This window comes from Patiria miniata, unplaced genomic scaffold (assembly GCF_015706575.1).
Source record: "Patiria miniata isolate m_02_andy unplaced genomic scaffold, ASM1570657v1 HiC_scaffold_30, whole genome shotgun sequence".
In the NCBI taxonomy this organism is placed as follows: domain Eukaryota; kingdom Metazoa; phylum Echinodermata; class Asteroidea; order Valvatida; family Asterinidae; genus Patiria; species Patiria miniata.
Window position 1 is genome coordinate 2270441 of NW_024037070.1, and position 275406 is coordinate 2545846.

The 275406-nt window shown below is 40.1% G+C and overlaps 4 protein-coding genes across 12 annotated transcripts; 2 read left to right on the forward strand and 2 right to left on the reverse strand.

Moving 5' to 3' along the window:
* The first annotated feature begins 9338 nt into the window (after positions 1 to 9338).
* LOC119739556 lies at positions 9339 to 115973 on the forward strand. Of its 6 annotated transcripts, XM_038214539.1 has the most exons (27): positions 9339 to 9430; positions 19222 to 19480; positions 23332 to 23478; positions 27146 to 27207; positions 32266 to 32501; positions 36052 to 36201; positions 47875 to 48024; positions 58072 to 58260; positions 64331 to 64451; positions 66053 to 66289; positions 66703 to 66883; positions 68317 to 68389; positions 70988 to 71034; positions 71407 to 71445; positions 72379 to 72538; positions 77286 to 77413; positions 84092 to 84239; positions 85864 to 86049; positions 86878 to 87057; positions 91827 to 91966; positions 92743 to 92940; positions 95871 to 95994; positions 98215 to 98331; positions 98621 to 98768; positions 106744 to 106895; positions 109202 to 109283; positions 115647 to 115973. In XM_038214539.1, exons 2-27 carry the CDS (start codon positions 19251 to 19253, stop codon positions 115730 to 115732), a joined length of 3711 nt encoding a protein of 1236 aa, XP_038070467.1. In that variant the 5' UTR covers positions 9339 to 9430; positions 19222 to 19250; the 3' UTR covers positions 115733 to 115973. The 6 variants fall into 6 exon arrangements, with proteins under 6 accessions (XP_038070467.1, XP_038070468.1, XP_038070469.1 ...); XM_038214540.1 differs by lacking the exon at positions 71407 to 71445; XM_038214541.1 differs by lacking the exon at positions 47875 to 48024.
* A 1001-nt stretch (positions 115974 to 116974) lies between these two features.
* On the reverse strand, positions 116975 to 160956 carry LOC119739558 (cyclin-dependent kinase 10-like). 4 transcript variants are annotated; one of them, XM_038214547.1, is made up of 12 exons: positions 160831 to 160956; positions 146850 to 147031; positions 146133 to 146205; positions 143119 to 143190; positions 142613 to 142715; positions 139266 to 139468; positions 138646 to 138775; positions 130020 to 130143; positions 127672 to 127811; positions 126747 to 126799; positions 123520 to 123607; positions 116975 to 119384 (listed from the first exon to the last, which is right to left on the reverse strand). In XM_038214547.1, exons 2-12 carry the CDS (start codon positions 146973 to 146975, stop codon positions 119303 to 119305), a joined length of 1194 nt encoding a protein of 397 aa, XP_038070475.1. In that variant the 5' UTR covers positions 146976 to 147031; positions 160831 to 160956; the 3' UTR covers positions 116975 to 119302. The 4 variants fall into 4 exon arrangements, with proteins under 4 accessions (XP_038070475.1, XP_038070476.1, XP_038070474.1 ...); XM_038214548.1 differs by having other exon boundaries at positions 127672 to 127721; positions 160819 to 160956; XM_038214546.1 differs by having other exon boundaries at positions 160819 to 160955.
* Positions 160957 to 160983: 27 nt separating this feature from the next.
* LOC119739557 (carbohydrate sulfotransferase 1-like) lies at positions 160984 to 178332 on the forward strand. Its single transcript, XM_038214545.1, has 2 exons — positions 160984 to 161161; positions 175271 to 178332. Exon 2 carries the CDS (start codon positions 175283 to 175285, stop codon positions 176717 to 176719), a length of 1437 nt encoding a protein of 478 aa, XP_038070473.1. The 5' UTR covers positions 160984 to 161161; positions 175271 to 175282; the 3' UTR covers positions 176720 to 178332.
* An 11171-nt stretch (positions 178333 to 189503) lies between these two features.
* On the reverse strand, positions 189504 to 241928 carry LOC119739560 (probable phospholipid-transporting ATPase IIB). Its single transcript, XM_038214550.1, has 23 exons — positions 241793 to 241928; positions 235263 to 235415; positions 234608 to 234758; positions 221370 to 221483; positions 219895 to 220062; positions 213057 to 213108; positions 211199 to 211293; positions 210158 to 210317; positions 209152 to 209318; positions 208729 to 208799; positions 208030 to 208195; positions 206920 to 207216; positions 205655 to 205816; positions 203181 to 203273; positions 202725 to 202808; positions 200972 to 201142; positions 200461 to 200649; positions 198010 to 198154; positions 197414 to 197478; positions 194679 to 194899; positions 194127 to 194235; positions 192127 to 192388; positions 189504 to 190305 (listed from the first exon to the last, which is right to left on the reverse strand). Exons 1-23 carry the CDS (start codon positions 241873 to 241875, stop codon positions 190169 to 190171), a joined length of 3315 nt encoding a protein of 1104 aa, XP_038070478.1. The 5' UTR covers positions 241876 to 241928; the 3' UTR covers positions 189504 to 190168.
* Between the last annotated feature and the right edge of the window lie 33478 nt (positions 241929 to 275406).

Here is a 275406-nt window from a genome sequence, read left to right on the forward strand (position 1 = left end):
CCCCCCTTCTTTCTTTTTACTACTGCTACATTGGTGTATGTACATGTATGTGTGCTGAATTTGTCCACTGATGTCTGACGTTTTCTGTGTGATAATGAACAAATGTAGATGTTTTTATTTATAAATAAATGTAATTTCTTAATGTTCTTATTGTATCACTGATGTGAATAACAATACAGGTATTTCAATATAAGCAACACAAAAGGAATGGGAGTTGCCGGACAAATCCCAAGTCCAAACCAACTACCCTGTTGGCGGCTACGCGGATACGGAGTGGGACCGGGAGTGCAGTGGAGCATGACGCATAGTACATAGCTCCATGGTACATACAAGTAGCGCTGAGAAGGTTTATTGAGGGCAATCAAACGTGACTCCGTAGCCGGCTACGAGGTGGATAGATTAAGAGGCGGGGTATTCTGCAATTGTGCCTCAAAGGAGGAGTCATTATTAACAAACTCTACATAAAGATGTTATGAAATTGAGTAAATTTAGGAAAAACGCGGTTGCGTCACGACAAAATACAGTTCCCACTTCCCAGTGAACCTCACCTCAGCACCTACACCAGCCAACCTCCCATTATGCAAGGATTTGTTTAAAAAGATTGAAGCTTTTTAATCAAATGTACCATTTTTCTTCAAATATGCTATGTTTTTCTGTCAAATATCCATTTTTGCAGAATTCTGCCAGAAATCTGCCAAAAAAAATCCATTCTGTTAAATTTTCTGTCAAACTCGTTTCTTAACAAAAAAATCTGTCAAAGTTAGCAGAACATCAGCTAAAACGGTCATCCAGGTGATGATGGTTAAGGGCGCCTCCAGCGTTGGATAGGCAGATTTCGCCCAACCTCGTCCCCAGAGTGTCGAGCAGTTCGCGCCCACCACTACCTGCTCTCTCATGGAAACGCGGTTGGAAATAAAGTAAGCACTGGGGACGAGGTTGGATTTCGCCCTTCGCTCGTACCCTAGTCTGGTTCCCCGACCTGACAATTTTCCCCGACGTCTACACGTCTAAATTGTAGGTCAGGCAGCCTCCGTGGCTAAAAATAAACATGACGACATTGACGGCCCTTTTTCAAAGCTCGACTTCGTTTCCGAATTCGCTTAATCACATAAAGCTTTTAATGTTCCGATAATTTTTTTAAAAATAAATCACTTGCTTCATATATCATACAGTTATGATATACAGTTTAATACTTCTGTAAAAAAACACTGACTAATTTTAACCTGGAATCTTCAAAGTTGGACACCCAAACAGCACTGTTAGCAGGCGGAGCCGAATTGAGACCACGCCGCGTTTTGGAAAATGCCGGTAACGGTCGTCAAATTCAAACTAGCGCATGACGCAGCAAAAAGTTCGCCCCTCGTATACGATCCGAGTGCAAAATCGTCGTTGAATTTCAAGTTTTCTAAATAAAAGCAATGGATATTAATTATCAACTAGTTTTTTAAAGTTTTTAATAAGCAATTAGCAGTTAATAAAACCTATATTATACTCGGAAATACTCGGACACTATCCAATTGTCGACGAAATGAATTCGGCAAACTTCGGACAGTTTCGGAAAAAGGAGGAATTCCTCCCGTTTTAGTCACGTGATGTAAATTGTAATACATTGTATTACCGGAGGCTACCCAACCTCGTTCCCAGGGTGTCGAGCAGTACGCGCCCACCAAACGCGGTTGGAAATAAAGTAAGCACTGGGGACGAGGTTTGAGGCTACCTGACCTAAGATTCATCAGGAATAGTCGGAATCTTTTGGTCTGGAACCAGACTACTCGTACCCGTACCAATCAGGACGCTGGCGGGATACATTGGCCAAGTTCGCGCAAGGACTATTATACAAATATTGAATGCTTCGAGTGGTGTAGTAAAACTAGCCTCCCGAGGTGATCATGGACCATTCTATTTTCCCGAGGCGAAGCCGAGGGAAAATAGAATGGTCCATGGATCACCGAGGGAGGCTAGTTTTACTTCACCACGAGATAAAGCATTCAATATTTGTTTTACAACACTTCACCCACAGATTCTGCTTGATTTTAATATTTTAAATTATTTAAATCTGAACACAGTTGAAATAAACTTCAATTTCAATACAAAATTGGTGGAAAATGTATTTCTCTCTTAAAAACTACCCCTTCACGAACTGTTTGAACCCAAGTCTGCGGCGCGCTCTCTTTGGAACAATACGCGCTACGCACAACGCGCAACGCGCGCACCAGCATGCATTTGCACACAAATACCGCGCCGTGGAAATAGTACTTTGGTTGCTAATGGTATAGTACTTTGGTTGCTATGCGCATAGTACTTTTGGCCGTGCACAGAAAGATAGCAAAATTAGAAAGTAACATGTGACTCACTCTCGGCCAATCCAGACACAGAATCTGTGGGTGAGGTGTTATAAAGTTGACCAATGGTTAACTAACGTTTGCACGAACTCTGTCTAGTCGACGATGGTTGACTACGCTAGTCGACTATTTGGAATTATAACACCTCACCCACAGATTCTGTGTCTGGATTGGCCGAGAGCGAGTCACATGTTACTTTCTAATTTTGCTATCTTTCTGTGCACGGCCAAAAGTACTATGCGCATAGCAACCAAAGTACTATACCATTAGCAACCAAAGTACTATTTCCACGGCGCGGTATTTGTGTGCAAATGGATGCTGGTGTGCGCGTTGCGCGTCGCACGCAGCGCGTTTTGTTCCAAAAGAGAGCGCGCCACAGAGTTGGGTTCAAACATTTCGCGAAGGGGTAGTTTGGAAGAGAGAAATACATTTTCCACCAATTTTGTATTGAAATTGAAGTTTATTTCAACTGTGTTCAGATTTAAATAATTTAAAATATTATAACCAAGCAGAATCTGTGGGTGAAGTGTTATAAAACAAATATTGAATGCTTTATCTCGTGGTAAAGTAAAACTAGCCTCCCTCGGTGATCCATGGAGCATTCTAAAAATAGAATGTCCATGGATCACCTCGGGAGGCTAGTTTTACTACACCACTCGAAGCATTCAATATGGGGTTGGTTGCTTCGCTGGTGACTAATAGCCGCGCGCATCTATATCGCTAGCAGAGAGCCAGGATCCACAAGTTTTGCGATGACATTTCGAATGCTTTATCTCGTGGTAAAGTAAAACTAGCCTCCCTCGGTGATCCATGGAGCATTCTAAAAATAGAATGTCCATGGATCACCTCGGGAGGCTAGTTTTACTACACCACTCGAAGCATTCAATATGGGGTTGGTTGCTTCGCTGGTGACTAATAGCCGCGCGCATCTATATCGCTAGCAGAGAGCCAGGATCCACAAGTTTTGCGATGACATTTTGAATGCTTTATCTCGTGGTAAAGTAAAACTAGCTTCCCTCGGTGATCCATGGAGCATTCTAAAAATAGAATGTCCATGGATCACCTCGGGAGGCTAGTTTTACTACACCACTCGAAGCATTCAATATGGGGTTGGTTGCTTCGCTGGTGACCAATAGCCGCGCGCATCTATATCGCTAGCAGAGAGCCAGGATCCAGAAGTTTTGCGATGACATTTTGACCAGCGTTTGATTGACTAGAGACGTTCGCACGTTGCTATTAGTGCGCAGGCGTAAGGTACGTCACAAATCAACCACTAGTCGACTAATATAATATAATGGTCCTTGCCCGAACTTGGCCTCCGAGTGAAGGAAGTGGCCTATGACCTGTGTATAAAGCATCTGGCTGCAGCTGTTCAAGACCGCAGTTAGACAATGTGCGCAAATGCTATCCGAAAACTCACCATAGAATTGCGCACATTCCATACCGGATGTGATTTCTGTTTCATTGCGGACCATGTGGACAAAATTTTGAGCGTCGCAATGCAATCCAACCGTTCGTGATTCGAAACGGAACCTGAGCGAGTGACGGGAATTGTAAATATACAACACAGTTAAGTTTTACAGAATTTCCTACATTATTACGCTTTTCAACGAGAAAAAAACATCTTTAAACTGGAATAAAAGAGTATGAATCAGTCTTAACAGCCGTTTTCAAACCTTGCAGAGTAATAACCTTGATATGACGCGCAGGTCACTGGTCACGCCAAATCCAACCAAACAGAGCGTGAATTCATCAGAGTATCCCAGCGTCCTGTTTGCAGGGCGGGGGGTACGAGCGAAGTACTAGTGTACGGGAACCAGGGGCGTAGCACGGTCATTTTTTTTGGGGGGGGGGGTAAATTTTTTTTGAAAAGGGCACTTGCACATCCGTTGTGAAATGTAGACAGGTTTTTTGTCTCCGGACACTTGGCCTCCGTAAAATCAAAAAGCGGGGCGGGGGGGGGGTACCATTTGTCGATTGGGGCGCTGTTCAAAACCGACAATTATGCACACAAAGGGCCAATATATGGTGCTTTTCAGGGCGAAACATGTGCGAAATTCTAAAAAAAAAGGCACCCTAAGGCCCCCCCAAAAAAGTCTCCGGTTTCTGGTATGGAGCTTGCCCCAAAAGTGGTGCGGCGACGCGGCTTTTTTTTTTTTTTTTACCTGTTTTTTTTTTTTTTTTTTGGCTTCAAATGTCGGCTGATGACTGCATATGGTGCCCGACTAAACTTAGTGCAAATATATGGGAGTCCAGAGAGGCCACATAAATCTTATTCTCGATCATAACCCCTTCTAAAAAACACGTTAGAATTGTGCAGCAGCAGAATTCCAGTCAAACCAGTGAGTTTGGCGGTTTTGAAACATCATCTTGTATTGAAAAAAAAACTTTTTCATTTTGCCGACGCGCATGGCTACGGCGACGCGCGCGCATACCAGAAACCGGAGACTTTTTTTTTTTGGCCTAAACGGCAGATGCCACAAAAAAGGGCACCAATTCTTTTTGGAAAAGGGCACTTGTTCCGAAAAAAGGGCACTTCGTAAAAAAGGCAGTCTTTACAAAATATTGAAGGGGGGGGGGTAAATACCCCCCCCCCCCACCTACCCCGCTGGCTACTGACCTTCACATTCCAGTAGGGGGGGGGGGTTCGAACTCAATATCGGTATGCCAATCGGGTTGGTACGTCGATATCAACAATGGCAAAACAAAATAGTCAAGATGACCGGCGTGTGTTGCAATTCCCGCGAAGTTCGAGGGACAAAAAGTTGGAGAGAAACAAGGGTGTACACACCGATATTTTCGGTCAGGAAGGATCCAGAATTAATGAAGATGAAGCTGTTGTGAATTTAGCTGAATGATGACGGGAGCCATGATGAAAAATCAGTAGCATATCCAGCTTGGATGTCAGGGGGGGGGGGGGGGGGGCAACCGCACATCCGTGCTGAAATGTAGACATGCTTTTGTTCTCCGAACACTTCTTGTCCTACGAAAAATCAAAAAGCGGGGGGGGGGGGGGGCTGGTACCAAGCTGAGCATTATTATGCATACTGCAAAAAGTGATGTCAGAACTCTGACTATTTATTGAAATAATTGGTGGGGAAAAAATTTTCACAAAAATCCGCCGGGGGGGGGGGGGCAAAGTGCCCCCTCTGGCCCCCCCCCCCTCCCCCCTCTGGATATGCCAGAAACATGCAAAATGAAGGATGAAGGCAGGAGCAAATTGAAAATACATGTTCCCGTACTCGCGACCTTTGACCTCCGTTCCAACTTGTAGTATTTAGGTTATGTTAGTAGAGATTATAATGGTTTGTCAGAATTTATATACGCCTATCGAATTATTGTTTCCTTCACCCCACCACCCCATCCGGCGAGGCTGCCCCACCCAAGACGAGGGGATTGTCGCTTTTGAAGTAACAAAATCCCGGGCAAAATTTAAGCGGTGTCAATTCCCAAACATAATGCCCCGACGGCCCGGATACGTGGGGCGCACTACTGATTGCCTTTGTGACCAAAATCCCAACCCTGGGGCATGAAAAAAAGTGACCAGTCACCAACGATATCGGACCTTTGGCAGCGCGGGGCACAGGCGTAGCCAGGAATTTGGAACAGGGGGGCCAAGTCCGACCGGCCTTTACAAACCCCAACCTGGGGCGGAACCAGGATTGTCCAAAAAGGGGATCCGGGAGGGGGCGTGAAGTGTAACAAGCAGCAAATGGTGAAGGCAAGTTGTGGCGCCTACGCTGAAGGCCAAAAGAGGGAAGTCTGGTTCCCAGACCAAAAGATTCTGACTATTCCTGATGAATCTTAGGTCCGGTCAACCTCGTCCCCATGGTGTCGAGCAGTACGCGCCCACCACTACCTGCTCTCTCTTGGAAACAACGTTGGAAATAAAGTAAGCACTGGGGACGAGGTTGAGGTCCGGTAGCCTCCGGTAATACATTGTATTACAATTTACGTCACGTGACTAAAACGGGAGGAATTCCTCCTTTTTCCGAAAATTTCCGAAGTTTGCCGAAGTCGTTTCGTCGACAATCGGATAGCGCCCGAGTATTTCCGAGTATATAATATAGGTTTAATTAACTGCTAATTGCTTATTAATTTTATTTTTAACGAGTTGATAATTAATATTCATTGCTTTCATTTAGAAAACTTGAAATTCAACGACGATTTTGTGCATCAAATATACTCGGATCGAATGAGCGAACTTTTTGCTGCGTCATGTACAATTTTGAATTTGACGACCGTTAGGCCAACAAAAAAAAAGTCTCCGGTTTCTGGTATGCGCGCGCGTCGCCGTAGCCATGCGCGTCGGCAAAATGAAAAAGTTTTTTTTTCAATACAAGATGATGTTTCAAAACCGCCAAACTCACTGGTTTGACTGGAATTCTGCTGCTGCACAATTCGTCACCGACACCACGAACTGACACCCGGTGGTCAGCGTTGCAGAAATACAAATCGGAGAAAAACGCTTTTAAAGGTTTGACACGAATTTACTCAGTAAAATATTCCATCTATCTTAGAGGTTTTAGTATCACTTAACGTGAAAATGCTTTCACTACTCACTTATAAATGTTATATTGTAAAGATCTGCTTAGTTCATTAGCAATTAAAAGATTAAGATGGGTGTCAGTTCGTGAAAACCAAAATTTACGTGTTTTCGGAGAGTGCGCGTATGCAATAGCGTTAGTGAGTGTCAGTTCGTGAAACCCAAAATTGACCAATTTTGGGAGAGTGCGCGCACACACTGCGCATGCGTGCGCGCACTCTCCCAAAACGCGTCAATTTTGGTTTTCACGAACTGACACTCACTAACGCTATTGCATGCGCGCACTCTCCGGAAACACGTACATTTTGGTTTTCACGAACTGACACCCTGTGCAGTGTCACTTCGTGGTGACCAAAAATACCAGAATTGACAAATTTCTTGAAAATTCATTAGTAAAATTGGCTTATTTTAGATGATTTCAGCAATTTTAACCTCGTCATGTTAAACTTCATGATACAAACTGCTAATATGTGCAAAAAAAATTTTTGAATTTTTATTTTTTTTTGTACACATGTGATGCAGAGGGTGTCAGTTCGTGGTGTCGGTGACGAATTCTAACGTGTTTTTAGAAGGGGTTATGATCGAGAATAAGATTTATGTGGCCTCTCTGGACTCCCATATATTTGCACTAAGTTTAGTCGGGCACCATATGCAGTCATCAGCCGACATTTGAAGCCCCCCCCCCCCAAAAAAAAAAAACAGGTAAAAAAAAAAAAAAAGCCGCGTCGCCGCACCACTTTTGGGGCAAGCTCCATACCAGAAACCGGAGACTTTTTTTTTTGGCCTTACCGAGATTTTCCAAAACTCGGTCTTCATTCGGCTCCGCCTGCTAACAGTGCTATTTGGGTGCCTAATTTTGAAGAATCCAGATCAACATCAGTCAATGTTTTCTTACAGAAACATCAAACTGTATTATCATAACTGTATGATATTACTAAAAATTTGATCAGAACATTAAAAGCTACAAGCGATAAAGCGAAATCGGAAACGAAGCTGAGCTTTGAAAAAGGGCCATCAATGTCGTCATGTTTACTTTTAGCCACGGAGGCTGCCTAATTGCAACCTCGTCCCCAGTGCTTACTTTATTTCCAACCGCGTTTCCATAGCAGGTAGTGATGGGCGCGTACTGTTCGACACCCTGAGGACGAGGTTGGCCTAATTGCTTAAGATTCATCAGGAATAGTCAGAATCTTGTGGTCTGGGAACCAGTCTCATCAGGAATAGTCAGAATATTTTGGTCTGGGAACCAGACTAAAAAAAGAGAGGGGGTGGGGGGGGGGGTTGATGAAAAGTAACGCGAGCGCGTGGCGCAAAGCCGTAATGGCGTGAGGGAGAGCTGAATAGTGTTCAATCAAAATTTCAGCAGCAAATCCCCTGATTGTCTTAAAGGATAGTATCATCGACCCTGATCACAGATTGGCCATTCATAAGTTTCGCTAGATCAGACTAAGCCCCATTGGCGCCATGCCAAATGGGGCCAATTATACTTTTAATCAAAATTTGGAGAACAAAGGCGAAACCAGTATCATTTGATAGCTTGGATTTTGTAGATTATGGAAATATAACTTGAGAATGATGTTAGATCAGACTAATTAACTTAAGAACGGCCCGAAAAGCGAGGAAGGTGGGCGTGGCCGTCACCCCACCTTTTCATTTTCGCTGATACCGCTGCAAAGCAACGGAAGAGGAGAAAATGAAACCAGTTTGTGTTGATGCCTTAAAACTCATGGAATATAAAAATATAACTTAAGAGTAGTTCTAGCTCAGATTAATTACCTTAAGAGCGGCGGGAAAAGCGCGGAGGGGGCGGGGCCTCACCCCCACCATGCACATTTTGGCTCCTATCGTCGCAAGGCATTTGGTAAATCCTGCCAATTTTCTTTGTGTTCTGATGTCTTGCGGTTATTTTGACACCAAGTTTATGAAAATAAGCCGTAACTTCGACACGAAATGTCCATTTCCCAGCACGGGTATGCCTGAATGTTTACTTTTCTCATTGAAAAGTACATGCACATGAAAGCGTGCATGACAGTGCCGACTAGCAGATCGAATTGAAACTGTGCAAATGTACTACAAAATTTAAATTGGGAAAATTTAACCATTTTTATTAATGGTTTGGCACTTGTGGAACATGAAACTATAACTTAAGAGTTCCTTTTGGTCAGACTAATTAACTTAAGAGCGGCGTGAACAACGCGGAGGGGGCGGGGCTGCAACCCCCCTCCGTGTACATTTTGGCTCCTATCGTCGCAATGCATTTATTAGATTCTGCCAAGTTTCTCTGACAGTTGTTCTGATGTCTTGCGGTTATTTTGACACCAAGTTTTTGAAAATAGGATATACATTCGTCACAAAATGTTCAAATACCAAAACAGGTCTTTGACAGGTTACTGGCTTTATGCTGGCGCTTTTTCAAGATCAACTGTATAGAGGGCGCACTTGATCTAAATGGATCGGTGCGTCCGCTCTATGTGTTGTCATCGACGCGTCGTGTGCGTGACGTGCTAGGACTACTGCAGATGATTCAAAAACATACATTTACGTAAGTTCTCTTCTTATTAAAAAAAATGCCCTTGGTTGTTCCATTTTGACGCCACTTTTTAATCATAGGAGTAGTTGCAGAATACCCCGCCACTCGAAAATACACCCCTAACTTCTCTGGCTACGACTCGAGGTTGGAATCACTGGAAAAGAAACAATTTCAAGAACGAAGCAACAAATGAATTAGCCCCATAATGATGATCAGATCATGATGGCATAAATGTGGCCAATTTACTGGACTACCTCCGTAAATAAAGCCAGGCCACACTAACTAAGTTCCACCATGTACAAAAACATGACGCACGCATAGTAGGATGGGTCGCCGTATTATCGCGGTACTTATCACGTTTCTCGTTTGGAATAGAGACTGCCCACTAACCTCGAATTGTCCTGTCTTTTGTGTAGTATAGCTCTTCCTTTTCAAATTGATATAAACAAATACGACGGTGGTATGGTTTGTTCCGTGTACGATGCCTGTGAAAATAAACATGCTCGGAGTGTGTGACCGGAGCTAAGTGGACTCCCTATTATCGCGGTATGCGGGAAGTGTTTTTTTTTTATAATGATCTCAACTTTTTTATTCATAGTTAATATTTGACCAAAACATCCCCTGAATAATATACAAATAATGAATGTTTGTGAGTGCAATGGTACGAATAATTTCATGAGGTGACCGAAAAAATGTTCCATTCCACGAGGCAAAGCCGAGTGGAATGGAACATTTCATTTGTCACCGAATGAAATTATTCTTTCCATTGCACGAACGTGAAAAATTCATTATTTGTTTTATACCGTATAACACCTGAATAAATCCTTGTCATCTGATTGGTTGACTTTTATTATTCTGGTTAAAAACTGTTTTAAAAGTTCGACAAGTTCATCATATTTATATTAATGCAAACTGTTCAACAGGTTGAGAACAATCATATCCAATTTATCTTAAAACAGCGCAACCACCAGCAGCAGTGACACAGTGCAATGGAAGTTCTATTCACAGTGCAATAGAACTTCCATTGCACTGTGCGCTGCGTGCCACGCGTGCGCCGTGCGTTGGTACGAATAATTCAATGACATGTGATCAACGATCCACCAATCAGATGACGGGGATTTATTCAGGTGTTGTATAAAGTCTGATATTTTCCCTGTAATGTTCAAGTTGATTAAAGACTATGTCTGCAGGATGATTTCTTAAGACCCTGCCCTTCCCCGGAAAGGAGAACAAAAATCACTGAGGCAAGTCTACTGATTGGCGATTGGGGTGCCATTCACTTTACACGGTGTGCCGTTTTATTTTTGTTAATGCGCTGTGCTTTATATTTTGGTTCCGTAAAAGTTTTTACGATTTCGCGGTGCAAATATCGTCCTTTGACTTCATTTTACATTTGCAGCTGAAGAATGGGAACCAGACAATGGAACTTTTATGGACAGAGCACTACTAAAGGTTTATGTTAAAATATAGACGGTACCTTTTAGCAGACACGGTGAGGGAAAATTTGCAAGTTTTGGAAAACGTTTATATTTATTAAAAATTGTTAAAAGTCCCGAAAGACACAACATTTTTTAATCGTCCTTTTTATACAACTCGGTAAAAAGTCCTTGATGACTGGTGAACTGGATACAAATCGCCACTTGAAGGAGTTTTGACAACACAAAAAGAGAAATTTCCCATGCCGCGATAATATGGATGCCGCGATAATAGGGAGTCCGACTATACATGATGTAGTGCTGAGAAGGTTTATTGAGGGCAATCAACCGTGACTCTGTAGCCGGCTACGAGGTGCATAGATCGAGTGGCGGGGTATTCTGCAATTGTGCATAATCATATTATTAGGCCTAGGTGGAAAGAATGGAAAGATTCCCAAATAGATTGACGACATCACATAATAAATTGACTACATCACATAATACTTTGACTACATCACATAATGGATTGACGACATCACATAATGGGTCTGGGTGAAAGTCAGACCCTGTCGGACCTAGTCGGACCCTCTATTTACAGACATGTAAAAAGTACAGAAAAGACTCGCGATGCTCATATGATGGAGCAATTAAAACAATATGCTCATACTGACCCTAATTTTGGATGTCAAGACCTTGTACTGTGGTTTAAGCCGCAGAATAATGGTGGTCACGTCACTTGCGAGGGTCCGTTTTCTTAAATTTATCACAGACATGTGCATGAGGGCGCTATTTCGTTCATAAAAAATGAGCTAATGATATGCAGGGCCATTAGCGGCGACCGTGTCAAGGCAAGAGGTAGACCGAAGTCGGATCCTATCTTTAAAATCATCATCTGTCATTTGAAAAAACTAGTCCTGTCTAGTCTGCAAGTTGTAAAATAAACCCTACAGATTACGAATTTGGGGTCCATTTTGAAATTACGGGATCTTAAAATCGAGAAATAAAGTTATTTTTAGGGTTAATTTAAGATGCATGTGTTCACTAAAAATGAAGGTTCGCGTATTTCGTCAAAAGTCCCAAGTCGGATCCTATCTTTAAAATCATCATCTTTTATCTTAAAAAGCTATACTCTGATCACCATGTGATTAAATGCGTCATTAATCACGCCAAACCCAACCAACAGGTGGTGCAATTGAAAACAAGAAACTACCGTTCCATCGACACTGATACTTTCACTGATGATCTTGCACGATCTCTCGAGTCGTTTCCATATGACAGTAGTCCCAATGACCAAGTTGTGTTTTACAACAATGCGGTCCTAAGTGTCCTGGACGCTCATTGTCCCATCAAAATAAGAACGCGAAGGTTCAAATCCCACCAACCATGGTACACGAAGGAAATCCACCTCGCCAGACGCAACCGTAGAAACCTTGAAAGAAGATGGCACAAAACTAAACATCCTGATGACCGACAAAAATACATGGATCAGGTCCATGAATTAACTAAGCTCATTCGTCGTGAAAAATCAACATACTTCAAGGCCCAGCTTTTATCCGCCAACACAAAAACTGCGTTTAAAACAATCAACTCATTGTTAAACAAAGGGGCCACTTCTCTTCCATCTGGCCGACCCTTGAAGTCACTGAGCAACCGGTTCTCCACTTTCTTCAAGGACAAAATTGTGAAAATAAGATCTAACATTGAGTGTCTGCTCACCCAAACCTCTGAAACTGATGATGAGGTCCATGATGATTCCCCGGCACACGTACCTGAACTCTCCGACTTCACCCTAGCTGATGATGATGAGGTCCTTGGACTTGTTAATAAATCACCTAACAAGTCATGTGGACTGGACCCTCTCCCCACATGGATGGTGAAAGAGAACACCAACACCCTCCTCTCTGCACTGGTTTCCATTGTGAATAGTACACTGTCCACAGGTTCTTTCCCATCAATCCTTCAGGAAGCCATTGCTACGCCAATTCTGAAGAAGCCTAGGCTGGATGTGAATAACCTCAAGAACTATAGACCCGTTTCTAATGTGGCTTTTCTATCTAAACTAATTGAAAAAGTTGCTCTTAGTCGTATTAATACTCATCTGTGTACAAATTTGATGGATCAGAAGTTTCAGTCCGCATACAGGTCTGGCCACAGCACGGAGACGGCACTGTTGAGAATCAAGAGCGACATACTGCGTGCCCTTGATGATCGACAGGCCGTCTTTGTGGTGTTGCTGGATCTGTCGGCGGCTTTCGATACTATCGATTATGCTACTCTCTTAGATAGATTATCCAATGTATTTGGGATTACAGATCATGTTCAACAGTGGTTCCATTCTTACCTTGTTGGTCGCACTAATAGAGTAAAGGTTGCTAGTGAGCTATCTGACCCACAACTACTGGAGTTTGGACTACCACAAGGCTCTGTTGTCGGACCTCAGCTGTTTTCCCTATTTACTCATCCTCTCGCTACCGTTATCCAGCGTTTTCAGCATGTCCGTTACCACTTCTATGCTGACGACACGCAACTGTACATCCAATTCAATCCCAACAATCCAAGTGAAATCAACCAAGCTCTGTCTACATTATCACAATGCATTATGGACATAAAGCACTGGATGATAAGGAACATGCTTCAACTAAACGAATCCAAAACTGAATTCTTTGTCTGTGCCAACACCAGAATTCTCAATTCGTTATCTGATCTTTCCCTCCAAGTAGGCGCTGATACCATCCAGGCTTCCTCAAAGATCAGAAATCTTGGAGTGGTATTCGACCCAACCATGCAGATGTCCAACCAAGTCAGTGCCATTTGTCAATCTGTAAACATGAATCTGCGCAACCTATCACGGATCAGAATGTACATTGACAAACCATCTTGTCATGCTGCCATTAGAGCCCTCGTAACATCTCGACTGGACTATGCAAACTCACTCCTGTTCGGTATAACATCTACTGACTGCAAACGCCTTCAACGGCTCCAAAATCGTGCTGCTAAACTGATTTATCAGGCTGGAAAATATGACAACGTCACTCCTATCCTCCACGATCTTCACTGGCTGACAATCCCCAACCGAATCAACTTCAAACTTCTGACCCTCGTTTACCAATGTCTTAACACTGACTCTGCACCTTCATACTTAACCGAACTCATTCAGCTTTACAAGCCGACCAGAAGCCTCCGATCATCTACTGACACCAGATTACTCCGTGTACCAAAAACTCGCACTTCCACTGGAGAGAAAAGCTTCCACGCTGCTGCCCCTAAACTCTGGAACAATTTACCCTATATCATCCGCCACTCTAGCTCACTAGCAACATTAAAAAAATCCCTGAAAACCCATCTGTTTAACTGATCTGTTTAATTGATTTGTTATTACTTACTCATGTATTTTGAATGTGGTTTATTTCTTGTTCTGTTTTCTGGTGTTTTTTGGGGGGATTTTCGTCAATTTTTGTGTAAAGCGCTGTGGTACTTTCTATGACAGTTAGAGCGCTATATAAATGTTCAGTATTATTATTATTATTATTATTAAAACTTGTCCTGTTTACAACTTATAAAATAAACCCTACAGATTACAGATTTGGTGTTTATTTTGACAATACGGGACCTGAACATCGAGAAATAATGTGTTTGGGCGGGATAATGCACGAGGCACATTGTGTTTGCTGAAGTGTACACGAATAATGCATGGCCGTACGAATTTCAATTTACATCACATAATAGATTGACGGCATCACATAATGGATCGACAACATCACATAATAGACTGACAACAACACATAATAGTTTGACGACACCACATAATGGATTGACTACATCGCATAATAGATTGACGACATCACATAATGGATTGACGACATCACATAAGAGATTGACGACATCACATAATGGACTGACTACATCACATAATGGATTGACTACATCACATAATGGATTGACGACACCACATAATAGACTGACTACATCACATAATAGATTGACTACATCACATAATGGATCGACAACATCACATAATAAACTGACAACATCACATAATGGATTGACGACACCACATAATAGATTGACAACATCACATAATAGATTGACTACATCACATAATAGATTGACGGCATCACTTAATGGATTGACGACATCACAATGGATTGACTACCAGTACATCACATAATGGATTGACTACATCACATAATAGATTGACTACATCACATAATGGATCGACAACATCACATAATAAACTGACAACGTCACATAAAGGATTGTCGACACCACATAATAGATTGACAACATCACTTAATGGATTGACAACACCGCATAATATGTTGACCACATCATCGCATAACGTTTATCCAGTCACATCATAAATTGGTACATTTGGCGTTCCATAGAAAACATTGTGAATAGCAGTTGCTAACGTGCAATGAATGACTTATGAATATTAAACAGGCCATACCGGAGCTCGACCAATCAGTGGGCGTATGGGTCACAAGATCACACCGCGTTTGGGTTCCTCGCTCTTTTTGCGAGATTTTTTTGCAGATGAAGGTTCACTCTTTCCTTTGATTACCTCAACATTTGGGAGACTTTCGTCGTTCTCGAAAAAAAACCTGAAAATTTCATGACCTAATTTTTAGTCGATTTGTCCGTGAAATAATATCTTCAAAATGCATTGAAATCCTTTTTTTGAGAAAAAAAATACCTTGATGGATGTATGAAGAAGGTCTTTAACTACCTAAAACATCTTTGTTTGTTTGAATCGGTTGTGGTTTGCCATGAAAATTGCGAATTTTCTGAAGCCCTTTTTACGGCCATCATTCGCTGGCCTGGCGTTGCTGTCAGTTGTGTGGACGAGAAAATAGAGCAGCTACGCGTGACACGGCAACTGACTGTCCATATCTGAAAAATTTGGGCATGGCATGAAGAACCAACATGCGAAGTTTCATGCTTTTATCACAATTTGCACAAAACTTAAACATATTGTGGCTATGCCACACCACTATTATTGCAAGACCGTCTTGCAATAAATGCAAATACCGTTTGGTATATTATTAAGACCTTTATTTGTTTGAGTCATTTTTTTTTTAATACTGTAATCAAAAATTAAATTAAGTACATGTATGAGAACTTGAGATGTCATTTTTGAGTGGTTTTGTAATAAGACGCTTTGATCTGATACATGTATATAATCCCTTACTCAAATTCTGTGTCACTGCTATTGAAGGGGGGGGGGGGGAGTCTGTTTAAAAAATGACCCATCAGGCCAAAAAAAAAAAGTCTCCGGTTTCTGGTATGCGCGCCCGTCGCCGTAGCCATGCGCGTCGGCAAAATGAAAAAGTTTTTTTTCCAATGAAAGATGATGTCTCAAAACCGCCAAACTCACTGGTTTGACTGGAATCATGCTGCTGCACAATTTTAACGTGTTTTTAGATTGGGTTATGGTCGAGAATAAGCTTTATGTGGCCTCTCTGGACTCCCATATATTTGCACTAACTTTAGTCGGGCACCATTTGCAGTCATCAGCCGACATTTGAAGCAAAAAAAATCAGGTAATCTTAAAATCTTAAAACTTCATTTGAATTTGGACAAACTGTAATGAAAAGGGTTTTGCATCCTGATGAATAATATTAATAATAACAAAAATCTAGAATATGCATGTAATATGAAACTTGAAAGAAGTATCATCTGGCAAGCACTCATTGCGTTTCATCCTGTTTGTGGCGGGGGGTACGAGCGAATCATTGCGTGCGAAAAGGTTTCTGACTGTCAGTAGAGGGCGCTGTTTCTTACTTTTTTTCTCATGCAGAATTTTCGGAGTTTTTATCCCAGATTTTCTCATTCCCAAACAAACTGTGGATCGGTGCACAAAATTTGTTTTTTATATGGTACATTTACATCATAATCTACATGTCTGGGAAGTTTTCAAAAATTTTGCAGACCAGATCGCCTATCTCAAAAACTAAAGCGTTTTTGGCCTCTCGTCCCACGGACTATGGGTAGTTCAATTCACTCTAGAATCCTTGCCTTGCATAAGCAATCACTCTGAATTGTCCTCCATCATCTTCTTGATATAGGGCTGCTCCCAACCGGGTTCCACTGGCATCTGTGTGTATTACAAATGGTTTCTTGTTGTCGACAAAAGTAAGTTTCTCGATAATGGTTTGGAAGGACTATCCGCTCCGTTCACAAGTACCCCCTCACCGGCAAAGAAAGTACAGTTGGGGGTGACCGACCGACGCTATCTTGCCTGACTGCAATTTTGCCACGATGCGCAGCCATACCACTGCGTGTACATAGTACAAATCCTCTGGTGTACGTGCTTCACAAACAAGGAACGGTGCGCGTCAACCAGCTAAATGTCCTGCCCATGGGATGTCGTTGCTAGGTAAAAGGGCGCCCTCTTTATTGGCGCACGGAGCCCATTGGCACTCTTCAGACCACAGTTCACCAAATGGCTTGTTGGGTTTTCGAAGTTTGGCTTGGTTGGTCTTCTTCTGGCTAAACCTCTTCTTAGTGAAGTCGCAACCAACAGTAAGCTCATTCAGTGACTTTGCAATGGAAGAAAATCCTTCAACGAACCTCCGATAGTAGCCTGCCCAGCCAAGGAATGATTTAAGCTCCTTCGATGTGGTTGGAACCGGCTAAGTCTTGGCTGCATCACCGGAGACAACGTGCCCAAGACACTTCACTGATGATTGGAAGAACTTGCACTTCTTTGGGCCAAGTTTCAAACAAAACCGACGGAGCCTCTCAAGAACTTTGATAAGTCTTTCTTCATGTTCTTCTGCAGTCTTGCCGAAAACGACAATGTCATCAAGATAAACAAAGACTTCTGTCCGATTGAAATAGCTGGAGCGTTTGTTACACCTTGGGGCATGCGGTTGAACTCATAGAAGCCGAGAGGGCACCAGAACGCCGTCTCGTGTTTGTCTTCATCGGCAACTTCAATCTGGTAGTAGCCTGACTTCAAATCCAAGCAGGAAAACCACTGTGCTCCATTTATGGCATGTAGTATGTCCTCAATCTTATAGATACAATACTGATCACATATTGTACGGCTGTTGAGTTTCCTGTAGTCGATACACATACGAATATTGCCATTCTTCTTGCGGACAAGAATGCTAGGATTATTTTTTTCCGGCCAACAAATGAAGTACAATGACAAAGCAAAAATGTATCAAAAACTCACAATAGCAAAACCGACATTTGTTTCCAGATACGAAAAGGTTTATAATATATTCAATATTGAAATAGAACTAATACAGTTTGAAGTACAGACCTATTATACACCAAATGATGAATAGATGAATAATAAAATAATGACAACTCATGTTTTTCCAGATAATTTTTGGAGGTCTGTTTTTGTCTACTCAATACTCACACTGAAGCACACTCAAAATGACTGTGGAGTGTAAACACATGTCAATGCAGGTACTTTGCATTAAGTAGCACACATTGTTTACCAGCATGGTCGGGTATGCTTCCACCACCATACAATCTTGATGGTATTGTGGGGTTTGGGACATGATCCAAATATCTCGAAATGAATGCAATGAAAAGAGAGTCGTATTTGTTGACGTGTTGGTATCCAAGGTCTCCTCTGTTTCAACCAAAATAGTAAACACTTCTGGTTTCATATATCATTCATGGACTGGACAAAGTTCAGCAACTATTTTAATCCAGGTTTTAAGAAAATTATTGTCGTGTCTAGAAATAAATTGCAAAGGAAATGGTTCTGAAAGAGATGTGCAGTAGGATATTGCTGTGTGTACGATATTGCAAAATCCAAATTACATACAAAATATTAAATCATCATGACTTTATTTAAATCAAGAACATCACCCAAAAGTAGCTTTAAATTTAGGCAATTCTAGTGAACATGTAATGCCTGTGACAGCTTTTAAGAGCTCAGTGATCCTCTCACAGAATCATGAATTTGACGTCATAGTTAATTGGCTCTGTCAAAGACGGTACCCTTTCTTTTTGTCAGAAACCTGGAATTACCCATTTATCATTAGCTACATATTGTCCATACATGTACCGTGGCCGAGCCCCAGTGGATTTTTAATTTATAGATTTGTATCTTTAAGTTAATTTCATGTGACTGTTGGCGATGATGATGATGATGATGTCAACACAGCTTCTCTTGGGTACATTCCTATGTACAGGATATTTGTGCAAACATTGGCTAAAGTCAAATTATTTCAAAGTCCAGAAGAGAAATATCGTATGTATGCAGTGTCTTTGGGGAAAAGTATAACAAATAATGCATGTCACCTGTTTAGATGTTACCTAGGACGTTGGCCTATTTAGCAAAGGACATTCTTTTCATACCCACCAAGTTTCAGGACTCTCTGACCTTAAATCTTTCACAAATTTTCATTTTTTTTTCAGAGATGCTTAGAAGCTGAATAAATAGAAGGATGAAAGTGCTTGAGATCCTTCGACAAGCAACTTCCTGTGCTGAAGAAGTTAATGCCCTGGATCAACTGAAGAAAACCTTAAGTCCAAAAGATGATGTATTTGGGGAAGATGACATTGAACACCAGTGGCTGTCTTTAGCTGCTCACAGTTTGGGGGATGATGATCCATTGAATCCCTTTCCTGCATGTACCCCTGATGGAGTGCTGTCCTGTCAGTCTGATCTAGAAAGGTTGGTTTAAAAAATGTATTTCTTTGTTCTTACATCTATCTCCAGAGATTGGAAATGTTGTAAATCTACTAATTCAAGGTGGAAGGTAAAAATATTTGATAACATTACAATTGTTACAGCATGATTACGGTACTTATAAAATGGGTGTACTTAAGTGAACACTTAAATCCTCACTCGTATTTACCACTGCGGAACAACAGATCGATATGCATGGATTTGACCATAAGGTTGCAAACCAGTAAATAAACTGCCATAGACCCAAGTGGTAAATGCTTCCACATCCAAATATCGGAAAAATACTCACAACTCTCCAAGGTATTTGAAACACAAATTAAAGCTTATTTCATCAGTTTTCAGTGAAGGGTGATTTCTATTTCAAGAATCGTCGTCGCAATTGTCTTCAAACATCACCAGCAATAAAATATTAGTTTAAGCGTTAAAAATATTCAACAGAATCCCTTTGAAGGCCCGTCCTTTAATAAAACTAGATTTTATAAATTACATAGTTTGCCTAACCAGGGTTGTAAATAAAGATATTGTGTACTACAGTTGGTGACAGTTGTTGAAACAAGTATTCTGTGTCATATTCTTTGTTGTTCCACACAGTCAAAACACACGATGAATTGCTTTGTTGGACGTGACAGGTTTTAGGGTCATTGTGTTTAAATGGTGATATTCTTTGAAACGGATTGAGCAATTTTAGTATTTTTTTTCTCTAAAAGTAGCATATGAAATTGGCTTTCCAGTCATTGTTATTTTGGTGCTACATGTTTTTTTAAATATGAAATATATTTTATGGGGTTTGGGTTCCGCTTTTTTTAACTCACCCTGTAAGCCCTGATGTGTTAAAGATGAAAGTTGGCGTGACGTCTTGATGACGTCATCATACATGTATGTCATTTGATGTCACATAATTTTTCTTAAGGCCTATATCTGCAGATACGTCCAATTGGGTTGTAACTTGTTGTATACCTAAACCGAGATGTCTTATAGATGAAAATTATGTCACGAAATCATGACGTCATCAGGTGACATGTGACGTCATAATTCAAAGCCCTATGAGAATTATATGCCTCCATTTATTATAAAAAGATTACAGATCCTTCCAGGTTTTAACTTACACTTGAAACTTTACATGTCACATACACGCAAACATAAGCAAGTCTAGTTTTGTTTGGTCTTATTAAGCTCTTGGATTCGAATGCCATCTTAATTTATGCCCTCCTATGCATGCCCATTTTTAAATGATCATGCACTTTTGTAATTTGGTTTTGATGTTGTCAGTGATTGGCAAAAAGAAGTAGACCTGAATCCAAACCAGATGGCCTATAAGATACAAATGACCTTTTCTCTTGTCTTTATTTGTAATATGAATATATTCTTGACTCAAATTGACTCAAATTGACTCAAACTACCGGGTAAATATTTGACTTCACTCGACTTGACTACACACTGTGACTCAACTTCACTTGACTCAACCTTCTTGACCTAATGACTCGACTCGACTCGACTCGAGTCACTTCTTTAAAATGACTCGACTTGACTCGAGTCCCAAAAATCAGTGACTTGTTACAACTGTGGTAAAGTACCACATACAACAAGTACTACAAAAATTGTATATATGCAGGCACCAAGTGCTAGAAAATACTATGAAAGATGTGCCCGCTTAGATGCTGAAGTATACTACAGTTTACTAGCAGTAGTATTTTGTAGCTTCAGGTGAGGTTAGGGTTAATTCACTCCCAGATTATGCAGTGACTCTACATGTAGTTTACTTGAACATGAAATCGTGCTTAACGATGTATTTCCCGTGAGTTTCATCCCGAAAAATATACACATGTAAGCCTATTTCTTTTCTAAATTGCTAGTTTTCCAGCAATACAAAAATGATTACTTTTGAATAAGACATCGATTGAAAAACTTGGGCCATGTTTAATTCCTGAATTATTACTTGACAATTTCGAGTTATTGGCTGCCAAACAATATTTCCGTTCTCGCAGTGTAGGCTGGTTCCTGCCCCGCAATCAGTATCGATAATGTACTGACCTGGAGCAAGTTTGCTAGCAAAGCAGATCTGTTTGTGCCCAAAACAAAGCAACCTTTTTTTACCCAGAGGGTCTCAGACTGCCAAGTAAAAGGGAAGAATGGAGTGCAATGTATTTTGGTTGGAATGCAACTTTAAATTGGCCAGTACATGTATGGGTCACTGTTCATGAGATGTGTCTGCATGTACAGTGACATTTGTCCTTGTGAAAAGCAGAGATGGAACATTTTTAAAGTATGCACAGTGTTGAAGTGTGCAGTATAATTATATTTTATGTAAACTTTTGTGGAAAGGAAACTTTCAAAATAAGCGTACAAAACAATTCACTGACATTGTCAAACTTGAAGGTTTTAAACATAGTGAATAGAGCATTTGTAATTGTACATGTACGTCCTTCAATTTCTAGGTATAACTGTAATTGGACAGAAAACTGTATTGGAATTATTGTAGTAAATCCCATGATGGGGGACAACTTGGTGTTGTCAGCTTGCGCTGAATCAACGGTGTGGGATGTGAATCCCGGGTCAGGGAGCAGTAGGCCTTGTCCAAAAAATATAACACGCCAACTCTTGGTTGTAACTTGCTGTCTCGGTTTTATTGTTTGTTGACTACGAAAAGAAAACCCCTGAAATGACATTTATAAACTTTATTGTTTCATTACACGCATATTAATTACAAGAAATTATTTAATTATAAGTCTTGATTTCACACACAATTGTAAAATAATAAAGAATAAATTATAAACCTTGTCAGAATAAATGTCCAAAGTCTCTCTGTTCAATTGTTTAATTAAGATAAGCATGAGATGCTCACCCAACACTAGGCTTGAGCCTTCAGTAAAACAGGACCCTGGCTGTACTACATGTATGTGATCATGGAGGAATGTCTCTGAGCTAGCGGTCTAAGGAAACAATCCAATCACAGGAATTACAATTAAACAAATACATGAAATACCATAAGTGCTTGAATAATCTTGCAGTTCAATTGATAAAACAATCAGTAAACTACATGCAAATGCTGCGCGAATGCCCCAAAACACAATGTTTGATGCTTAAAAACAGTAAAACATTTATAGGGCCATACGCACTGGCCACACAGACTAGGTGAAAATGACAACCCTTGTTTACAAGTTCATGTAAATTGTACGTACAGACGCGCGCACACAACGCGAGCCCACGTATAGAAATGTACATGTACACGCTACGCACTGATGACAGCTACAAATAGATCGCATGGACGGCTGACATGAGCGCAGAATTACAGCTGTTTTCTGAACTAACCCCTGGGCTTCACCCTTCCAAAACCACACCTATGATATCAGTTCAATATGATGCTATCCTTCAAACACAAGGAGTGTTGAAAACCATTAAATATAAGCAGAAATTCAATAAAATTGTCTCTCACCGTGAGCCCTTTTCCTCACGCCATTCTAGGGACGCCGAAAGAGGCCGTATTACTTAACAACTTATGTATCTATGGGCCGTTTCCATGCCAGTAAATCTGCATTATCCCTTGATTTCAACTAAGTCTTCTAACAAAATTGTTGTCTTAACCCAATTCACATAGGGTTATCACCAAAAGATGAATTATACATGAAATAAGGGTTACAAACATAGGATGATCCGGAACTAGTTCTTGTTTGGCGGAAGGCGACTACCGCACCCGAGGTGATGTGCGCGCTGTAAACAATTCGCCTTAAAGCAGCAGTTTAGATCTCAGTTTAAAGGTACTACATGTATATTCATAATCCATTTCCCCACATTATTATTATTATATTTTTTAACTTTGTGTTTTTTTTGGTCCCCAGATTTACATGCTATCTGTTTGAGAGACGATTCAGCTGGTCTGAAGCAAAGAAGGGTAATTTAGGCCCGCTGCTTGGTACAATTTCCACAGAAAGAGATGCTGTTCTTAAAAGTAAACTGAACAACTTACTGGATGAATTTTTGAGATGGTAAGGTTTTCCAATTGATACACATACATACATGTACTTCAAGCAGCACACTAACAGAACCCCAGAAATTGAAGTTCAAAAATGGCACTTACATTTTATTATGACAATTGTGATTTTGTTTTGCAAGTTGTAATCTGCATAGTACTCTTGGTAAAGTGAATTAACACTGTTGCCATAAGGGGTCAACATAAGAACAGGGTATTGAAGATGTTGTGTGAAGGCCCTAGTATTATCTCTGTCCTTGTAAGTTTAAAATCAGCAGAGTTATGCACACCATAATAATGGCCTATCTCCTTTAACACGTTCAAAATACGACACATGAAGTTTATTGTTTTACAATCGACTCTTGTTTATACGAGCACGATTTAGACGAGATTTCGGTTAAGACGAGCATATTTCGTCAGTCCCGACCGAAGTGTGCATATTATTACTATGGGGGAAAAATTGCTTAATACGAGCTTGGGTGATACGAGATGACGGTTAAAATGAGCAATTTTTGCGTCTATGTCTATTTTCACGTGCATTTGGGAAAACAACTTGTCAATCAACGAACCTATTCAGTTTTAATTGGCACCGTGATGATGCTTGCCAACTTCAGCGCTGCAATTTTTATACCACTAGCACACAATTGTTTGTGTTTTCACGTGCTGCATGAGGGGGCTAAAAGCAGACAATAGGCGTTTGCGGTTCCAGGGCTATATCAGCCTAGAGGGATTCTTTACGATGGCTCTCATGCCGCTCGCCCAAATGAACAAGGCAAACAATAGGCGTTTGCAATTCCTGCGCGATCACGGGTTTTCTTTATGGTGCCGCCCAAACGAAGAAGGCTGAAGAAGGGCGTTTGTCCCGTGCCATCAGAGGGGAATCTTCAAGTAAATGGTGTCTTTTGCGTCCGGTCCTGCCCGAACGCAAGAGCGGGCCGCACAATCGCGGTAGGCCAACCATGTTTACTGTGCTTGAAAAAAAAAATCCCTGGAAAAAAATAAAATCCTACCCCTCCCTCAAAAAAAAAAAGATGCACTTACCAAAAGTGGATGAATCAATTTTAGAAAAAAAAGTCCGAAAAATATTAAAATACATGTACCCTCTCAAAACTTCAGATAATTTTTGTTAAAAAATAAAATAAAAAAATAAGTTAAAAAAACAACAAATCCCTAAAAAGTATCAAAATACCCTCCCCCAAAACGTATCCCCAAAAGAATTTAAAATACGCTGTTATTAATTTTTTTGGAAAGTTCAAATATAAGAAAGTCGCCCCACTTGACTTGAGATATGTTAAATCCCCATTTTTTTTTTAAAATGAATTATTCTCCCACCCATACTCTAAATCCTAATTTATTGTTTAACAAAAGTCAACCGCATTTCTCGCTAAAATTAGTTAACGTAACCAGGGCATTAACAATTAAACTCAGACCAACGTACGCCCTCTACTGTCCAAATTGAAAATAGATCGCTGGTATCCCCATCTTTAAGTGCACACTCAATGCAACTCTTCTGTTGGTCACCAACTAAAAATGTTAATGTACTTTGGTGCGTGCCTTCGCCATCATGACAGGTAGGTGACATCGTGGGTGGTGACGGTACGTGTGTGGCGACGATACCGCGTGCCCCGTAGTTGGGTTGAAAGTCAGTTTATTGTTTTTTCTTTGTTCTTCTCAATTACTATACAAGTCTCGGTCCATTAACAGCGGTCACCCCCAAACCCGGTCATGATCACGCAGTGAAGACCGGCTCCTCACATTGTTATTCCTATTAATAAATACCTTTTTAACGAAATAAACAGTTAAAATGCTCCAATTTTGTGACTTTTTTCCGGCGATATTTCCAGACTTTTATTATGTTCATGTTCATAGGCCATATTTTAGCTTATGCGTGGTACCCTGTCTCTTCAATAAGCGTTGTTATATACACCACAGCCGGGCCCAGGCTGCGCTGGACAATTGCAACGTCTTCATTGCGTACGCGTACGACTTCTGCTGCCGTAGCCAAACAAATTACAACAATGTTTTCATATTTTTACCTTATGGAGGAAGCTGAAATTTCATTTAAACACATTCCTTGTGTCCAGAATTACAAAGATGCTTGGTTTAGGAAAGGTAAATATGTCGATGGGCGAAGTATTTACAGAAAATAAATCGTAGATCTACGCTTTCGTCGTAACATCCTCAGTATAGTGCACTGCCGCTGTACGATGTCGTTTCAACACTTCCTTACGCGCGCGCACCCATAGCAACTGTGTTTCGTATGCGCGCGTCAGTCTCATGCGAAGGTGGTTGAGCGCATGTGCAGTGCTGTATTGTTACAATCTGCCATATGACTGTTGTAAATTTGGCCAATCATTGCCTTCCATGGGGCTGGATCAATGCTGGTTCAGGGGCCATTTATTCGTTTGTTCTTTGAAGCCGGTCTTTATATCACCGTTAATGCCCGGCCACGTGATCGAGTCTCGACCAATCAGAAACCATCAACTCTCCAAGGTATTTATTAATGTTACATACTGATGTGACTTCATTTCTTATACATCATAATTTCATGGAGAACATGATTTAACTGTTTTAAGGCAAATTCATTACAATTTCAACAAGAGCATGTGGACTGTGCATTTAATAGCTACATAAACGATCCATGATGCATGTCGGCGAGTGCGCGAAAAATGCTCGTCGCTTATGACGAGGTGTCGGATAATACAAGGTATTGTCAGAAGTCCCAAGGACCTCGTATTAACGAGAGTCGACTGTACTTAAAAAAAGGAAATTGATTCAGAAGCTTTTGTACAGGGATGAGCAATGAATTTATTATTGCATTACTGAAATCTGCGATTTCTTTTGTGATGCAGTGGAAATTGTTCATTATTAACAACGCCTGAATAATCCCTCATCATCTGATTGGTAGGTTGTTGATCATATGTCATTGAATTATTCGTTCCAACACACGGCGTGGCCGCATGGCAAAAAAAGGGGCCGTATCATAAGTCCGACGCCTCATAGGTCCGACGCCTCATAAGTCCGAAATTTCGGACTTATGAGGCGTCGGACTTGTGAGGCGTAACATTTATTTATTCCGCCTCATAGGTCCGACGCCTCATAGGTCCGACGCCTCATAAGTCCGACGCCTCAAAAGTCCGACAACGGAAAAACGAGGCATTTAATTTGTCGGACTTACGAGGCATCGGAGCTATGAGGCGTCGGACCTATGAGGCGTCGGATTTATAAGGCGTCAGACCTATGAGGCATCGGACTTATGGGCCTTTATTTGGTTAGGGGATGCGATTTTGTCGGACTTATGAGGCGTCGGACCTATGAGGCGTCGGACTTATGAGCGGACCCCCCCAAAAATAGAAGTTCTACATGTAGTCCACAGTAAATGGAAGTTTCAGTGCACGGTCACACTTTTTGCAGCTCTGACCAATCAGGTGTTAAGGATTTAGGTGTTGTATAAAACAAATAATGATTGTTTCACATTCGTGTAATGGATAGAATAATTTAATTCAGTGACAGATGGAATGTTCCATTTTTGCCTCGTGGAATGGAGGAACATTCCATCTGTCACCTCATGAAATTATTCTTACCATTGTTCAACATGTACAGCTAAATACTGCTGTTGCTGGGGAGAAGAAGAGGAGTGTTTTTCAAGTTCATTTTCATTGGTTTTATTATGTTTACTCTAGGTACATGCACCAAGATATCTCTCAACCTCTGTTGGAGAGTCTGAAAGTTACAGTTACTCATGGTAATGTATTTGAAATTTTCTTCGCATTTATTCCACCTAAATTTATGCAATCCACATTTAAATGGTCATAAAAATATGTGTGAATGATTAGATTGCTCCTTCCGGCACACTGGGAGTCAATCTTTAAGACTTCACACAACAAGCATTACCATCTGGTTCTGAATCACAACCCATACTTAAAACAGTCCACTGACAGCTCTGCTGTGTGTGCTTTCTCCCACAAAGGCAGAACAATCACTCCCCATTAGTATCCATCCCACACTGATCTGTTAGCATGAAGTCTGATCCATCAAGTCTAATTAGCTTCCACCTCTTGGGCCACACACTGCGTTTACACTGGATCCCGCAAGGAGATCGAAGATCTTTCTGGAAACAGAAGAATAGCTCCCTTCAGCAGAAGACATGCTTCTACAACTTTTGTGTGATATCCACACTTTTATATGGTGCTATGACCTGGCCTTTTACAATTGGTCAAGAGAGAAGACTGGACTCTTTTGACCAGAGATGTCTGCGACGCATTCATGGCATCATGTGGGAGGACAGCATCACAAAAATAGAGGTCAGGGAAAGAACCAAACAACCAGCAGTCTCACAACATTGCTAGCGAAAAAGCAGCTAACATGGTGGGGACCTTTTAGGATGGAGTGGTTTCGCATTCCCAGAAGACTGTTAGGCTGGACCCCAACACAAAGAAGACGGCGACCAGGATGATAACTAACTACATGGGATCGGGAGGACACACCGGACAGAGACCTGGAAAGGGTGAACCTCTACAAAATCCAAGCAGCCCCTTTAACAATCAGTTGTCACAAGTGGAAAAAGCTCGTGAGGACGGTATACTCCACTGAGAGCAATGCCACGGAGTGAGTGAGTGGTTGGTACTCCGCCGGAATCAATCTGAGTTTCGTCCACATGCCTGAATTCGAAGGCTGTGTAGTGATGGGCCCGTCTTTTATTTGAGTCATGAAAGTGTTTTGGTCATTCCAAAATGATTTCTGCAACCTCAAGCAGTTTCTTTTTAAATTTTCGTGAACTTTTTTTTTTTTTTTTTAAATTTTGAACATTATCCTTGTTTAGAAAATACAATTTTCTCGCACATTTTTCAGTTGATGCAATGCTAAGGAACATGGTTTAGCACATCACTCTACATTGTGGTATGGCCAATATGCCTTGGCTGTACTGTAATAATTGTGTAAATTAATGAATGAATTACCGGTAGGTGTAAAAGAAAAACATTTTCCATGGACATGATCCGGGGGGAGGGGGGTATTGTTCCCTTCTCTCTGCCCCCCCCCCCACAAAACCATTATCCCAGTGCACATGGTGCATATATTTTTTGAACCAAATGTACCAAAATGTGCACTGTATTTTTTTGCTAAGTGGTGTTCTCGTGGCATATTGCTTAAGTTTATGGAAATTAAACATATTATACAAAAATGTGCACATACCTGCATCTTTGATTGTCAATCAAGCTCCCCACACCCCGCCTGCTGTTAACCTGCTTGTCCCCTCCCCCCCCCCATATTCACAAGAAATCATCATCGCTGCATTTTTTGTGCATGTCTGCATGCACATATTCGTGTTAAAATTGACAAAAATGACCTAGTACATGTAGTACATGTAATGAATGATTTTTTTAACTGAATGTCAGCAACAGATACATGTATATTTACCAGCGCCTTGAGTACCTGAATGTTGGTAGGTGCGTGCGTTATATGAGACTCTGGTATTTTTTATTATTATTATTTAAAAAGTGCAGACTTTTGCAAAGTTTTGGAGACACTTACATACACATGTAAATCTACTAGTCCTAAATTCTTTATACCCATACATGTATGTCTGTAAGTATGTTAAAGTTTTGAAAAAATGTATAACTTCTACTTGCTTTCATGGATTTTGACAAAACTTGGATGCAGTGACCCCTTGGGTGGGAAGACGCAATTCTTCATTGGATTACTGAGGTCAAAGGTCATGTAGGGGTCAGTGTGCAAACAGGCTCAACATGTAAACTTTTCCATGTCTTCATGGATTTTGATAACACTTGGATGGAGTGATTCTTAGGTGGGGGTCCATCAAAAAATCTTCTGAAATTAGAGGACAAAGGTCATCTAGGGTCATTTGAGTTCATTGACTCAGCACTTTTACTCCTCAGACAAGAGGCTGGAGGGGTATTGTCATCACCTACGGCGTCCGTGGCCGACCCCGGGCGCCCGGGCAGCTCAGTTTTTAGGGGAGCGTGATTGACCGCAAATAAAGGGGATACATTCAGTCCGTAGACCTTTTTTTTTTAGTGGGGCAAAGTTTTTGTTAAACCCTTTCCTGCTGTGGTAGTTAACATTGCCAGGACATCATTTTTGGGGAGTGAGAACTTGAATTTCCAACTTCATACTCTACAGAACAGGTATAGCCTAACAATAGCTTGGAGACATTCCTAAGGATTTCTTTTCAATGAGTAATTGATGAAGGAATTATTTATGCCTTTAGTACATCCAAGCACATCAAAAATGTGCAGAAAAATAATATGACTCGGCACTTGTTACCCCTCAGCTAAGAGGCTGGTGGGGTATGGACCATTATCATGTTGCAGCCATTTGGATTTTTTCCATTCAAATTAACGTAAGCAGACCGAGGCTGGAAGGAAAAATAGTCTGGTTCCTTTTTAACATTATCATTCAGTACTGTTATTGGATACAGGAAACATGACTGAAATGGTGGTACCGGTAGCATGATAAATGTCTATTGTTATTGCCTACGGCATCTGTCTGTCCGTGGCAGACGGCCGGGCAGGTCAGTTTCCAGATGATAACTTGAATTAGAAATGTTGTTTAAGATTTAGTTGTACAAATGTAATGCTTTAAAAATCACAATGATTATCTTGAGGATGGCCAAGAGAGCATTAATGATACATTTCACTGGCATTTGTTTAAAGAAAAATACGATCATGCCAATTTTTCCCACGTACGTTGTATGTTGGTGGAAGTTGGTTGAATCGTGGACATCCATGATGAATCATAGAGCACTAGTGCCCTTGTCTTTTGAACTTTTCCCCCGACTTTCTCAAGTAAGAAGTAAACATTGTCAAGTCTGTTATTCTAACCGTAATTTAGGGTTTTTAATTTTATGAAAACACATTTTTCTCTTCGTAAAATTTATAAGAGGCAGTGTCCGGAAATTGGGCATGAAGTTATTGTACATACAGTCGACTCTCGTTAGTACAAACTCTGTTAATACAAAATTCTGGTTATAACAAACATAAAGCCTTGGTCCCGACTGTGCATTTATGTGCACAATGAATGGGACTGATGTTCCTCTTAATACAAAATTCTGATATAACAAACAATTTGGCTAGGTCCGAATGTGTTTGTATTAACGAGACTCGACTGTACATGTATGTGTGTACATGTATGTGTAACTGCAGCGTGGCCAAGATTTCGAACACGTATTTTTGTTCAGTCTATTTTCCAATTTTTTTCCCGCCTATTTTTCAATTTTGTCCCCTATATATATGCCAGTTTACTCTCTGTATAATTTTGGGGGTGTCCGCAAAGCAATATGCCTCGGTTACCACAAATGCAGATAACCTTGGGACCAACTATGTTTTTTCTTGTTTTCCCATCCTATTAAGATGGTAAAAAGTGCAGTGCAGCCTTTTTTGTGAAAATCACAGTCTGCGTTCAGTGAATCCACCAAGGAATCCCCCCCATTTTGAGGCGAGTTTATGGCTTTGCTCTTTCAAAAACACCGTCAATTGAAAATTTAAAATCTAAATGATGTTTTCAAGACAGTCTTAATATAAGGTAAACTTACATCTTATGGGAAAAATGATATTTATCTTGGACGGTAGTGGTGCCTCTCGCTCAACAAATTGGAGGCCTTGGATTTTGTAGAATTTCATGCAACTGCCGATATTACATTGAATTTTGCCAAAGAAGATGTGAAAATGATTTATTTTCCAATTCCTTTCGGGTGAATCTTACTGCATATTATCAAATATTTAGTGTATAAGAGCAGTTTGTAAGAATGTTGTAGCCAATCTTTTTTATTAATTGCTGAGCTCATGAATTATGCATTTTACGATACAGCCCTATAAAACTAGCGCATGCACATAAACCTAATGTTGTGCACTGAGCCTGTGGAACAGCGGTGAATAGGAACAAATGCCTTATCCCAGAGATTCAGGCCCTACAAGCATTCTATTTGTGTTATGAACAACAGGTTCTACTTACAACAGATTGTATTCATAATTAATGATGATGTGGAATTGTCTTTAAATCTTAAAGTCAAACTTTTTTTATGTGAGCACAGAGCGCAAAGCCCTGAAGGCGTGTGGTCCGCGGGAAATTGTTGGATTCCAGATGCTCTGTAGTGCAATCTGAGTATTTCCTGGCCACTTTCCTCTGACTTTTTGAATGAAATGTGCTCGTGTTGAGGGAGATGGGGGAGGTTCATTACATCAAAATTGTAGTTTGACTTTCTTTCGAGTTTTGCCCTCATTAGCTTGATCCATGAGTTTGAGTCGTCACTATAAAGAATCAGCTTAATTTGTAACTGCCTGCGAGCGAGCACGTGCTTGTGTTTTGCACAGCTGTAGCTGTCAACCGCTGTATATGCAGCGACCTCACGCGGCAGCTCATGCCGACATGACAGAATGAACAATCTTTTACCATGGGTTGCAGAACTGGATTTTAGCTTTGCAGGGTTTTGAACAGCAGCATAATTATTTACATTGTCCATTTATTTCTTTTTCCTTCTTCCTTTCCATTTCCTTTTCCATTCTTCATTTTCTATTTTGCCGACAGCACCATGATTTTGCCGACAAGACTGACTAATGGGGGGGGGGGGGGGGTTTGACACTCTCGCAGATCAGCTGATTTCCTTGTTTTTCACACTAATGCCATTCAAAATGACAAAAACACCATATACATGTAAAGTCTTGTAAAAGCCTTGAATCCCCTCTCCTTACTTACCACACAGTTGCATGCTTGCTAACGGTCTGTATTATTTTAAAACAAGAATTTACATATATATTTAATTTTTGTTTTGTTTTTGACATGACAGCCTGTGATATGCCAGTTGTCCGCAACCAGACTATGATCCATATAATGGAGTGGCTACAGTTGCATGCAACTCACCCAAGCTTCCACAAACACTTTGTTGATGTTCAAACCTTAGTGTTGTTTGGAGTATGTGATGTATGGTCTGCTGTTCGGAACACCTGTGTGACACGCCTTGGACGTATTGCAAGTAATATAACACTACAAGAAATGGAAAGTCTGTTCTCTGAGCTTGCTAAGGTAGGTTCTCAGGGTTCAACCTTAACTCTTTTGTTCACTTGCCAGCTGGGCTACTTAAACAGACTCTTAACTAGCCCGCAGGCATTTTCATTAGCCCACATTTGTTTTTTTAGCTCAAATACAAAATGGCATATTTTGAGGCTAAATTCTGAGGCAATTTTGTCAGTGTTTTTAATAAACAGATCTAATAATTTAACCTTTTAAAACAGTTGAACACAAACCTGATGAGGTTTTCTTTCTGAATTTAATGGTTTATTTCTTCCTGTCCGTTCATCTTTGCAGTATCCCAACAATATTTTGACTCGCCAGCCGGGCTACTTAAGGAATAGTTAGACTAGCGTGCCACTGGTTTGACTAGCATTTGGCTAGCGGTTTGCCGCTAATTTCGATTCCTGGTTTCTTAACATCAGGTGTTTTATCAACATTTTAATTTTTTTTTTTCACTAAAGTTAAGAATTGAAATGTTTGAAGTATGAAAGAACCAAATCATGAACATGTTTTTGTCTTTCTATTCTAACTGGTACATTGTATGAGCTGGAAATTTGTTAGAAACATCAGCTGTATCGTATCAGTTAGTAGAGACAGTAGTTTGAAAGACATGTTGATGTCTACCATGACTCTGCAACTGTGACAGGGGATAAGGCCAAAAAAAATAATAGTATCTGCTTCCGGTTACCCAACTACATGTACCCTATTTTGACAGCCCCTACCCTAATTTTGTTGGGGGAAAAATGAGGTAAAAAAAATGAAAACCATCAGTTAGGCCTACTACTTTTTTTTAAAACTTATTTCTTATCGGGCAAACAAGATATAAACTTTAAAAACAAACAGACCCGAGGATTTCCCAAAAGCGAAACAAATCACTATTTTAAGGGATCTCCAGACAACAGGTAAAATACAAACATTAAAAAATATACTCACATATATACATAAGTAGACAAAAAAACATTGACATAGGACAATTTTAAAACGACATCCAGTCATTAAACGTTAAAAAAAATGTAAACAAAATATGTATATATTCATGTACATGTACGTATAACAAGTTTCAAGTTCTAAATTTCACAAGAGGAGGGTGCCCCACAATAAAAATAATTAGATACAGGTACATTTAAAAAACAGAGATAAAATTACATGGATAAAAAATCCAGAGCCCCATACTCCAGTTGATGAGAATGAGGTATCAAACAAAATCAATATCTTAAGTACTGGTTATGAGTCTATTAGCATTTCTGTTATTAAGAATTCCATCTCTGCCATATGTAAACCACTGGCACATGTTATCAATAGTTCTTTTGTAACATGTATTGTGCCTAGTCAATTAAAAATTGCCAAAGTATGATACCACTTTATAAAAGTGATGATTTCTGCATGTAATTGTTTCTCTGTATCTCTGTATTGACCTGTTGTTTAAAATATTTGAAAAAATGTGTGTATACTCATAGTGTTATTAACTAATTTTCTAACTGAATTTAAAATATTGACCTTGCCCCTCTTCGTGACGCCCATGATGGTGGGTCTATTAATTCAACATTTAGAAACTTAGGTTGTGGTGTGCCTCAGGGGTCAATTTTAGTTCTGTTACTGTTCTTGATTTACCCTCCTGCTGTTTTAAAGGTCACAGATGGTCAGAGTTTCCTTCCACTTCCCCTGGCATACTTTTAACCAACCAATGGGTCACTTGACCAATATTGACCCAAGTGACAGCATGGCTCAGAATGCATGTTTCCATAGGAGAGTTAATCGTCTGATTTGCTTTCATTTGTTCTGTTTGCATAAGATTCAAATTTACTTGTCTTCCATAGAAACGTTAATACCCTGATTGAAATGGTCAATTATGAGCTTAAGTTTCTTGGATATTAGTAATTAACTTCAGATTTGGAGAAATCATATTGACTATTTATGTAAAATTATTAGTAGAAACATTGGTGTCATTAATCAAAACTTTTGTTTCTCACATTTTTGACAAAATTTTATTTTGTGTGTGTAAAACTTTGGTGGTGTCATATCAAAACTGTGGAATACTTGTTGGGGGAAACTGCACACAAATAGTAATAGATGTGGCTCAGTTAACAGAAACATGTTCTTTATATAATCAATTTTACTGAAGTTAATGCAGAAACTGATCCCATATTTTCTAAACATTAGATCTTGAAAATCAAGGATATTTTTATCACAAACTTTGGTCCCTCCTGTATCAATCTAACTCCAATGTGTTGCCTTCTTCTATTATAAATTAAATTTTCATTCGGAATTTTGATGTACACACTCATGGCAAAAGAAGTACGAGTTAATGGGAGATAGAAATGAAGAGCTCGCCGGGTAAAATGAGGATGTACATCAAAATTCTGAATGAAAATTGAATTAATAGAAAAAGGCAACACATTGGAGTTAGATTGACAAAGGTGGGACCCAAGTTGGTGATAATAAATGTCCTTGATTTTGAAGCTGTGCATTAAATTTGTTAAAACTTATACAAATATTGAGTGGCTCAGAGTAAAATGGGAGGAATATTATCGCTAGGTAAAATCTGGATTTGTTTCGCCTCGTGAACTGGAAAAGTCCAGATTTTACAGAGCGATAATATTCCTCCCATTTCACAATTTAAAGCCACTCAATATTTGTTTGATATAACTGACATATATAAATCCTTGTCATTTGATATACGTTCTCTTTTTTTTATTTCAATACAAAATTGGTGGAAAATGTTTTTCTCTTCCAAACAACCCCTTCGTGAAAAATGTTTGAACCCAACTCTGTAGCGCTTGCTCTTTGGAACAATACGCGCTACGCGCAACGCTGAACGCGCACACCAGCATGTATTTGCACACAAATACCGCGTCATGGAACAGCCATCGATCCTAACTGTTCAAAAGTATTTCCCATTCCTCATGGGCGAATGGGACTTTTTGAGCCCCGGCATGAATGGGAGTAATAACGAATGTCAAGTGATGTGAGTTCCACCAATCAAATGACAAGGATCTGTATGTCGGTTATATAACATCAGATAATGAGGGACCAAAGCTATGGACCTCTCTTAGTGATTCATTAAGAAAATTTACAAATCTCTACAAACTATCTTATTGAATGGTTGATTTATGTAATTAGTTAAATATATTTTACAAAATTCCCATACTGGTCGATGTCTTGTCCCTTGTCTGTCCTTGTTCGTATTGTTTAATGTATTTGGTGTTTGGCATGCAACTTTTTCTCAATTTACTTTGAGCTTATTGTTATCACTTGGTGTTTAATAATTGCTACATGTTTGTATATTCCCTTTTTGTCAAAGCACACATATTTAGGGGTCCATGTTTACAAGCTGTGCTTCTTTTGAGCCCCAGTACTTTTTCACTTCTCTGTTAAACAGTATTATAATACTCTGAAATACATGTATTTGTTTGTGAACACTCTGGAAATAAGTGATCTGAACTGAACTGAAATTTGGGCCTTTTTTAATATGAATTTGTTTAACTTGAAAATCCCATTTACTATGCTACACTGCTGCAGGGTTATCTATTAATGCATGTATGCATTGTCATTTCTTCCCAAGATCTGCCTGAATCAAGGTAGCACATGGCAGTGTGTAGAGGGTGCTCTAATGGCCATCAGTATGCTACTCAAGTGTTTTCAATGGATTGGTGTATTGCCTGCCAGCACTTTGGAAGAGAAGAGCACTGGCAAAAGCCAGTACTATCTGAAGGTAAGTTGGCTTCAAACATTACAAGAAGGGTTAGTTTCGAAAGGTGCAAGTACATTTTCAACTTATTTTATATTAAAATAGAAATAGTTAAATTGGATTTAGGTTAAATTCATCAGTTGTCTCTTTAAAGAAGATTGACTGCTTTAACTTGCGGTGAAGTAAAACTAGGCTCTTGGTTAGTTACTATGCTTCAAGAAAAAAAGAATGTTTGGCTAGTTTAACCAAGCCACTTGAAGCAGTCATTATTAGCATACTACCCCCCCCCCACTTTTGGATCCCCGCTACTGAGGTGTATGTTTCTGCACCTCTCAGAAGCTATTTGCTACTGAAGTGTATGTTTCGATAACTAGCCAAAACAACCTTTGTTTTCATTAAGAATTTTTGGCTTTTTGTGCAACTTGTTGAAACAGCCTTTGTTTGGCCCTAGAGAGGTTGAGAGGAACCAGACAAAGATTTTTGGGTATGCTTCGGTCCTTCCACGCCGAGCGTTTAATGCACAATAGCCACCTGGCATACATGTAGTAACCATACAAGATTCATTGTTAAAGTTCCAATGTGAATTGGGGCCCCATTAAGATCGAATCAAGTTATTCTAAAGTTATTTCCAACAGATGTGCATTTGCATCAAACACGGTGTTATACTAATTAAGCATAAACACGGCAGTAAACAAGAGTTGTTTATACGTGTTTATACAACGGGCAAGAAATGCCAACAACGTCTAACAAGTTAACAGTAATTTGCAAGAACATGTACGTCAATAATCAGCTATGATTAATAAATGCCAATCAGAATTTTTTAAAACAGAGATTGGAATCAACAGCTACAATCATTAATTAGAATTATGTGGTGAATTAAAAGTCGAGTAAGTGGAGATAGCCGAAGTCCATATTCACCGCCCCCAAATATGATACCCCCCTTTTTCATGCAGGCCACGCCTCTCTCCTGTGCCAAACCCCATCCCCCCCTGCACGGGGGGACCACAGGGGAAGAAATTCGTCAAGACTGGGGGTTTGGGACAAACCACCAGACACAAATTATGCCAAACAAGTTCCGACATGAGGAACTTGCCCAATCCCCCCCCCTTTTCTCCCCTAAACTTCTCTCCAAAGTAAGCAAGTTCCCTACCCCCCCCATCTTTTGTTAGCCAACTTGCGGGATGGTGGTGACTACTGGTTAAGCGGTGGGGTGGTGGAGGAGTTCCTCGGGGTTGCTCTTGAAAAACGTCAAGTTGTGACAGAACAGTTCATTGCCTAGTTGGGACAGATGTAAGCCGTCCCGCCAGTAGATGCGATGGTTACTCGGGTTGATGGTACTCGAGTGAACGATTGCATGTGCATTGCCCAAGTGTTTGCAACACCGATGTGCGTACTTGTTGAGAGCGTTTACGGTCCTCTGCCCAACTCCTGGACGCTCTTCTCCGTAGTAGAAAAGGCGCCGAAGGATATCTGACCAGATAATGGTATGGGGGAGCAGATGCCGTAGGCCACGGAGACCCTCCACCACCCTCCCACGTATCTCTTTAAGTGGTACTGAGAATAAATCATTAGTGCCTAGGTGAATAATGATCATGTTAGGAACTGATGCACGGCGCAGTTGGGCTTGGACGGAAGGGACCCAAAAAAGGCCAAGGTATATGCTGCACGGAACAGATTGGTCTCGAAGTCTGATGATGTAATCGCTTGTAAAATGTGGCATATTTGCCCGAGCAAATCTGCTGTGATGGGGCGTCTGGGATCAGAGTGAGGGCCCTGCCGACGGCAACCTTCCCTAATCTTTTTTATCAGAAATGAATCGGTGGGGTCGGGCCAGCCATTGATTTTGTGTATGTAAGCAACCGCCGCGGTATACGTACCGATTGTGGAGGGGGCTAATCCTTCCAAGGATAGGTGTGCAATGAATGCAGCTACATGGCTACTAGGAGCGGGCCACATTGGGGGGAGCTTGGTTTGGAGCCGGAATTGGTTGAACTGCTCTGCACCCTTCCCGTATACCTCCCAGGTGCTGCTAGCAAAGGATGCCCCCAAGAGGCGTAGTGCTTCCAAGTTTAAAGCCTCCATAGGAACTCTGGGACTTCCAACCCCCGAGGGGTAGCTGAGGGGGCCAATTGTCGGAATCTGTGCATCTGCAAACGGGAGAGCGCGTCGGCAATATTATTGTGAATGCTGGGAATGTGACGTGCTCTGAAATTAATGTTGTCGCGGAGGCACTGTAAAACGAAAAATCTGACTAATTTTATGATTTCGCAGCATTTGGATGATTGCTTATTAATGATGGACACCACTGCCGTATTGTCAGACCATATTAGGATTCGTTTACCGGAAAGGGCCTTACCCCACAGGGTGAGAGCAACTACTACAGGAAAGAATTCTAGCCAGGCAATGGATGGCATGTTGTCGCGGATAAGGGGGGGGGGGGGCCATGTCCCATTGAACCACCTGCCTTGAAAGTATCCCCCAAAGCCCGTCCCCCCACTGCCATCGGTAAAAAGCTGGAGGTCTTCATCTAGTAACCAATATTGATCTGGGATCATTGTTTTGCCGTTAAAGTTGTGAAGAAAAACCTGCCACATTTGCAGGTCCTCCTTCGCACCTTGGGGGAGTCTGATTTTGTGTCATTGTTGTTTTACTCCTTTCGTGGCATCTATGAGTATGAGCCTCCTGAGGAAGGTACGCCCAGGAGGAACTGCACGACACACAAAGGATAGTGACCCGATGAGTGACTGAAGGGATGTGAGGGTTAGCTTGGATGTGAGGAGTGCGTCCTTAAGTTTCGCGTCAATGGAACCGAGTTTATCTGCCGGACTTGTTACTGTTTGCGAGACTGAATCTATCTGTAAGCCCAGGAATGTCAACTGTGTGGTAGGGTGGACCGTTTTTTCGTCCGCAAGAGGAACCCCAAATTCCCTACATGTTGTGAAAAAGGAATTCAGAATGGTGTGACAGGATGGGGGATCACCCATAGCCGGTCCCCCCACCATGAGGAAGTCATCCACATAGTGACATACATGACCTGACCCCGCCCGTTTGTCTACAACCCACTCTAGGAATGTTGAGAATTTCTCGAAATAGGCTGGGGCACATGCCACCCCCATTGGCAACGTCTTGTCAATGAAGACGTTGTCCTTGATTCTAATGCCCAGCAAACAGAAATCATCTGGGTGGATTGGTAAAAGACGAAACGCTGATTTGATGTCTGCTTTTGCCATAAGGGCCCCTTTTCCAGACCTTATCACTAACTGCATCGTCGAAGTTGGAGTACTGAACTGAACAAAGTTGTCTGTCAATCCCATCATTTACCGAGTCTGATTCAGGGTAGGAGAGATGGTGAATCAACCTGTAACTACCTGGTTCTGCTTTGGGAATTAGCCCAATGGGTGAGATTCGAAGGTTTTTAATGGGGGTCTCCTGGAATGGGCCTGCCATGCGCCCTAGTTTGACTTCTTTTTCCAGTTTACTTAAGGCTAGACTTGGGTTTTTCTTAACAGACGGCAGATTGTCAGCCTCCCTGGCTGTGCGGGGGCCACTGTAGCCCAACTTGAGCAGTGAAGCCGCCTTAGCATTTGGGTAGGTGTCAAGCCAAGGTAAAAGTTGCTCTAAAATAATGGGCGAGTGTGCAATGCAGCATATGCAGTTTGTGATTGAATTGCAGAGGGGGGAGGAGGGACAACCTTTACGGGCGGTTGGTAGTGTTTTTGTTTGCGGTAGGTTTGCAGGCACCGTGACTGACGGAGTTACATGTGAGGCCCTTATGGGGATATGCGCATTGGGCCCTGGAGCAGCCAGTGGCCCGATTGAATGGGTAGCAGTAATTTGCATTCCTACTGGGTTGGCGGGGGGGGGGGGGGGGGGGGATCGAAAGGAGCTAGCAAGGCGTTTTGGCCCAGATGATGGGGACCCCCCTTGACCCCTTGACCCCCCAAGCCCGAGTGTACGAACCCCGGGGCAGTTAACATACAGGGCCCACAGTTCCCCGTCAATGACAGACCAGGTTCTGATCGGGTGGATTTGCTGCCTCATTCTGAATTGCCGGTCGTATTCCATCCACAGTCGCGATTGGGAAAGCGGGCAGCCGCCATGCGGATGACGTGCATATATTTTAACAGCTCCTGGGAGCGCCCAGGGTGAGCTGACAAAAACACAGACGCAAAAATTAGGAACGCGTCGGTCCACGATAGGATGGATGTGATTTGGGTTTTCTTTTTTGTGTCTTTGAGGCACAATTGGCCGGATTTATCCAACGTGAAAGTCAGATTGGGCGTCAGGTTGGCAGGGCCACGGCGAGTAAGCAAGGTGTCTAGCTCTATAAATTCACTTTTTATGATCTTATCCCTTGTACCTATGGCAACCGCGCTCCCCAGCGGTTCGCAAAGGGATATCAGGGCCCCTTCCCCCCCTTCCAAGCTGGTGGGAATAATGCATGAGGGGACTTGGTCAAGGGAGCTGGAGGGAGTATGGGTAATGCTTTGAGGCAGGGCACCCCCGCCATGTGAGCAATGGAACGAGCACTCACCGGAAGTGGATGGGCGGGGCAGGTTTGAGCTGGATTGGGGGAGTTGGCCCGATGGCATAGGCCCAATGGTTGCTGGAATTTGGCCCGGGGGTCCTTGAAATCCTGTCGTGTTGGCTGGGAGTGTGGTGGCATGGGCGCTGGTGTAGACTGGTGGTGGGTAATGACACCTGGAAGTGGAACTTGTGAAAGATGTCGAGAGCCCGGAAAAGGTGGTTCCATGAGCACCAGAAGTGAGGGAGGCTGGCTGATGGGTGTGGGCTGGTGGAGGGACCAGAACTGCCGGTCGTGCGGTGGCGGCACCAGAGGCTGTACTGGTTGCCAAACATCGACTGCTGGGCGCTTGTGCAGTTCCGGACCCCGTTCCGCGACTGCTGTCATGGCTGTACTGGGGCTGGAAGTTGTTGGGCTGGAAAGCTTGCGAGATTGTTTCCAAGTTAGACGAAGTTCCTGGTACGCAAGTGGGTTGGCCTGATCGTCCCTTGGGTGCTGAGGAGTTCTGTCCCGTACCAGGTAGGGGGGAGACATTGGCGACATTGCCGAAAAGTGCTGCGTCGGCCGCGCCAGCGACCGTCAAGTTGATCGATCGTGTTGTGTCGTTAGTGGCCGGAATGGTGGCCGCTTGAGGGCGCTGTTCCGTTTCACCGATGGCCGGGCTGGAGCTGAAAGGGCCCGCGCTTGTGCGGGGCTGTTGCATGCCGTCTTGAGGATTCAGCAATGCCTGTAGAGCCCGAGATTGAGCTCGAGTTTGCCTAATTGGCGGGCGATCGTCGCATTTCCGGAGCCCTCCTGGTGCTTGTGTTTCCGGCCTCTCCCCCCCCCCCTAAATTGGTAAATAACTGAAATTTCTGGATGCCAAAAGTGGCGGATTTTTTTCCAACGTCGTTAACGCTCGGCGAGGAAGGCGAAGAGTGGAAAAGCCCGCGAAATTTCTGATAACCGAAATGCACCACGGCCCCCGATTGGCTGCCGTGGAGAATATTGCTTGACACTGGCCAATCAGAGTGTGGGGCAGATAGCTACGGCGGTTGCAACAGCCGCTCTCTCCCCCCTGGGTCAAAGGGGGTTGCCCATAGACAAGCTCCGGGAAACCATATTTCGTTAAGATTTGTTTTTCTTTTCCTTTTAGCTGTTTCAGTAACTGTTTTTCTTAAAATCCATCCGTCCGTCTGTCTATGATACCAAGCTGACCTGAAAGGAAATCCCCCTACATGTGGGGGGATTTCCTTTCAGGGACATCACCCCACATGTGAAACCTATAGAAAAACATCACCCCCAGATGTGAAATCTTTAGAAAAAGAGATAAAAGGAATACATATACAATGCCAATGCCATCACCCCACATGTCTCATCCGTCTGGCCGTCTGTCCGTCCATCCGTCTGGGTAGCTCAGTTTCCGAATGATAACTTGAGTTAGAAATGTTGTTTGGGATTGTAACTTCAGAAGGGGGTTGCCCTGGGGAGTAGGCAAGTTGGGATTGGTTTGGGGGTCAAAAGGTCAAAGTTCAAGGTCATCGTGGTGAGTTAAATGTTAATGGTTTCCGGATGATAACTTGGGTTAGAAATGAGATTTGGGTTTCTAATTTCAGAAGGGGTTGCCCTAGGGTACATACAGGCAAGTTGAGATTGGATTTGGGTACAAAATGTCAAAGGTCAAGGTCACAGTGGTGAGTTAAAGGTTAATGGTTTCCGGATTGGGATTGTAACTTGATGGGGGTTGGACTTGGGACCAGGCAAGTTCCAAGTTGTTTGGGGTTCAAAAGGTCAAGGTAACAGTGATGAGTTAAAGTAAAGATTAATGGTTTCCGGATGATAACTTGACTGTGGCTGAGGGGTTTCAACAGCAAGAGGTTGTGGGTTCGAGCCCTGCCGTGGCCATGCGTGTTGTGCCCTTGAGTAAGGTGCTTTACCCCAATTACTCCTCTCAACCCAGGTGTTAAATGGTTAAAGCTACAGTCCATCATTTGTAATTTGTGCATTTTGTTCGTTTGAAGCAACAAAAGAGTTCAAAATCTAATGAAGGATACTGAGCAACTAACCTGATGAAGTTTCAGCTAAGCTTCAGCTGTACATTTCGAGAAAAACAGCATTCTAAGATCTCAATTTCAAATCAAAAGTTACTGAATCATGTTTTGAATTGTTTTGAATTGCAGCTATACGCGACGTCGCGCACTGATCCGACGAAACAACCGCGCGCCCGTGTGCGTCGTTCCAATACTTGAGCGCGCTGCGCTGAATAACAAAACGAACTACTAATTTAAATTTTCCTACGGTGCTTCTTAAGAATCACCGTTGGAAATGCCTTCTTTCGTTGATTACTTCAAAATGACAGCTTCCCAGAAAGAATAATTTCACAGGGAGTTTAGTTCCCTTAATATCTTTCAACCAAGTTTGTTTTTCAACAATAATTACGCCGGTTACTTTTCGGATGGCTGCAAATGATGGACTCTAGCTTTAACCGGCATTACTCAATGCTGGGAAGGTAACAGACTCGCTATGGAGGAGGTGTGGGGATCCCCCCACAGCAGCATATGAGTCTGGCCCAATCGCTAATGAAATAGAGATGGGCACTCCGTTCCTGCGAACACAGGTTCGTCCCCTTTATTCTTTACTTTAGTAGCTGAAAGTTCCTGAAGAGTTTCCTTCTCCTGGGATGAAGGATTAATGTCCTTTAGGAAAGTCAATGTCCTCTACTTGGCATTGTAGAAGTTAACAACACAACCATGAAAATTAAAGTTTTGGCTTGTAGTGGATTTCACATCATTGGTGATGTTAAGAGAATTAGTTGCACTGGTAGCTGAAAGTTCCTGAAGAATTTCCTCCTCTTGGGATGAAGTCAAAGGTAGCTTAATGTTCTCCAGTGTTGTGGATCTGTTTTGTTGCTGATGGGTGGATGGTTTATTGTTATGATCATCCAGTTCTGAATAGAGCTGGTCCTGCTGGTTCAAAGTCAATTGGGTTGCCAATGGTGCACTCATCTGCTTCTTTTTGTCGTTGCTTGTTTTACTGTAGTGTTTGATGTCCACTGACAAACATGATATCACGACTATCAAAGCCTGCACTGTCTAAAACAGTTACGCAAGTTGCTCTCAGGCAGTGATTGGTGTAAACATTACTACATCCAGCTTTGGTTGAGATGATGTTCATTTTGGAACCTAGAGTGTTAGTTCCTACTGGGCCATTGCAGTACCACGGGCCATCATCTGGTGGTGCAGTTTCCTTGGGTCTTTGCCAGAACGTATCAGGGCAGTTTGGATTCAGCTTGGATAAGTACAGTTTCAATGATCTTACGGGGCATCTGTCATTGTCAGGAATTTCATACATGAAACCACTGGATGATTCATCATCATTTTTGCGATTGTTCTTGGTCGTTTGATCACGCCTGGTGACATACTGAATGTCATCTTCATCTTGGGAAATTATGAAATCACTTGGCCTCATATCCCGCAGATCTTCATGTCCTCGGTTACAGAAGTAAACCATAAAGTCAACGAATACCTTATTCTGCAGTCCCCTTGGAGTACTCATGTCCAACTCATTTGATGCTTGCATTTTCTCCATATCAGCAACAGAAATTGGGCTTTTGTGTCTCATGAATCCTTTGCCTTCACGTTTCAATTTCATGAGCATGGCTTTGAATACCTTATTGCTCCCAGCAAATTCTCGTTGCTTGTTAAGGTCCCAGTCATGAAGGGTTAGAATGTGTCTTTGCAGCCCGTAGCGTATTCCTTGCAATGACTTCTTTGTGTACAGTTTTCCATCGAGTTTCCGTAGGCTGGCGTAAAAAAGGCAAAGCAATTCATCAAGAACACGCATTGAAAGCGCTTCTACAGCTGATAATGTTGTACCAACGAATTCGGCGTAAGCTTCCAATCTATTTATTGCATATTTTATCTGCCTTTTGGTGAATGGGAGTAATAACGAATGTCACGTGATGTGAGTTTTACCAATCAAATGACAAGGATCTGTATGTCGGTTATATAAACATGAATATTGAAGTGACGTCATGATGACATCATGACTTGTCATGTGACGTCACGTTAAACAGTGCATTTTTCTAAAGCCCATATCCGCCCATACTGATATGATTTGGTTATAACTTGGTATGTACCTAAACCAGGATGTGTTATAGATGAAATAGAAGTAATATCATTACGACATTATTTATCATATAACGTGATTAAAGGCAAATTTTTCTAAGGCCTTAGGCCAAAAAAAAAAAGTCTCCGGTTTCTGGTATGGAGCTTGCCCAAAAAGTGGTGCGGCGACGCGGCTTTTTTTTTTTTTTTTACCTGATTTTTTTGCTTCAAATGTGTGCTGATGACTGCAAATGGTGCCCGACTAAACTTAGTGCAAATATATGGGAGTCCAGGCCACATAAAGCTTATTCTCGACCATAACCCAATCTAAAAACACGTAGGACGACGTTGCTAGGTAAAAGGGCGCTAACGCACGGAGCTCATAGATATTGACTGAACAATTTGGTTGTAACTTGGTGTGTTCCTACACTGGAATGTGTTACAGAGGAAAATTGAAGTGAAATCATGATGACACATGCCATGTCCTTCCTTCTGTCCCATAGCGTTACGCTATGATTCAAAGTTAAAGGTTAATGGTTTCCGAATTGAAGTGACGTCATGTAACGTTTCATTAAAGGTGCATTCTACAGAACTACAGATCTGATTGGGTTGAATCTTGGTATGTACCTAAACTGTGATGTGTTATAGATGAAAATTGAAATGATGTCATGATGACGTTATCACATGTCGTGTGACATCACATTAAAGTTGAATTTTCTAAGGCCTGTATCTCCAAAATATAGGTCTGATTTGGTTGTAGCTTGGTGTGTACCTAAACTGACAGTTGATGTCATTTTTCAATGTACATTATTTGTTTTCAACAGTCTTCTAATGTATATTGCATTTCTATATTTTTTATTGTCACATGATGGTATGATGTCAGTTTTGTCTGGTAATTTTTAATATATCAATGTCATAATTTTGCCTCACCTGATCTGCTTACTCAATAGTTGCTAATTAACTCTAGTTCCCACACATCTTTTAATCGATTTGTTTTGTTGCTTTTCAATGACAGTTGATGCCTTAGTTCATGCGTTATATGTTCTGAGCAGTTCTTTAGCGGTAATTTGTTTTTGTCGTGTATTCAGGTTTTTTTGGTGGTCAGTTTTATCTGGTACTTCTTAATATTTCAATGTTAATAATGTTTTTTTTAATGGGATAACTATCTGGTACTTCTTAATTTTTTAATGTTAATAATGTTTTTTTTTTCAATGGGATTACTGTTTGTTTTCCAAATACTGTATATCATGTTCAATTCAGCCCTTAGCTGCGAGTCATTTGATTCAATAAACCATTTACTGAATGAATGAATGAAATGAGATGTGTTATAGATGAGAATTGAGGTGACATCATGATGATATCATGACACGTTGTGACGTCACATTAAAGTAATGTGCATTTTTCTACAGAACTACTGATCCATTTGGTTGTAACTTGGTATGTACCTAAACTGGGATGTGTTATAGATGAGAACGGAAGTGATGTCATGATGATGTCATCGTGTATCATATGACGTTACATTAAAGGTGAATTTTACTAAGTCTAGTAAAAGGCCCCCCCCCAAAAAAGTCTCCAGTTTCTGGTATGGAGCTTGCCCAAAAAGTGGTGCGGCGACGCGGCTTTTTTTTTTTTTTTACCTGATTTTTTTGCTTCAAATGTCGGCTGATGACTGCAAATGGTGCCCGACTAAACTTAGTGCAAATATATGGGAGTCCAGAGAGGCCACATTTAAGCTTATTCTCGATCATAACCCCATCTAAAAACACGTTAAAATTGTGCAGCACCAGGATCAGAGATGCCACTTTTCCGGTTTTAACCGGAATTCCGGTTTTTAAAAAAAATCTCACAAAATTCCGGTTTTTCCGGCCGTCAAATTAACCAGAAAAAGAGAAGAAAAACTGTGGAAATGCGTTGATTTTTACCGCGATTTAGTACATTTAGGCGCACGCATGGCACAACGTTGTTCGTTGAAGTAGTCTTAAAACAGTCTTTGTGTATGTTGTTGCCGAGCCTGCATGCGATACAAGCGGCCAACGTACTTAATTGCACGCAGTATACAACGGCGCCTCGTGCGTGCTTCACCGCGTGCGGGCGTGTCGTGTGCTAAGCACGCAAGGCATTCAGTCTGGAAATCAAGTCTATCATTTCAGCTATCAGTGGTTTCCGATCGCAGTGATATATGTGAATACAAAAAATGCGGGTACCAACCATGTTTTCGTTGAGCGCATCGCGTACCGTATAGTGCAAGGATCATGTACACCGACAGCAGTGGGCAAGTTCGCGCAAGGACTATAGTTAACCATTGGTCGACTAACGCTTGCCCGAACTCTGTCTAGTCGACGATGGTTACCTACGCTAGTCGACTTTTTGGAACCAACCTACTGGGGTTGGTTGCTTCGCTGGTAACCATAGCCGCGCGCATTTATAACGTACAGCAGGGAGCCAGGATCCAGACGTTTTGCAATGACATTTTACCATCGTTCGACTAGAGACGTTTGCACGTTGCTATCAGTGCGCAGGCGTAAGGTACGTCACAAATCAACCACTAGTTGACTATTGTCCTTGCCCGAACTTGGCCAGTGTTGTGGAATCGCGCGTGTTTCGCGTCGAATATTACGTTGGAAATTCGGGTAGGCAGAATAAATACATGTATTAGGAATATGGAAAAGTCAAAGTGATTGAACGAACCGACGGCTGTAAAGGCCATACAAGCAAAATTAAAAAATAAACAGAACTTGGCTTGGCTACAAGATAAAGATGACAACGGGGACTTTGTGTCGGACACGGAGTGGCTTTTTCACACACAAAAAAGTCTGTTTTTTTCAAGCAGCCGTTCCGTTTTTTTTTCAAGCAGACCCAGTTCCGTTTTTTTCAAGCAGACCCTGTGGCATCTCTGCAGGATTCCAGTCAAACCAGTGAGTTTTGCGGTTTTGAGACATCATCTTTCATTGAAAAAAAAAAATCTTTTTCATTTTGCCGACGCACATGGCTACAGCGACGCGCGCGCATACCAGAAACCGGAGACTTTTTTGGGGGGCCATTATACTTGTTTACAGTTTATTTTGGTCTTTACCCTGTTTCCTTTAGATTGGTGAGCAAGAATTGAGTCAGTTACCAGAGTTTATATGCAGTTGCATTTCTTCTGTCGTGTATCCACTCCTGGCTCATCCACAAGTCAGTGTCAGAGATCATGCCACTAAAGCATTTTCTACCTATCTGTCACGTTGTGATTTTAAGGTATGTAAAAGTAAGATGAATGGACTTTTACCCCAAAGACTCATGAGGCTGAAAGGGTGTATTGTACTATTGAGTTTGTGCCAATTTGTCTTGAGAATTAACTAAGTGACAAACTACTTGGCTGTCTCCAGTAACACTTGTTTGATTGATGCATGTATAATGACAAGTTGTAACCAAGTAATTGGATGCAGCCAGGGTTATTGTAAACTTTGTTTTGATTACTTAACATTGATTAAATGGGGGAAAAATAGTATTAGGTTTTTGGATCAAATGTCATGTTTAGAATTAAATTATTTTAGTTCAGGATACTTTTGTGTTTTCTAAGTATTACTAGCTTTTTATTCTTGTCAAGTGCCTGCTCTACTAAACAACAAGTATATAATTAACGTTCAAGTTAAAGGTCAAGAGACTATAAAGGTCAAGAGAATGTTATCCGACTAGCCAGATAAAAATTTGGTTCACGCATTATATTCTTGGAAAAAATAGGTTCTACATAAGATGTGGAAACATAACATGAAAATCTACTTTAATTAAATAAAATTAATTGAAAAAAAAAAAACCCCACCAACATGACCAAAGAAATGTTGTATGGGAACACTTGTATTCAACTATGAAAGTTAATTTGAAATGCAAAAAGGATTTTGACAAATTGAGTAAGTATTTCCATTCACATTCTATACCTTTGCCCTGATGTTTCCACTGCAAATTCATAACAAGTTCATGTGGGAAAAAGGATCAACAAAGTACAGATTGCCTTGTAACTTTTTAGGGATGAGCAAGGCTTTCAATTTCGTTGGTAGAGGAGTACAGTACATGTATATGATCTATAGGGTACTGATCTTTATGAAAAAATGGTGTGTTTCTATTTCAGTAATGATATATCTCCATTTTCTACATGTATATTAAAGCTGTGTCCAAATGACTTGGCTAAGGCTTGAAAGTACGTACGAGTCTGTGATAGCGGCTGCAGCCACTTCCACTTCCCATAGACTCGTACATGTACATGTGTGTAATTTCAAGCCAAAGCCAAGTAGTTCTGACATGGCCTTAGTAAAGAATAATGCTCGAGGTACGCATCATTCTTACCTACATGTATTAAACCATTGCTATGACGTCAGAACTATGAATCTGTTACACTGGTCACAAAGTGTGGATTCGGAAATATGAATCTTTAGTAAAGTATGGATTCGGAATAACGAATCCACACTTTGAACATGTCGGACAATTGTTCTCCTTAATGAGCAAGGACCGTCTGCATGAAAATTTCCTTCCGAAAATTATCAATGCATCTTCACTGTCAGATTCTCTGCCGTCATTGCAAAATACAACTTTGAGTCAGAAAGAAATCGTCGTCTGAACTATCCATGTTGACATAAGGAACCTACACACAAAATGACTTGGTTGTATGGGTGTGGCCATACACATACGGTACTTAACACGCCACAATGCTTGATTACGTATAAGAGCCTCGAAAAACTCCCTTGTAAATTACCCTAAATAGATATGGCCATGACTCGACACGAGATATGCAAGTCTTTTCATCTCCACTCACTGGACTGTTAATGTTAATGACAATACTTTTTTTGACGCAATGGTTTAAGTCGAAGAATACACTCGCAAGTGTGGATTCTTAATTGACGAATTCACTCGGCGCTTTGCGCCTCATGAATTCTTAAATTAAGAATCCACACTTTCTCGTGTATTCTCCTTAACTGAATGGCATTTTACCAATCAATATTACACTCAACCGGTTACGTCCCCCTATTGTTTCCAGCGCTCCATTATTTTGCACTTTTATTGAAAGACTCAAGTTTTTTGTTGGTATAAATGGAATGGTACAGTTGCACTTTTCAGTTGTACTCTGAGATACTGGTAGCGTGTTAACGTACATATAGTTTGTTGTGTTACCATACAATGCAGTATTGGGCATGTTTGGTATCCATTTTGAACTGCAACAAGGCACCGTGTATTCGTTCTATGGGATAGCGTGCTTATGACATGGCATTCAGTGATAGCGATAGCAATTTGTTTCCATTACAGAAAACACCTCACCTCTGTTTACCTACATATTTTCATATCAGCGCACCCAAACTGCACCCTCTGCGCCCACTGCATGCCCACAAAGGACCCTGTAACATAATAGCTTGTCCTAGTTTTTTCAGCGACACATAGCATCAACACGTACAATTTAACTGTACTTGCTGTGCTTGTAAAAAGAATAGTGTAAGCTCAAGCTGTTCTGCTGGGAAATCACCCTCCAGTCAACCATCCAAGCGTGATGCTTCCTCTGCTACGACCGGGTCCAATCCTCTGGGTTCGGTGGCAGGATATACCCCAGGGGAGAGTACTCCTGCCACTCCCTGGAGAGGCGTGGCGAACCCCCGTATTTACTAGCTAATGAAAGACAACAGTGATGGCACAACTAAACAACACAAATCCTGTACGGCTGCCAGCTCCGGGAGTGAGCAGGAGCACAGCTGCGGGACCCGGTGCACATCTTAACTGGCATTATGACGCCGTTCCCTGGCCAGACAGTAGATGAAGACAGTCTCTCCCTTTTCCAGCAGGCTAATCTTACTATGTCAGAAGTGGGTAAGCTCCTTCAGTTTCCACCCCCTTCCCCAGTCCAATCTACTTGACCTTAATACTGCAGAGATTCTTGTACATGTACATCTAAACTTAGACAGCCCACATTTCCTAAATAATAATTGCGCTTAAATAGCACTTTCCATCGTATCAACAATTTCAAAGCGCTTTACAACTATTACCCCGTTCATCAGGCCATGGGACCACGCGGCAGCCAAAATCAGCGCTCAATCGGTCCTCGACCCTCACAGATACCCATATATACTCCTGGGTGAAGAGAGGCAATTGTAGTCAAGTGTCTTGCCCTAGGGTACAAACACCATGTTCCTGGCTGGGTTCGAACCCACCCACCTTCGGACATAGTCAAACACCGTAGCCACTGGACCATGGAGTTCTACATACCGTGGCATTCTTCCTATCGATAGAATGTGTGCAGACACTATGAATAAGGCCTTTACACAGGTGCAGGATAACAATCACTCTCAAAGACTGAGCAGGTTTACAAACACGTGCAACACCAATAAACCTGACAGTGATAGATTTTTTCAACCCTCTCCTTGTCCTATGAGGCCAAAGACTTACTGAGACGTGAGAACCCGCAACTTCATAAAAAAAATTTGATAGTAGAACAAAAGCACTTGACAAAAGAATTTTCTCCTTTAAAGCCCGAGTCCATCATTTGCAGCTATCCAAAAAAGTAACCGGCGTAATTATTGTTGAAAAACATACTGGTTGAAAGATAGTAAGGGGACTAAACTCCCTGGGAAATTATACTTTCTGGCAAGCTCTCATTTTGAAGAAATCAACGAAAGAAGGCATTTCCAACGGTGCTTCTTAAGAAGCACCGTAGGAAAATTTAAATTAGTTGTTCGTTTTGTTATTCGGCACAGCGCGCACAAGCATTGGAACGACGCACAGGCGCGTGTGGTTGCTATAATTCGTTGGATCAGTGCACAACATCGCGTAAAGCTGCAATTCAAAACAATTCGAAACATGATTTAGCAACTTTTGATTTTAAATTGAGATCCTAGAATGCTGTTTTTCTCGGAATATGAAGCTGAAGCTGAGCTGAAACTTCATCAAGTAAGTTGTTCAGTATCCTTCATTAGATTTTGAACACTTTTGTTGCTTCAAACAAACAAAATGCACTAATTACAAATGATGGACTATAGCTTTAACCACCTACATGTATGTCACAGGGCCAAGGTGGCCTCTCCCTCCATCCTGTTATCGGATGCCCTTGCCCGATGTTATGGAGACCCTTCCTTGTGTCAGCCAAATAAATTACCCGAAATGTTCCATGTTTTTAATGACTGTCTGAGGTTTTGCCTCAAGGAATTTGCTTTGGGGTTCGCTACAACTTCATTGCTACGATGCAGTGAAAGTGTGCCAAAATTAAATACTCATTAAAAAACTTGATGAAGTTAAAATTAGAAGTACGTAAGGGGTTTGCAGACCCTTAGATTTCAATGGAAGTATTTTCAAATCTTTATGACGTCATTAAAATACTTTTTATGATTGGACGAAGCAAATTATCATTGTAAGGCCAAGACAGATTTATATTAGTTTGATTATTGAAACGTTTAGGGGGTTTCTGGACCTAAGCAATTCAGTGGAAGCAATCTTTAATTTATATGACGTCATCAAAATACAGTGTTTAGATTGGTTGAGCCATTTTTCCTTTCATAACATAGGAATATTCATATTAAGTGATTTTTGACACCTAAATTAGGTTTACAGACACGTACAGATCTATGAAAGCATTTTTAAATCTGTATGACATCATAAAAAGAGTGTTTTCCGATTGGCTAAGGCAAATATTCATTGTAATAACAATGCAGATTCATACTACATTAATTATTGAATGGTATAATGGGTTCCGGACCTAAAGAATTGAAAAAGGTCATTTTTTTTAAAAACTTTCTTTTTACTGTTTGGTTGAATCAATTATCCAATCAAAAGAGCCGGGTAGATTAAATATTTAACTGATTGTTGAAACCTAAATTGGTTTGGGGAAACGTATTTGAAATGCTGCACTTTGATTGGCGGGTTGAAATTACACGTATATTGTAATTTTAATGTGGATGTTACCTATTATGCTGCACAATTGGCATTAGAGGAATATGAAGTCATGCAATTTGCTGTTGACTAGACATGTTTGCAACTACAATAATTATCAAAAATTAGGTAAGTCTTTCCATTTATTTATTATGACATAAGATCTCAATGAGATTTGTGATTTTGTCTTACTTACACCGTGGCATCGCTCCCTGCGGAGCTACCATCCTCACAAGCTTCTTCCATTTGTGAGGATTGGTTGTTAAAGGGGCTGCTTGGATTTTGTAGAGATTCACCCTTTCCAGGTCTCTGTCCGGTGTGTCCTCCCATGCAGTTAGATATTGTCTTGGTTGCCGTCTTCCATGTGTTGGGGTCCAGTCTAACAGTCTTCTTGGAATGCGAGACCGCTCCATCCTCATAAGATGTCCCCACCATGTTAGTTGCTTTTTTGCTAGCAATGTTGTGAGACTGCTGGTTGTTTGGTTCTTTCCCTGACTTCTATGTTTGTGATGCTGTCCTCCCACATGATGCCAAGAATGCATCGCAGACATCTTTGGTCAAGAGAGTCCAGTCTTCTCTCTTGACCGGTTGTAAGAGGCCAGGTCTCAGCTCCATGTAAAAGTGTGGATATCACACAAAAGTTGTAGAAGCATGTCTTCTGCTGAAGGGAGCTATTCTTCTGTTTCCAGATGTTGTCCGGGTCCTTGTATGCAGCTCCTTTGCCCATCCTTTCATTTCCTTTTCTACTGTGCCATCTCCTGAAATGTAGCTACCAAGGTACAGGAAGCTTGAGACAGTGCTAAACTGCTCTCCATCCAGTGATACTGATGTTATAGGGCTATTTGCAACAGGCATCACTTCGGTTTTAGGTTTGCTTATGTTTAATTCCACTTTTTTACTCTATGTGATTACTGTGTTTGTTGATGTTTGGAGACCCTCTTCATCATCATCTAAGAGGGCAACATCATCAGCAAAGTCTAGATCACTGAGCATTTGTGCAGGATAGCGGCTACTCCTTCTGGGTGTGAGAGTAAATCCTACATTTGGTTTATCTAGGGATTGTACCAAAACCCAGTCGATCAAGATACTAAACAGTAAGGGTGACCAGGCGCGGATCCAGGGGGGGGGGGGGGGCATGGGGGCACGTGCCCCCCGTCAAATGCCCCCGAAAAAAACGGGAGAGATGAGAGAAAAGGAGGGAAGGAGGAGGGAACCTCCTTACAAAAACTTCAAAACCGGCACCGATTTTAAATATCAGCCGGCTGCAAACATTGTGTACTCCACTTGAGAAACTTGGAAATAAACCGCGATCCCATCGTACGTACCCGGTACGTACGTATTACCATGCATATGCTGTTATTAAATGCGATTCATACAAACCTACATGTATGTACGATTTATTCTCCATGAACTTGCAGCTTATAAATGTGCTGTGCGCGACAAACACACGTTGTGCACTGCTCTTTGGACCACACCATTGGTCAAGGGTGTGGTTTAATAAGGGAATAAATGTGTGCTCCGGAGGTTTTTATCACTCTGTTTAAGACCACTTAGAGTCTGGGTGCTGATAATTACCCGAGCCGGAGGCGAGGGTAATTATCAGCACCCAGACTCTAAGTGGTCTTAAACAGAGTGATAAATACCGACAGAGCACATATTTATTCCCATTCATAATACCTTTTCGGTAAAAAAAAAATCATATAATTCGTTCAAAACATCTCGATTTTGTTCAACAAATTCACTTAATGTTTTTTGAAACATCCCTCTTGCAAAATAATGGAGTGTTCAGCTGGCGAGTAAGATGTAAACAACCCTTTTATGGAGATTGACGCGTGCGTATCATGCTCTGCGCGATGTCGCACAGAATGCACCTGGCGCGTTGCGTTTTGAATTTAGAACTATAAAATTCTGACCATGGGCGTCGCCAGGATTTTTTCTAGAGGGGGGCAAAAAAAAATTTTGCCAAAAAAATGCTTGTATTTCTCAACACATTCTCAATTTATCAGTTTTAGAGGGGGGCAGGGACATTTTGCCCCCCCCCAACTCATTAAATTTACACAACGTTGTCTTCGCGCCTCTTTTTCTTTCTTTTTTCTTCCTTTTTTTTTTTTTTTTTTTTTTTTTGCTTTTCCAGGGGGGGGGGCAAGTGCCCCCCTTGCCCCCCCCCTCGCGACGCCCATGATTCTGACTCCCTGGTAGTGTTGCGCATGCCTACGTGAGGATTGTGAACGTTCAACCAATGAAACGATAAGAGGCACTGGATTTTTAGGAGTCCACATTTTATTGTGACACTGGAAAAGTGTTTAAGACCAGCTAGCCATGTCTTTATCATCCGTTTAAGACCGGCAACGTGACGAGCTCTCGACCAATATGAATGCGTAAACTGTCTTAGGTATTTATCAATAACAATTTGCAAGCATTTCCACGTGCTTTTGATTTACAAATTATACTTTTTCACGGAGTCCAAAACATGTCCTTTTTTTAAAATGACTTCTTCAACGTCACGTCATCATATAATTTTCGTAAAGACTTTATTCGAGAAACGATGTAAAACCCTGAAAAAATTGAAACACCCCTGAAGGTCATGGATCCGTCCTTAAAATGTTTTTTTAACAAAGAAAGTTGAGATCCAAAAGTTGGTTTTTTGACGTTACTACGCTGGTTGCTGAAAGTACAAGTCTGATAAGTTTGGTACTTGAAAAGAGATCTGTGTTTGTTCTTAGGACAAAAACAATCAGCAGTTAATTGCCCACAGGCAAGTTTTAGCACTTGAGACATGCTCTTGCAAGCTAGACGGAACGCAGTGTGTTACTTTTTCAAGTGCAAGCGAGGTAAATTTGATCGTTGGAACGCGGGCCAGCGCGCATCCGTGCCGGGCTGGGAGGTATACACCAATTCTCGATGTCTATTTCTCAATGTCTTTATCAACAATTATTTCCTTTTTTTTTTTACATAACAAAATGACGAATACACCCAGGGGCGGCGGAACCGGGGGGGGGGCTGGGGGGGCATTTGCCGAAGATTTTCCGAAGTGCCCCTTTTGCTGGCATAAATGTGCCCCTCTAGCATAAAAGTGCCCATCAAGATAATAGAAAAATCTTAAATTATCTTACTATTTTTTAAAATTAACAATTTTCCACAATACGCCCTGTAAATGAGCACATAATGCATACTTATCATATAATAATTGGTTTTGAAGAGCGCCCCCTATGTTGGAAGGTGGTACCATCCCCATCCCCCCCCCCCCCCCCCCCCCCACACACTTTGATATTTCGGAGGCCAAGTGTCCGGTAAAAAAAACGTGTCACCCTTTCAGCAAAACTGCTGAGCAAGTGCCCCTTTTTGGTGATGCCCCCCCCCCCCCAGTTTCAAACCCGTTCTGCCGCCGCTGAATACACCTTCAAAATCGTACCATGTGGAAATTGCAATCATGGTGCCGAAAGACCCGATGTCTATTATCTGTAATGACCACACATCAATTTGTCTTGCTGCGCCACCGATCTGCCGATGGTTTATTTACAATACATGTGCCATGATGTGCGTGTAATAGGCCCTATTCATGAAATTGAAACCTGGACTGAATTGAAAGAACATTTATTTAAAATGTTTGGGCATTTTACATTATGCAAAAAAGAGAGAGAAACTTGGAGGACCGCGTGATTAATTTCTGTAGTCATGAGATAAAACTGAGCTGTGAAGTTACAATCTGCATGGAGGCCTAATTGCTCCTCTGTTTTAGTTTGATTAAATTATACTAATTTTAAACTTGAATTCAATTCACATGTTCAAGCAGTTTGTCCTTGTTGATAAACTGAAAATTTCAACTTGAAACAAAACATTAAAAAGCATCCTTGCAACAGTTTACAAACTAAGCTTTTACAATTCCTTTTTCAAAAATATAATGCACGAAAACATGAAGACGAAAATACATGGTATCAAGTGAAGAACAGAAGAAACTTGCAAAGCCTGTAAAAGCAAGAGTATATTTAAATTTTAATCAGTGAAAAAAAATCTTATAATCTTCAAAAAATTTACTCAAATAACTCTGAGGAAGAGGGGCCAGGAATTGCCTAAGATTGCACCACAGAGCATCTAGAATCCAACATTTCCCGAAGCCCTCAAGCGGGTCCCTGACCCCATGCCGAAAGACGTTTGCACTCCGCATTGGTCTTTGGGGCAGACGCCCTATACGCATCCTAGCAACAGTTTACAAACTAAGTCTATACAATTCCTTTTCAAAAATAAGCACGGAAATAACTATGCAGACGAAACTATTTGGTTATACAAGTGAAGAACAGAAAAAACTTAAAAGGCTTGTAAATGCAAGAGTATATTATTTTGCTCAAATAACTCGGGGGAAAAGGGGCCAGGAATCCCCTCCGAATACACCACAGAGCATCTAGAATTCAAAATTTTCGGAACCTAGCGGGCCCTGGACCCCACATCGTACGTAAGACAGGGTTGATCTGCCCTCGCATTAGTCCTCAGAGCAAATGCCATAATGCATCGTTGCAACAGTTTACAAAACTAAGTCAATACAATTCCTTTTTCAAAATAAAATGCAAGAAAATATGAAGACGTAAATACATTTATTTACAAGTATATACATCTACAGTACCATGTACAGCTCATTAAAAACACGAACATGGGGCATTTAAAATGCCTGTTACATGCAGTAAAGCAAATTCTAGCAAAAAAACTTGGCATCAATGTAAAGCTTAGGCCTGAGTGGAAACGTTGAAATTAAAATCGTGGCAGGAATCAGCGGGAATCCTAACTATTGCACTAATTCTATTTTTAAAAATGCACTTTTTGGTTTCTTTTGGTCAATTTACTGATCTTAATTTCAAAAATGTACTTTATTTAACATTTTGAATTTTATTTTGTACTTTGGTTACTATTAGGTAAGAACTGCATGCAGTAACAAGTCGACTGCCTTCTCCTTTATATAAATCAAAACACATTATTCAAAGTGGCCACTTTTATCATTTTAAGAGCAAATTTCGCGCTTTTTTATGTTCACAGGGGTATGTGACACTATAAAAACTTACAAAAATTTAAAATATAGGTGGAAAAATATTCTTTAGCGTCAAAATGTGACATCAGTACTCCATAAGGGATGAATGGTTGTCATACAGATACAGAACAGTATCTGGAGGTAAATACTTCTGAGCTGGATAAAGACAGCCAACTTGAATTGAGACACTCTTTGCGATACTTGAGACTACACATGCACTCTTCTCCAAACTGGTATTAGGGAAGAGGTTAAGACCAAACAGAGCGCAGTTCTGATACCTTAGGCAAGATCAATGTACCCATATTTATCTGGTAAGTGAGGAAGTTGAAATTTGACATGCCAAGCTTTGGCAATTCTCATCATTTTTCCTTTTGTTTGAAATACAGGTTGCAGTGGAATCACTAAAGGAAGCTGTTTCAAAGCTTGGACAGGATGAGAAGATGGAAAGATTGAAAGCCTTGTCATTTGGTGACTGCATTTCCTTACCGCATTATGCTGTTCTGCAACCAAACTACAACTTTATGGCAGCTTGTCAGGCTGAGGGCTTGCTGAGTGTATGTCTTTATCTAATCAAGGTAATTATCTTTGTGGCTCTTCTTAGCAGAAAATGTCTTTTGTGAGTCACTAATTGTGTGTTGTGCGTATACTCATGTAAGTGTGAAGAATTATTAATGTGTGTAGTTTGCTATTATTTAGGGAATATAAGTGTGAGGAGCCAGTCTTCACTGCGTGATAATGACCGGGTGGGGGATGATCGCTGGTAATGGACAGAGTCAAAGCCAAGGTCCATCAACAGAGGCCATCAGCAAACCCGGTCATTATCACGCAGTGAAGACTGGTTCCTCACACTGTTATTCCCATTAATAAATACCTTCATAGCGAAATAAACAGTTAAACGCTCCAATTTTGTGACTTTTCTTTCAGCGACATTTCCAGACTTTTTGTGTTCATGTTCAGTGGCCATATTTTAGCTGTATGTGTGGTACTCTGTCTCTTCAATATGCGTTGTTATACGTCTTCATTGCATTACGACCAGTGACTTCCAGGGTATGAACTTGTGCTTCCGTAGTGAAACAAATAACAAGTTTTTTTCTTCATATTTTCTGCCTACTGGAGGAAGCTGAAATTTCGTTTACATATTCCTTGTTAACATATTCCAGAATTACAAAGATGCCCTATTTAGAAAAAGGAAATTTGTCCGTGGGCGAAGTGTTTACAGAAAATAAATTGCAGATCAATCCACCTTTCGTGGTAAACATCCTCAGTTCTGCAATACTGAAAACTTCCTTACGCGCGCGCACCCACACATAGTAACTGTGTTACGTTACAAGCTACCGTAGGACTGTTGTAAATTTTGCCTATCATTTAAAACATTTGAAACATTTCTTTATTCGACAATCAGTTGTTCAACGTCGCAATACATTTTTTTTCTAGAAATGTATTCAAGAAACAATGTAAAACTCAAAACAGGGGCTAAATCACCCCTTACGAAATTAATGGATTCATCCATAAAAATGTCTGCATCGTGTTGACTGTTTTCGAAGAAAGTAGATCATGATCGAAAACTTGAATTTTTGACACTAATACTCGTTAGTAATCTCAACAATTTGATAAGTTTTGTTGTAAAAAAGGACCTGCTTATTCTTAGGACAAAACCAATCAGCAACTATATATTGCCACAAGCAAGATTTGTAGTGCTCCAGTCAGAGGACACATATTGTGTTGCATACTCTCTCAAGTGCTGCGGGAAAATGTTGTCATTCGCCGGTGCAGGCTACTGGGCCATGCGCTTATTTTTAAGCCCGTGGACCGGCTGGGCCATGGCAGCAATTCCTGGTGTTTAGTTCTCATCGTCAATTTTTTTTAAAGAGATTCGACCGTAAATGTTTGGATATAACTTTGTGGCCCTTTTCATAGCTTTCGTAGTTTAAATGGAACTGGTCCAGAGCTTTTTGACTTAAGAATTTGGAGGCCTAACAAAATTGCAACTGCTGCAGCCGGTGCGGCTTTTACGCAGGTGTGGCTAATACGCCGACTTCAAATCTTCATTTGCAGATTGTTGCGTGCTGTGGCTTATACTCCGCACGGCCTGTATTCTGAAAATTACGGGAGATGTCTTGCCAATTTTTTCTCACCTTAGTACATGTACTGATGGTACAAACTCGAACATGTGACACTTTTTTTACGATACTGTACAATGTTTGTTTCCTTACTCTAAAGTTTAATCATGCAGCTTTTCCTTTTTATGGCTCCATATCTATACTACAATCACGAAAATGATTCGGGGGCGCTGCCATTTTCCCGACCGGTCTCCCGTCCCCATCGCGCCCGTTGGCTGCGGGGTATGCGGAACGGGGCCCGGCTATTTCCACCCTATTCCCATGCCTATTTCCCATAATTCCCTTCCCCATTGAGCCGGCCGCGCCGGCCATCTTGCGTACGGGCCGGATAATTGACGTGCCACGTCGTATACGTTCGTTTATGAGCATGCAGCGTACGGGCCGGATAATTGACGTGCCACGTATACGTTCGTTATGAGCATGCAGCGCATGCAACAGCACAGCGTTGTTGACATGTATCTGTCTTCCTTGCTCCAGTTTTCTCTTTGAACGGTAAGTCTCATTTATGATATGTATTTTTGTTTGAGAAAAGTGGTATTCTTTCGAACGCCACTGGCATTGAGAAGCATTGTTGTTTGAGAAAAGTGTGAGTTTGTAAGTGTCCAATGATGGCGTAGTCTGGTGGTAGTACGGGGAGGGTTGTACGGGGGGAGGCCTCGGCCCGAGTGTGGCCGTGTGTTTACTTAGCTAGGCTTAATGTGGCCAATTTACTGCATGCTGCATGACCTCCGCAACTACAGGCCTCACTTGGAACATGTCACCCGAACATGTTTGTAGAACTTTGTCAACTTTTGATTTCACAATTGGGCTTTCAATAGTTTATTTTTGGATTTTGCTTTAGTTTGTTTTAGTCCTAAGCCTAGGCCTACTACTACTACTCAGTACTAGCTACACAAAAAAAAACTGCTGCATTTGTATATAGGCCATGAAATGTACATTCATTCCATACAAATGATGCAAACTAAATCTTTGTGGTAATCTTAGAACACGGCAAATCATACTAAAAACTTCCTTTAAAGAAATGGCTTTCATACTCATAGGCAAAACAAAATTAATTTACAGCAAATCAAAGACCAATAACCAACTTAATACGTGATCAAGTTCAAACCTCAGGCCAAAAACCAAAAAATACAGGCAAAGACTAAAACCTGAAACCAACACAGTTAGAATAGTGGATCTAAGAGAATACACTCTGGCAGAAAATCACATGACTCGACAATAGACATGAACCCAAGCAGGATAAAGAGGAAACTAATACATTGATGACTGTTCAGTGTCTCTGCTGTTCTGCTGAGATAAAATCATATGCGGGGGGGGGGGTTCACAAAAATACAACATATAAGACATGTTTCGTTGTTTGGCATGTTTGGTTAGTACTTCAGTAGTGCATTCCGCATAAATGGGGTATTGTAAGTTTTCTTCACCTTAGTCGTTATTCTTTTCTTTCTAACTCCTTTACACAGGACTCCCGATGACACCCACATCACATGACCAGCTCCAACCATGCTCCAAGCATGCTCCATGCTTCAACCAGTTCCTAAAGCAATAATCTCAACTTAAGACGAAGACACCTATTCTTTCAAGTTCAACTGCAAGATTCCTGCTTTTTCTCTTTACCCATTCAAAACACATTTTCCTTCTAGCCATAATTTTAGTTTTAGAAGTCATGAAATAGTGCAAAAAAAATCACTCTTTTCTGCTGTTTGATGTCCATCCTTTTTAAAAATTATATCCTTGGCTTAGTTGTACCCAAGAATAATGATGGAATGATTACCCGATAATTACTGGCCAAGCAGACTGTGTCGATCCTGGCAAGCTTATTTGATAACAAAACAATGTCTTTGATTACCAAATTACATAATCACTCTTAAAATTTCACAACAAAATATTCATGATCGCATACCCCTCCGTTTCTCATGAGTTTTCACCAACACTCATTAAAAAAATGTTCTGTAACTTACAATGCCACTGTCATTATTTATGATTACAGCTTTTAACACAAAAAACTGCAATTGCACAATAACCTTTGGCCGTCTTGCTTGAAAGTCTTTCATGGAATGTTTGTGCCTATGGTAAACAAGCCTGGACCGACGTCCCTTGCGAAAATTGCTCCTAAAACTGACTACAATTATATCCCCTGAGTTTTGTAGAAGTACTACCCTGTACAGTAATGAATGCAAATACATTGTTTTAAAAAAAATGTGTGTTTACCTGATTTCATTTTCACAGTTTTGTAATAAATACATTTTACATGTGGTGCTTGACATAATTATGAAGTGCTCCAATATGTCCTTTCTTTTAGTTTTACTCTCTTCTGCAAATAAACGTGTTACGATACTTTGCTGTACAACCCCATCACCATAATAAAAACACCAACTGCTATAATGACATTAACATCTACTTAATACATAAGAAACACCCCCTTCACCATAACAAATATAAATTGTTGCCCACTTCCCCGGAAATATAAGTGACCATTCACAGGTGTAACATAAATAGGCATGGCGTCGCGGGGGGGGGGGGGGGGGGGGGGGGGGGGGGGGGGGGGGGGGGGGGGGGGGGGGGGGGGGGGGGCACTCCCCCCCCCCCCCGGAAAAGCCAAAAAAAAAAGTCATAGTGGTGTAAATTTAATGGGTTGGAGGGGGAGCAAAATGTCTCTGGCCCCCTCTAAAACTGATAAATCGAGAATGTGTTGAGAAAAACAGGCATTTTGTGGGCACAAATATGTTTTGCCCCCCTCTAGAAAAAATTCTGGCGACGCCCACACAATACCCAACCCCCACCCCCACTGGCTGCCCCCTCCTCTCCTCTGTAGTGAGAACGATGGATACGACGTTGTATAGGCCAAGATCAAACCGCGTTTCATCTCAATTACCTAATTGGTACAGTTGGTGTATACGTCCTTAATGGTTTGGGGGGGGGGGGCACTCCCCCCCCCCCCCGGAAAAGCCAAAAAAAAAAGTCATAGTGGTGTAAATTTAATGGGTTGGAGGGGGAGCAAAATGTCTCTGGCCCCCTCTAAAACTGATAAATCGAGAATATGTTGAGAAAAACAGGCATTTTGTGGGCACAAATATGTTTTGCCCCCCTCTAGAAAAAATTCTGGCGACGCCCACACAATACCCAACCCCCACCCCACTGGCTGCCCCCTCCTCTCCTCTGTAGTGAGAACGATGGATACGACGTTGTATAGGCCAAGATCAAACCGCGTTTCATCTCAATTACCTAATTGGTACAGTTGGTGTATACGTCCTTAATGGTTTGGCACCTTGAAAATTCAATGTTCAAATTGACTGGACAATATTCCTGCACAACATTATTTATGAGCTATATATAACGAGACACCGCATGAGACAATCGGTCGGCAATGAATACTTAATTTCATTCAACTGTTGACAGCAAGACCTTCCTAATCGGCGCGCAATTTAAAACATTTAAACGGTATGAATCCCAGCACAAACATAAACCTCCACAATATCAGCGATTTCAATATCACCATCTCCCCTCTATAACAAAAACCATTTCTCCCCATCCCTGGAAATGTTTCTCCCCATCCCCGGAAATATTGGTGACATGGTCGACGGGTTTTACGGAAATTGGGCGTTCCAACTAGCACCCTTCACCCTAGCTAGCCTCTTCCCCTATATTGACAATATGTCCTGGACCCTCGCACAATCTCCGCAGGAAACGTTATGTACGCGCACGTTGAACGCAAATACAAATTAGGCGAGACTGATGGCGAGTCCAAATAGGCTCGCGCCTCGCGTGCAGTGAGCAGAGGGTATGATTCTTTATTTGACTTAACAGTTGTTTGGAATTATTAGAGTTTAAATTATCGAGATTTCATTGTATACAGTAATTATTACGAAACAGTCAACTCTACCCATCTAGCGGGTGCCGCGCGAAGCGCGGCATCCCGCTAGTTAATCAAGTCGTTAACAAACGGCTATGCAATGGACCCTTTGAAGGTTATTATGAAAGCGTCAATAGATTTGGTATTTCTGTCTATTTTTATCTCTGTTTTTTTTGGGTAAAAGTATGCCTGATAATAAAGGTAACAAAGTAAAGGACTTTAAAGTTTACAGAATTCTCTCAAGTTGCTTCTTTGAGGGTGTTAATTTGGGTGTTTTTTTTGGGGGGGGGGCATTCAAGGGGGTGGGGGAACAACAATCACATGTTCCGTTTGTAGAAATGGCCCCTGAACATGCATAGCAATATGATGTCAAATTCTTGAACACAACACCTTCTGAATTTAGTAATTTTGTCTACTTAAACAAATGTGTTTTTGACCTATAAGGTATTTATGAATGGGAATAATAGTGTGGTAGAGCAGTATTAAATGTCTGGTGAAAACCAGGAAGGTGACTGGTTGCCCATAATGCGCGACCATGCCCCTTCCTGGTTTTGAACCAGATGTTTAAAACTGCTCTCTTACTATATTATTCCCTTGTAAACAAATGTTACTACATTTCTTATTTAATAAAATGAATTGCCGCACTTTCATGAAATATGTGTTTTCATGCAGCATGTGCAGTCAGGAGTGCTTCTACTGAATTGGCCCAAATACTTCTCTACCTTCAGCCTGAATCTCATGCACCCAGCATCTACAGTTAGACAAGCTGCCAGTGTCATATTCAAGTATATTGGTGAGATGGTGTCTCTAACCGCTATAATAAAACTAACTCAACTTCTAAGGTAATAGTGCTTTAAAAGTGTTTACAACCAAGCAGGTCTTTGGATGACAAAAGAAATTTTCATCTCAAATCTCAAGTAAACTATCTTTTATATGCCAGATTCCAATTGAACAATCCCCTTTTTAAATTGTTTCAGCTATACACAATTTAGAATCGGAAATGTGCATATAAATTGTGACTCATAATAGTTTATATTGTTCGTTGATTTGATTTAGATTTATGCTATTTTACATTGTATGTGGCATGTGATTGCCTGGATTTTACTAAATACTTTGTTATTGGATTTTTTTGTTGCATAATTCTGAGACTCAATTATCACTTTACATGGACAACAAGACAGTTGAACTGTATTGAACTCTTTGCTTTTTAAAGAAATCTACAAGTTTGTCTAGGAAGATTTTGATATAACTCTTTATAGTATAATATGAATTAATACATCTTTGACTATTTTCCCCCTTCCATCTGAACTTATGCATACAAGATTTCAATAATTCAGAACTAGGCAAGAATGCAGTGGGGTTTCATTAAAATAGGAAGATCCTTAGAAGCTATGTCTCCCTGTGGTCTTCTCTTTGAACCTTGTTTATTTTTCCCTCCAACCCTTTACTATTAATATGGCCTTTCTTCTTGTAGCCTCTGTGACCCATTACAAAACTTATATGTGCAGCCTTGTATAGAAAACGTGTATTTATCATGGATCTGAGTTCTTCATTCCACCCTCCAGGTATTTTCCCCCTTAACCTGACATCTTTTCATCTTGGGGGATTTTGCTACAGGGTGAGTAAAAAAAAGCGGAACCCAAATCCCCAAAAATATATTTCATATTTAAAAAAGATATGTAGCACCAAAAATAATAATGACTAGAAGGCTATTTCATAAGCTACTTTTAGATGAAAAAGAAATTACTGAAATTGCTCAATCCATTCAAGACTATCACCATTTATACATAATGACCTTAAAACCTGTCTCGTCCAAAAAAAAGCAATTTATTGTGGTTTTGTCTGTTAGGAACAACAAAGAAAATGACACAGAATACTTGTTTCAACAACTGTCACCAACTGTAGTACACAATATCTTTATGATATCTCTATATGATTTATAAAATCTATTTTTTTTTTAAGACAGGCCTTCAAAAGGACTTTGTTGAATATTTTTAACGTATAAACTGAGAGTTTATCGTTGGTGATGTTTGAAGACAATTGCGACGATGATTCTTGAAATCGCATTTTTGGACGAGACAGGTTTTAGAGTCATTGTATTTAAATGGTGATTTTTTTTACGGATTGACCAATATCAGTATTTTTTTTTCATCTAAAAGTAGCTTATGAATTTGGCTTTCCAGTCAGTATTATTTTGGGTGCTACATATTTTTTAAATATGAAATATAATTGTTGGGGTTTGGGTTCCGCTTTTTGGGACTCACCCTGTATATGTGCAGGAAAGCTGTCTGCACTACAACTTAAAACGGTTGTGTATAAGTCTGTCATTGATATCTTTAAATTGTATCAACATGACCTAACATTATGTTTTTGTGTTTGTTCTTAAATAAATAGTTGCAAAAGAAAGCGACAACTCGGGGCTTCTCAAGCTCGTGCTGCAAGCTCTTTGTGCTAACTGGAGCATTGACATCACAGATTTGATGGAATGTAGCACCAAGCAATACCATAGTACAGTGAAGCATGAAGTTAAGAGTAATGGACAAATCTCAAGACAGGGAACTTTTAGAAGACAGTTTTCTGTAGAGCTAGAGAAGCAACAAAGTATTTTGACACTCCATAAGATACAAGGAGGTAATTTTGATTACTTTGTCTTAGATTGACTTCAGGCCTTTTGAGGATTCATTCATTTCAAATCCAATGTGAATGCAAACATGGTCACAACCCTGTGATGTCATGGCAGACGTTTCACATACTTCAACTCCATTAAATGCATGTGCCAATTTTATTTGTAGTTGCATTATATCTAAAACTGATAAAAAAATTACTTGATTATCAAATTGGAAGTTATGCATGGTATTAAAGGTTATATTTAAAACCATTTCAACAAACTGAAATTATTGAAGCTAAACATTTATATCTTAATTGCACAAATGTTTTTTTTTCATAACCGTGTGCTTGTGTCTCCTCTGTGTTGAGTTTGATTGCCATGTGTACATTTGGCTAGTTACATGTATGACAGAATAATGTGTTGCTTTTTGTTAAAGTTACTTTTCAGGACAAGCAGTTCTGTCAAGCTTGGGAATGGAGAGAAGGTCGCTTGTTTGCCTATGAGCTGATTGTGAAGTTCCTGATCATCAACCACATCCATTATCTGTTCCCTTCCTATGCTCTACTGTCACCTAAATTTGATGGGAGTGTGTCAGCAGACAATGCAGTCACACTTAGGTAACTTACATTTATATGTTTTATCTGGGAAAATTATCTGGAAAATATCTTCAATTTTAATACAGTTGTGAAGTATCTTTGTATGTGCCGTTTGTATGGTGTCTGAAAATTGCCTCTTTGTGTATGTAACAAAGATTTTTCTAGGAATTGGTGAAGCACAATGTTTTTTTCAGGGGTTAATCTGGGTTTCAAGACATCCTTAGCAGTGGGTGATTTAGCATTGGGGTTAGTGGACTGTGCAGTGATTCACTGAAACAGGTGTCCTTTTCACACATGCCAACAAGCTGCAAAGGATGTCTTGGGAATCTCGTATTACTGCTTGCGAAATTCTGAGCAGAATGATGTGTGCATTTGCATGCGTGCCTGATCTAGCATGAATAATCGGTCTGCTTTCTGTACGTACTGCAGTTTTGCATGCCACGTGTGTACTGCTTGCAAACTTGACGTTATTAGTCAGGATGAAAAATGGTGGATTTTGCATCAAAGAAATTGGGACTCTGAAAGGTAAAAAAAGTCATCAATCAGTGCTGTTCATCAATTTGCACGTTGCCACTGATCAGCACCTGATGCCACCTCATGCACCACATGTACATGTACATTACGTTACCTGACTAATGGTTTGCCAACTAGCTTTTTTGTTTCCATCAGTGTGCATGCGCTATTCCTGTTAAATTATGCATATTAGGTCATGGCCTATTCAGTGCAAGGTTCCTAAGACATTCTTTGCGAGAAGTTTGTCGACCGAGTCTGGTTTTTGGATGGGAACAGAATGTCCTATCGGGTCATTATGCGACATGCATGCTGCTGCGCGGTACATATACAAAGACTGTACCGTCTATCGTGAAATCTAACGCTTATTTACTGAGTGTGCATATTTCAGTTTGGGGCGTATTGACTTCGATAACAAATGCAGATATGCAAATAGCTGTACAAAAGCGGTACAAATTTCGAGTTCTCCATACATGTAGGTTTGTGCACAAACATGGATGCACCCAGCAGGTATGACTTTGTACATCATGTCAGGGGTTTAGTAATTTAATATAGCTCTAAGGATGTACCCCATTCAGAATATCATGCATCAAGATGATTCAGGGGTTTCCAGATGGATATAGTCTATGTGCATAAGGGCACTGTGTTACCCAACAAATATGAAGTGAAATGGTACCTCTGTTATATTCTTGATTTTAAAATTGGGGAAAGCATATTGGAACCAATGAGAAGCTCTGGTTCATGTGTTCTTTTATCATGCATTATTGCATACCTTTCACTCTGAACTGTTGTATGGTACATTGACACCAGGTATAATTCAGCCTCTACATGCATAAAAGACTGGTACTGGTATATTCTCTTGTTTTAAAGTCTCATGCATGGTGAGAGAGAAAGAATTGGATTGAAATCTGTTTTTTTTAAATTACTTTTTGCATTATTTGTAGTCGAAAGCCTGCATTACCAGAACGTTCTGTGTGCAGCAAGAGCTTTAGTCATGGCAGTGCCAGTCAGAACCAGGTAAGGGAGTCCTGACAAGTAGAAATATGTCATTTGTAGAAATATGTCATTTGTATCTGGATCTGATCCACTCATAGAACGGAATGGTACCATCATTGTATCTGGCTCTGATCCACTCATAGAACGGAATGGTACCATCATTGTATCTGGATCTGATCCACTCATAGAGCGAAATGGTACCATCATTGTATCTGGCTCTGATCCTATCATAGAACGGAATGGTACCATCATTGTATCTGGCTCAGATCCACTCATAGAACGGAATGGTACCATCATTGTATCTGGCTCAGATCCACTCATAGAACGGAATGGTACCATCATTGTATCTGGCTCTGATCCACTCATAGAGCGAAATGGTACCATCATTGTATCTGGCTCTGATCCACTCATAGAACGGAATGGTACCATCATTGTATCTGGCTCTGATCCACTCATAGAACGGAATGGTACCATCATTGTATCTGGCTCTGATCCACTCATAGAACGGAATGGTACCATCATTGTATCTGGCTCTGATCCTATCATAGAACGGAATGGTACCATCATTGTATCTGGCTCAGATCCACTCATAGAACGGAATGGTACCATCATTGTATCTGGCTCTGATCCACTCATAGAGCGAAATGGTACCATCATTGTATCTGGCTCTGATCCACTCATAGAACGGAATGGTACCATCATTGTATCTGGCTCTGATCCTATCAGAGAACGGAATGGTACCATCATTGTATCTGGCTCTGATCCACTCATAGAACGGAATGGTACCATCATTGTATCTGGCTCAGATCCACTCATAGAACGGAATGGTACCATCATTGTATCTGGCTCTGATCCACTCATAGAGCGAAATGGTACCATCATTGTATCTGGCTCTGATTCACTCATAGAACGGAATGGTACCATCATTGTATCTGGCTCCGATCCACTCATAGAACGGAATGGTACCATCATTGTATCTGGCTCAGATCCACTCATAGAACGGAATGGTACCATCATTGTATCTGGCTCTGATCCACTCATAGAACGGAATGGTACCATCATTGTATCTGGCTCCGATCCACTCATAGAACGGAATGGTACCATCATTGTATCTGGCTCCGATCCACTCATAGAACGGAATGGTACCATCATTGTATCTGGCTCAGATCCACTCATAGAACGGAATGGTACCATCATTGTATCTGGCTCAGATCCACTCATAGAACGGAATGGTACCATCATTGTATCTGGCTCAGATCCACTCATAGAACGGAATGGTACCATCATTGTATCTGGCTCCGATCCACTCATAGAACGGAATGGTACCATCATTGTATCTGGCTCAGATCCACTCATAGAACGGAATGGTACCATCATTGTATCTGGCTCAGATCCACTCATAGAACGGAATGGTACCATCATTGTATCTGGCTCTGATTCACTCATAGAACGGAATGGTACCATCATTGTATCTGGCTCCGATCCACTCATAGAACGGAATGGTACCATCATTGTATCTGGCTCAGATCCACTCATAGAACGGAATGGTACCATCATTGTATCTGGCTCTGATCCACTCATAGAGCGAAATGGTACCATCATTGTATCTGGCTCTGATCCACTCATAGAACGGAATGGTACCATCATTGTATCTGGCTCTGATCCTATCATAGAACGGAATGGTACCATCATTGTATCTGGCTCTGATCCACTCATAGAACGGAATGGTACCATCATTGTATCTGGCTCTGATCCTATCATAGAACGGAATGGTACCATCATTGTATCTGGCTCTGATCCTATCAGAGAACGGAATGGTACCATCATTGTATCTGGCTCTGATCCACTCATAGAACGGAATGGTACCATCATTGTATCTGGCTCAGATCCACTCATAGAACGGAATGGTACCATCATTGTATCTGGCTCTGATCCACTCATAGAGCGAAATGGTACCATCATTGTATCTGGCTCTGATTCACTCATAGAACGGAATGGTACCATCATTGTATCTGGCTCCGATCCACTCATAGAACGGAATGGTACCATCATTGTATCTGGATCTGATCCTATCATAGAACGAAATGGTACCATCATTGTATCTGGCTCTGATCCACTCATAGAACAGAATGGTACCATCATTGTATCTGGCTCTGATCCACTCATAGAACGAAATGGTACCATCATTGTATCTGGATCTGATCCACTCATAGAGCGGAATGGTACCATCATTGTATCTGGCTCTGATCCACTCATAGAACGGAATGGTACCATCATTGTATCTGGCTCTGATCCACTCATAGAACGAAATGGTACCATCATTCAGTTTATGGAGATGGAGAACCTTATCATCCAATTTTATTTTAAATGTTTGTAATTTTCAAAAATCTGCTTCACATTTTCAAATAGAGAAATAATTGGAAGGTTTGCACAGCCAGCTACAGTGGATGAATATATTTTTAAAATCATTATTTTATTCAAAATTAAGAGGTTAATAACAACGAAAATTCAGTAAATTTCCAAACTATTATATCTAATATGCAACAAGCAAGGGGTACTCATATTGAAAATTTCAAATTTAGCTTTACTGAATTGTATTTTTTTTTTTTTTTTTCATAGAGTCTCACAAGAAGTGTAAGTGAGAGAAGAAAACAAATGCTGCAAAGGTAAAAAGTAAATGATTAATGCCCATTAACTATGATTGGCTTTGGTCCAAGTTTGCAATTTAATTGAAGATTTATTGGAGCGCCATGTGGCAAATCTCTTGTATGAGTTTGTGAGGTTCTGAAAAGAACCAGGGAAACTCAATGTTTTGTATAGTATGCTCTGCCCGTCGTTCAGTTTCCTGATGATGGGCAGAGTACACTGTCCGAAATGCTAAGTTTTTCTCTTTTTTTTTCAGAACCTTACAAACTCATATCATAGATTTGTCACATGGTATCGTACATCTTTATCCTGTTGCTACCTTCACTATGCAAACCTTCAAATCTTATCTAATTGTGGTTATGTCACTTTTTCAAATGTTCTCTGGAAAGTAGGACTAGTATTTTGTGGAAAAAAGGTCCATCTCGTCCAAGGTAAGTATTCATCATTGCAACCATTGATGTGCTTTGTTTCATAGATCTGCATGAAAATTGATTTTGTATGCATTGGTAGGTAAGATCAAAAGAGGTGTAATATGGTTAAGGATGGTAAAGTGATCTTAAGTATTTGAAATACTTGAGACCATTTATCATACATGGTGCCTTTGAATGAATATTAGTGAGCAACGCAGTTCTTTAGTGCATTGTGTATGGCAGTGGGTGTTGCACTAAAAAAAGACCCCCAAATCACCCCAAAATATTGTGGTCTTGATAAAAATCTTCTTCAAGAAAAGATAACTGTGTGATGGTATAGCATTCATGAATATTTGCAAAAGCATTTTTTTCAGTGGTCCTACGTATGTCAGAATGAGGTATGGTAAAGTTCAAATGTGAGTGGAATTTGTAACCCTGTGTGTCTCCAATTCTGTAACTGATATCAACCAAGCCCAACCGTTTATGTTCACAGTGTGGCATCAGCTTGAACTTTACAAATTTTGTTTAGAAACAAAAGTTCAACCAATTAATTCCGTTGGACTCACATCTTTTGCAAGTATTGCTTCTTTCTCTTGGTCTCTTTAGTCGCATGTTTTTATTGTAAAGGGATGGAAAGTTTTGATTGTAATTTTTGTGAAATATGTTTTTAGTTTGACCCATGATGCTCCCACTAAAATAATTTTGTGTTACATCTTAACCTCAAAAGGCTGGAAATGAAGGTGCATCTACAGTTATACCCTTTAGTATTCCTCACTATTATCTCAGTGTCCTTCTGTTGGGCTGTTTCAATATTTTGTTTAAATACCTTTGCTGTTATTTTGTAACCTTGCAATCATACTTATGACATATGGAAATGATCAGTCACTGTATTACAAGCCTGAACCAGAAACTTCCTTCTTTGTTATTTACTGTCAATTATTTTGTGTGATACAGATCAAGTACATTAGCAGAGGGAACATTCTTCAAGAAGCAGTTCACTAAACACTACTCGTACTTCACCAACCAATCCAAACCAAAGCATAAAGAGAAAAGTTCTGTAAACTTTGCAACTTCATTGCTCTGCAAAGCTAGAGATGTGGATGCTATTTTGAAAGTAAGTTTAGATAGAAATAATGGATCGCATGATAAACACTAGCAAATGCTTGAAGTTTAAGCAAAAAGTAAAAGTATTTACCTTGGAGTAAAGGAAGAAAAAGAAAACGCTTGAATTCTTTTTTTTTTTCTGCTGTAGAGCATTTACTAGATAGCAAATGCTTCTTACTGCTGGATTGATTGCAAGGATGAATGGCTGTTGACAGTAGTGTTTTTTTTGGTGTGTACACTGCGTCCTGGAACAGCCCCATTGGCCTACAAAACGCATTTTGAACAAAATGATCTTAATCGGAAAGAACTTTTAAAAGTAGGAGATAAACATCCACACAACTATCCTTTCAAAACTGGGCGTTTTTGTGTTATTCCTGTATTGTGCATGCGAGAATGACTTTCGGGGTCCATTTTTGCGACCCCAAAAAGTCGAGCTGTTTGGGTGCTAGTTGTGATTTCATCCGTAAAGGGTTCACCTTTTGCGAACGTGTAAGAAACCACATTTGTGCACTGGTGATTGGTCACCGCACTCTGTTCGCAAGTGTGTGTATACTCACACACACAACGTTTATATCGTACATTGACTGAGAATGACAGGAAAAACATATTTGTACTCCGCCGTGTCCGATATAAACCGTTTTTTTCCCCCGTCTTTTCTCGGGAACTGTATGACATGAGGTTGGTTTCCTTTTCAACCAGATGTTTGAAATAGGATAAGTAAACAATTCTAGACATGAAATTTTCGGGGATTTTAGAACCTAGTGCCCGTTGAAGTACACACAGGGTTACACTTAGGGTAACAGGCCAAATCATCAAGGGGATGCATCTAGGCATACAGTACAGTGTTTTTTTTAATGATAATACAGGAGTCTTATATAGCGCATGTATCTACCAACAAATAGGTACTCAAGGCGCTGGAAATTATGTCTATCAATAGAAGACAGGTAAATGAAATTTAATGAGAAATATGAGACCCATTATGTAGCACCTTATAAGGGTTTACAAGGTGCTGTGGCGCATATTGCAGCCACTGCCAGAAACACTGCGGCAAACCCCTTCTCTTAGCGATAAGTGTTACTGGGTTCTTTAACGTGCATTACACAACACACAGGACCTACGGCTTTACGTCCCATCCGAAGGACGAAGCAATAATGGTAAAGTGCCTTGCTCGGGAGCACAAGCACCATGTTACCACGGTCAGGATTCGAATCCATGTACCATGGCACATGAGTCGAACACCGTAACCTTTGGACCACAGCACCCCACAATTTTGGTTTGATCTTCATATCCAGCAAAAATTTGTAAAGCTCCACACTGTCTTGTAGACGGTCAATTCATTCATATACAGCCTGTCTCAAAAAAAATGGTACAATCAAAAACAATTTTTTTTTCAATATTAAATCTCAACATAAGTTAGTCGTTTTGAGCATCACATAAAAGAAAAAAGACCAAGCTTTCCAATACTTTTGTTTCATCTCATTTGCTTTTGTCAATCCAGAGATAACTCCAGTTTACTGCGGAACACAAAAATCGAGTTTGTTTCTTTTGCCAAGTTGCAATCTTTTGTGAGCTTCAAGACAGCATAGCACAGTACTCGAAACAACTCTGCTCATGCATAAAAGTGGCACAAAATCGATTTTGGTGTATCGCACTAAATTGATTATATCTCTGAATTGACAAAAGCAAATAAGATCAAACAAACACTATTGGAAAGCCCAGTCTTTGTTTTTTAATATTATGCCAAGTAAGAATGACTTATTTTGAATTTTTTTTTTTTCTTCTGATTGTGCCATTTTTTTTGGAGACAGGCTGTGGATGCAATAAATGCTTAAAAATTGGTAGTAAAAGCAATTGCTTGTTTTTATACATATAACCCAATGACTGTAAGTTTCATTGCTTCCCTCTCAATCCACCTACCTATCACTTCAAAGATGTCCTGACCATGACCTGCTTGTGTTGTTTATGCCCAAATATATGATTTATTATATATAAAAATATTGTTATGTCTATTTATGTCGCGATGAAAGGAAAAGCAAATAAAGTAAGAGATAAAGCTAGCCAGAGCCTGAAGTAGTGTCTAGAAGTAGGTTTTCTGTAAAGGGGACACTCCACATTAATGCTTGAGGTCTGACTTGTCCTGCTTGTTACGTCTTATGCAATTGACCTATCGGGGTAGAATCGCGTCAACGCAGCTTGTGAAATATAGTCCAATTTATGATATACAAATGGACAAAACTTGGCGTACACAAATTCCAAACGGTGATAGGTCACTTTTATGATTTTAGGCTTTGCATGGTGGAGTATCGGTATCGTTTCGGTTTGCGGTAACACCATGTGGTAATAACTACTGCTTAGAAAATATTTAGTTCTGAAAAGAACTTGTCCTGCTTATTATCAACTTTCGCAATGTAGTTTTTGTTCTGATACGAGCAGTCCTGCTTTAAGTTCTAAAAGAACTTGTCTTTGGTCTCAATGTTTTGACTAGCCTGCTCTAGTCATCGTCAGGAAACTGAGAGATGCTGATCCTTAAGTAGGTTGTGTTAGGATTGGGAGTGACTGCGTTGGTAGATTCTGATTGGTTGTCTGTTGGGCATTGTGTTGGAGTGGGATGCCCTGCTCGCTCGAGCGTGTCAGTTGGCTGTGAGCCCTGGGCATTGTGTTTGACTGGGGTGCCCACTGAGACCCCGTTCCCACTTGATCCACCAATTGGGGGATCTGATCCACCTTTTGCCAAATTGCCGGATCAGATCCCCCAATTGGTGGATCAGATCCGGCAATTGTGTGTAGTGGGAACGCTAACCGTTATAAGGTGGATCAGGATCAGATCCACCTTTTCTGATCCACCTCTGGACCAGGATACAGATCCCCCAATTGGTGGATCAGATCCGGCAATTGCCGGATCACGATCAGATGGGAACGCAAAAGGTGGATCTGATCCGGCAATTTGACCTGTTAACATCCGCCCGGTGCACGAGTGGCGCGAAAATGTTGCGGTCTCATGAACGAAGAAACACGTTTTCAGGCGTGTAGCTCATGTGAACATTTCCAGCGTATACAACATGCACAATAAACAACCGCTGAACTACGCGGGGATACGGGCTAGCACCGCGCATGCAAAAGCGCACGTGGTATCCTAAAACTACACTATAGGCCTTATTTTTGTTGCGTGTTCGTCCATTACTAAACCTTTTTCATTCCTGAAATTTTACTTATTTTTCCATCCATAAATGACTCTGAGTCCGCACTCACCAAAAGACTTCACTTTGGCACAGAATCATGGAAAAGCTTACGAGTATGCGATGAGAATAGTGCCGATAACGCGGTACGTACGGAGGTGACAAATCTGAAGTATTGATTATAGAAAATTGGAAAATGATGTCGTAGTACATCATGTGACCGTTTCTAACCAATGAGAAGCTTCAGAACCAGGGAATCCCTTATCGATGCATTGGTTTCTGCCGTGATGTCACACAATGAGCGGCTCTGTTGGATTTCACCTGTTAATTTATGCACGCACGGATCCTCTACGGATCCGTGATTTATGTTGGTGAATTCGCGTAATTTTTGTCTGTGAATTCTGATAGTGCTGTTTGAAAACTTACCCATCCTGGCCTAGCATGCAACCATGCAACAATGGCACTCTCACAGAGCGCGCGTAATTCCGAACTCAGTGACCTTTCGGACCCAACATTTCCGTACGAAAAGGTGGATCAAGCATAAGTGGGAACGCGACTTGCGGTTTCGTTGCGGTAAGATAACGATCACACCAAAATGCCGGATCTTGATCCACCTTTTTCCAATTCAAGTGGGAACGCGGTGTGAGTGTCCTGCTTGCTCAGGTGTGTCAGTTGGCTGTGAGCCATGAGTGTTGCAACTTGGTATTAGCGAATGCCATATGTTGCTAATGAAATAGCCAATCTCTTATCAGAACAAAACTACATAGTGTAAGTTGATAATAAGCAGGCAAGTTCTTTTCAGAACTAAATATCTTCTAAGCAGTAGTTATTACCACATGGTGTTATCGCAAACCGAAACGATACCGATAGGTCACTTGTTGGTAAGACATCAGCCTCGACTCCAGGGGCGCGTGCTCGTTCCTTACACTAACCCCTGGCTGTGATGATGACGTAAATGATGCTGAATGGCTATTCACAGCGTACTGCGCGGGCATTTCGAAGATTGCACGCCGGGCGCGCCCATAATGCGCTCGCGCTCGCGTGCTTAGCTTTGCACGTAACGTCACATACGGAAAAAAAATTAGGATTCAAAAGTTGTGATGCCTGTACGATATGGATTATGTCAGCCGCGTTTTTCGCTAAAAAAAAAACCTGCGAGATCGTACCCACGGGGCACGAGGTTGGTGCTAGACTGCTTCTGCCTACTGAGCCTCACTACCAGCTTGTTTAGCTTGAGGTATAGACTGGTTAAACAATTTTTAAAACACACTTACCTGGTTACCAGAAAAAATAAATGAGGCTTTCCTGGATTTCTACCTGCCGTGTAATTTCCAAGGAAATTGTAAGAAATATTGGTCTCAAACTTTGTTCTGAAAATTGCAATTATACATGGAAATGCCATTTTGTTGATTTGTTGTTGCTGGTACCTCATAAGGCAACAATCTGGTTTTACAAATATACCATATACCTTTTACCTCGTACCTGGCCTTTTCCTCCCTGTTGTTTTGATTTTACTTTTTCTTTTCCCATAAGGTTTGTATATGAAAACTACTGAAGACTTCAATTTTTTTTTCCATGTAGATTACGCAGAGCCCTGACCAATCGCCAAAGATGTCAATACCTTTTCCTGTAGTATCACAAGGTCATGAGAGAACCAAACAGCCACCAGATGTTATGATGCTTCTGAATTCAGCTCTTGCAGTCTCAAAGTGAGTTGACAGAATTGTTACTTTCCTCATACATATTCATGAGCGAGAGCTAAAATCTGACTAATCAATTCAGCATTATGTGCCAGCTGATACTTTTATATGCTAGTGTGCACATATAGCTGCCACACACATGGCCAAAATGTATACCTAGACGACTTGTCAACAGATTACCCATGCAAAATTGCGTGCTCGCATTCTGTTGCATGGGTTGGTGTGTGCATGCACACCACCCCATAATGTGCGAGCTAAATGAATACATGGAGCCATTATACAGCAGTGTCTTGCCAATCCAGATACTGGCAACTGAATATGAATGGGGTACAGTCAAGCTTTTTTCAGGGTTTGCGATGGGACAGAATAGTTTCCACAGTTTGACCACATGAATATATTGCTCAATTGCCAGTAACCCAGATCAGTGGCACATCAACAGGTAAGGCGGGGAAGGGGGGGGGGGCAATTTTCAGTTTTTCCTTTGTATCGTTGCAAGACACTCATTTTCCCTTAAATTAAAATTATCTCAACGATAAATTTAAAGAAGATAAATAGTCGATGAAAATGAGCAGCGACGACGTGATTCCAACCAGGGATCTTTGTATAATCCATAGCTCATCTCACTATCCACTAGGCTACTGTGGTAGCTCAATGACAACTGTACTTTAAAATGCTTTAATGTAACTGGTTGACTAACAATAATGCTCTTGATATCATTGTTCTGTTCTCATACATAAACATACTGGCCTCATTAAATCGCTTCATTTTTCATCTTCCATGTATCTAGATTGTTCATCTGCTTCAAGATTGTTCACATAGTCCAATAAATCGCTTCATGAAGCGATTTATTGGACTATGTGAACAATCTTGAAGCAGATGAACAATCTAGATACATGGAAGATGAAAAATCCGGTCGGAAAAGACCCGTTATTGGTATCAAAAAAGCATTATTTGGTAGTGAAGTGGTCAATTCCAGTGAAAGTTCATAAATCATAATGTCCCAATTCAAGTCTGTGACAAAGGCATTTTTGTTATTGTTTACTTCCTCTTGCTCGTGAATGGAGTTGTGACTGGAATTGTGATTGACCTTGTTATCCAGAAAAAAGATTCTGCAAAACAAAACTGCCGAAAGGTGACTGTTTTCGACAAACACTAAAAATGTCAGGATATGAAAAATGTGCTTTTAACCAAGAAATCAAGTGTGCATAAATTGTCAAGTGTTCTACAATTGGCGGGCATTTTGAAGTAATAATACTGAATGATAGCAGGTCTAGCATACATTAGCTTCAATAAGCAGCATTTCCGTTTTATGTGTCAACACTTTTAAAGGCAACTTTGTCATAACTCATGTGCCTGTCCGTTTATCATCACGCTTTTACTGCTTTCCATTATATTAAAAAATAATCCAATTCCACACCTGTCAACAATGCACAATTCAGTTATTTAAAGGTATTTATTGAGAGAAAAATGCTTGGCTGTATTTAAATTTCGATAAGTCCTGGTCTTGCCACAGTTTGTAAGCGATAAGGTAAATTGAACATTCAAAAAAGTGAGAAACCAATCTTGAAAATTGCGCTTGAGTTAATTTTATTGTCATAATTATTCGTGTTTGTCTAAAAAAAAAATCTACATGAATATTAAACATTAATTGAGTTATTATGACAGTAAGTTCACATGAAAGCCAAAATGAAAATCCTTTACATGCTCAACAATTATTACATAGAACGGATATGTCAAATGCTTATTGTGGGTTGCCTCAGTGAAAACAAATTTGTTAAGATGGTGACTGGATGAAATTTTCACTGACAAGCAATGTCCTGTGGTAACAGATGCTCAAATAAAACCATCCTGTGGTAAACATGGCTGTATATCGCGATACCGCCATGCATCGGGCCTACAGGTACTCCCATGATCATCCAGAGATGGTACTGTGACAGGGGGAAACAAGGAAACAAGTTGCATCCTGATGCTACTTTTACAGACCGAGTTCTCGGGAGTCGCTGCTGGTAGCACTGAGCTGTTACCGTGTTTGCAGTCTCCTGTCTGTGACCAACAGCCACAGTCGGCTACAGGCGCTGGCATTTCTGTTGACTGAGAAGGAAACATGAAACTGTCTCCATCTCTGGCCAGCACAAGCAGAACAACCAAACAGAAGGTGCGGTCCAGCAAGGTTACTAAACAAAACTTAAACTCCTGTGCCGGAACCAAACCTTAGAAGGGTCGACAGGGTAAACGTGGCTCTGAAACGGGCTTCACGACACCCTCCGTCCCATCCCTGAATACGGGGCGGCCTGAGGGGAATAGCCTCCACGGATCAGTGGGCTTGAATCCCCCGTGTCCACAGGATGCTGGGGGGGGGAGGATTTTTGTATGAGTGATGCAGAGAGGGCCACCTGAAGGAACCCTGGACTGCCCAGATATCACATCCCACTCTGAGGGACTGCCCTTGTCATCAAATTTTATCCGTTTTGCGGGGGTCCCGGCGCCCCAAGCGTCATCCGAAATTTCAATGGATGTACTCTGGGCCGTTCTTCAAGAAAGGAGAGTAAGAAGAACTAGATTTATGTTTGTGGACAAACACAGGGCTGCTTCGGTAACTTTTTTTGTGACATGTATGTGACATAGTTTCAAGTATAAGGTCCATCCTGGAAGGATGTGTAGTTATGTAAATGGTGGCATATAAATATGTGATTACATTCACATAGGGCTTTGAATTATGACGTCCAATGTCACGTGATGACGTCATGATGACGTCCTATCAAAAAGGAAAATAATTTGTATTGTATTTTTATGTCATGTAAGGCTGATAGGACAACATGTGCGTTAGTGATTAGAACCAATACAGTTCTGTACATATTGGCCTTCAAAATATGCACTTTTAATATGATGTCACATGTCACGTGATGACGTCATCGTGACGTCACTTCAATTTTCATCTATAACCCATCCAGGTCTAGGTACGTACCAAGTTTCAACTTAATCGGACCTGTAGTTATGGAGATATAGGCCTACAAAATATGCTCTTTCAATGTGACGTCACATGTCACGTGATGACGTCATTGTGATGTCACTTCAATTTTCATCTATAACACATTCTGGTCTAGGTATGTACCAAGTTTCAACCCAATCGGACCTGTAGTTCTGTAGATATTGGCCTTCAAAATTTGCACTTTTAATATGACGTCACATGTCACGTTATTACGTCATCGTGAAGTCACTAAATTTTTATCTTTAACACATCCCGGTTTAGGATGTATACCAAGTTTCAACCCAATCGGACCTTTAGTTATGGAGATATAGGCCTTGAAAATATATATCTGTCAGATCTAGCAGAAATCTGCTAGAAAATGGTCACCGTAGAAAAATCACATATAATGCGACGTAACTTGGCACGTGATGACGTCATAATGACGTCAATGTTCAGCGCACATCTTCAGATACTGGTCTAAGTGTGTGTCAAGTAGGTAGTCAATCGGATTGATTTTATTGCCCAAAGTGCCTTCCACTGTAAAAACGTGTACAAATGCTATGGGGAATGGCTGAAAAAGAAGAAAAATAAAAATGAAGAAAAAAAAAAAAAGAAAAAAAAAAAACTTTAACGAAAACAAGGGCTGTTTCGGCTGGTTGCCGAAACAGCCAATAAGGCGGGTCGATGATCACACAGTTCTTCTTCAAGCCTTGGAGGACTCATCAGACTGATCCCACTGGGGCAAATGCTGCCGGGGTGAGGACTCGATCTCCATGAGCGGACTGTATGCAAGCCATACAATCGATTTTGGCTTCATTGACGGTCATATCTCCTAACCGCCAGCCGGGCACCAATGGTGGCCTGTCTGAAGTGGTGAGCCACGCTCCAATGCCCTCACAGTCATTGGGTTCGGTCGGGTGGCTCAGGGACAAAGGGACATACCGCACACAGTTAGCCATGCTCCGGAGTCCCCACCTGCATTGAGCTTACATCCGTCTATGTCTGTTGTCTCCGAGGGCATTGCCCTGGTACGGTCCAGTGGCCCTGCGCTGCCTGCCCCTTCAAGAGTGCCAGACAGCTCTCGTTTACCAATGTGATTTCGGCCCTCACATTCCGATGGTTCATTGCGAAACAGAACTCCGTTTGGTGCAAGGGGACATGATTCAGGTATTACAGCCATCTGCTGCTGATGAACCCCCCAGCCTGAACATAAATCATTCAAGCTCAGGATGGGTTCCACCACTAACAATGACAAGGTGTTCCTGATCCTCCCCTTAGATCAGTTGTGTGTTGATCGCATTCACAAGGTTATATCTCGCGACTAATGGCAACCATTCCCCAGACAGGAATATGATTATACTGGCCCTCTCCGACGCAGCCAAAGACAAGCTGGCGGCGGATGAAGGGGCCACAGCATCTAAACGGATGGGCAAGGATCTTTTTGTGGGGAAATTTGAGGATTGCATGCAAGTCCAGGTAAAGCTGTTGAAGGCTTCTGAGAAGATCAACCTCAAGAAGCACCAACCCCAAAGGCCAAAGTAGTGCAGAATAAAATCAAACCGTCCGTTTTTACTCCCCGCCGAAACCACTGAAATCTAAGCATTGTAATTTTCGTGGCCACACCAACAACATGTTTACTGGACAACAACGGCCCCAACTCGGCCGCGGTTCCCAGACACCTGCCCTCCGTTAACTCGTGCTTCCTGGGCTTTATTACGTCTGACAGGTGGGTGCTCGATTCAATCAGTCGTGGTTACACCCTCCTCGTTGGACACGCTCTTTCGGCCGACACCAGTTTTGTCCGACCCAACGAAGCATTGTTCTCTCGAGGGGGGATCAACTCCCTCCTCAGAAAATGAGCAGTAGGCACACTCTCCGCGGGGGAGATGCAATCGGGGTTCATGTTGACCTTCTTCTTGGTGCCCAAGAAGGAGCCGACGTATGGCGCCTCATCCTAAACTTAAAGCCCCTGAACAGGTTTATCTATCCGAAGCTCTTCTGTATCCTCGAGTCGATCCACACACCAGCGTGGGGTGCCAGTCTGGACCTGAAGGACGTGTACCTACACGTTCCTATCAGGCTGGAGCACTGGGAATTCCTTCGGTTCCAATTCAAGGGTTTTCAATACGAATTGCAGCTTTACCTTGCACTTTCTTCTTATAGAGCCGTGCTGAATATACCAAATATTGCAAACATTTTATTATCCACAGATTATCCGATCAGGATTTTTCCAATTTGTGAAAAATGTGAGCAGTCTAGAGAAGATGAAAAGAAATGCCTATGAGTTCATTGAACCCCAACAGCACTGAACAGTACAGTCCCACCCAAGTGATTTTTTCTCTCAATCACTAGGGACAACACTGAGTATACACTGTTCATAAAAATACGTTGGTCGAGGGCAAAACCAAGTAGTGAGTTAATCATAAATAATTAATATCTTACAGTGTGAAATTATATATTTCATTTCAAAATGCTTGCAAAAATACAGGGTGAGTCAAAAAAAGAAAAGAAAAAAAAGCAATTTATTGTGTGTTTTGACTGTTTGGAGCATCAAAGAAAATGACACAGAATACTTGTTTCAACAACTGTCAACAACTGTAGTACACAATATCTTTATTATCAACCCTGGTTAGGCAAACAATATGATTTATATAATCCATTTTGGTTTTTTTAAAGACGGGGCCTTCAAAAGGACTTTGTTGAATATTTGTAATTTTGAAATCGCATTTTTGGATGAGACAGGTTTTGGGTCATTGTGTTTAAATGGTGATATATATTTTGAACAGAGTGAGCAATTTCAGTAATTTTTTTCATCTAAAAGTAGCTTATAACATTGGCTTTCCAGTCATTATAATTTTGGGGCTACATATTTTTTAAAATATGAAATATAAAATTTGGGGTTTGGGTTCCGCTTTTTTGACTCGCCCTGTATCTTGCGATTGGGATTAGCCAAAACCATGCAAAGTTGGGCTGGTGCCCAAGCTATGTCTTGAGTACATTTTGGCATTAGGTACATGTAGTTATTTTTAAAAGAAAAAAAGATTTAAAATGGTTTATTTTATCATTAAACATGATACTGTTTATGCTCATATAAGTCTACCTCCCCATTCGACACATTATTTATTGTGACCACAGTTTTTGATCAGCTCAATTCACCCTGAATCAGGCAAAGTTTGAAAAGTTGTTGTTGTTGTTGTCGTTGGTTTTTTTGGAGGGGGCCTTTGTTTTGAAATTAATGGTATTCCGTCATCTGTTACAGCAGAGATGTAAATAAGACATCAAGGACCAATTGATGGCCTGGCTAATTACGAGCTTCGGCTTCGGCCAGCCTCCACCATTCATCATGTAGTTGTAAAGTCTGTTAATTTGAAATGTTATAAGCATGATGAATAGAAATAAATCAAATCAAATCAAATAACGATGGATAGCTAATCAACTACCCTTAAATATGGCACCACTTTGACACCTTTCGAGCTCATAACTTTCAAATACTAGTCAATTTTTGCATTACCTTTTTTAAATCACCCTGTATTTTTAAACAAGTAAATGTAAATTGGTTGGACTTACAATTGATTTCTTATTTCATACATTTGAATTGTTTTTATCTGCAGTGGTAATATTGAATGTGCATTTAGCTTAAAAACAAAGTGCCATAGAAGTCTGGGTCTGATATAAAAGCATAGTTATTCTGTTATTACATTATTGTTTGATGACAACAGGGTATTAGGAAATCAAGATACATCTGAACTAGATTGGCTACAAAATGTTGAGCTACAACCATTGTCTTCATTACTTCGACAAATGCTGCTACAAACAATAAGTTGTCATGCAGATGGAAGATGGGAGGTCCGAAGAATGGCCCAACAGGTAAATTGTGTATCATGAACAGGTTTGATTAAAGAAGGACCCAATTCCAAGCACAGAGTGAATTAGTGTAGGCTACATAGTACATGTAGTTATTCTTAATGAACTAGACGAGATGCATATTTCATGTTATAACACCTCTCCCACAGATTCTGTATTTTGATTGATTGGCCTAGAGCGAATCATATGGCATTCACTATTTTTGCTATATTGCTGTGCACGGCCAAAAGTACTATACTCATAGCAACCAATGTGCTACCGTATACCCGTAGCAACCAAAGTACTATGCATTCAGGTGTGTGCATTAAAAGGGTGGGGGTACGCAGCTAGGTTCAAAGTTTTCATAAAGGGGTTGTTTGGAAAGGTGCAAGTAAATTTTCAACTTATTTTGTATACAAATAAAAGTACATTTTAATAAGGGAATAAATGTGTCTTTGGGAGGTGTTAAACACTATGTTTAAGACTGGTTGGAGTCTAATGCTGATAATTACCCGGGGCGAACGCAAGGGTAATTATCAGCATCCAGACTCCAACCAGTCTTAAACATAGTGTTTAATACAGACCAAGCACATATGTATACCCATTCATAAATATCTTTTCGGTCAAAAAATTAAAACCTTTCGGTTCAAAAGTCAAAACAAGCCAAAAAATATACTTCATACTACAATACTTCATATTTTCCCGAAACACCCCTTTAGCTGTATAATGAAGTGTCTAGCTCAGGACTATTTAAAACGTAAACAACTCTTTCTATGGAGATTGGTGCGTGGGCGATGTTGCGTAGATGCAGCTGTGGGTAGTGTGTTGTGAATTTCGGACTATGAAACACTGACTCACTGGCAGTATTTCGCATGCCTACGCGAGGATTGTGAACGTTCAACCAATAAAACGGTGCTAGCACTGGATTTCATAGAAGTCCAAATTTCATGAGACACTGGAAAAGTGTTTAAGACCAGCCAGCCATGTCTTTATCATACGTTTAAGACCTGTCAGGTGACGGCTTTCGACCAATGGGAATTGGTAAACTGTCTTAGGTATTTATGAACTGTATAGATATGATCAGTTATCTCTTAAAATGAAGCAGAATCTGTGGGATAGGTGTTATAAAACAAATATTGACTGCTTTATCTCGTGGTGTAGTAAAACTAGCCTCCCTTCGTGATCTATGGAGCATTCTGTTTACCCTCGGCTTCGCCTCAGGAAAAATAGAATGCTTCATGGATCACCTCGGGAGGCTAGTTTTTACTACAATACTTGAAGCAGTCAATATTTGTATATTGTGTAATCTTAAAGACCCCAATGTTTATGTTATAGACATAATGGAATTTGTAAAGATGAATTTCCGCAAATGATTTAAAGAATGCACTCATTGAGTTAAGAAAATTCCTAAACAAATTACATGTATGTACCAAGTTGAACCTTTTTTCTTGGAAGAGAGGATAACCATGAAGCTCCTTTGAAAGCATCTATGTTTATAGCATACATGTACATGTTTATGGATTTAAGACCATTAACAGACATTTTTTTCCTGTGTGAAAAACTTGATTAAACTTTAGCATTAGTTACTTCTGAAATTTTCCATTCTACGTGTGTATTAATTCAGTTTTATTGTTTTGCTTGTTACAAGGCTCTACCTTTGATCACTGAATGTGTACGCTGGTATGATATGGCTGTTTTGACATCACTATGGAATGACTACCTGCAACCAACAGCATCCCTAATGAGCTATGGTTTAGCATTGACTATGGCTGTCTCTGTTCAGCATGTTGTACGCTTAGTTCACTTGAAAGATGATCCCCCTGTATCATGGAAGGTAAGAACTGTCATTTTGTACATGACACTTTTCCAATACAGGGATATGTTGGGTTGCAGGGATGCTGCATGGGAGGACTGCAATGTGTTCAGTGACACTGATGCTTGGGGTGACTGGGATGGGTTTGGTGGCATTGATGGTAGGGGTGACTGGGATGGGTTTGGTGGCATTGATGGTAGGGGTGCCTGGGATGGGTTTGGTAGCATTGATGGTAGGGGTGACTGGGATGGGTTTGGTGGCATTGATGGTAGGGGTGACTGGGATGGGTTTGGTGGCATTGATGGTAGGGGTGACTGGGATGGGTTTGGTGGCATTGATGGTAGGGATGACTGGGATGGGTTTGGTGGCATTGATGGTAGGGGTGACTGGGATGGGTTTGGTGGCATTGATGGTAGGGGTGACTGGGATGGGTTTGGTGGCATTGATGGTAGGGGTGACTGGGGCTCAGAATGGAACTACGCTTTGGACTGAGTCGGTGATTGTTATTCTGGCTAGATTTACTTATTTTTTTCTTCAAGGGTCGAATATCATACCTTTGGTAGGGATGCCTGGGTTGGTTTGTTGGTATCGGTTCTTGTAATGACTAGGATTAGAAAGTAGAGGTTCTTAGGTTATTTGAGATTGGACAGCTAGGAGTTGTCTCTTCATTGAGAACAATAAATACAAACGGACATTCTTCATGAACACAGAGCAATGGACTGGACTCACTTTTCATGTATCATTAGCATGTCAAGTTCAGAAATCAATGGAAAACAAGTTTAAGGATGTCAAGGAAATGAAGCTATTGCTCAAATGAGTGGAACTGTTTTCCATCTGTTGGCTTTGCAGGATCCAGATGTATGCCGAGGAATAACATTGCCAATCATAACGGCAGTCGCAGAAGGCCTTCCTAAATGGTGTGGCATCATTCTCTCTTTGCTTGAACGTACATCAGTAGATCAACTTACAGTGGTTACCTTGGAAATCATCATGACAACGCAAGCTTATTTACCTGACTTACTCCCTCAGGTAAGAATAGTAGTAATTGAACAGCAGTCAGTAGAAATATTCACATGTGCACATGTGGTCATGTTAATAGAATATTTGTATGCCCCGCCGGCAAAGCCGAAGGGGCATACTCCTGCTTTATCCGTCTGTGTGTGTGTGAGGTTGTTTCTGCATTCAATAGGGAACGTTGAACAATAGAAGACAATAGGGTCTCCAATTCCCAAAGGGTCCCTAATTTGGATTTGTGTACAAAACATATGGGAGGTATTCCTAAAAAGTTAGTACAAACAAAAGAGGGACAATATTAAGTTAATAGCTTTATGTACGGGCTCCGTGCATGAGTACTCCTTCAACGGCCAGAAAAGGAGAGTTGGGGGAGACCTAGACTGGCTCCCGGTCCATCCACTGCGTATTTCGAATGATCTAAAGTTATTGTGGGTGAGGATTAGTCTGGGAGGCCATGGCAAGTTAAACTTGAACGTTTTCACGAAGAAGAAGAACTAGAGGTCAATGTCTGTTTGCAACAGAACATAGGGCTTTTCCGCATTATGTTTTTTTTTCAAATTGAGGTCATGTTTTTCTGTTTTGTGCAAAACTGTGTGCATTTACGTTTTGTCTAACAAACCTCATTCAAATGGAAATTTGATTTTGGCATATTGCATTTGTCATAATAAAATATATATATAATCACAAGATAATGTCATTATGACGTCAGCTCAATATTTATTTGTAACACATCCCGGCCTGCCCCCATACCAAGTTTCAACCCAATCTAAATTACTGTAGATGAGATATAGGGGCTTAAAATATACAAACGATGACATCACATGTCTAATGATGACGTCATTGTAACAATACTTGGCAGTGCTCATTATTTTATTGCGGTTTTAGTCTGTACCAAGTTTGAAAACAATTGGATTAATGAAACTGTTAAATTTGGTAAGCAGAATAAAATTGGCAATATTGAAAAATCGTAAAAAAATCGACTGATGACGTCATCGTGACGTCATTTAAGATGTCATGTACTAGTGTTATTATCTACCCACCCACCAAGTTTCATGACGATCGGACATTATCTTATATGTGTTTTAAAAAAGCGCATGTTTGATGACGTCATCATGACGTCACACATTTTTCAATTTTTTTTTACATATACCTATTGCCTAACAAACCTAATACAAAAAGAATTTTAAATTTAACATATTGGGTTCATGATATAAGGCTTAAAGGTCCAAAACTTCAGAGATCTATATAAAATCACACAATGACGTCATGATGACGTCACCTCAATATTTATTTGTAACACATCCCGGCCTACCCCATTACCAAGTTTCAACCCAATTGGACGTACCGTTCATGAGATATAGGGGCTTTTATATACAAGTTAACGATGACGTCACATGTCTAATGATGACGTCATCGTAACAATACTTTGCAGTGCTCATTATTTTATTGTAGTTTTAGTCTGTAACAAGTTTGAAAAAAATCGGATTAATAAAAGTGTTAAATTTTGTAAGCAGAATAAAATTGGCAATATTAAAAAAATCTTTAAAAATCGACCGATGACGTCATCGTAACGTCATTCAAGATTTGGTGTACTAGTGTAATTATCTACCCACCCACCAAGTTTCAAGACGATCGGATATTCCCTTATATGTGTTTCAAAAAATTGCATTTTTGATGACGTCATTATGACGTCACACATTTTTCCAAATTTTGTGCATTTATCTATTGCCCAGCAAACCTAATACAAAAAGAATTTTGAATTTATCATATTGCGTTAGTGAGATATGGCATAAAGGTCCAAAACTTCAAAAATCTATATAAAATCACACGATGACGTCATGATGACGTCACCTCAATTTTCGTCTATAACACATCCCGGTCTACCTACATACCAAGTTTCAACCCAATCGGACTGACAGTTCTGTAGATATAGGACTTTGTAATATGCACATGAATGATGACGTCACGTGACCCATGATGACGTCATCATGACGTCGCTCGTCCGCACACATCTATGCTGTATGGACTATGTCTATGCAAACTTTGAACGATATGCAGCAAAGTTTAAGGGCAAAAGTGGCGTGTAGAAAAAACGTGTACAAAGTCTATGGGGTTTTGGGAAAAAAAGAAGAAGAGGAAGAAGAAGAAGAAGAAGAAGAAGAAAGAAAAACTAGAGGTCTATGTCTGTTTGCAACAGAACATAGGGCTTTTCCGCATTTTTTTTTTTTTTTTCAAATTGAGGTCATGTTTTTCTGATTTTGTGCAAAACTGTGTGCATTTACAATGTACGTTTTGTCTAACAAACCTCATTCAAATGGAAATTTGATTTTGGCATATTGCATTTGTCATATATAAAATATATATATAATCACAAGATGACGTCATTATGACGTCAGCTCAATATTTATTTGTAACACATCCCGGCCTGCCCCCATACCAAGTTTCAACCCAATCTAAATCACTGTTGATGAGATATAGGGGCTTAAAATATACAAACGATGACGTCACATGTCTAATGAATACGTCATTGTAACAATATTCGGCAGTGCTCATTATTTTATTACGGTTTTAGTCTGTACCAAGTTTGAAAACAATCAGATTAATGAAAGTGTTAAATTTTGTAAGCAGAATAAATTGGCAATATTAAAATAATAGTAAAAAAATCTACTGATGACGTCATCGTGACATCATTTCAGATATTGTGTACTAGTGTTATTATCTACCCACCCACCAAGTTTCATGACTATCGGACATTATCTTATATGTGTTTCAAAAAAGCGCATGTTTGATGACGTCATCATGACGTCACACATTTTTCAAAATTTTGTACATATACCTATTGCCTAACAAACCTAATACAAAAAGAATTTTAAATGTAACATATTGGGTTCGTGATATATGGCTTAAAGGTCCAAAACTTCAGAAATCTATATAAAATCACACGATGACGTCATGATGACGTCACCTCAATATTTATTTGTAACACATCCCGGCCTACCCCCATACCAAGTTTCAACCCAATCGGATGTACTGTTCATGAGATATAGGGGCTTAAAATATACAAGTTAACAATGACGTCACGTGTCTAATGATGACGTCATCATAACAATACTTGGCAGTGCTCATTATTTTATTGTGGTTTTAGTCTGTACCAAGTTTGGAAAAAATCAGATTAATAAAAGTGTTAAATTTTGTAAGCAGAATAAAATTGGCAATATTAAAAAAATCTTTAAAAATCGACCGATGACGTCATCGTGACGTCATTCGAGATTTTGTGTACTAGTGTTATTATCTACCCACCCACCAAGTTTCAAGACGATCGGACATTCCCTTATATGTGTTTCAAAAAATCGCATTTTTGCTGACGTCATTATGACGTCACACATTTTTCCAAATTTTGTGCATTTATCTATTGCCCAGCGAACCTAATACAAAAAGAATTTTGAATTTATCATATTGCGTTAGTGAGATATGGCTTAAAGGTCTAAAAATTCAAAAATCTATATAAAATCACACGATGACGTCATGATGACGTCACCTCAATTTTCGTCTATAACACATCCCGATCTACCTACATACTGAGTTTCAACACAATCGGACTGACAGTTCTGTAGATATAGGACTTTGTAATATGCATATTAATGATGACGTCACGTGACCCATGATGACGTCATCATGACGTCGCTCGTCCGCACACATCTATGCTGTATGGACTATGTCTATGCAAACTTTGAACGATATGCAACAAAGTTTAAGGGCAAAAGTGGCGTGTAGAATAAACGTGTACAAAGTCTATGGGGTTTTGGGGAAAAAAGAAGAAGAGGAAGAAGAAGAAGAAGAAGAAGAAGAAGAAGAAAGAAAAACTAGAGGTCTATGTCTGTTTGCAACAGAACATAGGGCTTTTCCGCATTATGATTTTTTTTAATCAATAATATCCCTGAATATTCATGAACATAAAATCTGTCAAAAGAATTTTGCATTTTGCATGTTGCGTTCGGGAGATATGGCTAAAAGGTCCAAACAAATAAATATTCATATAAAATCTCAGGATGACGTCATCATGATGTCACCTCATTTTTAATCTATAACACATCCTGGTATAGCCACATACCAAGTTTCAACCCAATCCGACTTACATTTCTGTAGATATAAGACCTCACAATATGTACGTAAATTTTCAAAAATCAATAAAAAATTAGGTGATGACGTCATCGTGACGTCATAGTCTAGGCAGAATTTTTTTATGAGGGTCTTCCTTGGCTGTAACTTTGGTGACGATTCCAGATCGCCAAGTTATAAAAATGGTGGCTTGAAAACGTGTACAAATAAAAGTCAATGGGTTAAAAATCCAACAGCAGAAACACTGCACCTTTAAATACGTGATTTGCCTTTAAACTGAAACATTTTTATCAAATATTACTTGATATTCTGACTCTTGGGAATATTTTCAATCAAATGACAGGCGTAAAAAAAATACGATTTCTTTTTCCTTCTCATAGTAAAACGCACCCTCTTTTGTTGGCGCACCGATAGATAAGTGTTTGTGAATTCATGTTCATTCTAAGATTTCTTATGGATTACTAATTTTAGCTGATAGAAATGAGAAACAACTTGAAAATTGTGTCCCAGATTGACAATGTTAAATTAAATAATATGAATACATGTATTCATTGTACATGTTGAATGAAGTTTTTGAACTGTATGAGATATCATTTCCATGTTTCAATTTTATGCATATTAAAATGTCTAAACTAAAATTATTTGTATACATATGAAACATATAGCAATACGAATATGAAGTAGCAGTTCTGAAGAAGATTCTACACGTGTTCTGTCATGCACACCCACTGCATCCTCTAAGCCAGCTACATTCATTACAAAGCAGTTCCAGGATATTTGAATCACCTATTGAGGGATACCTGAGGTAAGACTTCTATTAAGTCTGTTATGATCATTTAGCATTGTTTTAGTTGAAGGTAATATAGGCCTACAACATGAAATTTTGCTTTTTGCTGTAATTTTCAGAAATTGATGGATTTGGGGGGTAGTATTTTATAGCAAATATGTTTCACTGACTTGTTTGACAATTGGGTGTGTAGATACTGGGAAAAACCAGCAAAAACACTTATTCACATTCGCACTTTTACACTTATTCATCAACATCTTCTTTCAATAATACAAATGGCCATGAATTATGCAAAGAACACTAATGTCCCTGGAAAGCAGTCTGTAGAAACAACGAAAACTCACAACATAACAAATTAGGGATATCTAGACGTAAGTACAGTTATAGATTTTAATAAAAGTCATAAACACCTGGAAAAGGTGACAAAATAAGAGTAATGTTGGAGGTGCAGCCAGCATGACAGGGCGGCATCACCTACCACATCTGCAGGCATGCAACTGTTCCTCGGATCCGCTGATTTCCTCGTTTGTTACTTCTTATGAATGCCATTACAATTTGAAAAACACTATACAAAGTCTTGTGTGGTTAGGAATTTCCTCATTTTTTTCTACATTCCCAGTTGCATGCCTGCATCTGTGGGTGAATGAAGGTGACCCAAATAAAGCCATTGTAGACTAGTAGGTCAATATACCCATTTTGTATGACATTCAGTATTTGTCCAAGGTGTTTTACATGTAAGTGATAATGTGAAGTATAGCTGTCATTTTGAATGGTACATCATTTATTATTCCTAGCTGCTTGTCTAAAGCAGACTGTTTAGAATGCCCAGCTTACCAAGTGGAGCGATACATGCTGACAGAGTTACATCAGTTGATACCTACCTTTCTTCAGAGTTGCTGTGTGCAGGGAGCATGCAGTTTGTTGCCAGTCCTGCTGCACATGCTGAGACACTATTCCCAGGATTCTCAGATCACAAAATGTCTATTAGATGGGTGAGTTTTCTTATGTGACACGTTTTTGTACCATTGTTTATAGTAAATGTCCAGTTGAACAATCTTTTGGATAAAATCTAAAAAAAAATCTGTTAAATGTGTAAACATACAATGTTAACGGCGATCTATATCCTCTACTCGGCTGTTCATCTACATGTATATCCTATATATGTCACAGGTGTGCAGGGAAGGATTAGGGTGGGTAGGGTGGTTTGGGTGGCTTGTGCGTAAAGCGCTCGCCTCTCACCAAGGTGACCACGGTTCGAATCCTGGCCGCGGATCGCATGTGAGTAGAGTTGTGCGTTGGTTCTCTCCCATACCTGCCAACTGTTCCGATTTAGGCGGAACTGTTCTGATTTCGGAGATAAAAAGTGCCCGAAAATCGGAACGTCCCGATTTTCCGAGTTGTGAGAGAAGAAATAATACAAAAAATGAAAAAATAAAAAAAAGTAAAAAAATGCCCTGGCCCCGTCACACACTTGTCCGAGAAAAATGTTTTATTGTATTGAGGGCACTATTGCCGCTACCATAATGGTATAAAATCCACCTCGCTCTTATGTACGACGAAAGGGACGTAAACCAGACTCAAACGTCATTGAACAGGCCATGTCCGAATAGGCTGCAGCTGCGGCCGATCGCACAGCAGGCTTGTGCGATCGGCCACAACCTAGCCGCAGCCAATAATTTGGACGCGAACTGAGACCCGCTAGTCATCCGTCTGGTGTACTGCCTCTCTTGCGTGCTTACTGAATTAAGCGCGGGCCAGGCACGGCGCGGTGGACATATTGATGCCATGTTTGTTTTCCACACACGTTGTTTCTTCATAGTCTTCGGTGGTTTTTCGTTGATATTTTGAACGTGCTGAGTCGCACCTTTTTGTCAACGTTTTTGTATGAGCATCTCAACTGCAACATGGACCAGGAGGATACTGAAGAAGCAAAAGCAGCGAAGGAGTCAAAAATTCTGAGAGGAATATCGTGAAAAATTTCACTTCATAAAAGCTTCACGAAGAGGAGAATCATTCATACGCTTTATGCACGGTTTGTCGATCGGACATAAAGATTTCAAGTGGAGGACTAAATGACCTCAACAGACACATCAAAACACCATGGTTGCCAACCATCTACCAGTTCCACAGGAGACCAGTAATGGGTATTAATTATGAAAATGCTGCCACTTCAAGTATGATATATTTTGTAATTTCTGTTGATGTGATTTTCATCCTTCCAATATTTCTATTCACCAGTCAACATTCTATACACCAGTAGAGGCCCTGTAAACATCAAGTTTTGTATGATTGCCCCTGGACCCCACCCATTAGCACGAGCGCCTGCGCCTGCGCCTGCGCCGCTCACTGTGTGTGATGTGTAGGCACCCTGTTCCTCTTTCTGACTTTTCAATGTTGGCAGGTATGCTCTCCTGTGCCACGAGGGTTTTGCTCCGGGCCCTCCGGTTTTCCTCCCTCCGGAAAAATCAAACACTTTCGATCTCAGGCTGTGCTCCGTGGTCATATATGGGTCGATGTGGCCGGCAGCCATAGGCGCCTTTACGTGCCAGCGGCCCGACCACATTGTAGCCGCATCCTTCGCAATTCAGCATACCAGCTGTGAGTAAGGATGATTAGCCTCCCACATTATTATTATAATTATTATTATTATTATAATAGACCTAATTTCCATGATGGCACAATGAGTGCATTGTAATTATGAGGTTATGGAAATTAAAGAGGCAGTAATAAATACATGTGTATGTAGTACCAAAGTGTGACGTCATTTAGAACCAGAAAGTGTAGTGCAAACAAATAGAGTACGCGCTTGTTGGTTCTCGGGCTGAATCATGTGCTAATGTCTTTTACACACTTTGTGTGCGCGTGACGTATTCACTTCGGTACTCCATAGTGCACAGGCATGGGCTAAATGCCACTCTGTTGACACAGTGCATGTCATTTGTTCTGAGACCATTTTTATTCTTTTCAAGACTTGTCTATCTTTCTTTGTTTGCCCCTCACATACTCTTCCAAACCTATTTCTAGCCACATGCCATTCCTAACAATCTTGGAGTATTTTGTGATGGGCGCTTTTATAGTTTTCAAGTGGTGATTGTTTAAAGATAGCATGCCAGGAAAAAACCTGATTTGCATATATTTACACGTGCAAGTTTGTACATACAGCAAGTGCACGTTGACCTATACATACTTGCCCTTGACAGCCCTAATGTGTTGTGAGCTTGGGAGGGGGGGCACCTGGATTGCATACATATTTCAATATGGTGCAACCCGGCAAATGATATATTGGCCAAATGAGATGATTTTTTTTTCAATTCAAGATTTTAGAGGGGGGGGGGGGGGGGGGGGCAAGGGGAGGGGGGGGGGGGAGGGGAGGGCTGTTAGGCACCTCGGGGCAAGAATATCTACTAAGAGGATATGTGCCCATACGTGGACACAACACATTAGGGCTGTAAAGGGCAAGTATGTACAGGTCAACGTGCACATGCAGTATGTACATTTGTATGTACATATATTCATATTAGGTTCTACAAACAATTTACAAAGTTTGAAGCATATTTATATTCGTAATTCAAGGTCAAAGGTCATTTAGTTACATATTTCTTTGCGCTTCATGCTACGATTTTGGTTTTATTTTTATGATTTGTAGGCCATTAAAGAGCTTTAATATGATGTTCAACTTGGCTTAGTAGGTGCTATAGTTTTGTAGTCAAAAGTTTGTTGACCTGTATCTCAAAAACTAACAAGCCAAGTTACAGAAAAATTCAGTTCTGGGGGGTTTCTCATTATAGGCCAATCATCACACCAAATATCATTTCAATCTGTGAGGGTCGCGTGCAGAATCATGTTGAATTGACCTACGCAACAACTGGAACTGTTGAAAGGCTTAAATATTTATGAATTTTATTTCATCTATGTTGACTAGATGTGTGATTATTGGGAAAAAGATTTACCGATGGATGCAGCAATCTAAGGATCATGAGGAGAAGGAGTTAATCCATAATGTACAAGCTGCTGTAGAAGAGATAACAACTTTGGTTGCAGACAAGGTAAGAAGTTGAAGGTTTGTTCACAAGGGTCTCAGAATGTTCCTTTCCCATTTGGAATAGTCCTTAAAGGGCATGTAATGTAATTTTTTAATGCAGTCCTTAAAAATGCACCTTTACATCCCATTAACCTTATTTCCATTTTGCCATTTTTAAGGGCATTTTTGTTCCTTCTTGGCTATTATGCTAGTGCAAATTTCCATATTCATAAGCAAAAGTGTGATGTCATTTCAGGCAGAAACCTCAATGTAACAGCTATTTCAGCACCAAAATTTGCCAGTATTTCGGATATTTGCTGTCGTAATTTTGCTTTTCTAAATTTGCTTTCATAAATTTGTTGTTAATTCAGAAATTGGAAGTAAGCCAGTAGGCAAAGTTTTCTCACAAACTTTTCAGTGAGCAAATTTGGGTTCAACAGAAAACCCCTAAATGGAACAGTTTTTTCCAGAAAATTACATCACAGCAACAGCATCCGCATTTGTCTGGAAAAGCATGGGAAATATTAAATGTGTACAAAAGTACACATTTTCAATAAAATTAACCAAAAGGAGATGTCAAATAGTGTTCGTACATTTAAAGGGAAAATACAACATTTGCAAACATCAAAAAAATAAAACTACCAAATCATTTTGAAATACCTTGCTTCACTGTTAGTGAATGACAGTGTAAAGCATCCTGTAAAATCATGACACCTGGTATACTGTCATTTTCAAGAAAAGTGGTATTTTTGTATCAATTTCCAACACTGGTCGGCCGACCAGTGTTGGAAAAAACTGGCTTTTTTTTTCAAATACTGGCCCCAATTGACCATCGCACTTGTTTGCAATCGATTACACACCTATGAACGGGTACAAGCCAGCTAGACTGGTTCCCTGACCTTACAATTCCCCAATGTATGTAAACTGCTCTGTTTCTTCTTATATAGAGTCAGGGAACCAGACTACAGGAAAATGATTGTTTTTCTTGGTTTTTCCATCTGACAATTTCTATTATACAAGGCGATAGAAACAACACTTTCAACAGTGGGGACGGTCAAGGTAATGTCCCCCATGGGGTACATCACTCATGTACCACGGGGTGTACCCTGACACCATACATGCATGTTTCTGGCACATCACGTGCTTGGTTCTCAACCAGTGATACTTCACGATCTATTACCGAGGTATAACAAAAAAAGTTGTTTGTGAGGTGTGTCATTGCGGTTCTGAAAAAATTACTCTTGTGGCCTTAATTATTACCAAACCTTCAAACTCTTATCTTTGTCTTTATTTGGTTGATTTATCATCTTACTGTGCAGTTCTTCCTAGTATTTCACATGGGTTGTAAGTAAATGAGAGTGTGTAGCATGGTGGAAGGATTGACAGGTAAAAGTGAAGCAGGGACTGCAACCAGAATGCTCCTTCTGTGGCTCCTATCAGCTGATGCCAATCTGTAATGCTTATGCAATCCCAACAAAGAACTATGGTGCATTTTCATGAGTGCCAAGCTGTTTTTTTCTACCGACTTTGTAACAGGAATTTTAGCTCCCTCTGATTGTCAACTCAATTGGGGAGTGTTTTTATCTTGATGTGATCTTGATGTAAACTCATGCTGTCTTAACATTAGACAAGTTTGTTGATCTACTAATCAGTATTATAACACCTCACCCACAGATTCTGTGTCTTGATTGGCCGAGAGCGAGTCACATGTTACTTTCTAATTTTGCTATCTTTCTGTGCACTGCCAAAAGTACTATACCCGTAGCAACCAAAGTATTATACCATTAGCAACCAAAGTACTATTTCCATGGCGCAGTATTTGTGTGCAAATGGATGCTGGTGTGCGCCTTGCGCGTTGCACGTAGCGCGTATTGTTCCAAAGAGAGCGCGCCGCAGACTTGGGTTCAAACATATCGTGAAGGGGTAGTTTCGAAGAGAGAAATACATTTTCCACCAATTTTGTATTGAAATTGAAGTTTATTTCAACTGTGTTCAGATTTAAATAATTTAAGATATTAAAACCAAGCAGAATCTGTGGGTGAAGTGTTATAAAACAAATATTGAATGCTTTATCTCGTGGTGAAGTAAAACTAGCCTCCCTCAGTGATCCATGGACCATTTTATTTTCCCTCGGCTTCGCCTCGGGAAAATAGAATGGTCCATGGATCACCTCGGGAGGCTAGTTTTACTACACCACTCGAAGCATTCAATATTTGTATATTATTTCCCCACTTTTCTCTTGTAGGAATCTGAGATGGCAACTCTAAAACTGCTTTTGGATGTGTTCCTCTTAATCTCTGATCTTGTTCAAACTGAAAAGCTGACTGTGATGTTGTCTGCGCTGTCGTCAAGATTGGAGCAAGTAAGTTCTTTAAAGATCTTGATACTTACTTGTTTATCCTGGAAAATAATCAGATTGACAATTGCATGGACTATATTGATGTCCTGTGATTAAAAAGGAAGATAGTTTGTTTTCAAAGTGTGATAAATATGTGGAAATTGTAATACAGTCCCATATGATGAAGTTTAGTTAGGTTAAACACCAAAGATATCAACATACTTACTATTGTCTAAGTGGCAAAATGACAAAATAACTTGAAGCCTGCAAATCTTTTCACATCACGTATTTGGTACTTGTATTTGTTTTACAGTCAGGCAGTGTGGACATGAGTAATACAACCCATAAGAACAGTGAGAAAGAGGATACAACTAATCTGGTTTACTTGTCTAATAACATTTCTGCTGACCAAAACAACAATGGAGATAGCTCAGATGATGATGAAGAAGACAAAAAGCATGGTAAGTTCTTCTTAGTAATATGTAAATTTGTCAGTCTACATCACTCTACTTACCTGTAGAGCGAATACTACCTATGCATTGTTCCCTATGCCGGCAGGCAATTTGCTAAGAGTTTTACACACAATAGCGCCCTCACGTGTCTTACCCACGACGCCCTGTGACATGCGCACTACGTTAGCGTCCTCTTTTTCTCTTAGCCGCTGGCGAGGTATATCGTGAAATTTCAATCGACCTGAATTTCACTGTTTTATTTATGCCTCTTTGCTGGGAGAAAACTACTCGGAGTCGATCTTCAAAAAAGAAAAAAGCGAAAAAGAACCGCCGTTTCTGCCGTTCTTTGATGAGTTCTAGCGGGTCATCCGGTCGATCACACCATGGGAAACGCCACAAGGGTGGCGACTCGATTTTGCGCAATGATTTTTGGGAGGCTTTTCACTCCCTCGCGGCCTCATTGTCGGGCTGGCAGGGAGACTACGGTCACAGCTAGATGACTCCGGGCCAAAGGGACATACCACACATGGTTAGCCGTGTGCCAGAGTCCCCTCCAGAATTACAGCCCCCACCCGCCAGTCATCACGGCCGTGGTGGGGTGACTACAGGCCAGCGGACAATGCCGCGCACGGAGAGCCGTGCAGCGGCGTCACCGCCCGGTATTAGTTTACACCCATCGGTGTCACTAGAGTCCGAGCGGGGCTCGATACCGGGACACCGTGACGGCGCTGCTTCGCCCCCAAGGCCTGGTTCCCATTCCCCGGTGACAACTCGCCCCCCGTACTCTGACAACTCGGCGGACGAGAGCGAACTGACCCGCACCATGCAACGCTTATCGGTGGCTGAGACTGAACTCCGCCTGGTTCAACGGGATATGATCAGGGTCCTGAATCTCCCTGCTGGTACCGAACCTCCTCCTCCTGAGCGTCAGTCGTTCAAGAAGAGATCGGGACCGACGGCAGAACCGGTCCGGGATTTTCCCACAATGCCGCTGGACCGTGTGCGCGTTGACCACATAGACGGGATAATGCACGCAAAGACATGGAGTGCCTACGCTAAGCACGTAGACTCTTATTATCATTTTCCCAAGGGGATTTTGAGAAATATTTTTCAACTCCAGTCCTGCCGGACTCGGCCATCGACAAACTCGCCGCTGACCGAGGGACGGCTTCCTCCAAGGTTCCCTTTACGGACAAGTGCTGTGGAAAGCTAGAGGATGTCACCCGTAGAATGGACTCGGCGGCACACATGGGCATGCGTGAACGTCACAGCCAACGCTCTCTCCAGAGGCTGGATCGCCCCGACAGAGTGGTCGCTGCTCCCACAGGTGGCTCAGTCGATCTTCTGACTAATCGACTGGCCTCATGTGGACCTATTCGCGTCGTGAATGAACAATCAGCTACCGATCTACTGCACGAGGGGCCCAGATCCCAACGCGTGGCAGACTGATGCACTGTCGGTGCGGTGGGACGGCCTACTGGCCTACGCCTTCCCACCCATCTCCCTCGTTTCTCGAGTGCTGACCAAGATCGAGCAGGAGGATTGCCGAATCCTCCTTATAGCCCCGTTCTGGCCCCGCCAGCCGTGGTTCCCCTGGCTCGTCCGGCTCTTGGTTCACCGCCTGGTAATTCTACCGAGGAGGGCCGATCTCCTTTATCAGCCCAGTTCGGGAATCAGTCACCAGGCTCCGGGGGATCTTCACCTGACGTGCTGGGTATTGTCACGCGATCCCTCTGCTCAGCAGGCCTTTCGCGACGAGCTGCAACAATTGCAGCCCAGTCCCGCAGAGCCTCAACCAGAAAGGTGTACGATAGCCGACTACGCCATTTCTTTAAATGGTGGAGACGGCAATCCATTCATCCCCCCAATACTTCTGTAAGGGAAGTGGGGAATTTCCTCCTAGACCTTTTTAACAGTGGGCTCACGACGGCCACGGTAAAAAATTATCGATCGGCCGTTGCCGCGATTCATCAAGGGTTTCTGGACGGTTCTTCCGTTTCCGGCAACCCTGCAATCAGCCAACTGATCAAGGGGATGTTTAATACTCGTCCCCCAGTACGCACATTAATTCCATCTTGGGACCTCTTCAGTGTACTATCCACTCTGGCGAAGGCCCCTTTTGAACCAATGGATTGCTCAACTTTGTTACAACTTTCCATCAAAGTAGTTTTTCTGTTGGCTGTCTCTACGTCCCGACGACGTAGCGAACTACACTCATTGTCGGTGCAGACAGGACACATCCGGTGGGAACCGGGGGGTGTCCGCCTGATCCCTACGGCCGGTTTTCTTGCAAAGAACCAGTCGGAAGCTTTTACGCCCCCAGACATCTTTGTCCCGGACATCAAGTCTTTTTCGACCGAGACAAACGACAAACTTTGGTGCCCAGTCCGAGCACTTAAGTGGTATGTCACTTCGTACGGGACACGGAAAATTGTTCATCACAACGACCCCGCCCTTTGGGCCGGCGTCCCGCGATACAATCACCCGCTGGATCGTGACGGCCATTCGTTCCGTACCGGGCGGCTGGCCAGCGACCGAGGGACCCATTCGAGCGCATGAGGTCAGGGGAGTGTCCACCTCGTGGGCCTTTTTTAAGGGTGTCCCCCTAGGTGACATCGTCAAGGCAGCCTGCTGGAAGAACCCTAACACGTTCTCCGAATGCTACCTGAAGGGTGTCCTCCAGGCAGATGGCAAGGCTGGAAGAGAAGTGCTGAAGGCGGCCAGTCGAGCCTCACAGAAGCACTAACGGGTGAGCATATACATATATACATTAAGTCCAATGAGGTGTACCTATCATGTGTTTATCCCCATAATGGTGACACCCCCCTGACCTTTTGCACACGAGCTAGAGCGTCTGGGGTTTTGGGTTTTTGTTTTGTTTTGTTTGCCGTCGGACACGCCTTATGTCCTACGCCCCTGTAGACATACGGTAATTCGCGTATACCCACCGCCTTACTCGGTGCAAGTCTATGCATAGGTAGTATTCGCTCTACAGGTAAGTAGAGTGATGTAGACTCCCCCCCCCCCCCTCCCACAGTAGTGTGGTTGGGGTCTACGAGCGAATACTTACCTGTAGAGCACACCTCCCTCCTTCCCCACTATACTCGATTCCTTGAGTGCTTACGCAGGTAACGCTTGAGAAAAAGAGGACGCTAACGTAGTGCGCATGTCACAGGGCGTCGTGGGTAGGACACGTGAGGGCGCTATTGCATGTAAAACTCTTAGCAAATTGCCTGCCGGCATAGGGAACAATGCATAGGTAGTATTCGCTCTACAGGTAAGTATTCGCTTGTAGACCCCAACTACACTACTGTGGGGGGGGGGGGGGGGTGATTCAAAATAAACACAATTTGTGCTTTTCTCATGTTTAAATATATAGTTCCACGAAGACCCTTGGCACGTCATTAGCTAGAATGCACATTGGGAATGCAAGCAGCAAGGAATTTGTGACTTCATCTTAACCCAATGTCTTAGAAGCAGTGATTTTTGGAGGATTGCCAATAGCGTTCTCAACTGTAACCAGCCAACGTTCCCCATCCCTGAGTTGCGCTCTTCTCCCATCAATAATAGGGTCAATGCGATGATTTTTTCATAGGAACACATTGTGCAAAACTTTCTACTTCTCTTAAATGTATGAAAACTATTGGACATTCCATTTTGGTAAATTTTATTAAAAAATGCATTTTTTTAAACATTTAAAATGTTCCATGCTTTTCCGGACAACTCAGGGCGCTGTTGCTGTAATGTCATTTCAGGAAGACGCTGTTCAGTTTAGGGGTTTCTGTTCAAATTGTCAAATCCAAACAATTGCTCTTTGAAAACATTTGTGAGAAATGTTTGGTCTTTGGCTTTCTGCCATGTACTGACACTACAACGGATTACCAAAGAAAATAAAATTACAGCAGTAAAATATTCAAAATTCTAGCTACATTTTGTGCTAAAAAATGTAACATTGAGTTTCTGCTCGAAATGACATTACTTTTTTGCTCATGAATATGGAAAACGCATGAGCATAAAAACAAAATGGCACCAAAACACCCTTGAAAATGCCAATACAAAATTGAAAATAAGTTTGAATTTGACACAGAGTTTTCTAGAATTGTCCCCTGTTCTGACAAAATTGTACAATCTATGTCTATCAAAGTCTGAGTTTCCTTCTAGTTGGAAGTTGGCATCTTTTATTCTGGTGTTCAATGGTTCTTGTGAGAAGTTTGATCCCTCTAATTATGGGCCTATTAACCTACTTGCTACATGTTTACATGAGTAAAGCGTTCGTATACCTTATCTACCAGCATCTCCTAGATCAATTGGGAGGACCACAATCTGTTAACTGATGCCCAGTATGGCTTCCGGCACTCACAGTGTACTGGTGATGTCCTAGCTCTAATCTCCAAGCATATGAATAGGGCCTTGGATCAACATGGTGAAGCCAGGCTTGTGGCCCTTGACAACTCAAAGGCTTTTGATAACATTTTGCACAAGGGTTTCATTCACAAATTGAAATCCTGTGGTATCGCTGGTCAATTAATTGCCACAATCTCTGATTTTCTTGCTCATCGTTGTCTCTCGGTTGTTCATGAGGGTCCATTCTCCCCCTACTCATAGCATTAATGCCGAGGGTTCCTCAGGTTCTGTATTGTGCCCTACATTGTTTATATTGTACATCAATGACCTATCTGACTGCACCCTATCAAAGCCATCTATGCTGACGATTCAACAGTGTTCTTTGTCAACTCCTCACTACAGGGTGGTTAAAAAAAAAGGACACTCACTTTTGACAGCAATTTTCACCTACTTCAAGAATTTATTATAAAACATTTTTTTACATGGTAGTAAAGTATAGGCCTTTAACCATGCATGGTGAAAAAAGCTTAGTAAAAGTCACAAAAATAGCATTATGCTAATTTGAATACAAGTCACCAAAATCAGTCTTGTCCACGGGTTATTCTATGTAAATTGGACGTTTTCGTAGTTCATAAAAATTAAAGAACCTTCCCACCAAAATATATTTTGCCCCAATAATTTTTATTGAAGCTGTCCCATTATTATTCATGTCAGTGTTAAGATCATCTTCTCAATGAGCTGTCGGCTTAAGTTCATTGTTGCATAACATTACATAACAATCAAATGTCATGCCCTTTCAAATAAAGCTCCGATAACTGAGCTCAGTCAAGGGAAGGGAATGTATACCTCCGTTGACAAACAGGTTTCGCACATGAAATGTTCAAATTAGCATAGCTCAACGACAAAATGTGCAAATGCAACGATTTTTTCGTCACATTTGCTTAAAGGCCAGTACTTTAATAGCTACTAATCGACAGTTAAAAATAATTTTTAAAATTAGGTGAAAATAGCTGTCAAATGTGGGTGTCCTTTTTTTTTAACCACCCTGTAGTGCTACTCTCAGCCAGGATCATGAGAATGTTGTTGGCTGGGGTAATGACTGGCTTGTTACCTTCAATCCATAGAAGACTCATCTGCTGCATTTATCCAGCTCAAGATCCCCATCCCTCCCTGACTTATTTCTGGATCCTTACCGTTACAGGAATGTACTAGTATCCGCCTGCTTGGATTAGATATAACCTCCAACCCAGAGTTGTAATGATACGAGTGATTGACTCGATTCGAGTCCGACTCAAGTCACAATTTTTGGTGACTCGACTCGACTTTAGTCCCTAATGGTAAATGACTCGACTTGACTCGATTCGAGTCCGACTCAAGTCACAATTTTTGGTGACTCGACTCGACTTTAGTCCCTAATGGTAAATGACTCGACTTGACTCAAGTCACTGCAAGCAAATGACTCAACTCATCTCGAGTCCCTCATCAGAAGACTCGACTCGAGCAAAGGCTAAAAAGACTGAAGTCCTCTCCCCCCCCCCCCAAAAAAAGCAAAACTTTGTAAAAGCTATTTGCAATGACTAGTTATTTGTAATGACCTACGGTGCAAAGTTATGTTCACATCTCTTTGTGATGTCAGTACGGTACATCGGCCGCTTGTCATGTTCAAACATACAACATGTCACAGACTCCCACCTTATGGTTCTGGAACACACATAATACTATCCAGGACTCAGATTTTAAACATGTTTTCCAATTTGTTGTTTCATCATTGGCTTTGGGCGATTTCTTGTAAAGCTCTTGGATTCGAATGCTGACTAAATTTATGCCTTCCGTTTAAAAATTAATTAGATACATGCCCACTTTTAAATAATCAGAAAAAGTTTTGTAATGCAATTTGGATTTGATGTTGTCAGCGATCAGTGAAAAATTTTAGTTTAGACCCGAAGCCAAACCAAACTGAAGCATATATAAGATCAAAGTTTCACTTCTTGTTGACTGTTAGTGATACAAATTACTTTCTCTTTAAGGGCAAAACCTAATATAAATATTGACTTTCTCTCTCTTGTCTTTGTTATATACAGGGGTGGTCCAAAAAAGGTTTACACCTTTTTCAAATGCAGATTTCTTGGAATTGGGGAGACACATTACATTAAAATTGTTTCAAGATACTCCTACACTACAGCATCTTTGTGGTATATGGTGAAAACGGTGCTGAAAATAAAGCCTAAATTAATAAATGGCAATGGGTTTTTTCAATGCCGTTTTCATCATATACCACTAAGATCTTGTAGTTTAGGAATATCTTTAACCCTAACCCTCCAGCGTATGTTTGCTAGAACCGTGCCAAACGTAGCAACATGCACCACTTGTCTAAGTGACAAGCCTGCCAAATGTAGCAAGATCCATCAGGGGAAAAGTCTTTAAGGCCAAACTGCCTCAGAGTCTGTGGTCACCGTACCGCAGGCAGCATACAACTGTGGCATTGTTCAATGGGACCTAGCTCTCACTGTTTCAGAGCTGGCCATTCATGCATTGATGTTGGTAGCTGAATGCATCAAAGTGCACCAGTTATTTTCCACCTGATGCACTGTGTTGCATCTGGCAGGGTTAGGGTTAAAACAATTTCAACATTTTTCTTCAATTTTGAGAAATGTGCTTCTGAAAATGTGTAAACTTATTTTGGACCACCCTGTAGTGTTCAAATATTTGTGACTCGAATTGACTCAAGTTAAATACTTGACTCAACTCTACTCGACTCAAACCTTCTTGACCTAATGACTCGACTCGATTTGAGTCATTCATTAAAATGACTCGACTTGAGTCACTTCTTTAAAATGACAAGACTCAACTCTAGTCACAAAAATCAGTGACTTGTTAGAACTCTGCCAGAAGAGCATCTCAGCGTCTGGGCTGTTTGTATCATGCACGTTGGTATCTTCTTCCAACTGCCATGCTCCATCTGTGCAAGGCCACTATACGACAAGTCATGGAATACTGCAGTCATATCTGGGCTGGTGCTCCAGTCTGCTACTTGTCCCTTTCTGACAGAATCGAACAGCGGGCTATCAATTTGGTAGGACTGGACCTATCATCCCTAGCACCTCTTTCTGTCAGATGTTCTGTGTGCTCAGAAGGTCTCTCACTTGTTGTCCCTTGTGTTCCCACCTTCACTCGCAGCACACGATGCATGTTTCAACCCTGCTTCAACCCCGAGATTTGTTTAGTGTGAAAAGGGCTAATGACAGATTGGTTTATGAGTGATTTTTAATATTGTTTTTTTTTCTTCATACAACTTACAAGTGCTCTTTTCAAACAATTGCTGTTTCTTCCATTGTCAAAAGCTCAAACGTCAAACTCAAACGTTCACTTATTGAAAAACATCAAAATGCAGTTTTGGTGATTGTTGCTTTAAAAAATGAAAAAATGAAAAAAAAAATGGTTTTTACTTTAGGGGTCAAAATTCGAAGGGTAGATAAACCATCCTGAGAGAAATTAAAAGATGTTGTTTTAGTTTGAAGATCAGTTCACTGCCCTCTACTGCAGCAATGGTACAGTACTGGTAGCAACACCAAACGTCAACTTCAAACAAGATTTGATGGAAAGAAACACCAAACCGCCTTGATGTGTTTATTTCTGCTAGGTGCTAGTCAAGCTGCAGAGTCTTTATCACTGAGTGTGAGTAGTGGGAGTGGTCAGATGGCATGGCCAACACATGTAGGCAGTCCGGAGGATCAACATGGCAGCAATGATGGGTCTGACTCTGACTGGGACAGTTGGGATGATGAGCAAGAGGTAACTATGCAAGTCCAGTTTGCCAGGCAGTTAGTGGCATAGAACTAACAAGTGTTGACTGCTGTGATGTGGGATATGACATTTTGAACACCCATGGGGTGCTATGCTCCCCGAGGGGGTTAAAAATGACATATCCCACTTCACAGCAGTAAACAACTGTTTTGTTAGGGGCTGTCCACAGTTTTCAATATGTTCATGGTTGTACATAGAGTACTACTTTTCAAGAACACCCCCCAACTAGTACAAGTTTACCAACATTGTTTGTGGGTGAACATGTAAATACCATAAATTATTACCAATACTGTTATACACCACAAGAGCAATAAAATGATTGACCTGTATAAATTCAGGTTGCATTTTTGTAGTTTAAAAAAAATTACTTTTACTGCATACATGCATAAAAAAAAACAATCCAGACTATTAAAAAAATCAACCAGTAATTTACAATGAGGCAAAAAATAACATCGGTAGCTAGGCCATTTTTTTTTTATTTTGCAAAATTTGTTTATGCTTATTAGATAGAGTCAAGGTGTATGCCCAAATTATCTTCATTTGCACTACGAACATTATCAAAACTGGCCTCCAAAAAATGAAAACACTTGCCTTAGCTAAAGGGGGAAAATGTAGTGTTGACAATACTTAAATATAATGGAGAATTGGCACACCACTGTGCCCAGTGTTTATTCGTTGCATCTTGCCGTTGCAGCATGTGTGGAATTCCATGTGTATACCGCCAACCACAAGCAGCACCAGCAGTGGAATTTTGGGAAACACGCTACGCTGTATAGCTACAAGTATACACATTAAGACTTCGAAAGAAACACAGAAAAGTAGAAAAAACATACATGGAACACAGAGATTAAGTTATGTGAATTAACTTGCAGAAATCTTGTATCCCCCATCGGTGTTTGGGTGACATTTTTACAATGTCAAAATCAACCATGTATAATAGCCACCCATTACCAGTGCTGTACACTGTTCCTTCCATTCAATTATCTTCATAGCGCAATCAATTTTGCTGCATGGAACTTGGTAATTTCAATGGGAAAAAACTACAGCGATTTCCTTCTGAATATGGGTCATGGTGATTGTAACAACATATGGAAGCAATTTGTATGTTAAAATAGTTGTCGACATTTTCAGTAAGACAGAAAAGACAATACGAATGCATTTTTACGGATTTTATTCCATACGAATATTATCAAATGCGCATCACAATTATTATTATTATTATTATTATTGTTTGCAGCAGGTCCAGATCAGCTCAATTTGGTGTCTACCTTCAGAGGTACCCATTTTAGACTCCTGGGTGGAGAGAGGGAATTGTAGTAAAGTTCCTTGCCCAAGAGCACAAGCATCATGTACCCTGTCAGGGTTCAAACCCATGCAACACGGCAACACTAGACCACAGCGCCCCACTGTTTAAAGTTTTGTGTTCATAGATGCTGGAAAAATCAAGAAAAATTCTGTTCTTATAGTCTGGTTAACCCTACTTCAGATGAAATGGAGCAATTTATAGATGTCAGGGAATTGTCAGGTCAGGGAACCAGTCTAGCTGACTAGCACCCATTCATGGATGTGTAAATTATTTCAAACAAAATATGAACTAACTAAAGTTTGTAAATTGGGAGCAGTATTTGAATGATGGTTGGAATCATCATTGGAAATTGATACAAAAATCCCACTTTTCTTAAACGTTGTACATTATCTTTAAGTTTGAAAGTATTTATTTTTTTGGGACTGGAGTTCTACACTGTTTGGGGTTTATGACGTAATTGTAAGCTTGGAGGATAGTGACACCCCGCCCATCAATTTGCACCCATCTGCATACCCTTCAACATTTCAAAATCCATGAATGAAATTGAAAAATACCAAAATGCTAAATATATCTTATAAATCTTGGGCATTTGGTGGAATCCTCTTAATTCCATAGACTTTGATAAACAGTATGTAAATGTAGTTATATGCCAACAAAACCAAACTGTATTGCAAAATAAAGGGAAATTAATTATTGCATTAACCCTAACTCCCTAGAATGATTTACTAGTAACCATACCCATTTCTGACTTTGTTTCTGGAGGTGTGCCAACCCAATGTAAAAGACTGTCAGTTTAGGGCTACTGTACCCATCCAGACAGATTCCAACAAAACATGCCGTTGGGGTTTGATGGGTCGAGTTCTGTTAGGGTTAATAGGGTTAAAGGGAAAAAAGCTTGAAGTTTTTTACAAAACTGTGTACCCTAGTCTTATGTATTTTCAAAGTTTGATGTTTTTTTTTTGTGTAAAACCTGTTGATCAATTTTCAGGATCAAGCGTCTTTGTATTCAATGGTGTCACAGTTCTTTCAAAAGCTGCAGGAGGCACACAAGAGCTCACTACACAATACATGTAAGTCAAATTACATATGTAGCACGATATGAGACGGAGGGGAAAACCCCACCCCCCTTTTGTGTTGGTCATTGTGTTACCAGAATCTCAGGCATTCTTTTGATATATTTAGGGGGATATGTTGTTAGACAACAATAGTCTAAGGTTTGCATAGGGCATAGGGAGATCAGGGGGGGGGGTGTTACCCCTCCATCTCATGTCGTGCTGGGTATGTCAAATTAATCACCTTGGTTAAGGAATGCAAAACCTTTGGTTTGTGCTATACAAGGTTTCAAGTTTCATCCATTATAAACTTACACAACTGTGGTCATGTGCTTGAGATCTTCTCAGACGCTCACAACTTCAGCAATGAAGTTGGACAACGATAATTGAGTGGAGATAGCAAGGTCCACCAGAAGGATTAAGCCGGGGGGGGGGGGGGGGGGGGGAGATAGCCAAGTGCGTACGGTGGTCTATGTCTCTTTCAGTCGTGAAACAGGAATGTGCAAAATAGTGATAAAAGAAATATCCCTTATTCTCTAATTCGCCCCTCAATCGCGAATACATTATTTTCAATATCCTGTCCTGGTCCATATTCTTATAGCGAATACTTAGCCGTAGAGTATTACTACATATGCATTATTCCCTAGAGGGCGCCAGCCATACGCTACGATTTATTACCCACAGTACCTTGCGGCCCGCCCGCCATACTTCCTCTCTTCTCGAGCGTAAGGTGCGTGAATGAACGCATACATGAGAGTGGGGAGGCGGGTGGGCACTCTACGGGTAAGTATTCGCTAGTAGAATCGGCCCACACTTGGGGGGGGGGGGGGGGCATTCTGCTGCGCTCTACTTACCCGTAGAGTATTACTACATATGCAGAGTAGCACCATTTTAGGTAGATGGGTTCACGTACGACATGAGAGTGTACGATGTGTAAGGCAGGCTGCAAGGAAGCGTGAGCCCAAAGCCAACAAGATTAAACCCACTAAAACCAGAGGAATCGGCTGTAACCATAATGGGGTAATCCGTCACTGGTCGGTACTGCAGGACGCCAGCGGAGGAGGAACTGGATCCGGTTGCGCCACTGGGGCAGTAGGGAGGGCTGCACAACGGTTCTGCTGTCGGCTTGCAGCACGTCCCTGAAATAACAGGAGATGAATGTGTTGGAGGATTTCCAACATGCCGCTTGCATGATATCTGCAAGGAGCACTCCTCTGAAAAAGTGAGACCAAGAGGTCGCCACGCTACGAACTTCGTGGGCCTGTACTCTGTTCAGGATCGGTCACTCAGACGATGGGAGTCGTATGGCCATCATGACCCAGCGAGCGATTGTATCGAAGGATGCTGGCCGATGTGGCGAAACGTGGTAATGAAGAGAGCCTGGTGGTCACCAAGGTTCGGATGACCAAGGTTTGGATGGTTCACTCCATGGGGCGAATCCAGCCCCTGGAGAGTGCATCGGTTGTGGTGTGGTCTCTGTCCACCAAATGGACCTCTTAGAAATAGATGCCATGCTGGCCACGCCAATGCCGTAGTTGCCATGTGAGTAGGCACAGGCACAGGAGGATATTAGTATCACCTATATGTAGGACACCACAGTTGTGTTGTCGCAATTGTGATTGTCATGATGGGCCAAAAGGGCTGGGAAAAAAACCCTGGCTGATATTGTCCGGTTGAATCCACCATCGGGGACACAGCCGGGTATTCTGTAAACACAGTACCATGTGGGATACAGGGTGGAATCATGATCAAAGGGGCCCAGAAATTTGCAGCAGGCCCTATACAGGCGGCACAGGGAAACCAAGTCCGTAAGGTGCGCCAGTTAGCCATTAGGGAATCGCATCGACAAACATTGGCGATTCGCCCCCATGTCGGGTGAGCCGTGTCCCATTGTACATGTAGAACGGGAACAGCACTGAAATAACTTGGCCATTGGGATGAGATTGGCTGGGATTTAGAATTGTTGATGCAAACCCCAGGCACTTGGAAATTGAGCGGGTCTGACGTACTGCGTGAGTCATTGAAGCCCACTATGTGCCTATGATGAATCTGTCTGCAAGGTTTATGAACATCCATAGACCTTGACGATAGAAGGCACTGGCCAGTGACTTGTTCACAATTCTGGTGAAGACCCTGAGTCTGGCATGCGTTTGTGTCCGACAAATGGGCACTCGAAAACTCCAGGCAGTAGCCGAGTGAGACAGTGTCGACTAGCCACTGGACTGAAGTGATTTGGCCCCAGGACCCGGTCAAAATGGGTGAACCGGGTTGTCACAGGTCTTGTATTCACTTCCGCCAGCTGAACCGTAGCCGAAAGGCAGTGGTTGAGGCTGAAGGACAGAAGGTGGCCCATGTATTTGCAGGGCATCGTGGGGTGGACTAAAATCCACTGCTTGACGGGAACACAGTTTTGGACAAACCTTGGTCAAAATTGTCTTCTCCGTAGCAGTCTTCACCTGAATGGCAAAGAGGTCTCACCCCTGGAAGGGAAGGGACATGAGCCATTCGCAAGTTTAACTGGAGGGCAGAAATCTGACATCAAGAATTGCTGCCCGTCGTCCCTCTATGTTGATTAGGTTCACTGGAACTGCCCAAAGGGAGTTTTGCAGTCAGTGAAAGGCAGAGCCGAGCATGTCGCTTTAAAAATCTCGGCTGTGTAGCAGGTGTTGGGTTCACACAACCCCAATACGTGCGTCATGTCTCGTACCAGGTGAAAAACGTGGTAATCGAGGCTGGCATAGTTGTGTCCTCTTGTTTTTCCTGACGAGGTGACAGGGAAGAGGAAACATCTTGGGCAGAAGGTTCAGACGGCGAGTCTGTGGGAGCACCAAAGGAACTAAAGGCAAATACCAACAAGACTGGAGTGTCCAGAGGGCGAAAAACGTGTGTGTTTTATTAGGGTTTGGGGCCGGACGGGGCTGAGCAGACGACGAACCTGGCTCAGCCGCGGCAATCTGCTTTGAGAAGGCTGACAAGGTTTTAGATATAAGGCCTTGTCATAAGGAGAATTTTTTTTTTTTTTTTTTTTTTACCGACAGAGCTGTCAAAGATATATATGTACAGGTCGACTTGTGTTTAAATTTCTTCCTCTGCTTCTGAGAAAAACATCAGCCTCAGATTGTAGAGGGACCCCAGAGGCAGCAGGGAACTCTGATGTGAATGAACCACGCAGAGAAACCAAGGGCTGGGGTGTGCAAAGTTGATTCACCACCCGAAAGTTGAATCGCCGCCCGAAAAGGCAGGGCCCTGGCACCCGGATTGCCGGACATGGGGGTCGTGGATACGGCCAACGAGGCCAGTGGAGTAGCGGCGGGCGAGGTTGATTGGCCATCCGTATTTTGGGTGTTTCCGAGTTAGTTTGGGGCCATGTGGATGACATAATTGCAGCACAGGGGGAAACCCATACACATGTAAAATGATCGGGAAAAATTGGACGGCAGCCAAAGTAGTTGGGACGTCCGGAACAATAAGGCGGCCGGTACAATTTTGGAGTGGCCAGAAGACTAGTTTGGAAACAAACGATAGGCCTATCAAATGACGGATGTATCGCTCTTGTGCTCTAGTATAAATTACTAGAGCGGAATAAGACGCCTGAAGCATCACACCATGTAACTGTGAGATAACGAAATCGCCAGTTCATACTACTAACGGCTTTCATTTGGAAGGCGAAGCCCCGAATATTCATTGTATTTGCTAGCAGCGAAATAATCGGTGGAACATGAGGGGTTTGCTTAAAACGGAATTTCACGTTGGCTGGTCGCGAAGCTGTGCGTTGGGAGTTAAACTTGAAGTCAATGTTGAGAAGTCCTGCACGTTGAACAACACAGCTATGAAACGAATCTGCCGGTAAAAATAACAGCGTTCGTTTAGAAGATGAAAACACCAAAATGTTGGTGCAGCGTGAGGGATTTGCGAACAGCGAAATATCACGCAGACTGTTGAAAGCAAGGCACCTAAAATTCGGTGTGGCGTGAGGGATTTGCTAAGTAGCGAAATATCACGCTGGCTGATTATTAAGTTGTGGCATTAAAATTAAGAACTTGCAGCCAATTTTGTGAAGTCTTGCACGTTGGTCAATACACCGCTGTGAGATAACGAAATTGCTGGCAAAAATAATTGCTTTCGTTTTGAAGGCAAAAATACCGAAAGGTCAGTGCGGCGTGATGAATGGCTAACAGCAAATTTTCACGCCGACTGGTCGGTAAAGTGTGGTGTAGCAATTAACAACTCTCCACCAATGTGAAGTCTCGCGCATAGTTTAATATACCGCTTTGAGAAAACGAAAGTGCCAGTTAATTACAGTGTTCGTTTCGAAGGTGAAAGCACCGAACATGCGAGTTCGATGCATCGTGAGGGATTTGCTAAGTTGCGAAATATCACGGAGTGAGTGACCGGCAACCTGTGCTGTGCGAGGACTCACTCCTGAAATGTACCCGAAACGACCAAAGAAATAACACGAAAAACTGACCAAAATACAATAAAAACTCACTCAACTTGTAGAAACAACAACAGAAGACAAACAGTTGAAAAAAACTATGAACTTAGCTATAAAAATGGCCGAGTAAAGACCGAGAAAATGTGCAAAGCGAGAGCTCTGTAAATATTCGTCTTTCATGTAATGCCGCTGCGAGAAAAGAGGAAGTATGGCGGGCGGGCCGCAAGGTACTGTGGGTAATAAATCTTAGCGTATGGATGGCGCCCTCTAGGGAATAATGCCCTCAAGGGAATAACGTAGTAATACTCTACGGTTAAGTAAAGCGCAATAGAATTGACTGCCCAGATCCTGAATTATCTTATCTTTACTCTATTGTCATTTGAAGGAAATCTGTCAGCTCCACATGACTGTCCTTCAGCCAAATTTATGAACATGGTGAAAGTCAAAATGGTTTATCTCAAATGGTATTTTCACTGTAGTGCATTCAGGTGTCTGGCTAAATGAGTCAGAGTTGTAACCGAGTCATTTTTTCCCAAGTCCAGTCAAGTTGCAAGTCAAATTTTAGCAAGTCAAGTCTCAAGTCAAGTTTTTTTCCAAGTCAAGTCTCGAGTCATTTTTTATTAAATATTAAATGCACATACTACATACGGGAACTAGTTTATGTGTTCGACGATGGAGCCGGAATAGAAATTGGAATGGGGTTCATCAAAGCGTGCATCTTGTAAGGCGATTTTAAAAAATATACTTTTCCAACATCTTCCCTCAAACACCTTATTTGTATCTAAAGAGTCTAAAAACGCATTTTGATATATAATTTTCAAACTTGTTCCAACATGTTGAATGTTTGAAGGACGTCTGACAAAATGTCCCTCCGAACTTTTTCATTTAATGCATGATGTGAATTCTTTTTGTTTTATGGTGGATTGGGGGTAGCAGCCGTTTTCCAGTTGTTTAAACCCTAGCTGCATTTAGCACGCTTACGGTAAACAACTATCGCATGCTGGTTGCTAATTCGCTATGTACATCTGCATTCAACCGATTATGCTAGTGCGCAGCAACGCCCAGAGGTTTGCGGTTTTTTTTTTGTAACTTTAAGAAACGTGTTAATGTCAGCAAGTCAAATTTATTCAAGTCAAGTCACAAGTCATATTTTTTGCAAGTCAAGTCCCAAGTCGTTTTTCCCCAAGTCAAGTCTCAAGTAAAAAAAATAGCGACTCGAGTCCAACTCGAGTCTGAGTCAGCGACTCGAGTCTGAGTCAGCGACTCGAGTCAACAACACTGAAACGAGTAGGCCGTAACGTTCGTAACTAGGAATTTTAAGGGCTTAGCGTGGTATGATCAGTGTGTGTGGCCAACCGTTGATCAATAATTGCTATGGAGCTCTGCGTGTTCTTGTTGTCTGCGTATGCAGCCAGTTTTTGAATAGTCATTGGGTTCGCTCGCTCGCTCGAAAGTGTAGTATACTATCCATATTTCAGACAGATAATCATCATACTTAGAACTTGTGTAGGTCAGTCATTGAATTCATCATCAAATTTAGCCATTCAACTTTCCGTCCCTTAGTTGTTAAAAAACACAAACAAAACAGGAAAACAAAAACAAAAAAAGCAGAATTCCTGAGACTTCTATATTGATGTTGATCATTGTCAGCATGTTCCCCAAGTTTATTACATAAGCTGTAGACAAAACTCTTGACTAGATCTTCAACATCATATATGCCATGCGTACAAGTGGGAACAGTTCCATTCTGTTAATGCCAACGATATTCTTAGTACCGATATTGATTTGATGTATGATCAATCCCTTTGCCTGGGAGATGGACTGTAATAAGTACACAGAGAAATTGTCAGTTGCTGGGCCACAACCAGCAAGAGCTGAGAATCAGCCTGTTTGTGCCTTTTTGCTGTAGCTGATACATCATGTATATATTTTCCTTTTCTTATTAGGTGGACAATCAGCTCTTGTCTTGGCCATATGTCAACTTGATGAGAAAGACCAAACAGTTCTCAAGAAACTGTTGATTAATGAATAATGTGTTGATTTCAGTCTAATGGGTCGCATAAATAAAAACGATCAAATGCTAGGAAGTTTAAAGCAATAAGTAAAAGCATTTACTTAGGATGAAGCAAGAACGAAAAGCAAATGCTGGAATCCGTATAAATTAAAGTTTCCTATGTTAAGAATTCACTAGACAACTTGCCAGCAAATGCTTCTTACTGTAAGATCGATTGCATGGATGATCTGTTATTGACAGTTGTGTCCAAACTGGCACACACACACAGGGTTTACATGTAGGGCAACAGTCCAAATCAAGGTGATGCATACATTACAGTACATGTAGTTTATTTGATCCTCAAATCCAGTAAAACAATAAATAATAATTTTTTCTTAATACAGTATATAGGTTCCCTCACCCCCCAATTTCCAGAAATGTTCATTCACTTGTGAAAGTCAGTCATTTATTTTCGTCTGAATTTGAATACACGTCTTTAATCCCATTTTAATTCAACGAAAGTTCAATCGTTTTCATTGTCCGTGCATTCAGTTTTGAGAAACAGACGGCCAATAAGGTTACCTGTGCATTCATTTACGCAAGCATACCTTTTCTAAATTGATTTCAAGTTCAGCTAATTTGATTGACGATTAAAGAAAATCTGGTAATGAAAATCTTGTATCTGGTGCCGAATGCATAAAACTAAAAGTGAAATAGAATGGGGAATGTTTGAAATCGCTCTCTAAAAGTGAAAAAGAAGTCTTGTAAAGGAATCTAAATGGACATAAACGAAAGGTACTGCTCAATTACTTAATTGATTGAACTGAAATGGAATCGAATGCTCTGGTAGCGAAAATGAAACACGTGCTCAGAGCGATTCTCAAATTCAGACACAAATGAATGACTAATTTTCAGAAGTGAATGAACATTTTAGGAAATTGGCCGGGAAACCTATCCTTATATCAAAACGCTTTACAAAATATCAAAACCACATAAAAAAGTAAACCAGTTATAAAAAGTAGCAGGCAAAAATGATTAAGACAATTTTTGCAGTTGCAGAATACAGAAATTATACTTTCATGAAAACTTGTAAAACTCCACAGTGTTCTGATGACAGTCACAGTTGCATACAAAATATAGACACATATTTTTGTGAGTGAAATTGTACTAAATTTCAATAGCAAAAGCATTTTTATATTAAAGTACGTGTATTGAAAAAAAAAAAAAACATTGAAAAGATACATTACCGAATAAATTGGACAATTATTTCATTTCGTTCAGTCCCAAGAATGCCATTGGACAACTCCTTAGTCATTCTGTGCTGCATTAAAATCATCGTAAATAAAATGCAAAATTATTGTTCCTTCTGGGAATGAAATTTATACTAAAAAAATGTATACAAATTTGTCATAAATGTGATTGGAAATGAAGTGTATGGTATTATATGTACTTCATAAAGTATGTTTTAATTCTTTGCGATTAACATGATAAATGCATCCCTTTTTGCGCAGAAGTATTTGCCTTGAAAACTTACCAGTTAATTAATACTTGAAATCTGAAGCATTTACTTTTTTTAAATTCAACAAAATAGACGCTTATAGTCTAGCAAAAGCTAAAAAGTAAATACTTTCATATTTTAGCAAATGTAAAAGTGCTTGCTTCATTATATTCTTACAGATCAGAGTAAATGCTTAAAAATTAGTAGTAAAAGCAAATGCAACGTCTGTGCAAAGTTTGAAGACTCTGATAGAAGTGAACAGTAAAAAAGCTGATAGGGTTACAAAAAGAACCAGTATTTTTCTTGAGTACTGGATTATTATAACATTGTTCCGACATTTCAAACCAAAAATGTATGTACATGTATTCTGAATTACTTGTTGATATGTATTTTCATGATGCAGTGCTTAATTTGTATACATTTTGTACAGGATTTTGCATCATTTCTTTATAATATAATACAGTAGGCTATATGTTAACACCATCCCTTTTATTGAACATTTGTGTTTGCCTAAAGCAATTGTCAAAAATAGAATTGAGCAATAAAGTAGGCAGATAATGTTTTCAAAGTCTTGGAAAGTCTGCTTTGGTTCACTTGTCTTGGAAACAATGGACAAATGTATTATGACATGACCTCTGACTAATAACCAGTGGCATGGCACATTCAGACATGGTCTTGGGTATGCTACACTCATTATTCACACATTCACATGAATGTTTACACATTCTGTGGCATTTACAGTAGGTTTGTAATGAGTGCCTAATGTAAATCAGTTCTTGGAAAATAGGAATCGGTCTGGCAAGCGGATTGTACGGTATATGCCTTACATACAGTGTGCTCTTTGTGGACACAACTTTGTTCCTCTGGGATACGCATGAGTAGACACTTTGTACTTTCATTGTCACTCAATTCATGTAACAAAATCTGTCTGGAATGAAAGCACTCAGTCTGAATGACATCAACAATTGAGAAAACATCCCAGTAATACTTGTGCACTGCAGATTGCTTTGGAAGCCTTCTTTTGGTGGTATTGATATGGTGATGTGGTGAAGACAAGTCCTATTAATGCAATAGACCTGATTCATGAGCAAGCCAGTTTTGATCGTGTTTGCTGAATGTATTTTATAAATTGTAAAGTGTTGAATTGGATGATGCCAACTATGTATTCCAAGCCTCAATTTCAACATTTTTTTTTAATTGTGGCTTAAAACATTAGGGTATGTTTAAGCACACATTGTAAATTATTCATCTGAGCACTGCTGTCATTTCTATTCGCAAGTTCCAAAAATGAAGATTTTACCTGCCTTTCAATTAAAGCGGCCGACGCGTGAATAAAGCCTATATAATTTTGAGAAGACCACTTGTTATCAATAATTATTTATTTATTATCAATACAATTGGATCACCTGTACAATGGTAATACTTGGTAAAACCCCCTAAATGGCCTAATATTCAAAAAGGGGTTTCCTGACCAACTTTTATGTTGTGCATTTGTTGTTATAAAGTAATATTGCTAATGCCTTTAGGCCAGAATCCTGAGACTGGGTGGTTTACAGTCTTTGAAGTGGTTACACATTCAATGTTGACGGCGTGGCTGGACTTGGAAAGCTTTTATTTTCAGGGAATGTCAAGGCTTTCCAAAAGAGCTATTACAAGAAATAAATGCATCAGGTTGTTTGGCCATGGTTGCACCACTGATTCATCTGGTTTGCATGAGTTGACTGACAGAAAACATTGTAGAAACCTTGTGCAAATTTGATACATATTGGCAGAAGATTTTGACTTATGCTAATATTAATATAATGTATTTCAGCAAATTTCATTCCATTATTGAATGGTTTCACTAATTTTGAACAAGAACACACGTTAATGGGACTTCCCTTGGCAATGTTTTTTCAAGACTATTTTAGATCAAACCAGATATTAGACAGTTGGTTGGATGTCATCCAGCAGTGCAGGGCATGAACCAAGCTCAACATTAGCAGAAGTATCAACCAAGCTACATGTACTGCTAACATTGGCCTGAGGAGTCTATCGAGTAATATGCCACTATAACATGGTTTGAGGCTGGACCGTCCATATTGGCTCCATTCATTTTGAGATGACAGTAGTCATCTCTTGGGTTTCTTTATTGCTACAGTAGAGATCTGTGGTCCAAATGCCTGGCCAAATTCTTCTCTTTTGTATGTCACACTGCAGATAAATTGAGAAAATATCAACAGATAAAGTGAGCAATATTTTGGTGGTGGTGTATTACTACTGGAATGCATAAGTACGGTTTTCAACAAATACATGTAAATGAACATTATGGATTCATCTAAGGTTATATCATTGTACATTATACAACAAGACTTTTGAGTCTAAATGTGATAACAGAAGTGTTTTCTTTCTACAGAACAAGCTAATAAACAGTAAGAATGATCTCACAATCTTAGTCTGAGACTTGCTTGTAACCTGCATACATTTTTTTTCTATAGATACACTTCTTCCCTTGGTCCACTAAAACCTTATAGTACATTGTAAATGTGACCTGTCACCATGAAATGAGCTTCAAGTTGGAAATTGTCCAAAGCCAAAATTGAAGGGCGTGGTCGATTTTTGGTTTCAGGTGAACCTTAATCTGTAAGTCCTATTCTACATTTCTCCATTTTGTGTGTTCTATCAAGCATCTTTAAAACCTGTTTTCATCCTGGTATATTATTTGACTCTTCATTCACTGTAACTCAACAGGAGGATTTTCAAATGCCATTTTCTCAAAATGTAGTTTGACTACTTCAAGTAAATCGGCTGTCTATATTTCCATTAGGCCCCCCAAAAAGTCTTTGGTTTCTGGTATGGAGCTTGCCCTAAAAGTGGTGTGGCGACACGTCCCCCCCCCCCCCATTTGTTTTCTTCAAATGTCGGCTGATGTTGCAGATGACGCTTTGATCCCTTAAAACTCTCAAAATATCCTTCACAGAGTGGAGCTTGAGGTGACCTCAGTCAGGTCATAAGACTTGAGAATTCTTCACCTTATGATTTCAATCGACAGGAATATTCTTCGGAAACTTAGGATAGTTAAGGCCAAACAAAACTTTACGGTAATGGCCTGAAAAAAATCCAGTTAGGTAGGTAGGAAAATAATTTTATTTCACCTTTTTTTTTTTTCCATTTCAGACATGCATTTGCGCGTTCTTTTGCAGTTCGGTTTGAAACCCACTATTTACATTGTACGTGTACTAATTTCTGTTCTATTCATAATTCATAAAGAATGGAGTACCGAAGTGTGACGTCATTTAGAATCAGAAAGTGTAGTGCAAACGAATGGAGTACGCGGGCGTGTTGGTTCTCGGGCTGAATCACGCGCTAATGTCTTTTACACACATTTTTGTGCGGCGTGACGTATTCACTTCGGTACTCCATAGTCTCATGTTGAAAACTTGTGAAATCAGAGTTGTACTGATTCTAAAACAACAAAAATTCATTGCATGTATGGCAAAAAAAGGGCACAATTTCGACCTCCATAGATCAGTGCTATGGTTTAAATGTTAACATGCATTTAAGCAACTTCCAAATTGGAGGTGTATTTTGTTCATCTTTCATTCTATTGTTGTACACTTATTTACATTTTACCCAGACTATGAACCTATGGATTGCTGGATGATTTGTTTTGCACTCAGTGGTGCAAGGTGTTCCATTAACAACAGTGCCGAAACTCACAATGCATTTTTAAAAACAAGAACTAGAAAATAAATAAAAGTGTTAGCACAAGGTTACATGTATTCTGTTTTGAATATATTATGTCAGCCTGTCAGCGTCTGACTATTTACTCTCTGGGTATTTGAAATGTATTGCGAGACAAAGAGCTTCCTGCTTCTCAGTCCAGCTAGTGCCTACACTGGACCTGGGTGATCATACTCCCAAGAAAACTTCAGACTGATCCAGATCAGAGGAGTTGAAGTTCACCTATTTATTCTTCAAGAAACACAGCACAACAATGTTCAGTTCGGTTTTAAGTTTTACATAAATGAAACCATCGGCAGATTGATCATTGATGGCAAGACACATTGTAAAACAATCATAGTACATGTGTGTACTGGACAGGTCTCTGACAGAAAAAAAGTCATCGGCGATTGCAATTTCTACATGGTACATGTGGTACAACACAATTTGATCAAGGATTCATCATTTTTTTTATGTAAAAAAAAAAAAAGTAAATAATTTCACACGATCATGATGACGTTCAATAATAAGGCGCGGGAATTGCTACCTTTCCCGGCCGGGCCAGCCAGCGTTAAGCTGGCGAGATTCGATCAAATTTATTGAGAAAGCAACTCATGCATGGGTTCTGTCTTGCTTGTCGTATCATGGAGCCATGGTCAGAGCATGTCCAAGAGCGCTAAAAGCATGCTTTGTGGCAAAAATTGCTTATTGTTATTGTCCGGAACAAACAGACTACCAAATTCATCACATTTCTATTTTCAGCAACTATTTGTAACGTCAAAAACCCAATTTTTGGATCGCGACTTTCTTTTTAAAAAAATCAGCAAGTTGTCAAAATGTTATGGACAGATTCATTTATATTTTAAGGGGTGCTTCAATCCATTTGGGGAGTTTTACATCATATCTCGAATAAATTCTTTACAAAAATTATATTTTAAAGAACTTATTTTCAAACAAGGAAATGTTTCGGACTCCATAAAAAGTATTATTTGTAAGTTTGAAGCAGTGGAAATGCTGGTAAATAGTTCTTACAAAAGAACACCCCTAGATGGTAAATGATGTGGTCTGTAACACTGCACTATACACAACACAGCACATGCTCGCTTTTCACAGTGAAGGCACACATACGTTTACCATTTATTTCAAAGGCTTGTATCTCGTACGGAGATTATTCACCGATCGTTGAAGTAGCTGTGCAATTAAAGCATAGCTCTTATTTCCAACAGCATAGGCCAAGTTCGGGCAAGGACCATTAGTCGACTAGTGGTTGATTTGTGACGTACCTTACGCCTGCGCACTTATAGCAATGTGCGAACGTCTCTAGTCAAACGCTGGTCAAATGTCATCGCAAAACTTCTGGATCCTGGCTCTCTGCTAGCGTTATGAATGCACGCGGCTATTGGTTACCAGCGAAGCAACCAACCCCAGTGGGCTGGTTCCAAATAGTCGACTAGCGTAGTCAACCACCGTCGACTAGACAGAGTTCGGGCAAACGTTAGTTAACCATTGGTCAACTATAGTCCTTGCGCAAACTTGGCCATAGCAGATGCTAGTGCTATTTAACATGTTTAATGCCTGAATAGAACTCACTTCCAGTGTGGAAAATGGTTACTTTCATTGCAAATAATTGAAAATAATGCACATTTAAAATTATCAACTAGCAAAATGGCAATAAAAAATTTGAGGTAGGCAATTTGGCCGCAAAAAAGCCAGGTCGGTCGGGTTACCGTAAACACACCATTCTTTTTGTTTGGCCTAAGACAAAAATCTGAGAAAACAGTAACGGACCATAGCGACATCGACATAATGCAGGAGCTGCTAGGCTGGTCATTAGTCTGCTCCCTTACAATCAACACAAAGGCTGCAGCTGACAAAGCATTCTCCATCGCAGGACCCAAAGAATGGAACAGAATCCCACATCTCATCCAAGACTCAACATCAATGCAGACTTTCCAAATATCTATCAAAACTCACTTGTTCTCCAAAATAGTATCCACTTTCCTGTACTTTTCCAGGTGTCTGATCTAACTTGTTTATAGTTGTGTTTTTCTTTGTAAAGCGCTTTGATCTTGTTAAAAGCGCTATATAAGAACCTGTATTATTATTATTATTACACATGTACATATTGCGCCGAATAAAAAGCTTTTTACAGGTTCCAGATACACGTCCATCGCTCCCTCAGTCCGGCTTCCAGACGCACAATTACAAAATAACAACACCATCTGCAAATGGTGCTGGACTATTAGTGCAAAATATATGGGGGCCCAGAGGCCACATAAAGCTTATACTCGATCGTAACTCCATCTACAAACAAGTTAAAACTGTGCAGCAGCAGGATTCCAGTCGAACCAGTGAGTTTGGTGGTTTTGAGACATCATCCTACATTGAATTTTTTTTTTAATGGCTATAGCGATGTGCGCGCTGACCAGAAACTGGAGTCAACTCAGTCTTACAAAGGTCTAACTTTGTCTAAGCTTATTTTGTGATGACTAGTCATCAACTTACAAAATTCATCAACAACTCCATCAAAATTGTATCACTTAATCTAACGTGTGTCATTGTGATGAATTCACAATGATTGTGAAATGCTGATGACATTATGCATTATAAATTCAAAGCTTTTTACCTGGTTGTTTCTGCAGGAGGCATATTGGAAGACTTCTTCCTTTTGTTTCTGTGATGTGGGAAGGTTGGCATCAGTTTTGGATCACATGCTGCAGCAGGTCATAGGACAACAAATTGAAATCAGAGTTAAAAAACTTTGCTATTTTGATTATGTAAAAACAATTTGCAAAATAACATCCAATTTCAAATGTGCTTGGCAGCAATCATGACAGAAACCAACACTGCCAATTTCATTATTTGTACTGATTGGTATTCCAAAAGTGACCTTTGAAAAATAATAACCGATAGCTTCTTACCCTCAACAGAGCACTTTACAAATTTTATGAATTTAGTAATGATCAAAATATTTCCTCTATGTTATGAGATTACCAGTGCTTGAAAAAAACCGCTTCCCTTGTAAGGAATATTTAAAGTTCTGTGAAAAACAAGTTACACTACTTGTTTGTTTTTGTTTTGGTTGATGCTTTTCACTGGTGCAGTAATCATGACTTGGACAGAAGTCCAAGACCAAGACCTACTGTATCTGGTTTGTTACTGTGACGTCACCTCAATTTAAAGAGGTTGTGGAATGCTCAAAGACATTTCCGTCATTTTGGGGGTATATTTAGCCTAAGGTGTGATGAAATAAAAACGACTATTGTGTCGTGTCATGAAATGAGTACAAAAGGTACTTTTGAGAGCTGTTTTCAGGTCCTGTTTCGACCCGAACGTGCAATTTGTGTAAAAGTCGTCGTTGGGGGCAGCAAACAAAACATAGTAAATCGTGACGTAATAAACAGGACTCCCGATGTAGCGTAGTATAATCGAGTCCTGTTTATTACGTCACGATTTACTATGTTTAGTTTGCTGCCCCCAATACCTGTTGGTCCAAAACTGAGATAGAGTCAGATGGGACATTTATTCTGTGGTATTTGTGGAACCAATAGAACCAATCACTATTTTTGAAGGGCATAACCCAATATTAATTTACATCTCCCAAAGACAGATTATATCATTGACATGATGACGGTAGCAGTACCCGCTGCTGTAAATGGGAATAGAACCAGCCGGCTGACCCTGGAAAGTTTGTTGGTTGGGGGGTCGTCTTATTTTGGGGGTCGTCTTATTGAATGATGCAGTCAATACCACGCACGCATTTAATTCGTAACTGTGCACGTACATTGAACATGTATTACTATTTTGTACACGTGGTCTCCACTATCAATATCCCAGCCCGTGATGATAAAATTTGAGGATTTATTCGCTGGAATCAACTCAAGCATTAAGGAGATAATCCAGGGTAAATATTTTAAAGCCAATTAGTGCAATGAATCATGTGTGCAAAAGGCAATTCATGTAAGTCGGCAAAATGACGACTTACAGCAGATGTCGTTATTTGCGTAAGTCGTCACAAATTCTCGGGTCCCTAGAGTGACCAACTTACATGTGAAAAAGTGTGTCTTTGAAGCATGAAACAATACAAATAATAATAATGAATGGAGCATTTATAAAGCGCTTTTAACAAAGATCAAAGGGCTGTACAAAACTACAAATCTACAAATAAACAAGGCAAAAACAAAAACAAAACAAAAAACTTAATTTAAGAATATTAAACTTAATTTAAGAATAACTCAATCGAATACGATTTAAATTGCGTAGATGAAAGTTGACAGATCTGCATATTGTTGTGACATGTTGTGACATAGACATAGTAGAGTCACATACCACACCAAGGTTTTTGATGAAAGGTGAAGGTTTGATAGTGGTAGATCCTACTTGAAGTGTCAGGTCAGAGAGAGAATTGATGCTATGGGGAGAAGCGGCAATAAAAAATTCTGTTTTATCATCATTAAGCTGAAGTTTGTTTGCACACATCCAGAATTTGATGTCAGTGATACATGCTGATAGTTTGTCAAGAGCTATTTTAGAATCTCCAGAGAGTGATGGATTGAAACTGGTGTAAATCTGTGTATCATCAGCATAAATGTGGTAGTTCAGATGATGATCCTCAATGATGTCAGAAACCGGTTTGGTGTAGAAAGTAAAGAGTGTAGGCCCAACAACTGAACCCTGGGGAACGCCAAAATCTACAGGCTGTTCATCCGAAAGCACCCCAGCAACACGTACGCGATTTCGGCGTCCTCCAAGGTAGCTGTGGAACCAATTCAGAGCTAACCCATGGAGACCAAAAGATGTCTCAAGTCTCGCTATTAACAGATTGTGGTCGATGGTGTCAAAAGCGGACGAAAGATCTAACATGACAAGTAGAACCGCCATCTTGTTGTCTATGGCTCGCATGATGTCCTTTTTCACCCGCAATAAACCTGTCTCAGTACTGTGGTTGCTCTTATAGGCAGATTGAAAAGGTTGATGTAGGGAATTGTCGTTGACATGGTTATTGACACGATTTAATTCTCTCCATGAGTTTGGATAAAACAGGAATATTGGATACTGGACGGTAATTCTTTAGCTCGTCTACATCCAGATTAGGTTTTGAGTATGGGGGTGACAATAGCCTGAGACAAGTCATGCGGGAAGGTACCTGTGGAAAAGGAAGAGTTAATCATATGTTTTATGAATGGCGCAAGAACATGGACATTTGCTTTAAGCAGCCAAGTAGGCATTGAATCAAGAGAACAGGATTTGTTAGAGGAACCATTGATGAATTTGATAATTTCCTGTTCATCAACACATTCAAATTCAGAGAGTGGATTGGTGATAACATTAGAAACATGGCCAGGAATGGTATGCATGGGGACTGATTCAATGATACTATCAAGGCCACGTCTGATCTGAACAACTTTATCACTGAAAAACAGGGCAAAGCGATCACAAATAATCTTCTTAGAACGACCAGTAGGGAACTTAGTGGCACTATTGTTAAGGAGTTTTTGGATGGTCCGGTAGATATCTTTGACATTGCAAGTGGTTAGTTTATCTTTAAAGTATGATGCCTTGGCTGACTGGATAAGTTCGGAGAGCAATGACAGTTGTGCCAAGTAGGCATCGCGATCACTGTCAAGTTTGCTTTTCCGCCACCTTCGCTCCAGTCGATGCCTGACGCCCCTTGCTCCATGGATGTTGCGGTTGTACCAGGGGGATCTCGGCCGTACAGCACGGTCGAGTTGTCAAACAAGGCTAGGATATACCTAGGATATACCTTAAGATTTTTGGCTATTTGGCCATCACAGATTTACCCTGTGACAAAAACAGCTTGGAAAATACTTATTCTGCAAGATAAATACTTACGCAATGGTTGCTCTGTAAAGTAGGAATGGTCCAAACAATCTTGTGCAGTTGCCCTATATGACAAAAAATACAAAGAAAATTCAACCAACCAAGCATTACGTGACTTATGTGTCTTCTGTAGCTATGCACATATGGCCAAAACATATCCCTAGGTGGGAGGTTTGAAATATACAATCATGAACATTGCGCCTGTATGGGAATGAAGATTGCATGCTTCAGCACATTGTATAACTGCAGGCAGACAGTCAAGAACAGATTGGGCAGAGTATGGAAAAGACTGTCAAAGCACCTCAGATAAAAGATTTTCCTATGCCACGCCAAATGTACCATAAATGTTGGACTATAATATGTGATAAGTTTGTGGGTACACCAAGGAATATATCTTTCCTGTGAAGAAATGTGGTTCTGAACAGAACCTGAGTTGAGAATTGTTCTCACCCATTTCAGTGGACAGACAGAGTACACTACAGTACCGTTCAAACTTATCACTTATTGTACCATTCCACCATGTAAAGCTTCAAAGCACAATTTCAATGTTGCATTAATGTCTGGGATGGCCTGATGAAGTATGCTATTTTTGTGCCTTCACATCAATCTCCGATAGCTGAGCTCAGTCAAGTGGATGGAATGCATACCGATACCTCCATGGACAAACAGGTTTGCACATGAAATGTTCAAACTACCATAGCTCAGTGACAAAATGTGTCTTGCAATGATAAGTGCTTAAAGGCCAGTACTTTAATAGCTACTAATCAACAGTTTAAAATAATTGTAAAAAAAAAGTGAAAATTGCTGTCAAAACTGGATTTTCTTTATTTTGAACCACCCTGTACAATTACGTGAAGGGGTTATTTTGGTTGTTGGTGTTTTTATTTTTAATGAACAAGACACAACCACTAGTATGCTGAGCAGCAATATGACTGACCTTTTGGTTGAGTTGTACATGAACAGGTTGTTCAGAAGACGCAGCCCGGCCTGAGAAAGCCATGAGAACCTGTGCTTAAGGTTATTGTATGGCTGCTTTTTCAAGGTATACTTCTCAAGCATTGGCAAACTTGAATAGCCCTGCCACAAAAAGTCAGTAACACTTCATCATAAACATTATCTACATGTACCATGAAACAGTAAATTTTGTTGTTTGTTTACCTCCTAACATGCAAACTTGTCAAACCCTTCAAGCAATCCAATCTCGCTTCATGTACATCCACTGCATCAACAGAGCACAGTCATGGAAAACAGGCTTTTCAAAATGCATATAAGCTTTTTTGGAAAAGTATTTTCAAAACCAGCAAGCTTAAACCCACTGTCCCCTGGTTCTAACCGGTTCCAATATGGGAACCAGAACCGCGAGTCCAATCTTTTTGAGAACTGGGTACCCGCTATGCTCGGCTCCGGTTCCAAAAGAATGGGTTCTAGATTACATGTAAATTATCTATTCTGAGCTATGCACAAAACCATGACCCGAGAATCGGCTCCACAGAAAGTCAATGAAGGCATGAAGGCCCTGGACATTCACTCTGGCTGGTCAAAACAATGGCGGGGAAAACCACACAGACTCCCATACATCATAGAGAGTCGGAGACGAACCGCTCAACAGAGCCCTTTGCAGCCATGAGGCATGGAGCATTGAACTGTCTAGGGCAATACTGTATCATGGATAAAAATGTTTTGAATTACACAATTACGTGTAGTGTGAATTTAGGTTTTATGAAATACGGACTCATAGGTGGATGGTATTGCACATTCTTGTGCATAGATAATTAAGATAAGGACCGATCACCTGACAGGAATTAACCAATAAAATGAAAAAGAAGTCCAATTTTCACAATCTCAGTCCCAATTTCATATCACATCAGCTCTGAGTGGTGGAATCAGCTCTGATGGACCCGGCTCTGATTATGAGTGACAGGTACAAAATACCCAGCTCCATACGAGTCACGAATCCACCGTTGAAAATGAATGAATCCTTCGCTTTGGTTCGTTCTGATCTGTGCACATGGTGAAGAATGAAAAGTCGCGTAGATGTGCACTAAAACATGCGGGTTTATCATGTATCAAACCATAAACCTAGACTAGTGGGCTGCTAGATAATAACACTCATGTTCATTGAGTGGACTGGGTATTTCATAGCTGATTCCAGCACTATGTGTAGTTGTGCATTGTACACTGAAGCAGGATACGTGTACCTGTACTTGTGCAGTGAATCATTCTACTCCCCGGCATGGCAATCGTTGTGGTAAATAAAGTCATAGGCAAAGAACAGAAAATAAAGTAACAAATGCTAAGCTTGCTTTTAGTAACACAATATCCATAGTTTCACAGGAAAAAAGACGCACATTTCAAACCAAATACGTAGTGGAATAACAAGTATTGCACGTTGAAATCCACAGATTGAAATCCACTTTACATGTATTACATGTAAAGAAATAATGCTGACACCATATGAGGTCCGTGCTCCATGGATGTGGTCTGTGCATCCGTGGAGTCGGAACCGGCTCACGGAAAATTCAGTGGAAAACAAAACCTAGGTTTTGTTTTTTTGTTTTTCTTTTTGTAGAACCGAAAACGGCTCCAGACATTTTGGAACCGCTCAAACCTAGTCTGGATGCTGATAATTACCCTCGCCTTGGGCTCAGGTAATTAACAGCATCCAAAATCCAACCAGTCTTAAACATAGTGTTTAACACCTCCCAAAGCACACATTTACTCCCAGGCTAGCAATTAAAGCTTACTGCCCCAAGTTTATAATGTGTTCATAGTATCCCTTTGTACCTTTTTTTTTGTACAGAAAAAGGTATAGGTGGCCTTGTAAATGGTTTCTGATCCTTACACAAGTTAAAAAAATGTGTCAGTGGGCACAACATCTGAAACCACTTACAAGATTGTTTTTCTTCTGAATGATACTGTTTTAGGTGAAATCTTTTACAGGGTATTTGGATCTTTAAGCAAAGATTTTCTCTTTAAATAGGTACAGTGAAATCTTGATAAGTCAAACAACTGTTAAGTAAAACAAAGAATCCATTGTCTTCAGTAGTATAACAATGATATATGACCCTGCTTAAACTCAAAACAATCTAGTGAGGGGCAAAATGTTTGGAAATCCAAATTAAATCAGGAAAGTATCATGCCTCAAAAAATCAAGAACAACTAAAAACCAATGATGATATTGATTTCACATTGAAATCATTTTGTCGATCAATGTCGATTTATTGGCTATGTTCACTAGTTTAATTAGCCCTGATCAAGCCGCCATCCAAGCAATCAAATACTTACAGGCCAGATGCTGTCATTAGGAGTTCCAAGTAAGTCTATAATTAACTGAATTTGTTGTATTTCTGAGGTCCCTGGCAACAGGGGTTGATTTGCCAACAGTTCACCAAGTATACATCCTGCAGCCCTGTGTGGATGAAGAACAAGCAGAAATCAGGAATGATTTCCTAACCTTTCTCTATTGTTGCATGTTGTTTAAACTGAAAATTTGTTTTGTACATGGCTTAAAAGAGACTTAAAAGCTTTTTCAGTGATCACTGATCATATAACAATTACAGGCTTGTGCCCTCGCTGCTTTTTCCAAAAACACATTAAATGTATTGCCCAACTTAACTTGGCTTTTACGATCGGTACAAGTAAGCCGTTGGTATTACATGAGCATGAAAATGTGACACTTTTTTTACGATACGACTTTCATGGTTTTATGTTTCCCAAAGTTGCTCATGGCTCCGCACTCAGTCCGGTAGCTTTAAATGATTAAGTTCATTCTGTATTGTGGCAACTCATCACGTTGCCACAGTGTTGTGCAAAGATGTGAAGATGTTGTCATTTGGTCACGTATCACGATGACGTTAAAGCAACGTTGCCACAACATTTGACTGTATATTCATTGGTTGTAAAAATGTTGTTTATCTGTAATTTTGACAATGTCGATAAGTGTTTTCATAACGTGTTTAGGTTATCAATATTACATTGTCGTGACTTTGTTATTTAGAATGTGCACAACGTTGCCTTGAGGTTGAAATTATGATGTTTTGATTTGTAGGTTATTTTATAACGTTGTTTTCAGTTGTGAAAATCACGTTGCCACAACGTTATTGTTTGGTATTTGGTTGTTGTAACATTGTAAGTCCCAGTCACACATTCACGATTGGAGCTACAAATATCCATTAATTACCAATAATCAATCGATCACGAAGAACTGTCGAGGTTTGTGGACTGTGACTGTCATATGGTTTCTGGACGAATACATAACGGTTTGTAAAAATATGGACCGATTGGTGAAGAATATCGAAGGTATTACTAAGAATAATGACGTTAACGCCACGGTTGTCTGCGATTGGGTCACGGATGACCAAGGTTCTCCTACGAATAGAAAAGAATAAGCACGATTGGGCCACGGTTCTCTACGAACGTGCCACAGTTGTTTTACGGTTGTTCTAGAATGTCGACGAATTATCGCGGTATTCCTTTGAGGTTTGTGCTTTGCATATAAATAGTCATCAACGTGTTCACGTTCAGTTTCTTTGGTTCTGTCAGTGGGTGCGCATCGTTTTGTTGCTGTATATACTTATATTATTGTCGACCAATAGTTTGTTACAGTCTTCTACATATTATCACAGTCTTCACCACAGTCTTCAACAACTTTGAGCTTCCATCCGTTCATTGTCTTTTTCTGATCATGCCTCCAAAAATGAAAGGTGGTGCTTGCAAATGAAAGAGATGAGTCATGGTGGAAGACTCGGCAACGATTCCTGTTGCTGATGTGGCAAAAGACTCACCTCATCCTACTCCTTGAAGCTCACCTCGTCATTCACCTTGATCTCCCACTCCTTCTCCTTGTTCTCCATCACCAACAGGCAGTCAACCAACCAAGAAGAGGAAGAAGTCTCGACGTCTTAACCTGACTAACGAGCAGGAAGAAGATATAGTTGAGTAGCTCAAAGAACATCGGATCCTATACGTCAAGGGGTGCAAAAATTACAAGGATGTGGACAAGAAGAATAAACTATGGGATGACAAGGCAGCAGGGTTGAACTTAGAGAGTCGTTTTCTTCTGAAGACCTGGTTTAACAGTGTGCATACTCGCCTGGGGAAACTGACATGCTTAAAGTCTGGTGATCCAGTGCCGTCTAACAGAACCAACCGTGATCAATGAATTGTGGAAAAGTTTGATTTTATACTGTCTCATATTTCACGTGTACCAACACGTCAACTCGGAAATCTCAGGTCCAAAGTTGCCGCCTCTCGGTTGGAAGAGCCCATTGCTGTCCAAGATTTTGATGTCGACATTGAAGAAGCAGAAGAAGAAGAAGAAGAAGCAGAAGAAGAAGCCGTTGCCTGTGAAGCTGCTTCTGCCACTGCTTCCAGTTCTATTCATCCTACTCAGCCTACTCGGAATCCTCCACACAAGGGACCTGGTGTGAAGAAGTCTGCAAAGCCTGGTAGTTCTGAGAAGTTAATGGAGAAAGAATTGGAGCATCTTAGGAGGCTGTCCAAGTAGCAGAGCACTACATCTGAGCTGCAAGAGGGCATCAAGACCATGCTGACACAGGCCAGCTCTACTCCTATTGGTGCCTCGGGACAGCGGATATCCGGCATGATGAGTACTATGGATGAGAGCTTACTTCCATCTTTCTACCACAAGTCTTTCGATTTGGTGATGTCCTTTGTTCAAAAGACAGCTGCTTTATGTGCAGGCCAGCACCATCCACAACATCAACAATATCTGCAATACCAGCATCACCAGCATCACCAGTTATCATCTTATCAGCCAACTCAACAACAGTTTACGCTGTTTCAGCCTCAAAATCCACTACAGCATTTGTCTCAGCCTCAGCCTCAAGATCCAGTTTACCAGACTATTGTGGCGGAAAGTGTATATTTGTGACGTCATACCATAGCACTAACGCTTAATCACTGTGTGTTAGTGACTGGGTGGAGCTTACAAGCTCCGTGAGTTGCTGCACATACATGATTGGTTAATAAGTCCCATAGGTTTATTACAAGCACATATTGTACACGTGTTTGTACATGAGACTGCATGTCTACGTACCGGTACCTGGGTGGTACTGGTATATAAATGCGTGCCTGGAAGAGCGCGCTCAGTTTAGGGTTGAGATCGGATCAACAAGATTGTTTGTGGTTTAGGTGATCGTTGTTCGGTGAGACTACTAGCTGGTTGAGTGTCTAGTTGTGGGGCTCAGCTGTTTCAGGTGTTGAGTGCCGGGTGTCTGGAGATAGCGGGCTAGGGTGTAGCTGCGACAGCGAGCAGAGAAGTAGGTGAATTACTTGTACTCTGGGTATGTGTAATTGCTTAGGCGATTTGTACAAAGTCTGTCTAGCTGTACTGGGGTTGCGCTAGTACGAAGCTAATATAGCTGTACGAGTGCGAAATCGGGCTAACATTCGGCGTCAGCAGGTACCCTGCTATCGGACTGTATAAACTGCTAGGCTGATGCGCATTGGCGAGGCTGTTGTGCGCTTGTGATGCTGTGTTATTGCTAACTTAGCGATTCATTACTGGCGCTGTGCATAGTTGCTCATTGCTGCCATTGTTGTCTAGTGCTTAATCCTGTGTGCTTTGTTGCATAGGCGAGCAGCGGGCTATCTCCAGTAAAGTAAGGATAGACCCAGTTAATAAAACAACCCTCCCAATCACATCCTAATTTATGTACTTGATTAGTGTTGAATAAATTATGATTATTGTTGCTTGAGATTACCGACAATTCTGCTTCCGGTTTTTTATGTTTACAGGTTTATTGTGCAATTAATTAACAGAGATAAATAATCGACACTCATTCACAATTGGGCGGTAGATTTCCACCCAAACGGACCTGCACCTTTAGCCTTGAAGGTCGCTCTGAGTGATCTCTCATCTGGGGAAGAGCCTTGGTTTGGGAAGATTGTCTTCACCCTACTAGGAGTCAGACTTATCCTAATAGACTTGGGTTGGCCCAGAGGGGTTCCTGCCACACTATGTATCCAAGAACGACACCAACAGCAACAGCAACATCTGCAACTGCTTCTTCTTCCCACACTGGTGCACATTCTAATGCTACTCCTTCTCATCATGGTGACCAGTCTAGTATCTTCAATAGTTTCTCCTTTCTCCAAGACATGTCATGTGCTACTACACCTCAACAAGTACTTTGTATTTTCTCTTTGATCTCTTGGATGGCAGTGGAAACTTACCACTAGGTGTTAACCTGAAGTTTATTCTAAATACCAAACCACCTTGTAATTTCTAAATGAAAATAATAATTGCTTATTTCACAACCACTAAATATACTTAATAAAGAAAATGAAAAGCCCATACTTTATCCCTTTTACTTAATTCTCTGAAAGTAATTCTTGGGTAAAAACATCTACAAAATGTTTTATTTATTCTTCGTAAGGGAACTTCACTTTTTTCATAATTTCTTGTTCAAGAAATTATAATATTTAATTTTTGGTTGAATAGGTCTAAATTTCTTGTGATAGACTGGGTGGCCCTGACAAGTTCTGTTTGTTTAGAGTGTGTTGTCTAAATCATGTTGTTCTGCCAAGGCACTGCACCGATGGGCGAGTTGTAGTATAAATGCTTAAGGTACAGGCAATCAAGAATCAATCAATTTTATCAAAATTCACTTGGTTTAATTTGAAGAACATTTCATTTAGGGTGCAGCATTTTTTTAATTCAAATAAATTCTTCCATAAATGTATCACCATGCGGGCAATTTTAAGAATGTTTCACATGGGAAAATATATTTTTGTAAATACTGGTTTAAACACATATAAAAAGTTCTTGCTCAACCCCACACTGACCATTGGGGAAATTTCATGAATTTCAAGAAATTTGGTAATTTAAATTTGTTTCACTTTTCAAAATATTACATAAAATGCATTTATAAACATGTGTATAAACAGTGGTCACATGGAATCAGAGATACAAAAAGAAGGGGTTTTTCAAAAAGTTGCCGAATTTGTAGTTATATCCAAGCCAGTTTCCAAGTTCAAATAGTTCAGGTCAAACCACATAATAACCCCAACCATATTAAAAAACAACACATAATGAACCAAGATCGTTGCTCAAACCCCATAATAACCCACACAAGTGGTTATTATGTGTTGAATCGTAACAAGGCTCAACCACACAATGAAATGGCTTGTACATGACGTTATGTTAGGATTGATCCCCCTTGCCCTGCTACCCCCATAATTACGCCACTATCTAGAGCTACATGTAGCAAGATGCTGCATAAACAATGGACGTGACACATTTGGGCTGTAAAGGGCAGGAATACAGGTAAACGTGCACATGCAGTATGTACATTTATATGCAATATATATTTGCTTTTTTCCTGGACATGCTATCTTTAAAAAATCCTAAATTAGAACACTTTAAGAGCGCCCATCACAAAATTTTCCAAGATTGTTGCTTACACCATAAACTAACATAGCGAAAACAATTACAAAGTTTGAAGCATATTTATATTCGTAATTCAAGGTCAAAGGTCATTTTGTGACGCATTTTCTATGTGCTTCATGGTACGATAATTTGTTTTGTTTTTATGAAATGGAGGCCATTCAAGAGCTTTAATATGATGTACAACTTGGATTTGTAAGTGCTATAGTTTGGAGATACAATATTTAAAGGGAAAATACAACATTTGCAAACATCAAAAAATAAAACTACCAAATCATTTTGAAATACCTTGCTGGACTGTTAGTGAATGACAGTGTAAAGCATCCTGTAAAATCATGGCACCTGGTATACTGTCATTTTCCAAGAAAAGTGGTATTTTTGTAGCAATTTCCAACGCTGATCGGCCGATCAGCGTTGGAAAAAACTGGCTTTTTTCAAATACTGGCCCCAGTTGACCATCGCACTTGTTTGCAATCGATTACACACCTATGAACGGGTACAAGCCAGCTAGACTGGTTCCCTGACCTTACAATTCCCCAATGTATGTAAACTGCTCTGTTTCTTCTTCAATGGAGTCAGGGAACCAGACTACAGGAAAATGATTGTTTTTCTTGGTTTTTATAGCATTTTGAACCCAAAACCTCAAAAAAGTCAGTGTAACTATATCTGCTATATATTTCCAACCCCCCAATTTCATCCGTTTCTGAAAATTACAGCAAAAGCAAATGATGTATATTCCCTTTAAAGTTTGGAGGTCTTGCTTATTAGTCAAAAGTTCGTTGACCCGAATCTCAAAATTTAACGGCCAAACTACAAAAAAATTCAGTTCTGGGGTTTCTCATATAGACCAATCATCATACCAAATATTGCTTCAATCTGTGAGTGTCGGGTCCAAAATCATGTTGAATTGACAGGGAATGACCCCATAAAAACATTACCGCCTTATTTAAAGGTCAGTTCGTACTCGGCGCAAAAGCCATTGCGAATTGTGAAGTTACGGCAATCATTGACGCCAGTGCTACGAATTTGAAACAAAAAGTTAACCACATTTTAACTCTGGAGAATTTCGAAGCAAATATTTTCGACGTCAACATTTCAAAACTGGCTTTCACTTAAATTCAACACATTTCATAAAATGCAAATTAAAGTGAAAGACTCTGATATTACACCATTCACAAAATGGACACTGTAAAGATATTTTGATACCGGTATATTGATATTTCCAAATATTCGCAGTGAGCATAAGACTCGCCATTTTAGTGATCACATTTTAGTAATGATCTACAGGCGGTTGTTTCTGCTGAACACTCTTTGTAATAAAATTAGAGAAAAAGTAATTATTGAGTGGTCGGGCACAACCCGACCACTGTTTAGAGTTGTTACGATTAATTTTTGTTTCCTTTTTTTCCCCGGACAATAATTCTCTGCGGGTTTTCTCCTAAACGGTTTATGGTATGAACTTGTAACTTTCAACGTATATCGACCCTTATCCCGAGTGGTGCATATTACTCTTGACGTTACAATGACGTTATCAGGTATCAAATTACTAGCAACAATTTTCAATCATGTATAACTCATGGAACAAATAAACGATCACGTTCTTACGTTGTGATCTGATGGACCATACCTTGATAAACATTTTTTTTGATTTTGAAGGGAAAATTGTTTGACTTTTACTTCCGGGGTTACCGGAAGGTCAAAGCTAGGTCAATTCAAAATGAAGACATTAGCCTGAAATCAAAACAAAGCAAAATTTCTTCCGAACGGTTTACGGTATCATCATAAAACCTAGTGTGAACTTGTACCATGTTATGAAGATGTTATAAATTTTGCTACGTCATCATGACGTCATCAGGTATCACATTACAAGCGATTTACGGGCACAATTTGACAAAATAGTTTGAGTTATATCTCTTGAACAAAATAGAGTATTGTGTTCATTTTTTTCCTGGGCATTTTTTCCTTATTTCTGGGCACAAACCGCTTGACCTTCACTTCCGGTGTTACCGGAAGTGAAATGGAAATTGAATCTTTCCTGAGAATGGAAGCATTTTACAGACAAATACATTATTGAAGTGTTAAGTGAGGAATGCCAAACACAAAAAAACATAATTTTGACGTCATCCCCGAAAGGACGCCCTCTAGCAGAACATAAAAAAGAGTTTAACCTTTTCAAATTTTAAAACCCTCCATAAAAAGACTACCATATTCCCCAATATATTCTGTGAGCAACCACAAATGAATTTGCAAGGTTTCATAATTATGACGTCATCAAGACCAGAAGTTACTGTAGGGAGAATTTAACAATGATAATTTTGTTTTCAATTTAAATCCATCATTTAATCCCATGCCTTTGTTCCTAGCCCAAATAATGACATCTGTAACACCCAATGTTGACCTTTGGCTTCCAAATACTGTGACGTCATCAAACCGGAGGTTGGGTGTTATTATTACCTCCACTGATAATTTCTATATTTCCATGCATTATTTTTACTTTAGGATAAACAAGTATCCTCCTTGAACTAAATCAGTATTCCCTTCCCTTTTTTGACTAATGACATCATCAAACCGGAAATAACTTGTACGTGTACCTAAAATGTAAAGTAAAATTTATCATGCCCTAATAGATGCATTTGTTTGTACAAAATAATTGTTTGTACTACATTTTAGAAAGGTTAACGTTTGTGATCCTTTGTTCTGACATAAAAAATATTCATAACTTAACTGGGCAGTGTCTAATGAAAAAGTTTTCTGCCCGACCACTCTGCATTTGAAACTAAGCAAACACAAACCTTTAGTGGTTTTTTTTGTTTCGTTATCGTTTTCAGAAATGTTTCTCCAAACATGCCCAGTAAAGCCTTTAATGTTGCAGAAACGTACCATTAAGTTTCAATAAGGTGCCCACAAAGTTACAGTAACGTCCTTTTAAAGTTGCAATAACATGCCCACAAAGTTGCTCTAACGTGTCCAATATGTTGCATTAACGTGTCCAGTAAGTTGCAGTAACGTGTCCAGTAAGTTTCAGTGATGTGTCAACAAAGTTGCAATAACATTCGTAAAAGGTTGTAGAAACGTCTCCAATTAGGTTGCTGTAAAATCATGTCGCCACAAGGTTGTAGAAATGCGCGTAGAGGTTGCTGCTATGTGCCTGTTAGGTCGCAAATAACGTGGCGTCAAGGTGGAAATCATATACTAATCACGTCCAAAAAACTTGTGATGTATGTTTCTTTTACGTTGTGGCAAGGTCATTGTATGTTGTGCGATGACGTTGTGGCAACGTGCACGCGAGTCAACATTATTACGTTGCCGCAACGTCATTTTCCTCATGTTGCCACAACGAAAACCTGACCTCCTGGCAATGTTGTCACAACGTAAAATTGTTGGCTAGGTATTTTAATAGAAATACTTCATTACTGCATTTTCCACAACAGTTATCTGAAGCTAATTACCTTCATGTTAGCATGACTGCAAAGCAACCTTGTAGAAATATTTGTTACTCACCACATATCAATTGCTGTTGTCTGCACACTTGATCCCAGCAGTACCTCTGGTGCCCTATACCACAACGTTACAACTCTTGGAGTCATAGGTCGAAATGGTATTCCAAAGGTTCTTGCTAGACCAAAATCAGCTGTGGTAAAGAACAACAAATAATGTCACCATAAAAATATACACAAATTTTCACAAGAAATGTTTAATTTTAAATAAATTTGAATATAAACAGTTATGACAAGCAACAAAGCTAAAACATATGACTACAAATGCCTAATCTCAAGTGCAAAAGTCAACAACTGGCACACAATTATCCAAAAATCCTGCATCTTTCTGATGGGGAACATTCTCTTTTTTTGCATTTGGCCTTTTTTCCATACTATTTTAGATCTTATTTTAAAGTAGACGTTTCTAGAGAAAATGCCTATTTCGGCTAAAAACATTTGCCATAAGGGGATAATAGTTGAAAAGATTGTAAAAAGGTAGCATATGAATGTCACACAAATATGTCTTGTAAAGTTGCAGTGTGTAATTATCATGTGAAGGAATTTCAGGGTCTATATAGAGAGAGAAACTTGTTGTAATTAAGAAGGAAAAAAGTTACTTTTTCATATGGTTTCATTACTAACCAATCTTAAGACAACCTTTGTCCGTCAGGAGCAAATTTGACACCTTGAGATCTCGGTGGATGATAAAATTATCATGCAGGAATTGAAGACCATTCATCATTTGTAGAGCTATACATTTGACTTGGGCTTCTGTAAATGGAGCTGGCATGTTGTCCAACAGGCTTGCTAGGTCCTGCTCACAGTACATCATTACCAGAAAAATGCTGTTCAAAATAGTAATTAGAAAACTCAAATCACAAATTACTGTTGTTATTTGCCAATACTGCACTGTACAAATTAATGTATATTTATTTCAAGCTTTATGTACTGAAATATTGTTTTTGACTCAACCTTGTCCCCATAATTTATATCCATCTCATTCACATGTGCATATGTATGTGAATGATATACTTTGGTATTACTGGAATGGTACTGAAATGGTTTATATCGTATCTTGAGAACCGAGTCCAGTCTGTAAAAGTTAACAGGTCCTTCTCATCTAACACAACACTATGCTTTGGCATCCCTCAGAGATCAGTGCTTGGTCCTGTGTTGTTTTCCCTATACTCCTCACCTGTAGCCAACATTGTGAGAAAACATGGTTTGTTGGTTCAGCTTTATGCTGATGACTCCCAGCTCTACTTGCCCTTTGTCTCAGCGAATGCAGATATTGCGGTTGCCAGTGCAGAAGCCTGTATTGCTGACATAAAGGAATGGATGGTTGCAAACAAACTTCAGCTCAATAGTGACAAGACTGTCATCCTTGTGCTGAATTCACCACGACAACGCTGTCCAAACACCCTAGAGAGCATCCTCATTAACAGTCACGCCATACCAATCAGTAATACAGCTCGTAAACGTGGTGTCACATTTGACGAAAGTCTGAATTTTAAGGCCCAGTAATCAAACAAAACGACTGAACAGCTTATTCATGCTTTCGTCATGTCTAGGCTCAACTATTGCAATTCACTATTATATGGACTTCCAGCTTCCACCATCAATCACCTTCAAAAAATCCAGAACATTGCAGCCTGTATCCTGACATGCACAAAGAAATTTGAACACCTCAGCCCGGTACTCAAAGGATTACACTGGCTTCCTGTTGAGCAACGCATAATAATATTCAAACTCCTCCTCATCACCTACCAGTCTATCACGGAACAGCACCCCATTACATGCAACAACTCATATCGCCATACAAGCCTGTGCACCAATTACGCTCTTGTGATGCACACTTGCTTGTAGCTCCATCTTCAAGGTTGAAGACTTATGGACACAGAAGTTTTTCTGTTGTAGCCCCTCGCCTATGGAACAGTCTGCCAATAGCCCTGAGATCACAGCCTGACCTTTTCATTCAAGCTCATCATTAATAATTTTGTCTCAAACCTCAGTGAATAAGTTGTTCCAGGTACCAGTGCTTTATGTGGGTTTTTTTTATTATCCATTGCTATTATATTTATATGTCCTTTACAATCTAACAAAATACTACAAGTGAGACTTGCGCATTCCCCCTGGCATGCTGGAGTCCTCGATTCAGTTTCTGTCCTCGATTTATCTATGATGTTGCACGTGTGTGTCCTCGATTTACACCATAAACACACGCATGCATACACGCAAGGAATACGCTATTGCAATATCCCCCTCCGGCTTACAGCCAGGGGAATAAAACTGGTGGGTAAGGCTGGGAAATAGTTATGAGCCGATATATTCATACATAAACACCCTTGTACATAAACACCCTTGACCATGACACTCAAAGCCTACAGTCTCTCTCCAAGTCCCAGAATTCATGATAGTAGACACATCAACTTATTGCAACGGTGTGGTGCTTGTAGATTTCCATGGCCTCCCGGACTCCCCGAGGGTATCACTGTTTGTTGCTCGTGATGAGCTGTGCCTGTTGCCAGTTGATGGTGTGATCTTTGCTGTGGGAATGTTTGATGCAACATGCATAGCTCATCACCAGCAACTCACAGTGGCACTTTTGGCGAGTCCGGGAGGCCATGGAAAACCTACAAGCACAACACAGCTCCACAAGACATACATGGGGTACCACTGTGACATCCGGTTCCAGGATCTCCCGCCTTAATGGTCCACCAAACTTAGCATCATGTGTTCCAGACTCAATGAGCACACAGCACTGGGAGTACGAGAAGTCCTCCATCAACAAATGTTCCCACAGCGAAGTCCACACCATCAACTGGCAGCAAGCACAACTCGTCACCAGCATCCAACAGTGTCACCCTCGGCGAGTCCAGAAATCTACAAGTGCAAAACAGTTCCACAAGACGTTGGGTACCACATCAGTGATATATGGCAACCACTGCTTCTTCTTAGGTCCAAAGTGTCTTCTATACCCACGAACCCCATCCAATCCCCATAGTTCCCATCAGTAGTTCTGCCTATGGGTCCCTTATACCCTTGGCACCCCGCACCCCTTGATGTTCATCTAAGCTGTATCACCATCTTTCTGACATACTTCAGTGAGGACACTCAGTCCACCATGACTTCCGGTTATAGAATCTCCCGCCTTGGACCAATAATGGTCCAACGAACTTAGCATCCTGTTTGAGAATCTCCCGCTTTTACCGTCCATGGAATTAGCATTCACATGCACTAAATAAACCTCTACACCGGCAAGAATCCGGCAGTCTCCTGATGACACCGTACGATAAAACACTGTATGAAACGTCAAGTTAAAACAACTGGTTCTTCTCAGAACCACACAGCTGAAATAATGTGATGTTCTGATATAGTTTCAAAATTACAACCAGTGGCAACATAATAATAATAATAATAATAATAATAGTGAACATTTATATAGCGCCAAAATCTGTCTAAAAAAGACGCTACAGAGCGAAAACATGTGGGTTGTTGCATCGAAAGCATTACTCCTTAAATTCTGTGGCCTAAGATGTGGTTTATAACAAATGTGTCATGCTAGTGTCAATTGTATTGGTGCATGTTCAATGCACTGCATGTTTTCAGTAGGATAGTTTTGTTGTGAAACACTTCATTCTTTGGAGCTCGGTGGTTGTTGACATAATAGCATGAAGCCATGCGCACACAATATTTTATAAAAACTAAAGAACCTATTTATGCCAAATTAATATTAATAAAATGGCAAGAAACAATTTTTGCAATAAATATACTCCTACATTGCAGTAACTCGTAAGGCATCCCAAGGTACTCATTGCTAGATAGATGTTTCATGATGACTAAATTTGATCTTTAAAATACCCCACTAACTTGCGATAAATTCGAAGTTTTGAGCGATTTGGGTAGTTGCGATGATTATAAATCAATGGTGAAAAACACTGCAGACCTACAAAATAATAATGGCCCTGGTGTGACATTGAAAAGCTTACCTGTCAAGGTGGCTGCCAACTACAACTTCCTTTAGCTCAACCACATTTTTATGACGCAAGTTGATCAACAAATTTATCTCACGTAGGCCACTTATGGGAAGGCCTGCAACAATTCCAAACAGAAATTTTGGAGGGAAAAAAGAGAGAAAATTCATGATAGAAGTTTTGCATTGGGAAATGTAACTTTTGTGCTTTGACCTTATTAATGTGTACTTGATGCCCTATGACAATATTGCACTCGTCTTTGACTCGTGCAATATTGTCATAACTCGTGCAATATATTCTTGTATCCATCTCAAAGACATCCAATATTATATAATTGTGCATATGAAGTAAACAGTTACATATTTGTAAGGACTGGACATGTGGCCATTCTCGACCAATAAACAACCAATCTATATTATCATTCAATCACAAGTAATGTTAAAAGTAAATTGTACACACCTCAACAGCTTATCAACAAGAGTATACAGTATGTAAAAATCAAAATCTATATGAGGCCATACCGTCTTTCTCTTTTTCCATTCGGACCTTCTTCAGAGCTACTATTTCATCTGATCGTGTGTCTCTTGCTCTATCTGCAAAAAAGATAAAGATTTAGCTCTCACATGGTTAATTCCATGCAAAGGTGTCACCAATGACAGAATTCAAAGTTGGTTATTTACATCCAAATGATTTTCCTCAAAGTCCACATGACTCATGCATGAATTTTTTAGGAGCAGCAGAAAATTTGGAGAATGGTTAAATATATCAACTAAATTTTCAGAAAATGTGGTACTCAAAATAACAGAACCAAAAATATTACATTTGGTGTTTATCATCTGTTCAGGATCAACACCATATTTAGAACAGAAAAAAAATCACTAAAATATTATGTTTGACCAAGAGTCCTTCCAGGACTTCCCATCTGTCACTGAAAAAGTTGAGAACGTCTTATTTTTTCGTTATTACAAGATTCTCCGAACTTAATTAATTTCCTCGTATTATCCGAAAGCTTGACATTCCTGCAGGGTGTTTGGCACAATGTGGTACACCCGGTCTTTGAGGTACCTCCAAAGAAAATATTCTTGCTTGCGCCATTTATTTTGTCCGTATGTTACAATATTAGTGTACTGTCTGAGCATTACGCTTCTCTACCTCTTGAAGGAGTCTTTTTATATGTATTTGTTTCATAAAACATTCTAATGATCAAGGCCCTTTGGACATCTGTAAACTGTGGCATTGCCATGGTAACTTTGAAATGTTCTGTCTTGCAGTGTGCTGGCCATTGAATAACGTTATCCCCTTAAAGGTATTAGGAAACATTGTGTTGGTAGGTGTGTATCCTTTGCATGCATGGCTGAATATCAGTGAAACTTGTTTCGAATGTGGTCAGTACCCAGACTGAATGGTGGCTGGATAGCAAACACTGGTATCCTTTCCCGTTTTTGTGGGAGACAAGGACCTATGGGCGTCAATCGGTGGGGGACTGGGGGGACAAGTCCTCCCCCCCCCCCCACTTTTTAAAGTGGGGGGGGGGGGTATCATAAATTATATCGTTTGCCCCCCCCCCACTTTTTTCGTCCCCGAATAAAAATTGTAGCCAACATAAGCCGATTCAATGACTCCAAACTCGAAAATAATGTTTAAAAGATCTAAAATGATCTTTTTGTTTAAAATGATCTTTTGCTCACAAAAATTGGTCTAAGTGGTCAAAAATTGCCTCAGATCGCACCACAGAGCATCTACAATCCAAAAAAATATCTGGGCCCTTAAGCGGGCCCTGGACCCCACGGGCTTCGCGCTGGCATTAGTGCTGATCATGTTGTGTCCCCCCCCCCCCACTTTTGAGACACAATTGACGCCTGGGGGAAGGGTCACCTATCAAAAGGGACATTTTTCTTACCTGTATGACTTATGTACTTTGTAATGTACTTATACAGAATGTATATCTTTTGGGTTTGTCTTTTGTCACTGTCCTGTGAATAAATGCAACAGTTGAAAAGTTGACATCTGTCAAGTTGACAAAATGGAATAAAATTTGGCACACATGTTAACCAACTAAATTTCCAGAATTAGATTTCATTAGACCAATGAAGTGTTAATTAACCCATGGAGGAATAAGAACACAACCCTAAACCTCCCTCAATAATCCTAATTGTGACATGGAGAACTTTGGACTGAGGATGAATTCGGTTGTTTCAAGAAGAGGATTATTTTGGAGAATTGAGGATGAATGCATTTTACAGGCAGGACTGTATTGAATATAAGTGCAAAATTTTGGAGGGTTTTGGAGGATTGAGGATGGTTCCTAGCAAAAAGGCCCTAGCGGGTTAGGGTTAATAACTGAAGTTGCAAGTTTATAGCACACTGTTACCACCACAAGCTGTACTATCCATGTATTCAGTGGGATTGTACGGGACAGTGTTGTATTCAAGTCCATCACAAGTCGTTGAACAGTTCCTAAGCTTTCATAAGTCCAATCCAAAGTAACTGGATAAACAGTGATATATGAATGCCTTGTCACAGTTCATGTGAACAGCTACATGTAGTGACCTGACTTGAGACTGAAAGACTTGTGATGGACTTGCAAACAACACTGACATGGGGAAATGCAATTGCTGTGGTACCCTGCCTCAACTAATGTCAAGAGCAGCACGGTGATGCTAAGGTCAATTTTTATAATTTGATCCAAACCGTGCACCAAACTTCAAGCTAAAAAGTCATGAAAGGTAACAACAGTGAGGAAAACAAAAGAAAAGGCCCCCCCCCCCGGGCCTTTTTATGGTTAAAACTTAAAACTTTAAACAATAGTTTGTGAACGTCAAAAGCAGCCCTTAACCCTTACCCCCAATGAGTTCATTTGGGGTAACAAACCACATACTACAACGTACTACAAACATTATATATGCAGGTACCAAATACTAGTATACAAATATTGAATGGCTCAGAGTGAAATGGGAGGAATATTATCGCAAGGACCATCACCGAGCGATACTATTCCTCCCATTTCACAATTTAAAGCCACTCAATATTAGTTTTATATAACTGACATATAGATCCTTGTCATTTGATATATTTGAACTTTTACTTCAATACAAATTGATGGGAAATGTATTTCTCTCTTCCAAACCACCCCTTCACGAAAATCTTTGAACCCCACTCTGTAGTGCTGGCTCTTTGGAACAATACGCGCTACGCGCAACGCTGAACACGCACACCAGCATGCCTTTGCACCCAAATACCGCGTCTTGGAACAAGAATGATCCTAACTGTTCAACAGTATTTCCCATTCCCCATGGGCGGATAGTACTTTTTGAGACCCGGCTAGAATGGGAGTAATAACGAATGTCACGTGATGGAGTTCCACCAATCAAATGACAAGGATATGTATGTTGGTTATATAATAAATACTATGAGTGCTTTGCCCATTTATATGCTGAAGTACTGCATACTACATTTTACTACTATAAGTATGTTGTAGCTTTAGGTGAGGTTAGGGTTAAAATCAAAACACCAATGTACATGTAAGTATACTTACACACAATTCCATATGTGCCTTCTCCAATCCTATTCAACTTTTCAAACTCAGACACACTTCGGCATAAACCAAGCTGATTAAAAAAAACAAATTGAAAAATAGCTTCAGTTTTGACACAGCGTGCTGGAAAGCACGAAATTGGGTTGCCAAACAATAGCATAATTATATTACTTAAAAGGGCATTTCAAAGTAGAATATAAATGTCCACACAACCATACCAGTCACAACCATACCGGTACTTTGAAGAAAAGGAGGTCCAAATGTCGACTCTCAAATTCGAGACAATTTCATGTACATGTGTATTTCAATGCTAGTTGGATTCCAGTCATGATGCCTAGTTCTTTTGACAACATTGGTAAATACACATGTACATGTATATGGGCCAAATTACATTGAAAACCACATGCTTTTGTTACAGATTAATCAAATTGTTGCAGTTTTGTCAGTCTTTCTGGGAGTTTACTTGCGAGGTTACTACCGTAGCATGCTTCCATCACTTGGGCCACGCTGCCTGATGCATGCCAAGTGCGTGTACTTTACATGCACAGTACAGTGCATTGCATGCAGCGTGGAGAAGTGTATTGGTATACTAATAATATATACACACGTGGTGACACATAATATTTACACAACTATTTGAAGAACAATTGACACTTCTTACAACACAAATGGTCTTTCATTCATAATATACTTTAGAATATTGATGTTGATACCTACTCTGTCTGTGTTAGGAATTGTCATTGCCTGTCCAGTCTTAATTGATATTAGAGTTACTCTTTTCTCCTTCTCAGGGTCTGCCTCTCTTGTATCATGCTCTGAGGAAGTCTTACTGGGTTTCTGCATGTTGATGGTAGTTGAAATTCACTTGTGAAGACTAATATTTCATTGCCGACTGTTGACTGTAAAGATAAACGAACAACAAGCAGCAATTAGGATAACTACATTGTATAAATTAAAGATAATTGACAGAAAGGTAAACTTTGTTGCAACCTTTTTTTGCAATTTCTAAAAGTCTATAAACCTGTTGCTCAGTTATATTTGTTACCGGTATGTGTATACTGCACTCATACTTCACAGAGCAATAAGCTGAATTCAAATTTGTTGCAAGCTTGCATCAGAAGAGTGAGGCATTAGAAGCACAAGCAATGCATGCACTACACCACTTGTGTAGGCCTAAAGTTTATTCACTCTCTTGAACCGTTTTTTTTGCCACTTGAAGGGCAAAAAGAAAGCTCTGATATCAAAGTGTACATCAGGTGCATATCCAGGGGGAGGGGGGTGTCAACCCCCCGAAGGTCTGTCAGAATTCCCCCCCCCCCCTAGAAATTCATAAAAAAATAATGCTATTCATAAAATAATCTTCTTGTGCTTTTTGTAGGGGACCAACAGTAACACACCGACTTCAGCGAAATGGCAACTTATAAAAGCCGACTTACCGCATGATCTGGCAACTTTTATATATGCTTTTCAATGTACATTGTATATGTACATATTTCCAAACCCGAACTGATGTTCGGAGAAAAAGTAAATCCAAACCGCAACTGAACTGAACCAAACTGAACCTGAAGGATCAGTTGAGCACTTTTCGTATTAAAGTTTAATTGTCAAATATTGCTTGTAATTTGTATCTCAGAACTCAGAAATCAATGATGTGAAACACCGCTATTAAAGGGAATATACATCATTTGCTTTTGCTGTAATTTTCAGATATGGATGGAATTGGGGGGTTGGAAATATAAAGCAAATATAGTTACACTGACTTTTTGGAGGTTTTGGGTTTGAAAATGCTACTAAAACCAAGAAAAACGATCATTTTCCTGTAGTCTGGTTCCCTGACTCCATATAAGAAGAAACAGAGCAGTTAACATACATTGGGGAATTGTAAGGTCAGGGAACCAGTCTAGCTGGCTCGTACCCGTTCATGGGTTTGTAATCGATTGCAAACAAGTGCAATGGTCAAATGGGGCCAGTATTTGAAAAAAAGCCAGTTGTTTCCAACGCTGATCGGCCGATCAGCGTTGGAAATTGATACAAAAATACAACTTTTCTTGAAAATGACAGTATACCAGGTGCCATAATTTTACAGGATGCTTTAGACTGTCATTTACCAACATCCTATTAAGGTATTTCGCAAAAACTTGGTAGTTTTATTTTTCGATGTTTGCAAATGTTGTATATTCCCTTTAACTTGGTCAACTCAGCCCCAAGTCAACTCATTTGTGTGGATTTCTGGGCTGTGTGGCTGGCGTACTGCCTGCACTGAATTAATGTACAAGCCTTTAATAATGATAGGGCCTAATTAATGGAAAAATGACACCATTCACCCAATATCGGGCTGAATCATAGGAATGCGCTGGCACAAACGATGTCACTGTGCAGGGAATGCACGCGTACACTCCCACTACAGGGCGCCATGCGAAAAATCATGCATCACAATCAGAACACCGTGCTGGCTGTGCTGATTTATTGAGCGTAACAAAATCATTCCGAATAGTCACAACAAACTCATGCTCTCATGTTGTGTGCAATTTGGATGCTTTGCGCAAGTTTCACATTGCACGCGCCCTCAATTTCATGTTGCACACTGCACACACAAATTTAAACTTGCGCATCACTTTTGACTGCAAACAGCCGGCCGGACGAGTGAGGCGCTTGTCTTTGACATGAACAGTACCATTTTTTTTAAAAAGTTATTCTTTATGTAGTTTTTATTTAAATAGATTTACATTTGCAAACTGACAGTACTTAAGGAAGCAATGGAGCAAATTTATGTCAAAACATCCAACAGCTTGAGTCGCTCCAAAACAAGGTCCAGTCCAAACCGCACAAGTATAGTGAAGAATCATCAAAGAAAAGCATGATACATGTAGTATGTATGTATGAACTCTTGTTTATGTTTTTAAAATATATTTTCTTTGAGAGTTTGTTTTATCTTTCGAAATCAGATACGGTACAAGTCACTTACACGGTTACACCTCAGTTTCTTCTCGGCAGGTTCCTTTGGGAGTTATCAACAAAGAAGAAACACAGACTTCCAAAATGGTACATATTCTTTGTGAGTTTCAGAAGTGTTTTTTTTTTGTAATCTGGCTGGACGACCCAAGAAAACAGTTTTATGGGGTGATGGCCTTACCACGTAAAGAGTGAACGATGCACAACTTGCTGTCGCCACTGTGTGTGCAGGAGAATCATGGTCACGGCTAGAGGGTCTTCAACGGGCTGCCCAAGAGTGGCATAAGCAGGTGTAACTTCTTTAGGTCAGTACAATAAACAATATGATTCTCATAAACATACTGTTCTGAAGCGCTTCTGCAAAATCTGCCATTAGAATATGTCATAACGTTGTTACCTGCAATTTGTTTGCCCTTGGATAACTGTTTACACAAATTATTCGCTAAATGTGTTGTTGTTTTCGCAAACGTTTTTCATGTCCACCCAAAAGTGAAGTCTACTCGTGAAGAAAGTCAGGGAGTCACCATATCGAATCATCCATAACATCTTCCAGTACAGTAAGAGTCTTCTTTGGCATGGATTAAACCACCACATCAGGGAAAAGGCAGTCCTCAAAAAAGATGGAGGACAAATGATCAGGTACTGGAAACACGATCTTTTGAACTTCGTGGCCAACAACCACATGAAGTACACAGTCTTTGCTGTTTGTCTCCTAACTGCGGTCGCCGTTGCATGGTTCATCAGATCAGGTCGCACACCAGATGACTTGTTCCAGAACAATCAATGCCAAAGGTGGACGATGATGAAATGTCACACGTAACCTTCAAATCTAAATCTAAATAATTAGTATTTAATATTATTTAATTTGTCAATTCTGCAGACCATTTTTTTCCTCTTACTTCTACATTAATTTCTAGTTCCTTGCTTCATTGACATTTAGACTGTTTCTTTTGATTCATGATGTTCTAGGTTTCCTCCATGTCTTTTGGTTGTTGTTGATTTATGATAAATGAATAAAAGACATGAATTAATATAATAATAAAAAATACAAAGGTACATTATAGCAATGTTTGGTATTTTTTTTGAAGAAAGTTTGAGATGCAAAATCTCTTTACCCAAAGGGTCTTCCACAAGAAGGCCCAGTGGACACTAGACTTGATGACAAGTCATTAGATAGTCGTATTTGTCCGTGAACTTCAGTCGAACTCCATTGGCGCGGCTGGTGTAAGACTAGTACGTAATCAGCCGGGTTGCGACATATCTAACGACTTGACGATTCTGTTCTTGCACCGTTATTTATAATGCAAGCAGCACAATACTATGCAGTGCATGTTTGTGGTGAGATCCAATGGCGCACCGCTATGCAAAAGAGGACTCATTCATTCTGTTACATGGGGAGTTCTTCTCAATACGTCAGGGACATGTTTGCAGATCTGGCGACGTTTTAATGACCAATTCACTCAGCTTGGTCAATTGCGTATAGAAATAAAATGTACAATTGTGATATACTTGATTTATTTGAGTCGTGTATGCCCTATAATGAATTTTGTAATGTTACACAACACAAAGTACAAACCCTCGAAGTAATGAGAACGATCGCATAGAATTCGCTAGCGATTCAAAATACTCATATGTTGTGTACAAAATTGAAAACGTATTCGCCAAGTCAATCAAAGAACATCAATAGTCAGCATCTTTTGGTCTGGTAACCAGACAATGCGCATTGCAGCGGTGCATTGCAGCGGTGCATGCATGGAGCCAGTAACCGGTACTGTACAGAAAACAATTACCAACTTGACACCAAGTCTAAGTGGACACTCTCAATCTTGTAGTTTATGGCATGTGACCTATTTATCATCGAGAAGCTTCTATTTCAACATGTTGGAACACTGCAGTAATTCTAGAGCAGTGGGGGTGTGACTGGGGTGGGCATGGTGGGGATTGTTGAGAGCTCAAACCAGTGGTGTATCCAGCCGGGGGGGGGGGGGGGGGGGGGGGGGGGGGGGGGGGGGGCTGGGGGGGCTTGTGTATTTTGCATTTTTTTTGGGGGGGGGGAGGAGTTGGAGGAATCAAAAGCACAGTCCACTCCCTGGATGAACAGAATTGAGGTAATCTTTTCGGAGTCAACTTTGAGTTACCTTTTCAAAATATTTCCTATTTTGCGAACCCCTCCCCCAACACAAAGGCTGGACATGCCACTGGCTGATCCGGCCCCCCCCCCCCCCCTTCAAAATGATCAGGGTACAATGTATTGGGAGAAACAGCAAGCTGACTTCGCGGATATTTAAATGCACATCCGAAGGGATGCATTATTCATTAGGTGAATTAAAATAACAAACGCACACGAGGGGAGATCGCCTCATTAACTTGGTCAGGCCTGAGTAAACATCATCAGCGAACATTCACGAACTGCTGGTCCTTAGCAACGCCAGAATTCAGCGAACATTCGCTAACAGTCAGCTGACTTTTTGTTGACGAGAGACCTAAATCAGCGGCCAATGCGACTGTCCTTTGATTATCACTTTAGACTAGACTGTCTGACCAGGGGTCAAAGAGTTACATGTAGGATGGTCAGGATGTTTAAGAGAACTGATATGAGCAACTCCTATACCTATGAATATCCCTTGTGACCTGCATCTCCAACAGCCTATCTTATAAATCAAACTCCTACCACCTGGCTTCTCGCGCTGACCCCCACGTATAACCAAAGGCAGAGGTGTGAAAGACGAGTTTCTGGCGCTTTAAAACCAGATTGCTCAAAGCTTGTGGGGCCTGGTAGCCATGGAAGGCAGCCCATCTAGGTGAAGGAAAACTCTGATCTCAACCAGGGCAGGTGGGGCTCATTAGCCATGGGAGGCAACCCTCCTAGGATAAGGGAGCTCTGATCAAAAACCCATGTTGGGGGACATCTACCCACACAGTGTTCATGGGTGCCACAACAACTGAGATGGCAGAACTATGTCGAGTCAATTATAGGTGGGGTAACGCCCAAGAACTCCCTGGGCCACTCCACCAGCCTATGTCAAAAAGAAAGGTGGAGGAAGTGGCCCAACTGCAGTTGGTAATGATGGTTATCCGCCCAATGTCCTGCGGGAAGGTCAGAGTAAGAGGGAGGTGAGTGTTTTCGAGTGGGGACACGGAACATTGGCAGCATGTCAAGGAGGTCTGGGGAGGTGGTGGAGGCGATGATGAGGAGGAGAGTGGACATGTGCTGTGTGCAGGAGACAAGGTGGAAGGGAGGCAGTGCAAGATGGACTGGTAGGAGGAGTGAGCGGTATAAGTTCTTCTGGACAGGCACTGAAGACGGGAGCGGAGGCGTCAGGATGTTGCTGCACAGGCAGAGCGGTGGGCTGACCAGGTGATGGCGGTTCAGTGAATGGATCCTGTTGATGAAGCTACTGGTTGGGAAGAGTGCAATCAATGTTATCTCGGCCTTCGCCCCTCAGGTCGAAGGTCACAGGAAGAGAAGCATTCCTTCTGAGATCAGATGGTCAGGTCGTCTCAAGGCTGCCACAGAGAGAGGCTGCCATCGTGGGAGGTGATCTCAATGGCCACATGGGTGCGGCTGCAGATGGCTATGATGGCGTGCACAGTGGTATGGGTAGAAACAACAAGGGTGTTCGGATCCTTGAGTTTAGTGATGTAGTTGAGCTGGTGATATGCAACACATTCTTCAGAAAGGATGCCAACCAGCTGGTGACATGCAGTTCCGGTGGATGCAGCAGTGCTATCGACTTCCTGAAGGTCAGGAAGGGGGAACCGTATCATAATGAAGAATGTCAAGGTCATTGCAAGTGAAGAGTGCGTCACAGCACCGTATTGTTGTTGGCAACCTGGCTCTGGTGCTAGGAAGCTGAGAAAGAAGCACATGCCAACACTGGGAGCGTGGTGGCTAGCCAAGGAGGATGTGACGAGAGGTTTAGAGCAAGGGTGGAGGAGCTGGCAGAGCAGGCTGTGATGGCTGCGAGTATTGATGGTACGTAGGTGGGCCGGACTAAGGAACGTCTGGTTACAAGCCCCTAAAGAGGTCTGTGGGTGGACAAAGGGTGAGCCTAGGCACAAGGAGACTAGTGGTGGACTGAATAGGTTAGGATTGCAGTGGATGAGAAGAGGCGCCACTTTAATATATGGAAGTCTTCGGGTAAGGTGTGGATGGCACTAGGTGCCAAGAGAAGGGAGGTTGCGGCAGAGTTACGGTATGACGAGGGCAGGAAACAGTTCTTTCAGATTGCCAAGCAGATGGCAAAGGAGCGGCAGGACATTTGGGGCGCATCCTGTGTAGTACTTGAGGTATGTCTGAGGATGTAGGTGGAGATTGACAAGATGCAGTTTTGCTTTATGCCATGTAGAGGAACCACTGATGCCATTTTCAATGTGCGACAGCTACAGGAAAAATATCTAGCTAAGAAGAAGCCCTACCTTGGGTTTGTGGACCTTGAGAAGGCTTGTGACTGGGTGCCAAGGGAAGTTGTGCGATGGGCCATGAGGAAGCGGGGTGTAGAGGAATGGTTTGTGAGGCAGTAATGACATTGTACACAGGGGCGAGTACGGTGGTGGTGTGGGCTGCCCTGGGAACTGCTGTGTGCTGATGACCTTGTTCTTATGGCAGCGACAAGAGAGCAGTTACACTGTACAGGTAAAGATGGAGGCATGGAGACCATGTCTGGCATCTAACGGCCTGAAGGTTAACACCGGGAAGACCAAGGTGATGGTTAGTCAAGTCAGCGGTGGGCCGGTGACGAGCTCTGGTGCATGGCTGTGTGGTGTGTGCGGGAAAGGTGTAGCTGCCAACTCTATCCAGTGTACACTGCAATGCAGTAACGCGAAGGGTAGTCTTTGGGCTGCTAGTGCTACGTTTTGCTCTGTACGCACAGTGTACGCACTCTGTTAATGAAAGCACCGTCTACAGTCATGACACAATTTAACATAATTTTTGAGTTACGTAGTTCATCAGGATGTATGAAATTACTGAACTTACCCGCTGCATAGATAAGGACATATAGAATACCATGGACGCAAAATTGGCTTTATCAAAAAGGTAAAAAAATATTTAAAATATTGATAATACTGTAGCCAAATCAGCTCTGTGCTGTATGTAGGCATCAAAAGAGGGCGCTAGGCGGGCTAGGCGCGCAGCACAGTCGTGGTTCTTCCACGTCCGCAATGTAGGACTCTCTATGTAGGACGGCTATGAAAGTCGGGCATATCATGCGCGCTCGGTCCTTCTCTCTGGTGGGGCTCGCCCTGCAAGTTGACTTGGAGAGTATACATGTAGCTGGTTGGCTGAACTACGGAAGCGGGACTCCAGTCGTGCATGGCACCAGGAGGAGCTACAGGAGGCTTACTCAGGATCTGGGCATCAACTGCCCATCGGGAAAGGATCGGGAGGCGACACTACGGGAGGCTGACTCACGATCCGGGTACCGCTGGTCCCTCACTGGGATTGGGATCAAAGCGAGCTACTGGAGGCTGACTGGATCTAACTAGGATTCACTGGAGGCTGCTGGGCCAGAGCACAGAGGAGAACTGGGTGCATTTAGAGGCGCTTGTTACAAGCGGCTGCAAACCCCTTTGCTACAGGAGGCGCGGTGCGCAATAAGCCCCCCAAAGGAGGCTCCCACAAAGCAAATAAGAGGTACATTAGTTCACATATGCACACCCCCTATAGGCCAGTTGAGTATTGAATAAATCTTATATCTTTTATTTCGGCGCATGAAACCCAGTTGTCAGTGTCCAATATAATTCCTTTGTCCTTGTCTATTATTTAATTACCCCTTCCCCCATCTGATGTGTGAGCTACTACACTGGAAGCTGGCAGGATACTTCGGCCAACGGACTCGGGTATTCCGCTAAATGGCGGCAGCGGTCTGTCGTGGTTCAATATATATTTTTTCGGCCTGTTTTGAGCTGTTCATATCCTGGACTCCCTCTGTAACCTTCAATTCGTGAAACCGATCCTCATCACACACGTCTTGCTGGCGGCCTCCATCTTGAATTCAAGATGACGGCCTCCAGTACGAAGAGGATCCGTTTCCCACTTGAAGGTGAAATTTCTCTTTTCTTCCCTAAGGTATGTGAAATCTGAAGATTTTGATTAAGGGGTGTGATGAAAATGATTGGAATTTGATTAACGGTACTCACGATAGAGATATGATCCTAGGACTCTAACTATCGCCCGACCATGTCCAAATGTAAAAAGAGGCAATTCGTAGAGTCCTAGTTAGTTACTCGGACTACCGTCACATAGGCACAGGCAGACAGGGAGATAATTCCTCCTGGCAGCCTCGGCTCATCTACATTGTAATCCCGTAAATATGACTGAAATACAGTTAGCAAAAAATCCCTGCTTACTATAGCAGAAAATTGTGTACTTGCGGTAAGTGTATTTCAGGCATTAGTGAGGAAATTTGGCTTATGCGCATGCATACATGTACATCTCATAATTAAGGATTCTGTGCTTACACGGTTAACACAGAAATTTACGCTAGCGCAATTAGCACCAAATTGGAAGCACGGAATTCTGTGGTTAGCAGAGCCATGAAATTGGGCCCTGGACTACCTCCATATTATCAGTCGCACTTTATGGTCTGTGCATAGATAGTTCCGTTTGCTAGGGGAGACGAAAATCAATTTAAGATTGAAATTATTTTGTCACTTGAAAATCACCTCAGCTATGACAGCTATAGCAAAAAAAGTTGAATTCCATACCTTCAGAGGTCTAGTTATATCCAAAAATTATGATAATTCAGCGAGTAATTCCGACGGTTTTGCAAAAGCTTGGCGTCTCTGATATTTACTAGACTGTCACAGTTTCCCGGCCCCCCCTAAAATAGTCAGGAGGCCACCAGGGGAACCAGACTGGAGCTTTAATCGTCCACTGAGTGTGCGTCAACTTTGGCAAAGTGCACCCGGGCTGTTGCCTGTCATCAGTGGTCATTCAAAAATCTTTGGATGCACTACGCGGCCGCGGGTGAAGAGTGCACACAAGAGGGGGTGCCTCATAGTCATACTTCCAGAAGGTATTCCTTACAGTTCTGGAAGTAAGCCTACACTGCAGAGAGCTCCAAAGATTTTATTTAATTTTTCATGAAGAAATTATACTTTAAAGGTAGCTTGAGTAACTCCAGCTCTAATGCTTATCGCATTAATATGAAACTCCAGCTCTAATGCTTATCGCATTAGAGCTGGAGTCACAACTACGTGTACATTGTACTTTATAAGAACCGGGTCGTAAGAATCCCGAAATCCCGGACTGTGTATCCCCAGTGCATTACAAAAACGGTCCATTTTCCCTATATTATCCCAACCCAGATTCCATAATTCATATCTCACACGATGCAGCAGACATTCATGAAGCTAATAATCGACTTCAAACAGAACAACGACGATTTTTGTAATGCACTGGGGATATATAGTCCGGGATTTCGGGATTCTTACGACCCGGTTCTTGTAACGTAGTGACTCCAGCTCTAATGCGATAGGCATTAGAGCTGGAGTTACTCAAGCTACTCTAAAGGAAAGATTCCCATATCTGGCTATCACTTATTTTTCCCTTTAGTGACTTATCAACCATTAGAAAGTGATAATATGTCCTAAGAGGCACATTTAGCTGGGAAAATATTGAAGAATTTACTGAAAAAACAGATCGTTTTCAGATCAGTCTCATAGGGTTTGTGCACAGGGTGACCAGTGATGGCCAGATATGGGAATCTTTTCAAACAGTGACGTACGTGGAAAAGAATGTTGCAACCTGACGCTGCTTTTTTCTTCATAAATCATCTCAATGAAGGTCATTCATTGCAAAATGATGATAAGACAAGAATCTGGGACTGAGAAACATTGCCAATTTTGCTAGGAAATACTAAGAAAATGTTCTTGGCTCTCCATTAGTCCGAGTAACCTGGACCAAACTTATCGCCTTTTTAAACATTCCGACATGGTCTGGCGATAGTAGGGTCCAAGCTAATCCGTATATGCAACACAATTTTTTCCTTGACCCAAAAACCCAACATTTTCCAACAAAAACATCAGATTTCACCCTCAAAATGGCCTACAAATATGCCACCTGAGATACAAGTAGACATCGATGATTAAGATGGTTGTACTGTACTTACGATCCGGATGAAAAGTGAAATTCCCCGTTCAATTCCGAGAGCTCCCCTCGCGATCGTGAACTCATTAAATGTCCGACACTGTTAATGTTTGAACGACGCAATGTAGTCTTCATGCCCAGCGTACATTCGATGGTCCCCGTATCCCAAGTGCGATTCCATTAACGATTATAATAAGTAGACTGGATCTCGTTTGTAAACACAAGTACATTTCGAACGATAATAGGGAGTCAAGAACCAGGGTTGCTTTTATGGGCGGAAACCAGTTCAAGCTAGTTCCCGACTCCCTTTGACCGATCGAAATGCACTTGTGTTTACAAACGAGAACCAGTCTACTCATTATCATAATCGATGTCATAAGTTTTAAAATCCCACATCAAAAACTGTCTTCGTTGACTGGAACGATAAGAATAACAATATCATTGGGATCTACATTTAATAGGTAAATATGTATAAAATCTAAATGTAAATATGTAAATTTAAGCCCTTGAATAAATATAGAAAATAGGATATTGAAAATAATCTTGAAATTATGAGAAGTGTATTGGCATTGAAAAAAAGAAAGGAAAAAGAAAGAAAATTTGTTTGCAAAGCTCAGGAAATATATTTTTCTAAAGCCAACAATTCTAAGTTATTAAACAAGTCAGGTGTGTTTACAAACACAAATGCCCCGCAACCGTGACTGTTCCCATGACATAACACCACTCTTTTAACATGTGTACCTTGGTCACATGGAACGTTCATTGACAGCATTAGTGTCTTCTGTAGGTTTTATACGAATTAATCCCTAATCCCTATGATCTCAGAATAAATACAAGATTTCTATTGTTTTAGCCACTGTGACCTTGACCCTTGACCTTTTGACCCCCAATGCGATAGGCCTATTTGGATTACCAAGAACAATCCACAAACCAAATTTGAAGTTCACATGTAAAGTATTTCTTAAGTTATCGCGCTGACAAGATTTCTTTTGTTTTAGCCACTGTGACCTTGACCCTTGACCTTTTGGCCCCAAATGCAATAGGCTTCTTAGGATTGCCACGAGGACAATCCACAAACCAAATTTGAAGTTCGTATTTAAAGTATTTCTCAAGTTATCGCGCTGACAAAATTTCTATTGCTTCAGCCACTTTGACCTTGACCTGTCGGCCCCAAATGCGATAGGCTTCTTAGGATTACCAAGAACAATACACAAACCAAATTTAAAGTAAAGTATTTCTCAAGTTATCGCGCTGACGTCTTAAGAAGCACCGTTGGCAATTTCCGTTAGTAGTTCGTTTTTTTTATTCGGCGAAGCGCGCGCAAACGTTGACACATCGCACATGCGTGCACAGTTGCTATAAAGTATAATTCGTCGGATCGGTGCGCGACATTGCGTAGCTGCAATCGGCTAGTGAGAACGTGTCTCGGACGCTGAATTCAGGCCCAATTCAAAACATGATTCAGCAACTTTTGATTTGAAATTGAGATCCTAGAATGTTGTTTTTCTTGAAAAATACAGCTGAAGCTGAGCTGAAACTTCATCAGGTTACTTGTTCAGCACCCTGCTTTAGATTTTGAGCACTTTTGTTGCTTCAAACGAACAAAATGCACAAATTACAAATGATGGACATAGACTATGTCTTTAAGCTACTTGGTTGCAAAGCCTTTATCTGCGCAGAAATAGGAGGATCGAGGATACACAACCGCTGCAGTAGCGTCAGGTTGGGTACAACTATAGAATGCAGGGCCACTACACTCTACATCCGCGCCTCCGTACAGCTGTGTGGAGGCGTGGAGCCGCAGTCGACCTACCTCCGAGAATTGCGCCCTCTATCGGCGCGCGTCTCTGTGACTCCGCGCCTCTAGTGCCCCGTCGCCCTCCCTTCCTTTGCGAAGAAATAAAAAATGGATATGGATGCTTCGTTCTAAAAAAAATACCGCCGAGAATTGCGCCCTCTATCGGCGCGCGTCTCTGCGACTCCGCAACTCCAGTGCTCCGTCGCCCTCCCTTCCTTTGCGAGGAAATTAAAAATGGATATGGATGATTCGTTCTCAAAAAAATACCGCCGAGAATTGCGCCCTCTATCGGCGCGCGTCTCTGCGACTCCGCGACTCCAGTGCCCCGTCGCCCTCCCTTCCTTTGAGAGGAAATTAAAAATGGATATGGATGCTTCGTTCTCAAAAAAATACTGCCGAGAATTGCGCCCTCTATCGGCGCGCATCTCCGCGACTCCGTGCCCCGACACATTTACAAGCGCGCCCTCCCTTCCGATCCTTGATGAGAAGACAAGTGCATTCGCTGTACTTAGCACTTTTTGCAGGTTTGCATATTATTATTATATTGTAGCTTACTCCTATCTAGCCCCACTAGTGTGGCCGCGGTATGCTGCGCTGAACCTCTCAGTGCAGCATACCGCGGCCATGTTGTGCCCATTTTTGAAAATCACGCAATCTTAAGAATGTGCGCGCATTCTTAAGAATGAGCGCCCATTCTTAAGAACGAGCACGCAATCTTAAGAATGAGCGCTCATTCTTAAGATTGGGTGGGAATATCACGTGCACAATTTATGAATTTTGCCCAATCTTAACAAACATTGCACGACATAATTATGTTAAATGAAATGTATAGGGGTTAAAAGGGAAACAATTTATATAAAGAGGACAGAAAATGTTCTATGCTTCTGTACTCGTATAACTACGATAATTTGAATCAAATTAAACCTATTGCTTTTTTCTGCCCACTATGGGAAGTTTTGTAATAACGGAGGACTGGGAACTAGTCTGGGAAGTGCTTTGTTTAGGCTAGACAAGTTACAAGTCCCTGTATGTATCATATGCATGCCACGAAAAAAAAACGATGTCCAGAAGCTGCCAAATTTGCTCTTTTGACTAGATAGAATCCAGCTCTGCGACGTAATGGTGGGGTGTGAACAATAAATTAGTGGCAATTTAAATGGGAAATAGCATTAGCACTATGGGATGTCGCAGTATTCATTCTCATTCTTCACATTCTTCATTCTTACGTCCCCCCCCCCCCCCCCCCCCCCCCCGCTTTTATTATCCCAAAAATCAGAATTCTTTCCACTAGTATTATTATGTCTCTTATTTTTTCCCGGTCCCCCCCCCCCCCATATCAATACGCCTATACTTATCATATCCACTCTACTTTTCAGCGCCTTGCGTTGCAACAGTATAATTATTGAGAATCAGTGAAAGAGGATGCAGCTAGACTTGCCAAGCGCAGCCGGTGCTCGGCATCGACAAGACCGTTATCTTGTCACGCATTCTTAAGAATGTGCGCTCAATCTGGAAGAGTTATTTTTTGCGAAGATTGCGCAAGGATCCAGTTGCACATTCTTAAGAATGTGCATGCACATTCTTAAGAATGCGTGATTTTCAAGAATGGGCACAACAGCCACACTCAGCGCAGCATACCGCGGCCACACTAGTGGGGCTAACTCCTATCCTCACATCGCCGGCCTCGATCCACGCGCCACGCCTCCAAGCAGAAAAAAAACCCTGCTCCGGCGTGGCCCTGCATTCTACATGTTCTATAGTTGCTCCTCAAGTTGCAATATTCTTTCCCGTACGAGTATGGAAAACTTTCCATTTTTACAAGATTACCAAAAGTTGTATATTACCTTCAACTATACTACGGCGGAGGTTCCATTTGACGACAGATACCGTCCTCAGCTAGCTCCGAACAGCACTAGCACTTAGTCAAGCTTGTGAGTCGCCGGTGCGGTCCACATGTACGTGTATACATACTGTACGTGTGTTAATTGCGCGCGCCGCTCATAGATAAAAAGCGCCCTCAGTCGACACCTTGACACATGCACAGCTACAGCATTAAGCAGTACGGAGTAGGACATGTAGGAGACTGTAATGCACAGCATCCCTGACCCTGAAAGGGGGACTGTTTTCATCATTTTTTTGCACCATCGGGATCGACTCAACCCTTATAGTACTTTAAGCGGACTGAACGTGAGTATGTCAGGAAGTACTGGGCATAGTCTTGGGGTGCAAGTATCCTCGACGATAGCCCCATAAATGTGGCCTATTTACTGGACTGCCTCCGTAAACATAGGCCACACATCCACATGTACAAAAACGTGTCGACTTTGCCAAATTTTGATTTTCACATTTAGGCTTACTTTGTAGGTTTCTTTTGCTTTAGGCCAAAAAAAAGAATATTTCTGCTTCCGGTTACCCGACCGACCCTATTTTTAGGCTGCGACCCTAAAAATTTTATCGGCAATTCCAAAAAAAAAAAAAAAAAAAAAAAAAATATTGAATAAATAAAAATAAAATCTTTTTGTCTTTTTGTCTTCACAAAATACCTCTCAACAAACCTTTTGCATAAAAAAATGCTTGTATTTATTTGTTTTCTTACTTACATTCGCTTTTTTTCAAAAGAAACCTCCGTTATTTTTACAAATTCGCTTCACGATATTAAACTACTTCGCAATTCGATGTCACGGTGACTATAATCACGTGGCGACGACTGGTTCCCGCCGCGCCGCGCAGGGGCCAATTTAAAAGACATGATGAAAATGCGGTAACCAGTCCCCAGTCCACAGTATGCGACCGATAGCGCACTAGCAGTGCAGGCCACTGTCAACTGGTCGGATTCGACATCGTAAAAATGCCAAGAAAACACCGATGGAGAAAGAACATTTTTGCAAGTTAATTTACAGAATTGATCTAGCTTGTCTGTGTATGTATTTTCTGTGTTCAAGAGTTCATTTTGAGATCGCACTACTCGTATTTGGAGTGATACATGCCGCGTGTTTCCCGAAATTTTTGACCGTCAAAACAGGTCTGTCGGCCCATGGTGGGCCACTCGCCACACATGCAAGCATCACACACCTCGGAGTTTTGGCCAGGTCCCCGCGTCTTGACTAGTGTTGTGCATATGGTGCGAACGACCTGAATTTTCCATTATTTTTTGAAATTATCGAACGTAAATATATTGACAATAATTAAAGGTAGGTTTTATTCACTTTTTGTTGCCATTTCGTGTATAGCTTTCGTAGTGCAATGGAAATAGTTCAGGCTAAAACTTCGCATATATTTGAATACCCCATTCAATCTGCATAAAAAAACTTGGCCAAAAAAAAAAAAATTCCGACCGACCGACCCTATTTTTGAAAGGCATGTAATCGGAAGCAGAACTATTTTTTTTTGGCCTTAGAAGCATTCTCACCCTCTATATAGGCTAATCAGAAAGTGCTGCCTTTTTCAGATGTCCATTTTTCGTGAAATTTCCAGATACATTTGCACACGTTTGCGTATCAAAATTTCAACATGAAATTTCACAAAAATTAGACATCTGAAAAAGGCAGCACTTTCTGATTAGCCTATATAGAGGGTGAGAATGCTTCTAAAGCAAAAAAAACCTACGAAGTTAGCCTAAATGTGAAAATCTAAATTTGGCAAAGTCGACACGTTTTTGTACATGTGGATGGGTGGCCTATGTTTACGGAGGCAGTCCAGTAAATAGGCCACATTTATGGGGCTACCTCGACGAATACAGGTCAACTCGCATGACTCGAGTCATACGCGAGCCAACTCGTACGCAGAACAACTCGTACGCGGGCCAACTCGTACGCGAGCCAACTCGTACGCGAGCCAACTCGTACACGAGCCAACTCGTACGCGGGACAACTCGTACGCGAGCCAACTCGTACGCGTGAGTATAGACGAAGCACCACAAAAAATTACTAACTAAAACTTTTGGTTCAGGCGTGTTCAGTTCAGGTAGGGAGGACGGCACTTTTTGCATTTTTTAAGATTTCACAGACAATTACAACGGTGCTAAAATTAGCTTCGTAGCTTCTTCTGGTGAGGAGTTATCACTATTTTAATGACAATTTCTAGGGGGTAGTTTTCTGTCAGCATTTTTCACTCAGACTCCAAAAACTTTCTAAAGCAATTACTTATGTATTTTCAAAGAAATATAAAATGGATTTGATACGAACAGACAGAGCAGGAACTTCCAAATACAGTGCTTTTTAAATTAGCCTCATACCTGTTTCATAGGTGGAGTTAAAGGGAATATACATCATTTGCTTTTGCTGTAATTTTCAGAAATGGATGGAATTTTGGAAATATAAAGCAAATATAGTTACACTGACTTTTGGAGGTTTTGGGTTCGAAAATGCTATAAAAACCAAGAAAAACGATCATTTTCCTGTAGTCTGGTTCCCTGACTCCATATAAGAAGAAACAGAGCAGTTTACATACATTGGGGAATTGTAAGGTCACGGAACCAGTCTAGCTGGCTCGTACCCGTTCATAGGTTTGTAATCGATTGCAAACAAGTGCAATGGTCAATTGGGCCAGTATTTGAAAAAAAAAGCCAGTTGTTTCCAACGCTGATCGGCCGATCAGCGTTGGAAATTGATACAAAAATACCACTTTTCTTGAAAATGACAGTATACCAGGTGCCATAATTTTACAGGATGCTTTAGACTGTCATTTACCAACATCCTATTAAGGTATTTCGCAAAAACTTGGTAGTTTTATTTTTCGATGTTTGCAAATGTTGTATATTCCCTTTAAAAGCTTTATTAGACCAACCAAATGTTAAGGAGGTTTTGAACCATGGCGATTTCCATTACATGCAACTTACATACATACTGATTTTGATTACTTTATTAATATTTTCATTTCGGTTTGCGGTAACACCATGTGATATTTTATTAATATTTGTTATTAATTTTTATTTTTTTATTAATTTGTTATTAATATGTGGTATTTTATTAATATTTGCAGGTATCCCTCTTACTAAATTCCTTCAGAAGCTGGTAGGAATGAATACTGGCATCACCGACATATAATGTTGAACCAGTCTGGATGAACAATGAGGCAGGCACATGAGCAATTTAACACATACAATGGAGATTTGTCTGACCAAATTGTGGATTCAGTGTTGTAACTTTCAAGTTCTAATGAAAACAAAAGCACAAAATAATTTTATAAACATAAATTGTTAGTTCAACAAATGATTTCACAGACAAGTCAAGCATATAAGTGCACACTTTGCAAGTATGCACAACTCTGTAAGAAATGTTAGGTGCCTATGCATAAAAGGTACTAAATGAAGACCATGCAGTTGTTATCAACGTCAGTGTTAAGGATAAGGCATCCATTTTTCAAGAATACTTGGGTGATGTAATATGAGATTAGCACTGCCAAATGCATGTAGTAAACTACCCTAGTATTTAATACAAAATACATTTTTGTCTACCAAATCTGTAGTCATGTGATTATAGAACTTACATACAATGCAGCCTGTACATGTGCATTAATAAACTTTCATTGATGAACTTGTGTCTTCTCACTTTTTCAATATTATTTTCAACTTTCTTGGCCTGGTTGAATTGACCTGGTTGCACATTATAATGTGCGCATGGCCCAGAACACATTTGACAGGTAGGCCTACCATCAAATTTGACCCCTTTCCTAAAAGCCCTTTGCAGCGTGAGTGCGACATAAAAATGTATTATTTTTAAGGTTCCATTGGCTTTGGAAGACTCCAAAGTTTCCAAAAATCAACCTTACAAGCTCCGTAAACCCCATTTTAATAAGGTTTTCTTGAAGAAAAGCTCAAGTTTTGAACCCAAAAAATCAATTTTTGCTTCGCAATTTTTCACTAAAATTTCATTTTCTTACCTTAAAATTGCACTAAAATCGCCAAGTTTGGTACTATCAGAAAGCTGAATTCATTCTCTGTCCAAATCTCACAACGAAAAACTCCTCACCCCGACCTCTCGCGCGAACAATGAGTAAAAACGAGAACACGATTACGTGTTTAAAAAACAAAATGGTCGCGTCCACGAAAAAAGTCTCTCTCTCAAAATAAAAGTTCAACGATCAAATTTTCCTTCAAATTGTACGTAAGTTTCAAATTAAATGGCATCAATCAAACAAACATGTTTTCTTCATTTTGGTGAGTTTTCTTTGACTTTGGGGCAGTATTTATACTAGAAATCAAAGATTTAAAAAAGAACGTTTTAGTGTGGTGTCAGATTGAAAGGCGAAAAATCGCCCTACCGCTGGTCTCGCTAGTTCAGGTCCCATGGAAAGAGGAAATTCAAATAAGGGTCGGTAGTCCTGCACATTTTTTTTTAAATCAGCTTTTTATTGCTCATAAGTTCATAACAAAAAAGTTGTTATTTTTCATGGACCACTCGCACACTGCACTGTCATGGCTTGTCGGACACTTCGCCCCATTTCCACTTCGCCCAATGTCACTTCGCCCCTAACTACTTCGCCCCATCCCCACTTCGCCCCATCCCCACTTCGCCTCATCCCCACTTCGCCCCATCCCTTCTTCGCCCCATCCCCACTTAGCCGGCACGTCTAAATTGTAGGTCAGGCAGCCTCCGTGGCTAAAAATAAACGTGATGACATATATGGCCCTTTTTCAAAGCTTGGCTTCGTTTCCGATTTCTCTTTATCACTAGTTTTAGCTTTTAATGTTCTGATCAAATTTTAAATAAATCACTTGCTTCGTAATATCATACAGTTATGATAATACAAAAAAATTTAATAGAAAATTATGATGAAATAAACATTAATTTGATGTGTGGCTCGGTCCCTGCGTCTCGAACACCTCAGAGAGTCTGTATTTTTCTGAGTTTCTGAATTGGGAGCATTTATTATCGGGGGTCTTTGGTAGTTCATGACTACATGTAACGGCTGGGACGAAGTGGGGCTCGGGTGAAGTGGGGATGGGGGGAAGTGGGGATGGGGATGGGGCGAAGTGGAAATGGGGCGAAGCGTCCGACACCCCTGTCATGGCCCACGCAGTAGGCTATACGACAAGATAATGCCAGGTAGTGAGAATTTATACCGTATATGTCCGCTGCATTTGTAGACTTCCAACAAAACTCTGCAACTATAGTGCCCCCCGCTATGTGTAAATTGAATAGTTGTATGTCTGGACAAATTCTCCACACTAGCTGCGTGGTTTGACGTGCATGCTGCGGCGTTGCACTACATATTGGTCGCAAATCGTTTTTTTTTCAATTTATCATCGAAACTTTTGAACTTGTACGTCGTTGCATGTATGTGATTGAAATTGTTGAAAATACATATGGCTACAATCACTGTCACAGATATAGTAATAAATCATTAATTTGGGGTGTGTGTTTTGGGGTAAACCTTTGGCGATCGTGCACTGTGAAAAGGCACATAGTTCAATTTCGGTCCGCGTACGAGTTGGCTGGCGTGCGAGTTGGTTTGCGTATGAGTTGGTCCGTGTATGAGTTGACCAATCCGCATACGAGTTGTTTCACGTACGAGTTGTCTCGCGTACGAGTTGACCTTTCCGCGTATGAGTTGTCTCCCGTACGAGTTGGTTCGCGTACGAGTTGTCCTGTTTCCTCCTCGACCCTCCATTATTGTTGATGTACCCTAACGTGGCGCGGCCCCCAACGTGGCGCACTTTGATTTTTCGTCTGTAGCACCTACCTAGAGCAAAAGTTTTAACTGAAATTTCACAGAAAGTACAATTTCATCAAGTTCTAAACACTCCTGTTCATAAATAGCGAGTTTATTTACCCGTAACAAAGTTAGAAGAAAATTTTATTTTGGCGTGATTTTCCGATTTTATTTTCAATTGCAAAGTGAACCCTCTGAAAATGCCCCGAAAAATAAAATAATTTTCTGGCAAACATCTGGCTGGGTATGTAAGAAGAGATATTAATTATTTATCAGAATTTATCAAGTTTACACAAATTCTTAAATGTTAATTTAAAATTTTCCGAGATTTATTCAATTTGTGCCCAATTTCCGGACGCCACCATTTTTGAATTTCGGATTAAATTTCATGAAATCGAAATCGCTCACAGAGGTTAAATAGCAAGCATTAATAAGGTAAAAGTACTAGTATTTTACTGCATGAATTTGAGGTTTGTCAACAAAGAGGTTTGGCAACACTACACGAGGAAAGTCGGGTAAGCTTCGAAGTGCGCCACGTTAGGGAACACGACTATATCTGCGCAGGTAACGCTTGCATACGCACGCGCGTTGTCACACACAAATTGAAGGTAAATGCGTAGAAAAAAGACCGTGTAGCTTTAGGGGGTCTGACAGCATGTTCGCATTGATATGCCTTTCTATGGGTCTTACGTGTAAGTAAGACCCATAGTTCTAGGGGTAGGTTTGGTGGACGTGGTTATGTCATGTGTGTAATGATCTTGCTCTGTAGGAGAACATTTCACCATTTTGTGTTACATTTCAATGATTTTGAAGGAACGCCTAGTATCGTTAGTCCACCTAAAACAAAGAGGATCTATTTCGGCGCACTCGCATTTAATTTGCGTTGGACAACGCGCGCGCGCGTTGCAAGCGTTACCTGTGCCGATTATGGTGACTCCAGGATATGTACAATTGTAGGATGAGAAGCCGTATTATCGCGGTACTTATCACATTTCTAGTTCGGAATAGAGATTGCCCACTATTCACTAACCTTCCCGAATTGCCCTGTCTTTTGTGTTGTATAACTCTTCCTTTTCAAATTGATAGGCCTATAAACAAATCCGACGGTGGTGTGGTTTATTTCGTGTACGATGCCTGTGAAAATAGATATGCTTAAAGTGTGCAAATGGAGGTGGACTCCCTATTATCGTGGGTTGCGGGAAGTGGTTTTATAAAGATCTCAACTTTTTTTTTCATAGTTAATATTTGACCAAAACATTTCCTGAATAAAGTCTGATATTTTCCCTGTAACGTTCAAGATGATTAAAGACTATGTGCCTGCAGGATTTCTTAAGACCCTGCCCCTCCCCCTGAAAGGAGAACAAAATCACTGAGACAAGTTTACTGATTGGCGATTGGGGGCGCCATTCACTTTACACGATGTGCCGTTTTATTTTTTTACACGCTGTCCTTATTTTGATCCCGTGAAACCAGACAATGGAACTTTCATGGACAGAGCACCATTAGAGATTTATTTTAACAAATAGACGGTACCTATTAGCAGACACGGTTAGGGAAAATTTGCAGGTTTGGAAAAAGTTAATATTTATTAAAAATCCTCAAAAGTCCCGAAAGACACAACATTTTTCAACCATTCTTTTTTTTACAACTCAGCAGAAAGTCCTTAATGCTTGGTGAACTGGATAAAAAATCTCCACTTGAAGGAGCTTTGGCAATGCAAAAAGAGAAATTTCCTTTGCCGCAATAATAATAGGAATGCCATGATAATGAATTAATAGGGAGTCCAACTGTACTTAACCTTACCCAGAATATCCACAGTATACAGCTTGGAAAGATTTCCATACTGGGCCGCCACTTTTTTCAAGCGCCAAAAAGTTGCATCCTGGTTTATGGTTATTCCTTCCACTTTCCCTTCTCTATCTACTCGCACCCTCTCCTTTCCTTTTTCTATTTATTAATCAGCAGGGTGACCGTAAGGTCATTGCCAAATTCTGCTAAATGCACTTCAAAAATCTGTCAGATTTATCAAAAATCTGCCAAATTCCTCAGAACTACTCGAAATACACCAGTGGCGTATCCAGTGGGGGGGGGGGGGGGCAGCCCTTGGTTACAGGCAAGGTGGGATTGGTTTTGGGGTCAAAAGGTCAAAGTTCAAGGTCACCGTGGTGAGTTAAAGGTAAATGGTTTCCGGATGATAACTTGAGTAAGAAATGAGATTTTGGTGTCTAACTTTGGTAGGGGGTTGCCCTTGGGAGTTGGGATTGGTTTTGGGGTCAAAAGGTCAAGGTCACCGTGGTGAGTTAAAGGTAAATGGTTTTCGGATGATAACTTGACTTTAGAAATGAAATTTTGGTGACTAACTTCGGTAGGGGTTTGCCAAAAAAGTACAGGCATGTTGGGATTGGTTCTGGGGTCAAAGGTCAAAGGTCAAGGTCACCATGTTCAGTTAAAGGTTAAATGTTTCCGGATGATAACTTGACTCTGGCTGAGGGGTTTCAACAGCAACCTGGTATTTTTTTGTTTATTCTTTATTGGTTCTTTTTCTGTTTTCCTTAATGTTCATGTGCTTGTTTTTTATTTGTCATGTTTGTTTGTAAGATTTGTCCTGTTCTAATAAATAATAATAATAATAATTAAGATGTTATGAAATTATTGCGTAAATTTCAGGCAAAACGCGGTTGGGTTTAACCATTAGTTGCAAATAACCATTTTTGTAGAATTCTGCCAGAAATCTGCAAAAAAAATCCATTCTGTCAAATTTCTGTCAAACTCATTTTTTAACCAAAAAATCTGTCAAAGTTAGACAAAAATCGGCTAAAACGGTCACCCTGTTAATCAGTCACTTACTTCATCGAGATTCAAACCTCAGACACTTGCTTGAAAGACGAGACTTTTACCACTAGACCACATGCACGCGCACGATCGCATTGCAATGATTAATCTTGTGATGTATTTGAATAATCAATTTAAATAAATTAGATATTCATGAGAAATTGAATATTCATAATGACATGTTGCACTATCATTGGCCGGCTCATGTGTTGTCACGGTTGTCAATGTCATGCGTATAACGCGACATACTGCTGTCTTCCAGACACTTCCAACTTAATTCTGCATGACGTGTGCATCCAAAATGTGCTCTAAAAACACATATTTCCTACAAATTTTTCGCATTTGCGAGACTTCCTGGATTCATCTTGGGTGAAATCACAAGGTGAGGTTAAATAAGTATGGAACTCTTCCCCCCGTACTACCCCGTAGAACTATATGGTGGGTCTTGTTACACAATTAATACCCATACGTGCCATAGGTAGGCATATCAACGCGAACATGCTACAATAATATACAGTGAACCAGTCCTTCATTTAAAGAAAATCCAGGAGAGCTATAAATCGCTCTCCTCAAATATTCGAGGAGAGCAAATCGCTCTCCTTAAAATCTACGGATAAACAGCGGTAAAACGACGGGTTACCATTGTTTTTGTTTTATTTTGAATATAAGGATTTATTCAAGGGGCTGCATTATTATTAGTTTTTGCATAATAACATATGCTCAAGTTGCGTTACTTTTTTCGTTTTTGTAACTGTAAGACAAGGTAAAATTTATTTTAAAAAACTAACTAAATGGAGATTAATAAAAGGTTTGACTACTGCTCAGGCTTTCATTTTTTAATACAGTTGTCAGTTGGTTCATCACTTGATTATACTTGGAAAATGGAGAGTTAATAAACGGCACATAAAGCAACTGAAAATTTGCTTTCAGAATTCAGATTCGTTAAAATTATATGAAATTTTGGCAGCCTGAACTATTTCAATTGCTCTACGAAAGCTTCACAAAAAGGGCCTCAAAATGACACAAACTTGCCTTAAGTTTTATCGAAAATATCTGCCGTCGATAATCTTAAAAATAATGGAAAATGCAGGTCAAGTATGCCATATACACAATGCTAGTCACGACGAGAAACTGGCTAACAACGTCTGAACTTCGCACTAGTACGAGCGTTTGTGATGCACTGTGTGTGGTGGGCCGGCAATGAGACTCGTTTCACGGTATAGGATTTCGGTGAAACACGCTGCATCGTTTCACTTCACATACCAGTAAAACTTCCTCAAAATAAATTCATGAACACGGGAAATACATACACAGACAAGAGAGATCAAGTTTTGTGAATAAGCTTGCAAAGATCGTCCTTCTCAATCGCTGTTTTCTTGGCATTTTTATGATGTCTATTCCGTCCGGCCTGCACGCAAAACACTGTACGGCAGGCAGTGCATTGCACCGCGCGCGACTATTACATTGACTGGTTACCGCATTTTCATCATGCCTTCATTGGGACTTAGTGCGCGGCGCAGCGGGAACCAGTCATTGCTGCACTCGCACGTACGGGCCCACGTGTTTTCATGCAGCTCTACGCGATATGCAGATTGTGCACGCACAGTATACAACCTCTGTACACACACGATCTTATACAGTACGTACGAGCTCGGTGTTCGTTCATATACCAACGAAAAATACGTGTAGCTTAAGACTTAAAATCCTTTGCGTTTTTATCACTTCTTATTTTTAAACTTCCCGTGTTTGATGAGCCCTCTTTTGGATTTCTGAGGAGCGCTATTTTTGGCGCTCCTTCGAGACAGTCGAGGAGCGCCTGCGCAATCGCGCTCCTTAAAAATGAAGGACTGGTGAACCTAGAGTTGAGTTTTGGAGTGGCCGCTGTATATTTTACCCCAAGACTTGGCTTAGCCCCATAAATGTGGCCTATTTTTACTGGACTACCTCTGTAAAGTAATGCCACACTCCTTGAATTCACTTAAACCATGAGGACTTGTCACCAATTTTGTTTCCACATTCAGACTGCGTGCCTAGTTGATTTATGCTTTAAAAATACATTGTACACTCGCCCTCTTATTAACAAATTCATCCAAATGTGGATGACTCTTAGTCTTGGCATCAGTTTGTGTGTAACTCAATTGCAAGCTTAGTCCAACTGAGCAATGCAAAAATGACCTCTTGCATCAATCCTTTCTGTATAGTGCGCCTTCATGCGTGTATATAGCGTCAGGAACGGAATGGCTGCCGCATGCTGCGGTATATCGTGTGCGTACGTACATCGCGATCGTATGGCTTGCTGGCTGATGGTACACGCATGAGTCTGAAGGGAAACATCCCGGGTGGATTCTGTTCTGAAATTTGCAAAAAAAAGATGAAAAAAAGAATCCGCGTTCCGTACTCAAAACGGAGAAGTAACATGTTCATGAAATTCGCTTGCTTGTGCACGTGCGGGCACGGGTAGAATCAGACAGGCCAATCACAGTTAGTCTGGTTCCCTGACCCATCGTCCTTCAGTCTTCAAAATGGGAATACAGTCTAAATCACCGTGGGCTCTAATAAGGCGCCCAATTAAGGCGCCCAATCGATTGGCCCACTAAAATTGGCCCATGTGATGCTTGCCGTGCGCGCGAACACGCACAACTCAAAGTCAAGCGATCTTCATCAACGTGTATCTTCTCTATGTTGCCCTGTACGAAACGTAGATTTTGTCATTTTTTTGTTTTTGCAAATAGGCCTATCAGGACAGAATCCACCCGGGATGTTTGGGTGCAATACGTGAGAATATCAAGAAGTACCAGTTTAGGAGAAAACTGTGCAGCGGTTTTCTGACAATAGACTACATTTACATTTGGTACTTAGTCGTCGTTTCGTAGTAGTCAATCAATTCAATGGTGATGCTGTCTATGGGGCTCTGCTACGCGGAGCAGCCATAGTTCTAGGGGTAGGAGGGGGCGGGGGGAATAAAAAGGGCAAATGTTCCCCTGCCCACGCTCAAAAAATGATAAATTGAGAATACATGTATGTTGAAAAAGTTAAGTAACTTTTGGGAAAAATGTGCTTTGCCCCCCACCCCTTGGAAAAATACTGGAGACACCCATGTCTTTCTTACAGATTAGAATATAAGTTTTAGGGGACCAATATAGTTGGTTGATGCTTGGGTGTGAAGGATTGTTTGGACATTAGGAAATTGTTATTCAAGTGCAAGAGAAATTTTTGTCTTGATAAACAACATTATTGAGAGTATAAAAGTGGACTGACCTAGTCCGAGTAACTTGGACCCAACTTATCGCCTTTTTAACATTCAGACATGGTCTGGTGATAGTGGGGTCCAAGCAACAGTGCTACCATCGCGCGACACAATTCTGCCGTTGACCCAAAAATCCAAAATTGCCCAACAAAAATATCAGATTTCACCCTCAAAACGGCCTCCAAATTACTAGCATAGCTGCCAACTATTACAAATTTTTCGTAATTATTACGAATTTTTTGTTAATTTACGAAAATACAAATTGCCACTAAAAAATTACGAATTTTCCATTTTCTACCTAACGAAAAAAATAAATACTTGTAAAGTATCGTTTTTGCCCGAAAACTTCTGGCGAAATGTTACGATAATGGATGGACTGGTGACAAGTCTAATAAGCAGTGCAGTCAAGCACCTAATAGACATCATTGCAGTGTGCGCAGTGGAGTACTTGAGGACCAGACTAAAAATATTTTTCAGTGGTGTGTGATTTGTGTGCACCTACCATGTGGATGTGTGGTTGTACCATAGAGCTACATGTATATTAAATTACTAGAGCACTAACTTTGAGTACAAAGTAATGCCTGCTGGGCGCATCCATGTTTGTGCACAAACCTATGGAGACCTAGAAATTTTATACGGCTTTTGTACGGCTAATTGCATATCTGCGTTTGTATTCCATACCGGTGCGTTATCAAAGCCAATACGCCCAAAACCGAAACGCACTCCCTGAATCAGCAAAATGAGCGTGTCATTTTGCTCTACGCAAATAGCGCAACGCGTGCACGTATTCGCTGCAGATGCTTTTTGCCGTCACGGTTTTTTTTAACCGTCAATGACGCGCTTAAGCTGTTTGCGTATGTTCTACTTGCGCGTTGCATGTAGAGTATACTTTCAAAATTCAATCCATCTAATTTCATTATGTTCTACAAACACGCACATGAATTCAAAATGTCTGCGCCCAGGACGGCTTCAAAGCATCTCCGCGCGCAGAATGACGAGTAAGCGCTCTTTTAATTTAATATAGCTCTATGGGTTGTACTGACTACTTTTCAATTGGTCGCTTATTGATCCTGTGGGATGAGACCCATCAGTGGGAGATTTTGATCATGGAATTTAATAAGAGTATGGTTGGAATAATTGGTAATAGAGTTTGAGTTTATCACAACGTCCAGAAAAGATAATCAGCAGCGTTTGCAAGGTATGTTGGCAGGATATTTCTATTGCATACGGTGGCCCTAATTCATTGACATTGTATGTAAAAACATGATACGAACTCGAAACTCAACATCGATAGCATGCATTTCAAAAAATATGCGCACGTTATAATTGTATTTGACTTCAACAAACAAATACAGACAGTAAAACAAAATTAATTTAATAAAAAACTTTTAATTTTTTTTTTTTTTTTTTTTTTTTAATTATCCTATGGTATACAGTACATTATTAATCACAACAAGAAGGGTATGCACATGTATGTGTACATGTAAACCATGTACCTGTACTCGAAGTTGGTAAAGCTGGTACATGTACATACACTGTTAATATACGAGCAGTTGAAAATGACCGCGCGGGTTGATTACTAATTTGGATTTTGAAAAGTTGGCAGCTATGTACTAGATACGCCACCTGAGGTACAAGTAGAGATCAATGATTAAGACTGAAGTACTAAAGTTTACTAACGATTCGGATGAAAAGTGAAATTTCCTGTTCAATTCCTTCCTTCCTCCCTTCCTTCCATAGAGTGCAGTCCTAAAAGAGATGAGTATAGTCACACTGTGGTGTTGAGTAACACGCCAGGCTGTCGCGTATCGTATTACAAGCTTCACGTGATTTTCGAGATCGCTCCACGTTTTCCCCGCTCCACATGTGTAGTGTACGCGATATATGTATGGTACCCACATACATCGCGTACACTACACATGTGGAGCGGGGAATACATGGAGCGATGCACAGTGACATCATGAGATACGATGTACGTACGACAACCGCGTGTGTTGGAGATAGCTTCAATAAAGACTTCGCGAACTGTTCGCGAATGTTCGCGAATGTTCGCGAATATCTGTCCGACGCTAAGAGCAAACCAGTTCGCGAACTTCGCGAAGCTTCTCATCCATGCGTGGTCAAGTTAATGAGGTAGTCACGAAACCTGCGCCTTTGTTATGTTAATGGACTTGTTTTTGAGAAACACCTCCGAAATCATTACAAAATGTCATATTTTAGTTTTTCTTGTACTGTTTGAAGTTGATTATTAGATTCAGGAATGACTGCTGCATGGTATGAGGTATGTCGAATGGAATCTGGGTTGGGATAATAGAGGGAAAATTGACCATTTGTGTGATACCATGGGTGATACACTGGAGATATAGAATGTATAGGGTCACGTTTGCTGCCGAGTCAGATCATGGATCATGTGTTCATGATAATGTTCACTTGTTTCACTTCAAGATGTTTGGAGATAATGTTATTTGTTGGTTGGTTACCCAGAGCAGCACTTACACATTCCATTGTTAATTTTGAATTTTAAACGAAACAGACTTCTTTTCCCCCTTTTTTTTTTATTGCAGTGAAAACGCAGAATGGTGAAGATTCGACAAAAGCGGTGCATCATCACCTTGTTGCCACTCCTTGGAATATTGCTGTTACTCTTTGGAATATTTCAAACCAAAATCGTTCAAGATGGAAATCTTGCCTCAACATCCAAAAGCATCCTCAAGACTTTACAGTTTGCAGTCAAAGTGAATGATGAGCGTGTGATGTTGTTGGAACCCATGAGAGATGAAAGCAAACTGGTGAAAGTTGTCCCAGTAGACACCTTACATTCACAGATTCATGTACACATTCAAGATGATCACAGTAATGGAAGTCTGTTGAGTTCTGAAGGATTACTAGCAATAAAAGAAGTGTCATTATTAAGGTCAAATACACTTGATAAGTCTAGTAAAACGGCATTAATAGCTCAACACAAATTAGACAACCCGACGGACACCTTCCGCTTTCAAGCTGTCAACCCTGCGCTGCATACCACACCAGAACACAGTAAGATACAAATCCTCATTGTGACTAATCGGCGCTCTGGATCCTCTTTTTTAGGCCAGTTTTTCAATCAGCATCCTGATGTGTTCTTCCAGTTTGAGCCACTAAAATTAACGGAGTGGAAACAAGAATTCTATCCAGACGGAATTGAATACCTTCGTCACTTGTTAAAGTGCCAATTTGACAAAACGCCGTACTTGGTGGAATTTTATAACCGTGAACCTCTTCATCGAGCTAGTAGTAAAGTGATGAATGACTTTCCCCTGTGCAATCTGACAGAGTCCCTCCCAAAAAAGTCAAGGTATAAGGTGAGGTGTCCTCCATTGGAAACATTACCCCTTATACAAACTTGTCAGAAGAAGCAGCATCAGACAATCAAACTAATAAGGCTGTACAGCATAGCATCCTTAGAACCAATTGCCCTTGACCATGATATCAACTTAAAGATAATTCACCTAGTGCGAGACCCTCGGGCAACTTACATTTCAAGAAGTCGAATACCTGGTGCAAATGTTTCCTCAGTGCTTGGTAAGTCACTTGATGCTGGCATTTCCTACTTGTGTAGACGCATAAATCGTAACTTGGACTTCATTCGTAGCCAGCCAGCATGGCTACAAGGAAAGTACAAACTAGTCCGTTATGAAGACATTGCAAACAATCCCAAAAAGCTTGCACAAGAAATTTATAAATTCACTGGCTTGGGGCAACTACCACAAGAAGTTCTTAAGTGGATACAAAGTAACACTCAGAAATCGGCCATCAAACCAAATATGCAACCGGGTGAAAGCCACTACTCTACCACCAGAAATGCATCACAGGTCCCTGAAGCATGGAGGTATGAAGTACCACTCAAAGTGGTGCTTCGAATGCAAGAATTCTGCAGAGAGACTTTGAGATACCTTGGTTATCGTGAAGTCAGAACAACAAAGGAGTTACTGGACAAGAACAGAAGTTTGGTTGCACAACTCAAAACGTCATGATGAAATTTGTCTTTCAATATTATTTTATTTTTTTACTTAAACTTTATTTACCTCGTACCAATGTATAAGTATTGTTATTGTTTTTTACATTTGTTCTGTTCTAATGCACCAGAGAAGTAGAAGTAGTCTCACATGCAAGCTTATGTTCTACCACCTAACCAATCAGGGCTCAAATTCATGGCTAACTGCAGAATTCTGCGCTTATGGTCACTGTTCTGTGCTAACCGCACTAGCACAAAAATTCTGTGCTAACCCTGTAAGCACAGAAGTCTTACTTACAATGTATGGGATGCACGCTTGTGCAGAAGCCAACATTCTGTAACATTTCTTACTGTAAGCGCATGATTTTCTGCTATAGTACACGTATGCAGGGATTTGTGGCTAGCAGTAAGCAGAGCCATGACATTTGGCGCAGTAGTACAGTGTGTTCCAAAAAAAGCTGGCCCGGACAATTCAGCAGCCATATCTTCATGTGTTTGTGTTTTTCATGCTGTTGATGTTGTTTATTACCTGTGGAAAAGAAACTGAATTGATTGAAGAGAAGAGACTGTGTCTGTGAAGAGACTGACAATAAGAGACTGTGTGTTTTATTTCCATGTTTATGTTTTATGAAATAAAGACGCACTCTCTTCATGTTTGCATGTGAAATGTGTTCGTGTGTAATACAGGTTCATGGTTGCCCTCTCTCCACTTATTTACCAGCACAAGCTAATGCTGCAAAAAGTGTAAGTCTCAATTTAATAGAGCTCTAACATTTCTAGTCGTGGCTTTCAGTGTTTGTTTCAATCAATTCAGTTTCTTTTTCCACAGCAATAAACAACATCAACAGCATGAAAAAAAACCCACAAAGTTTAGTCTTACATGAATATTTGTTTAGATATGGTCACTGATTCGTCTGGACCCACTTTTTTCTGGGACACACTGAATGAGGAACATCATATTCAGAGATACTTTTATACATGTATCTCGACTACCACCCTCAAACCGTGTTCTATACCTTATACATATTCTTAAGCGACTGGTCCATCCATCATCACGTGTCAGCTGCTAGTTTATAAGGAAAACAGACAAGAAGTCACACACAGGAATAAATAGGTATGTGAGCAGTTGACTACTGCATGGTTTACCATTGAAAATCCTGGCTATATGCCACTGTGTGCAGGTACAATGCACTTTTGTTGTATCATAGAGCTACATGTAGGACCATGTCTTTGATACTGTGATTGCACTGGTCTAGAATGGTCATTGTGTCCTTTCTATAAAAAAAATCCATTTACTGCATGTACAATGCGTGCATAAAAACTTTTTTTTTTTTTACAGTGCATTGCATAATTACCCATGCATTGTGCATAAAGGTTGGCATGAGCGTACGACTGAGAGCAACGACCAATCAGTCTCATGTCTGGCAAGAAAGCTTGCAGGCAACAAAAGGTTACACTACATACCGATAGTAAAAGCTTAATAACTGCCACAAAGTCACTTTAATAAAACATGATACATGTATTACCAAAGCATCTTTGGCTTCGCTAATATTTATATTTATACTTAATTACTGTAGTAGCATGTATGTTTTCAGAGATGGAAGTTTTACTGATGGTCCATAGCTTGTTGAACAAAGCATGTAACCATGCGCTCACTTGTACATGTAGGTCCATGTGTAGAGTTTAGTAATGAATTGATCCTGATGCACTTTGACTGAATCATGCCTTGTTTTTCTGGGCAGTGTTGTGGCATGTTAAACCAGAAAGTACTGTAATTACCAGTATTTAAATGCACAAACCACTTTGAAGTGCCCTTTTGGGTAGGAACAGGCTAGCCATCTGTGATCTGATATTTAAAAAAAAATGGTATACCCTGCATCATGATGTTCCAGTTTAAAGGGAATGTACAACATTCGCTTTTACTGCAATTTTCAGAAATAAATGGATTTGGAGGATTATTATGTTATAGCAAATATTGTTAAACTGACTTGTTTCACGTTTTGGGTTCATAGATGCTGGAAAAACCAAGAAAACCAGTCACGTTCTTGTAGTCTGGTTCCCTGACCCCACTTAAGACGAAACGGAACAATTTATAGACTTTGAGGAATTGTAAGGTCTGAGAATCAGTCTAGCGGGCTTGTACCAGGTTCACAGGTGTGTAATCAATTGTAAAAGAAATGCGGAATAACGAAAAATGAAACATTAAGAGCAGTTTTTGAAAAAAAATACAATTTTTCTTGAAAATGTCAGCACACCAGGAGCCACGATTTTACAGGGTGCTTTAGACTGTCACTCCCTAACAATCCAGTAAGGTAATTTGTGATAATTTGATCATGTTTGCAAATGTTGTATCTTCCCTTTAATATAAAGGTAACAAACACTGGTTGCATGCGCAACAGGTTATGTTCATTGTGAGAGAACCATCTCAAAGCTGAACTACCGTTTTTCAGTACGTGTACTTTATATATATATATATATAGCTTGGTAATAAGTTTGTTTGGCGTGTTCATTTATGTTATCTGTATGCTTACTGTTTTGGCACTAATTGAACGATTGTGTACATACATGTATATGCAAATAGTTGCATGCTAATATTTGACTGCTACCTGTGGTAGATGTACATGCATATTACATGTATGTATGTAATTAGCACAGTGCATGATCCAGCACAGTGCATGAATCATTGTATTAAACTTTAATTTTCCTTTCTACGTTAAAGTTAAATAAGTGGAAGCTTGCATTTAACAAGTTGTCAAGTCTGTTAAAGGGAACATTTGCTCTTTTTTTTTAGTGCAACAAATCATCATCTCTCAGTCTTTATAAGTCATTAACAATTGTTGACATTGTCTATTGCTTCTACATACAGGGGCGGCGGAACCGAGGGGGGGGGCCTTTGGGGGCACTCCCCCCCCCCCCCCCGACTTAACCAAGTGCCCCTTTTGCGGACATAATGTGCCTCCTAAAAAAAATGGCTTTAAAGTTTCTGATGTTTGTTTGAAGTATATCCCAAAATGGTATAGATAGTTTTGATATGAACAAGGAATATGAAAACCAAGCCCCAAAAGCCTCACAATGCGCCCTGAAAATGGGCACATAATGCGTAGTTTACTGCATAATGGCCGGTTTTGAAGAGCGCCCCCTATTTTTGAAGATGGTACCAGCCCCACCCCCCACCCCCACTATTTGATTTTTATAGAGGCCAAGTGTCCCCCCCCCCCAAGAAAAAAATCCTCCAAAATCTGTAATACATTTAGCACGATAGGTTATGTCAATTTTTCTGTATTTAAAGTTTTAAGTAAATATACACTGCCTTATTATAGATAGGTTAATATACAACTGTGTTAACATGAATAGATTTAAAGGGAATGTACATCATTGGCTTTTGCTGTAATTTTCAGAAAGGAACTATTTGAGGGGTTAGTATAATAGATCAAATATTGTTACACTGACATGTTTAGAGGTTTTGTGTTTGAAAATGCTGGCAAAACCAAGAAAAACAAAAATGTTCAAGTAGTCTGGTTCTCAGACTCCACTAAAGATAAAATGGATCAATTTATAGATGCCGGAAAATTGTAAGGTAAGGGAACCAGTCTAGCTGGCCTGCACCCATTCATGAACATGTAACCAATAGCAAACAAAATTTGGACTGAAAAAAAATGGTAAATTTGGAGCATAAAAATAGTCGGGTTTTTCCAATGGTGGTCGGCCAACCACCGTTGGAAACGTACACAAAAATACAATTTCCTTGAAAATGACTTGACACCAGGTGCCATAATTTTACAGGATGCTTTAGACTGTCATTTACCAACATCCTAGTAATGTATTTTGTAAAAACTTGGTAGTTTTATTTTTCGATGTTTGCAAATGTTGTATATTTCCTTTATAAATCGATACCAATGATATAAACGCAAGTGTAATTTTAAATGTTTTAAAATTATTTGCTGTCTTTGTTAAGAACTCAGGGTAAAAGCAAGCCTACTACCTGCCTTTGAAATAAAATATATATTAGAAAACATGTCTGCAGTTTCTTTTAATTCTTGCTTTCATGTTTGTGTTTACAATTTTATAAAGTGTTTATAACTTCAAATGTGTTAACGATTTCAAATGGATTGGAGAATAGAACATGCCAGTTAATGCAGAAAAACTGATAAAAGTCAAATCACAAATATTTTTCTCTGTCAGATTGATGTGGCCTTATCTGAGTCGAAATAAATCATATTACCGTACTTCGGTTCTGTTATTGTTAGGTTTCAGGTTGAGATAGCAGTGCTACTTGATTATTACATCATATGTGCATATATCCAGCACAAATGCTGTATGTTGATGGCAGTGTTGTAGTCGAGTACTTTTTTCCGAGTACCGAGTACTGCCGAGTACTTGGGTTACCGTGTATGAGTACGAGTACTTGTGCTTCCGAGTACAAGGACAGGTCTCCAAGTACGAGTACTTGTACCTCCGAGTACAAGTACCTAAGTTCTGAGTACGAGTACGTGTATGAGTACTTCTATTTCCGAAAACGGCCATGTGGCAAATGGTTCATTGTGCATAATAGGCCCAGTCAGACCGATATACAGACCCATTATGGCTAGCTGTTAAATGTGCGTGTTTGGACATGCGCAGAAGAAAATCAGGAAACCTTTTATTTCTCATCAAGCCAATCAACCATTTTCAAACGGAAAGTATCAATAAAATAAGGTGGTGGTAAGTCAAGCTTTACCATTTTTTTTTTTAGAGTACAACTATTCGAGCATGAGTACTTTGATGATCGAGTACATATCAAAATGTCAAGTTTGAGTTAATTGCTGCCCGAGTACGAGTACAATTATTTCAAGTACCAGTACTTTGACATTCATGTGCGAGTTCTCTAAAAAAGTACTTGAGTACTCGAGTACAAGTACCAAGTACTACACTCGGTGGCGTAAACACTCTGTGGCATAAGTCTGTGCCAACAACACTGGCTGATGGTAGAAAAGACTTCTGATGCTTGGCACACAACTGAGTTTGATAAGGTGTCATAAATACAGTTTCCTGTCTGGCAATTACTTGCATCCTGTGTAGGGATGTGCATTGAATTTCGGCCTTTGTTTTGCCTAAAGCAGGGTCATATGCCAGTCAATTTTTCATACGTACAAATATAAATGAACTGTTTTCTTTAAAGATGCATACCCCATGCTCTTAAAAAAAAAATCAATTTGTATGTTTTGTTTTAACAAAGAGAACTCCTTTTTTCTGATTTTGGGCATTTGCAACCCTTTGACAAGGACTTTCTTTTTGTGCACAAATGAACCCACCCTGCAGTGCGGAATTATCGTCTGGCTGCCAATTATTCAAATTTTGTGAAGAAATAATTCAATAACTAAACAATGGATATTTTTGTTCAAGCCCCATTTAAAAGGTGAATAACTTCAAATGTTCTTTGGAAAATAGCTACTGAGATGAAACTCGAAAAGAGCAGGGGAATTAATGCATTTTTAGTATTCTTACAACCATGCTTGCTTGCTTGCTTATCCTGATGTGTCCAGGTCCAAGTAAATAATAGAAAATAATATTACTAAGGAAATAAATACAGTGTGCTTTGGAGGTTTTAAACACAATGTTTAAGACTGGTTGCAATCTGGATGCTTCGGCTCGGGTAATTATCAGCATCCAGACTCCAATCGGTCTTAAACATACATTGTAGTGTTTAATACTTATCATTGCAAGCACATATTTTTTCCCATTCATAAATACATTTTTGGTAAAAAAAATCTAAACTTTTCGGTCAAAGTACAGACAAGTCAAAATTATAAATTTTCAACAATTCTGAATAACAAAACACCCCTCTGGCTATACAATGGTAAGCCTTCTGTAAACAACTCCTTATAATATATGGAGTTTGACGCGCGCATCGCAGGAACTGCGCGATGTGGTGCGCAACAAAGATGTACTTGTACCGGTGAAGTGTGAATTTAGGACTATGAAATACTGACTCCCTGGTAGTATTGCGCATTACATGAGAATTGTGAATGTTCAACAACAGATTTCATACTATGGAGTCCAAATTTCAGGTGACACTGGAAAAGTGGTTAAGACAAGCCAGCCATATCTTTATCAACCATTTAAAAAAAATATGTGATGTTCTCTCGACCAATAGGAACGGGTAAACTGTCTTATATGTAGGTATTGATTAAAGAGTCTTTAAGTCGTTTATTTGTCAATCATTATATTTGTTTTACTAAATTTGATTTTTAGTCACTTAAAAAAATGAAAATGTTGGCAGTGTTTGAGAGAAAAGTACTGTACAATGATTTATAAAATACTTGAAGACAAGACATTATTTTTTGCTATTCTTATCATTTACTTCTGGTAATGAAACCAAGGAAAATTAAGGATTCTTCAAAAGTGCCCTAGGCACTGTATATCACAAAAAACCTGTAGATTAATAGCAGGTTTAGTGGTGGGAGGAAAACCCCAGACGAATATTCTGGGGGAAACCTATGGAATCAGGCAGGGACTGAAAACCCAATCCATACGGTTTGCCCGGGCGGGACACACGATGGGTTGAACCTGGGTCACATGGATGGAAGGTGAGGAAAGTATCCGTAAGCCAACCTGTGACCAGCTGAGTGTATGTGACAGTTAGTACGTTCCATGTCCCAATGCAGTGTTCATTTCCTGTGCAGGAAAGCTTCATTGTGGTTAATGAGTGATTGTCAGCTTTGAGGGGTTGCATGCTGTTCATTGATGATTAGGAGAGTTGGCCAGCTGTGTGGTTTGATATCATTGCAGTCCATATGGCTGCCACATTGATCACAGTGGGCTCGTACTCATTACAGACCAACTAAGTAGACCAGCTGGGTACTGTAGTAAAGTTGGAAATACAATATCCTTGCACCAGTTTAACTATGGTACTTTGAATTTAATAAATCCCAATAACAGGAAATGAGCGGGAGCATATTGTAGCCTAAAAGTAAATGTTGATATCTCAATGGTTGTAAATTGTCACTACTGCAGACAACAGATTGTTAAATTACATGTATATTATTGACTGCTACTTTTCCCATTCTGAACCTGCTAGTTGAGCCAACTTCATATTTGCTTTGGGCCAAACACAGGAATATATACACCATGCAGAATTTGCAGTTCTTTTGTCCAATCAGAATAATTGTGGTTTACAATATACAGGAGTTTCAGATTAGCATGTTCAATGAATCAGTGGTATCAGTCTGAGTTATTACAACTTGTTAAAACGTAAATTTGCACTTGGTTTGTTGCAACATGCCCACTATTAAATATATATGTTATTGGAACAGAGTGTTTCACTTGGCTTTATAGGCATAAAAAAATGGAGAAAAGTATGAACGAGCTTTTTTACACATTTAACATTGGGAACACTTTAGAAATAACATTATTTGAGCGAGGAAAAACCCTGGGTTTGTTTCGTTTTCTTTCTTTTTTCAAATTTTCCTCCATTTGATCTGGGGCAGCTAGGGCACATATCAAACTTGGTATCTTGAACGATTACATTCTGCTTGCATCGACAATACATGTCATCAATTCAAATTGACAAAAAAAGTAGGTTTTCAAGAAACCATTTCATTGATTTTTGGCATATTTTTAGGATATGTTTTAGTCAATATGTAGATGAATACACAAAAACAGTTTGTTCAGGATACCAGTAATCGGAGACATGCACATGCAGGGTTCGACTTTAGCCCGCTAGCAACATGCTAGTCAAAACAGCAGCGGGCCAGTCAAACTATTCCTTAAGTAGCCCGGCTGGCAAGTCAAAAATTATTGGGCTACGGCAAAGATGAAAGAACAGGAAGAAATAAATCATAAATTAAAAAAGCAAACCTGTATTAATTTGTGTCTAATTTGTTTATTAAAAACACTGACAAGATTGCCTCAGGATATGTGTTTTATTATGCAAATTGTTGTTTATGAGACACTCTATAAAAGAAAAACATGGGGGCTAGTGAAAATGCCTGCGGGCTAGTTAAGAGTCTGTTTCAGAAGCCCAGCTGGCTAGTGAAAATAAAAATTAACGTTGCCACCCTGGTACATGTAACATGATGTATGTAAATTACAGGCGGTTTAGTTTGATTTCATTTTGACTTCATGCATCTCTTACAAGTTGGGTCAAGTGTCTTGAAAAGATTTTAACAAGAAAAGAATACTTGTTACCAGACTTGTCAAGTCACCAAACATCGAGTCCATAGTCCGAGTCCGAGTCACCTCTCCCAAGTCATGCAGGACGAGTTTAAGTAACCTCACAGTGTACATGTTGCCATTCATTTTCTCTAATTTGATGAACTGGAACTACACGTATGACATTTCAAAATAAAGCAAGACATCATGTGTCTGGAAAGGATAATCTGGTAGCATTTTGCAATATCAAGTGTGGATACTGCGGAACATGTTTCCATACATTGGTTTTCCAAATGGTATAATAATTGGAAAACAAACCAATCACACTATATGTACAGTACTAAGATACGTTTCTTCTGCACAGCACTGACTGTAATTGCTCAGGAGAGAATCGTCTACAAAATATTTTGTAATTATATTGTTGAAAAAGAAAAAAGTGATTTGTTGTTATTCTGGTCAAGTCCCAAGTCAGGCTGGTCAAGTCCCAAGTCAGGCAGGTCAAGTCAAAGTCCAAGTGGGAGACTGGGTTGAGTCCGAGTCATACATACCAAGTCTGCTTGTTCCTCTTAATCACTATAAACTAAATTTCCTAAGCCAGATAGTTAAAGCACATAAAAGACCAATATTTTATTACATGGAAGATTTCTGCCGCAGAGTTTCCAGGATTACTGTCCAACTAAATAAAAATAATCAGGTGTTTCACCTCATTTTTCTTGTGGACATAGCAGAAACTGGAAAAAGGAGCAGCGGTCAAGAGCCTTGCAGGCCAAGCTGACCCTACCAAGCATGTTGCATGTAGAGTTTACATTCTTTGCATAGTGCAAATGCTAACACATGCTGTGGTCTTCCTCTAAGTTACCACATATGCTGACCCTTCCTTCAGCTGCAAGGACTTCTTACAATTACACAGGCATTATTCTGATGTAAGTGATGCTGATTTCTGCTGTAATAACCCTCTGCTTTTGTGCACCTTACTAAACAATAAGGAATACCTTGAGGTATGTGTACCAGCTGTCCGTTTCATTTGTATAGTGAAAGTAATTGACCACATGTATCATAATAAAACAAAAAAATACCCCCAATAAAAGAGGGGGCAAAATAAAACAAAAAAAAACACCCCAATAAAAGAGGGGGCAAAGAAAGGCAAATGGCTTGAGAATTTCCAATTCAAACAGTGCCGTTTCTACCTAATAAGCTGAACGATTCCCCATTGCTTAAAAGAAGATACCGAATATTCAGTGACTCTGGAATTCCTTACTTTTTATACTGACCTTTCAAGTGAGATTTGTCTTTTCAATTCCGGCACCTTCATACTAAAAAGTAAAAATAAACAAGTACCGGGTAAAATGAAAAAATTGTATGTAAAATCTGTTTTGTCTAAGAATAGGTGAAGTATGGAATTAAAAAAACCATGGACATGTCATTTTGGAGGAGTGTCATGAACAGTCCTTCCACATGACATTGACTGCATCAAGAGTAGGAAGTAAGAATCATGTGATAACTTAGAAAGCAAATACATGTAATTGCATGAAATGTAAGTGAAAGGTTACTTTGATACTCAAAATTAGAAAGTCTAATTGATGGTTTCAGAGAGTCACAGTCTCCAGACTTAGAACAAAATGACCACTTTAGACAAAGATGATTTTTCTTAGTTATTATTTTAATGTATTTTTTTCAAGGTTTCTGGCTCCCATTAAGTTACTGCATGCTGTTTCCACCTACACTTCCATCTTGGTTAAAAATATCCATATCAATAATATAGTTAATAAATGTACACGTATATGTACCTCTAATAACAGCAAGACATTAGCATACATGTACCGGCACTAAGCATTTACCATTACCACAGACTAATAAGGGTACATCATCACAGCATTTTTCTCTGTAAAGTAAAGATAGTAAGCCCACTACCAAAGTACAAACACAGTTGTATTTCATACCCAAACTTATGTCATGGACCATAGGATTGTTATGACTTCAATACATTTCAAACAGCTTTCTTGCCATGTAACTATGAATCTTCACTGGGCCTGTAAAAGGAATACAAATCAACTTTTTAGCTTTTATGCTGATGAAAATTTTCACATTCATGAGCCAAAGCGTGATTGCATTCAAGGCAGAACAGTAGCATCTCCGTAGCTTAATTTGTGTACAAATAAAAATCAAACTTTTTTTTCATTTTCTTTTGAGTAAGTTCCACTTTTTACTTGTTTATCATGTTAAACAGCTTGTTTGGACAACATTAGTGGCCAATATTTCTTCAAAACTTTTTTGGGGGTAATTTTGAAGAACTTATTTTTGTATTGTTCATATGCACTTTTGACAAGGAGTACCTTGTGTGACAACAGCAAAATAGCGCCCTCTTACAAGTATCAATGAAAGGATTTGCTAATAATTGAAAAATTACCACTTTTTGTTACTTCCAATGAAAACAAGTATTAAGATCTTGTATGTATTTTTGCAACACATAATATTGTGCATGAAAACAAGATGAGCTGAATTTTCACTGCATGTTTCCTTTGAAGAAAATGTATTGTCCATGCCACTTTTGAGTTTCGACATTCAAATTGATTGGGTGGTTTTTGTTTGCTATTTCCTAGTAATACAAAATTGATTCACATTTGAATGAGGCATCCAATGACATCAGCCCACAATTAGGTCTGGAAGAATTACTTTACAAAGTGGATTTCTTAGATGGTATTCTAATTTCAAACCGATGTAAGATTGATAATGCAGGGACAACCAACCACTCTACTAGTATACTCACATGCAACTTCTGTTTCCGTGCAAAGCAACCCCACATTAAGCTCTATTCAGAGCATTAGAAAAGGACAAATGTTTTGGGGGGTCAAATAAAACATTCAAGATGAAATTTCATCACAAGAAAAATTGTGAACAGAATGGACAGTACATTTTTCACAAAAGTATGAAAATCTGTTGTTTGGAAGGGGCCTACTTTAAAGTGTTAAAGATTACGAGTTGTAACAGCTTGTCACTGTGGACAATAGGGTTTTGATTGTATTTTTACACAGGATAGCTACATGTTATTTCAAATAGGAAATAATTTAACCATACAATACCACTTCTCATTTTTGGATTGCCAGGGTTTTTTTTTGGGGGGGGGGGGTGGGTATTTAAACAAAAATTGATAGCCCTGTAAATGGATTTTGAATTTAATACCAAAATGATACATAATCTTTAATAGTGTTTATATTCAATCTCAATATAATAATTTGTAGAGTTTTTTTCATTTTCTTTCTTCAGGCAAAATGTCAACACATCCATGAAGGTATACAAATACTATATACACTGTATACATATACTACCAGCAGAATTCCACAGTCAATGTGTTGACAGGCAAGTTCAGCATTACTGAGTTCATGACAAGAAAACATATGATAACAAACATCTACGGCAGTGGGCGGCTTTCCCCTGCTATTCCTTTGGGAAATAATAGCCTCATGTCGCTCTTCTTTGATACTTTTCAACAACATTGTTCAGAACGTTTTGAACACAAAAATTGGGAGCTAGGGATGACGTTCGGTATAGCGGTTATTCAACAAATACTCTGTTTGTGAAGTTATGTAAAAGAGTGGGAAATTTGAACAAACGAACGGATATGGTAGGGTCAAATTGGAGTGACATTGCCACAATCTAAATAAACAAAACTACAAGCTGTTTCATACACTGAATAAATTTTGTGAGGAATTCAAAGTTTCACATTTCATAAGGACATGCACTATCCAGACAGTTATGCTCATCAATTTATGCAGAAAAAAAATGAATGGCCCAACAAATTAATATTTCATATTAATGTGTGTAACAACAAAGACTAATACGAAATAATTTAGCACGCCAAAGGGTGGCATTACAATAAATAAAAAAAAGCATGTCAATTCCTCTCATTTTTCCCTCATTAAGCTGTTGTAATGAATACATAATAAAGTTAGTTAATACATGTATCAGTAAATTAATTTGGTATTACTTAAATCGCATTTTAATTTTAGCTGTGTAAAAAGTCATGACTTCAACTGCAAGATGATAACACCAAATATTTCACAAACTTAAAGGTAATATACAATTGCTTTTGCTGTAGTTTTTTTTATTTTATTTTTTTAGAAATGGATGGATGGGGGGGGGGGGGGTAGTATTTTATAGCAAATATTGTGTCCAAAAGAAATGCTGTTCTTGTAATCTGGTCCCCTGAACCTACTCCACATGAAACAGAGCAAATAATGGACGTCAGGGAATTGTCAGGTCAGGGCACCGGACTAGCTAGCTTGCACGTTTTCACGGTTGTGATTGCAAAGAAAATGTGGACTAAACTTAATTTGGTTATTGAGAGCAGTATTTGAAAAAAAATTGCCCAACGATGGTTGGCCAACCATCATTGGAAATTGATACAAAAATTCCACTATCCTTGAAAATGACAGCACACTGGGTGCCTTGATTTCACAGGATGTTTGAGACTATTATTCACTTACCGTCAAGTAAGGCATTTCATAATAATGGGCATTTTTTTTTTTGCAGGGGATTTGTTTACATTTGCAAATGATGTATATTACCTTTTAACACCACTGTTTGCTTAGTATATCACTTCATATACAATGTACATTTTGTGTAACTTAAATTGAATGAAACTGTGGCTTGCATGGCCGTAACTCTTATAAATATTAGTGTTATCTGCTCTCTTGGCTTCATTTCAAACCCATTTTTACCTCCGTCACTTTTTAAGGTGTTTTTTTTACCACCACTTATGTCAAGATATAATTATGACAAATAGAAATAATATACTTTTTTCAGTCATCACTTTGTTTAACACTGTCAAATAATAAATACGACATCATCTCTTCATGTTAATGCACAAACTTTTTACATTTGTTGGGGGTATATGAGCCCAAGTCAGGAATGAGATTGCCAATTAAGACTCAAAAAAGTCTGAAAATTGGATGAAATTTCTCTAGATGCTTCTTTTGTGTTACTTTCTTTGCAAAGTCATGCATTTTTTTTTCAGATTTAACAGGTCTGTTTTCAGTCCAAAGTCTCAAAAATCTTATGCCGAGTCACATATGGATATTTGCACTCATTGACAAACTCTATTTGAATATCGTCAATTTGAATTAGGAGTACATGGATGTGTTACCAGTATATTGTGCAAAATAAGTGGGCTGTCAGCAATACTACAGATTAGCATGAAAAACTAGCAATTGGAAGGAGGCTTTAGTGCCATTCTCAACTATGGTGCATTTCTCTTGTATGAGATGTAGATGTGACTAATGCAGTTAAATACCGCTGCATATCCCATGTGATATGTTTTCAAATGGCTTTGGTCATACTTTTAGTCACTCAGCTTGGAGTATGTTGATGGGCTGAAACGTCTGCGCAGATACTTGAGGATGTACAGAGGAACACAACTGATGAGAGTTATGACAACCACCTTCCACCAGAATGCTCCAGTGATGATGAAATTACGATCTGTAGGAAAACAAGGAAGACAAGATTGTGGCATTTCAGTTCATTCTTATCTCACATTCTGCTGCTGTCTCAGAACAGCACCCGATTTCAAGAAACTCATCGTAACTTGCGATGCATCGCAGGGCTGCGACCCATCATATCCCTACGTGCGACGTGCCATAGGTGTATTTATAGCACAACACAATGATTGTTATGTGTATAAAATAGTCATCTAGTATAACATAAAAACATGAAACAAAATGGCTGACATATGATGCAGTTTTAAGGAAACCAAACTCACAGTCAAGTGTTAGCTACTTCAAATTTCAACTATTTCCAGGCCACTTCATTTTTACTTTGATGCATATCCCATTTACAACTTCACAAACATTGTCTGGGTATTATATGGTGGTGTACCCTAACGTGGCGCACTTCGAAGCATACCCAAATTTCCTCGTGTAGTGTTGCCAAACCTCTTTGTTGACAAACCTCAAATTCATGCAGTGAAATACTGGTACTTTTACCTTATTAATGCTTGCTGTTTAACCTCTGTGAACAATTTCGGTTTCATAAAATTTAAGCCGAAATTAAAAAACGGTGGCGTCCGGAAATTGGGCACAATTTGGCGGAGTGTTCCCTAACGTGGCGCACTTAAATAAATCTCGGAAAATTCCAAATTAACATTTAAGAATTTCTGAAAACTTGATAAATTCTGATAAATCATTATTATCTCTACTTACATACCCAGCCAGATGTTTGTCACAAAATTATTTTCTTATTTTTCGGGGCATTTTCAAAGGGTTCACTTTGCACTTGAAAATAAAATCGGAAAATCACGCCAAAATAAGTTTTTCTTTTAACTTTGTAGCGGGTAAATAAATTCGCGATTTATGAACGGGAGTGTTTATAACTTGATGAAATTTCACTTTCTGTGAAATTTCAGTTAAAACTTTTGCTCTAGCTAGGCGCTACAGGCGAAAAATCAAAGTGCGCCACGTTAGGGGCCGCGCCACGTTAGGGTACATCAACAATAGTCTTGTTTATTAAATTTTTATTGCATACAACTGGCTAAGAAAAAGACGTTCTTATTTTGCGATGACCAAAAGATACCTCGTAACTTGCGAAGTGTTTTAAACCATTCGTAGGTTTTGTGAAATGGATCATACGACACATTATGTTTCATTACTTGAGTTGCCATGCCTTTTGAGAACTCGAGGAAAATCACAAGAATGTTTTAATTTGAAATACCAACAACACACTCTTGCCAGGCGACCAGCCTAGGTATGTTCCCTGTATGGAAGCACAGGTCTTATTGTTATAAAACTATAACTAACGTACAGCCTTGTTCAAATAAGAACACCATGAAATGATGTCACTTTTGCACATGTGTCATGTTCCATTATTCTCAAGTATTCGGAAAGAAACAGAAATGTTCAGAGTTAGAGATATGGCAAAGGGCACTAAGATATGACCTAAATCACCCCATGTTATTTGGTGAAATGAATCCACTATTCTGTTGAATCTCAATGCAATGATGTCAAGCTAGAAAGAGACTTCTTCATTTTTTTATGAAGATAACAACTGGACACTTGATGGCGTAGAAATCTGTTGTACATTTCATGTCATACGGCACAGATTCAGCTTTTTAAATGATTTTTCCATTTTTGTTTTGGTTATACAATATTTCAATAATTATTAGAAAAGCGTTCCAGCTTTGCACATGCACATTTGATGGTGCATAATGCCCAATCATGTCAGTCGACATGGAAAATGATGGAAAGTGATTGCTGCTACATGATTGAAGGCATTCAAAACTTTTGAGTTTGAACATTTGACACTCACCAAAGTAGCTATCAAACACAAAGAGGGAGATGACGTAAGCTGTCATACTAAAAACCTCAGCTACTAGCATCATCCAGTGCCATGTACGGATGGTTAAGGCTACCATTAGTAGCTCTGTAATGACCAATGATGTGAAGGAAATTGCCACGATATGGATGAACTCTCCTTCAAAGAGATAGAGTGCTCCATACATGATGATACCACCCTGGAATATGCTGATCAGAACCCAGAGGAAGAACATCTTAAACGAGAGCTCTCGACCCTGTGGCAGTAAGGTACAACATATTCCTGTATTAGTGGGACTACTAAGTCTATTTTTCAAGATCTATTTCCGTATAATACTGTATGTATAAAGAATTGAATTATTATAAGATAATGAATGTAAAAGCAACAAAAAGTGGCAAACACATCTAGCCATAGTTGATTACTGGGATTATGGATCTTTCAGGTCCTGAGGTCTGGCGGATAGCAGGGGATGCCCTTTTTAGCACCCATAATGATTCACACAGTATTTGGATACAGTATTAAGGCACAAAATGCTCAAACAAAATATTGTCATTCCATTTTACTGCACAAACGTTTTTGAAAAGTGCCTCATAAAATTAAAAATATTGCTTTGATTAAAGTAGAAATCATATACATCTGAAAAAAAAGGACAAATTGCAAAGCAGTGTTGTGGTCGAGACCCTGCAAGACAATGACAAGACCAACACAAGAACTTCAGTCGCAATTCCAGTCACAAGCTATTCAAAATGAGCTCCAACAAAGGCATTCCTTTGTCATTGTTTGTGCCCTGTTACTTGTGGCTGGTCTTGTGGCTGGTCTCGATTACAACACTGATGTTGGCTGTGCATTGCACAGCCAACATGCTTCAAAACCAAGCTTGCTGTGGTACGATAAAGTTTGTTTGGCTTTTCTATTGTATTGAAACTATTCCTTGCCAAACAGCACACGTGCATCGATCAGTCGATGTCATCAAACATTGTGGCCTAGTGCCAGTTGCTGTCTGTTCATCTAATGTGGGCATTCATTCTGCCTGCAAATATTTGGGTACTTCTCTAGCTCATAAAACCAGTGCACTACTGCGGCATGCTGTACAAATACAATAGAGCATGTGGCAAAAGCGATATGAATGAATCAGTGTTCCTTTCTCTTTCTTTGGTCTGAAGCAGTGTGAATCGTGTATTAAAAGCTTGTGTTACCACTTGGAACAATTGTTTTTCATCGAAATCAACACTTTTTTGTGGCAAATTTTTAGACAGCAGATCCGTAATCCAAGTAATTAAAAAAAAAAAGAGGTTTATTCTGGCAAAATACATTCCAATGTTAACGTTCCTTATACCCACACTTCTCTAGCTCAGAAAACTATTAAACATGCAGGACCCATGCTTTGGAACATGCTTAATGATCAACTTAAAGCTTCCAAAAATATATTTCTACTTTCAAACGTGCATTATTTATTAATGTTTTATTGGAATCTTATTGTTAGTGAGTGTTCTACATTCAAGCCATATTGTCTGCTGACCTGATAAGACCTTTTTGTTGTAGCTGTCATTTTGAAGTCTTTGTCCATTGTTTATGTTAGTCCACATTCTTGTATATATTGTACTTTGCAAACATGCATGTGCATTGAGACCTACAATTATATTTTGTTCATTGCATGGTTTGATTAGCATTCTTTTATTCCTGTCTCAACGCATGTGCATGTAAACAAGGGACCAATGATACACGCCTTGCTTTTTAAATGGATCCCTCTGCAGTATCACAATTATTTTGCATCTGGATTTCTTGATATCATATTTTCTGAACAAACCTGAACCCTGAATTTTAATCTTATTGTGTTATTACACCCCCTAGCTGTGAACATTCAAAAATTGCCTGCAACATCAGTATTTTCAGCAGTATTAACTTTTTGTATGACTTTCAGTTACAACTGGTGATAAGCACTGTGTGAGTTTGATGTCCTGTATATTTGCAAGGAGTAAATTACTTCATCTGACCTTGATCAGATCTTTATACAGCTCTGGATATCTCATCGCTGTCTCTGCAGTCACATCTTGATCAATGACCAGCAAGAAGACTGGGAACATGGTGTAAGCAGTCACATAGCTAAAACAAAATCAAAAGGCAGACAAATATGAGGCACATTCACAAGTTTACACATGACTTCACTGCAATGGATGATCTGCCAACCAACAAGGCTGTCTACAATTCACAAATCTAAGAGTTAGTTTGACATTGATTTAAGCAGAATTTGAGCCAGGACTGTAAGAACAGAACTACGCATCTCTCATGGTGATGGTCTCCAACAATCAATGTTTATGTTGATGGATGACGAACCCATTAGAGAAATGTAGTGTTGGATCATGTCTGATGTGCAATGCTAGCAACATCAGCAATAATACCAAAACCTATGACATGACAATCTGGGATCATTAAGGCTCATTAAAAACCATGAAATGAACCACAATGTACACGATGCTCACTGGCAATCAATATTGGCTTGCTGGTCTCATAAGCATATTGGCAATAACATGACAATTGAAACTTACCCTACAGTTAACACACCCTGGTAGAGTGCAACAGACGAAAAGTAAAAGATGGAGGAAAATATAGCTTGCATGACTGATATGATGAGGCCACGATGCATGACAAAGTGACTCAAGGCACCAGACCGCTTGTAACTATTACGACCATGGACCAGTAGCAGACGGCCAACATAACGGAACTGAGTCAGTGAGAAGTCAGCAGCTAGAGAGGCTTGTCGTCCTTCCTAGAATGATCAGGAATATTCATAGAGTTATCAGAACAAGATCAATTTTGATTACAATAGTCTACTTTCTCAAAAGTATGATGTTTGAAAGCTATAGTCCATCATTTGCAGCCATCCGAAAAGTAACTGGCGTAATTATTGTTGAAAAACATACCGGTACTTGGTTGAAAGATAGTAAGGGGACTAAACTCCCTGTGAAATTATTCTTTCTGGCAAGCTGTCATTTTGAAGCAATCAACGAAAGAAGGCCTTTCCAACGGTGCGTCTTAAGACGCACCGTAAAAAAATTAAAATTAGTAGTTCGTTTTGTTATTCGGCGAAGCGCGCGCAAGCATTGGCACGACGCACACGCGCGTGCGCTTGCTATAATTCGTGGGATCAGTGCGCGACATCGCGTATAGCTGCAATCGGCTCAGTGAGAACGTGTCTCGGACGCTGAATTGAGGCCCAATTCAAAACATGATTCAGCAACTTTAGATTTGAAATTGAGATCCTTTAGAATGCTGTTTTTCTTGGAATAAACAGCTGAAGCTGAGCTGAAACTTCATCAGGTTAGTTGTTCAGTATCCTTCATTAGATTTTGAACACTTTTGTTGCTTCAAACGAACAAAATGCACAAATTACAAATGATGGACTATATCTTTAAATCGCAAAGTTGGGCAAAAAAAACGAAACTTGGTGCAGCTGCATTCCATTCAAAATTTTTTTAATTATTTTTGATTTGCTGTTTGTGCCCAATTTGATATCCGCCTCAAAACAGCCACAGATGGATGAGACACCATGTTATCACCTTCAAAAACAAAGCTAACCTTGATAAGTTGGACAGTGGCAAGTTTGTTGACAATGACAATTAGGCTATATAATGATCCCTTTAAACTCTGTTTGTTGTTACTTATGCCACATAAAATGACTGTTTCAGTTGCATCATTATTTGTTGAATAAGTCACAGGCTTATATGCACTGCGAAACTTTCATATAATGTGTGATGACCGAAATATCGCATAATTAGAGTTCATGTACTGCAAATTTTTGAAATTTTTAAATTGGAATGTTGTTTAAGGGTCAACTGTTAAGGGAGCTGTTTAAGTCAATCACACGTTTGTCACAAGTAACACTGTATGAATAATGACAAAGGAATGTCATCATGGCAGCCAAGACTGGAGACTGGATGACAGGTTATTGGCATAGTTAAAGGCTTCTATAACATACATGATGTACTCCTATGGAATATAAATTCAATATTAACGCGCATTAAATATAAACAGGGGCTTCTGTCAACTCTGTGCTGTTATTCTGTAAAGTAATCACATTTAGGGTGGATTTTTTTCCTCACATTAAATCCCATAAGCTACTAAAAAAAAAGGCCAACAAATACACTTCTGTTGGTTTGGCAATAAGTTTTCTGTCGATAGCTCATGTTATAAAAAAAAGGGCATGGCACAAATTTAAATACCTCACATTTGAAAGTTTCCTCAAACTGTGCACTGATCCCGAAAAATCTTTTCAGTGCCCTTACATCGTTGGGGTGTAAGTCATATGCTATCATAACTTCATTAAAAAAAAAAAAAATCATTAATGAAATCTCCAGAGGGATCCAGTTTGTCTGCGCATCTTTTGTACAAGTTAAAACATATGAACTAATTAACAAAAAACCTCTCTTGGCCAAAAACATGAGCCTTTATCTCTGCCTTGAAAACAAAAAATCACAATAACACTTGCATTTCACATGTAAAAACAAGGTACCAAAATAAATACCTAAAATACATAATTTTAGGGCCCCCCCCCCCAAAAAAAAACATTTTGACAAAAACTCAAGGCTCAACTAGATTCCATCTTACTGACACATACAAATGAAAGGTCTTGTTGTCTCTTATATTTAAGTAATTTGATACCACATTTGAGTTTGTGATGGTTGCGGTTCTGAAGATTTCATAACGTTTCCACTTTTCAGCCATGCCCACTATACAAATACAGATACAGATGTGAAAATAGCCTGACTAAACCGCTCCTTTGTTAATGCTACTTGTGAATTGACTTGTGCTTTACCTTACGATAGACATAACTACAACTCTGCAGTCAACTGTAGCCAGCTTCCTTTGACCTTCATGTGTGCTGTGCTGATTTGGTACATCAATACCTTTTGCTTTTGGCACAACTACTTTGAATGACTTTACATTTTAGCCCTCGACAGTATCATTTGTGATATATTGTCGACACAACCGTCACCTCTGGCGAATACCTCACACAGAGCCTCACATGACATAATACACACAATTTGAGACAACACGTTATGGCAGTGCAAACAGACACGAAGCCCAGATTATTGATTTAAGTTTACATGGTGCTATGCTTAAAAAATGACACTTTTACAATTTTCACTTTCTAAAGTGCTTCAATAAAAGTGACATAAATGTATCTACTAATGTACATTATTACATTATTCTAACCTTGTTGGCTCAAAACCCCTGACCCATTGGATAATAGCTAAAGGAAGAAGTCTTGTTGGCTACTGACCTTTCCTTCAAGACCAACGCCAGCATTGGCTGCTTGGATCATGCTTACATCATTACCACCATCACCTAAGCAAGAATACAAAACATCCCGACAAATTATGACCACTGAAATACAATATTATCTGGCACAAACACAATCATCTGGATATTTGTATTTATTAACACCTTAGATAATTGGGCTATTCATATGCAACGTTTTCCAAACCAGTTTCAAACTAAGCTTCAAACAGGCCTATGCAACATGTATACTTCAGAATCCCGGCCTGGACATTTCTCTTCATCTTCTGGAGGCTACCCACATGTGATGGACCAGTACTTACAACAAGCATACTTCACAGCCTGCAAGTGCTGACATTCGTGTGCACTTCACTATTGCATTTAATTTGGACATTTGGTCTATTAGAAATGACAATATGGCATTTTAATACCTCATTTCTGGAAGTATGTGCCACTTGGATATTTTACATTACATTGGTTTATTTCAGTTTCCAAATGTATTATATCATACTGTGCCAAAAAGGTTTGGACAGTTTTCAGAATAGTTTTCTAGCGATGTAGATTAGTGTGCCATTACTTTTGACTATGTTTCCAACTAACCTATTGCGCATGTTCTCTTGCCAGTGTGGGTCTTAAGAAGCTCCACGATGTCAGCTTTTTGCGTTGGAGAACAACGACAGACGACTACCGCTGGGCACTGACAGGCTAACTCAATGAACTCATGCTCATAGTACTTCAGACACACCTATTAACAAATGAGTAATATTGAGTTGATAAGTTTATTACATTAGTCAAATGCCATGTCTCCTAGCAATAAAGAATAGTTTTATCCTAGTCAGTTATCCCCAGTGTTGCAGAGTCAATCTAGTATCAATAACTAACAGACTGAAAATAGGCAACGGAGTAACCAACTAGTCCGTAAACCTCCAAAATGTACAATTTGTTTATTATTTCAAAAGACATAATACAGTGGAACGTCGCTATACTGAACACTCGGCTATACCGAACATTGTCTTTGGCTCCCGATTTTTGTGTACAAAAGGTACTGAACATTGTTGTTGAAAAATATAAACAGGAAGTGACAAGTGACTATCATTTGCCCAAGGAATAGAAGGGAAAAGCCACCTATTGCCGAATGAAGTAAGCTCAAAAATTGTGTGATTACATACTTCAATTGTCGGCATGAGTTCACAGTCTTCTTTCAGTAACTACATGTACCAGGGCATGCAGGGTGAAGTTCTGAAGAGTGCTGTTTATTGAAAAGTGAGTACCGGAGCATTGCCACCTTAAAATCGATATACCGAATGATCACTATTACGAACAACTTGTGTGGATCCCGCGGTGTTCGTTATAGCGGCGTTCCACTGTATTACAAGATGGTCATATTAACAATTATGACACACCTCTTGCTTGTATAAATGCGGTCACATGTGATTCACTAATATATGCTAGTGTATGAAACTTGCGTAAGCGTGAACTAGACGCACGTCGAGACATCGCGCGCACGTAATTTCCGGTTTATAGTGCCTGATCAGGCACTATACTCAAACATTTTTGACTGGTAACAGCGCCCTCTCACAAAACTCAAACTCAAAAATTTAATCTAGGGAAACTAAAAGCGTTCCTTTAATTGTTGAATCGCTTACAGTTGAATTACTCACGACTTAACTGTTAAATTAAAACAGTTCGATAATAAAACCCTGAAAGGTTTATTTTCTTATTTTTTATTTTGGACAGAGGTGAGTTATGTGCACGTCTATGCCCCCTCGGGCCTGTGAGTGACCTGAAGAGGGTCCTATTTCCCGAGGCCGAACCCTCTTCTGGTCACTCACAGTCCCTCGGGGCACATAGACGTGCGCTAGTGACCTCATTGCCAGTCTATATGTATACTAGAAGACAGGCTTTGTATTGAACAGGCATGTTTTCCCTATTACTACAAATAATCTCCAATATTTGCAATAATCATCAAAACTAAAAAAACCCAGAGAAATTCTGATTTCAATACAAACAAAAATTGCCCGATATAATAGCATTGTACAAGATTAGATGATCTCAATGTAGTTTATACAGGGTTTCCCCAAAAAAGATAACCCCAAAACAAAGGAATAATATGAACAAACTATGAACTTAATGACAATTATTCTTGGAAGCATTCCTCTGGTCTTACATCACTAAGTTCCATTGTTTTAAAGACGGTATTTGAAAACCCTATTTGGACAGTTTAGCGTAAAACACAACCAGACACAAGACAAATAGGTCCAAAGGATATTCTAAAAAACGTGAATACCTCAGAATTTCCATCAGTTAACAATCTTGTGCCTCAGTGCCAATTGTATTTTGAACATCAAGGAAATGGTACATGTAGCTTCCAACATCAATGGCAGGCACAAGACGATGCCCTAGCTCACAGACGCATTGCTGTCAGTTATCGCTTCAGGGTCTTTGGAAGGTCTACAGAGTATCACACTGAATCATGCTGTGGAATGACCTCCCAGGTCAATGGATTTGACTCCTTTATACTTAATTTTTTTTTGGGGGGGGGCGGGTAGGATTTAAAGAACAAGATTTGCAGCAGCCCACCTCCGCACCTTCCGGATTTGCAGGTCTGCATTTAGCACAAGGTGGACAATTTGTATGATCAATGTGCAACGGTGACATGGGCTATACAAAATATTTGCCACTACTGAGGACTTTGTGCTGAAAGGGCAGGTGGACATTTGGAAGGTGATACTAAGAGGTGTTGAATCCTGAATGATTCAGATTATCAATTGGCAGTTAATGTGTTTTGTTAATGTTTTCATAAAGTTAAATATCCCTAGAAGCTACTTGTCTTATGTCTGGTTGTGTTCAGGCTGTTTTACCCCCCACTGTCCCAAGAGGGTTTTCACATACCATTTTCAAAACAATGGAACTCAGTGGTACGTGACCGGAGGAATGCCTCCCAGATATCAATGAAATGCTAATGACCATAAAGCTCATTGCTTGTTTGTATTATCCCCTTATTTTTTGGTTACCTTATTTTGGGACAAGCTGTATAACTTGAGTACTCACATCTAGAGACTCGCCCATGATGATCAATGCACAGTCAGACTTCCTCCTAAAAGCATTCAGCTCAAGATGAGCTTCTGAGCGATTGCCCACCTTCTTGAATATGTGGATGTCTTGACTGCGGGATACTAGCTTAGCGCTCTTGGCTATGCATGTAGCTGTTTCCAACTTATCACCAGTCAACATCCAGATCTATCACAGTCAACAAAGAGTTGTCTGTTGATGAGGTTTTCAATTCCAGGTGTACTGAAGGGACAGAGACCTTCTTTTTTTTATTTGAAATAATTTTGACCAACAATCATTACATATGCCAACATTTCACTCTTTTCATATGGTGAGCTGATGCATCATCTCAAATGTCATAATGGCAATTCATTCTGTACTCCAACAGTTCAAAAGAACTTGGGTGAAATTCTAAACAAATGTCTACACCTATCCCTTCAAAGTTTATCATTGTATATTCATTATTTTTTACCGAAGAAAGAAAATATGGTAATAGGAATGAGTGAGGTACCTTAATTCCTGCATTTCTAAGCAGCTCTAGTGTAGGTCGTACATCTTGCTGTAGTTTATCTTCAACTCCTGTCAAGCATAGTAATTCCAAGTCTCTCTCTAAACTCTCTACTACAGCAGCAACTTTGGCTGTTCTGTCTACAATGGTCAATTTGGCTTGGTGGTAGCGATGCTGTCAAATTGTAAAGATCAAACATACACAAACACATCAATCCATGAGACTTAAACTTCATGGAAATTGAAATTCTCATATTGATTACATAGAAACAATAGTTGTATATAACCCTGTATTTTGTGCTGTGTGCTGTGCTCTCATTTTTACGCACATTTCTCTCGTCTCAATTTCATAACAACACAAGTAAAGAGCATAAGAAGGTGGTCTTGCAATAAGGCTAACATGTGGATTGCTGTATATTTTGGGCATTGCACGTACAGTGCTCTGTGAAGTTGTGCCTTACTAATAATTATTGTGACAGTTATAAAAAGACACCCCTGTTATTTTTTGGTTCAACCTTATTTTCATGTAAATTCAAATTAACCTAGCGCCCCCAACGTCTGATATCGGGCGCTAGCTCATTCGTTAATTCCCGAAGACCTGAAGTAACATCACTTCATGTCAATCTTGTCTTCACATATACAGGTAATTATTACTATCTATTTATTTTTGTTCTTAATCTTTACATCAATAACCTTAGATGACATCACAATTCCTCGACTACCCATTTCTGTTTGCATTTCCTTATTCTTGTATTTAATGGTATTTTAAACTAAGTTCTATTCTTGAAACGTTGAAATTCAAGATGGCCGACCCCGCGAAAGTTTCGGCGGGAAAACGTACTATTGTTTAATCATTTGAATGAATCATTATTATTTCATGAACTGAAAGTAATTCGAATTCATCTTGCTGTAATCTTACTAATTAATTGTAGCCATTTTGTAAATATATTTTGATTATTCGTTATTTCCCGAAGACCTGAAGTAACATCACTTCATGTAAATCTTGTCTTCACATACGGAATAAATTCGCTGCTGCATATACCACAACTCAAGAGCTTCCGATCCCTAATTTCAAGAGTGTCACATTATAAAATGTGTCACATTATAAAATGTGAGCCCGTCACGTGGCCGGCCTTAAAGGGATGATAAAGACATGGCTAGCTGGTCTTAAACACTTTTCCAGTGTCACATGAAATCTGGACTCCCATGAAATCCGGTGCCTTTTAACGTTTCATTGGTCGAACGTTCACATTCCTCACGTATGCATGCGCAATACTACCAGTGAATCAGTATTTCATGGTCCGAAATTCACACTACACCAGCCTAGCTGCGTTTTGCGCGACATCGCGCAGTACGCGCGACGTGCACGTCAAAGTCTTTATAAGGTAACAAGTTGTGGAGGGGCATTCCATATTATAGTCAGAGGGGTTTTTCGTAAAACATGAAGTAAAAATGTTGAACAAAATCAGTTGGCAACGTCTAGTTTTGACTTGTTTTGATTTTTGGACCGAAAAGATTTGGTTTTTGATCAAAAAGGTATTTATGAATGGGAATAAATATGTGTTTGGTCAATATTAAACACTCTATTTAAGACCGGTGGGAGTCTGGATGGGTGATAATTACCCTCGGCGGTCTTAAACAGAGTTTTATAATACCTTCCGAACACACATTTATTCCCTTAATAACACCTGATATTTCATACTGTCAACGGTGTGGCCTTTAAATGGGTAACCCATTCATTTGTTGTGTTATCTCACCTCAAAGTCGGCATATTGGTCTTCTGTCAGTACTTTCTTTCCAACCACCAGAGTACGGAGCCCTTCACGTGCCATGTTACCACACTACAATATAAGCATATATACAACTATCAGCACTGCAGCACACACACTGCATAACACTTGTGGGTGTGCTGATCCAGAATCAAATGGGCTGTGGATTAGTATGTACGCCTGTCCAAAATTGACACTGAGGTTAATAGAACAGTAACATCATCATGTATGTGTCAATATAGTTTTTAAGATAGCTGATATTTACAAGATGCAAACTTATAAGATTAATATAACATCAGACACACTTTTCTTCATCTTCTCTAGACCACTCACTTTCTTTTTAATATTCCAATCAGATAAAATGCTATTTCGATATTTAGTGAGTGACAGAATATTCCAATATGGGGTATATTTGGCAGAGCCCTGTGCACCCTATGTACATACCTCTTCCTCTAACCAGTCATTGTATTGCACAATGGAACTCATAACAGTATCTGCTCCCTTCATGATGAAAACGATTTGACCCGTCTCCTCCTCCTAATATAATGCACAAGGAAAAAATACACTTCTTACTTCAACAAGACATTACTGCCTTAGGCTCATACTTACTCCATTAAAAAAGTAATAGTGATAATACATTCAGTTGCTAAGTATGACAACATTTTAATATAAACAATGGCCATATAACAAATCTATAGTCACTTGAAGGTGGCCTGACAAGGTGATTGTTGAACATATAAAATGTCCAGCATCTGTGGCTAATGCCAAGCATTACCAGTCATAACCACCATGTATGGCAATCATCTTGCACATGAAATGCATCTGGAATCCCATACCGATATGGACTAACTATTGAATGACCTGCATGTTTATCCCTGGTAGTGACACCCCAGCGGACATTACCAGATTCATGGATGTCTCCTTGACTCCAGGTCCACACAAACATAAAGTTAACAAGGTGGTATTGAACAGGTTGACCATACTGTGAAGAATTGTAAAATAAAATCACCAGTTTTAATCTACAGCCGAGATCAGCTCGTTAGACTATGGAGGTCATACTTTCTTAAATCTGAAAAATTACAGTTACTAAAACAAAACATTCTACTGAGATTAAGGGGCAGTGCCAAACAGAGTTATTCTCCAACTTCAACATTTTCAAAGGAGGTTTATAATCATGAGAGTGACCGACCTCAAGTATTCCATTCAAGTCATTGTTGGCAACAAACATGCTGATAAGTACTGTAAATCAGAACACCTGGTTTGCCGTACTCAGACTCAGTACTCAAACAACTTCCCAGGGATCCAAGCCTGTCATCGCCTACATATAAGCCTGTCCAAAACAACCTCACTGTCCTCCCATGCTTTTCTTGACTAACACATGCTCCGTACTCAATAGGTAGAACTGAAGCTCTGCAGTGAACAAGTAGATGTTGCAGTAATTACTGAATTGTCGATTACAGCAAAGACCAATATTCTGTGAATGTTTTCAGAAAATGTATAGACTAATTCAGCCAAGGCCATTTTCTACGATGTGACCAGCTCGCACAAGGTGCATTCAGGTAATAAGCAAACACTCTAGGCTCCTTCAACCAACAGGGTTACCAAACTGCGCGTCTGCTTCATCTTTATGAACGCATGCAGCGTGTGCGCTGATGTGGCGCCGCCTGTGAAATGGCTTCTAATTTTATTCAATGAATTACAATATAGCTGGCAGGAGTGGTGGCTGTGAGTTGCTGTGCATACAAACTACTCTTATAGATGACATTGCTGTTAAGGATGTGACTTTGCGTTCAATTTTGTAAACGTTTAGGAAGTATTTAAAGAACCGTTTGAACGTTTAAACATTTCACAAAGGCCGACGCCTGCCCATCATTCATAGTTTTTTCCGTGTACAAAGTCAATAGAGGCCATCACAAAATCCAAGATGGCAGCGCCCATAGGATGCAAAAGTGACAAAAAGTTAGTGCCGAGTAAAAGCTCCTCCAGCATTTATTACAGCTTGGCACTGCCGCCTCATTGACATCAACAGATTAGCAAGAATCTGATGATCCAGGCCATACCAAATTTACTGAAGAATTTGAAACAACTCTGCTTGATTCCGTGGCCAAACTTGGCGATGGAGTTGCCTTTCCAGCTTGTTCCACAAGGTTTGTGTGCTACCATGACGCCATGCTCACAGAACACACACACACACCAGTTGTTCAGACAGACCTCGGATTTATGGAAGGACTGTCATAGGTTGTTGCTTGGCATTGGTGTCTTCTTAGAGGAAGCTTCAGGTGTTGGTTTCTTTCGGGGATCTTCAAGGCCCACGGCTGGTACCCATTGGCAAAGAGAACGTTTTTGATGTGGTGGAACTCAGTCTTGCGGTTTTCCTCCTCTGTGATAACCTGGTTGATCTAGTGTTAAAGAGTTCGAACCACTGACTTTTTGTACGCCAGATGGTGATTTGAGCCAACAATCAAATATTGGTCACTGTGGGTCGTTTCCTGTAGATGGTTTACTTTGGTGGATCCGTCACCCTTAAATGTGAACACAGGTGTCCAGGGACAAAAGTTTGGAATCTGTCTCTGGCTCCATATTAAATCTGATGATGGGATCAATGCTGTTGATGTGTTTGGTGAAACCTTCAATTGCCAACTCCTGTACCTAGTCATCCATATAGCAGTACCATCAGTTTGGAGGGTTAGGGGCAGTAGATAAAGCTCGGCATTTGAAATCCTCCACATACAAATTGGCGACCGATTGGGATACTGGGGAACCCATTGCAGTCCCATGTGTCCTGCTATGAGCTCTTCAACTCAAGTCCTCAAAAAGGTACCTTTATTGAGATGCAATATTGAGACTGGAAACGAACTTTCGTGCTCAGTGTAAACACATTGTTTTGGATTTTGAACAAAAACAAACAAATGCCTTACCCTGACAATGATACCCATGCGCTTGGTCTCAGAAGTGAAAGGGAAGATCTGCAAGATGGAGTAGTTATGGATGTTCCCAGTTGGTGTCCGTAATGACATGGAGTTCAGGTTTCGTTTCACCAAAGCAAGACCCATGTCCTCAGTCCATGATACTAGAGCAACCTGGTTGATGACAAACCATGACAAGATTAGTTGGAATGAACATGACCCCGACATTTGTTGTTGTAATACTATGGTATTCGATAGTGAAATATTACTGGTTGAGAACTGTTGATGTAACATATTTCAGAACTAATTGACCTAATGGACATTATCTAATATGAACACCTGGTAAATCACATTGATTGTTCTCAAAGGCTTTTGTATATTTTTATCCTGCACTGTTACACATAGACAGAGTAGATCCAGTGCACAATCTAGGTACTGTATCCCACAACATGCATGTGTCAACCATGTCAACACAGAGTCATGCACATTTCAATGCAGACGTACGTATTAACAACCGAAGCATTGGACTTCACAATTTAAAAAATGAGTGAGGGCATCAAAATGAAGCCAAAAAAACTGTACAAAAAAGTCCCTGCTCATTTTCAAAAATATCCTTTTATTAGCATTTTCATCCCATCCCTTTTGATCTATTGTACGCAGCGCGCACGCTAAGACGCGCAGTGGGCCGGCGCTATACGATCTTTGAGCTATTTAAACCATAGCATGTGTTATAGCAGTTAAAATATTGCCTTGGAAGTTGATGCAGTTGCCTTGATGATTTTCTGCATTGTTTTGAGAACTTACAATGTTAATTTGCATTGTTGTCAATGATTTGACTTTTAAACCTTAATTGTTAGCATTGAAAAAGCTGAAAAAAAGTAGTGGATATAATACAACGTTGTGAGTTTTGTTTGTTCTTAAAGTTTTATCCTCCAATCGAATGACAAAGATCTACTTGGATGTTATACAAAACAAATAATGAATTTTTTGCATTCGTGCAATGGTGAGAATATTTTCATTCGTTGAAAGATGGAATGTTCCATTCAACTCCGCTTCGCCTCGTTTTGGAACATTCAATCTTTCAACTCATGAAAATATTCTCACCATTGCACTCATAAACAATCATTATTTGTATAATGTTCGGTATAGCGGCGTTCCATCATAGCAGAAATACTAAGCATAAAGAATGACACTTACAACAAATACAGCTGGTTAAAATCTTAGACACATTTTAAGGGTTGAGATATTTCAGATATTTCACAGAAGGCTGATTTTACCTCATCAGGACTGGATGCCTGGTACACCACCTTGCTCTCATTAGCCTGATCAGCTTCAGTCTCCTCTGGATTTATCTCTCCATCTTCATATGTAGGAGTTACGTTGTGACACAGTGCTATGGCCTTGACTGACTCATAAACCTTAGTCACCACTGTCCGTCTAACAGCTGGTTTACGGGATGGGGTGGTAGTTGCAGGTATAGTGGGTTGGGAATAAGAAGTCAGAAGGTGTGCCCGCAGCTCATCAGAGGAATCTTGGCCAAATGACACAGTCCCAAGGTGTAGCTTTTTGAACACCTATAATATCAAAATGTACATATGTAGGATGTCTACATTCAATGTCTGCATTGTTTAGTAACTACATGTATCACATTTCCCGGACTTTGATATAACTGCTAAAACTGTTAATGGAATTACAGGGAACACACATCTAAGAGTTTACGATATTTTTGTGTCAAAATTTGAACCAGCCAGGCAACCCTAGCCAGCTCACTGGTGGAGTGGCCAAGATGTCTGCACTGGCAAGCAGGAGGTCATGGGTTCATGTCCTACCTCAGCAAGCACAGCAATTCTTCTCGTAAACTCTTGGACAGGCACTGGGTATATGCAGCTTATAAAACTAACATTTTAAAGTTCATGATGAAAATCCACCAAACAAAATGAGAAAATGTTTGTGCTTGGATGTATTTCACTGACATCTCATCAAACTCTCTGTGTTAGGGTGAGAGGTATTCAAATTGATTTGGTTGGGGTAGGAGACATTTTGATCTTTTTAATAAGGCATGAGAGCACCAGCACCTCACAAGTAATATTTGTTTTAATACCTTACCCCCATTTAAAAAAATCATGTGCAAAAAAAAAAATTGAGCCAATTTTTCTTTTTTTAAAGAAAAATAACCCATTTTGCATCCATGCCTACATCCCACACCTGGAAATGCCACTGGCAACAAACTAGACCTTGTACTTTCACATAGGTCATGGTGTAGCGGCCTGTGGCAACCTGTGCTAACCAAACTACAAAGTGGTGTGATGTACTATAATGGAACTGTTCTAGCCCAAAAATGATCCAGATTAAGTGAAAATTATTTGCGTTTTGAATCTATTTCTTACCATTTCATTCTGTGTAAGCGTTCCTGTCTTATCAGTCAATAGATAAGAGATACGACCAAGCTCTTCTGGTATGGTAGTGGTACGTACTACTGTCTCAGGAATCTCTTTGTCTCGTTGGATCAAGAAAGAATACACTATCTTGCCCATGTCTAAGTTAACACGCAAACTGATTGGCAAAAGATAAAAGAAGTTGCACAGATATACATAAACACAATGCATAAACATTTTCTTCTTCTACTTTTTTTATACATCATCCACATTCTTTCTTTGCCACATTCTAAACTTCAACACATTTCAACAAAGTTATTATGCTACGCAAATTGTCAGCTACATGTATTTCTGAGACAAGCTATGGCATTACTTACGCAGGTACATTATTTTAGGTTAGTTTAGGAAGGTTAAAATTGACACTTTTTCCCCCAAGGTAATGCTGGTTTCCCCACACAAGAATTTGGTGAGCTACCTTTTCGATTCCAAAGACAGGTTTGAAAAAGATATTTTTAATGGCAGGTAGAGCTAGTTAAAAAATAACCTATTATACTTGTTATGAGTAACAAAAACAATACTGCTTATCATTTCCCCAATGGTTTGAATTCTATTTTTTTTTTGTCTATTTAAATTTTTCCTTTATATGAAAAAGAGTAGAGCCCCAAGTGTAAATTGTTTGTCTTGAATAATCTTGATTTGTTACTAGCATACCTCAGCGGGATGATGGAGGAGAAGAGGAGCACATATCTGAAGAAGTACCGATACCATGGACCATCAAAACCCTGTCAAATTACAACCAGAAAACTATCACAAGCTTTTCTGCCTGAATATTACAAAAGCTTTACTGATGACAAAATCTCAATGGTTTCCCACTCATTGTATCAGGGCAGTGGGAGCTAAACATTGTGGTTGCGTATGTTTACATTCATATTGTAGCAACGTATGAGAACATGTAAGGAAAGGCAGGTCTACACCTCATCAAACATTGTGTTCACTTCTACACTGTAAAATCTCCAATGACTCAACATTTAAAGGCTGGATGATGCCTCTTAATGCAATAAGGGAAAATGGTGAACTTGCATTCTCAAATTTTCTTACCATATAAAAAACCTTTGCAACTGACTGAGTACATACCTTGAGGCTTATCATGAGAATGCCAAGTATAATAGTGCCAATGAAGAGAACTTTGGTCTGGGTGTTAATTTCTAGGTCCAGTAGACCAATCTTAGAGTGTGGGTAAGATGTGTTCATGACAGCTCGTGTCTCACGTCCTGTATAGATGACCACTCCAAGAGCCCGTCCTACATGTACAAGGGAAACAAATCACAAAGGTACCGGAATGCCATCACTCATTCTGTATGCGATCAACACAAATATGCACCCAGAAGGACAAGAAAAGTGAGGTCAGGCAACTCACTCATATCAAAAATGCGTAACAGAAATGCATGTTTTATAGCACTACTGCTCCCTACTGGTACATAAACAGCTAAATTAACAATGGAAATCCATGTTTTATCTGTAAAATGTTAAGGCAATCTTTCACACACAATTTGAATACATTCCAAATGGGATAACTAAAAACAAATGACAGCAAAGACTATTTAAAGTCCTCACGAAGAGAAAATGACTTCCTAGGATCTGGGCTTGAATTTCAGGTTGAAATCTGGATTAGAGGTATTTTGACAAGACCTGTGCCAAAAGATTTAGTTTGAATTAACAAGTTGCATATCTAAAGAGAAAGAATATTCACATTCATTGTACTATTTAAATGGGAAACAAAATATTGCATTTATGATGATCAAAACTTCTTACTGGGAACAATCAGACTTGTCCAAACAGCAATACAAAAAATGTTGGTACTTTGTAAAGACTATTGTACCAAGAGTGTACTGCAGTCAAAGAAAGCATCACGCCAAAACTGATATCACTAGACTCCGTCCAGTGACCCAGTGGATATTTCTAGCTCTCATTACACACGTTTTATGCTGAAATTGACACAATCATAAAGACACGGGAATTAGCTGTTAAAGGACCCCCCCCCAACAAATTTTTAAAAAATTGATAAGTATCCTCTCAGGTTACATAGGAAAGTGGCAAAGATATTGCCTGTCCAACCAAAGGAAGGCAAATGATAACTCACCAGATGCTACCACAGTGTTAGCCCAGATAGTGTTTTCAATACTCAATGTGTCCCTTGCTGTAGAACCCTCTGCTGAAGGCATGTTGAAGGTGCCAATGAAACTGTGAATATCCTTTTGTGGCTTCTCAGCATACACAAATGCATTCAGGTCCAACAAATCCTTAGAGCAAAAAAAGGAAACCAAACAAACAAGAAGACTGTCAGATATGCAAAAATAAACCTAACAAAACAAAACCAAAAAAGATGAATAATTGCTTTATAACTTTGCAAAGCACAAAAGCCTTCCTAGAGGAATATTTCAAGAAAAGCATAGGGGAGCCAAGGGAAGCTCAGGGAAGACATGGGACGATCAAGGGAAGCCATGGGACGATCAAGGAAAGACCAGGGAAGACCAGGGAAGACCAAGGAAGACCAGGGAAGACCAAGGAAGACCAGGGAAGACCAAGGAAGACCAGGGAAGACCAAAGATGATAAGGGAAGACAGGAAATATCAGTGATGACCAGAGAAGACAAGGGAAGACCAGGGAGGATAGGGAAGACCAGGGAAAACCAGGGGAGACCAGGGAAGACTAGGGATGACCAGGGAAGACAGGAAAGATCAGGTAAAACTGGAAAGACCATGGACGACAGGAAAGACCAGAGAAGACAGGAAAGATCAGTGATGGCCAGGGAAGACCAGGGAAGACCAGGGAAGACCAGGGAAGACAGGAAAGATCAGTGATGGCCAGGGAAGACCAGGGAAGACCAGGGAAGACAGAAAGAAAGGGAAGACCAGGGAAGACAGGAAAGATCATTGATGGCCAGGGAAGACCAGGGAATACCATGGAAGATAGGGAAGACCAGGGAAGACAGGAAAGACCAGGGAAGACCAGGGAAGACCAGGGAAGATAGGGAAAATAGAGAAGACTATGGAAGACAGGAAAGACCAGGGAAGACAGGGAAAACCAGAGAAGAAAGAAGATCAAGGAAGACCAAAGAAAGACTTTGAACCCTGAAACTTTGAGCAGAGACATTTCTGTCAATTTTGAAGTACATGTGTACCTCATCTCTTGCTAGCCTCTGGCAGCTTCCCACAGCTAGTCTCAGTTTCCAGTCCGTCTCTCCATCCAATTGGTCCGTACGGATGAAACAGGAACCTGAATAAGGACCAAGATAAAGTGTTATGTCATAATTCACATGTAACAGAAAGTCTGTAGGAGCCAAATGCCAATACAAACTCAGTCCAATCAACAAAAAGCACCCTTCATCATTTTTAAGTGTTACAAAAAGTTCAATAATATGTCTTTATTTGAGGGAAGGAAAGATTATAAAATGACCACATCCGTAGCAGTGAAAGTCCACATACTTCAATTTCTGCTGTGAATTTCAAGGATTCATTCTACAGCTAAAAAAATGTTGTGCTTACAGTCATCTTCAGTTTTGAACTTTTACTTCATGATTTTGTCCACTTTCTTCAGTAGATTCCATTCACAAATTGAAATCAGAATGGTTACTCCACTCATTGAGGAATCAATTCCCTGTAGTAGCCAATCCCAGTTCCTCAATTATACACTCCAGACACTTCAAAATCAATTTTATGTCATCAATGATTACGTATAGCAAAGGAATCACACCTCTTGATGACCTTGCTTGTTACTGATTCAATACTAGAGATATTACAGAGGTTTTCCAAATACTTTTTGTGCTGAGAAGATTTGGAGTTGGTTATGAACAGAATTGAAGTAGCTCTGATTGGAAAGCAGCATGATTTGCAAAGAGAGGCATTATAAAAACCTGAAATTTGCAATCTTCTTTTGCAACAGACTGTGATTGTGTATTTATATTCTTAGCACGTAAAAACAACGTTGTTCAGACTTTGAAGCATTTTCACACTTGCATTCATTTGAATGATTTATTATAGTTCCTGGATTAACTAAGTGGGTGGCCGTAAGTGAATATTCAAAACAAAAACAGTCTGTTTTTACACTAACAAAAGCTTTATAAGATGAAGAAGTTGGCAAATTACATGTATATCAGCCAGATTATTCTTTACTTTATTAAGCGAATAATCACAGGGGCCTGACACAAAAAATGACATTGCAAGATGAGTGATCATCTGGAACACACACGATTTCATATGAAGCAGAACTTTGATGATGGTACTATATATATTAGTTATTGGTATAGCCCTTATTACATGGTTAAACATTTAGAAAAATATTCATAATCCATTCATTACTGTTTAACTAAACCCACATTTTAAAGAATGGATCTTGTATTCCTGAGATCCAAATTCAATTTTTATTTCATAACGAATCAAGATTCTGTGTAAACCTATTGAAATTGCTAAGCATTAATTAGAAGCACCTTAGAACTGGATCACATCCCGGCAAATCGGATTAATTCATTTTAATTGACCAACATTTTTTTTATGGAGACAACCATATACAATACATTGTCAACCATGTGTTGTGTTTGATTTTTTCAATGTGCTGCTGGGACAAGTTCAGTGCTTAGCTCCTGTCATGTAACTTCACACATACTGGGCCAGCAGCAGCTGTTTGCTACATGTAAATCAATGAAACATATGTACACGTTACATGTGTACATGTATGAGTCGCTGCATGTACCATATGATAGATGTACATGTATATGTACGTGAATTCTACCGGTTCTAATACACAACATCTGCAAGAAGTCAAGGTGATAATCTGCATACTCAGTGAGATACACCACATGCACTATTTTTCTAAGACCAGCTGAAATCCGTGAACCATTGTTAATATGATGAGAGTGCTCATAAATACCAATTATTTTGTGCTCCATTTCATAAAACCTAGGTTTGGCAATCAACAGAGTGTTTATCATTCCAACAGTATACACACTTATAATGTTTATAAAGATAATCAATAAATATTACCATTCTTTTCTGTTGTCCTCAAGAACACCATGTCAGCAGGTACCCTCTGGTCCTACATAAAAAAATATAAAAAATCAACTTGTTACATGTATAAACACACACCAGAATATATGTTAACATATAGATTCATAAATTTATTAAGAGTGAAATGCAAGCAGTGGTGGCGCCAGACTCTCAACATTTTTTTTTTTGGGGGGGGGGGGAGGGATGGGTTGGCAAGGAAATATTTTTGCGGGGTAGTCAAAATAAAATCTGATATTCAAAATCTAAGGGGAAAGTAAGGAAGAGCCCAATAATGAAATGGCAACTAAAAGCCTGTGTATGCGCACGCATGCCCATTGTCAATGGCTTGGAAATAAGCCACTAGAGTAACTTAGAAGTATTTAGAAGGGTCATAATTTGTATCTATCAGAAATGTATCAAACTGCAGAATGGTATAACAAATGTATAACAAATATACAAAGATGTTGGCTGCACACTATCTACAGCTGTATATGGCTTGTTTTGTCTACCAAACAACCAATGTTTATAATGCGTTCATTGGCTCAAAATGTGTCCACAGAACCGATGATTCACTCTCTATCTTTAACTTGTTATGAATCTTAAATGCGAAGAAAATAAACATAATTAATCTTATATGTCGATAAAGTGTTGCAGGAAAACTGGGGGGGGGGGGAGGGAAACAATTTGGTAGGGCAAATCCCCCCATAGCATAGCCACTGTATAATCCAAGTCAGATAATATGCCCCCAATCATCTTGTTGAAATTTTTGATAGATAATAACCACAATAAAGTTTATATACTGAGAAACTAATACATACATGTACATGCATTCGTTACTTCCCGATTGGATTATTGTAACAGTTTATTTTCTGGTTTATACGATTATCAGTTCAAGAAATTGCAACATATTCAAAATGCTCCTGCAAGACTGGTTATCAGGAGAAAAATGGATCATCATGCAGAAATGACATCCACACTTCAGGTCTAGTTCAGAAACAACATTGGCTTCCAGTTACAGTGCGGGCTGAATTCAAGATCCTTGGTTTTATTTTTAAACTCATCAGCCATAGTGAGTCAGCGCCACAGTACCTAACAGAGCTAATATCAATTCATGTGTCCAACATTCAAACTAAAAGTTGTGATGGGATTAAGCTTAACCATCCTAAGGTTCGTCCAAAGCCTAGCAAGGCACACGGTGATCGTGCTTTTACCATCTATGCACCTACCGGTACTCTATTGGACAGACTTCCAGCTTATTTAAGAAACAATAACGAGGTGGGAAATTTTAAATCACAGCTTAAGACATTTCTTTTTAAAAGGCATTATTTTTTTTTAATTACTACTACTTTTTTTTTTAACTACCTGGTTTTCTTTTTATGTGGTTTTGATATTTTGTGAAGTGCTTTGAGTTTTATATAAAATGCTATGTGAAGAATTAATTATTATGTGTTGTAGCTATTTGTACGATTTTGAAAGATTCGTGACAATTTATGATTGCATATGATTATGAACCTCGCCGGTAAATCAGCTGGGACAGCCCATGTTTGCATCAAGATATTTGACAGTCATAATTGACAATGGTGGGAAAACTGTAGACATTACAACTTTCACAAATAATTAGACTGGTCTGTTTGTTCTTATTTGTTATAGAGTACTGAGGACTAATGTTGACAATGTACAATGCATACATTCGTGTAACAGGCAAGCATGGTGATCATGATGGAGCAGCGAATGCACCATGATCTGATACTCGCACACCAGTAGGCCTACACTTGGTTTTTAAAGTATCTTTCGCTAGGTACAATGTGATTGTGGTTACTTGATGCAGAAAACATACACTTAATCAAGTGCACTCTGTACGAGTCTAGCATGCTGACAACACGTAGCGCGAAACAAATGTTCTTATTGGCTCATGAGTGACTATCAAACAATGCGCTACCAATTATCCTATTTGCTTAAGGATGGCATGTAGCCGGGTTTTCATTTTTAAAATTTTGTTTCAATGCACACAACACAAAGATTTACTTTCTGGCCTACAAAGGAATGTAAAAACCAAGTTTTTCCCAAAACCTGACAAAGCAGGAATTCCGGCTTAAGGAAGACTGGCATCCCTGTAGTAAACATTTAAAAATGAACTCTACTGTTCGTATGTGTTTATCCAGAGTCTGGTACTGCATGCTTGACAATAGCACTGTTGTTTTATGGTTTAACTCATTAATCAACTAAATCGTGTTGATGTTTAGCCAGAATTTTCTCTGTAGTTACAACCCTGCTTGCTGTCAATAACCTTAGATCAAGAGTCTCATGTTTGTGCAAACTGAACAATACATTGTCCTCCAAACACCTGTCTTTGTGCAAGACTAGCAGACTGAAGAATAGTGAACAAAGGATTTGACAGGTAGAGAATACATGTTATTTAAAAGTCAACATCTGACTATAGAGTGGAATGTGGCCCTCATGTGCAAGAATAGGGCCCTTGGTCACCAGTGCGCATACCTGGCTATTCATGATGAGGTATTTGACGTTTTACTAAAGTGACAAATAAAAGAACCATCCATTAATAGCTTACCACACAGGAAGTCATTAGCATTCAAAGTGTGGACGATTACGTAGTGCATGAAATCAACAAAACACTGACCGGTTCCAAAGTCTTCTTCAAACTTTTTAACCCAAATATCATTACTGATGTCAGACACATTCAATAAAATGAAAAATACAGCTACATATACATGTACTAACAACCTGGTCAAAATTGGATGCATCCCAAGTGCACTCCTGACAACTCTTTTCTTGATGTTATCATACATTCATTAATACCTAAGACAGTTCACCCATTCCTATTGGTCGAGAACCCGCCACGTGGCTGGTTTTAAATGGTTGTGTCACATGAAATTGTTACTCCTTTGAAATCCGGTGTCTTTTAGTTACCATTTTATTGGTTGAACCTTCACAATGCACATACATGTATGCACCAGTGAGTCAGCACCGGTATTTCATAGTCCTAAGTTCACACTGCACTGTCACAGCTGCATTCTGCGCGACATCGCACACTATGCGCGACGTGCGCGCCCATCTCCATATAAGGAATTATTTACGACATTGACACGACCATGATATACATGTAGCCACAGGGGTGTTTCGAAAAACAAGAAGTAAAATTATTGAATAAAATGGTTGGAAATTGATATTTTTGACTTGTTTTGATTTTTGGACTGAAAATTTTTGATTTCTTTTTGACTCATGAGGTTTTTATGAATGCGAATACATTTTGTCATCTTCAATGTTGTTTTACCCCATAATTTCCCTGCCCTCTATCTACTACACTCTGGTTGGTTTTAAATATTGCTGAATATAGTTGGGTGAGTCGAATAGCCTAAAAGTGGACTTTTGTTCTCTTAATACAGGGACAGGTATCGGTAAGTATATAATCACTGTACAACGTCAAAAAACCCGACTGATAAAACAGAAATGCTTCTCATCCGTTTCGCTCCTCCAAATCATGACAGATTTTATCGATTATGTGAGAAGTTTGATCGGGTTTAGATGTCAGTGAAAATGTTGGAGAAAGGCAGACGAGAAATGGAGGATTTTCATTCACACAAACGAGAAGAGGAAGTATGCATGGTTTCAAATTCACCGGGAAAGATTAAGAAGCCATTTTCCTCTACTATCGTCGAGTCACATTGCGTCACATCAGTCAAGTAGCTGAATATTTTGAGCATGTGAAATTAAGTTATGTCACCCGCTTTGATAGCCACTTGGGTCAAATGTGTGACATTCTACCAGCCATGCACACGAATATATGTTCCGTTGGTGTAAAAAAAAAATCCAAGTGGAAATTATTGGCTGGTAGAATTACACAAAGGAATGTTGACAGTGAGTCGCTGTAAGTTTCCGCGAGGCCAGGGAAGAAAAGTCCAATGAAAACGTGGCTTATGAATGACCCAACCTAGCAAAGTGATATAGGGGTTGCCTATACCGGTAGATCCAACTAGTGCTGCAGCTGAACCGCCGAACCGAACTAAAAATAGCCGAACTTGGCCTTCCAAACCGAACCCGAACCGAACCCAAATGTCGGTTTGGAAGAGTTTGGCAAGTATTTGTTGATAGCGCTAGGAATGCTAATGCTTGCAATGAAAGGGCAAAAATAAAACGCACAGATGATTGAATTTACCGTGTTGACAAGTCACCGCATTCATCTTCATGATTTGCAGTATTCTACCAAGGCATACAATAGGATATCGGACCGATACGCTTTGAAAAAATCGTACGCGCCTTGCGATTTTCTCAATGAAAAGAGTGCTCTTTGCATTCATCCAGCATGGTCAGTTTCCGGCCCTGCATGCTGCGCCGTGTTCCAGCGTGACGTAGTACGTTTTAATTGCGGTGAAGGCTGTGCTTTCCTCGGCAAAATTCACCAGCATTTTCAGTTTTTTTCACCGTATCAGAATTTAAAAAAATACTTTTTATGGAGTCTGAAACCTTTCCCATGTTCAGAATAAGTTGGTTATTTTCGCAATATATTTTTTTTTGTAAAGAATGAATACGAAAAACAATGTAATCGCCCAAAAGAGGCTGAAACACCCCTTTACAAAATGGATCCATCCACACTTTTCCCACAGTACAGAATGAGAATTCATCATGGAGTTGCGAATCGAAAAGTTATTATTTTTTTACGGTAGCTACTTGTCAGCTTGTTGCTAAAAATAATTATGATTTCATAAGTTTTGGCACAGTAAAAGGACCTGTTTGTTCTGTTTTTAGTGCTCATCAGGGCATGCTGGGACAGGACGGAACTGGTCGGGAAAACCGTCAGCACGTGTGGGAAAATTTTATGGCGATTGTGTAGCATAGGGCCCCTGTTTTGTTTTGATCAAATTAGAGTCAAAAATGTTTTGTATTACTAGCAAATCACCTTTATAATCAAAAGCAGACTTTTGTCAATTCTAATGACACCCCTTTTGCAATTTTGAACAGTTTCTTGAAGTAGAAATCACGATTTTCCTGCGCGGTTTGTACCTTAATGCCGTGCATGCTCACGGTACATCGCACGGTGATCGCCATCTTTATCTTCGGGTTGCATGTTGTGTCGCCGCGCTGTCATCGTCATTTTACCCCCAAATTTCCCTCAAAAAAATTCAAAACCCTGCCCTCTATCTAGGACATACCTGTTTATTGAGAACCACGCCAGCCAATCGGAGTCGACTTTACTAAATCGTGTCATTTCCTTCCCAAATCAGGACTAAATGGTTTGATTGGTCAATTCGAATGCAGTGTTTTGTAATACAACAACAGCCGGGCGCGAGCATGTGATACATTTTTTCCCCCATTGTCTATATGACGCGCAACGGATGAATGACCGAAGAATATAGAAGACTGATTGGTCAAAATCTAGGAGGTCAAGAGGCGGGGTCTTGCCTAATTAATCAGCGAATCTGCTCATGCATAATAGACTAGCAACCTGACTGGTTCGCGTGAAACTTCTTAAAACTGCTTCTCAGCATGTGCATGTACTTTGTATTGTACCCAAGAAAGTGTACAAGGTATTCTGTGGCCCCAATAACGTTATACCGGTATGTTTCACTATTCTCAGTAATACCAAAAATAGTCTCTTTGTATTTTGAAAGCCCATGCCTCAAATATTTGTGAAAATACTTCTCTAGATAGCATTAGACAGGATTAATGTTATCCAATTCCTATGATTTTACTGTCAGTGGTTTGGAATTAAATTTCCATTTCACGAGTCTCTGATTGTTGACATTATTTTGGCTATGATTACATTACCTGGATATGGAATTTTGCTTCGGGGTGATGTAAATTAAATTAGGTTTTGCCCTTCACCGACGTATAAACACTGTATACTCAGTGTGTTACCTCCCGAGTGAAAGTTGGAAAAAATCACTCGGGTGGGATTCGGACCCACGACCTCCTGCTTTCAAGTGCAGACGTCTTATCACTCGACCACCGAGCTAATGGGATCAGTTGGCTGGTTCGAATCTGATGTACATAGCAGCGGGTACCGCATTAACTATATCATAATATGGAATTTTGCGTCGGGGTGATGTAAATTAAATTAGGTTTTGCCCTTCACCGACAGTAGCACACTGAGTATACAGTATACGTCGGTGAAGGGCAAAACCTAATGTAATTTACATTACCTGGAGTCAGCATGGAAACAATAAGAGGTTTTATATCGTTTACACGAGTACATGAGGTGTAAGTTTCTGCTTGAAAACATTTTGACATGCTTTGAAAATACATTCACATGTCAAATACCAGAACCCTTTCTTTGGGTGGATGGTTGTTCTACTGTTTCTTTCCCGCAACTGGACTAACATATTATATTACTTATATTCTTATCAATTAAAAGTTCAACACAAATATCAAACAGTCTTTATTTTGTTTTTGAACGGTATTTTTGTGGGAGCCTATCAAAATATATGTCCCCATATCAAATCGCTACGAATAACCTGTACATGTATTCCATAATCATGGTGAAATGCAAAATTAATGGAACAATCAAAAGGTCACAATTACCAATTTATTGTACATCTTTACATTGCTATCAGAGCCAGTTATGTGACTTTTTTTTTCAAAGCAATGTGAACAGGGCTGAATGACACAGGCTAAAATGCACAGTACTAGTAGGGCAAAGCTAATGTAAAGTCCTTAAATCACAACTGTGTCAGCTTTGTCTCTGGTACGAGAGCCTCTGCAAGCTTTAAATCTTTGGGTTTTTTTAATAGGTTTTGATTTTACTATTACCAAAAAAATTGTAAAATACTGCAAAGGAAGTTGCAAGGTAAGGGTCTAAGACAAACCAATCCAAACCAACCTTTTCCACTACTATCAGGTCGGACACTTGTATGTCCGAGCTGGGAACTTTGACAATGCCTGCTCGTGTTAGTTTCATGAACTCTTGGCCGTTGACCTCGCGATCTCGGCAAAAACGTCGGAAGTCATCCAGCGCCTCACGAACCATTGTTACAAAAATAACAAATGCCTGAAGAAAACAAAAAAAACGTTTTGAAAATAACCCGTAATTTTCTTTCACTAACCCTACAGTCTGCTATTTATCAAAATACTGCAAAACGCGGCCATGTATTTTGGTGAATTTTAGGGCATACTTACACATGAATGTAGTTAGTGATAAGGCTTTATAAATAGATGAACATTACATTAATTGATGGAATATCACGTATGCACATGTACAACTACTACTACAGTCTGTCTTACAAGGGCCGATCCAGAACACAATTTTTTGGGGGCCCAAAAAAACAAACCTTGGTGCCCCATACAGTGGGTCCAAAAATGACGGCGTGGGGTTCGGGCCCTTTTTGGATTCTAGATGCTATTTCTGACCACTTTTACCAAATCTTTTTGAGGAAAAGATGGTGGTGTACGCAGTGCCTGCCTTTTTTGCGACGCCACTTAAAAAAAAAAAAGGGTTCCTTTTGGGGGGGGGGGGGGGGCATGGCCCCCGTTGCCCCCCCCCCCCCCCCCCCCCCACCTCTGGATCTGCCCTTGCTGTCTTACAATTATAATTTCATAAATATTCTACAAATTGAATATATTTGACAACAAATAAAACACTTAGTAGATTTGCAAATGGCAAGGATTGCAACTGCCTATACATGTTTGTTAGTGGCTTACTTTGGTCAATAGAGGACAAACAGGACTTCTTATTTGTTTAAATACTTTGTTCCCCACACTCAAATTTAACAGGACACATTTCTACAATGTGTGCCCAATGTCACCTTGACTTCAAAGATTGTCAAGTTTAAGTATCATAGGCTCACAAAACAAAGCAGAAAAGTTGATTGAAGAAACTGAGGGAACAAAATTAATAAAGTATAATTATTTCCCCCCACCCCCATAAGAAAATTGCAACTTGTAAGGAGGATATTTTTTTTCATACACCACCCTTGATATACCAGTAATTGTACTAGTTCACCACGACCCTAACAAGTTTCATTCAAATGTGTCAGCAGTTAACTTATTCAAAAATATTACAGGCTGTCTTTTTGTTCACAGTACAACAGACATTATGATCATTGAATAGCAACCTTCTAAACTTGAAAATGGAAATGTACAAAATTCCTGACGTAATGTGATAAGTTCTTAAATATCTGGTAAGTTCTTTTATTAGAAACAACCAGCCAAATTGTATCAAATTGTATCAACAGTACAGTGTATACTGGCAATGCCATTTATATTGTGGTTGAGGACTGCCGAAACTTAAAAGTGATGCTAATATTCCTCATTCTAAACATGAACTCTGGTGAAGACTTCATTTAAGATGAGACTTACCAACGGGGCCCAGTATGTGTACAGGTAGCCTATTCGCAGAGAGGGGATGAACTGGGAGATTGCCATTATTAGGAAGTACAGATTGAGAAAAAGCCGAAACTGGTTGTAGAGAACCTGCATGTGAGAAAAAAAAAGGAACTTCAATAGTTGTTTGGAAAAGTTCTTATCTCTCTACAAAACAATTAGCCTTGGTCAAGGCGCTAGTTGTTCGGCCGTTACGCGGTAAACGATATCTTCGCTAGCGCTATGCATGCAGTCATATGTCTATGCATGCAGTGCATTAAAAATACAGCGCGAACAGCGACCTCACGCGGCCACTATTTTTATGCAAATCAGTTGGACCCAATCTAGCGCCTTGGTTCAATCGTCCATGTGAGGTTTTGGGGGTGGTGCTCATTATGTTAATAGCCTTAGCTGACCTTAAATGTCGTTTTCTTATTGGTCGATCGTTGCATGGAAACTTGCATAGTGAAACGTGGCACCGTACATAACCCATACACGTACACGTTGTGTGTCTCTGCACACAGCACCAATGCACAAAAACTGTGGTTCCTGTCACGTCCGCAAAAAGCGAATAGCTGCAAATAATTTGATGACGTCCGGATTTACCAAGGTGTGATTGGACACTCCACATATTAGCCCCGCCTACACTTATCTGTATTCGCATACGAGGTCGTGCGCTAGAAATCCAGCGCAAAATAAAGAAAAACATAAGCTTTTGCCGACGATTGAACCAAGGCGATAGATTGGGTCCAACTGATTTGCATAGAAATGGTGGCCGCGTGAGGTCGCTGTTCGCGCTGTATGTTTAATGCACAGCATGCATAGTGCTAGCGAGGATATCGTTTACCGCGCTACGGCTGGGATAAATAACAACTAGCGCCTTGACCAAGGCTACAAAACAATGTGACAAAGATCCCAGAAATTTATCACTTCATTTTTATCTGTTTCAAGAAAATCAAATCCATCACATGACTTACTCAATACAGAAAATGTTATAGCAAACACTCCATACCATAATGAAAATGTTAACCTAGGTTTTATTTAACAAAAAAGTCATAACATGCTCAATACATGCATAGCACTTCCATGTATACATGACACTTATTTTGTTTTGGATGTAGAGTATTTACTTATTGTTTTCGTGCCAAGACCCAATGTCTTAATTTCACAAAATGTGGAAAAGTGATGACTATCATGACACTATCAAACCAAATGTAATAGGAAAATTTGAAAATTAAAAATCGTTCAACCCTAATAAACTCAGTCATAAAATACACATTTTAGTTCCATCATTAACCCTAACTCCTTGGGCTCATTTACTAGAAAGTATCATGAATCCGCCGAAATCCACCAATTTTATCACGCACAAAATGCTGGTATCTTGAGTCCATCAGAATCCCCCAGTGTAGATACTGGAGGTATCCTGAATCCGCCAAAGTCTACCAGCATAAGTCTCGATGGATTCTGACGGATTCAGGATACCATGGTGGCATAAAAAAAAATACAGCATGTTTTTACATAGAGTCTTCAAAATCCATCGCCTAAATTTCTGGTGGATTTTGACGGATTCAGGATACCATGCTCGCATGAAAATTGTGATGTGTGTTGCAGCATAGAATCCATCAAAATTTGCATGGTTCAACTGCTGGTGGATTTTGATTTTATTGTGAATATTTTAATTGTAAAATTAATAATTCAAAATCACTGACACTACATGTACTGTACATTCCACGGTTACTCAATGTTACATTTTCGATGTACTTTGGAGTTTCCTGAAGTTGTAAACATTTGTACCTTACTGAAAGGGTTTCATCCACATGGTAGATAGAGTAGACCTAGACCTACACGTACATGTACCTAAGCACTAGAGATGACATCCAGAAAAATGTGTTACATGTATGTATGAAACACAAGACACACAAAATTGGTTACTCACGTTACAAACATACAAACAACCTTTGGAAATGTCTTTTAAATGGATAAAAGACCATGTCACAGGGCACACATAATAAGAGAAAAACAAATCTTCTAGAATCTTTTATTTTTTTGGAATCCACAAAAGACATGGTTACTCACGTTACGGTAACTCACGTTACATTTTGTCCGACCCATCTCAGAATTATATGCCATAATTCTTGTTAGTAAAGTACCATAGTAAGTCTGTTACAACCCAAAAGGCATCAAAATTACTAAAAGCCCTGACTTAAATTTACATTTTGGATCACCAAATTTGAGATTAAAGGGATTATACAACATTTGCAAACATCAAAAAGTTTTTATGAAATACCTTTACTAGGATGTTGGTTAATGACAGTCTAAAACATCCTGTAAAATTATGGCACCTGGTGTTAAGTCATCTTCAAGAAAATGGCATTTTTGTATACATTTCCAACGGTGGTCGGCCGACCACCGTTGGAAAAACCTAACTATTTTACAACTACTGCTCTAACTTCACCATTTTTTTCAGTCCAAATTTTGTTTGCTATTGGTTACATGTTCATGAGCGGGTGCAGGCCAGCTAGACTGGTTCCCTTACTTTACAAATTTCCGGCATCTATAAATTGATCCAGTTTATCTTTAGTGGAGTCAGGGAACCAGACAACTCCAGCATTTGTGTTTTTCTTGGTTTTTCCAGCATTTTCGAACACAAAACTTCAAACATATCAGTGTAACAATATTTGATCTATCACAGTAACCCCTCAAATAGCTCATTTCTAAAAATTACAGCAAAAACCAATGATGTACATTCCCTTTAACACTATCAGTATCATACAAGCTAGAAATAAGGTTATGACTGAAATATCTCTAATGGCATTAGTAGCAATCAAGGTTTAAACTTCACCAAATTTTTAGACTTCTTTGTCGTCAAAAAAATATTCTTCACTTTACAAGAAGATTTCTCACAAATAAATTGGCCAAAAATTGGGCTTTCTTTGTTAATTTATAAAAATAAGAAAGTGGGTTTACAAAATCAAACTTTATTTTTTTAAGCAATGTCCATCAACCTGTGGAATTGCCAATATGTAAATTGAATGAATATAAAAATCTGATTTATTGCTCCTTTGACTTATTTTTAAATGAAAAACAAAAAAAACAAATGATACATAGTACTCCTCTGAAAAGTACATGCCTCCCACACACTTTAGGCTTACATGTGTTGAATGATAAGTTTGTAATCGGAATTTGACTTGTTTCAAGTTCAATGACCAATCGGTACTAAACCATAGGGAATAGTGTGCGTACAATGTACATTGTGTCACTTCTTCAGAATTAAGGCAATACATCTGTGGTTTTAGGTGTGAAAAGACACAAACATCAGAGCAATTCCCTGCCACAAACATCAAACACAATTAAACCACAGTTTCCAGGAATCTGATTTTCCTGAACGGCCAAGACTTCAGCAGTTATGTATGTACATGTACTTACATGTACAAAAAGTGGTTAAATCAACGTGGGAGATTGTCCTCTAGGAGTTGAAGGTATATGGGCCATTGAATTTCTCCAGAAAATCAATCACAAAGGTGATGACAACATAGTACAGACTCTTCCAAATCTAGAGTGTTGGTTGGAGCAGTACTGGTTCCAATGGGTGGTCTCATCAAATGGCAATTACACGGTTGATGACAGTGGAAGGAAGAGGCAAATCTCATATTCCCACCCACAATCTCATGGTACACCCACAATACCTGAACCGCAATCAGCATGCTCAGCTATTCAACACATGTGACTGCCTAGACTTGAGGACAAGCCTTTAGACAGTCATGTTTTGTTTGCCAGGCTCTCCCCCCCCCCCCAAAAAAAAAACTTACTAGTACGATGCTAGTTTTTTATGAGTTTGTGAGTTTCTGAAAAGAACCAGGGGAAACTCAACGTTTCAGACGGTATGGTATGCCCATTGTCAGGAGACTGAAGGGAATCTAACAGTGAAGGGAGATTACCGGTATGTTGGATTCCCAGTCTCCTGACGACAGGCAGAGCATACTGTCCAAAACGTCGAGTTCTCCCCTCCCCAGGTTCTTTTCAGAACCTGACAAACTCATAAAAGAGATTTGTCACATGGGCCTACCATAAGTCTTTATCGTATTGCTACGCCCACCTACATGTAGTGTGAGGATCAGACATTCATGTGGGCAGAACCACGGTTGAACATCTGATGTATGGTAGCACCTGTACATTTTATGTGACCCCACGCGCCAGCCAATCGGGTGCATGGTCTTCAGAGACTGCGATGTCATTTCAATCAGAAATGTGGACTCAACGGGTTATGGATGACCCGATAAAAAATGCCGCTGAATGGTCAGAATTTCAAGGTCAGGACGCAGCCTTGTGCTGCATAATTAATCGCCGAAACTGCTTGCACATAGACCCATGCTGTGCAAAGGGATCTTCCATAGACTAACCTTTGCCATTCAAACCTAAAATCTTATATGACATACATACATGACTTTACTTTGATATAAAATTTGCGAATGCATGCACCTATACACATTCGTAAATATCTGCTTTTACTGGTACCTGTACATTTATTTCCCAGTAAGGTCACCAGTCCCAGGCAAAGGACCACTGATAATGATATTTCATTTCAGAATTGTCTGTTTTCAATGCAGGAGCTTGTGAAGTCCATTTCATGAAGCTGTGCAATAAAGTCCATTTCCCTCTGTGTTGTGTATTGTGGATGTTCACTAAGTAACAAAATTGCGAAACGGTTTTGTTACAGACTTTAAATATCTGTGTCCCCAAAGCTGCATGAAACCAGTCACAGACCACATGGGAGGGGTGATTTACAATGTAGGCCCCCCCCCCAACCCCCCCCCCCCCCCAAAGCAAGAAGGTTACCAAATGCGTGGGCACCTGGGCAGCAGCCAAAGGGGGAGACCATTCACATGTGACGTCACCTTCTTTTGGGGGGGGGGGGGGCGGCTAAAGCCCCCTAGCGCCCCCTCCCCCGAACCACACCTGCTTTGCTTTGAAATCAACAGTGTTTGGTCATCCGTGACTGCAGAGATGCAAACAAGGTATCAACTTTAGGAAAGCTTATGGGTTATCCATTATGATAGAACCACTTTTACAGTGTTTTTATTTAAGTTTATCACTTTCGCAACCAATTATTTTCAGACAACCTTATTTTTGTATGCACTATGTATGAGTAGTACAAATGGGAAGTTGGCAGTGTTGGGCAATACATGTAGATTGTCAAAACACAAACTTCTTTAGTTGAGGACTGTGTTAACCACGACTTTATTTCGCAGCAATTTGAATTGTTTCTAGAATGGATACTGAATAGTAAACACTACTGTAAAATGTATGAATAACTGACTGATTGAAACAACTGCTCATGGGGCAGTACTTACTGTGGAAACAGGATGCATTCACAAGATGGAATTTGCATCAGGTTGATGTAATTTCAATATTAGGTTTTGCACTTCACGGATGAATAAACACTGTACATGTATACTCAGTCCCCCCCCCCCCCTCCCCGGAGTGAAAGTGAACAAAAAAGAAATCACTCCGATGGGACTCGAACCCATGACCTCACGTGCTGATGTAGTTGAAATAAATACTTAAGAAAAGATTTAATAATTGTGCATATATACATGTACCGGTATAGCGCTTTCCATCGTATCAACAATTTCAAAGCGCTTTACAATTATTACCCCGTTCATCAGGCCATGGGACCATACGGCAGTCGATATCAGTGCTCAATCGGTCCTCGACCCTCACAGGTACCTACCGTAGTTTTCGGAATATAAGCCGCGGCTTATACGTTGATTTTGCCCATGAAAATGCGGCTTATACACAGGGCGGCTTATACGCCGAGCCTTGAAGAATGAAAATGAAATTCACATGTGTATTTAATGTACTGGTATAAGAAGAGATATGTTGCTGAAATGAATTATCAATTAAGAAAGTCATTAACGAACCAAAACCACGTGCCCCGTAAAGGTACCGAGCGGTAAAAAGTACGGTGAAAGCTGTCTTCGATCAACGCTTGCAACAAGCCATACGTGATTCTAGTGCTGCTGCATGCAGCATGCTTTCCCCAGCGGACCACACCATTTGAGGTAATATAGGGGTGTACTATCTTGGAAACAATAATTACCAACATTTCCGCTGTTTAAAAAAAGAAAAAAGACGAATAATACTTTTTATGGAGTCCGAAACATTTCTTTATTCGATAATCAGTTGTTCAACGTCACAATATAATTTTTGTACTTGAAATGTATTCAAGAAACGATGTAAACCTCAAAACAGGGACTACATTGTACATCACCCCTTACAAAATTAATGGATTCGTCCATGAAAATGGCAGCATCGTTTTGACTATTTTCGAAGAAAGTTACGATCGAAACTTGAATACTGCTTGTTAGTAATCACAAAAATTTGATAAGTTTTGAGATAAAAATGGACCTGTATATTTTTAGGACAAAACAAATCAGCATCTGTTTCCACAAAGCAAGATTTGTACGTAGCGCTCCAGTCAGACAAAACACGCAATGGGGGAAAATCACGGTGGGTTGCATACTCTCTCACGTGCTGCAGGAAAATGTTGTCATAGGCTGGCGCGGCGCAGGCTGCCGCGCCGGGCGATGTATTAACTTTTACGGCCGGGGACCGGACGGGGCAGCCGGCAGCAATTCCCGGTGTTTATTTCTCATCATCAATTTCCACATTTGTTTGTGAGAGTATCGATTGTAAATGATTTGATACAACTTTTGTGGCCCTTTTTATAGCTTCTGTAGTGTACATGGAACTGGTTCAGAGCATTTTGGCTAGAATTTGGAGGCCTTACAAAATTGAAACTGCTGCCGTCGGTGCGGCTTATACGCCGACTTCAAATCTTAATTTGCAGATTTTTGCGTGCTGCGGCTTATACGCCGCGCGGCTTATATTCCGAAAATTACGGTATTTATAGTTAACTGTAGTTAATTTATAGGCAATTGTAGTTAAGTGTCTTGCCCAAGGGCACAAACACCATGTTCCTGGCAGGGTTCGAACCCACGTACCTTCGTACATGAGTCAAACACCGTAACCACTGGACCATGGCGTTCTATTTAGTCATGTATCTTGGTTCCTTCATTCTCAGAATATAGATGACTATGAATAAGGGATAAACATCTTAAACTTCTGCTTTACTGAGAACCTTTCAATGTCAAATGACCAATGAGACTTGGAATGCATGGGTTTATAACAACAAGTGGGCAGCAAGGTTATTATGCTCTGTAGAAAACAATAAACACTGTACAGGTGCAGTGCATTGTGTACATTTACAAGTGTGACCGATTTTGTGCCCAATTTCTGGATGCCTTGTGAATGTCTGCCTTTGCCACTCGCACTGTCTAACGCCAAGCTTTTGTGTGATCTTGGCAACTCTGATTTAGTGGCCAGTTAAAAATATTTCTGGAATTCCAACTTCCAAGAGAGAACATGTTCATCAACTCGTTTCCAGAACACGTGATACTATGCGTACTTCACTGACTGAGCAACCGAAGAATAGTTTTTGGGACCAATGTCAGAGTTGAGCAACAAGCACGTCTAAGCAAAGGCCGAGGCTGGAAATAACACACTGGTCTATGGGAGTGGCTACGGGCTAAAGCTGCTCCATATGTGCATGTGTGTTTTTCAAGCCAAGTAAATCGGACGCTGCAAAATTCTCGTCTGCACGACGGCTACATAATTTGTCAAGAAATACAATTCAATTTACGCATAGCGCAGGGCATTGTAAGTAGTTTATTGCTGAAGTCTACATATACAGCGGACATGACACGGTTTAAATTCTAATGACGTTCAGTAGACTTCAATTCCAATGTATGGTACGAGCCCCCCCCCCCCCCCTCCATTTTATGGAGGCCAAGTGTCCGGAGAAAAAAATGTCTATATTTAAGCATTGATTTGCTTATGAACCCCCCCCCCCCTCCCCCCCCCCGCAAAAATTCCTGGAACTGCCCCTGTGTAGTATGCGCCATGGCAGAATCAGCCTAGCACCGCAGCACAGCATGCACATAAACTCAAACATGAAAACCTATGAAATCACATGAAAATTACGTTCATGGAGAGAGGAGAAATCAAGTTCCAAACCAGTCATTTTAAAAAAATCTTGTTCCTTTATTTGTTTCTTTTATTTTCTATCTTATCGTTTTATCTTTGCTTCGTATATTTTTCAATACTTCGTCACTAAATATCGAAAACGTGTGCATTGATCAGTAAATGCATAGTCGATGACGTCGCCATTGTGTTCATCGCCATTGTGTTCATATCGCCATTGTGTTCATGGCTGGTTTCCATTCATCGGTTCAGCCTTAAAACTAAGAATATTTTTGGTGAAGGAAACCAGTTCACAACCAATGTGCACAACCACACAGAACCCACATGTAGGTACGATCGAGCATGCAGCGCATGGATCAAGGATCAAGGCGACACGTACGTATGGAATTTATGTACAGTGATTTCATTCTCAATTGATTGGGCTAGACGCTGGGATTCCGGTTTAAAAGTGAATCAAAAGCTTGTAATTACCACAAGGAAGGCAATACATGTTCACTCTTTTTCTTTTTAATCAACCATTTAAGACCAGCCTCAAAGGGACACTAGGTCCTAGAACAGCCCAATTTGGCTACAACACGCTTCATCAGAAATAACATTTAAAAGTAGGATATATACATCCACACAACTATCCTTTCAAAACTGGGCGTTTTTGTGTTATTCCTGTATTATGCGTGCGAGAACGAATTTCGGGGTCCACTTTTGCGACTCCATAAATTCGAGCTGTTTGGATGCTAGTTGTGATTTCATTTGTAAAGTGTTCGCCTTTTGAGGACGTTGAAGAAACCACTTTTTTTGCATTGGTGATTGGTCACCCCTGTTCTCGAAACTCACAACGTGTATATCGTACACTGAGAATGACATGAAAAACGTATTCGTACTCCGTCATGTCCGATGTAAACAAGCGTTTTTTTCTTTTCTTTTCTCAGGAATGGTAAGACATTAGGTTGGTTTCCTTTCAACCAGATGTTTGAAATAGGTAAATAGTAAACAATCCAAAACATAATATTTGGGGGGATTTCAGGACCTAGTGCCCCTTTGATATCATTCCTTTCATGGACAGGAATGTGCACACATGGCAAACAAGCAAACCCAATGTACATGTACATGTACATGTACAGGGTGAGCGGTAAAAAAACAAAACAAATGGCAGAACCAATTTTTGAATGAAGTTCTGCCTGTAGCACTTTCACAATCTAGGATATGAAAAGCCCAATTAATAAGCTTTCTTTCAGTACAAGAATCATTCAAATCTCTCATGTAATTTTGAAGTTACGAAAGTTTGAAAACAAACACCATTTTAAAGTTGTGTCCACGGATCACAAAAAAAGGTAAGTGTTTTTTAGCAAAACAAAACAATTCACATGCATCCCTATGACAATTGTTTTCATTTTGCATAAAGAACACTTAATACCTTGCTTTACTAATTTTGGGATATAAAAGGTGTCCCTTTTCTAGGAAGAGACACAATCTGTGAATTTACCTTCCAATTCTTTAGTTGTTTCCATTTGGTGTGTGTGCACAAAAGAAAAAAACAATCAGTTTGCACAGTGGGGCAACAGCTGATGTGAGTACAGATATCGACTTACTTCTAAAATACACGTACACGACCGATCAATGTATTAATCCATTTCAAAAGCACAGATGTTATTGAGTACACGGTGAGTCCATGTGCGTCATCATACGGGACATTCACTATTGTATTCAAGCCTGTGTAGACAGTATAACAAAAAGAAGGAATCCTGAGGGATAATAAAGAGTGGTACCACTAGACATTATCACTCATGAAGTTGGCTGTGAATTTACTTAAATATGTAGTGTGAATTTACTTAAATATGTAGTGTGTCATACAGGCAGTGTCGTAGCTGAGAACTGGAAGTCCGAGAACAGCAAGTCCGAGACTGAGACCAAGACTGAGATTTCAGGTTTGAGACTGAGACTAAGACCTGATGGTTCCAGACCATTAGACCTCAAGACCTCACGTTTCAATTACATAAAAGTAAAGTAAAAAGAAAAGAATATTATGCATAATTACATGTACATACATTTTTGTACGTGTACACTTGTACAGGCTGTGTTTTGATAAAAGAGTGTACTCACAATATACGCACTCCATGTCTAATACATACATTTGTAATCCAATACCGTGGAGTTATTTTTTAAGTAACCATGCGTGATGTAGATATAAAGTCTTTAATAAAACATAGGCCTACATTTAACAATCCTTCTATGAGACTGTCCTGACAATTTTTCATGTAATTATCAATGCTCATATAGTTTAATGTGTGCGTTCTTTCAGCAAAATGAAAACAATTCACACACATCCCTATGTGATTTGTTTTTCATTTGCTGAAAGAACACTTACCTTTTTTGTGAAAGTTGGACAGAACTTTAAAATGTTTGTTGTGTTTAAAATTCCGTAACTTGAAAATTACATGAGTGATTTGAATGATTCTTGTACTTAAAGAAAGCTTATGAATTGGGCTTTCACATCCTGGATTTTGAAAGTGCAGAACTTCACTAATTAGAACCCTGTTATGGAAACAGGCATTGTCAGCCTGGTTATAACTTGGGTCAATATTGGTCAAGACCCCCATTGGTTTGTACACAGTAGGCCAAGAGGTAAGGAAGAACATTTTGACCATTGGTGACCTCTTAAGCAAGAGGAGGGTTAGCTAAAACAATGGTCCCAAAATGTGGGTTGTTTTTTTGACTCACCCTGTTCATCAGCCATGATCTCAAGGCATTCATGTGCGTATATAGCGCCAAATCCATGCTGACAAATGTGGGTTAATGTGGAATTGGTTGTGGGTAGGCTGATGACTTTTGGGTCATCATCGTTTCGCCCATGGGAGAGAATGTAAGACACCAAGTTTTCTTCGCATACATTTTCTGCTTCCAGCGGCTGTCGCCTGGCTGTTACACGAACTGCGTGGTTTGTACTCTACTGTGCACTTTTGCAAAAGTGCACAAATTGTTAAGATTTGGGCTGGTTAAGATTTGAGTGTTAAGATTTGGGCTGGTTTACAACTGGGCTACAGTAAATCTTTCTCATTGGACTGCCATGAGAACCGGTCATGCAGTAGCTAGGCAAGTATGAGTGGTAAGGCCTCAAAAAAATATATATATAAATAAATACACAGAAAAGAGAGATCAAAACTTTGGTTTGTCCAAAATTGTGGTACGTCCTCACTGTACTTTTCTGTGCTTTCTGTGCTTGATAAGTCAAACCTCAAGGGAACAGGTTCAAAATTTGACTTAAGCAAAGTTTTGAGTTAAGCAGGGTTGTATATCATTTTTATACTACTGAAGGAAATGGATTCTTTTTTTGACTAAACAGTTGTTTTGATTTATCAGCGTTTGACTCATCGAGATTTCACTATACGTATACAAAATGCAGAGCCAAGCAAAATTCTTCCTTCAATTTATTGAAAGTGATATCAGCACAAGATTCCACGGCACCATGGCATGAAACAAGCGGTTTATTTGAATGTGGCAATATCAAAAAAAGTTTCAAGACCGGATTTTTTAAAACGCGGAAATCTGCGGATCCGTTGAAAGTTGCATGCCTTCATAAAATATGAACTGGCCGATGTCAAATTAAATATTTGCCTGCCTGATCACCCTGCATTTGTAACTCAACAAACGCATGAGCTCTACTTTGTACTGAAACAGTGTTCTAATCAGTCATTTAATTTCTGGTCACAATGTCTGTAGCTGAGGATCATTTAAATCAGAGTAAAGTATTTCACAATAATCCTTTCATAAGGAAGGAATACATGAGATAGTTCACCGTGTACATGTACATGTATATCTACACATGTGTACATCGCCACTTATACTAATAAGGGTGTTATGGAAAACCAGTTGCTCATACAAATTAGGCTTAATGAGCAATTTCCTGCGAAGTGGGGACTTCCCTGAAGCAGGCAACAGGTTGTGAGGTTGCCTCCTCATGTAGAAATACATGTAATAGAGCACACTAGAAGGTATAGACTGGTTCCTGGTCCTTTCCTATCATTTCAATGGCTAACATCTTTATTGTGGAGGGAACCAGTTTGCCATGCACTACTGATCAAAAGATTCTTAGAGGCAGTTTTTTACGTCCAAATGTATTTGAGAAGCATTTTGGGAAATTCAGAAATATTTGAAAACAAGTCAGGTGTGTTTACAAACACAAATGCCCCGCAACCGTGACTGTTCCCATGACATAACGCCACTCTTTTAACATCAACTTACATGTACATGTACTTGGGTCACATAGAACGTTCATTGACATCACTAGTTTTTCTGTAGGTTTTATATGAATTAATCTCAGAATGAATACGAGATTTCTATTGTTTTAGCCACTGTGACCTTGACCCTCGACTTTTCGGCCCCAAATGCAATAGGCTCTATAGGATTACCGAGAACAATCTGACAAACCAAATTTGAAGTTCACATGTGAAGTATTTCTCAAGTTATCGTGCTGACAAAATTTCTTTTGTTTTAGCCACTGTGACCTTGACCCTTGACCTTTCGGACCCAAATGCAATAGGCTTCTGAGAATTACCAAGAGCAATCCACAAACCATATTTGAAGTTCACATGTTAAGTATTTCTCAAGTTATCGCGCTGACAAAGTTTCTTTTGTTTTAGCTACTGTGACCTTGACCCTTGACCTTTCGGCCCCAAATGCAATAGGCTGCTTAGGATTACCAAGAACAATCCACAAACCAAATTTGAAGTTCGTATGTTAGGTATTCCTCAAGTTATTGCGCTGACAAGATTTGTCCGGACACACCCAGCCACCCACCCACCCACCCAAACGTGTGTTCACCGTCGATCGTGGACATCCTATTGTCCCTCTTTTGTTTTTAGGAAGACTCTCATAGGCTTTGTACACGACCCCAATCGCGGACGTATGCTGGGAATCATGGACAATATTGTTCTCTTTTGTTCTCTGGTATTTTTCGTCCACGGTTTGAAAAGATGAACACGTATACCCACACACCCACCCACCCACCCACGGAAGGACAAGGCGGAAACAGTATGCCCCTTCGGCTTTGCCGCGGGGCATAAAAATGTGTGTATTTGTACATAGAATTTGGGAGCCAAAGAGAATGTACAGGATTGCCTCATGTTCTGTATAGCAGTGTTTGTTACAGCGGCATTCTACTGTCATTACATTTTTAGAATCATCAAGAAATAACTTACTAGTGGCAGAAATGTAATGATGTTGTATTTCTGGTTTCGTATTTTGTTGGCTGGGTAACTCTCTTCTTCAGGTCCATGTCGACCAAGCCACACATCACGTGGCTTCAGTTCCTTCTCCTTGAAGACCACCCTTTTACATGACTGACAGCAACTGTTGAGAAATCCAAATATACTTTATGAATACATGAAAGTTATAACTACTGTCTGTCATCTCAACTTTTGTCTCACTTTTGAGTTTACTATATAGGCTGGAATGCACGCAAATATACTGTAGTTGTCCTAAACAACTCTTTTCCCTTCCAATCTAAGGAAGAACTTCTGTAAATTCTGTGAACCATTTGTTTACATGTACCCGGTATCTGCAATCTGTATGGGTTTTAACAAGCTTAGTAAGCCAATCTCCAATCTTATTCAATTTTTTTCGAAGGAACACGTAGGAGGTACACAAAGATATTACATGTATGTCCCTCTCAAATAAAATACTCGGTCATATTAAAACGTTTTGGTCTTGCAAGTTATCTGCCATTAACAAGATGTTTTCATCTCAACAAGATGTTTTTAACTCAACTTTTAATCTCCAAAGAAGAAACACCACAAAGCTTTTTTTTTCTGTGTTAACTAAACCAGATTGTGAATGACAATACATTGTATTTACCTTGTACAGGAGTCATATATATTGCTGAGGCAGCCACATAATGTTCCTCTCTTTTTTCCCTTCCTTGTTAAGCTTTCATTTTCGCTGTCCATGCCATCTTCAGACATGATGAGTGGCACGTCATCCAATGGACCTTCCTCCTCAAGATCTTGGCTGTTACAAATTACAAAACAAGGAAGAATCAAAGATGGTTAGACTGAAGCAAAATGTACACTTGCTTTTGACAGTTTCACACATCCAATCGTTTGTCTCAGAATTACACAAGTACGTGTACGAATGTACGTGTGCTAGCATTCTTGCATTGTCCTTGTACATGTACAGTATAATTTGGTGTATTAACGAGAGCTCCACTTGACTAATAGCAAACTTCCCAAAGCATGCCAGGTGGAAAAAGCTCACCATGTGACACTGTGCAATAGCTAGCTAATGCGAATATTCAGGCTTGAACATGAACCATAATCAATTGTAAACATATGTCTGTTGACTGTCTTTATGTTAATGCTTTAAACGACTTTATTTACTCATTTATTCAGGCAGCTAACAAGATTTTCATTATGATTTGTAGAGTCAGCAATGTTTTTAACCCTAACTCCCTAGTGTCTTTTACTAGGAACTGGACCAATTCCATCAAAATCCATCAATCGCTGTGCGTCTAATACAAAACTGTACATGACATAATGCAATCCACCACTGAGGTACTGGTTGACATTCATGGACTTACTACACATGGCTTTTAGCACAATAGCAGTACAGGAAGCTAGGCAAAATCAATCGGATACCCCTAGCACTGCTTCAGGCCATTAGGAACCAAGTCCATCATGCTCCATTAATATTTAGTCACGCCAGGCCTTCTGGACAAAGTCCTCCAAAATCCACCAAACTGGAGGGATGGATTTTGATGGAAATGGGGTGGTTAGGATTAATACACTGTAGTTAATGCATACCTGCACCAATGGCTTGCATTCCGCCAACTTTTTTACATGTATGCAACTGTGAACAATAGCCACATCAGTCATTGACTGAAGAGGTATCTGATAGGCCAATCAAATGGTTTACTGCTGCTCAGAGATAACAAATAAATGAAAATATGTTCAATAAACAGACAATAATGTTCTAAGCAGAAGAAAAACAGGAATAAACTAGACTTATGTTTGTGGACAAACATATGGCTGTTTCGACATTTTGTTAATGCGTATGTTCAAGTCATGTTATATACTGATACATGTAGATATTGCACATCCCAATGTAGATACATACATGTACCAAGTTAAAACAAAATCGGACCCATAGTTCTGTTGATATAGGCCTTAGAAAAATGCACCTTTAATATGACGTCATACATGTATGTCATGTGATGACGTCATCATGACATCACTTCAATTTTCATCTATAACACATCCCGGTCTAGGTATATACCAACTTTCAACCCAATCGGACCTGTCGTTCTGGAGATATAGACATATTCAAAATATCCACCTTTATTGTGACGTCACGTGACACGTGATGACGTCATGATGACGTCAATGAATGGCACACATCTTCAGGTGCTGGTCTAAGTGTATGCCAAGTATAAAGGCTATTGGATTGGTTTTAGTGCCCAAAGTGCCATGCACAATAAAAATGTGTACAAATGCTGTGGGGAATGGCTGAAAAAGAAGCAAAAAAACACCTTTAACGGAAACAAAGGCTGTTTCGGCAACTTGCCGAAACAGCCAAAAATAAATGATGCAAAGGTGAACAACTCCTTTTACGGCGATTGGCGCCCGCCTCGTGCGTGCTGTCCAATGTCGAGCAGAATGCAGCTGTGGCGGTGCATTGTAAATTTAGGACTATGAAATACTAACTCAATGGTAGTATTGCGCATGCCTACGTGAGGCTTGTGAACGTTCAACCAATAAAACGGTAAAAGGCACTGGATTTCGTAGGAGTCCAAATTTCATGTTACACTGGAAAAGTGTTTACAACCAGCCAGCCGGTCCTTTATCATCCGTTTATGACTGGCCGGTGGCCACGTGATGGGCTCTCGACCAATAGGAATGGGTAAACTGTCTTAGGTACTTATGAATATTCATTAATACATACATTAATACCTTGAATACATGTGAACACACATACATTATCTCATCATCATCGCATCTTGCTGTCTGGTACATCATCATTGCGACTTCGTATTCAGGAGATGGGAATCAGACCTATATGTACATGTACATGTAGGCTAATGCAACTTTGGACTTCAATCATCAGAAAAAGTTGAAGCTTGATAAAAAAAAAAGGGCCCAGAATCAGAGAACAAATTCACCACAAAATTGTATTTTTAAAAGTAAGTGATTGTAGTATTGGCCAAGACTTGTAGATCACATTAATTATGTTCCGAAATCAGTACATTTTTCAAGAAGTGAAAAATCAGACATTTTTCAGCTTCGCAACTTAATATTTAGTGTTAGAGGATAGTACAACAGTCTGATGGAAATACACGTAGCGACTAGTATAGGCACAACTCGTTTATAAATAGGAGACTATTAACGGCAGAGGTAGTCAGACTACAAATGGGAACCAGTCTATACATTATCATAATTGATATCACGCGAACGGTAACAAAATCGCGCTCGATCTTGAAAGACTCTCTCCATGATCATTTTAGGCAATTATACTTTGGGATCACATCAGCGGGCACTGGGCATGATCACGACGTCACTACCTTGTCATTCAAATGAATCAGGAGTTTAACGTGTCTAGGGACATGACAGGAGCTCTCGGAAAAGAATGGTACCTTAGTACCATCATCTTAATTCTTGATCTGTACTGGATCCGGAGGTGGTGTATTTGGTACTTTGGGATATATGGGGCAATTTTTGGTAATTTTATCAAAATCACCATCTCAAACCCAAGCTTGACTGGGTTGTTGAAGTCAAATCTTGGATGCTGATGTTGTCCAAGGCCAGTCTCAATGTCAACATCCGACCACTCACAATTAACATGATTACGCACCAACCTTCGGTCTGACAAGGGTTGATTAAAGGCTGCAAACAAAGTATGTGCGCGGTCATGTTATAAGTAATTACAGTCAAGATCTCACCCTCTCAGTTACACTAGGCAGTGCTGCTTTTTCTTATCTGGTCAAATTCTTCGCCACAATCTGTTTACCAGTAAGTGGGGGTATATGTGATGCGATCAAGCTAAATGAGTCGTTTGTCGGCCCTGGTCATTTTTTTTTTTACGATGTGAAAAGAGCACAATCCCAGCATTTCTGCTGTGAAAACCGCATGCTGGTACCATCTTTAGTTAAAAAATTATGGAAACTGTCAGAACACCAAGAGATGCGATGAAGTGATGTGATGAAGTGGCCCTATTTTGGCCTGAATCTCCGAATGAAAGTTCCCCACAAACCACTCATTTAGATTGATACTGATAGCGCCACATATTCGACCGGAGGCAGAATCCAACCGATCGTTACTAAGCAAAAACCTTAGGTCTGACTAGGGTTGATGCTATGCATCTCACTCTCTCATTTACACTAGTAGTCAGTGTCAGTTTTCCTTATGTGCTCAAATACTCCCCTTTTTACCCTACATGTAGTGCTAGAAGGCACACAGTGTGCCTTCCAATTCTAGAAGTAGGAATACCAGCTGGCTTAATTTGGAAAGAATTCCGGATACAGACGTCACTTTTTTCAATAAAAGTTTAAGCACCAAAAAGTTACATCCTCTATGGTTATTTCCTCCAGTTTCCCCTCCTTGACTCTCACCCTCTTCCCTCCTCCATTCCTCTTTCTTAATCAGTTACATGTACTTACTTCACGGACATCCATGGGAATCGAAACCTGGGAGGGGAGAAACTGTCATTATTAAACACACCAGCCTTAACCACTCGAATGCTTGTTGGCGTTGAGGGTCTAAATGATGTCTTTAAAGTATCCATTGAATAAAGACTAATGAATATTTAATAAATTAAATATTCATGAGAAATTAAATATTCAAGATGAGATATTGCAGCGTTATTAGCTAGTGCATTGTCATGCGCACCGCAGACTTCCAGACTCTTCAATCATTAACAACATGGCTGCCTACAAGGTCTGCTGCCAAACGATGTGTGCACCTAAAATGAGCTCTAAAAACACCTTTTTTTCTGAGATGTTTTCAGTTCTATGGAGCCTTGTCATGCTTGTGGATTTGTCTTCAATTAAATCACAAGGTCAGCTAAAATTTGATGTGTTTGGTGGCAGATAAGTGGGGTCCGTATCTGGAATTCTTTCCCTCAATTTTGTGGAAAGAGAGCAGGGTTTTGATTTATGAACGGAACTTGTAAAAGATAGAGGTGTCCTAAACTACAAGACGGAAAGAATGTAATATCCCAACGCCACTTCTTTGAGTGCACTTTCAAAGTATTTTCAGACAAAATGGAAATGTTTCTCTGTCCCAGATTCATGTCTTCTCAATCTCAACATTTTCATTGTGTTTTTGCACTGCGCTGCAGACACCAGTTTCAGAATCATTTACGTTAAGGCCAAATAAAAAACAAAACATGTTTAGGCGAAGTAAAAAACAAACATGTTTCTCGTCCCCGCCCGCTTCCTTTTTGGAGGCCGCCTGGATTTTTTTATTATTTTTTATTTTTGAAAAATGCAGTAAAAAAAACACCGAAAAAGTCCACAAATTCATCGGAAAATAAATTGTAGACCAAAACAAGTCTAAATGACACTGTAAATATGTTCAGTTCTCTTGTCCAACTTATCTTTCATTTTAAAAGTGTCTTTGAACAGTGGAAACACCAACGGTTGCAGGAAATTTTTAAATGGCGGTCATCTTGAAACAAATTTAATTTTTTTTTTTAAAAGCCCCGCTTCCTCCTTTTTTTCAAAAACCCGGACGAGAACATGTTTTTTTTTATTCGGCCTAAGCGTCCCTGCCCGCTTCCTTTTTGGAGGCCGCCTCCTTTTTTTTGGGGGGGGGACAACCGGAAAAAATGATCAATTTTAAACAGTGACATCATTTTGGCCTCTTTCTTTGTTGCATCTAGCCCATATAAAGCTGGTAGGTCATTTCCTGAGTCCAAGTGGCGGCCATTTAATAAAAAAAGCTTGAAAAATAGCCCACCCGGTCGTGTTTTTTTTTTTTTACAAAGTCTCCTCCTTCCAGGACGCTAAACATGTTTTTTTTTAAGTTGGCCTAGGCCGAATTCTCTTTAAAAAAATTCTGGAATTCTCTTGAATTAACCTGTTAGGCCTAACTGTTTATCGCAAAATTAAATAGGCCTAAAGTAATACAGAAAATGTGCTTGATTCGGGGTGGTTTTGGCTGAAAAATTGTTTTTCTTGCGTGTACTTTTGTTTTTTCCATGCAAAGCAGTTTTTGATCGATTCGGAACTGTTTAGGCCTAAACAATAAAACATGTTAAACCGATCCGGAACAACTAGGAAAAGTGGCATCGGTACTTTTGACCTGGCCTACTCCTAGAACTATGTAGACCCATGAACGTGGCGTTGTATACAACGCCACGCGCCTCCCTCGGGTAAGTACTAGCGAAATCATTCTATCTTTTGATCCGCTACATGTAACCATGTATAATTTTGCCCATACGTAAATCACTTACTTGTTAGGTTTCCTGTGAATTCACATGAGTGTTGGATCTGTCATTGCCAAGATATTTTATGTAAAGTACGGCACAACTTTGTCACAACGAACATTTTGAAAATGATCAGAAAATCAAAGACAGGCATGACAACTCTTGTACCCCGAGTCCCGCATGTGCAAAACGGTTAGAGTCCCACCAGCGGGTACCCGACTAACCATCTTACATAGCAGGCTGACCGTAATACCATGTACAATTCTGCTAAATCCACTTTGAAGGTCTGCCAAAGTATAATTGCTGGTCCATAGTGCAATGATTTGTTTCAGGGATCTTTCAATAAATGAAGGTTTTTCAAACCAAATGTGCCATATTCATCTAATCTTTTTTCATTTTCCTTCATCTTCATAATTCTGCCGAAAAAAATATTCTGCTGGATTTTCTGTACAACTCATTTTTGTATGCAATTTTCGGCTAGAACGGTCACTCCATCGTAGTAACCGCGGATCACTTTAGAGAGTTTTACTAGTAGATTGAAGCATGGCTATCACAGGTCTAAGTACTCCTAGAACTATGAGGCTCCGCTCCACTACGTGGAGCCTCATACTCATAGTTCTAGGAGTAGGGTCTAAGAACTATGACATGTATGATGCTCACGCGGAGCATCATAGTTTCTAGGACTGAGTAACTTTTGACGTCGCAAAGTCAACATTAAAAGAGTTTAAAGTTGGAAAATTCTTTTGTAGTATCTCCATTACTCAAGGTAAATTTTTAACCAATATCACTTGAATTCGAGGATAAGTTGAGCCGAAAACACATAGGAAATTATTGCGATCCGGAACTAGGAAAAAATCCCAAAACAATAGGCCGCCTAGGCCTATCATAAAAATCATTTTGTTCTCTTTAACATGTTAAAAAAATTAGAAAGGGGCCTAAACTACACGATTACCACTAGTATTTCCTACCTGTTTAATTCGGTATATCTACTGTTTGTGGCTCGAGAATGCGGGTTATTTGTCACGATTCTCAATGAGTAACGATCAGCCATAATATATTTTCTTTACTTCCGGTAATGGAATTGTGGGATTTTTATAAAAAAAAAAATCACAAGTCATCTGATGGGATGATGATGATGTGAGCTTCTGAAGTCCGCCCTCTGTTGACGTTAATGTGCTGCAGAATTACTAGAGTGGCTCCCAGTCCCTCCGTCATCGATTCTCACTTTGGGATTGGAAATAAATACAGAATCAAGTAGGCCTAAATGGCTGCATTTCAACTTGTAAAAAGGACATGAAAAATGAATTTCATAATAATCATAATAATCAACAACAGAACATAGGGCCTTTTCGCATTACGCCATTTTTTTGTATCAATAACACGTCCTATACTATGCATGTACAACGTTTCAAATTATACGGTACAAGGATTTTTTAATTTAGAATGTAGCGTCTGTGAGATATATTATCCTCAAAAAGAAATAATCCATATTAAATCAGACGTATCGGCCTAGGTTCATACGCAATTTTGAACCATTCTCAATATGCGACTTTAAAAATGCACCTTTATGATGACGTCACATGCCTTACGATGACGTCATCTTGATAGCACTTGTCAATGCACATTTTTGCATTGTGGTCTTGGTTTGTACCAAGCTTGAAGTCAATGCAACGAAAGGAAGTGTTTAATTTTGGAAGGGGAATGAATTTGTAAATATTTTTTAAAAAATCATAAAAAATCATATAACACATCCCGGTCTACCTACATACCGAGTTACAACCCGATCGGACTTACAGTTCTGTAGATATAGGACTTCAAAATATGCACGTTTGTGATGACGTCACGTGACCCATGGTAACGTCATGATGACGTCTCTCTTCGGCATACAATTCTGCCATAGGGATTATGTCTGCAGTAACTTTGAATGATGTATGACAAAGATTAATGCCAAAAGTGGCACTGAGAAGAAAAAAAACGTGTACAAAGTCTATGGGATTTAGGCGACAAAAAGAAGAAGAAGAAGAAGAAGAAGAAGAGGAAGAAGAAAGAAAAAAAATGAGAACAAAAAGAAAGGCTTTTTCGCAAATTTGCGAAAAAGCCAATTACCGGAAATAACTGAAACTTGGTTACAGCCTGATACACCCCCGGATCAATTCGCAGTATGGCTGGCTTTTCCTCACTTTTTCAAATGACAAGAAATGAACGCTCAGGAGGCGGAGTAGCCTTTTATGCCAAGCATGCTATGAAGGCCAGAAAACTGTCATTACAGGTAACTGATAACATCGAAGCTCTTTGGATTAAGTGTCATCTCTCATCGTGTGCATAGTTTACCTTCCACCCCTGATGCTCAACGGACTACATCAACCATCTACTCTCGACTATTGACAGGCTTTTTGCCGACGACACCATGATCTACATGGCTGTAAAAGGGAAAGGGGATGCCAAGCTACTCCAGCAGGATCTTGACACCCTATCATGCTGGGAAAAAACCTGGATGATGGAGTTCCATCCGGAAAAGTGTGAAGTTATCAGTATCACACGTAAAAGAAACGTCATCCAGTATCCGTACATCCTCCATGGCCAACAGCTCACAATCATGTTGACCAGACAAAGTATCTTGGTGTTAACATCACCAGCGGCTTCAGATGGAATAAACATGTGGATAACATCACTGCCAAGGCCAGCGACATTCTCAATTTTCTCCGTCGTAACTTAAATATTAGGAACTCTAGGGTCAAAAAACAAGCATACAAATCACTTGTCAGGCCAATCTTGGAATATGGTAGCACAGTATGGGATCCATATATACAGATGTTCTCATCACTAACTTGGAAAAGGTTCAGCGTCGTGCTGCCAGGTTTACTCTCGACAGATACAGGTATACCTCAAGTGTTGGAACCATGATGCAAGAGCTTTCAAGGCAGACTCTGGCTGCCGAGAGACGCAGGCTTGCAAGGCTGACTATACAAGATGAATAACCAACAAGCTGCAATTGACATCTCAAAGTATTTGTCTTCCAAGAACCATAGCAATCCCAGACGAACGGAAAATTCTCAGGCTTACTGCATCCCTCACTCAGTTCGAGACTACCACAGGATGTCATTCTTTCCTCGCACTGCGAGGGATTGGAGTGTCTTGCCACAATCTGTCATCCAGGCACCAACTGCCGATACATTTAAAGGGGCTCTAACTAAAAATTAAGCCGTCTCTCGCATCACACCCCACCAAAAGTGCTGTAGTCTTCAATTGTGAAGTTAGTGCTCAACTGGAAGAAGACGAGAAGAAGAGAAGAAGAAGAAGGGCTTCTGGTCCAGTATCCTGGAGCCGGTATTTCGATTGTGGGAGATTTTAACGACTTGGAAACTTCAGCAATCCTTAACGATGACCGCTTTGCCCAAGTTGTTTCCCTACCCACAAGAGGTCCAAATATTCTGGACGAGATCATAACCAATTATGCCTGCAGTTCTACTCACAGATTCGAACTTTGAGTCCGATTGGAAGGAGTGACCACAATTGCGTTCTTTGGATGACCAAACCATATAAACAAACGCTACCAAATGAAAAATTGTCCGTCCAATGACTGAAAGCGGTCGTTGGGCATTTGGTACTTGGATCACACTAGGTCACACTTGGGAAGAAATTTTTCAAGTAGAGGACCCTTTGCAAAAATGTGATCTTCTATGTACGAAGATTCAAGAACATTTGGAACTTCACTTACCCGTGTTTTTCACTTCCACGAGTCTGACAAACCTTGGCTTTATGGGAAGATCAAAGCAGTTATCCGACAAAGACAACATGAAATTCGCAGGTTAAAAACACAAAAAGCGAGCACTCATGATGACTTACCTGCACGTGTGTTGCGGGAGTTTGCACATGAGATATGCTTCCCCCTAGCTCATATCCTCAATGTCTCCTCTGATCTTGCCAAAATCCCTGTAACTTGTGTAACTTGCCAAAGTTACACCCGGTACCCATTCCAAAATAAAACGTCCTACTGTTAGTGATCTCAAGCCTATAGCCCTCACCAGCTGGTTTGCCAAAAATGCTGAAACGTTTATAGCAAAATAGTTGTTAGAAGATCTGTCAGGAAATGAGATTGATGTAAATCAGTTTGGAAACCAACGTGAGCTGTCTACTTGCCATTCATCAACTGTATGCGAATGCTGATAATCCTAAGTCGTTGTCCACCATTGTGCTAACTGATTTTTCGAAAGCATTTGATCGAATTGACCATAACATCCTGATAAGAAAGTTGATTGAATTAGAAGTACGGCCATGCATTGTGTCTTGGATCATGAGCTTCCTTGAAGATCGTCAGGAACGTGTAAAGTATACTGCCAAATACTCTACATGGGAAACAATTCACAGTTGGGTCCCTCAAGGTACCAAACTTGGCCCTATTTTGTTCCTTGTCATGATCAGACCCCATATTACAAATAATTATGTTGATGACTTAACTTTTGTTGAAAGCCGAAAATGCATACAACCATCATGCATCAACAATCCTTGGTCTACAAATTAAACTGGACATCTACCAATAACATGAAGTTAAATGCAACCAAATCAGTTTCCATGACAGTTTCATTTGCCAAGAATACTGACCAAGTTGCTCCTTTGTTTATAAACAACATTCATCTTCAGAATGTGCAATTTGTTAAAGTGTTAGGTGTGATCATTCAAGATGACTTAAAGTGGGAAAGTCACGTGACTGAAGTAATTTAAAAAAAAAACCAGAAAGTTGTAGGCCTACATGCTCCGTTCCTTAGGTTAGGCTCCGTCAGCGATCTTTTAGTAAAGGTTAGGGCTTCATCAGACCCGTCTTGGATTTTTTGTGTACCTATATTTTTCCGGGCACGTGGTCCATGGGCGAAATCTACGCAAGCTGCGTTGGACCCAAATGGGGTCCAAAATGTTGAGGGGTCACCAAGCTACAGCAGTGAGATGACAGTGAGATGAATTAGGGATCGAAATATCACTGGTTCGAATCCACCTATGCCCATTTTTCATCAACTATTTTTCTCTCCAAATTTATCGCTGGGATAATTTCAAAGAGCCGAGAACTACTGAATTATTCGTGATGGCTTCACCCACACTGAATAAGCCATTTGCGAGTTAAATTTGAATAAAATCTGGAACGCTGACTTAATACAATGCTTTGCACGTTTTAACCTAGCATTCTCCCGACCAAAGAGACTGTTACTATATCACATGATTCGGGGCAAGCCTTATGCTAGCAACCCCAGCTCCGGCATGGTCTGGTGTCTTTGTGCCATTCTCACCCATTGTGAACGATGTATTGGTGCTGAGCGTCTCTTACGTAACTATGCAAGAGCTTGCCCCGAATCTTGTGATTAGCAACAGTGTCTTTGGTCTGGAGAATTCAAAGTTAAAATGTGCCAAGCATTCTGAGCAAGTCATTGTACCAGACGTTTTTCAAAAGTAAATCCCAAAGGGTATAGGTTACTCGCAAATGGCTTATTATTCATGATACATGGCTTCACCTACCAAGGGAAAAAATGCATACGGCCCATGTCTGTTACTCTGTTGCATTAGTAGTGCGCCTCACACGGCATATTTGGAACTGTTCGCAACTTCGCAAATATAAGCCATATGGTTGCAAGGGTGAAGCTTGGCTGGTTGTCAAGTAAAGCTAATCCGATTACGTACTTAGACGCTGTGAAATTCGTGAACCCCCCAAAACATGGCCTTTTGAACGTTGTGTTTCTCAGAAAATATGCTCAGTATGATTGAAATGTTAAATTATAACGGAAGAAGAAATTCTAAACTCAATACTGGTTAATGGTAAAGCAGACCTCCAAGTCTGGAAGAAATCGTTTGAAAACGTCCCCAAATCTTTGTATTTATATCAATTTCTAGGAATTTACGAAAGTTGTTATAAGTAGTTGAACACTTATATCATATAAGTATATTCCAAATTTCAGCTTAATCTGTTGTTGGTAATGCTTGTGTTACAGCTCGAACAATCTCTAAGGAAAATCTCGACGAGGATTTTTCCGACCCAACTCACTTGCATGGTTTTCATAGCGCCGTAGACGCTACGGTTGACCAATTTCGGCCTGGCACAGCACAATAACGACGGGTATATTAGCATATTCATTAGCGTCAGCTGGCGTGACTTGGCGTGCGTCTCGGTATCGACCAATGGAAGCCGGCAAAAAAGGGTGATATTTATCAATGAATAACTCGCGAAGGAGGCTTTTATGCAAATTTTTACTGTACACCATAATGGATAGGAACCTTATTAATATTTGTGAGGCTTGAAAAGATTGACAGACATTGCTAACGCCAGTGTTACAGCTTTCAAATATGCACGTAGCCAGGCCTATTTTCCCAATTTCAACGTTAACGAAAAGTAAAGAACATACCACAACGATTTTTAGCACATAGTTGGATCATTATAAGGGAAATAAACCCTGAAAGTTGCATGAAGATACGGTCTTCCAAACTGGAGAAATACATTTTCAAAGATTTCGCCCGCCTGGGTGAACATGTGTGTGCACATGTAGTTTCATTCAAAATAAAGTGTACGTAACCTTTAGAAATCGCCCTTCGCAACCACATGGCTGCTATTGTCTTGAAAATCCTGCATGGTACAGGTGAGTAAAAGTTTTTCTCTATATTTCCCTAGGATTTCCTGGGGATTATTTGACCTTTGAAAATGGTTAGAAAAGCACTAATTAATGTTCAACAGTTATTACGTGTTTTAACGTTTATTATGTCCAATCTTACAAGAAAATATGTCTCTCTTTTCCATTTTACTTATTCCATTTTTATGTGTATATTCGTGTAGATTAGATGGATATGACTGTCAAACTGCAATGACGAATTGCTTTGACCTAGACCACACATTCAAAAAAAAAATTAACTCGCAGCCTGCCAAGGTACAGACTATTCCGTCTTAATAATTTCCGAGATTGTTTTGGATATGTAAATAATTCAACACCTGCGCATGTGCTACTTCTTGTGGTACAGCTAGTGGTATTGCTTGACGTCATGGGGACGAGGTTGGGCGATCAAGTAATTCCCGCCTTCCAACACAGTTGTAATGACTCGAGTCAATGACTCGAGTCCGACTCGAGTCACAATTTTTGGTGACTCGACTCGACTCGAGTCCCTAAGGGCAAATGACTCGACTCGACTCGAGTCCCTCATCAGAATGACTCGACTGAATGAGTCAAATGTGGTGTCGCCACATGTAGTAGTCCGAATGTAAAATTAAAAAAGCCAAAAAATGACTTTCTCTTTTGTGTTATTTATTGTATAGTCAAATATTTGTGACTCGAATTGACTCGAGCTAAATACATTACTCGACTCGACTCGACTCGACTACACACTGTGACTCGACTCGACTCGACCTTCTTGACCTAATGACTCGACTCGACTCGAGTCACTTCTTTAAAATGACTCGACTCGACTCGAGTCACAGAAATCAGTGACTCGTTACAACTCTGCCCTGCATTTCCAAAGAGAATTACTGGCGTATTACTGGGGTCCAAATGGAAGGGGAGCAATTAAGGGAGGCGGGGGCGTTTTTTAGTAGGTGACACTCAATGCGTTTTCAACAATAAAAGTTCATTTTGCCTTCCCTAAATTGGGTGGGGGAACATGTCCCGAGCCGGGGAGGGGGGCCACTCCATGCCCCTTTTTTTTAGTTATAACACTGAACAGTTGGGGGAGAGTCTTGAACGCGGTTCCAACGGCACCCGGCTGGCACTCCAACATTCTGGAGTTATAAACAAATGATGGTGGGGGGGGGACATATTGTTGATACGGTGATTAATTAAAGCAAGCCTGTAGAATTCAGAGTAAGCCCCGCATCACAATTATTTTGTCATTTTATGTCAAAATTATCAAATTTCATGATAAATTAATTTTGATAAATAAATTATCAAAATTGACCCTACAGTAATCCTTCAAATTTAAATTATGTAATAGTAGTTAAACATTATTTTTTACTAATCTAAGTACTTAGGCCCTAATGCTTCACAATTAAATAAAGCTGTCTCAGAAAAGTTCACATTTTGTGCACATTGTCATTTCACAGCTAAAATGAGTAGTCTGACTCTTGTTTCGATACACTGGTATGGTGCAAAAGCACATTACAGAAGCAGGTACTAGACTACACAATTCATAAAATGCACAACTCCAAAACAAGGGTATGCATAGGTCAGTTGATAAATTATGGGCCTTAAAAAATGGAAAACGATGGCTCCACATCTTAAAGTGTTTTAATATAAAACACTTTATATACCTATGCACAAACTTTGGCGCTTTTATGAAAAAAACCCTCAAACGAATAAGTTTTGTATTGGCAACTTGGAAAAGAAATCGAATTTTCTGGATGAAACTCGAAAATAGCACGGGGAACGCAACTTGAAAGGCCTGTCCGCCACTGTGTTTATTATTATGTTTTTGTCCATCGCGTTATTTTTTACAGACATGTTTTACATTGAAAACTGGGGAGGGGGCGCTGAAAACAAGGAAGTTTGATCTTGTAATTGTTAAGGATCTGACCTTCAGAAATGGTTGACATTCAGTGGAACTATCTGTGAAATTTGGTATTGGAACATTAAAGGTGCAAATAATTATTTATTTTATTTTAGGGGAAATATTTTCGTAAGATCTTGGGAAATGGCGTCTGTTAAAAGATGACTTTCGTAAGGGGGACGGACCTTAACGGATTTAAGGGACTGTCTTCTCCATATAATGCTTGCATAATCTTTCCCAGCCCCCAGTAGCCTATAGAATCGTACACATAGGCCTATGTCTTAAAACGTAACAGACACAAACGGGTATAAAGCGCGAAAACGCGCTGACAGAGGGGAACGTTTTTTCAGTTCTCATAAAGGTCTGCATTTGGTGAGTTTTAGTTGCAGGAAACCAATTTCTTGGACAGTGGAATGGAATCACTTCTCATTCAAATGTTCCATGTCACAGTTCATTGTAATTATGCAGGTGAAATGTTGATTTATGCTTTATATTACAGTTTTTTTCAATTCTTAGACACACAAAGAAAACTATATTTTTAAACGAAAAATAATTACGTCAATCATTTTCAAATTATTTTATTAGTTTTATTGCAAATTTCATCCCCCTAAAACGTTTATTAATATCAATTTTCAAACCCGATTTAATCAGAATTAGAGAAAACCTGCGTTTTCAAAAACGTGTTAATGGAACTGAACGAAATTCGGTCTGGCCAAAAAGCATATAATCTTTATCCCTAATTAAAAGCCTAAAGACACGCTTTAGGCAAGGGTGGATTCTATAGAGGGTGGTTGGGGTTGCTAGCCACCACCTTTCGTTTGCTGAACTTAATTAACATATAACATTAGCTTACTGGGAAAAAGTCTTCATTTTCCATAAGATCCCTGAAATAAAGCGGAGATTTCGACGTATTGCTTCAGACCCCCTCTATTAAATGGTCTCTACGACTTGTGATGACTTCATGTAACAACCAATATATAATTTGAAGACTGATGACAGGTCTTTTTAATCTTACCATCTGCAGCCCACCACAAGTCACACTACGTTTCAGCGGGAATAGTGGACTTTGATACAGTAATTTTCAAAGTTTATATCTTCGAATCGTTTAATTTTGGTAGTCCTCGTAACTTGAGCTCCCTTCAAGATTGACATGACCAATTATTACTCACCGATACAGATGAAAAGAAATATGATCGGTCCGTGTTTTCGGTCTATAACACGTGTAAACGACGGAGTCTTAAGTTAGATACACAATCCTTCCTGAATGAACTATTGTTGCAGTGTTTAAACAAACGGATACCCCAAGTCATGTTTCCCGTTCCATCTTTCACGGGGCGTGTCAGTGTTTTCATTTCTCTATTTAAGCGATTGTCCAACGGAAAGCTTAGCCTGGGTCCAACCCCTGGGCTAAATCCTGTTTCCTATGCTCCAAAACCTGCTCGGGGGCACAATCCTGTGACGATATATCACGTTTCGTTTCCGATTGTGGCTTAGAAGTAACAAAAGTACTTTGACCATGGGAGAGGAAGTACTTTCGGGCCAAGGCACAGCGCGTGTATAGTTGAAATAACAAGCAAGCACGGTGGAAGGTTTACACGTCGTGCAAGGAATGTAACTAAGGGTCAGGCTTCTGTTACACTGCACATTTAGATTTTTACACTGATTGCGAAAAGTTGCAATTAGTCTACGTTACCATCGGGTTTGTAGTCAGCTGGTCCGCACCAATCCTCGTGTGTTGGGGCCTAGCTACCACCAAATTTTTTTACCAAATTTTATTACTTGGCTAATCTATCCTTTCACAACTGCCTTTCAAAAGACGTCCTTTCTTCGTCCCTTCCGTCATTCGTCTAAACGGGTCCTACTACAAGCGTCAACATATTTTGTATAAGGTCTTGAATATCAGAAGTAGCTTTATATGGCAGAAATAGCAAAAAAGAACTTCTTCAGCATATAAATTACATTTAAAATTGGTTAAAAAGTTTTTTTTTCAACGTGAAACCTACGACGAGTTTGTCGATTTAGTATTGGCTGCCATCTTGTTTTGATCTCGGCTTCACGTGAAACAAGATGGCGGCCAACACTGAACCGACAAACTCGTCGTAGATTTCGCGTTGAAAATACAACTTGCTGAATATGTTCTTCTTCGCTATTTCCACCATATAAAGCTGGATTCTGATGCTCAAAAACCTAAGCAAAATTTGTTGACGCTGGGTTGATGACCGCTGACACTTGTTGACGCCAGTTGACGCTTGTTGACGCATTTTAGTAGGACCGGTGTAAACAGAGTGTGATGGCCTAGCACCGGACTCATGTTCTTGTGTTTCAGAGGCAACAGTGACGTGGGTTCGAGCCCGCCGGAGGACACTTGTGCTCTTAAGCAAGGCACTTAACCAGTATTGCTTCGTCCTTCGGATGGGACGTTAAGCCGTAGGTCCCGTGTGTTGCATAAATGCACGTAAAATAATCCAGTAAACACTTATCGCTAAGAGAAGGGGTTTGCCCCGGTGTTTCTGGCCTCCTGTATAAACTCCCACGTGGAGTATTTAGGAGATGAACCAACCAAGAATCTAAACAGATCCCCCCCCCCCCCCCGTCCCCCTTGTTGGGAAATGAAGCAACTTCCCCCTTGAAAATCATGCACATGGGGACCGTGTAGCCAGTCTAGTTGGTAATCAGGAGATTGTTGTATTGTAGTATGACAACAAGAATTACAACACCTCATAAATATTCATGATCAAATTGGAGCGCGTCCACAGTGGTTTAAAACCATATGTGACCCAGACATCGGTACATTTAAGGATAATAAACGGTCAAAATTCATATAAAACACACGAAGCATGTTCAAAAGCCATCTCTGGGTTTAGAAAACTAGGTTGGAAATTATATAAAACGTAACTCGCCAATTTTGTCAAAAATCCTGAGCAAAATTCTAAAGAGGGCGCTACTTATGCATAGCCCCCTCTTGCGACAATTTCTGCATTCATATTTTTCCCACGTCCATACGGCTTATTACCGGCGCGGTATTGACACATTTTTTTCTCGTTAATTTTTGTTTTATTGGATGAAATAAAGATTATACTAGGTTGCAAATTTACGGTTCTAATGTAGTGATTTTGTGGTATTATTTTACATTATGTGTTGGTTTGTGACCCAAAATACTACTTAAATAGTAATCAATTTTCCCCAAGATATTTCTACCGTCCTTTAAAAACCTTTCATAATAAAATGCTGAATGTAGTAATCAGTTGTTGAGTATTAGATTGATTCAATCTTCGTGAATTGAATGGAATACCTGCTGGTACTATTTGTGACTTATTGAAGGAGAAATTAAACAGGTCATCTTCGGTGTTCACTCTTTGGACAGGAAACTTGCGGAGTACTGGATCTGCTTTTAACCAAAGACGATGAAATACGTCACTTAGATTGTCCTCTTGTGTGGTTTTCCTGGATAGCTGTTCCCTGTACTTCCGAATGTTTTTTTTTGGTTATTTTCAAGCGCCTCTTCGGAAAGTGTTCCCAGGCCATGGCTTTTGTTCGCTGCGACCAACTCGGCACTATGTGCGAGAAGCTGGTACACTGAGCACGTAAATCTGAACCTTGGAAACTTCTCTAGGAGCATCCTGCTTGTGTCTTTGCAAAGCGTGACAAATTCTGTAGATGAACCCAGACGGAGAATTATCGACATATTCGACACGATCTGTGAAAGTTTTGCTCTCTCTTGACCTCTTTCCGGTACACATTCCATCAGGACAAAAAGGAATGGACGGCCGTCGATGTCAACAAAAATATTCTAAGAATTATTAAGATCTCTATTTTCAATTAATCCTGAAGAAGTCTGGTTTAAATCACAATGACAGCTCCGGTCTGGAGTTGGTTGCAGAGTCCTTGAATATCGGGTTTCCCTGGGTCGGGAAAACACGTCTGGTTGGCTGAGATGGTCTTTACTTTTCCCCTGTGTTTTCCTTTGCCCGAAAAATAAATTGCAACCCGTGTCGATTGTCCAAGAAAAAAAAAAAATCGAAAACCACGTTTCTCTGTCATTGTTTTTGCGAAATTTTCTTCAATAACCTACCCTACAATCCATGCAATCGATAGTAAATATGCGTACTTTATTGTAAATGCACGAAATACTTCGCTTTCCTCGCAAAAGTCTCCTCTCTGTATGCAAACACGACGCGATGCGGACGTACAAACTAACTGGGAAGCATTGCTCGATTTTGCTGACCATGCGTATCAACAGAGGGCGCTATTTCGCGCACGAGGCGATATTTCTTTCGAATTTCTGTCGAAAACACCGTTCCGAAATTCGTCTTGTACGGCCAAAAGGAACATTTCCGATAATTTTCCGCGATTTAATATTGACAAGGAATGTTCACTCATTCAAAATATTACCAATTTATGACATTTTACGGTGGGTACTAGAAGGTACTCTTCAAAATGTGCGATCGTAAATGTATGAAAATATTACATTTTGTTCCATTTTAGTCGATTTGTTCAATGTTTTGTTTCAGTGTCATCCAATAATTGGTCCATATCATACTATACACCATTCGAATGGGTATGAGATGGGCAATATTAAAAGCAATATTAAAATTGAAAACGAGCCTTTATATGCTTTGGCAAACACGTTATATTTCAACAAGATATGAATCCTTTATTTCATTTAACTCACACATCAATGTACATAACAATTGTTATATCTCTAAAACAGTGCATTAAATTTGAAAATAGTTTTTTTTATACTAAAAACTTGATTTTCAGACTCCAATCGAAGGTTTTTTTTACTAAAATTAAAAATAAAAATTGGACCCGATGTCTGGGTCTTAAACCACTGTGGCGTCATTGGCCGATTCCGCCTACGCGCCCAGGTGACGTCATCCCGGTGAGTATCCAGCTCGCTGCCATGCGGTATTTCTGGTAGAACCAAAATTTCCCTCTGCAACCTGCCTCATAGACATGTAGTCTATGGCATGTAATCTTTACGGAACCAATCTGTTGTTGTAATCCTTGTTACTACTGCAGTAAAGACACATTAAAAAGTGTTGCCACCAGACTATTTCATGTCACTGTGACGAAAAACTTTAATTGTGCTGAATAAAGATGCAAAATCTACGAAGGCCGTTATCGACAAGACAGTGGAGCTACTAAAAAGACAGTGAGGCTACTAAATATTTATGGGGTGTAATAAAACAAATACAGCATGGTTTACTTCTGGAAAATAGTTGGAATTACTGGTCCCTCTGTGTAGGTCAGCTTGACTACCTCCCTCCGCTTCGCTTCGCGTCGGGAGGTAGTCAAGCTGACCTACACCTCGGGACCAGTAGTCCCACTACTTCTCCTCAAACCATGTTGTATTTGTATAATACAATGTTTTATATACTTTTGATGTTGCGTGTTCTTAAAGAACTTTTAACTATATGTATTATACTGGTTATCTTCGAGATTGATGTTGACAAAAAGATTTACTTTATTTTTAATTTTGCTATTGTTATGGCAATACAAATTGAGTAATTCACTTTTGAACGATATATACGACGGACAAAAAAATATCGGCCAATGTTAAGTTATTGAATCATTTCTATGGAAGTTTCGAATCCTTTTCGGCCCAACAATAATTCAATTCGCGCAGGGAAGCCGTCCGGCTCCCGCCTCTATTAGAATCGAACAGGAAGCAGTCTACTCGCTGGGTGGAACATGTTGTGCGAAAAACAATCCAAAACATGCGCCCTTTTCAGAGGGTTGTTTTAGATAAATCAAACTACCGCAGCCCTAAACCCTACCCTAACCCTAACCCTAATCCTAGTGTGGACATCATCTTTTGTTTTCGTGCACTTCAGAAAAATCTGTGAAAAAAAAGTCATTTTACTCACACTGTGGAAACTCTTTCAGCCCAATTGTTTTTCTATGATTCCCTTTAGTGTTTCCCTTCATTTTGCCACAGATAAACCTAACCCAAAATGCCTCTAACCCTGTTTTCCAGAGAAGGGGAAACATTGTGTGGACGTGGCGGCAAGTCCACACAACGTCGCTGCTACCTGGTTTATGTGGACATCTTTTGTTCGGAAGTCCACACAGTGAATGTAATGCTTGTACACCTATACGTTTGTGTATGGTGTAAATCGAGGATTTTCTATTGTTCCTCTTCCCTTTTCCTTTGTTTATACATTTTTGCAACAGCTCTCATTGGTTTGCACACGTTTTCTAATCGAGGTCGTCCGTGATTTGGTTCCTGTCCTCAATTCATCGATGATGTTGCACGTGTGTGTCCTCGATTTATACCATAAACCTACTCCGTACATTGAATCGTCCGACATCATGGACACTTAAGTTGGGGACAAAACTCCACGTCTACGAAGGAGGAATTATTTACGTCTGGAAAAACGTATACGTATGACACAAAATGTCCGCCGCGTCAGAAGTAAACAACAACTTTTTTTTATATCTTTTCTTATAGGAAGAGTGAGACATTAGGTTCAACCGAGCTTTGAAATAGGATACGTTAGCAATCTAAATGAAAACGTTTTCGGCGATTTCAGGACGATGTCCTCTTTAATCATCCTGTAACGTTTAGTAAATGTACCACATTTGTATTCAAGTTTGATAAAAGTGATTGATAGTTTTACCAATCCTCATAGTTTCAACTCAACTAAAAATGTTAGCGCGAAAGTTCATCTGTGTTGGTGATTAGATTTCTTCTTAAAGGGATGAGGGTCTTAAACTTTAGGAATAAAGTTCTTAATTCCATTTCGAGCTATATTTACAGTGCATTTTTTTGAAACGTTCTAAACTCCCTCAAAAAGAATCAACAACCAAAAGCAATAACAGAGAGTATTTAAATGTTTTGGCATAAATGACATCAACTTATCACCATGTCCCCTTCTTTCTGCACACAAAAGGGCTGATGTGCTTGATTGTCTCATACTGTACGCTCCGCACACACGCTTCATAAAAAAACGCCGACACACTTCCGTTCGTCTAGACATGGATGTACCGTGGGCAATATCCACTCTCTAGTGAGTACACCATGACTAGGCTCCACTTGTCTATCATTTCTTTGAGTTGAGTGTTCAGGTTGGGTTGGATGGGGCTGGGTATATGAGGGCGCTGTTCCATGATGTCCATCAACTTTAGATTTCACCCTCTGACGAGCAACATAACCCTGCTCCTCGTATAAGTGCGATCGGAATATTAATATCCACAATTGTTAGGTGGTACTTCAATGTTCAAGAAAACTTTTTTTTAGTAATAATGAATATTGAAACAGTTGTCTGTTGTTTTTTTATTTTTTTTATTAACAAACAGGTCGAGTCGAATGCATATGTGTTTTGGGGTCGACCTCCGCACCGCAAGAAAACAAATCGGCGAAATTCAAATAAACAACACCCTTAGCTTTTAATGGGTTGTGCGTCTGAATTATTCCGAGCCAATCGGCAGCCGCCAACGGCCGACCAGTCGGTCACTTACCTCCCGTCTGGGTGGCTTGTTTGTTGCCCATCTCCGGTGAGACGGTTAATTAATTGAGGTGAATGCATTGGTTAGAAGGATGGAACCCCACATAGGGATACCAAGAAGGACAACATGTGAAGGATGCTGCCACCAGCACAATAGCAATCTAATTAATGGATTGGAAAGATGATGGTTAGGAGACTGAAATGTGTGTGTGGGACAAGCAAATCGGAGTGACAGGCAACACTCTGATCGTGGGTCTACCATAACATGCGCGTAACATTGTCTGCTTGCTTTAAGATGTATGAGGCATTTGTGACTGCCATGTTAATAACCAACAATGTTAATAACCAAGAATGGAAAAAATACAGGAAATGTGAAATAAAAAATAAAGGGAAATGAGTAAGATTTGAGGCTTTGAATTTAAATTCAATATAAGGTTATAAATGGATTTAAATTTAATATAAGGTTATTCCCAACGTAATCACATTGATTGCAGTACTGCTGCTATTTTAGATAGCATTGAAGCAGGAAGGTCGTGGATTAGAGCCTCACACAACAAGCCTATGGTTTGTTTTCCGCAAGCTCCACAATTGCGTTATTTGCTTTTGCTGGATTTTCAAGTAAGGCCATGTTAATGTCAGTAAGTGAATATACCCTTTTCTACTTTTTGACATATTCTGCGCATTGGTTGGTACTTTTCCCTAGGTGTCCCGTCGCTGTTCCTCCCGGCGTTGCAATGCGTGAGTTAGACAAGGTAGAGAATATCTTTACAACTAGACGTTCGACAAACACCTAACCTTTGACTGGCTGCCATCAGTTGATGAGTATTTAAGGATTCATCAGGAATGGTGGGAAGAAAGTTGCGTAACTTGCTAAACTGATATAAGGTTTCAAATAGTAAAAGAATAATGCATGCTTTATATGCGCAAATTCCATATGAATAATGTTCAAATGCACATCACAATTATCCCTGTTCATCAGGAACGAGACCCTGCAGCAGTTCAAGATCGGCGCAAAGGTCTCTACCTTCACAGGTACCCATTTATACTCTTGGGTGGAGAGAGGCAATCGTAGTAAAGTGCCTTGCCCAAGCGCACAAGCACCCATGTTCCCTGTCAGGATTCGAACCATGTACCACGGCACACGAGTCGAACATTGTAACTATTGGACCACAGCACCATTTTTTTATCGAGCTAAATGACCAGCCAGACTTTTATTTTTAAATCTCAATTCCAGGAAATGGTCCTGTGCAAATGCACTCGTTTTTGCATGAGAGCAGTTGAAAATGGCCAAGCAGTAATGAGTCAGTATTTTATGATTTTAATACTGGAAATAACTTCATGATCACGAGAAATGAACTATTATAAATCGAGGAGGGCGTCAAATCAAATATTTGCGCTCAGTCAACCATGTAGCTTTTACGGGGAACATTTTTGCGATACTTCAGGCATGTTCAGTCATTATACGGCCTTCGCGTTTGCTTATGCTTGGGGTTCCACAAACGTTAACGACGTTGCCGTAAAGGTGCGAGGTTGCCCGCCTCATGTAACCTGTTCACCTTTGATTGACAGCCAAGAAAACAAAAGGAGACAAAGAGATGAAAAACAAAACGGAATCTTTGGCCGCACAGGTGGATTGGCAAGAAAAACAAACACGGGCTTCGCTTTTGTCCCTTACCAAAATACGTTTAGCTGAACTTTAAATTGTGGTCGTGTGTATGTGTGTAATGGTGTATGCAGGTGGACGGTTTCGCTTCCATTCGGATTCGTTTTTAAAAGTACCATGGAAGGTGGGATCAACCTGCCACATGCCGATTTAAGAGGAAAAAGTACATTTTGTACAGCAGTCGTAAACAAAACAGATCCCATCTATGCCAATCAACACTTATCAGCACTGTTATTATTTAATGGTCACGTGTGCAGTGAGGGCTATTAATAAAAGAGCAGAATAGTACTCACCATCATTCAAAAGGTTTGACCTTCAAAATCTCGTTCACCAATACGCAGCTATTGTGTTCACCAAAATAACACGGAAGTGATCTCGACAAGTTTGTTTCGTTGAATTTTAACCACAAGTGTGCATTATATTACACATATTACAACCTCGTCCACAGGGCTACTTTATTTCCAACCTCGTTTCCAATAGTGATTTAGATTTATATTTATATTTATTTATTTTCACACCAATCGTGGCCCTGAGGCCACATTACAAGTGTGGCACATGCAATAAAAGAATATACAATTAACATAGTAAAATATAAATACGAATATTATGAAATAAAATAGTGGATATTAAAACAGTTAAGACAAAAACGATAAGAACGATAAACGCCTATATGCACCTGCCATTGACAAGCTTAGGCTTATTATGGCTTGAATTAATTGCTTTGTCATTTACAATTTTACTTATTTGTTTTTCCTAGACAAAATTTATATTTATTTTCCTTTATTGTACATGCTATATGAATTGTATTTTGTTCATGGTTGGGTATAAATAAATGTTATATTGAATTGAATTGAATTGAATTGACTGAATAAGTAAAAATAGTTGTGGATAAATGTGGATAAGTGGGAGACTCCTTACTCGTGCTCTGATTGGACAGTGACACTATTCAGCAAATGGGCCAATATACCTTAAACATTATTAATAAGATCCTCACTTATGGGTAAGCAGATACGATCTCAATAGTTTCATCACATATTGGCCTAATCAGGTCCCTATAACATATAACATTTTTTTAAAATTCGACTTGCGTACATGTATCGTACAGATAGCAACATGACAATAGTGTTGCGATGCAAGGGTTTTCCAATTAAGCTATTAAATCTAGTACCAAGAGACTATGCTGTGAATGTGACGAATTGTAAATTTTAGTTTTACCACCACAGTATTATGAGGGCCCAGAATACATCGCCCAAAGGGAGCCTAATTTGCATACATATCCGAAACTTTTGGAAATGCAAACGATACAATACCAGGGTGAGATCGAGAGAGCAGGTAGTGTGGGAGCCTACTGCTCGACAACCTGGGAACAAGGTTTCACACGCTGGGTCGTTTCTACGGCGGCGCTGTACCACACTATACATACTACAGGATACACTGTGTCCACACTATTAGTATAACACGTAGCGGTTTGGTAAATCGCTCCAAAGTCATTCCCAAAATATTATAATTTTGCGACAGGATAAAATTTCAAATATTTGTTAGATTCGTTCTAAATGTTCATTAAGCGCAGTAGAGTAACAGGTTTGATTTACCTCAATTATATCAGGCTCCATGGCCTGTGCATGTCATGACTAACTGCTGACTGGAGACCCACTAAGTGACTTCTTTATAACAAAATAAAGTGTGGTTCCCAATCCGAGCTCAAACTTCGTGCTCCAAAAAGTGATCGTGCAATGGAGTCAAAATACATCATGCGTGTTTCGTTTGACAGATTCGTGCAATATATTTTGCGAAATATATAGTCACATTTTATTGAATGCTACTCTTTGTGAGGCAGTTTAGATGTGAAAAATTGCTTGTCATTTTCAGTAGTCAGTCATTCTCAGCAAATGGGACTACTAAACCTAATTTATGAAGGTATGCACTATTATTCTAAACACGTGCAATGGGTATAAAATGAGGAAGCAAAGGTCGTTGACCGAGTGGCCATTCGCACGGACTCCTCCTTCGTTGTCACTGTGTGGCATCTTGCAAAAGATGACAACAGAATATAATGATCTTTGTGGAGATGATCACTTCCTCTTAACAAAAACATGGGTTGGCAGTCGGCTACCTAACTCCAGATGTACCAATACGAAGAATTACACAAATTCCATGGATTAAATTATTTGGATTTGTCGCACGCGGTGTATGGAATTTCAGCAGGAATCGTGAGTATCTTGCTTGACGCTTGTAACGATGAGAATAGCCGGGGACATGTTATGGCATTACTGGCCCCGATGTATGGCCGAGGAAACGGAGAATAGGGCCTGAGAATGTCCCCCGCAGTTACTGAGGTTTCAGTACCAACAATACAATTAGCAGAACAAAGCTGCCCGGCTGTCAATCACCATCAAACCAGAAACGACATGGGGGCAATCTAACAGGTCATCCGGATCGGACAGATACGCTGTGAAAACACCTAATCAAATTAACGGATCAGGGCGTTTCTGTTTGCGAGGATGCATTCAGATACTCCACGGGTAATGGACGACATCACAGCTTGGAATGTCTGCGTTTTTAGCGAATCCTTCTCCAACAATGATGTCGTGCTGTTTCGGGAAAATGTGGTGTAAAAAACTTCCTGGGTGTTACTATCGGAGAAAATCACAAACAGATAACAATGAGTTGTACAAATTAGAAAAGGACATTCTTTAAACTATTTTCAGTGGTTCTCTCTCCTTCTGATATACGAAACATTTCGAAAAAGTATGTGTTTGAATACAGCAACAAAAAAAACCAAAAACCTTTGTCAATTTTTTTCAGGTTTTTTGTTTTCGAGGGTCGCTTTTGCTTTAAAATCCTCTCCGAAACAAGAAATGTGTTCGGTCAAAGGGAGATTTCCACATTTGTAAAACTCAATATGAAGTCTCTAAAGTAAAAAATAACGAAACCCAAATGTCGGAACTATTATTTTAGTGATGTTCTTCATGTAGCACTTTGATCTAGAATATAAAAACCCAATTCATAAGCTTTTTTTTAGTATAAGAATCATTCAAATCACTCATGTACTTTTTAAGTTACGGAATTTTAAACACAACCACCGTTTTAAAGTTCTGTCCACAGATCACAAAAAAGGTGTGCTTTCTTTTCAGCAAAACGAAAACAATTCACACACATCCCTATGTGATTTGTTTTCGTTTTGCTGAAAGAACACTGAACTTTTTTTTGTGATCCGTGGACAGAACCTTAAAACGGCGGTTGTGTTTAAACGTCCGTATACAAAACAATAGTCCCGACATTTGGGTTTCGTTTTTTTTTTAACTCACCCTGTATATAAAGGCCGAATGCGCAATTGTTACCATTATGTTAGTGTGATGTAGGCCTATATTGTCATAAGGGACGATTTGCCGTCCTTAATGGTTCAGATTCAGTGGCTTTAACCAAGTATTTATGTTAGTTCAGCTTCGCTGTATTGAACATTTTATACATGTCTGATGAAGACGTCCGATGAAAATTTGTCCGACCTTACTCATTGGGACCCTGCCACATTTGAACTTAGAAAACAACCTTTAAATTCAAAATCAAAGGTGGAATCCACCCATATTTTATTTGCTAAATGATTGATTCAGTACGGATGTCTGCTATTACCAATAAATGACAGGCAACATTTTTATCTAGAGGATTTTTCAGTATTTGGTTGGTCAACTAAAAGTTTCTTTGGGACAAAGTGTCCCCCGCAACCATGCGGAAAGACCAACAAGTGTTTTTTAACCAACGGAACAACAACGGAACCAATAAGCTTCTATATTTACTTCCTGGTTATTGATCGGCTGTGATGTCCTACAAAATAATACCAACTCAACGTACAAATCTCTTGAATCACGAGTGAGGGTTACTTTTCTGTCCTGTCAGTCACACGGTATAGCAAAAGGTTACACGTGAGAAGGCGTGATTTTATTGGATGATTAGATATGTACACTATTACCTGTTTTCCCGAATCCACCTGCTCTGTCCCATTCTTTTGGTTATAATCCGATGCTAGCATTTCAGCTTACCACACATACACTATCTGTTTGTGGTTAATTGTGGTCCGAAGACGGCGACTTGCCCAGCAAGAAATGAGCCAAAAAACGGGACACGTCAAACATTTCTTCTGTTTCTTTGTGAAAGGTTTGAAAACCAACTTGTAAAGAACAAAATGCCTTGAAGCAAAAAATCAGGATCAAGAATTGCGACGACCGTTCAGTGCGATCAACTTTTCATTTTCCCGTGATGTAGGTGCTGGCTGAGTCGTCGCCTACATGGGCATTCTGATGTGTAGAGCGAGGAACACGATTCCATACTGTACTTTCGACAAAATAATGGAATAATAAAATCATTCTTTTGGAAACAGTAAACCACTTTTCACACACAATTTCACAACGCAGTGAAGTGGATACTCACGCCATACGCAACCAAGAAGTATTGTAATTATTTTATTAAGTTAAATTGGCTTTGAGGGGTGACGACGTAATATTACACTGGCGAAAAAACCTATAAGTTTGTACTTGTTCTTATTTGAAAACTGTATAAATATGAATCAGGCACAAGAGCAAGCTTCAGGCAACGCGAGTGATTTTGTAAACGACTAGGGATAGGACAGTCCAGTGCATGGGCGTCGCCAGGATTTTTTTCTAGAGGGGAGCAAAACATATTCCCCCCAAAAAAATCCTGTATTTCTCAACATATTCTCGATTTATCAGTTTTAGAGAGGGGCAGGGACATTTTGCCCCCCCCCTCCCCAACCCATTAAATTTACACCACTATGACTTCGCGCCTCTTTTTCTTTTCTTTTTTTCTCTTTTTTTCCCTTCCTTTTTTTTTTTTTTTTTTGGTGGCTTTTCCGGGGGGGGGGAGGGGCAAGCGCCCCCCTTCCCCCCCCTCGCGACGCCCATGGTCCAGTGGTGAAACGTGTGGGCTGAGCTGAGAATCAATCAGGCTTGGCAAAGTACAGCTAACTTACAGCAGTCACATGTTCGAGAATTGATCGCAGGTCTTAAAAGGAAACTATTGCTTTTGGGGATGTGTTTTTTTCTTTTACATTGGGAAAGTTCATTCAAATCCCAGGTGGCAATAGGTGAGGAGGAGGCGAGAAATACGAAGAAGGAAACCCATTCACTTTGCCCCCTGTTAGACCTACAATATGCTCTCCACAGTGGCGCACCCAGGATTTGGCTGGGGGGGGGGGCACCAAATCCATGTACTTTCTCTAGCATATTCTCAATTTATCATTTTTCGAGGGTGGGCGGGGCACATTTGCCCACTCCTCCCATATTGACACCTCCGCAGACGCCCATGTTGTTAAACATGCATTAAATTAACAGCAATATGTTTTGGCACTTTTTTTTTCTTTTCCGGGGAGGGGGCGGCAGGCGCCCCCTTGCGCCCCCCCCCCGCGACGCCCATGATGTGAAGAAACAAACCTTACGTTTAAATTCCAAATATTAGACTTCGACTTAAATATTGAGCTACAATATGAGGGGTTAAACCCAAAATATATGATTTTGCTTTCTTCAATGACAGGGCGTTGTCTTAATTTGGCTCAAGAAAGTCAAGATATCTGTATAATAAAATATAGATGCTGTCTTTCCCTCAAAGACTGGTGGACGACAGGCATGCTTGTCATTATTGTAATATTTGAGGGTTTGAACTTAAGTTGGTTATTCCGAGACTCGACTCACTTGCCGACCTTTAACATAAAGAGTTCTTCCAATCTGCAAAAAAGTGCACTGATCTCCCTCGAAACACAGACTGCGCATGTGCACCTTCCGTCAATTCAATGCGTAACTAATACATCCATAATGTGTTCAGCAATGCATGTCACAAATAATAGTTGGAATATTTCAAGGGTGGAGACTATAGGAATCAATTTATTAGCATATTACGGGTTTACCATTCGAACATGTACATTCAAATCCGCAGTTTGCCCCCATAAATCATGTTTATGTGAAGTGCTACGATGCAATTACTTCCACAGAATCTTTACTGGAAAAAAAGTCGTGCAGTTTCATTCTTGTTTGTGCAAATTGAGGCACACGTTCTTTCAAAGGTAAACGACATTTCGTGCAGGGACAATTGACGTACTCTTCAATTCAATTTAGTTTTATTTCATAACTTCCATAATGAACACAAATAAAATATGTAACTTAATAGTAGACGAACAAACCATAAAAGTAAATAACAAAGAAACATGGAAAGCAAAGAAGTTATGAGGATGTTAGAAGTCCAAGGACTTATGAAACACTCCCTTTTATCGCTGTGCCCCCCCCCACACTCAAGAGAAGAACAAGATCCCAAGAATTCCCGTTACACCCAACTACCCCTCCCCATCTGGCTTAATTTGAAAGCAAGTTAAAGTTTCTCTCAGAAACAAAGCTACTTGCTTGTTTGAATTTTTCCAAAACTCAACAATGCCTCATATCGTTTTTGCTTAAAAAAGGCCTAATATATGAATATATATTTAATTATATTATTGTTGGAGCTGCGTTTTGGGCTGACAAGGTTTGCATACCGTACCTGTGTGAATAAAGGGGTCGCTACCTGGGTGTATTATCTGATATTAAAATATTATCATCGACATGATTTTTTTGATACAATAATCTCTGCAGATGCCACTGCAAACACTAATGCCAAGACTAGCTGACCGGGTATATTTAGGATATCCTTACACGTGATCAGATCCATCAGCGACGACGATACATGCGACAGCACAACTACAAATCACAAATAAGAGAGAGACAATAACTATGATTCTTAAAAAGAAAGGTGAGTGGCAGTAGATTTTGGAATTATGGCAGCGTCTGATCCTGAAATGAGTATTATTTATTAGTTTCTGTAACATCACTATTTTGTGTATAGTTACACCTCATCGGTCATTCCCACATCATCTGTCATAACTACCTTGTCTTCCGGTCAATGTGCACCCATTTGTAACACTCCTCCGGGGCAAAGTTTCTTCCCAAGATCCCAGCCGAAGCGTACCGCTGAATAATTGCACTGCATGCTGCTGGTTTTCGGCATATGTCTGGCGTTGAAGCATCGAACTTTCCGCTTGGTTGAGGTACACTATTTGATGCTGTTGATGACTCGGTACACGGTCGGCTGATCCCACACAATACCCCCGCACTGGTCCCAGGGCTGTTACCAACGAGTCTGTGTTTCTAATAACCCACGGCCTTTAGCCTAGGGGTGTATATTTGTATTATTTCCGCATTTCAGATATTGGCAGTATTTATCATCCGGAAATGAGCACTTTGAAGATTTTGAAGATGTGAACCAAACGATGAGGTTTACCAGATCAGGCCCGTAACCTGATAAACAATGTGAACACATACACGTTATCAGCAGACGGTAAGTACCATTATCTCGAGCAGTTTCCGATTGGCTTGAAGTTTGCAGTACATTGTAAATGTAGTATTTTTTGCAAGTGGTGATGGTTTTCTTTTAGTTGTGTTCAAATGTCACGAAATAGTGATACTTTCACACCCTATGTAAAAGTAAAATTAAACAATAATAATGCCCCTTCCCCTCCATTTGGCACCCCTTTGGATTTGGTGAATTATTTGTACGATTGAAGGTTTGCAGAAATGGATCATATTACAACACACATTTCCATTCAAGAACATGCCGATGATAGGTCATAAACGTAAAGGGGTGATCCCATACAGTAGCAAGGACAGCAGCTTCTAGGACAGCACCAGGTCACCAGGTTGATATAACATGTTAACGGTTATGATCGTTACTATTACAAAAATGGTTATTTTGTTTCATTATTTAATTCCAACGTCTAGAACTTGCAGGAAAAAATATCTACCTGCTTCATCTAAATACTTAGCTCTTGAAGAAAGGGTAGAAACTCGTGATGACACAATGGTGAGAATGTATGACAAGACTGGGATGCTGAAGCACAGAGGAAAAGATGTGGGCGTCCAACTGTTCAAAATTCCACACAATTTATGATGTATACCTCCGTTGAAATGTCAAACTTCATAGCGTTTCACTTGTGGGGTATGAGATGTCTATCGACCATTTTCCCCCTACATCATCCCTATTGTTGTTCATCGTTATGTTATGTATAAACACAAGAACTCACATAAAGGGAAGTTATACAATTAGGAATGCTTGTGGAACACACATTTAAGTAAATATTATTTAATACCGGGTACGCATGTATTCATAGTAGTTTTATGTTTTAAAATAATGACAGAGAAATAATCCGAGATTTAACGTTGTTTGTATGGGTTGGTTTATGCGAAAGCCTTGTCGTATTATGATGAAGGGTCACCAACCCTTGATAAGTGAAGCTGATTGATTTGGATGGCCGTTCATCTGACCTCCATCAATTTTAATAAATTCAATATTAATCCGTGAGTAATTCTTAATTGTTTCACATTCTTTTCATTGAAAACATACATGCATTTCCTTTATCGTCAGACATGATATAATCGGATAAAATCCTTCATATCATAAAAGAGGCGTGGCCTATTCGGCTCGTTTTGTAGGTCTAATACAAGGTATCTGCAATGTATGTGTTTACTGGGCACACATTTACTATACCCCCCGTGTAGCTTTTTTAATTCGATTTGATTATTTCTGGGTACGTCCAATGCTGCCAGTATCATCATGGATTGTGCCCTATTGTTTAAGCACTACTGACAATGAAGAGGCATTGTGATGGCTGTCTTTCTCTGATCTGTCCTTGAATGTAAAGCAGACTATCAGGACGAACAGGCTCCGCTGTAACGATCTAAGCGTCCATTGTTACCCTCAATGTTCCCATGACCGGGCATGCAGACATCGGAGACGGGGAAAAATTGCGGTTTCCCCGGCCGTCCGGAACCGAGGGATATGGTGTATGGGAAAAGGGTAAAACACACAACGTTGTCTCCTCAAAAATAGTTCTGACTTTATGGGGGACATGATTTACGAGTTTGTTGAAAAAAACACATCCGCTGAAAGAGTGCCTAGAGAATACTATAATATGAAAGTCATTAACCATTGAACTATAGTTGGGTAATGACACATCCTTTGGCATGTGGGAAAATGCCTCACTTTTAAGACACAGCCCATGGGTACGGCGGGGCGCAAAAGACTCGGGTTCCGAAAGAATCATTTTGATGAAATGTTAAAGATTAACGATTCTGTTATTGTACTAGTGGTGACGTTTTAACAATGCTTCTTCTTACAGTTGCTGACCCCGAGGTATTTTTGAGTTTCACACCGTAATGTTTTAAAGTGCATTTTTTTTTCAAGTTAGGCACCTATGTAAAACATCTGCCTATGTTTACTTATGGAATTAATGCTTTTTGCGGACCGACGATAATTCAGACGGGTATTTTGGGGCTTTATTTCCAAAGGGCTGCGCTGCAGATGCCCGAAATGGAAAGACAAGTTTTTCCTTCAAGCAATTTCGACAGGAACGTTGCTTTAAAACATGCGTGTTTCCCACGGAATAGTTTGAAAGATAATCAAAAAGTAGAATAGGCCTAAGCGTGCACACAACCATGTATTTAAAAAAAAATCTAGTTTGTGTGTATTATTGCACGAACGAGATTTCGGGTTACAAAATGTGAGTCCTCACAAATCCAGCCGCTGGAGAGCTAGTCTTGATTCAAATCACTCATTTTCCTTCAAACATTATGCTCTCGATGTTGTGGGATCTGATTCTAACAGTATATTGTCAATCGCTTGATATGCATTAAAAGCAGTGCTGGTCCGACAATGACAGCTTTAGCTCATAATTCCATGGCTTTAAATCGCTGCTGAAATATATAGCAAAACCAAAAAACAAAGTGACAAACAAACAACCCAACAAACAGCCGTAACAACCCAACAAACAACCCAACAGCCCCCCCCCCCCAAAAAAAATCCCCAAAAACAAAACAACAACAACAACAACAATTAAACAACAACAAAAATTAAACAACAACAAAAAGAAAAGCTTCCGTGTCGGATGTGGAAAACAGGAGTTTTCTCCATTTTCTCCATGTAAGTTTTAGACATTATATGGGTTATTTGTGACCGAGACATTTGAACTTTGCCTGGTAAACAATCATAATTATGCACCACATTGTGGTGATCTCCAGAAGAAAAAAAAGGTTACCGTTAAACCTTATAGAACATTGGCTGTATTCAATGAAAATACAGCCAATTGACAGGTTATTATTTGTCAATTTAAACCCTTTTTAAATGTTTAAACTTATAAATCAATGTATTTGTTTCAATGTAATTTTACTAAAGTATCCGTTGTGCTGCAGCATCATAATTACTTAAATGAATTACCCTAACAAGAGATCACAATTAAATTAAATGAAAGTGCTAGTTTCGATCGTGCTGGTCTTGATTCAAGTCACACGTTTCTTTACGAAAACGTTACGTACTTCAAATATATAACAGCCACATCAGATGTAAACAAACGGGTTTTCAACATTTCTAAATTTACGATATTATATGTGAATTTCCTGTAACCGAAACCGCCGCGGCGTATGATTAGATAACAGTTGAAAAAATGGCACTACATTTTGGCAATCTCCGGACGAGTGGTGCCTTTCTGGTCACCCGAAATTGATCTTTTTATACCGCAGAGGCTATTGTGTTATGGATTTAAAGCAAAACGTGCATTCCTACATTATACCAAAATGTGTGTGCCGAACTGACAGTAATATAGCCTGTTTGTTTCCTGTGTCTCTAGCTCAGTGGTAATACTTATAGGTCTAAGCTTAAATGAACAAAGTTCAACCTATAGCTTCAATGTGTAGCAAGCGCAAGGTTAAACACTAGCCAAATGCAGTCTACTTATGGCAATTTCATCTGTACCACGGATCAATCAGCATACCGGAAACAATTATGGTCCATGTTTGCGGCACTGAAATCTCCTTATAGTTCTTGATCTTGTAATAGATTAATTAAGATGGTTTTAGATTAATGGGTGCGGCACAATACCCCATGCAAGGCGTTCTTTTTATTAGCTAAACTCGTTTTATGTACAGTGTGAATGTTATTAAAGACCAGAGGAGACAAAACTCGATGTGTGGACAAGAATTCACTGGCGCAGAGGAGATACGCGTATAATTAAGGCTAGTGCTATAGGTAAGTCATACTGCACTCAAAAGACAGATCTGACGACGAGTGTTTATCCGCGGGCTGGCTTGTTATAATGTCCCTTTAAGCATCTTTATATAAATTAAACTATATATGATTCGACAATAATAATGTGTGTTCGCTTAATTTCTTACAATGTTGTCCAACGGCCAAAACCATTCTCTTCAAGACATGCTGATCCCCAGGTCTGGTCGTACATATACGCGGGTATCGTATGCTGGGCCAAACCGACACCCAGTCTCCTTCCTAGTATAAAATGTCACAATCTTACCTTCCAATACTAATATAAGTTTTCTCGGCCAATTTCCGAATTTTTGTGAGCATTTTCATTATCAGTTATTCGATTTCGCGTGAGTTTTACCTATCTAATCAAATTGTGGTTTCTTTTTCATCGTTGGGACATTCAATTACAATTTTTAGGTACCCAAGATTTTCCTCCGAACGTTCGTTTTCGTTTTGGAGCATTCTATTTCGTTTTGGTGCATGCAATACTTAATTTGAAGCATATGACGTATTGCTTTTCTTTTCTTTTTCGTTTCATGTGCAATCATTTTCAGCGTTTGGTCATTCAAATTAATAAGATTTTTTTATTGATGTATTTCCTCTTTTCCTCCGAGGTTCGTTTTTCTCCAAATCTTTGTGACTGTAAAATTTATAATGTAATACAATAATTGCCTATGGGAGGTAGCATAGATTTCATAAGCTCTGGTGCTTTCTCTGCATGCAATTTGTAAACCAGTCCAAGTCCTGACACTGACCTTATGTGGGACAGGGATTCAATGCTTGGAGCACTAGAGGGAGCTTTTATGATTTTCAAAGCTCTCTGCTTGATATCCTCTAACTTCCTCAGCTGAGTCTCGCTGGCAGACAGCCAAGCAAGAGGGACAGACTCCGTGGTGCTTCGGATGTGAGACTTATAGACAGTAGCACGACTTTTTGAATCCAAATAAGGGGCCACCTTACAAAGGATATACTGACTCTCTGTCCCGCTTTCTTTGAGATTGAGAATGGAAGTTGAGTGTCTGGCAGAACTTGAGTTCAGAATTTCAAGCTCATATACCTCTTCAAGAGTCGATCACACCACCGAAAATGAAGTTGGGGTGTTGAGTTGATTTCATCTTGCTTATTGTCATTACCTTACACTTCTCCGGAGCAAAAAGTAACTGCCATTTGAATCCCCGGTGGTAGATTTTGGAGCGATCGGCATTCAGAGAGGCAGCAGACTGAGCATGGTCTCCATCCTCAATGATGCAGTACAGCGTGCTGTCATCTAACGATGTTATTCTTTAGGCCATCACACATATCACCCATGTACACCAAAAACAGTGTCGGACCAAGAATGGAGCCCTGGGGTACTGAAGAGTGATGTCTGATCTCCAACAACAAGCTGGATGTAACGATCACTGACTCCCCTAGCCTCCAGTTTTGTACGCAAGCCACTGTGCCACGCTTAGGCACAAAAACCTTGCTTTTTCAGGTTACCCCCCAAAACTCCATGCGATTGCTATGCTAAGTAAACAACAGCTAAATACCAGTCACAAGCAATGCACATCGCATGGAATTTTCGCCGGTAACCTAATTATATTAAGCAAGTTTTTTTTGTGCTTAAGCAAATTTTGTGCTTAAGCAGCTCTATGAAATTGGCCCATGTTGCTATGCGTATTGTACTTTGGTTGCTGAGGATAAAGTACTTTAGGTCGTACACAGCTAGTCTGGTTTCCAGACCAAAATATTCGGACTATTTCTGATGAGTCTTAGGTCAGGCAACCGCCACGGCACGTGGCTAAAACGGGAGGAATGTCTCCCGTTTTTCGTCGACAATCTCGGACATGGCGCCCGGGTCTCAAATAGGTAATAGTTATAGCCATGCTGATTAAAAAATAGTTGATAATTAATATGGCAATTGCTTGCATTTTCCATATTATTCATTGCTTGCATTCAATGCACTCAGATCGTACGAGGGGCGAGCTTTGCTGTGTCATGTATACTATTTTTAATCTGGCGACGGTTACCGGGACATTCCAAAACTCGTCGTGGTCTCCTTTTCGGCTTCGCCTGCTATGGTCCTTAATGCACCTTTCACACTGTCACGATGTAGCCTCCCGATCACGATAAGACAGTGCTGAGACGCAAGACTCGACGACATCTTGAAACTAAGAACGACATCTGAACTTTATCGGAACGAGTCCTTGAGCGTCGTTTCGGCATCCTTCAGGTCGTGCATGGTCGGCAGTGGAACCACGATTAGTTACAACAGTTGAAACATATCGCGATGGTCGGCGAAAAAAAATCTCCAAAACGGATCAAAGTCTGTTCTCTGTCTGTACTCAACCGGCTGTTTCGTAACGAAGTCGGAAAGAAATCGCAATAGTCTGTACGGGATCGACAGTGGTCGTACATGGTCGGTCGAATCTGTTTAGCCGACTTTGATACGACCATTACGACGTGAAATTCCGAAGATCACGTCGTTTCGGCATCGGTTCTCGGTCTTTTGTGTTGGTACTCAATTGGTTGTGTCGGTACTCTGTCGGTTCTCTGCCAGTTATGTCGTAACGAGATCGAGACTCAGTCGTGAAAAATATTCAAATGAACGGATCCAGGTGGTAGCGAAGTCGTAACATTCGGTTCGAGGTTGTTTCGGAGTCGAAGTATTCGAGATGACATCGCAACACATCCTGATCATTGTCTGCAGACTGGAACTCGGAAGACAAAATTTGAATTTGGCGCCACATTTCCCACGTATTTGGTACGATTTTCAAGATATTTTTTAATCTCATGGTCTTGGCGGGTCTTGGTCTTTGGTCTTGGATGTGTGACTGCGCCTTAACTTTGAAGATTCCAGGTCAACATTATGTTTTCTTACAGAAATTTCAAACTGTATGATATATATAAAGCAAGTAATTTTTTAAAATTTGATCGGAACATTAACAGCTTTTAATTATAAAGCCAAACCGGAAACGAAGCCGAGCTTTGAACAAGGGCCGTCATGTTTATTTTTAGCCCGGTGGCGGTTGTCTGACCTAAAATTTAGTCGTTTGGGCGTCGGGGAATTGTCAGGTCAGGGAACCAGACTAGTGCACAGCAAGATAGCAAAAATATTGAATGCCATGTGACTAGCTCCCGGCCAATCAAGATACAGAATCTGTGGGTGAGGCGTTGTAAAATCTACTTCATGTCGCGATCATTTATCGATGTGATGCTTATGAATCAAACGATAATGAGTCTCAGCAATTTTGTCCGTTTGCGCTTTCACTATCCCTCACAATATATTATTCAGCTCTTCGGCTGACTCATTTTCAGCGATTTGTAAAAACAAAGACAATTCAACTTGAGGCTCAACAGACAGTGTCTTAATGCCAAAACAAGTACGAAGAAGCTCAGGGTTGTAACATTTTGGTCAGAAAGGCTCATTAATTATATAATTGTTATTTTACAGTAATACATAATGATTACGACCCTAACATGAACATGAACCTTCGGCAAAAAACTTTCTGAGAGTCTCAAGTCGGCGTATAAGAACAGGGCATAGTTTGTTGTTCGTACATACTCTAAATGTAAAATAGTGAAAGAAAGAACTCTTCTATAGAGCCATATTATGGGGGACAACTCTTTTTAAGTGTTTTTTTTTCACTCTTCTTGAGTGAAGTTTACATCCTTTTGGGTGGAATTTACAGAAAGAGAAAACCACTCTAAAGGAGTGAATAAACTCCTACTCTTTTAAAGAGCCATAATTATGGGGGACAAGTTCGATTAGGTTTTCACTCTTACATTATTTTAGAGAGTATATAGGTGTATCCTACATGGAAAAGATGTAAGTTCTTCAGGCCAACTTCAGCATTTCATGCCTTTGGTGTGTACCTTTGATCACTCACGACCGACCTTGGTTCGGACATCAATAATTAATGTTGGTCAACACCGACATTTGATTCACCTTTTGATAGAGTTGTAGCCTATGACTCGTGACTCGGACTCGTACTCAAGTCACGATGACAAATGACTCGGACTCGGACTCCTTCCATCGTGAACTTTACATCCCGTTTGAGATGAGTTCATGCCTACTTTTCCTAGCATTGGCAAAGCATAAATGCACATAATGGTTAAAAGCGGGAGAAATATATACGGTTCATAATTCAAGTATGGCAGTTCAGTGTATACATGCACTCTGTCGGACATTGTCAATGATGCTAGTGAAAAGAAGACACCATTATTGTTTGGCCTGTACTCTATCCCTATGCAAGTGGCTTCCGGAAAGTTCACTATTTTCTTTAAGCTGTGTCCGAGAGTGAACTGTGAAATGCATACACAGAACGAATAACCTCCCACGTGGTATGCTAAGCTGGGAGGCGATTGTCCTATCGCCGTGTGTTGACGAACAGTGAGTGAAGCCTGCAAACATCTTTGTTGGAGTCATTTACATCGAAAACGAATCCATTGCAGCCAAGTAACCAACGCGTAATTGCGACTTTGCAAAATTTTGTTCAAATGTGATGAACCATGTTTAAGCCTATTTGGGCGTGCAGATTGAAACACGGAGGCCCGAAGTCTAAGAGTTGGACACTGGTGGATAACAATGCCAACATCCGGTCCAACCAGTCATCTCATTTATGTTCACTAATCACTGCATTCGGACTCGATCACGCTTTAAATACGATTTCAGAGTTGCTGATCTCATTAGTACTTTCATTCAGCAAGTATTCAGCGTGACATGCAGAATTGTCTTATGGAAAGGGTGTTTGTAACTTTTTTCCGCAAGCAAGATGCTTCTTCAATGCTGAAGAAGTGATGGGTAAGATTTCAGTGAGGTCGATGTCCGCATTAGTGATCAACTGGAATGTGTCCGAAAACATGGATGCAGATCTAGCTCACGTAAGCAGTGTCAGTGAGACCTTATCAGCTGAGTGTTTGTCTAATGTAAGCGATACATACAGCCCTGCACATGCCACAGGTAATCACTGCACCTCGCATTTCAAAAGGATCCCATCGCCAGAACAGAGAGACAATGGAGATAGTAAAAACAGGACGGGAAGGCACGCGTGAAATTATTTTACAAATAATAAGTCGTCTCTGTTAATTAGGCCCGCAACTGTTTGTTTATTTTTGATATAGAGAAGGTTGTTTGTCGTTCATGTTTTGGGTTTGATGAAACTCAAATGAATGGGCATAATAGCGAGTGTCTCTACGGTAACAAAAAGGTAAAAACAAGGGCACAATGTGTAATGGCATGCGGTAAACGAAGAAAGAAACAACGTAATTGACTCCCTCGGACATCATTAGGATGTTGCCATTCTCGTGTGGGACGGTTGTTAGTTTTCGCGAAGATGTTTTCTTGTGGTCAATCGCTCGGAATTACCTCGCTTTGTTTGTCAACCCTGGTATTTACAAATCACGCGCAGCTCGGAGGACCTATCACTTTTTGAGGTTAGCTATACCTCTTTGCCACGGACTGGCACGGAGTCGAATGACCATTGCGACACAAGCAAAAATTAAAAAGCTGATATATATTTGAAGGAATTTATAAAGACACTCACAGACTTTCTAAGTTGATACATAGTTTGGATGTCTAAAACGTAACCCTGGTTGCCAGCCGGATGCGTCAACGTAATAATGTCAATTAAATAAACAACTCCTGATCTTTGATCTTTAATGAACCTTTGAAAATCAACGTCAACTAAAATAGAGTTCAACAATGAAATACATGCAAGTCATGACTTCAAAGCGTAACGTACCTGCAGGCGAAACAGTACATCAACGAAGGGGAATTCCTTATAGGGTAAAATTACATTTATTTAAAAATGCATTCCCGTGCTATTTTCAACTTTCATCCCGAAAAATAGATTCC

Excerpts from the sequence above, each read along its gene's own strand:
- LOC119739556 (XM_038214539.1), top strand. The coding sequence starts at position 19,251 with ATGAAAGTGCTTGAGATCCTTCGACAAGCAACTTCCTGTGCTGAAGAA. Across the intron at positions 72,539-77,285 it reads ATGTGGATGCTATTTTGAAA|ATTACGCAGAGCCCTGACCA; the intron begins GTAAGTTTAGAT and ends TTTTCCATGTAG. Across the intron at positions 84,240-85,863 it reads TCCGAAGAATGGCCCAACAG|GCTCTACCTTTGATCACTGA; the intron begins GTAAATTGTGTA and ends GCTTGTTACAAG.
- LOC119739558 (XM_038214547.1), bottom strand. The coding sequence starts at position 146,975 with ATGCAGAAACCCAGTAAGACTTCCTCAGAGCATGATACAAGAGAGGCA. Across the intron at positions 146,206-146,849 it reads CAATTCCTAACACAGACAGA|CTTGGTTTATGCCGAAGTGT; the intron begins GTAGGTATCAAC and ends TTTTTTAATCAG. Across the intron at positions 126,800-127,671 it reads ATGTACAACTCAACCAAAAG|GGCAACTGCACAAGATTGTT; the intron begins GTCAGTCATATT and ends TTTGTCATATAG.
- LOC119739557 (XM_038214545.1), top strand. The coding sequence starts at position 175,283 with ATGGTGAAGATTCGACAAAAGCGGTGCATCATCACCTTGTTGCCACTC.
- LOC119739560 (XM_038214550.1), bottom strand. The coding sequence starts at position 241,875 with ATGGCTGATCGTTACTCATTGAGAATCGTGACAAATAACCCGCATTCT. Across the intron at positions 203,274-205,654 it reads GCATGGGTATCATTGTCAGG|GAGGAGGAGACGGGTCAAAT; the intron begins GTAAGGCATTTG and ends GCATTATATTAG. Across the intron at positions 201,143-202,724 it reads ACCAATATGCCGACTTTGAG|CATCGCTACCACCAAGCCAA; the intron begins GTGAGATAACAC and ends ACAATTTGACAG.